The sequence below is a fragment of the Anguilla rostrata genome, chromosome 2 (assembly GCF_018555375.3).
Source record: "Anguilla rostrata isolate EN2019 chromosome 2, ASM1855537v3, whole genome shotgun sequence".
Lineage (NCBI taxonomy): Eukaryota > Metazoa > Chordata > Actinopteri > Anguilliformes > Anguillidae > Anguilla > Anguilla rostrata.
In genome coordinates, this window is record NC_057934.1 from 38,812,604 (window position 1) to 39,095,674 (window position 283,071).

Below are 283,071 nucleotides of genomic sequence, written 5' to 3' on the forward strand. Positions count from 1 at the left end.
AAGCAGTGTTAAGCCCAACTGAAATTTACTTGTTTATGTTAACGTACCCGTTGTGTAAGTCTGTTTTATTATCACTGCCTAGGTGCATCTTTGATGTGAAGCAGCAGTGCTCATCTAAATCTGTGCTATGTAGTATGTACTAGGTAGAATGTATTAAGTAGTACATGCTGTGTAGAATACACTAGGCAGTACGTACTATGTAATATGTACTAAGTAGTATGAACTATGTAGTATGTGCTATATAGTATACACTAGGTGGTATGTTCTAAGTAGTATGTACTGTGTAGTATACACTGGGCAGTATGTACTAAGTAGTGTGTTCTATGTGGTATGTGCTAGCCTAGGTAGTTCCTTGCTATGCAGAACATACTAAGTAGTACGTACTAAGTAGTACTAGGGATGGCGCCAAATACAAATACCATATTTGGCAACGCTTGGATAATGCGTTCTCCCTGAATGTTTCTCCTTGATAATGCGTTCTCCTCTCGAATTTGACCAATATTATTGGGATTCAGATAAAGATTCCCATCTCTTTGATGCGATTTGCACAGAAGTCAGCACCATGTTTCTCAGTAACACACATACACCTGCAGAGACAGCGAGTGAAAGTTTCCTTTATAATTAAATTACGTCGTAAATGCTATATCCTCCTCCTTCTCCGACTTTAGGCTTTAGGCTTTAAATGACTGCGTTTTTAAAATAAAATAAAAGAATCCACTGACTAAAGAAATACTGGCAGTCTGTGATATTTTCGTCACAAAACCGCCCCGGAAGACAATAGAAAACAACAGGTGTTTTCACCCAGGTGCGAACGTGTCGCTGTCTGCACGCAATTTAATGACGCGGTGCTTTGAAAATAATTACTCGATAAAGTGCTATCGAAACTAATTTTTCACATACAATCACACGAAATTCATTCACTGCAATTGTGATGAAATTGATAGGGTATGGATGAATAATTGTGGACGCTGTAGTTCTAGAAACGATAGGATTAGAAGTCCGCGGAGATAACGCCACCGACATATTTTAGAGTTTTCTCTGAAACTGAGACTTTAAATAAACTGAATAGAATAGCTACACAACAACTGCGTGAAATATAACAGATTTTTGTGCGTGCGTTTCCAACAAACCACCAAAGCTGCGCGTCTTCGGTGGAATTGAGGAGAGCGACGGTGCACAGAAAGCACATTCCTAGGAGAAGGGAGTAGTCTTTAGGAAATAACCTTTATGAAATTAGGTCGCTGCTGGTGCAGAGATCGATGCTATAATGCTGGATACGTCTGACGCCGCTGGTCATCAGCGTAACGCTGGTTGGCTATGTATAAAAACGGGACCTTTTCAGAGTTAAAACACTACAGACACAGGTTGGTGGGTAATGACACACCCAGCACTGAAGCATTTACGGTGAAGCCACACTGTACGCGGCGCCGCCGCCAGGCGCCGCTCCTGCGTCCCACAATCGGCCGCTTGTGGGCGTGTCACCTATTTTTCACAGACAGTTGTGTTCTGTAAATGTTGACCAGATTTAATGTCGTATTTCATGTTCACTGTCCATTCTGAATAAAAATCATTTTTGCAGTAATCTAGGTCTGAAAGATGTTAGTCAGCTGTCTAATGTCTAGCTAGTGAGTAACAACCAACAACAAATGAAATGCTTAGTCAACGAGCTACCTCATATGAAGAGGGGTAATGAGAAAAATGTCAATACCCACACAGCCCTATTCAGATCAGATTTGACAGCTCTTGTCTTGACATAGTGAGACAACATAACCATTATGCTAAAGAAACAAATTATTGGTATTTGACTAAAGAAGACGCTGTATAAGGGACACTTGAAAGAGTGCAAGGGGACATAAGACCCAAACCTGGGGACAAAATGACAAGTCTGCCAACCGACCTGAGTTAGAAAGGAGATCAACAAAACCACATGCAATTTTTGTATTGAAAAAAGTGACACCCGAATCAAGGAATCAAGTGTGTCTGCCCAAAAGCCATGTTCATTGGTAGAAGGCCATGTTCAGGTGCAGGATCTAGTAATTTTAACCTTTACCTAACCCGGTAGGGACTCAATTGAAATTTTAAGTAGGTTAACAAACTGAGGTATCAATGTGGATTGGGGATTCAAGGTCTTGGGCATATGTAGGAGATGAGTGCTGGTGACCAGATGTAGAGTTTTCTTGGAATTTGACAAGAAAAACATCCCAACGCTTTCAGAAAGTGTCATGGGATATTTAATGAGCACCTCAGAACTGAATGACAGCACATTATACAGCATAGTGCCCCATTACTGTGCAGAGACATCATATTTATATTTTGGCCCAGAGAAAATAGTTCATCGTACAGCTCCATGCACAACTCTTACACCTGCAACTTCATTTTTCCAGATTTCCCATACAATTACAGAGTTACTAACCAAGCCCACACCTGCTTAGCTTCAGAAGTCTGACGTGAGAATGATGAATAGTTACTGCTAAATGGCTAATTTTCACATTAAAAATTTGATTTAGGTTCACTTCTATAATCTGCTGTGGAGAATATTCCTGAATCAATATTAGGCTCATATTGAAGAGAATCCCAGTCTACCACAACTATATAGCTTTGCCAGAGCAACAATTACCCCCAGTTAGGATGTGCATATCTGTCAGTCCTGTTCTTTCCACAGTAATGACTACCACACCAGTGCACCACATGCAGTACGTCCACCCAACTCATTCAATCCTGATTGCTTGTGTCACTTGGCTATGAGGGCACAATGCACTTTGGCCCTAAAATAGGACATCTTGGCTTTCATAACCTAGGCATTGAGTTGAGGGGGTGTACAGTCACACGATGGCAAGCCAAAGTTGTTATACGGTCAGGCCTGCCTTGAGAAAAACAACCACTTTCTCATCCCTAATTAACTGTTTATGCTCTTAGTCACTCACTACTGATGGACTATACTTGAGAACCAGAGGTTTTCTGCTCAAGCAGCTACAATTTGTCAAACTCCACAAACTCTGTCAGCTGTGAGGATTCTGAGGTAATGTTGTGATTACATACATAGCTAAATGTTATTGAAACAAATTATAGTCATACTCATGTTAGCTAATGTAAAACAGTCATCAGAGCTACTGTATTGATATTTTAACTACTAGTCAGACCAATGTAAAATGTATCTTTAATGGTTTTTGTTTACATTTTACATTTAAAACACATTCCTTTTTAAAAGATCAAAAGGAAACAGAAAACACATTTAAAAATAGACCTTCACATAATTTACAAAACAAGAAAACACTCAAAAGGAAAACATTATTTACAAATCAATAATACATACAGCCATACTAACACTCACCAATGTAAAAACAATAACATTGTTTTCATGCTAGCTACCTGCAGTGCTAGCAACAGAAGTGGAATTAGTGGGGATGTCCTGTGTGCAGTGTGTCCATTTGTTCAGCCATGGGGGGCCCCCGTAGTACCCAGACATAGATGCTAAGTTAGGCCTAATTCATGACAATTAATGTTGACAAGGAACATTGTGCATCGTTTGTGTTTAAAAAAGACAAATATTATATATTTCTCAATCTGCGTTAATGTTGAAATCAACTGTATCTTTAAATTGACTCGCTTTTCCTTTGCATTGTTCTAAGCATGACACTCTATTTCTCATCATTCCTCACACCCACATTTATGACAGGCTAGCTCCACCCCTGACAAGCAAGGTAGCTAGGCAGCTAGCTCGCTATCTAGACAGTAACAGGTAGCTAGCAAGCAGCAAGTGGCTATCTACAGTAGCAAGCAAGACGATAGGTGGACTGATAGATATCCAGCTAGCTGGATAAACTGATAAGAAACAGTAGGCTAGGTATTTAAAATGATCAATGATTTTTAAAATATTGACTAACTTGCATTGCAGGCAACTGACATTATAGACATGTATGTAACTGAATGCAAAGTTTGACTGATTGTTGCTGGTCTGAGCAGAAAATCAGAAGCGAGTGACAAGCTGCATAAACAGTTAACTAATCAGGAACGAGTTATTGGGGTATTCTTTGGACAGGCCTGCCTCCCAGATGGTTTCCTGTCACACAATTGTTCTAAGTGAATTGGAAAGAAGAGAGAGATATTTATTTTATTGCCAATTATAGCTTTTTAACATTCAGTGGCCACTTTATCAGGTACACCTGCTTGTTAATGCAAATAGCCTGCTCCAGCAAACAGAAAATCACGTGACTGCAATTTGATGTATAAAGCAAGCTGAAATGATGAAGAAGTTTAGTTTTTTGTTCAAACAAACATTAGAATTGGCAAGATGCATTATCTAAGTGACTTTGACCACAGTATGATTGTTGGTGCCAGACGTGGTGGTTCTAGCATTTGGGACTTTCATACACTACAGTCTCGTGATTTTACAGAGAATGGTGTGATAAAGAATAAACATCTAGTGAATGGTAGTTCTCTAGGTGAAAAAACCTTGTTAATGAGACAGGTCGGAGGAGAATGGTCAGATTCATTCAAGCTATCGGAAAGGCCACAAATGCTCAAATAACAGGTGTTTACAACAGTAGGGTACAGAAGGGCATCTCTGAAAGCACAAAGTGCTGAACCTTGAAATGGATGAGCTACAGATTGAAGATTGGAAAGACATTGCCTGGCCTGACTAATCTCAATTTCTGCTGTGACATGCAGATGGTAGGGTCAAAATTTGGCATGAGCAGCATGAATCCATGGATCCATCCCACGTTGTGTCTGTGGTGCAGGCTGGTGATCATGGTGTAAGGGTGTGGGAAATGTTTTCTTGGCCACATTAGGCCCCTAAATACCTAGCATCATTTGAATGCATACCTCAGCATTGTTGCTGACTATGTGCATCCCTTAGTAGCCACAGTCTACTCTGTTTTCAAATGGATACTTTCAGCAGGATAATATGCCATGTCATAAAGTATACATCATCTCAAGCTGGTTGACATGACTTCAGTTTACTCCAATGGTCTGCACAGTTCCCACAGTTTTGAGTGGGTGCATTTATACAGATAATGTTTTGGGAACTGGGCATGTAGCCTAATTCTGAGGGTGTAGGTTTGATTCCCAGATAGGGGATATGTAGGGCAACCCTGACACATTTTGTCCTGATACACGCTGAAATTTTAGTGCTTTAACATATTTTCCTCCTTCACCAACACAATGCATGTAACACATTGTGAGGCAAAATAAATAAATAATAAATAAATCACTCTACATTCTTTAAAAAAATGGACAACATTTCTCATTAACAAGAATATTAACCCCCCTCCCTTTTCGCAATACCGAAAAAATGGAAATAATCAATGGGGTATGAAATATTCCCGAATGAACTGTATTAATATACAAAAGAGTATATTGAGAGACAGAGCATAAGTGTAGAAACAGTCTTTTAATCAATTATGAAGTGTTATAATATTATTGTTTTGTCTGTCTGTTGGTGTTTATTGTCTTTTTGGCCTGTTCATGGTCTATGAGGTCAAATAAACATTGCTTATTTGGGTGCTTCTGTCTCAATAATCTCTGGGTAATGTATGTGTGGTTGCCTTCCATATATCCATAGGTTATTTAAAAGAATCCTTTTACAGAGTGTGACAAAGGTAAGTGGATCAGTCTCAGAACACAGTGTAGCTAAGAGATTTATTTGACCCATACACATACCATTTATTTGGGGGAGAAGTCATACGTAACTATTTGTCTGAGAACCTTATTATTGGTTGACTCATTTGAGTGTAGATAAGACCTGTGTGATGTCAAGTTTGAATGTTAATTTAAAAGCTGCGCAGCGGCACTTTAAATGTTTCCCGTAATGGTGCGCAATACCGTGTACTTCCTAACATTCATTCTGTTTTCGTTTCAGAATTAAGATTATGTGGTATAAGACGATTCAATGCAATGTTTATCTGAGGATGCTACGCGGTAACGGTTTACTGTAAACTGTGGCACAACCTTGTTGCTTCATTGTAGGCTACACGTCCGAGTTAGGAGTTCGCCGCAAATCCTCAATTTTCTATCCCAAATATGGTCTAGGAATGTAGGTAGTGACGTCATCTGCCTGGGAAGCGAAGGACACAGAGGGAGGGGGAGTAACCGCAGTAATTCTACAACGCCTTCTCCGGTCTGTGGTCCTGATTGACATTGTGCAGGGAGGGAGAGGGAATCGTAAAGGAAAAAGAAAGAATACGCCCTTTTTATTTCCCTACTTTGCGGAGAGCGCAAGCTATGTAAAACTTCCTTGGTTTCAAACGCTGTCCAACGGTCGTTTTCCTATGTATCAAAGAGAATTATCAGGCTTACAATTGTAACCCTAATAAGGATTGATGTTGTTATACGCCTATTACCGCATCAAGACGAATAAACTGTAATTTGAAAATTACAATGGACGATTTAGGTATGTATAATAAATTTTCTTCCATGTTACTACCGTTTGAAACTATGCCTCCTCTCGCAAGTTAACGGACCCATTTTGGCTGGGAGAGGGAAAGGGAGGAAGGGGTGGAGTAACCCGATGGAAAAAGATACATTTTTACATTTATGAGAAAACCATTTTTGTTCTCAGTTATTTGATACATACATTTACTATGTTACTTTGCCTACGTAACTCAAACTTTAAAACCAGGGATTTCAAGGGAGGGAATTCATACATAGGAAGTAATAATCGGACTACTAGGGGATGAACCCCCCCCCCCCCCCATTTTTTATTGGGGGATGGGGGTTGAGGGAAACTACATTTTTATGGGCACACAAAAAACAACTAACCTTATTCAGTAGTTATACCTGGTTTTGAAAGTTTTGGCTGTGACATTAATGGTAATCAGTCTTATGTAATAAACTCGTACTTATATTCTGAAAGTTCTCCAACTGGGTATAGACAAATGAATGATTAGAAAGGCCAATAGCTCACCAGGTGAATTTGGTTAGTATAGAAAGGTTTATGCATAGATTGGTTTGTAGCCTGTCTTTTTTGTATGCTCCTATTTATTCTCTGCACTTATGTTAAAACTGCACTTACTATTTTTCATCATTTTCTACCTCAATATACTCTTAAATATACATATGTTGAGTATGATGAGTCAGAGCACAGTTTTATTGTGTTTTCTATTTCAAAAAGACAAATATGGAGTGACAATTTTGTGTTCATTCCACAAACTCACCCCTAAATTCACACCTCATTCTTGCCATCATATACAGAAGTACAGTTTTATGGATGCATGTATTTAATGACTTCCCGTATGCTGTTTAACTTCAACTGAAGAATGTTAATGCTTTCAAGTGCAACAGAATATGAATGTGTCGATGCATAGATCCTGTGTTTTGTAGAGAAAGAGAGAGTTTGGTTACTCATGGAACAGGGAAATGTGACTTTCATTAGTGTCCAAGGTTCTGTCTGTGTGGGTGTATGTGTTAAGGGTTAGTGAATGCAGCTTAACAGAGTTTATAAATAATGAGAATAAATGTCAATGTCTGATGGTTCAGGAGTGTGCATTTTTATGTCCTTTTTAGCCTTTTTAGTGAAATTGTTTGCATTCCTGCAAAGGTTTGGATGTTTGAAAGTTATTGCGAAGGAGCCAAATTAAACAGTTGCAGACACCTCTAAATATGGTCATAATTCCCATTGACAGAAAGTTCCCATCCTTATATGAACAGTGCACTTTGTGTGGTGTGTGTGCGTGTGTGTGAAAGGGAGCAAATGTTAACATCTGAGGTAATGTGAATCATTGTGGGTAGAAATACTTGTCCAATGATCGTAGCTCTACATAAGTCTGAAAGAGTATTTCTACACACAATGGACAAGGAAGCAACCAGTATCTAAAATTAGAAAAAAACGTGTGTTGAAAAGTTATGCACATAAACGCACGCTCGCTGTAGACAGCATTAAGTCTGACATTGATGCTTGTTTCCTGGAAAAATACACTGTGTTATTAACATGATCAAGATACAGTGAGTGACACTTGGTGTAGAATAGGAAGTCTCTATCAGTAGCCAGACACAATGTCTGTCCTTCCTGTCCTTCTTTATGCAGTACAACTTCCTGTATTGAACAGATACAATGTTTTTATTTTACAGTAATATAAACAATGTTACAGGTAATGAAAAAATGGAAACACTGATGTCAGGTAATTTATTTTGGATTCCGGCAGTCATTCCCTGCCTGTATGGCTTGTATGCATCATGGTGTAGAGGCACCTATAGCATCACCTGGAAAAATACAACACAAAGAGAAACTCTGCCAGCTCATACTTAGTTGATTATAAAATGATGTCTTGGTTGTTTCAGAACATCCTATAAATACTTGATTGGTTTCAGATCTGGTGGCTGAGAAGGCCATGACGTGGATTACGCAATATCATGTTCTGAAAACTACTGGGTGACTACATATGTTCTGTGGATTAGGACAGTGCCATCTTTAGAGACACGCCTCTCTATGGGAAAGTAAACATGAAGTGAAAATGATCATTCTGTCTCGTTAAGTGATGATTGATATTGCCTTGCCTTCCAAGGGTGTGAGTGCCCGAAAGCCATTACAACATTTAGCAGCCACTCTTAACCAGAGCAATTTGACCAGATTATATTTTTACATTTGTTCAGTTCAAACAACTGGGTATTTAATTGAAGGTATGCAGGTTAAGTACCTTGCTCAAGGTCACAACAGCAGAACACCATCAGGGAATGCAACCACAACCTTTGAGTTTCAAGCCCAGTTCCCTAACCAATATACTACACTGCCCCCTGTACCATTTAAATTTGGCCACATTATTATGGAACCATCAGAACCTTAACTCTTTTGTTTCTATTTTCTGTTCACTACCAGTATAATCCCAGTCCCTCAATTAACACTATAAGCACACAAGTAGATTGCTTCAGCTCCTTTCTTATTGTCTGCTTGTTTGTGTCTGTCACTTTTGCTTGAACCCTGCAGCTGGTTATACGCAACTTGAGATTTGTATATGCGTCTGTCTCCAATGTGATTTGTAGTCCCAAAAAATCCCCCACTGACCTGTCCTAATGTGAACCCCTGCATGCCTTTGAGCTGCAGTCAGTCCTTATTCTTTTTTATTCAATTGGCTTTACTGTGTCTTCTATTCTGCAGTTGGTTGGCTGGTGGCTTGCCTTGCCTGGGATTGGTCACTGAGTCTGTCTGTCTCTTTGTAGGATTGCCTGACCCTCCTTACTCCCCTCTCAGTCCTCGTATTGTTGTGTTTGGTATGTAATTGTCAGTGTGACTTTCAGTCCTTTCATCTTTGTTCCTTCATTCATCACTGCATATCCTTTCTTTGCTTTCTTATGTCCATATGTCTTTCTGTTTGAATTTTCAGTTTCTGTTGTATATGGTCCTCTTTACAATTCTATATTAATGTTAGTGTCCCACGAAACCTCCATTCTCTCTGCATTTAGTTTAAATGTTAATACAGTTGAACTGGGATTCTCAACCATAGTCAATGAAAGCCCCTTGTATACTGGCTTTCATACCAACCAATCTCTTAATTAATGGAAGTATTAAAACACAGGTATAAGTTGTATAATTTATCCAATACAGCATGTAACAGCTTTCAGAACTATTTGTCACAGAACACCACAGAAAATTAAAGCTGAGAATCTCAGAGATATCCAAAATCTGGAACCATGAATTATGGACTGACTGGTCACTTTTATGCAGTATGAAACCTGATGTAGCATGTGCCTTATCAAGCACTTCATCATAACTGATGCAAAACAGGCAAACATTAAACAATAAGGAGCCTCATCTGAATGGTGAAAACACAATATGTTATCAAAAATAGACAAAAGGGCACGTCTAAGCATAATTTCTAAAGAATATTATGTGGAAAACTAAAACATTTCTGATATAAAGAAGCGCCACAGCAAAATCTAACAGTGTGCAAGAAGTCAAACTAAGAGGGTTATGGAAAAGGAGATGTGTCATTCAGAAAGCTGATATTGCAAGAAAAACAATATTCAAATGAGATCCCAGTTACTGCTGCTTTAATTATTGATTCATCTAAACTAAGGTTTATAGCTCCAAATGAGAGTAACCAATTTAAAAGTAAGACAACGGTAATGGATGTAAGAATTTTTGTACATTTTTTCAAATTGCTTTTTTAATGTGTGTATTCTGATGTCACCTTCGATGTTACAAACATTTCAGAATTCTGAATTATCTCCATTGCCAATGTGATTGTATCTCAGAAGTTCTTCTGCATCTTGAGAGTGTACTTCAATTTCTCTTTTCATTCCTCCCTTCCTCCCCTCTCCTACACACTTCAAACTTGTTTCCCTGCAGATGCTCTCTTAGCTGATTTGGAGAACTCCACTTCTCCCCTGGCCAGACGTCCTGTCCTCCTCACTTCTGACCCCCCTGCTGCATCAGCGAGTCCCCCAGATCCTGGGCCCCCCAACGACCAGGACTCTATCCAGACTCGGCCACCACCCCCAGCCTACACCCCTCAACAAGTGAGTGCAAAATTGGATATGAGAGAGATGTTGTATTCTTATCCTAGCCTGGTGACTGGGGCACCTGCTGTGTGCTGGTTTTCATCCATGTTAGGTTCCTAATTAAGTTTGACTCAGTTGTGTGGAGTATTGTTGTTTATTTTAAAACAGTCATTTAAATCTGCTATTCATGTTAAAGTAATAATCTCGAAGATTTTCATTAAAATAAATGTCTTTTAAGTCACTATCTATCGCTGCATTGGGTAACACAATGGTGATTGAGCCTATTTTTATATTAATTTATACTATTATTATTATCATAATTCATGATTAAATAACTTGGTGTCTGTGGCGACATTCCCAGGAAAAAATCACAAGCGGCGCATAGTTAGTGACGCGTTTTTCATCACCCATCAGTGGTTGGTCCGCCAGAGAGGGTAGGCGGAACTAACGCAACAGGCTCGCTCTTCAACTCACTTGTGTGTGAGTGGCGTACTGTTTTTTCCGGTGTCTGCATGCGTTACAATAACAGAGAAAGGGGGGGTTGGGGGAGTTATGGAACCCTAAAAAGTTTTTGTGTAACATGAGAGATCATATTATTTGTTGATGTATATTTCGTATTACGTTTAATGACAATGTAACTTTACTAAATTACATAGCTATTTGCACAGCTAACGCTAGCTACCGGACCATGTCAAGAAAGACAACATTAGTTTAGACAACGTTGCGCACAGTATCCATCTCTCATATCAGGCAACGTTGCGTTAGTTAGCTAGCAAATTTAATTAACACAATCTAATGTCGGCTAACAATTAGAAAAAAAACGCTAGCTAACGCTACCGACCGGTACCGACCTTGCAAACCTTCTCTCGAATGCAATGCTACCTTGTTGCAACTTTGCAGTGTAGCTAACTTAAGGCCCGTTCAGATCAATGATTCGCAACGAGACTGGGTGCAACTTGCAAAATTCCAAGACGTCTGATTGTAAACGTTCTAAAACTGCACTTGGCGATTTGACAAGGACAGTCTTTTAAAACCTCAGGGCAGGCAACGACTCTGCTACTAGCCAGTTCACACCACTGCAATTTTCTCTGCAACATTCTAAAACCGTTTCGCCTCGTTGCAAATCATTGATCATTGAACTGGCCTTAACGTTACCGTTATTTACATTGCCATCGAGTTCATCAATATATTATAATGATCGGAATAAAGCCGGGGTATGTGGAGCAGAGCCGGGTCTGATTTCTGAAAACGTCATGCAGGAGAAAACTAAATAAAAGAATACGGCAGTATGGATTAGCATTATTATTTTATTACGCTTCCTCATATGTTCCTTCAGCCTTGATGCCCTTTTTGATGAAATCTCCTTTGTTTTTGTTTTATTCTTCTTGTTCTGATTGCTAATCTAACACCCAGCTCAGCTTTATTCTCGAACAGTTTTAGCTAGCAAAACCAGAAACACCAGGGGTAACATTTTGCAAGGCAGTTGTTTCAAAAATACCACACAACAATCATTCACGAAAAAGACTGCTTATTGTGCACGAGATACATAATTGCACGAGCCACAGCGAATCCCGCATATTCTTCTCTGCAGTGTAAAGATGTTCATACCAGGCAAAAGGTGGAAAAAGAACGTTTGCAGAAATTGATCATCACTAATTCTACCCCAGGTTTGCTACGGCATTTTAACCCGGCTCGGCAGTGTAAAGACATCTTGAGTTAGCCTAATGTTAGGCAACGAATGAGTATGTACATAACGTTACTTTTATAACAACCGTTTTTTATTCAGTAAATAGTAAGTGTTATAGTTGGCGTGCCAACTGACTGACGTCACACAGGTGACACTGGTTGGACCCGGTTGGATCTATGGGAAGTGAGGTCCAAAAACACACCTGCAATTACCGCTTCTCGCCATTGGCACCGCCATAGAGAACGAAACTGAAATCTTCGAGATTGTCACTTTAAGTAGTTAGTGTCCCTTTAGATATACACTTAAATGCAAAAGTATTTGAGCAGTGACACCATTTTTGTTGTTTTGACTCTGTACAGTGCATTGTATTTGAAATAAAACAATGAATATGAGGTTAAAGTGCAGACTGTCAGCTGTACTTTGAGGATATTTACATCCACATCAAGTGATCCATGTGGGAATTATAGCCCTTTTTATATGTAGTCCCCTCGTTTTAGGGGAGCAAAAGTAATTGGACAATTGGCTACTCAGCTGTTTCTTGGTCAGCTGTGTGTCTTGGAATCATTAAGTACATGCACTAGAAAGAAATCAAAAGGCCTAGAATGATTCTAGGTTTGGAATTTACAACTTACTTTGCTGCTGTTGTCTTTCAACATGAGGACCAAGTAAGCGTTGATGCTTGTAAAGCAGGTCATCATGATTTTGAAAAATCTGAATAAATCAATCAGAGACATAGCCAAAACATTGGGCGTGTCAAAAGAAACTGTTTGATACATTGTTAGGAAGCAAGAACGCATTGATGAGCTCAGCAATATCAAACAACCTGCTAGAACATGTACGACCACTGTAGTGGATGACCAAAGAATACTTTTAATTGTGAGGAAAAGCCCCTTTTCAGCTGTTGAACAGATTAAGAACGCTCTTCAGGATATAGGAGTAGATATCATAAAACGACCATACTAAAGCAACAAAGGAGTTTTTCAAAGCCAAAAACTGGAAAATTCTTGCCTGACCAAGTCATTCACCTGATCTGAACCCACTTGAAAATGCGTTTCATATGCTGAAGATAAAACTTGCAGTACAGGCCTGACAGAGCATCACCAGAGATGATACACAGCACCTGGTGATGTCTACGAGTCACAGACTTCAAGCAGTCATTGAATGCAAAGGATATGTGGCAAAGTACTAAACATGAATACTTTCATTTTCATAACGTTAGTATGTCCCAAACATTATGGTGCCCTAAAGTGGGGGGGGGGGGGGGGGGCTATGGGGGGCTATGTATAAAAAGTGCATGGTCAAACCAAAGTGTATAAAATACTCTTTAAAAAAAGCTGAGAATGTGCATTTTATCCATATGTGAATTGTTAGATTACACATTTCAAAATGTTGAGCACAGAGCCAAATAAAGAAAAATGATGCCTTTGTCCCAAACATTATGGAGCTCACTGTATATTTGATTGATCTGGTTTGTCATTTATCCTGTCTTCTCTCTCCATCTTCCTATTTGCCCCGTTTCTCTCTCTGTGTAGACTGTATCTGCTGCAATGAAATCCAATGGCTCCCAGAACCCCGACACTGACAAACTGTACAGGTAGCACCTGTCGGCATTATTCTGCTCTTGTTGATTCTATGGGAATTTCTGAAACTAAACAAGTGTGTGTAGACCAATGGGCCTCCATGTAACGCTCCACTGATGCTGTAACTGCACTGCATCACAGAGTACTCTCATCTGTTTGTCTTCATCTGTATATGTTGGTGGTGCCTGTGTTAGATTGTGTATCTCTCTGTACCTTGCATTAACTTCCTCTTTCAGTACAGTGGAATTGACAGCAGTGTTTTGTCTGTCAACTTACACAGTGCAGTATTAAACCTCTTTTTCTCAGTTTGGAATACAGTAGTAACATCCTTTCTTTCCTCTTTCTCTCTCTCAGTACAGTGTGCAAGCCCCGCTCACCTCGCTCCCCTGACCCTCCCCCGGCCTTCTCCTCCTCTTCTGTTTTAGGGGGCGGGCTTAGTGAGCTGGACCACTTACTGCAAGAGCTCAATGCCACCCAATTTAACATCACAGGTTAGGGCTGGACTGTGTGGGTCTGAACTGTTGCGTGGTGTGTCTTCTGTCTGTAAATCTCTGGATTCTAACTTTCCGTTTCAATTATGTTTTACTGCATGTGGCATGTCTGTTACTGGAGATATATATTTTTATGTATGTACTGAGTGCTCTGTGTTATGTATAGCCATGAATATTGATATATATTTTTTCTGTGTGCACTACCTGCTTATGCAAGTAGATGTCTGTCCATCACAGTTTTGCAAATGTATTCCTCAATCCCTGTCTGTCAGATGAGATTCTTGCTCAGTTTCCCACCAGTAAAAACGATGAAGGGGAGAAACTGAAGGAATTCCAGGGCTCTAGGGGTCGCGAGGAGACAGGCGGCAAAGACAAGGCAGCATCCCCCTCCACCACCTCTGGGTACAGCAGTCTGAGTGCACTATGCATAATTGTATGAACTGAACATCCACGACCAGTGTTATTCAGTACGATTGTTTTAGTCAAAATATATGCGTTGTATTAACCCTATCCCTCAGTGTGAGTATAAATATATAGTGCTTGGCCTCCCAGTGAGTACGCTTAATGCAACCTCTCTTTCTTAGCTCAGGGAAGCCTTCAGCCACCTCAGCTACTCTGGAGTTAGACAAACTCATGGCATCCCTCTCAGACTTCAGAGTCCAGAGCTCAGTGAGTTCCCTTCCCTCTGGCTGGAAGTATTTTTCTCTTCATAGGTCTTTTTATCCCTTCTATTTTAACTGCCTTTCTAAATCACTTTTTCTACACGCAAGAACTATCTCTTGCCGTACTGTCTTTTTCAGACTACCACCAGGTCAGATTTAAACCAAAAATCTAAATTTGTTGAGTTGCAATGGTTGTGATCTTTCGCATTGTCTCTGACATGGTCAAGCACACTGATGAAGGCAGTTGCCATGATGTTTGTGCATTCATTGGTCACAAATAAGTATGAAAATTTTTTTTTAAAGTAGACTGTTTCAGGTATTCTAGTAAGTGCTGTCGGATGCTTCCATTTAGAGTGCAGTCCATAAGTATTTGGACATAACTTTTGTTGTTTTGGCTCCAGACATTGTATTCCAGCACAATTGAATTGAAATGAGATCAAGGTGTAGACTGTCAGCTCTAATGTGAGGGTATTTACATCCATATTTGGTGATCTGTGTAGCAATTACATCCCTTTTAATGCATATCCCCCCAATTTAGGGTGCCAAAAGCAATTGGACAAATTAACATAATCTGAAATAAAGTTGTTGCATTTAGTAGTTGGTTGCAAATCCTTTTAATTCAATGACTGCCTGAAGTCTGCAACTCATAGACATCACCAGATGCTGGGTATCACCCCTGGTGGTGCTCTGGCAGGCCTGTACTGCAGCCATCTTCAATTTCTGTTTGCTCCTGGGGTATTTTGCCTTTGTCTTCTCTTCAGCAAGAAAAACGAATGTTCATTTGAATTCAGGACAAGTAATTGACTTAGTCATAAAAAGACTTTTCACTTTTTGCCCTTGATATACTCCTTGGTTGCTTTAGCAGTATGTTTGGCCTCAAAACTCATTGGATGGCACTTCACCTTGCAGCAGGACTATGACCCCAAATATACTGCTGAAGCAACTGCTAAAGGAGTTTTTCTGGACTAAAAAGTGAAATGATCTTGACCGGCAAAGCCTGACCTGATCTGAATCAAACTAAATATGCATTTCACTTGCTGAAGACAAGACATAAGACAAAAGGCCCCTGATACAAACACAGAAATGGAGATAGATGCTGTACAGGGCTGGCAGAGCATCACCAGGGAAGGTACCCAGTGTCTAGTGATGTCTATGGGTTGCAGACTTCAAGCAGTCATCGAATGCAAAGTACTCGCAACCAAGTACTAAATGGATGTAAATATGCTCTAATTAAAGGTGACAGTCTGCACTTTAACCTCATATTTATTGTTTCATTTCAAATCCAATGTGCTGGAGTACAGAGGCAAAACAACAAAAATAGTGTCACTGTCCAAATATTTATGGACTGCACTGTATGCGCATTTTTGGGATTCAGCAAAATCTTTCTTGTATGTAAAATTTAGTAGTATGGTGACACAAAACACTACTGGCAGAGCAATATTACAAATGGTAAAGAAGTATATTGACATCAACAAAAATGTCCATCTCTCTGCATTTTATATTCTTTTGTGACTTTTGCTGTCACATTGAGTGAAGCAATCCTGATGTTTATAGGTCTACCTGATATATATGCCTGTTCATGAATCTAAAAAAACACAATGCATTGCATATTCCATTTATTGAAACACCTTTTGCATAAATCTGACTCCAATTTATGTTTTATGCTTCTCTGACTAGCCGGCTCCTCCTGTCAGTCAGCCAGTGGTTACGTCGCCGCGGCAGCAAGCCCCACCTCCACAGGCCTCTTCTGGTGGCTCCTTGGATAGCATGCTGGGGCTCCTCCAATCTGATCTGAGCAGACAGGGAGTTCCCACCTCCTCCAAGGGAAACTGCTCTGCCTGTCAGAAGCCAGTAGTTGGGCAGGTAGTGAACTATGTTGTGTGTAAACACCAATGATATGTGGCATTTGTCTCTGAAGTGTGCCCACATAAACTGTGTTCAGCACTGATAACATGAATTGGAAGAAGTGAAGTGAATGTGTATAAGTGTGAATTTCACCCTTGGGTCAGTTTCACAAGGTGAGCAACATCTGGCTGACATGGTGCAGGAGAGCAGTATAACTTGTTTTCCTCATTCTGAATCCATGCAGGTCTTTTTAGTGTGATACTCCATTCTGATGTCTGCTGTTTATTAGTATTTTTTTGTGTGTGTGAAAATATCATTTTCACCCTAAGTTCCCAGTTATAGAAATGGCTTCCATTAGTTTGGGAGAGTGGAAATCGGCATGTGTGTCTTCTAAAATGCATGTTGTCAGTAGCTGCTGTGTTCTCCTCCAGGTGTCCCAGCAGACTGTCCAACAGAAACAGTCTAATCCAGGCATACTGTAGATGCTTGATTGCCTAGGGGAGTTGCTATGGATTGATTAGGCTGGGAGAACTCTGCTAACTAGAACTTTAGGCAACATTATGGCCAATTATTCATCATTGAAATACTAACCACCGGCAGCACTGGCACAATCTGGATTTGATTCAAATCATGTAGCACATCACTGTGCTATGCTCAAGAGCCTCAACTCTTTATGCTACTCAGGTGGCCCTACTGTTAGCTTATTAAAACACAGAACTTTGATGACAGGAAAGGTATAGGTGCAGCATAGCAGCATGGTGCTGCCTCGTAGCAAGTACTGTTATGTATAATTGGCTTTACATAAATGCACAATGCATACACTGGACATACCTGAAGCCAAACTTATCATAGGCTGATAAAATTCAGATTAGAATGCCACATATACAGTGAGCTCCATCATGTTTGGGACAAAGACATATTTTTTCTTGATTTGGCTCTGTACTCCACAATTTTAGATTTGCAATCAAACATGTGGTTAATGTAGCACGTTGTCAGCTTTTATTTAATGATATTTTTAATACACTTCGTTTTCACCATGTAGAAATGATAGTTCTTTTCATTGTCAAACTATATTTTGTGAATGAATTACTTTCATTTCAGACCAGGAATATTTAAACTTGTATGCTTTTAAAAATGAATTCCTAATGAATCTGTTTGGTTTGCTTAGCTATATATAGATAGGAAAATTAAGAAAAATTATGTTGGTTTCACATTGTACCTGAACACTTGGTGTTGAGGTAATGAATCTCTCCTCCCCTCATGTCTAGGTGGTCACTGCTCTGGGTCGAGTGTGGCACCCAGAGCACTTTGTGTGCACTGAGTGTGAGGCTGAGCTTGGAAACCAGAACTTCTTTGAGAAGGATGGAAGACCGTACTGCGAGTCAGACTACTTCTCCCTGTACTCCCCACACTGTGCCCAATGCAACAAGCCCATTCTCAACGTGAGTCAGTGCGCCTTCTTCAGTACTTGTGTGTTTTTACCTGAGTCTGTTAAAACATGTTCATATGTAAGTATGGCAGCATGTGGAACAATGTATAGTACACGTTTTTTGTCAATTTTCCTTCTCTTTCACTCAGTCCAATAAGTATGCACAGTATCCAACTACCTGTCAGTTAGCCCACTGCAGTATGTATGACCGTTTTAAGTATCGCTGTTCTAAGATCCCATCTCTCTTTCCCTTGTAGAAAATGGTCACTGCCCTGGACAAGAATTGGCACCCAGAGTGTTTTTCCTGTGTAAAGTGTGGGCGGGCCTTTGGAGAGGAAGGTGAGAACACTTCCTGTTTGAGCCATAGAATGCTGACTACTGCCTGGCAGACACTTAAGCTCCATTGTTTCACACAGTTCAGCATCCACCAGCCAGTCTGTTCGCATCCATATATTGATAGTGCTGTATAATATTCCAGTGCTTAGATAGATCCTGTATCTCTATGAATATTATTTTGTTACAGTGCCAACCTGGATGAGCACTTAACTGTGCGTAGTGGCAAGAGTGGCTAGGAGAAGCATGTGTGTCTTGCATTTAATACCTGCTGATTTGGTTTATATATTACTTACTGACATATTGTCTGATATATTGTTACATTGTATATTGTGTAGAGTTGATCACAGCTTTCACATGAGCATTTCTGTTCCAAGGCTTCCATGACCGTGAGGGACAGCAATACTGTCAGCAGTGCTTCCTCTCCCTGTTTGCCTCCCGCTGCCAAGGGTGTTCCCAGCCAATCCTGGAGAACTACATCTCCGCCCTTAACTCCCTCTGGCACCCACAGTGCTTTGTCTGCAGAGTGAGTCAGTGTCTATGACCGTGTATGCATTTATTGATTGGGTTCATATCTGTGTTTATAACAGAGTATGTGGTTCCCATTCTCTGCCTCTGGATTCCCCTCGTCTTAATTGCACAGGGAATGTAGTTATTCATGTGTGAGGTCTAGAACTTTTTACTGGTCTTAACCACTTCTAATCGGCCCTTTTGTTGCAGGAGTGCTACACACCTTTTGTGAATGGAAGTTTCTTTGAACATGAAGGCCAGCCACTGTGTGAGGCGCACTACCATCAGTCCAGGGGCAGCGTGTGCCACGCCTGCCAGCAGCCCATCCTAGGCCGCTGTGTCACCGCCATGGGCGCCAAGTTCCACCCCCATCACCTTGTCTGCCACTTTTGCCTGAAGCCCCTCAGCAAAGGCTGTTTCAAGGAGCAGGAAAACAAGCCATACTGTCACACCTGCTTCATCAAACTCTTTGGATAAGACAGTGGTTCCCAAAGGGGGGTGGAGGGGTCCCGGTGAGGGTTGAAGGAAAAAGGCCCAGGGCATGTTTGTGGGTCTGTGTCATGGTGGGGGGAGGGGAGGGGAGGGGGGGGGGGGGCTTTAAGAAATTTCCTATTACCAAAGGGGGGCCTTACTGAAAAGGTTTGGGAACCACTGAGCTGAGGAATGAGGGACAGATCCTCAAACTGTTCTTCAAAATGGAGGAGGGAGTCATAGACAGCCTGCTTACAGTATGCTATATACCTTCTTAAGTATTCCAAGTGTAGGTACACACAGAGAAATGGGCAATATGGATGGAAGGACTTAGACAGTAATGTAAGGGGAGCAGAACTAGTGGAGTAGGGAGGATTCATGACAGTGAACGGAGGGTATAATGGATTCTTTTACAAATACAAGTGCCAAAAAAGTATACCAAAAGAAAGGGACTTGCAAAGGGAATGCAAAAAAGTGAGATCAGGTACATCTGAAGTTAACACATAGACTGGACAGTTGAGTTAAGAAGGCAAGTAGTGCTACCTGACAGACAGTTCTTTTCAACTGTACATTTCATCTCCTCAAACACATTCTCTGTCCTGTTGAGTTTTAATGCACTGTGGAGTAGCATACCCTTAATTTCTCTTTCTCGCAAATGTATGATTTATACAGAACATGTAAGGAACAAGATGAATGGTGTGTTTCAAACCAATATTTAAAATATTTATATTGATGTCAGTAGGTATGAATATGATTGCTTTGATGACCATTTGTTTATTATGTCCATTTCCTATTCCTGTTGGGGATTTAGGTGCTTGTGTCTGCATATGTACCACAACCATACATATATATATATATATATATGCTTTGCTTTGCAATTAAAGCTATTGTCACTTATTACTGCATTCATTTTCAATAACTTTTCCTGTTTGTGTCTTTTTTGAAAGAATAAGACCTGTGAGACTTAAGATTTATTTAAGAAATATGTTGTATGCTCTAATGTAAAAAGCCATATGCTGGTAAAAAAAAGAAAGGCGGCGGCTTAAAGCTAAGACGTTTAAGACACATTTAAAGCCATATTGTACTTTTTTACCCTGCCAAAGATTTTAAAGTGAAGATCTAGTCTATTTTACGCTTACACTGTGCAGCAGTCCTATCAAAGAATATTATCATTATTTTGGTTGTGATTGTCTATCCTTTTTGACCAAAGATGAATAAACTATGTTACCTTTCACTTTATTGCTGTGTAGACTGGGTTTCATTTTTCTATAAATTAACTGTTTGGGAATACCCAAGACAAATCGGTCAAACAATCAAAATGTGATAGAATAACACTAGTGTGAAATTGCAAGGCATACAATGCTGGGATAGTGTGTACTAAAAAAAATCTAAGAATAAGGCATTCCTGTAAAAACATGACTTTATTTCTCAGATTTTACAAACCAACATTAAGCAGTCAGTAGGTAAAGTCAGCTCACAGTCTACTATGCAGTAGCTACTGTACAGAGTGAATGATAAGCCGGACAAGTGGCAACACTGAGCTCAGTGATGAGACTTCTCATAGCCAGTGGGGAGTGCGTTGGTGTGGGGGTTGTGGAAAAGACTGTGATTGCCATCTCCCCATGGGAAGGGCTGTATGAATGAGGAAAAGAAAGGTTTTATTAGTTAAGACTAATATGCAGCAATATAGCCCTTTCATGCTCTATACTATGTACTCTCTCAATTCCAGGTGTATTGTAGGTAGCAGATCTGCAGGCACAGGTTCATTCAGTATAAAAACAACACAGAGGGGCTGAATGCTAATACCAACCAATAGCACTCACAAGAAACTCTAGAACAAGTATCTATGATACTCCTATCCAGTTCCATATCATTTTACAAAAAAAAAAAAACAAAAAAAAAAATACACAAGTAAAATATAATTCTATATTGTGATAAATAAACCACGTGTAAACATACTGACGTGACTCTGTTCATATCCTGTACATGGATTACCTTGGTGCGGATGCGGAGGTGAGGGTAGGGTACGAACTCGTGGACTGAACCGTGACTGCCGTGCTGCATCTTCATCCAGGCGTTCACCATGCAGACAGCCACGCCAGGCAGCGCCACCACAAAGGACAGAATCTTCCAGGTCTTCGCTGTTGTGAGAGATAATGCCCAAAACAGCCCATTTATGTGTAGGTGTAACTGAAGCACATTAAACAAAGCAGACCTTGACAGAGAAAGGGTTAATCCTCTACCAATCTGGCTGGTTGCACAGGGTGCAGCAGTGCATAAACACCCCACTAAGGACGAGAGACGATGCCAACTTTCATACACTTCAGTCAATGATAAATCCGGGCTTCATAAGCAAAACACAGAGGTATGCAGAAATGACGCAAAGAAAAAGAGAAAACCACAGCAGAAATGGTCACAACGTTGTAATGAAAACTCAGACAGACCTCCACCCCCATGGCCAGCATGGGCCCCCTCGGCAGCTGAAGCAAAGGCCCGGCGGGCCAAAGTTGCTGTGGAAACCAGAGCCATTTTCCTTGAATGTAGAAAAAAAGATAAGCTTATAATATAATGTTACAAAAACATGAATAATTGCATTTATCTAGCACCTTTCATCTCATGCTCTTAAAGCACTGATGAATGTGAGAAACTCTCCTCAACCACCACAACCAATGTGTAGCACTCACCTGGGTGATATACAGCAGACATTTTACATGATACATCAGCTATCACAATGTTAACAGTCACTTAGCACAATACATAGTAATTGGAACAGAAGTGGCTCCACATCGCATGGCATCATAGCCACTTACATGAATAATGTTGATCTGACCACAGGCATAAAATAATTCTTTTTTTAAAAACAGAACACAAACCCATAAAAAATTTAGATACTCAGAATTCATAAACATGCATCATGAAAACCATTATGTTCAGCTAAACATTACCTGGAGTTTTCAAGAAAAGTCAACGAACATTTGGATAGACCAAGGAAAATGGACTTTATTATACAGTATGGGTGAATTTGTGTCTTTATCCAAACATTTTTATCATAATGCACTTAAATACTTACAATACTTCCACCCTTTTACATTTTCTTGCATTGACTTGCAAAGGTATTTGGCTCCACTATCTTTAGTCAGACCAACATTATTCATCTTTAATTTACCCATTGCAATTTACTGCAACAATATAGTGTATGAAGTAATTTAATTTATTAAACTAGACCTACAATAATCAACAATGACAAATTAAAGGTAAATATTTCTTGTCTGTATTGCTTTCAAACTGTCGATAAACAACACAGACAACCTAAGCACAGTTTCAAGCCCGAAAGACAAATGAACATAATTGTCCACACAGACTACCCATCTGAATTAAGTTTCAAATTAAAACACTTAACAGTTTAAACCAAGTCAACACCAACCTCTATCCAATCTTATTTTTGGGCCTTTGTATATTCTTTGAAGTTTGTCTGTATGTCTCCAGGTTTTCTCTCGTTCTTCACCTCAGTCTGTTTGTCCTTCAAACCTTTCTGGACTGAACGGCAATGCTCCTCCCCACTAAAATCTGTCTGTCAGCCAAGAAACTTGCAGTTTATATTTGGTTTCAGTGCATGGTCAAACACAACTGAGAAGGAGACAGAGGGGAAAGGCAGTGAGAGGGAGAGGGAGAGATGGGAGAGAGTGAACCTGTTACTTGTGTGCATTTGTCTGACTACAACAGGCACAGATGGCTAATATATAAGGCTAGTATATACAATTATTCTCAGTTCTTTTATTAATATTGGAGAAAGTAAAATGTGTAACCATTAAAGTGACAGTACAATTTCTGGGTTTAAAGGGGAATTTCACTTTATAACACTTCTGGGGTCATTTTCACACCTACCCGGGCTTTTGTGTGCACCCCAGACAGTTTTTAGGTTGCTTGCTTCAATATTTAGATATTTGATAACCGTGTAGGCAACCCCCCCCCCCCCCCCCCCCATCCATCCAATAGAAGCCCATTCAACATACTCCACAAACTCCACAGGTATCAAATATCTAAATATTGAAGCAAGCAACCTAAAAACTGTCTGGGGTACACACAAAAGCCTGGGTAAGCGTGAAAATGACGAAAATGATTGGCCCTGACAGGCATGGACTGACTGATATTTTAGATATTCAGAGACATTTCTGACAACCTGCCAGCTTTGGCTGGTATTGGGGCATTTAAGATTTTGGTTCGCAAGCAAGAACGTACTCTATAGGTAACTCAAAACTATGTATTACGAAATTCTATTTTGTTAAAACCTATATTTAATATGAGTTCTTATTGGAAGTATTTTGAATTGTGCATACAACCTCTGAAGGAAATAAATGAAACAGATATTTAGTTTATAATTATGAATAAACACAATCAAGTTCATCTGTCCACAAATTTGCTGTGCAAACTGGACTTTGAGTTGCATATTTTCTTGCTTTAGATCACATACTTCACGGTTGTCATAAACTTCTAGAAGTCTCTGAAATATTATTTACTGACCATAAAATGGTCAAAAGACTAACAGGGCGTGAATTAAGTCATTTTAATGGAAAGGACACTTTGCCCTTCGCAAATGCTAAATTTAATCGGGCACCAAACCAAAGGCTGTAAAGCCAAATTAAAATTTGACGAAGACATTAAGTCCAAAAAGAACTCTGCAAAAGAACGTATCCCATCACACGAGAAAGGAGTATACAACTTTGTGTTAACCTATTTATTTGTACAACAGAAAATAAGGTAGGTAGTTGTGCTACATGTGTTCAGATTGTTGAAACTATTCATTCATTCCATAAAACAAAAAGAACCAGATAAAATAAGATATCAGAAACAGATAAGATTCATAAATAATTCATAGAACCTTAGTTGATCACAACAAACCTGCAGATCGTATAAAACTGTGCGCCTTTACTGTGGATTTATTGCGAGAAAACCACACTTAAAAACACAAATACGAAAACGTAAAGGCTATAGGATCGGAGAAAATTCAAATCTCAATCCCCTTTCCAATCCTTGAACAAATGCAAACCAATTATTCATGAACCTCCCATTCCTCATCCTAAGAAAAAAAGAGGCCTCCAGAGGGCACAACGGTAGACCATATTTTAAGGCTTGACGCAAATGGCTGTACAGCTAGTTATTTTTAAAATTTATGCATTTAAACAAATTCAGGGCATCATTGTAACAATTATTTCAAATATTAACGGTAAGTAACCAAAGAGGACTGACCCATAACTAGCTGCCAATTTTAAATTCACTGCGCGTTGTGATTTAATTGAATATTTGTTTTTTAAATAGAAAAATAGTTCTTCAGCACACCGATATGAAATTTAGTTAAGCGTCTGTAAGTTAACGTTGGGCCCACTGTGTCTAGTTTACACTTATATAAATCAACATTCACAACGGCAAGACGTAAGAATAGGTAATTCTGACATATAACTAGTCTAGCTAATAATATAGCCTCGACGTGATCCATTCGTAGACTAACGATCGTTAGCTATCGATAGACGCCAAATTTACGTAGCGAACTAGTCTAGCAAGAGCTAGATGATTCACTGAGTAAACTTATCAGACATGGTATAAAATGGTCCATCATGGCGTATTTTCATTTCGTTTTATTTTTAAAACCAGTTTACTGAGTCATACAGCTGGCGGTGTACCTTCCTGAAGGCCTGAATGCCGTACGGCCCTCTGGCAGAAATGGCCAGTGACAATAACTGACGTCCCATTTTCAAAAAATTCGCAGTTTCTTGTTCCAAACCAATCAGATCACCCAGTTTTGCTACTCTCCCGCCATTTTCAGTAGAAGTACATATGTCACAGACCAGGCTTACCAGATGGATAAAAAAATAAGTAACTCAGATTCAAGTAGAAGTAGTATAAATCTTAAAATTCTTTAAAAATCGACATCGAAGTCTACGTCTGTGCTATGATTCATTATGGCAACACTTCACATATTAGTTAAATGCAGCACACTGATCTTTGCTGAAAAGTGCACAGTGCGCATGTCACTTTTCCTAGGTACTCACGCGTGGCGCAGGTGCGGTAAATTTAAAAAGGGTGTTGAGAATGCGGCGCCTGTTTCCAAGGTCAGCTGGATAGCGAACGACGGAGCTGTAAAATATTTTCGGAATTAAATGAGTAAATCAGACCACGTAAGTCCAGTAACGTTACCTAGCTGTAAGGTTCACATTTCGTTTAAAAATGATTTCACCTTAAGGAAGTCTATCTTACTTTTAATTTGAGATGCCGTTTTGTTTTGATTCTAATTAAGTCTAACAACAAAGCAGTCAATACGGATAATTTGCTCGATGTAATACCATCTAGAAGTCGAAAAATACTTTGAATATGTCTTGCCTGTTTGCAGAGCCACCAAACACACCTCAATCAAAGTACTTTTACATTTCTGGTGTCTCGCAGAAAGTACAAACTTAATTGTTGGCTAATTTTTGTTAGTCTCTTTCCAACCCTTTCCCGGTTTTTGAATTCGTCCTGTAGTGGTACGGTTTTGCGTCCGATATGTCAGCAGTGTTGATGAGAAATACAGTAATGCAGTGTTTGCGACTTCAGCCAATGACCATACAGAGTTTTCTTTTTTTGTTGCCTTAATTTGGTATAGCCTGTCTTAATTTGTTTATGCTAACTAGTGTCCTCTTTCTAGGATGTGGAATGCCCACTCTCCCACTCGCAGTGGCCAGAGGATGGGGGCAAATGGAGTGAGGAAGAGGATGGAGGTGAAGCTGAGGGATGTGGTCTTCTACAGGAGATGGTTGAAGAAGATGAGGAAATAGATCTGTACAATGAAGAGACTTTTGGATTGGGTATGCAAGTCTGGGAAGGGGTCTAATGGGGAGTAATTAGGCTAAATGGTGGAATTTGTCGGTGCTGAATGAACTATTTACTCCTTACCATTGTTTGCAGTGGAATGGGCGAAACGGTCAAAGAATAGCTTAAGCTTTTATTTAAAGAAAAATGTGTTTTATCTAGGTCTTGACATGGGTGTGGACGATGCTGAAGGGGATCCAACTGACCTCTTACTCTTTTGTGGAGACAAATCACCAGCACCACCTTCACAGTCACGTCCTTGCGCTCCCAGCTCTCCCTCCCTACCAAAACCTGGACCCGATTCTCGAATTCAGCCACAGGCCTGGTCAGGGATGCAGGCAAGGGAAAGGGGGGACAAGGAGCGGCTTGGGGGGAGAGGAAAAATGTTTGATGACCCAGCTGTAATGAGGACTGTGGAAGGAAGACCCAGCCTGAAGGTAAGCCTGACCCACCACAAAACAAAATTACTGACCCGACGAACTAATTGCTTCTGGTCATTGAAAGCACTTAAAAACTGTTTTAGACTTTGTTTTATATCAGTGTGATATTTCTTAGAGTCTGGACAGTGCTATTGTGGACAGTGGCACCAGCTCCTCTTGGCAGGCTAAGGACTCAGATGCTGTGAGTCACTCATTTTCATACTGAATTTCTGACTACATCAAAATCCTTTCCTATTGAGGTGTACACTCACCGGCCACTTCATTAGGTGACAGGAGTGGCACCTGGTGTGGTCTTCTGCTGCTGTAGCCCAAGGTTTGACGTGTTGTGTGTTCAGAGATGCTCTTCTGCATACCTCGGTTGTAACGAGTGGTTATTTGAGTTACTGTTGCCTTTCTATCAGCTTGAACCAGTCTGACCATTCTCCTCTGACCTCTGCCATCAACAAGGCATTTTCGCCCAGAGAACTGCCGCTCACTGGATATTTTCTCTTTTTCGGACCATTCTCTGTAAACCCTGGAGATGGTTGTGCGTGAAAATCCCAGTAGATCAGCTGTTTCTGAAATACTCAAACCAGCCCGTCTGACACCAACAACCATGCCATGTTCAAAGTCACTTAAATCACCTTTCTTCCCCATTCTGATGCTTGGTTTGAACTTCAGCAGATCGTCTTGACCATGTCTACATGCCTAAATGCGTTGAGTTGCTACCACGTGATTGGCTGATTAGATATTTGCGTTAACGGCTGCAGTTTGCAGTTGAACAGGTGTACCTAATGAAGTGGTCGGTGAGTGTATATGAGAACTGAAGAAACATAAAACCTAGTAGGATATGGGTTTTGTAACTTTGCTATAGTAACCTTCAAGCATGTTTTTTGTTAAAAAGAAACAAATAAAAAACAAATGCCCTGCAGTCAAAAGGGGCACATTAATGGACAGTGATGTTTTTGTGGATTTCAAAAATGACCATTGGCTTGCAATTGCGGTAAACTGTAACCTTGTAATCTGATCATGTATAATATTTGATTATGGAAAAACATGAGTGACAGCCTATCAAGATGATGATACACATGGGGAGAGGTAAAATAGTTTGCTAGAACTACCATTCTGCAGGAAAGGCCACCTCAAATCACTCTTTCAAATTGTAAATATATAAATCTGTGTTACTACTTTTTAAAAAGCTTGTGATCAGTTACCACCTCCATATAGGCCTAAGCCCTTGAACCAGACATTAATACACTGCCCCGTTTTACCCTTTCTCAGGGCTGGATTTAAATTTGAATAACTAGTTTAGAGCAACTGCAATGTCCCTCCTTCAGCAGAATCAGTGGATTTCACTTCTAATGTCAAATGCTCTATGCATTACATCAGACCTCTGACATTAGCAAATAGTACTGTAGTGTAATGCATAGAGCATGTTTGACTGACTTCATTTGTAGACGGTCTTTCCAGTTGAATAGTGGTTGTAGTGTTTGAATCCTCCCCTGTCTATGATCATATTGGTCAGCTGTCACTTGCTTGCAATTTTTTCCCTACAATTAATAGCCTACATATTATCAGACCCAAGTTCATGGATTATTAAAATCTGGAATGGTCATTGGCTCATTTGTGGTGTTTTTTGTACATATACAAATTGCATGTTACATGTTATAATTATACATTGTCAGAAGATAAAATCTTATTAATGACACCTTCTCAGTAAGTGTAAAAGATGGATAGCTATTGGGTTGTTTTTACAAAAAAATGTTAACCATTAAAAAGATTATGAACAGCCAATGAACATTTCTTTTTTTTTTTAATGAGTGGCAAATTAATGAAGAAATTGTGGAATGAGTCCTTTGCTTTGGCAGTTGTTGTTTCATATTGCACTAAATCACCTACCGTACTATGAACTGCTAAAATTTCCCCTTCTCTGGCAGTGGGTGTTGTCATCCTATGGCACTCAGAGATGCATTCCAGGATCCATCCTACAGGTACTGCGCATGCATTAGTACCAGCATAGTGAAATGTGTGTGCATGTGTGCGCGTGCGTGCAACATTCAAACATTCCCAAATTTTCCTGGCTAAATCTAATACGGGACATGTCTAGTTTAATTGCTGCATTAATGTTCCCAGGACAAGGCTATCGTCGGTGTCATTGATCGACCGGGTCCAGCCAGAATCCTGCCTACCACTCTGGACTTCCTGTCACCTCTTCAACGTCCTTTCCCAGCATTCAGAGGAGCTGGGCCGGGCAAGAGATCAGGCCAACAAGGGCAACTCTCAACGAGGCCTTTTGGACAAAGATATCTGTCTCAAGTATGTGTTGGTTCCTTGGTAACCCATTGTATCCAATATTCTATTGTCTTTGTTAGTTCTGGTCAGTCAGTTTAAAATTTCTGTCTCCCAAGATGCAGATGAATCCCATGATACCTCGCTCCCCTGTCCATCCTCCACAGCAGTACAGCCAGGTGAATTGCTTGTGGTCTATATGCTGAGATTATTTGTCCCTACTCTTTTTCTTCCATTTGCTTCATTTGATTTTGTTGTTGTTGCCTTTGATGCTGCTTGCAGTGTTATGCTGTTCAGGACTGAGCTTTATGTTCCTATTCATACTATATTACGCATCGGTCTAATTGCTTCCTATAGGAAGGTTATGCGTTTAACATACTTGTTCATACAGTGCTTGTCTGAGTGTGCATTGTGTGCTTTTCAGTCTGGAGGCTTGCGATCTCCCTCCTCGTGCCCCCGACCTCCTGTCTCGCAGGCCTTCACCCCAAAAATGATGCAACTGAGGTTTGGAGCCCACTCCCCAACCCCTGCCCCATTCTATAGCCCCTCTGCCAATCCTGTGCAGCGATTCAGGTATATTCTATCAGGATAAGCCCCCATTTTCTTCATCTGTGTTTTGCTTCAAATTTGTTTATACCACTCTTTCTGTTTCTTTCTCAAGTACAATAAATGTGAACATTCAACAATTGTCCCATGTCTGATTTTAGTGTACTGTTTCTCTTCAGTTACTTGATCCTGAAAACTGATATTTTGCCTTGTCATAAAAAAATCTAATTCCTCTGTTTGTATTTTTGGTCTGTGAATGTGCAAACTATCTTGCCCTCCCACCACTAAGGTTCCCAGGTCACGTGACACAGCTCCACCCCCAGCACCGACGGCTTCTAAGCCAGCGTCAACAGAGAGCTCACAGGTGATTGACGGCCATTTCTGCTTCTCCCAGGGCTGGCCTTTCCTGGTGTTTATTGGCAGTGTTGGTTGAATTTGGTCCAGCTGGATTTTGTTCAGTGTAAAAATAGCCTTTGAGTTCAGTGCAGTATTAATGTTCTGTGATATGTTCAAATGTGTGTGCTCTATGATCTTACACACTCTGCTACCAACATACATGGTAGCAGTGTAGAGTGGTGAAAATGTTCTGTTATTGTTATATTGTTATCTGGTTAGTGACTGGCTGTGAGCATAAGCTAATGTCCATACCCACCACCTGTCTCATTCTCCAGAAAGACAGAGAGCTGGGACCCTCATGGTCAGCTCATGTCTTTTAAGGAGAAGGAGTGGATTATCAGACTGCAGATGATTCAGCTTCAGAGTGAGAACCCACACTTGGATGACTATTACTACCAGGTACTGTTACCTTTGTGTAGTTCTACACGGTTAAGTTGGATAATTGTTCTTTAAATGTGTTCCTTTTTTCTCCCAAGTTGGAATTCCTAGTTGCATTCATAAGCCTAGCTCATTGCTGCAACCTCCACTGTCAAGTCAGGAGAATGCAGACAAGCACATGCTCTCCACAGTAATTGTGCTGCTCTGCAGTGCTGCCAACCACTTCATTTTCAAACTCAGGGTCCAGATTCAATATCAGGCCGGGCCTGTCGACACACTGAAACAGTCTCTTAACAGGAAGAGACATCTGACACCCGCAACAGTTGTCCTTTGAAAATAACTTTGAATGCTACTATAATTAAATAGATAGCACAGCTTAAGTATTACTATGAAAAAATATTGACAAGTGCCTGTTGAGCTGCCACTGGGGCCAGATTTTACCATCTGAACAACTGGAGGTCAAAATGTATCTTGCATTGAGCCAAAAGGGGTGACATGGTTGCATTTTAATTATGTACAGTATACCATTTTAAAAACGCATGGGCCTAAGGCCTGCTTCACTTTCTTATTGTCCTCAGGAGTACTACCAGCGAATGGAAGCCAAGCTGGCCGAAGAAGAACTGCTGGGAGACAGGGCAAAGAGGGAACCGCCCAAACTCACCACCCCATATGTCACCAAGACCGACTCCTATACCCCAGGTCTGCCCCAGCTCTCCTATACCCGTTTCCTTCCTCTGGCTCTACTTGTCCGTTTTTGTAATTGTGTCGAGACGTGTGCAAGTGTGTGAATGAATAGAGGGCTTTGTAATCGTGTGTTCTTTTTTTCAGTTGTACACATTGAAGGCTCTTTGGGACAAGTGGCTGTGTCAACCTGTTTCTCCCCGCGACGAGCAATCGATGCTGTGCACGCACACTGTCCAGAAGAGGTGAAAGGCCCAGCTTGTTAAGATTTGTTATGGTTGGGACTATACCTCTGGTATTGAATCACAGAAAATGGACCCTTTGTCAAGCCCTACTCTATTTTAATATTATAAGAATTAGGCAAAAGAAACCCATTGTTTATCTGGTGACTATCAGGTATGTCATGGTCACATTACATTATTCGTATTGTTGTTTTCTGTAAAACAAAATTGCTATTGAAGATAATATTAAACAAGATGGGTGACATTTCCACCTGGCTTGTTAAGTTAGCCCATTAAATGTCATTCTCTTTCTCATCATTAAGACCACTCACAATATTTATTGTATCTTTCATAACAATAACTCCCTTGGCCCAGCTGCTACATTATCAGTGATCTAGAGTAGACTAGTTCTGCAAGTTAACAAGCAAATGAAGCCATTGGCTAACTTAGTATTTTAGATATTAATCTAACATCAGTAGATTGTGTTGGCTTGCATTTGAGCAGACATCCCAAGTATTTTATTTATGGTCAGTTTGAGTCTGTGTTGCGGTTGTCTGCAGAGTGTAATCCAGAGATTGTATTTCTCCAAATTAACCAGTGGTTTGGAAAATTGAATAAAAGACAGTATACAGACATGCACACAATTCTACCTACAGGCATGGACTCATTTTTAATGCTTGCTAAGTTAATGCCCTCCATGGATTCATGTGTCTATTGTGGCTAGCAAGAAATTACATCCATGTGAGTGCTCTTATTGGTGGGCAGCTAGCCAGTCAAAGGGTCAACCAAGGATAAATTTAATTTGTAAGGTTAATGTTGCAGCATTGAATGCGCATGTCTCAACAGGAACAAAAAGACACCAGACAACAGAGGCTAGCAGTTCTTCACAACTTGGAAAAGGTATTTTTTTCCTCCTAATCGGGAGTTCCTGCCCCTGGACTGTGCTGCTCTGGCTCTGAGTGTGCCGTGTGCCATGTGTCTCCACTCAGCTGTTCATGATCCTGCTGGAAGTGGAGGAGGGGGAGAGGAGAAAGGCCTCTGCGTTCAGCGAGGGGGAGAGGAGCCGGCTGAGGGAGAAGATGCAGAGACGAGTGGAGCTGATCTACAGACAGCTGCAGCACCCCGTTGCTCTGTGAGTCCATCCGTTCTCTGGTCGACTGGACAAACGGCATTGGGAAAGAAAAGTTGGCGCTTCCTGTCATTAAGCGTAGATTCACAGCCAGTTGAGCTCCTCCCAAGTCTTTTCATACCCATCTGCTGCCTCAGTCTGCAGATGTGGGGCTATTTGGGTGTACTTTTCCTTTTCTGCTCAGAGAGTCAGGAGAGGAATTCTTGCCGTGTCTCCTGGTGTCCAAAGGGAAGCGACTGCTGGCTCGGCTCCTCCCCTTCCTGTCCCACGACGCTGCGTTACATATTCTGAGCATTGTGACGTCACACCTATCAGTCCTGATGAGCAGAGACACGGACGAGGTCAGTGTGAATGTGTCTTGGTTTTTTTTTCCAATTTTTTAAATACTCCCCCCCCCCCCCCCCATTTTCTTCCTAAGTTTGAATGCTCTATCATGCTTGTGCTGGAATGCTTATCACAGGCTCTTGCTGATTTAGGAGAGTGCAGAGCATGTGCTGTCCTTAGAAGCATGTGATGTCTGCCCCTGCTTCTCATCAGAATGTGGTTCGCAAGTCATGCTTGTCCAGGTCCTGTTCAAAATGCACTCCTGAGAGTACCAAAAAACTGAACCGGGTTTGGGAACCACTGACCTAAACTAATGAATTTAATGTAACAAACCCACTTGGACTAGCAAGGGACAGCAGGTACCATGCATGCACAAGTGTTCAAAGTCATTTTGAAATTGGCGTCCTCGGACAAGGGTTGGATACAGTACCTCATTGGAACTGCATACTGTCCTACAGAGATTTACATGTATTGTAAATGGTTAGTGCCCCTGACCTGTAAGTAGGAAAGGTGAGGGTGTGTGTGAGACTTCTCACACCTGTTCCATTAAACTGCCACAGCACCAATAAATATCAGATCAGTCTATATGTAACCAAATTTAAATATTACTACTAACCTATCCATTTGCTCACAAACATTTAATTGAATATTTAAAGTGTCAATTTTTAAAAAGGACTACTGTATGTCAGTGAAAATGTGCCAGTTTTTTATTCCCTCCCCAGGCTCTCCCGGTTCTGTACCCATCTCTCTGCACCGTGATTGGACGGCTGTCCTTTAGTCAGCTCATTGGGGTGCTCCGGGACTTCACATCTACATTACCTGAAACCAGAGAGTCCCAGCTTTCACTGGCCTGTCAAAACAAGGTCTGTTCTGCTCAGTGCTCTCATAGGATCTGGCCAGTGTTGGTATCGCTGTTCAAAATGATCAGGTTCACGCACTGCATGATTGAACACAATCCGTTCCTTGGGGGGAGAAAAGCTATAAAATGTAAATGAGTCTGGGAGGTGAGTGCAGCTAATGCTTCAGGACTGTGCAACGCAAGAGGCAAGGGGGTTGGACACCTTGAAACACAGCATTGCCTCATTTGTTTCCATTGGCTGATTTTAATGCACTAATCTTTTGAGTTGAGTCTGTCTAGGGCAGCTGAACAATGCCAACCTGATGCATAGCTGGTATGCTAGATTAGCGGTTGCCACAAACCAAGCTCCTGTTGTACGCAATCTTGGCTTGATTAGGTGGCTGATCTCCTGATGTATGGTAGAAAAATGATAGTTCGATATAGTCCCGTATGTGCTGTTTGAAACCAGTCCACATAGATGTAAATGTCATCATAAAAAAAAAACCAGACTATGTTAAACGTAGGAAGATTTGCTTGGTGAAATTCATGCAATTTGTGCTACTGTTCACGTTGTATTTTCTTTCTCAGTTTGGGATCTCCCTGCTTTATGCCCTGCTGTCTCAAGGGGAGAGACTGCTGTCCTCTGAAGTCCCTATGGAGCCAAGCATTGGAGATTTTGAGACTTGGTGAGACCTCTGCTTTCCGTTTTATTGTCAACAGCAACGTGTGCTATCCTACATCTGTCACTTAACTTTCCTGTCATTGTGGACGGCTCTCAATATTTATACTGTTAGTTTTGAAGGCCGGCATTTTGTAGTCTGCTGCAGTTGTCTAGTAGCTATTTCTGAGCGTACAAGGTAATTATCATTGAGCCGTGATTAATCTGAGACCAATCACGAATGGATTTTGTGCAGTTCAAATTGTTTAGAGTGGATTTAATGAGGAAATTGAAACATTTGAAGAGGTAATGATGTCTAAACGCCTCGTAAGAGCCACATTTTTGGTCAAACAAGTTTTCAAAATCTATTAATTTATGACCAAATACTTAACCAAAGTGACACTTCTTGTAAATAACCGTTTCTGTGCATTTGTTTACATTTTTCTGTTTACAGAGGAGTCTTGTAGCAACAGGTTTAAGAAGTGAGATTCTGATAGCAAAGCCTAAATATTACAACAAGGAGCAAAATTTCTTATTTATTTTAATTTACGAATTTAGAACATTGAATTTAGAGGTCTATCTAGCTCAGAGAAAACTGAGCCCAGCAGCCTAGCCATTGCTATTTCAATGCTCAGTTATTAAACTGATTTAGAAGGGTGCAATGGCTGGACACAATTTGACTTGACCTGACAGGGTAGGGTGACTAAAAGTCAGCCGGAGTCCTGTAGGTTCCTGTTGGTTTCCACAGTAATTGCGCCCTCTAGATGCTCAACAGGCAGTCCGCAGTGGTCATAAGAGGGTGATTTCCTCTAGTTATTCAATAACTGGAGAAATTGCTTGTTGGTAGTTTGATTCAGTTTTTCTTTGCTCTAATGCAAAATGGCAAACCTCTCCAGCTGACCAATCAGTCTTACTGGTAAATGTTACACTGTTATTGCCACATGAACGCTGCTGAATAAAATGAATTGGTCAATAGCTATTCTCACCACTCCAGGAAATCATGTAATTTCCCATAATTGGTCATTTTTGAGTAGGCATGAATTGGATCCTACTATGTTTGGACTGATTGGTGATTTCTCAGCAAATGGCTGGAGGCGGTTCTTGCCACTGAAGGACTAAATTTCCTGCTGTGATACTGTTTGTGACAAACACTGGGTATCATGTACAATAGCCAAGGTTGTAGTTTGCAGTCTTGTATATGTTCTGAACTCCGTCTTACCTGTACTTTCAGGACAGAGACCGTGTTCCAGGTGGCCCGGCAGCTCTCTCAGTGCTCCTTGGTGGAGCCCCTGCTCTTACCCTCGAATCTGCTGTCCCTCTTCTGCCGCTACCTGGACAAGCGTACCGTCCACCAGCTGGAGAACAGCATGGAGTCAGTACAAAGTTACTGCTGTATAATTTATGTATGCATTTGTTCATTGCAGTGCAGCCTTGGAATCACAGGTCTTCATCTACTGGTGAATTTTTGTGATTTTGTCTATTGAGGTACAAAAGGCAGATATTGGTCTAGTTGGAGTAAAAATATTTAGGTAAAATGCCATGTATTATAGCGAATTATATTTGAGCTCTGAAAACTCCAAATGGATTTTGCTTGAGAGAAATATTTAAATTTACTAACCGTTGTCAGCTAAGTAGGCAGTATTCTCCAAATGACGTGCAAACTTTTCAGAAACAAACCACCAACCAGTCAACTGCTTGCGAGCAGTTTGCGCTGAGGGCATGCACACACCTTGATATTTCAACTGAAAACACCTGTTTTTGTTTTTCTTGTTCAAAACTACTCTTTTTGAACAAAAGTTTTATTTTGTTTGGAGTGTACTGGCGCCTTTAATCTGCGCTCCAAATAACATTTTTTTTGTTTATATTTATTAGTGCTCAATATAGCTGTTTTCCAATCAAGTGAATTAAGTGTATGTGAATATTGGGGATATGAACCTCTGTAGTCATAGTTGTTACATCAGTTAATGTCATAATCGTTGGATATACAGTAAGCGTTGTTTGGCCATGAAATCCGGCAGAAAATGAATGCATTAATTTGTACATCACTCTCATACAGTGATTTACAGCTCATAAAAAGAAAAGCATAATAAGGAAGTTGTGTGCAAAAGTTCTAGCTGTAATTTTTATGATGTGTTCAGCAAAGCTTTTTTCCCCCCATTTTTCCCTGATGATCGTTATAAATTGACATTGTGACTTTGTAGCCTAACTGTGAATTACTGGTTGTGTGCACCCCTGGTGTAGTATTTTCTGTGTTAATCTCTGTTTTTCTTCTGTTTTCAGGAGGTCAACAACTGGTTGTCCTGCTGTCCCTTCCTAATGGCTGAGATAAAATGGAGAAAAGACGAGAGCAGGAAAAAAAGGACTACTCGCGAATGCCTAATGTTTCTGGGGTTATAGAATCAATCCAGGTATATTGATTTAAACCTCTGAAATCAATTCAGCAAAGTGGAGTGTGTGACAACGTGCCTGGTACCTTGTACACAATTCTGTGAAGTTGCTTAATTGCTCCTGTTCTTCCTTCTCTTCCCTGTCTTCACTCTTGCACCCTTTCTATGAATGTTTTCCCCTTTATTTCTTTCACTTTTCCTCACCTTCACCTTTTCTAGTTCTTCCTTCAGACCTCAGATACTATAACCTGCTGATATTCTCAAAATTCAGTAGTGTGTAAATTCAGAGTACAGTTCACTGATATAGCAAAAGGGGGGCATAAAATCTAGTGCAACTGACTATGTTGCCCTGCTTTCCTTTTAGCCACAACCTTTACAGAATGACATAATACAGTTTCCCACAACATGTGGTTGTCATTTTCCATCATCATTGTGCTGTTTTACAATATTTTCAGCAGTATTCTCTGGTGGCATGTAATGCTCAGAGTTTGTCAATAGATGGTGCACATTGACTCTTAGTCCACTGGCTAAAAGCCGGGTAGCTCTAGTCAACCTGTCCCACTTGACAGTACTACTTTACCGTTCTCTGTCCTTCAGAAATGGGTTGGGAATGTCAGTGTAATATTGCGGTGTATTCCATTACAGTAACACAGAAACCATGCTTTCTGCGCAGTTCAGTTAGTTCAGTTCCATCTTGAACAATTGTTAAAAAGAAAGCCGAAAGAAAAACCTGTTCTGTTCAACTGTACATACAGATGTAGTGTAGATTCTGTATATGAACCGAGACTTCTGAAATGGAACTTAAGGAGAGTAGTGTCTAATAGGGTTTGAATGGCAGACTAATGTGAATATGCTTAATATTTTGCAATTGCACCTTGTAGGTAAAGGGGTTTATTGTTTTAAGAATGATACTGTCTTTTCTGTAACGCTTTTTCCAAGGAGGAATGATTTACAAACATGCTCATTTTTGCATTTCTTTACTATTTTTGATTATTTCCAAAGAAAGTTAAACCTAATTTTGCAATTGTTTTGTAATTTTCTCATTTCTGTCCTGATTTAAAATTGTAACTAGTTTTAATTTTCTTTTGAGTTTTGTTTAAATCACAGTGTAAATACAGTGTCACTCTTGTACAGCACTTGCAACATTGAATAAAATTCAAAAATGTTAAGTGTGACTTTATGCTCTTATTATGATGCCCTATGCTACCATACAATGACAGTCCATTAAATAATTTCCGGAAACCAGCAATTTTTCTATAAAATCTAGATCTGAGTTCTCAAATATTCTAATACGTTACATTTGTCCCATTTTGAGTTCTGGCAGTATGTAGGTATACATCCTTTTAGCATATGTGGGTTACTTTTTCCACTCTGCAGTTTCAAATTAATTTCAGCCCCCCCCCCCCCCTTCCTTTCCCTCCCCATGTCTTGTCAGACGTGTCCATTTCTCATCTTTTAGTCGAAGGTCTGTCCTGGTGGAAGGGTTAACGCGTACGCATTCCACTGTGGTAATATACACCGATCAGCCACAACATTAAAACCACCTGCATTTTTCTGCTTTTTTCTGATTTAACATTTTATTTTCTCTGTTTGTAATAAAACAATTCACACGTGGTCAGAGCGCAGACTCAGACTGTTAATTTGTTTAAAACGCTGAAATGGGGGATTACGTATAAAAAGTGCTGTAATTACTACATGGTGAAACCAAAATTTATAAGAATACCCTTTAATAAAAGCTCTAAGTCTGCACTTTGACCACATGTGAATTGTTTGATTACAAACAGAGAAAATAAAATATTAAAGCAGAAAAATGCAGGTGGTTTTAATGTTGTGGCTGATCAGCGTATTCGTTTCGTGCCAGTCTTTGACTTTTCTTCAAGCTCCAGTGTAAACAAATGTACGGGCCAGCTGTCAGTGAAGTTGGCAGACAGCTTAGAAGACTGGGCCTCTTGGAATGGACTGCATTACTGTTTGCACTGCAGACTTGGATAGCTGCGCATGTTTGCACACATGGACACACCAGTGAAGATGAAGCAACACAAGAATTACTCCATTGATGGTGATGCAAGCGTTCAAAAAAATTCCATCACTGTCAAAGTCAGCCAGGATGGAACTTGGACCCCAGCTGCCCCCCCCCCCCCCCCCTCCCAGACTACAGATGCATGTGTCACACGCACAGTGCTGGTCTGCAGCCTGCCATATAAGCACTCATTGCTTCCCCACTGCCAGACTACTGCACTCCATATGCCAAACCCTTTAAGATTTCTGTCACTCAGGCACACATCACTCCCCTGGCCTGCCAGCTACAGCAGCACATGACATCTACCACCCATGCCACCTCTGCATCTTCCTTTGGAAGAAACACTGGGGTAGTGTACACCCCCAGACAATCGCCCATTAAAAGAGATAACAAAAGACAAGAGCAGAAAACAGGGCTAGGGGTGGCTTCAGAACATTGCTGGCCCTAGCCCTCAACCTCCATATAATAAAGCAAAAAATACAATTGATAGAACGTTTCATTTGCCAACTCCAGTTGTAGCTGTCCTACGTTCTGGACAGCGTGCTTCACTCAACCTACTGAGGTTGTTGAACAAGGGTTTCTTTTTTTTTTTTTTTTTTTCCTAAAGCACAATTTAGCTTTGGCTCCATATCATTTACTTTGACTTTGAATTCTCTATCTAACAGATGGTTAGTTGTGGGCAAGTGTCCACACACCAATTAGGAGCCTTGTTATTTGGGATTTTAATTGCGGTTGTTACGTAAAACCAGTGTACACAAGGGGCCCCACGAGTGAGTTTGGGAACCACTTTAGTTTTTCCCAGGGCGCGCAGTAACTGGCGCCGTGGACTATGTATGGCAAATTGTGGTCACTCTCTCACGCACTAACGGACGACCTGAGAGGGACGTTTAGTAGTACGCATGCGCATGTGGTGCTTCGTTAGTAGGAGTAGGCGAAACGGGACGCATGCGCAGGAGGTGCTTCCTTTAGGCGTAGGCGAAACGCGAACATGTTAGGGTTAACTAAAGTAACGTTCGGCGAAAAAGCTGTGCTTAAAAAATGTTGTGCCCTGCGCCTAAAGTTACTTTAGCTAACCCTAACATTTTCGCGTTTCGCCTACTTTAGCTAACCTAGTTAGCGCGTACGGATCGCCTACTTTAGTTAACCTAGATAGCGCGTACAGATGCTATCCTGCACGCATCAGTAGGAGCTAAGGACACACAGCTACAACCACCGATACAGATGTATGGACACACGGAGGACAACAAACAACGTTACAGAGGTGACGACGTGCCATAGCTAGCTACCTATATAGTACGGAGGGCAAAACGGAGCTTTACAATGTCGCCAGTAGCGTATGCGCGTGAGCTCGACAACACATTTCTCATAGAAAAGGTCGTTTTTTGTTTTTTTTGTTCATTACAGTGGTGGTACAAGTGACAAGCAGTAACTGTGCTGTTCGCCGTACAAGGTTCATGTAAAGTAGCTAGTACAACCTGACAGCACTAACCCATAAATGTACTGCGCATGGTACTTGCTCAATCGAACGGTAAATGTGAAAAACTTTCGTCAGTGAGCGCCACCGATATTTTCGGTCACACCCTCAATTAACGGCAGAACTCCCAGTAGAACATTGAATTAAATCTTTTAACGTTATATGCGTACTGCAGAAAGATGGGGGGGGGGAGGCTGCTGAGGAAATTTTCATTGCATGGCCAAATCAAGAAAAAATATCTTTCCCAGATGTTATGGAGGTCTTGTAATCAACCAATTCACATGTAAAACTGCACATTATCAGATTTTATTAATGAGTATTTATACACTGGTTTTACCATGTAGGAATCACTGCACTTTTTAAACATGCCCACTGCCCATCTTCTGAGAACCTTTATTGTGGGAAAGAGGACAAAGATAATGTTGCCTTAGCGATAACCACCCTAATGTGAAATTCCTGATTAACAGGAGTGAACCGCATTGACAGTAAACTGCTAATGTTGGTGGGTAAGAGTAAAAGAAAGTGGTAGAGCTAAGAAATAGGCACTATTTCTGTGTGAAGAGAGGAGAGGACATGAGAGTGTGTAAGGGAAAGAGTAAGGCGAAAAGCAGAACTGGACAGAAAGTTAGAAATGAGATGTATATTAAAAGAGAAAACATTGTATTTATCAATATCCACCCAGTTCCCATATGTTTTCCCTTCTCTGTGACTATGAGCATGTGTGGTTGTGTTTGCTGTGTTTACAGACATCGTAGCTTGATAAATCAAAAGTGAGCCGACAGAGTCAATATTGTCCTATTGTCTGAGGGTGAGCGGGAATGCGGGACAGAAGGAGAAACGGTGGGGCTAGATAAGTGCTCTGTGTTTGAGAAATGTGGGAAGGTACTGTACTGTAAGAGAGGACGGGTAGAAACAGTGAATGGGACAGCTGAAGGATCAATAAATGAGAGAATGCTACAGCAATTGGACAGGCCTATAATTTTACAATTCTGAACTCCTATATTATGGAACATAATTATTGAAATCTTGTAAGTGTTGATGGACAGCTCATAGTTATGTTGAAATCCAGTAGCTCTATGTCCCAAACATTTCTGTTAATACATTTATTAGCTAGCGGACTAATCTGTTGCCAACACACGAACTAGTAAACCTTACTTTTTTACATAAAGGTGGATTTTATGGAGTTCCCTAATCAGTGTATAATAATAATAATAATAATATTTCCCCTGGAGGCAATCCAATCAGCTAATGTATCCATTTAACAGAAATATGAAATTATATGAAATACACAAAAGTTTTACACAAACAGGCTGTTATGAAATATCAGGATGCTGAAAAAATTGGAAAAGAATGTTGTCTGTGTAAGTGTATGTGCACATAATCACTGTCTCTGGCAGCTCGTCTATTTTAGTGTGGATTCTAGCTGCAGACAGTTGAACAAATCTGTGACACAGAAGCCCACCGTCAATGTTATCTCTGTCTGGCTCTCCTTGGGAAAGGTTGATGGACAGCACAACCAAATGAAGAGGTATTAACTTTTAGAGGGGCGGGGGCATTCCACACATACATGATCAGATTTTTTTTTTGGGGTGGGGGTGGGGGGCTTTTTTCAGCTTTGTTTGGTAGAACAGTGTAGAGAAACAGGAAGAATTAGGAGGAGAGAGAGGGAGAGTCGTGCGACAAAGGTCGGCGGTTGTATTCGAACCGCCGACGTCACGGCTCGCATTGAGCATGTGGATAGCGCTCTAATGTATGTCAGTACTAGATTCTGAAAATTGCACTGGGAATTGAGGTAATGGTAGAATAATTTCTATAAGTCATTTTTCTCTGCATTGTTATGATTATGGTGAATGTTATGACTGAATCCAACAGTGCCAGTTTGAGTAGCTGCCATTCGGTTCACAGCATGAACTTGGTTGTTAGGCACATGCTGGCCGTCAGACTTCCCTGAGATATTTAAACATCACCCTTTTGCCCTGAAACCACCCCTTCCTGAATAGGATATTCTGGGTGACAATCCAGTAAAATTAACCTCTTTTTGTCTGACCTATTCGTGTGATGTAGAACTCAACTTTTTCCCTTTTCAATATTTATTAAGGGAATGATGATGATGGCTGTCATTCTGTTTTTCTATGAAACCACTGTTTTAATTTCGGATAGTCATTTATTAGCTAAATGATTTCATCAAACCATGGACATAGAGGGTCAGTATGTCTGCAGCTTCTCTTTCCACCTTTGCCAGCAATCACTGAAACAGCCTTTTCATTATCCACATGAAAACCCTCCAACCAGGATTCACAGACCTACTAAGATATAAAATCTTCAGGAATAGGGTTCCTTATATTCTGAGTGCCTCTTCCCACCTGAGCAAAGACAGACCTCCGATCAAAAGGAGATGAAGGCAAGCCAATGATTTTTTGCATGTCTGTCAAATTAGGACATCTTTGTGTTTTTACAACCAGATGCTTCCGTTAGGGTGATGTATCAATACCCACCCCCTTTCGTCAATGCTTTCTGTTGCTTCACTTCAGATACATTACAGATCAGTGACTAAACAGTCCATCTCTATACATCTGAGTCATGCTGTCAATTGGACAATTTTGTCTGTATAACGAGCAAGGTATGCAAGCAACACAACAGTCCAATAAGTTGGAAAGTCAGTGTGAATAGTGACTATGAGCTCAGTGGGCACAAAAAACAGTCAGAAAGAAGGAATTTTCTGATTATTTGTCTTTACTATGCCTGTCCTGTTAGCCAAGTACAACTGTTCTACTGTTTAGCTAACAGACTGGGCCTAGTCAGTCAGTCAGCTCAATAGCTAGCTTGTGTAACATAATAGTTATTTAGTTAGCTAGCTAACCACAACTTCTCACTGCATTTCAGGCTTGCTTGCTCGCATACCAGCAACTCTTACATAAGTATGTATATAGCTAGCTAGCTAATGTGTTACTGAATTTTTCTGTAAAAACATTGACTGCCTTATTTATTACTTCAACTAGCAGACATGTTAGAAACCACATTAGAAATGGCCTGGTCACAATGAGTCTCTTGTTTTCTTCCACAAAATCCTGTAGCTAGCCAGCAAAGTCAGTTTGTCAGACCATCTGAAAACTGTTTTGGAGCGCAGCCACGCGGGTTAATGTCATTGCTTTGTATTTACCGGGTTTACCATGATCCTTCAGGTTTAGGTACCCAGTGTGCACGCTCTGGTGCCAAAAGCCCCACAGTCAAACATGGCAGCCTCCATGAATTGGCTTCATGCACCATTGAGCAGCTCCCATAGGAATCCATGAAACCGGTAAGTAGAAGCTGTCTCCAGTTCTTGTATATCTCGATGGTTTCAACATAACTGTTATTTAATTCAAATGCTTGTAAATGTTTGCACATCATATTAAAATACCACAGTCCAGAGGTGAGAGTTTTTCTTCAGTGTGCTCTAATTCTCACTGCTTGTATTTGGTTAAGTGACTGTGGAGAAACAGACAAATAAATGCCTGTAACTGAGTATACCCAAGAGTGTTTGCCTGAGATATCCTCTAACTGGGGGGTAACAGGATGGGACTTGCTGGTGGGCCAAGTGTGTGAGAGGTCACTGGACAGGAGGTCAAGAGGTCACACATTAACCCCCCCTTGACCCTATAAGATGAGTATTTCTGTAAAGGGTGAGGAATGTGAGTTGATGGTGAGACACCTTTCATTTTTTCTTTCCTTTTTTCTGAACACACAAAGGGTTACTCTGTCTATGTGTCTCTTTCACCATGTGTCAGTGTATATAAGCTTAGATCATGGAAATTCTATAGTACTCTAACAGGAAGGAAGGAGGGTGATTGAGACAGGGAAGGGAAGGTGCAGCATTGCAAAAATGTATTATCTATGCTTCACAATGGCACTGTTCCATGAAAGCCATGCTGTGCATCCTTCATGGAATGGGTACTGTTTTTGTGGATGAGTTATTTGTAAGTTATTATGCAATACCATTCACGCAATTCTTAAAGGCAAGTCCTGTTTTTCGAAGAATATTATAACTGAAATTTTCCCCCATTGAAGTATGTATGCCTTACACCAATGATTACACACCTTTATGGCAATTTAAACAAATGTCATTTAGCTGAAATACACTGAAACCCCATTTAGACCAATGTTGTAGATGCATTTTCGAACATGGCATACGTTGTTTTGGATTTATAAGTTTGTCTGGAAATTATATAATTATATAAATATGACATAATCAGAGGTCATTAGCTCAAAGTTAGTTCAAACTGGTGTCAGGAGTGTGCGTTTTGTAGCTGACTAGCAAGAGGGTCAACACTTGTTGTCATTGCTTCTAATTCCTCCAAATTCAGTTTCAGTATTCCCAATTTCCACTTTTCTGATTTCCTGAACTTCATCATCTTACCTCACAAATATTGGTTCCTCTCTCTGCTGAGCCATATTTTCCTATATTTCAGGGTTAGATTTGAATTTATTACTTTTTTACATTAAAAAGGAAAATAGAACCTCATTAATCAATAAACAGTAGCACTCGATTTAGTGTTATAAGCACAATCCTGTCCTGGCTGTCAACCTCAGTACACTGATGATTTACAATGGGAAGGGTCAGTCAGCCAGCAATGTCAAGTTATTGTATTAACCTTCTCTCAGTGTAGTGTTAATACACTTAAAGTGTCCATTCAATCAGTCAGTGCGTATACACTACATCAACTCACTGGACCTTTAAACACCAATGGGACAGACACATTCTACTAGGAAGGGTGCAGTCTGTTAAAGGTGTGGAAGCCCAATTTGAGGCTGGTCGGGGGAGGATAGAGTAGTCAAAAGTGTATATAAGGTACAGTCAGACAGGAAGACTTTCTTGTTGAGCGATTTCTATCTAGCTGATCTTGTTTTTTATTTTATGCCCAAAATTTTGGCCACAATGCTGGGACATGTGGTCCTGCAGACTTTACTTGTTCTCTGGCTGGCACAGAACACTCTACAAGGAGGTAAGATGGAAAATTGTTTAACCATTGCAGCTGTGGTAAACACACATTGAAGTATGGATCAGAGAAAAAAAACTGATACTGCTTTGAGTGGATATGGTGTGAGCGTACTTGCTTGTGTAGTTAAGAAGAACATCTGTTTGGTTGTTGAAACCAAATATGATATATTTTTAAACTATTTAAATGTTTCTAGTATCTGTAAATTTTTCTTTGAATTGTGATATCAGATTGTGGTGAATCGATTTCATTTTCTCCTGGATTTCTGTATTCAGCAATTTTACTGAAACTGCATTGCTTTTCTCTTTATGCCTGTTAGTAAATACAAACTGTTCATATATTGTGGTTCCATAGGAAAACTTTACAGTGATCTGTGAATCAGATTAAATGATGCTATAGTGTACATAGACAGATGTTTGTTTGAATTGCTAACATTTGAATATTTTCAAATAACTATAATGGGTTTTTTATTGTTGTATAATTTTACATTTTACATTGTTACTTGTTTTGTGGTAGTCAGATTGCTTTTTTTAAGAGCTTAACAGGGCAAGTTAAGATTCCCAGTATGGGGTGTGCAAATATGTGCATGCCCAGTTCTTGGGCTGACACATATTCACTGGGTGCCAAAATACATATAATTCATGATCTGTGCAAATACATATTTTACAGCATTGTGGTACTGCTTTGGCTGACAGTTTTGTCCCATTGTGTCAAATTCAATAAAAATCCTGTCACTGGCTGCTGATAACTATGTAATTGTATTAGCCAGATCTGGCAGAATTTACTCAATGAGAGAAATAGGGAGAAATCGGAAAGGAAGAAAACTAAAGTGTCTCCTTAGCAATGCTAGTGTTTGCATGTCAAATGTCTGATGTTCATGTCAAGAAAAAAAAAACGTGGCTGTGTCTGTTAGAGTCTTTGCATACTGGACTTCTTCCAAGAAACAACCGTATATTCCAGTGCCCCTCAAAGCAGGTCTCATTTTCTGAATCAAAGGAAGTAGAGCGTAGGTGGCAGCTGTGGGCTAAATGTGACAGCCCACTGCGAGAGTAGAGATTTTACTACCTGTAGACAGTCTGTCCATTTTTCATTTTTTCTGAAACAATGGATCCCTTTAGTTCCACAAATCTCTCCCAAATGTGCTTGGTTTGTGACTGAACAATTCGTAACTGTAGCTTTTAAACCTGCAATCATAACTGCCCTGTAAATTACTCTGAATCACTGTGACTGCCAAATAAGAACAAAAACAATAGCAATACTTGAAATAATAAAGCAAGGAATGCTTTTTATGCACAGGCTGAGATTTGTTACAGAATCCAGTAACAAAATCCAAATATTTGTACTTGTTACACTGTATCTTTGAAATCACCCTCAAATTATGCTTGCTCGTGTGCAAGAATGTAGGCTACATCATATTCTGAATGTCAGTCTGCACTGCAATTTGTATGTAATCAGACCATGGCCATAGGACTGGGCTACTGTCAGATGCTGGGCTGTGTGGATACTGTGCAGATTTATTGATTTCTAGAGTACCTGGATCTTATGATATAGTGGATTCACTGAGTAGGATCATTCAGTCAGATCCTTTGAAGATCTGTGCAGCTTGGATTAAACATAAATTAAGACAAAAAATATTGGTGCACTGTTATACTGTAATGTCTGTAGCTTTTTCCGCATAAAATACATGTGTAATAGATGCCCCCCTCTCCTTTTGCAGGTACTATACATCAAGGTGGTGGGGGAGTGGGAAAAATGCTGATGCCATCAAGAGGTAACTATAGCTTGTTTTTCCATTTTTCAGTCAGTGTGCCATTCTGCAAAATGTAATATATATACGAAATATTATATATATATATATATAAATCTCAAATATATATATTCTATATCTTTAATATTGTTGTGGAAAATTCAATGTTGCAAATAATGCCAGCCTGTGGTTTGTTATTAGCTAGCCGAAATGGTGAACAATAATGAATACACTGTTTTTATTAAGACAGTGCACAGCCAAATGTCCCAATAGTTCCACAAGTGAGGCAGCTGGGCTATTTTACCTCATGTCTGTCTGGCTATCTAGCTACAGCACATGGACATATTCTCTTGCATTGTTTGGTTTTAGATATATACCTAGATTATCAGCCAGTGGACTAGACACATGATGAAACAATGATGTTTGCATGTTTTTTTCATTTTATAGGAGCTGGGGTTCCTCTGGGCATGCAGGGTGGTCATGGGCATGGAGCTAAACCCAGCAAGACAGGGGGTAAGTTAGAATGGGAACTGGGAATGGAGGACTCACACCCAGTACTCAGAATTTTACATTACACATTTACATCTGTCAGTGTAACTTTTTACAAAAATGGGAAAAGGACTCTTCAAATGTAGTTAATAAATGTATCGTTTGTAAAAATTATTTCACTTTTGTTTTTAATTAGACATATTATTAGTTTAATGTCTGTTGAGGCAGGATTTACCTTAAAGCCACTTTAAGGCAGCCATAAAAATAATTTATCACATTCACATTCCAGAACTTAATCACCAGTCAGATCTAATGCATTTATTTTTTGCAGGGTGTACTGTGATATAAATTATTTATTTAAAAAGAGGTTTTCTTTTTGATTGATACATAGATTTACAATTGAAATCAGTTATGTCCTAAATGTTGAATATATGTTCACTGATGCCATTTGTGGAAAACTGTTCAAATACAAAGCAAATACTAATGAACCAAACCTGCACAAAATTAACCCTTTTGCACCTCAGAAAATCATTCCTTTGGTGCGCATAGACAAAACATAAAGAAAAAATCAACACATTTTATTTATTTGGGAGGAAAAAAATTGACGCCTCAAAAGTGATAACAACAATAATTCAAACATTGTAACAAGAAATTATGAGCTTAAAGTATTTGAAGAATAGAATTTCATCTATTTAAGACCAATAACACGTTTCTTCAAAGAAATCACTGACGTAAACATTCTATGCAGCAAGGAATAGGACACAATATGGAAGGAATATGGCCTCTTATTCCCGAATGCTGCTGTATGGTATCACTTGAGCACCCTACAGGCATGTAAAATATAGTCAAATTTCAACAAATATGTTTTTTACGTTAAAATCGATACCTTTAATACATTTAAGTACAAAAGTTATATATAAGTTATACATATTTAACACTTTACCATCTTTGAGACAAAAAAGATGGACATCAGAGTTCTTGCCCCCTTAATATGATATTTTGGAGACTTAATGAAATGTGCTCAGATTGAAACAAACCCCCAAACCATTGGCAAAAGTTTCAAGCCAACAGTGTCTTTCAATGATAGTAATGTCGTCAAGTGACTTCTAATAAATGTGGAAAATACCTATTAGAAAAATAACACATGGCATCACTGGGCTGGAAAGGGTTTAAGAAAAAAATGATGGCAGAACATAAACACATATTTTCAAGAGCTGAGCTGTGCAGCTTTCTTCTAGTGTGCTGCTCATCTGTGAACCACATCTCGGCATTCTGTTTGCGTTTGTTATGATGGGCTTCGGGAAAGTGGGGGATTTGGTTAATCTGTTTCACTTTGTAAGTAAGGCAAATCCTTCAGTTAATCTGTAGCTCACTATCCTAGTTCTTAGCCTAGCAGGGGCACGTTACTCAGAAGGATATCCTTAATTAAAATCACACAAAGAAGCACTGAATTGTTTATCTCAATGTGTTTAGTTTGTCTAAAGAAGTCTGACATATCCTGTTTTTTCAAATTTTCACAGGTGGATATGGGGGTGCAGGAGGAAAACATATGAAACAAGGATATATATCTTGGCCCGTCTATGGTACCGCTACAGTCCTTTTCCTCTCAAATTACTGTATTAATTACCCAAATATGTTCCTTGTTACTGTTTTCATTATAATGTGAAATATGCAAACACTATTATTATTTGTCGGAATTAGAACATATGCAGTTCTATAATGTAACTACATAGAATGTGTAAAGTGTGTTACTGAACCCATCAGTGATTCGAAATGGGTGCACAAAGAAAAGCTTGGTCTACCATGTCCGTTCAAGAACACAGCAGACCAGTCTTTTTCTGCGGCAACAACACAGTGCCTGTGGCATGTTGATACCTGCTGTCAAATCAGTATGACTGATTGCTGTAGTAACTAGTGTAATATTTACATTGATTGAACAATGTACTCAAACACTGTACTCAAGCTTAAGACATCATATAAAAGCACTGTCCCTTTGTCACCTTGCAGAATCATAGGCAAACAAAGCAATCAATCATGGACTAGAGTCTCAATTTTTGTCATAATGGATTGCTAGCCCCTGTCTTACCCATGAGCTAGCTAATTAACACGCTACTACAAATGATATGAAACCTAAGCATAAGTACAACTACAAGACAATAAGGAAGGAGGCTGAGTACGAGAGGCTTGAGCATCCCAAAATTGTAACAGGAGTATCTTGAATTGGTATCTGGATTCAACCGCTTGTGAACCATCACATTTTGGTCTGTAACTGTAATATCACTTAAAGTTGTATGTACAAAAATGTGGTGAAGGTTGGACTGAAATTATACATAATGGAGACCTTTTTAACAGGTCACAGTTAAGTGACCTGATTAATATGGCATTAAACTCTTAGTGATATTGATGTGAAATGCTAAAGAAATTCCTTGAATGTTGCCCCACTGATTACAACGGAACCATTTCAGGGGCTGCCCTTGGAATGGGGATTGGCAGGGGGCTGGGCCCTCAAGCAACAAAACCCAGAGGAGGTGAGAAAGGACACAATAAAAGCAGTGGCCAATATTCACACAGGCTACTTATTCTACCACTACTCACGTCTTACTCATAAGTACCATTTACTGTATTGCATCTAAACACTGCTCGATGCTCTAATATGTTTTGTAGGATATGGGGGCAATGGTTTTGGCTATGGAGGACAGGCTTTCGGAGGTAAGTGTGTGTCTCCCGTGGTTCTTATTGCATAAGTTTCAAATCTTAATAGCCAGCCCTTGCCTGAGTCTAATGTCTGCCACAGCTGAAGTCATAAAAACGTAATGATAAACACATGATAAAAGATGGCAGAATTATTTAGCTTAAGATTTCTAATGTTTACATACGAACCGGAGTATATTTAAAAAAATGTTTTTATTATTTTATCATGTTATATCATATGTTGTATTGCGCATTAAAAGCAAACCAATATCTACTAATATCTGCAGACACTCCAAATCTAGAGCTAAAGCATGTGGCATGGTCATTTGGTTGCTCATCAGTCCATGTCTTGTTGCCAGGTTACAGACCAGGAGCAAGCACCTACCTGAGACCTGGATTTGGATTCGGGGCAGGTAAGCCAATCAAAACTCAGAGACTTCTTCTCCCTGACCATTTCCAAGTTCATGATAGAACTCAGCTATTTCAGAAGGTTTCACAAAAATAAGTTTTTATATAGGCTTACTGAAAAAAAGCTATTATGCATATATCACAATAGTAATCTAATATACTGTAAATTACAGCAAGGGCTTTTCATTTCTTAGGAATAACGGCAGGATTAGAGGGCAAAATCTAAAAAGTTGTGTTTACCTTTTACCTCAGTGCAGTTACAGCTAACTCAATAATCCTACTTCATGAAATATGCCCTGAAGTGCAAAACACAGACATACAAAAAGTAAACACATAAACTTACATCTCTGAAGTGAAAATCCCGGACAGAGGTAAAACGAACGCGCCTCTGAAGTAGGCTACAAGACGCAAACAAAACGAGCTCCGCTGGACTACAAGTGCAGCATACAAATGCACAAAAATAATTTTTCGCATGAGTGATATGGGTGTTTGATAACCTTTTTAATTTAATAAATTAAATCATAATTTTAAAAATGTGTTCTGTGTTTACTCAGTTTCCCTTTGTCTAATATTACTACATTTTGTCTAAAGATCTGAAACCATTTAGTGCAACAAATATGCAATAGTAGAGGAAATTGGGAAGGGGCAAATACATGACACTATAGTTATATTTGTTGTGGCCAATTCAATTTAATTTATCTCTGGCAGGTGCTGGAACTGGCTATCCCAACGTTGGAGGGGTTAAGGCAGGCAAGCCAGGTACCTCATCCTGTTCTGTTTGTCTCTTAGGGCCCTGTGTTTTAACTGATCAATGGATAACATCCATATCTAACTCTATTAATTTGAATTATTATCAGTTCTTCCTTCGACCTTCCTGTTAATGATCGTTAATGTTATTAACTGATAATAATATTCACTACATTTCTTTCACAACTCCTTGAAACGATTATGTATTTAAGTGAGAAACTGTTTCTGTCAAGTTCATTTTTGTTTACATGTGTTTTGTTTATGTGTACAGCCTCATTCTTTCATGAATACCAAAAATACTTTTAAATTGGACTCAGTCTTCTCTGAAAATAAGGAGCAAGTAGGTAAAAAGCAATTCTCCTCATTAGGTGGAGACCACACATATTTAAGTGCACAGTTTTCTCCAGGTATATGTAGGACCAAATTAAGAAAGAGACAAATGGCTGTTGAGGTAAATAAATAAGTGCATATTAACCAATGTATTACTACCATGTCTTCGTATATGCTTATTTTTGTTCAGTATTAGTGTCTGTAATGATGTATGTACATGGATCATTGTGCGATTTCAAAAACAAATATGGAATAATACTAATTTAGGAGGTATAAGCAGGTGTTAGTTTAAGTTTAAGTCAGCATGACTTCACAGTTTTTGGATAATCTTGGAATACGCAGGATATGGTGCTGGAGCTGGGATTGGATACCCTAATGGTGGAGGGGCTAAAGCAGCTAAACCAGGTGAGGCTCTACAGTTTAGTGTGTTGCTAAGGGGTCTGTGTCACTCCCTCATGTTCAGTAATGTTGAATACACTTACGACTTAGATTGCTAGCCAACTAGACAAAAAACAGGGCTGTGGACACACTTTCTAGTGATGTTTTGGGTTGTGAACACATCAACATTTCTGTGGAAAACAAAGTATAACTAGCATAATCTGGACCTATTTACAATATATCTGGAAAATTATGCTTTGTAGATGGTAAGAGGAAACATTGCAAAAACATTCCTGAAATGTTATTATTCACGAAAACCCTTACAGGTACATTGTAAAAAAAAAGTTGGAATTATATGTAATAGTGTAACTAGGTTGTCGATATGATCGATTCTTTACAGCATAGTGGTTTTGAGAGCTGAGGTTGGTAGTTTAAATGAAATTGCCAACTTCATTCTGAAAATTCAAACAATTACAAAAAAAATCTGTATTTGTCTTAATATACCTGTATGTTAGTTAATTTGCCAAGTTTTGCTAATTGATTGGTCATATTGTAAAGCTGTTTATGGTATTTTGTACAGTAACACAGAAGAACAGTCTTTGGTCATCATTCATGTGCTTGCCAAGAAATGTAGCTAAAATGTCATAAGGAATAAATGTTAGGGCTCGTTAAGTAATATAGGTCAGAAGTTGGCATGAAAACCAGAAACAGATACGGCCCTCGTTGCCAATCTCTGAATTAATCATATCATAAAACTGATTGTTTATGGTGTTTTGCAACACTTGTGTGCCCCCCAGGTAATGGTGCTGGAGCTGGTGTGTTCACTGGACAGGGGGCTAAACCCAATGGTACACATTCTATATTATGAATGTTTATTTTCTCTGTTTGTGTTCTCTGTCTCAAATCAGTATACTTGTCTTGATATAAATATAAATGTTAGATTATGGTAGAAAGATTGTACCTTATATCTTGCCAGTTTCTACCAGCTTGCACATAATCACTGTGTTCTGCTATGCATATATGCATTTTGTGTACTTTCATACTCAAGAGTGCATTCTACCTATCGAGCATAGCCTACTAGCTACTAAATCCTTAATGGTATGTGAGAACACAGAATGATTTTTTCGCTAAGTTTGGAACATAGCCTGCTTTATTTAAGTCCCCACAAGCGTCAGAATATCTAACCTTACAGGAAAGATGAAGATACTGTACTTTTTATTGTTAGCTGGTTGCTGTTTCGATGGTTGCTTTTCACTTATCACAAGCAATATTGCGACGGTACTTGCTATCCTCTATAACTAGAACATAAATATGCAAAACTGAACACATCCAATATCTTTCATCTGTGTGGTAGTCTCAATTAAGCTAGTTTCCTTCACTTAGTCTTGTGCACTTAGTGTCTCATTTTAATTTGAACAGGATTTTGTACTTGCATTTATGGATTGGTTGTTTCTGTATGATAAGATCATTTTTGTTCCTAGGTAATGGTGCAGGAGCTGGTATGCCCAATGGACAGGGAGCTAAACCCAATGGTAAATCCTCCACTGTTGTGTGTCTGTCAGTTGTTCATTTTAACAAAAATGTAATTGAATCAATTTGTAACACTTCGAAACATTGATCAACTAGTTAAGCCAGATGCCATTTTCCTCAGGATATAATGCTGGAACTGGATATCCTCATGGAGGAGTGGCTAAAGCAACCAAACCAGGTAAAGCTGTTCAGGTTTGTATTGGTTAGAAGCCAAGGTCAAGGCTGGTTGCTTTCTCAATGAGCGGTGTGCACGAAACACGCATAGCAAGCTCTGTCAGGAAACTTAAAATTGCAGCCGACTGGTGCTGGTGTGTGCACTAATACCTGAAGCAGATCCATTCATCGCCAAACCAAAAAAAAAAAAATGTATTTACACATTAATGTAAATATTTTCATAGATGAGTTGTCCTGACTGGAATTCTATATACGCTTGAAGTGGGCCTTGATACAGCCGTATGGTATGTCATCACGTCTTAAAAAGCAAACCTTAGCTGGAAGCCTATGTTAAATATTTTTCAATGGATCAGCACTTAAAAAGAAAAAAGGACTGTTATTAAATGATGGTAGGTTATCTTCATATGACTTTGGATGTTAGCATTGGTTGCTAATCTGTTTTCTTTATTAACCGTGTAAACTAAGATTTGCTTGCTTGTGTAACATAGTATGATTTCAGTTATGCTAGGCCAAAGAATAGATTTGATCAGAGCTCTGTTTGAGGCTAGTTTGTTCAGGTAAAATGAGCAATACCTTTGTTATGCTTATGGCTGTGTGTTTGCCATGGAAGTTGCAGGTGTCAGGGATTGCCTTGCCTTTTTTTTGGAATTTCCTTGACTTTTCGTGACCATTTTATTTGTGCCATTTTTGGGATTTCCCCAGTTTTTAGTGCCTTCCCTGATTTTTCACAGTTTTGAATGGTAACTATTAGCCTTAACATACTCTACAGTATGATTTGTGTAGGCCTAAGCCATTTTAACCATATTGCCAAATGCTGGGGAAGAAAAGCATGACAATTGTATCCAGATTCGGGAATGCATTGGGATCAAGATTCTTGTCCTTGTCAGTAGTTGTAATCAGATATTTGATGGTCCCTGTAAGCAGTGTTGATACCAAGTGCTCCTTGCCCTGTTACAGTAAGGTTGTCTATGACAACAAGCATAACATAAAAGACTCAAACCTCGCAATGTACAACATGTTGTACTAAAAAAAACTTTAAGGAAACAAAAACAGACAAACATCACTTTATTTTAGTGATGCAATTTGAACATGCTCTGTTTCTGATCTTCTGTCAAAGACAAAAAAGCATGCTCTTTCTTTCCGCGATGGACCAAAATAATAAAATGCACCAACCTATCAATGCATTGTAGTCATATTTGTTTCTTGTTGCCAGCTAATTTTTAAAAACTTAGTTTGCATGTTATTTCAATCATTTCACACTGCTGCACATTAAATCTATTAATTTAATAAATTAATGGTTTTTTTTTTTTAACACTGTGATTTCTGTGGCTCTTTTGCAGTTTTCTGTGATTTGCAACAATGTTTGATTTTCCGTGACGGCATCCAATATTTTCTATGACAAACTCTCAGCTTAACGTATAAATTTGATACAAGCCAGTTGTAGGTTTTTCACTACCTGATGACAGGAGGAAATGTGATACAGGCATAATCTTTTCCTTTTTTGTGGATAATTGTGCTTTTTTACATTATTACAGAGTGTGTGTGGTAATACCTTTATGACCCCTCAGGTAATGGTGCTGGAGGTGGTGTGCCCAATGGACAGGGTGCCATCTCAAATGGTAAACATTTGCTGTTTTTGATCTGTGTTTTAACTAGCATTTCCAGGGTCATATTGCATTAAAAGTTTGACTGAAAATGTCATTTTTTAAAACTTAACCCTTGTTTAAAAAGGCAGTTTCTGTTAATGGCAAATGTGGTCTCCAATAAATACTTGTCATTTAAATTTATGAATAGTGAACCAAATTATCTTTTAATGTTAGCTTTTAGCTTTTTTTGAGTTTTTTGAGAGTTTACTCAGCAAGTATGTGTCTGATTATTCAATTTACTATAGCAGGGTATTGTGAGTGAACATTAAACCAGGAGTGATATGAAGTTCATATTAATAACTGTATGATAACAGTCTTGTGGTTCTTAGGATATGGTGCTGGATACCCCAACAGGGGAGGAATTAAAGCATCCAAACCAGGTAAAGATCCACAATGTGTATATTTATGCTTTTTTCACTTACATGCTATTCACAGAGATGGTATAACCTCAGACTCAAATTGATTTTTTTTCAGTGACACATTATCATTTGAGAACTGTTGATTTGTTCCAGCCCCCCCCCCCCAGATAAATTAAATATACAGTGCAGCTTCCATATTCTGATAAAATGGCAAGAGATAAGGCAGGTCTCTTACCTAATAAGTATGAGAGGGTGGAGTAGCTCTCTTCAAATTCAGCAATACCAAGTGACAGATCAGCAAGAAAGCAAGGGCCAGAAAATCCAGCTGTGGCTATAGTAACTGAAAGTGTATGGGGTGGTTCAAAAATGCTAATGCTTCTATGGTATACAGGTTATGGAATTGGAGTCCCGAATGGCCAGGGGCCAGCAGGGGTTGGAGAAGGTGTTCCCAATGGTGGAAGAGCTAAACCTGTACCTGCAGGTAATACTCCACAATACTTGTATCATGGTGTCTTAATACATGCTTATTTGCTATGCTGACTTGCATATGGAATTCTGTGAAAATATATGTTTGACTGTGATTGGAAACTAGTTAATCATGAGTAGGTTGATCAGGTAATCAAGTTAGTGTCAATCATATATTTCATGTTATGTAGGACTCGAAACAAGAATTTCCCATTGGGTTTTGATAAAAATAAACTGACAAACTGTAACTAGCTAGTTTAAATTACATAGACATGCATTCATCCTCATACAATTTAAGTAACTGACTATGACAGATTGTGATGCAACATGTATGCCATGAAAATATTTGAAGAGAAAACACGGAGAGCAAAATGATGAAAATTAGATATTAAAATAAGGTGTCAGGTTAAAAAGAAATGATTTAATGCATTTGCCTGCTGACAGAAATGCTAAAAACATAGAAAGGACAGGGAAGCAAGGTGTACCTGTTTGTTTTGCTGTATTCATTGCAATATGTGTAATTTCCAGTGCATTATTTTGTTTTAGGTGTGCTAGGACTGTCGGAATAATTATGTACATAAGGCCATTGTCACATATTAGAAATGTGTACTGTTTGTTATCTTATACAGTTGGTATAACATGTAAGTCAGCAATATGGTAATACTCTTGTGGTTTGCAGGTTATGGTGTACCCAACAGACATATGGCTAAAGTAGCAAATCTGGGTAAACGCAAAATGTTGTGTGTTACTAGTCATTTCTTTTCTAATTGGTTTGTCATAACATGTCTGTCATTTTGTGTTGTACAGTTAGTGTTTTAATATCACATGGCATGTAAAAAATTAACATAAATCACTGTATTCTTTATATTCTATATATGTTAGATCAGAATGATCCATTAAGTTTCATCTAATCTGAACATCACAGAAGATCAAAAAACTTTAACTTTTCTTTTGGCCATATGATCATATTTGTTAACGTGTTTGTGTTCTGCCAGTGCTACATTTGTTTTATGACTGTTAGTACTGTATTTTCACTACCACAGTGTTTCGTCCCAGCACGTGGCCGTATTTGGATGCATACAGGAGATGCACAACTAACTGCTTTATGGTTAGCATCATAGTATGCAAATTTTTATATTTATTTATTTTCTAAAATAGTGTATTATTTTATGTGAGGCATTCACAAAGTACACTGCATTTAGATGGGGAAAATTCAATGGCCTAATCAGGTCACTAGTGCTGCTGTTTATCTCCACATTTGATGGTTCCATTTGAGCTATGCTTATGGTTGAATCTTTACTCTGGGCATGTATCGTTTTTGCATTATGCCTGTCCTAAATCTTGCCCTGCACAGAATGTTTTGATCTGATCCAATCAATGTTTCCCTTTGTCTCTTTCAATGCCTCCTGTTTTACGTAGTGTAGTGCTTGCTAATTGTATGTCTTCATTAACAGCTACTAACAGTTGTGTTATTTAGTCCATGTTCAAATGTCTTGAGTATTCTGTACTTTGAGTTTATTTGTCAATGCTGGACATACTGTGCATCTTTTAGAGCTTGTTTGTGAATATTAAATGTACAAACTTGAGTTTATGAGTAAGCAGACAATGATGATCTTGTGGTCCTCAGGTTATAGACTGGGAGTATTTGTGCCTAATGGACAAGGCACAAAGGTTTTTGGAGCTGGAATGCCTACTGGAAAGAGCAATAAAGCCATACCTGTGGTGCCCCAAGAACAGCGCACTAAAGATGTGGTTCCTGTTGCACAGGGTGGTAAAAATTCGGGACCTGTGGTTCCTGTTGCACAAGGTGGTAAAATCCCTGGACCTGTGGTTCCCCATGCACAAGGTGGTGAAAACCCTGGTCCTGTGGTTCCTGATGCACAGGGTGGTAAAATCCCTGGACCTGTGGTTCCCGATGCACAAGGTGGTGAAAACCCTGGTCCTGTGGTTCCTGATGCACAGGGTGGTAAAAACCCTGGTCCTGTGGTTCCCGATGCACAGGGTGGTAAAAACCCTGGTCCTGTGGTTCCCGATGCACAGGGTGGTAAAAACCCTGGTCCTGTGGTTCCTGATGCACAGGGTGGTAAAAACCCTGGTCCTGTGGTTCCCGATGCACAGGGTGGTAAAAACCTTGGAGCCGTGGTTCCTGTTGCACAAGGTGGTAAAAACCCTGGGCCAGCGATTTCTGCAGAAAAGACCTCAAAACTCAGTGGAGCTGTGGTTCCTGATGGAGGGGTAGCACCTGAAGTGCCTTCAACACCTGGACCGGTGGCTCCTGCAGGAAAGACCTCTAAAGGCATGGGAGCTGTGGTGTCTGAAGGACAGGGTGCTAAATCCTCAAATCTGGGTAAACATCCATTGTTTTCGGTGTGTCTGTCCTAACTGATATGCTTCAACCTGTTTGTCCATTCAGTGTTTCCCTGCATGTGTTTCTGAGTCTGTTAGGCAATTAGTCTTAGATGGCTTGCTATCTATGTCTAGGCTAAGAATATTGCTCAGGGCAAACTTGGCAGGATCCGGATCTTCTTAGCTTTAGAAATAGAGTTACTGGCTGTGGCTTGATCATATCTTGGTTCAACACGGTCTAGCCCAGCAGTGGAAATGTTTGTCCTTCCTTCTGTTTGTCTGTCCATTTGTGACAGACATTTCTGAAAAAGTAATTGCCAGATTGCCATGAAATTTCCTGTGCACATTCATGCTCCCCAGAGGAGGAAACTTATAGTAACCCCATGATCTTTCTTGTAGCACCACCATCAGGCCAAACTTTCATGTTGTCATCAATTTATCTCAAAAAGTAGTGGCTGGATTGCCATGAAAAAAAGCAATGACTAGATTTGCTGTGCATATTCATGTGAGGGGAGATTGTTGTGCCTTGGTGGAGGTCTGCACTCTACTGAGAGCATTCTTTCTAGTTATAGATTTATTACTGATTATGCTGATTTGAGTTTTGTGCAATCCCTAGTGTTTTAGAATTAAAGTAAGACTTAATATATAATTTGTTGGCCTAATTAAAATATAGTCAAGTTTTTAATGTTGGTGACATTTGATTGGTTTTATTGGTTTTTTAGGTATTGTTGGAGCCCAATGTACATAATGTTAAGTAATCTAGGTCATCCTCAGTTTTAAGGCCAAGTATGATTTGCGAGTCCTCTTGACACAGTCACACAGAACGCTTCTTGTAGAGACCAACAACTGCACTAGTTAGTAGAAGCTAAATTGATTGTTTAGTCTAGTAATTAGTAAAATTAGCACACGCGGCTAGAGCTGTGTTGTATGAACAGCAGTGTTAGCTGTCTAGCTACTCGCTGAGCAGTGGCCAAGTAAGCTGCAGATAGTTTGAATTAGCTAGGCCTTCTTTTGGTAGATATGGCATCCAGATGATCATCCGAGAAAGTGTATATAAAAGAAGTAAGCAGAGAAGACAAACTGTGGATTAATCAGTACATTGTTGGAGAATAACAGAATAACTTGCTGGCACACCGTCCATGTTTGTTTAAAATCTAATTTTATTTATTAGAACTCTCCCTGTGGGATAACTATTGATGTGCGACAACCCCACGCAATATTCTAAATGTGATTGCAAGTCCCAGTGCTCATAGCAATATATTGCAGGAACATCTTTTCTTTCTTTTAGTGGTTTTATGGCCCTTATTGGTCATTTGTCTGAATATACCAGTATTACTAGTTACTAGTTGATATTGATATTGAGTGTTTATTCTGTGTCTGAGTCTTTTTGGTCTTTCTTTTTGTTTGATTGTTTTTTGTTGTTTGTTTTGTTTTGTTTTTTTTTGCAAAAAAAAGTGGGCCAGGCAAAACATCTACAGTAAGTAATGATGCTAATGGAACTATGATTGTTTTATATACAGTGAGCTCCATAATGTTTGGGACAAATGCAAATGTTTTTTTTTGGCACTGCGCTCCACAAGTTTTGATTTGCAGTCAGAGCTACAGTATGCTTAATAATACATTGCCCTGCTGCTTATTGCATTTTGCTGCTGGAAAAGTCAGGATTCTATTCCATTTATTCTCCACTGAGAAACGTAGCGGTCCAAACCAGTTTATGGATGCTACATATATGGATGCTTCTTATATTAAAACAGGTCATAAAAACAAAACATTTTTGGTCAGATGCCAAAACATCTCAGATGGCTTTTGAATCCAGAGGTGTATCAATCAGGGAGAAAGGGATATATGGCTTATAGATATGGACCTAAATAGCCAAATGCAGTCGAAACTTGTGAAACTCACGTCTACATTTTAATTGAAAGGTTTTTGAAATTAAATGAAATTTGTAGAACTCTGGATTAGGGTGTGAGCACTGACATACTTTATATTTAACAGCTATCTGGCTTTCTCAGCTTTGATAGCCTTCTTTGAGTAGGAGTAAAGATGATCTAGTCTGGAGAGCTGGTTTGTCAGTGGATAGTGCTGACCCTGTGGTCCACAAGTTAGGATGATTGTTAGTCACTGGAAGTGTTGTTTATGAAGGACAGGGTGCTAAGTCTGCTGGAGCTGGTATATTTGCCTTGTCCATTAGGCACTGGAAAGGGACCTGTGGGCATGGCAGCTGTGGATAGGGCATGGTAGGTGCAGTGCCTAAAGGACAGGGTACTAAAAGCATTCTACCTGGAGGACAGGTCAAGTGCAGTTCGACATCTGTGGTTCCCCATGGACAGGGTGCTATAAACACACCACCTGTGGTTCCCCTGTAGTATTCTTAACTAGGAAATGTGGGTAATTCATAACTATTCTGTACGTGTCACTTGAGTTTTGTCTTAATCAGGGGCCTGGCACTTTCAGAAAGAATGGACAAACAGTATTATAGCATAGCATTTGTTTTTATTATTCATGATGGAATTAACCTTCTGAATAACTGTCTTTTTTATACAGACTTTTGAGACATAGGCCATTGTGTGCTAATTGATAGACTCCAATGAGTCAGAATCCTGATTTTTAAACTATATTTCATGTGTATCGTGAGCTATCTCATCTTTATAGTGTAATGCAGACTATCAAAATATTTTGTTTCATATTTTTCAGATACAGTTGTGCATCATTTAGCCTGATATTCTCTATTTTATGTCTCATGAAGTATCAGTACATGGCTATGACCTTGTGGTTCCCAGGTTATATTACTGGAGGCATTGTGCCTGATGGACAGCGGCCTAAAGTAGCCAGTACCGGTAAACCGTCACTGCTCTGTGTATTTCACTGGGGATTTGTACACTAATCCTCTGTGGCCTTCATCCATATTTTTAATATTAAGCATCACTTATTCTGTACATGTTTTACCAATAAATTTTGAAGCCATATGTCAATAACTTTTTTAAAATCAATTTATGTCTTGTTAATTTAGCATAGCCTAATACAATACTTTCTTGCCATTGTTTTGTTACTAAGATTCTGAAGTATTAACTTTATTTACAATAATTTTTATGTTTCCGTTTTATTATTGTTAAACATGTGCGTAATGAACATGAACAGTATGGGAGAATTTCTGATATCTTTGGTATCAATATTTTGTTGGTTAGAATATACTGATACACTTCTGGCCTCCAGGAAATGGTGCTGGCGCGGGATATCTTAATGGACAGGGGGCTAAGACAACCAAGCCGGGTAAACTTCAATAACCTAGTTTGTTCATTTTCTGTAGAAGTCTAGAGAAATTATATAGTGTAATATTTCTATTAAATATATATGAAGTATTATTAACATAAATGTATAATATTTGTGAAAGCTATTTATAGTCTTATATGTTACATTGTGTAGGTTGACAAAGCCTATTTAAACTAGTATCACAATAGAATGTTTACACCTAACAATTAGGTGACACCTGTGTGGTTCGTAGATTGTGGTGGTCGAGCTGGATTCTTCAATGGACAGTGGGCTAAAGTACCAAATATGGGTAAATTTCCACTATTGTGTTTTTGCCTCAAGCGTCTTAAAGCAATAATCCACTGAAAATGTCCAAATTCATTATATATCGTTTTACCTTTAATATAACACAAATTTGGGGGATTACCCAAAAAAATGGGATGACTGTGGTTCAGTATTACCAAAATGGGCACTTTTGGTGACAATTGCCTGGAAGCAGCTTGATACACATAATTTACTGCATGATCACAAATAATCCCTCCAATCCAAACAGCATTCAGTGTTATACAATGCGTAATCAGTTTTGACACTTTTTCAGTATTGCTTTAATTAGGGGCATTCATTTCTTTTACACTAATTCATGAAGTGTCATTGTTCACTTGGTGGTCGTTGTACTTCCCAGTTTGTGGGTGTTTGTAAAGCTGTTTTGCATGGCTCTTATTTGTAGTAGTTTCCAGGTATTATAACTGCACTTCATTTTGGTTGTGTGTGTCTGATGTAGATGGATGACGATTCTCACTCAGTGCGTGTTTCTCTAGCTGTGACAACCCATTTGTCCTGCATGTTTCTTTTTGTCTATACTTGTGATCTTTAACACTTATTCAATTAGTCTTTAATCAGCTTGCTGTTGTTGGTGTTGAGTGAAGTCTTAAAGTGTGTTAGAGACAAGTAAATATTTATTGTGGAAAAAAGTAGGGAGTAAACTAACCTGATGTGATGTGCGATGTGTAATTAACATAGTTACACATAAATGCACTTATATTATCTAAAATTGGTTAAACATCCGTGTGGTTCCCTGGTTGTGGTTCAGGAGCTGGTGTGCCCAATGGACTGGGGGCAAAAGCAGCTAAACCAGGTAAAATCCACAACTGCAGTATTTGTTTCCCTTCTGTGTATTTATCTACTGGTCTGGGCTTCAGATTCAGCTTTTGATCCTTTTAGTTTATACATCCTAGTGTTCTGCATTTTGATACTGCATGGCAACAACTCAGGAGAAATAAGTAACGTAAGCTGTTTTGGACACAGCCATGGCCTCTCACTCTCTCCTTCAGCTTTCTTCCTGGTGTGGAAGTGTCCATGGCTCTATCTGGTGGAGCCAGTGTGCCAACATATACCTTCCTTGAACCGCCTTTATTTCACAGGGCAATCTATATAATTGTTCTTAAAAAAGCTTTAATCTCCATGCTGCAGAATTTACTCTCAATTAGTTAACTATAAATTAACTAAGCCAAGTGGTAAACCTTACTGTTCTTTTTGCGTCTGTGATGTGTTCTTACGGCATTACAGGGACAAACTACACAAGTTTGTGTACAATTCATAATATTTAAATCTACCTTTAGTGCAAACAAAGTGTGAGTCTGACAGAACCAACTGTTTCAGCAATAATAAAAAAATATAGAAAAATGTTTTTAAAATGTTTTCAATTATGAATCAGAGTGGGTCAAGCTTTTCAGTTACAATGCCTCCATCAGTTTTTAAGTCCACGTGGTTTGAGTAAACAGCTGTATGTGATTATTCATTTGTTTTAATTGGTCACTATATAATTTTTAGAATTTCTTAATTCCAGTCTGTTGGTATTAGCCGTAGTCATGTCTATCTGTGTAAACATATCTTCACAATATTGATTACTTATTCTAAAATGCCATAACCACATTTTGCTGTTACTGTGTTCTCTGTGGTAGACTACAGGTTTGAATGGTTCTACGTTAAGGTGTGCCAACTGTCATTGTAGTTATAAGGGTTTTTAACTGCATAAATATCTTTATTTTACTGCAATAAATATCTTTTTTCACTGCAAATGTAAATTAATGAATTTGCCTGCAGAGGTGGGAAGTCCAGGGGTCATAAAGTAAAAGTCCTGCAATGTGGTTCTTCCACCCATGAACATAGCCAGCTGATTAGTAATAATCCTGGCTCCTGGCTGAATTATTGCTCTAATTAGCAAATTTAGGTGATTGGAAAAAATACTGGAGTGGACTTTTACTATCTGAATCTAGATTTTCTACCTCTGTTTACTTGAGACAGGGCTATCCTCCTGCATTCTCTCATCACTGTGAAGGAAATTGGCTCTATTGAGCAAGTTAATTATTGTAGGAACAAACTTATTGTTCTCAGGACATGGTGCTGGAGCTGGAACTGGATATCCCAATGGAGGAGGGGCTAAAGCAGCCAAACCAGGTGAGGCTCTACAGGTCTACCATGGATGTTTCTTTGAACCACTCTGTCTGGATGTGCTGCATGTGCCAAGTGCTGTGTCCATCCCAGTGATGGAAAGAAATCAAATCAAAATATTTGACATCATTAACATGACTAAAAAATTGACTGTAGGTTGGAGGGAGCACATATGTGAACATTCCACAGTTGCGGTCAGTAACATTAGTGCTCCCACAAACCCACAATCAATTGATTTGGTGGATAATTGACATTTGTAGCAGCCATATGTTAGGAAATTCCTATGGCAGTTAACCTTGAATTGTTTTACCCATTTTAGATGTACACATTTACTCCCTTGAAGTTCAAATGTGTGTGTGATGGGTTGCATAAATCCAGCATGGGGGTTTAGGGATTTCTAGTCCTTTTATTCTCAAAATTGCAGAGGTGGAAATCCAGGGGTCAGTCCTGCTATGTGTTTCTACCACCCATGTACTCAGCCAGCTGATTCCACTAATTATTTCTACCTTCTTGCTGAAGAATTGTGCCAATTAGCAACTCCAGGTGATTGGAACAAAATACCGGGGAGGGGATACCACCCAGTCTAGGGTCAGACCGTAGCAGGAAATAGGATAAAGGAAGTCAGTGGGTAATGGGTAATGGGAATGAAATCTGCAAATCAAAGAGCAACTCTGGGCCCTATCTGCCTGCCCAGGCTAGTCTTCGAAGGCTTGCCAGGCATGGGGCGGCTTTGAATGCTGAGTTTCGGGACACTTAATCTGCAGGCTGAGGCCTAGATTCCGAATGGCATACCCCCAACAAAGATGGATGTACTCAATGGGGCAGTACATTTACAGAATTTGAATCGAATCTATATTTTAGGGAAAGGTGGTTTGCCCAATGCTTATATATTTTGCCAAAGTGTAAGTGTAGAGTAAGTGGTCTATATTTGGTGCAAGAAATTCTCTCCTGTGATTTCTACATTGTGGAATTATAAGCAACTCCTTTCCTTCTCCCCAGGCTATGGAAACAGTAATGGTGCTGGTGTGCATCCTGGTAAGGTGGTATTTATTTTATCCATATCATATTTTGTATTATCAGTACTTAAATATATTTTGGTCTAAACTGCATACAAACTAAATAAAATCAAAGATACATATCAATTCTAATTTAGAATTCAATTTGAACTATTTGTGTCCTTCCTGATTCAGGTCTTGGTGGCAGCCCCTATGGTGGACAGAGTGTAGGCCCAGGAGGAGCTGGAGGAAATGGAAAATCTGAGAAGTATGGTGAGAAAGAAGAGGGTGGAGAAAATCAGGGGGCAACAATGTACTTTAACAGAGTATGTCACAAAAAGCTATGAATATTGCTACTGACTTTATTATTCCCCCAAGTAATATGTATCACAATGGCCTTAATAATACATATTTTATTATTTAATTCTTCTCCTGCACAGCTTGCAAATCGGACCCTTTCTCTCCTGTTTAGAAAGTGTAACTGCAACTTTGAAACTCAGTGATGGAGCCTGCTAGAGGTCACCAATTACGTGTCATGTGTCAGCTTCCTCTTGTTCTGCCAGCCTGATACACAAATGGTCTGCTAGTCTTCTCTGAACTCAGCTTGGGTGTTCCTCTGAGAGCTTTATCTGAATTATTAATTCATCAGAGGGTTATCCATTGGGCCTTCCAGCTGTTTTGTCCCCTTTTCTTTTGGTTGTGTTATCTGAAGTCACCCATTTACTGCCTCCTGTATGCAATACACTGTCTGATCCCATAGGGGGTGCTGCTGGCCCTGCTTCTCCTGGTACTGCTCAGCTGCCCTATGGGGGCCAGCCAGTCGTTCCGGCTGGGTTGGGAGTCAATGGCAAGTCTGGTGGTTACAGTATGGGGAAGCTGCCATATGGACCGAAGCACAGTCAGCCTGCGGGCCTGGGGGCTGACACTGGCCTGGGTGAATATGGTGAGAGGGATTGTTTCAAAGTCTGCTGGGTCAGAACAGAACATATGCGGGTGCATATACAGAAAGCTCCATAATGTTTGGGATGATTACAAAGTTTTTCTTGATTTGGCTCTGTACGCCGCAATTTTAGATTTGTTATCAAACAATTCACACATGGTTAAAGTGTACGTTCGCTGCTTTTATTTTAGGGTATTTTTATATACGGTATAAAAATGCCTCCATTTTAGAGCACCATAGTGTTGAGGTCATGTTAATGTTATGTAAATGAAAGTGGTCATTTTAGTACTTTGTCACATATCCTTTGCATGTAATGACTGCTTGAAGTATGTGACCCATGGACATCCCCAGGTGCTGAGTATCTTCTCTGGTGATACTCTGCCAGGCCAGTACAATGGGCATAGTGATACTGCAATGATATATGAACGTTCTATTTAGCAGTGCTATATTACAAATACGGCCACTACTGGGAAGACTGGTTAACCAATCAGCATCTATTTGTTTTATAATACAATATCATGCATACAGGGCCTGCACATATATTACTCCCTTACATCATAAATAGTAAAATATATAAAATATATCCTGCACTCCGTTTTGCAGGTGGACTGGGTGCTGGGTTGGGTTTGGAATCTGTTCCTGGCAAGTATGGTGAGCACTGTTAAGATCTTCCTTTGTGAATTGGGCCCTTTTCCTTTTATTTTTCAAATGTACATATGAGATCTGAAAATATAAATGGGTAGGAAAGTATAAGGACATACAGTACTGTGATCAATTAACTGATTTGTAGAAGTCTGTTAATTTTTTTCTCCGGTGTCTTTTTACTGTAGGTGGTGTTGGTCAACATTCTTTCAATGGTGCCCCAATAATTCCTGCTGCACTGGATGGTAAGAAAATCACATGTTTGCCCACACATGAAGAACAAGTGCTGTGTGAATGTGTTTCTGGCCGGTTTTGTCAGCAGATGAAAGGACATGGTCTGTGTGTACAGAAATGCAATAAGAGCTGAAGGAAATACAGCAGAACCTCACAGGCCTGATCCCATTGGGAATGTACGTCGCTCGGAATTGAAATGTGTGTAACTTTGAGAGTGACATGGAAATACGTTTAGTTACACAGCCTCATTTTGTAAATAGGCTACCCCATCTTGTGGCTGTGGTCCCAAGTTAATAATCAACAACAACATACCAATGGTTATTGAGAGCTCATTAGAGCATCCATTTATTTTAGTCTAGATTAGTATTCCAAACTATACATCTCCTTTTCAGTGACATGCTAATCCTGGGATTTTTTTGTTGTAAATTTCAAAATTTTGTCTTTTCTCTTCTTTCATACACTGCTGATTTTCTCACATTGCTATGCCCCATTGCCTGATAACAGTAGCATTTTTGTTTTTTAGCAATGGGAAATGTGACTTGCTTTCATTTCATACTTTCCTTTTTGACAAGTCCTTACGGCATATGTGTGCTTCCTTTGGTTTCATGCCCCATTTGACTGACAGTTTAAGTCTCAGCAGTGAGGATAGTTTAACTTAACATAAGGACAACAATGGCAGTATAATCAAGCGGGTGTATTTTTGTACTATGTTTGCAGGAATGGGTAGTACTGTAGGTGAATATGCCGTTGGGGGCTACGATGACCTAAAAGAAGGCACTTAGAACTTCCCCCATTCATCCAGATGCAGGCACCCATATAACTCCTAGTAGTTTCTGAGAAATGTTAACATTAATTCTGTTTCCAACGGCCTATGTTTACTGAATTAACATGACAGAGTTTTTGTTTGTGTGTGTCTGTTGTTGGTCTATATATCAGGAACTAGTCAGATACCAGTTGATCCCCCAGCAGTTGCTGATGGAAAGTCAGCTGGTCTGTACGGTAAGATGTGTACTGCAATGTGAATTTGTAATACATGTGCATATGTAGCATATACAGTGAGCTCCATAATGTTTGGGACAAAGACGTATCTTTTTTTCTTTTCTTTATTTGGCTCTGTACTCCACAATTTTAGAAATATAATGTAACAATTCACATGTGGTTAAAGTGCACATCCTCAGCTTTTATTTAAGGGTATTGTATACAGTTTTGGTTTCACTGTGTAGAAATGACATGGTGTGGCCTCCCTATTTCAGGGCACCATAACATTTGAGACATATTAATGTTATGTAAATGAAAGTAGTCATGTATAGGACTCTGTTGCATATCCTTTGCATGCAATGACTGCTTGAAGTCTGTGACCCATGGACATCCCCTGGTGCTGAGTATCTTCCTGGTGATGCTCTGCCAGGCCTGTAATGCAGCCATCTTCAGCTCCTGCTTGTTTTGGGCACTAGTTGCTTTAACCCTTTGGAGCGAACGGTCACACAGGTGTTACAGCGCTCGAGTGGTCCCTGAAATGTACAGGAAAAAAAGCTACATTTCAGTTCCAATATCCAATATAAGAAATACTGAGCCACACTGTCACTATGTTGTAAACAATATCCAATATAAGAAATACTGAGCCACACTGTCACTATGTTGTAAAGAATGGTTAGATGGTTAGTTTGGACATTTTAAATACATTGAATTTTTTTTTCTCCTACTGTATGTACTTTATTATTATATAGAAACTAAAATATTTTATTAAAGACTTAAGTTTAAGATCAAATTAAGATCCTTTTATATCTTGACTTTATAAGTACAGCACCTTATCGTTGATGCATAATTTATTATAAATAAAATAATTTCGTTTATCAGTGTTTTTAAAAAATCACTTTAGTACATGTTATGGTTCTCTTTCTCTCTGACAGGAATGGGGGGTTTGCCATATGGTGCCCAGCCCCTTGCGCTGGGAGGTGAACGGAAACCTACTGGAAAATATGGTTAGTGCCGTTTCTTTGGCCTGGAGTGTGCATGGTAATTTACAAAATCTCCAACCTGATGTAGTACTTTCAGCCCAGGAATTCATATGCATAAACAGATTAAATATGCAACAAAATGGAAAATGCTGGGGGACGTAAACCCTGAAAATCATATCCTAATATTGATTTTGACTCATTTTCACCATTTAGTAAATTCTTGCAGCGACTGCTTTTGGATTTGAAAAGCATTCACAATACTTCAGTAAATATGGCCTTAGGTCTTTCTGCCTTGCTTTCTGTAAGGAAACAGGTTTCCATATTGTGCGCATTCTGCCATTCTGCCTTTGGACTGAGAGCTCATTTTGTCTCACCTCCACATTTTTATTCTGTCTGTGTATCAATGTATGATATATTTATAAGGCTCTGTTGTCTTCGCTTTTGCACTCTCGCTTCCTTGCTCTCTTTGTCTATGGACCACTCTGTCAGGCGGGTTGCCATACGGTGCTCAGCCCCTTGGAATGGGGAATAATGGGAAATCTTCTGCCAAATTTGGTATGTTAGTTTGTTTCTCTGTCTACTTTTCTGCACCTGCCTGCTTGCTTGTAGGTCCATCTGTCTGTCTCTGAATCACTCTCTATGTCTCTGTCTCCCTTGCGTCCTTCCTATCTCGCCTGGCTTTCTCAGGAATTGGTGGGTTACTCTTCGGTACCCATCCCCTTGGCCTGGGCTCCAATGGGAAAGCTGCTGGCAAATATGGTGAGACTATTACTGAATGTCTCTGCTTGTGACTCAGTATGCCCATCTATGCTTTAATGAATGTTTGTACATTGGTCTTTGACTGTCCTGCTCTATTATTTTGCTCCTTCCATATGTCACTGTAACAGGGCATGGCAGATTGCCATATGGTGCCCAGCCCCTCGGATTGGGGAGTGATGGGAAATTCCAAAGTAAATTTGGTGAGCCTATTTGTCTTTTGGTTTGTGGCTCCACTCATATAATTGTTTGCATTGTATTGATGTGTTCATCTCCCTATTCTTATCCGGAATAGGGAGAATACCATATGGTGCCCAGCCGCTTGGATTAGGGCCCGATGGGAAATCTGCTGGAAAATATGGTGAGAGGATATCTGTTTGCGTATATCTGTCTTTCAATAGTTATCCTTGTGTGGCTCTCTGACTGACTCTCTCTCTTCTCCTATGACTCTCCTTTCTTTCACTCCCCCAGGAGGAGGGAGTTACGGGAAACCTACGGGAAAATATGGTGAGAAATATTCTATTGCTAGGACTTCCCTCTGTTGAACTGGCTGTACATCCATTTATATTGCATTCTTTTTCCCTTTGATCCCTCGCTATGTTTCTCAGGAAATGTAGGGTTGCCATATGGTGCACAGCCAATTGGACTTGGGACTGAGGGAAAATCTGCTGGTAAACACTGTACATCTTCCTCTGTATTTTTGTGTCCTTTCCAGCTAGCGTGTGGTCATCTACACAACTCTTTCACTTTCCTTTCTACTTTGATCTTGTATTTCCACTATATATCTGTAATTTGTGGGTTAATGTATGATTCTCAACACTATGGCCAGGTGCTGATGAGCTGGCAAATACACCTCCCCACTTGCCCCCTAATAACTCTGAGAAATGAATAGCTGGCAATTGTGGAGCTTCCTGTTTGAATTTACTGTGGTCAATGGGATGAGCAAACTGTGTGCATCCAGTACTCATGGGAGTTGTAGTATCATGTAGTATCACCAGGAATTGATTTAACCATTTCGGCTGTCTTTTGTTAACTACAATATTTTTTCTGTAGAACATGCTACCGAAAGGTCACCCGCCAAAGTGGCCAGTAAGAGTAAACGAGTTACACGCCACTGTGGAATTCTACCCGCATTTGGCGGGTGGCGAGTGTTAATATCAAGCCCTGGTCGTGGTTATTTCATAATGCTGTTCCCTTGGAATCTAGCTCCCCTCAGAATCCCTAAAATCCCATGGCATGTGTGAGCTATGGAGGTGCAGGCTATTCCTGTATATTATTTCTCTTTCATTTATGATTTTACTGTATTTTACTGTTAATGTTTCTGTATGCATGTCTTTATGTGTACTTATCAATGTACATTGCATCATACCAATGCATGACTACATCTCTTGTATTTTCTTAAACCAAACTTCTTTTGGATCCCTAAATCTTGCAGGAAATGGAGGGTTACCAGCTCAGCCTGTTGTACTTGACGGCAATGTGAAATCTTCTGGAAAATATGGTATGTGCCTGCATGTGCAGTACATACTTTCTGTCTCTGTCTCTGTATGAATGTGCATTTGCCGGTTTTCTCTCATTGCTTTAATTTTGAATAGAATAAAATAACTTTATTTTTCCTGTGGGGGACATCATGTAGCAACATACAAGAAATTAAATTTACAATTTTCAGAAATTACATTATGAAATGACAGAAATTGCATTTTGAGATTCGTAAATTGCAATACTATTATTACAATTAGAAATTAAAGGTGCAGTGTGTTGCAGGGGTGTGCTGTATTGTTGATGAGAGTTGTTGGCACAAAACTGTTGAGTGCTCTCCATGTTTTCAATGATAGGGACCTCAGTCTTCTTACTAATGTCAACCATTATACTTTCTCCTTTCTTGACTGTCTGCTCCTCAAAGTTGTTTTATGGTCCTTTGTCATCTCCCTATGATCCTTCTTCTCAGTTACGTCACCCGCTCCAGATTAGTTTGATGTTAATTAGAGAGCCCAATCAAGCTGTTAGGCTGAAGGTCAGTGCTCTATGGCTCAATGAAGAAGTGATTTTCTGTGTATGGGTGTTTGACATTTGTATTCATTTATTTCAGGAAATGGAGGGAATCTGAATGGGGAAGTTCAGCCAGAAGGTAAAACAGATACTCAAGCAGTGGCTGAGACAGAATAACTCAATCTCAGCCCAAGAATCACATTTTGCACAAACAGAAAACAGATGATGAAACAAAACGAACACCAGTGCCTAAGCCAAGCATACATTTCTAATGACTGCAAAACCTTGCAAATTCAGAAATGGAGGCATACAGTGCCTTACCCTTTGTTTGTAAACAGAGTTGGTATGGACAGACTCTTGCACATGAATAAGGAAATGAGGCCTACATATGCCTAACATGGAGCTCACTACAGTGAGCATCCATGTTACATCCAGTCTTACACAATATTTTTTACTGTGACCACTTTGAGCAATGTCTGGATTTCTTTTCTCTTTATGTGTATTTTTTTGTCACCATCTTTCTCCCTAAGCCTTTATGGCCACTGTGTGTGTTTCCAGAGTTCTATTAGCTCTATTAGATCTCCCTTTTTCGTTTTCTCTGTCTATCCATTTTCTTGTTGCAAGCTTACATGTGTGCTTTTTAATCCATCCACTGCTCTTCAACACCCTTCTATCCACCCCCTGACTTCTGTTTCTTCCTTTTTTGTCACCCCTCACCTGTTTCACTCTTCCCTTCCCCATTATCTTTGAATTACGTTGAATGTCAACCCCCTCCCCATTACTGTTATTGCCCCTCCCCCACAGTTGTTTTACAGTCCCTTACTCCCTCATTTCCTCCATCCCCTGCACTTCCAGTTTCTCTTTCAGTCACCCCTGTTCCATCCTTGACTGAAGACCCTTCACTGCCCCCTGTAGTTCCCACACTCCCCCCTGTTATTCCATCATCCCCTCCTGTCCTTGTAGTCTCTGAGGTTCCCTTAGACCATGAAGCCCCGGCAGTCCCTGATTCCCCTGAAGCTCCAGAAGTCCCATTAGACTCTGTACTGCCTGAGATCCCCTTAGTCCCTGTAGTCCCCTTAGTCTCCTCAGTCCCTTTAGTCCCCTCCTTGACAGGTTCAGTGGACCTGCCCGCTCCAGTGCTGCTCCTTGCCACAGCTGACCCTTCCAGCCTACCGCCAGACAGCCAAACACAAGCTCCGCTGCCTGCACAGACCGATGCGTTCGAGCTGATCCTTCAGCCTCATCCCCAGATACACATTAAGCAACATCTGAAGCTGCAGTTTCACCCGCAGGGTAAAACATGGAGAGGTAATGAGAGAAGGAGGCACTGTGAGAAGCTTGAGCTGGGGAATTAGTGGGGTGAAGAGCATAAGCAACAAAATGAGTTAGCTGTCCAAGTAGAATAAGCAGTATGCAGGGTTCAGCAGTGTGTGCTTGGGAGAGAAGCTGGAGAAAGGCCGGGAGTACTATAAGGTTTTAGGGGTCCTGCATTGGAGGTGAAAGTGTATGGATGGTCAGTGAGAATGGGTTTGGATGTGAAAGAACAGCATAAGAGCATGTGGGAGGTACAGTGTGTGCAAAATGAAGAGGAATTGACCAAGAGGGATTGCTATCTGCACTTTTGCTTAGTTGCTGGCTTTTTTGCTTTGCTGCTCCTGATTAACAGCTTTGAAAAGCAAAATACACACACACACACACACACACACACAGACACACACAAAGTTTAAGATATAAACAAATTAAATTAAATGCAAATATATATGGAGATACATCGCTTAGTTTGCACACCTGAGACGAGACATCCAAAATAAAGCTGTGTAAAGTAATGATCAACACATTGCTGCAAAATCTTATCAAGTAATTTTTTTCTTAGCCCACTGGCAGATAATTTTCTTTATTTTGAGCATGTTTTACTCAAATTTGCTTATGGAAATGGTAGGGCATTTGTAGAATTGAATTTGCTCACTAGTTGGCTTATTCGATCTCAATGTCCAATCAAATTACTGGTTTTATTTCAGGTATCATTCATTGATAATGATCCCTCACAACACCTCTATTTAATTTTTTCCCCACCAAATGAATGCTTATTCAGCCACTTATTTAGATACTCCTATCTGTATGAAATATTTCAGGCATCAAAATGTTTGAATTAGGGAATTGTGAAGCTCTTGAAAAGAAAGGTAGAATAAATAAAAATTGTCGGGATTCTGTGTTTCTGTGTTTAGCTGGGCCAGACACCAAATTTGGATTAAATGGATTCTTTGGCAATGGATACCAAGGTGAGAATGCACAAATGCTGTATTAATAATTTGGTCATTTTGTACATTCTGTAGCAGGGAGATTCATCCAGTCAATGTCAAAATTTCATGTTGGTTGCAGCTTTCTCTCTGTCTGTATTTTAACTGCTGTTGAGCCCAGACTGTGTGTGCAGTCTGTCCTGACCTTCATTAACCACTCCCTTCTTTCTCTGTCCAGGCTGAACATGGCGCCATTGACCCCAGGGACAAATAATAGTCTTTTTATTTGTTAATTTGTGTCTCTCTGGTTATTGTATATTTGTGTTTGTTTTTGTTCATTTTTGTTCACTGAATGCCCCTGTCCCTGTTTGTGTTACTGCTTTCATCAGTACCTCGTTGTCCAGCCCCTCCAACCTTCCGTGTTTTGTAGGTTTTTATCCCCACGTTTGTATGACAATCACTGAATCTCAGAAAACATCTGTAGAATAATGTTATGCTGTTTTTTTATTTATTGAATGATATAACTTCTTTTACACAAAACATTTTTTTTGCATTCTTCATATTTCTTTCATTGCTCAGATACCTTCTTCTTTCCATCCTTCTATCTGTATCAGACTGATTGTCTCTCATACATAACCATGGGTGTATTCTACCCATGGTGTATTCTACCCGTATAAACTCTGTAAGAGTTAATTTAACACTTTGTCCCCACTAAGGGGGGCCCTGGATATTTTTTATTTGTAACTATTTTTAATCAGTTACTAAATATATTGGGTGGGGGGCCCTCCCCATATATTTTGTCCTGGGCCTGATCATTCATAGCTGTGGCCCTGGGTGTATCACTGCAGTAATCAAGGGTCCATCCAATCACATCTGCCTCATCAAGGCTGACTGAGGCAGCATAAGTGCACTGGAGACATTTCATGATGAAATATGGAGCATTTCTGCACAGTAAAATGTCCTGTGTTAATTGAACTCTGGCCATAGTGGACTCATATAAACTGTATAAACTCATCTGTAAGAGTTGATTTAACACTGAACATTTTACTGTGGGTGCATAAAAATGGACAATATATCTATATATGCTATCCTGAAATCAGCAAGAAAATGCTGTTGCTGCCCTCATTGTGGAAACAATGTCACTGAGGTGTTAAGGGGAACAGAAAAATCATAAATTGATGTATGATATTACATTGAATTATTCCAAATCACAATAGTTCAGTTAACCTAGAACCGGTGGCCTATTTCAAACTTTCATTCTGAACTCTGCATTGGAATGTTGGGATGATGGAATGTTGACTTAAATTAGAATTACAGCAGATTAAATGCTTTAAATGCTATCCAGCTTTATGGTCCTGTCCTATGAAGTTATGTTCCTTACTTTTGAAAATTGGGCTGAAGGAAGGCTTTACTTGTATTTCCCCCTCTAAAGGCTTTCAGTTCTATTGCAAACCTTATGCTGTGTGCATTTCCCCAGAAACTCAATTGATTGTTTGGTAACAGGTTTCATTAATGGTAAATGCCATGTATTTCATATTAACTCAGTCTAACATTGCCCTTTGTCAAGGTATCTAAACATTGTGATCACAGACCAGATGATAGGTATTGTGCACAGGAAAACACACTTTCTGTTGGTAACACCTGTTTAAAAGAGCGGAGCTTTGTTGTCATTTTGCAGCTACAGTTAACAGCTTGCTAAACTCAAGCAATGCTCTTTCTACTTTTAATGTACTGTAACCAAGTAGCTTTTTGGCTAATTTTCAGACTCACACATAATCTGTGATCAAAATAACACACTGCACTGGTTCAGTTATAAATATGTCAGTATGAATGTTAAAGCTCTTGGCTTCAAGGATTAATGTCAGAGTATTTCTGTAGATATGCGCTTTCTTTGGAGGTGTTGACTAATGCCTTAACTCCACATTTAAGGTTTAGGTGTACATAACCATTGGTACTGTACCGCTAGTATCACTGTAGTATTTAGGAGGCATAAATCAATTAAAAACTGTTCATCATAATTATTTCACTATCCAGAGTGACAAAAAATGTGGTATTGTTTCAGGCTGCAATTTTATTTAATAGGTGGTGGTGCTAAAGAAAGTAATGAGTACAAATATATTATATTGTATGTGCATTTGTAATGGTTTGCATTTTTTTATGCCAAATTTACCTGTACATACTACTGCACACCATTTAAATTGCTATCTTAAAACCATAGCCTCCAATATATTGTTGAGGAATACAGGAATATTGTTGTGATTGTGATTCTGTAAATTGTGAGTGAAAATTTTATCATTGTATTTACAAGTAAACCCTAATTCCCTCTTTTTGATTGAGACACTGGTGTCTTTCTTTACCTCAGGTGTTCTGTGAGATTGTACAGAGGTGCATAACGTTAATGTTTATCTGTGATTGACCATATGCTGTCATCAGCTATTCCCTGGTAATGGTGTGCAATGGATGGCACTAGAGAAATAAGTGAAAAAATACAAAATTTGCACTGGAGGTTATATCACGCTTATTTCCATATTTACCATGTGTCCATATATTTAGCATTTATTATACAATACATATAGACTATTGTAGCACCTAGTCTTAAAAGATTAGGATGTTATAAGCCGCTTTTCCACCGCATGGTACCGGCTCAACTCGACTCGACTCTACTCGCTTTTGGTACCAGGTACTTCGTTTTCCGCTGCAGATAGTACCCCCTTCAATGTAGCTGGTCGTCATTAGTGACGCCGCATGAAACGCGTTGCTCTGACCAATCAGTGGTCTGCAGTGTTTTCACGTCACGTTTTGGTATCGCCTCAGCTCGCTTGGAATCTCGACGGAGGTGATATCAAAAAAGTACCAGTTACCAGGTACTATCCACAACTTTTGCCCGATAGAAAACCAAAAAAGTCGAGTAGAGTCGAGTCGAGTTGAGCCGGTACCATGCAGTGGAAAAGCGACTATAGTCTCATGATGGTCATGCAGATAAGTACATATATAGTTAAATTTCAATTTTAGTGGACAAATTTCCAGGTCTTTGTCCCCAAGTACACACGAAAGTAGTTTGCATTACAATACTCAGATACCTGTGGACATTGCAACATCCCATCCTAAAATAAATATTCCTCTGTGAATTGAAGGGACAGTTCAGTTCTTGGGGTTTTCTTCATTTATTTAAAGGTACTTTACCTATTTCTTGAGTGCAGTGGTCTCAGGCCGCATGTGGCATAAGAAATAGTCCCACCCTAAAATAATATTGAATCTCTTTTTGAAGAATAATCTGATAATATACATATGTACTACCTCTGGAAGCATAACATTGTCATACAAGCTGGTTTTGAATCACCTGAAGCTTTAGAGAACAAACCCCTGAATTTCCTTATACCGCCCATTGTATATAATTTCATGCAAAAACTGTCTGGGTCAACTGAAAACACACAGAAGCTGAAATAATAGGGACTACCACTGAAAGTGAGCTATCCCTGCATCTCCACGTAAATATGATAATTTTAGTTGTAGTTGCAGTGTGCAAATTTATTTTTTTTCATGAGGGCCAAGGTTTAAAAGCTTCCCAGAAAGAACAGCTTGCCAGTAAACATAGAAAAATTCAAAATTCACAAAAGGATAACAATATGTTAGTGCACATATTGCTGTTTGTAAGCAGAAATCCCAAAGAATATTTTTATCAAACCTTCACAGTACAATGACCTTAATCCTTGTGGCAATCCAGTAAGGGTTTCCCAAATTATGTGCTGACCCATCTTCCCTTCTCTTTCCAATCAAAAAGGGATGCATTGGTCAGGAAATGTCCCTATGACCGTAACATCAGGATACTGGAGGATACAGAACAACTGGAAGCCTATTGTTTATATGACAACCGTGTCAACAATACAATGCTGTGAAAAGGCTGATGTACAGCAGGATGGACAGAAGAAGGATGAGAGACAGATACTGGGCCGGGGTGGAGGGACTATAGGGTGAAAGATGAACAAAAAATCTCAGTAGAGAGCAGTAGTTTGATTCTCTCCAAATAATGTACATGGATAATAAAAAGTTGATAATTTAATTGCATGTCTGCATACAGCAAAATAAATTAATGAACTTGTATTTTGAAATATTACTGACCTGAGCAGTACTGAAAATATCTGACATGTAGAGAAGTTGGGACAAGACTGACCCTAATGTTGTTGTTGGAGACTGGCTGCAAATACAAAACTATTTATATAACTGAAATCACTATAAAAAAGCAGGAGTTATAATTTCATTCTTTATAAACTCAGCTGACAACCTCATACAGGGTAATATAGAGAGTTTGCATTTTTAACCTATTGTCCTTTATTCAACTGGAGATTCACTGAATGAGATAAGGGAGTACACATCTCAAGGATAAAAATTACCCACCTGAGACTTCACTCACTTCACTACCACAAACTACTATTTTTTTGTCACTTAAAGTTTGTGCAAAAGCAAGATGGCTCATTTAAGCGCATTAAAAATTTCCAGACACATCTGAAGAATGATGGTCCTATAACTAATTCATATAGGGGCTCACATGGGGGCTGGCACCCCGTCTGGTTTATTGTACATATAAACCTCCTCTATAGCATGCTGCCTGGGGTTACTCAGGGCAGTAGGCTACTCGTGAAGCTAATCCTTCCACGTAATTGGTTTACTGATGGCGTGGTCAAGTCAAAGGCTCGCTGACTGGCTGGTAAATGGTGAAAAGCTGGACTCAAGCATCTAAGGGGATAAAGAGAGGGAATTAGATTGAGACAAGGACAAATGTCCAGTCCAGTAAGGGAGAGGGATAACATTTTATTTTGATTTCATATCAGTGGCGGTACATGGTACATAGAGGCACTGAGATTACGTTTACACTGTTTTACATTACTCTGCGTTAGAGATAGAGCAGCCGAATCTATCGCGCAGCCTCCGCCAATTGTGTGGCAGCCGTCGCCAAATAACCTATCCTAGACAATGTTATGAGTTGGTGATGGTGAGACCAATTTCACTTGATTTGTAGTGGCGAAAATGTGTACAAATAAATACATTTTAAAAGTTAAAGTTGCTTTAGCTAGAACTTCTAAAAAATTTAGATCACTTGTGGTCGCTGGTCTGTGCGCATACATTCGGAATGGCTACCGCACCGTGAAACTCGTTTTCTTACCAGCAACTGTTACTGATATGTTTAATTAGCTTATTATTATAATCGTGCTTAGCCGTGCACCAGCTAAATTGGTCATTAAAATTGAGCCTAAATTAAGAAGGAAGGAGGTGTCATGTGTGAACAGTCATCCGTGTAAATATGTAAATAGGCCAACATTGATGGACTGAAAACTAGTTGTCAGTATTTAATTTTCTTTATGAAAGATAACTTGAAATAGTTTGGTTCACTGGTTAATCGGAATAGCACCCACAACCAGGCTAAACAAACTTATGAGCAAATGTTATTGATGGGCAAAAGTGAACACTATGATTTGAACATTAAAAAATCACCTTGCTGAACTGCCTGCTATACCTATTAGTACTTCGGGAGAGCCTATGGTTCGCTATAGAGACAGCAAGCTACTTAACCGGCTAAGAATATTTAACCTGTCTTCGCTGGCGTATGGGCACGGCATAAGAATGCTGCTGACAGCGCAACAGGTTTTTGTATCCAGCAGGGTGAAACCCTCTGAAGAGGTCTATGCGCAGGAACAGCTGATTTTTCTTTTGGCAATTTTACAGAACATGGAATCCTCAACTGGCAGCCTACTATCTGTATATCAGTGTAGGATAGGTCTCTTTTAAATGCGATAGGTTTAACTGATAAACTTAAAAAATAGGCGTAGACCACATTACTAATTTATTCTGGTTTTATTTGGAAGTTTTTCTGCTTGCTGGAACCAAAATGACATTTCTAAACGGCCCAAGGCTTTTGGATTGGGCAAATTCACCTCCGCATCTACAGTTCAACAAATATGTTCTGACTGGCTACCGACCGGTATCATCAGTTCAGGATTGTATCAAAAGCTTATTCTACCTGCACAACGAGTTGGGGAATATTTACACGCATGGTAAGCCAAAATAAATAATATGTAGGTAGATTGCTAAGACCAAATATAAGGGTATTTTAACAGGCTAAAAAGCTTAAGCATTCATAGCTAGATATTTATATGTAGCCCTATATTGATTTTCCAAACTTCCCATCTCACTTTTTTATCATTATACATCTGGTAGGCCATATATTGTGTAGGCTTGGTCTGTGTGTTGAAAATAGTACATAACATACAAATATCAGAAAACGCAGGATCCTGTAGTCTGATTAATGTTACTGTAGCTTTGTTGGAATAAATATATAGTTTGTTCATGAAACAACACCAGTCTACTGGCTGAATATTTTGTTAGTTGAACATTTCTAAACTTGTCCATGATTTTACTTTCATTGCTTTAAAAGCAGTTGCATGACGAGTGATGTTTTGTTAATAATTCTTCTACAGTTTCATGTTCACTTGAGCCAGACAGCACAAAATTGCACTCCATCGCCTTCCTGCAGCAGCAAGTTGCAGTGCAGGAGTTGTGGGGTTTCAGAAGCCAACCCCCCCCCAACCACACACACTAGTGACCCCTTCATTTCTGTTTTTAACCCATGACTATGATGAAAATCCCCCTATCTACAGAGCATGTGGTCACCCATTGGTTCCCTGAGCATAACAATGATGGTATCCCCATGGCAGACCTTCTCAGTCACCAGATCTGAACCCAATTTAGCATTAATCTGATAAGCATTTTCCATCTCCATCAAGACATGAGTGCATTATTCTTCTTGTAGAAAAATGGTGCCACATCCCTCCTGCAGAATTCCAGATGCTGGTAGATAGTATGTTATGGCAGATACCAGCAACACTAGTTCTGGCAACACTTGCTGGCCCAACACCCTATAAAGTGACTTCATATAGGTGTTTTCACTGTTTTGGCCACTACATATTAGAATAACAGAGTTCCCTCCAGCAGAGCAGACCTTTGAATTCCGAGTAAGTTGCATCATGGGTATCATACAGAGTGATCAGAGCTGCCCATTCCATTAATTTAAATTGAGGAAATGCATCATTATATATTCAGATAGACCTGGATTTTCTGTAATTTCATACTTTAATAACTGATTACATGGCTGCACTATGTTGTCATACATAATTTATTCTGGATAAGAGTGTCTGTATAATCAATGTAATGTCATGAATCTTGTTGTCATTGTAGACTTCAGTGACAACCAATGAATTATGGTGCACTGATAAACACACCCATTTATTAAAAAATCGTGATTACTATGCTTTTGGACTAAACACTCATAAAACATTTTTATCAATCACATCCAAACGAAGCAGACATTTCTTTTCATTCATCTGTTCCACAAGAGCTTTAAAATATGAAGTAAAATATGATGTCATGAAAACTGTTCTAGTCTGAATATAAAACTATGCATTTTCTAAATTGATGCTCGTAGTGTCAGCAGCTCGCTCTCTGTGATATCCATATCCACAGTTATCAGAACATGCAAGTCTGATGGAGTGAACAGTCCTGCTGTGTATATATCCCATATTATGACATATCACATTTTTTTCTGAAACAATTAATGGGACATGCTGTGAACAGCTCTTTCCAGGGTTTCTATAATAATATTATGATGTCGTAATTCTTGCTGATATCTACTGCTGATATAGATATGAAAATTTACTGAGTAAATGTATAGGTTAGTTCAAACTTGTCTGATTTATGCTGTCCTGTTATTAACGTGTTAATTATTTCCTCCTCAAAGGAGACAACTATCACAATGTGATTCTACCAGATTGACTATTTGTAGCAAGTGTCACTGTAACATTCACATTAAGCACGGGAGTAATCTGTAGAAATGGCATTACACTGCTGGGATTACTGTAATCTAGGTCAGTGAAACCTCAGTTTAGACGGAACTTTGCAGTGTAAACCGAGTCCTCAATCATCATGCTTATACAGTAGGTCACCACTTTCTATATAATTATGCTGAGAACTATTGGACTTGCATACATTTTCATTCAAGATCAGTAAATATTTAGAGAATTCTGTCATAATATTGTCCTTTTACAGTGTTTGCCACCATTTGAAATGTGCAGCAAGGTAAACATTGCGTCATTGTCTGGTGTAATATTGCCTGCACACTGTTACTGACTCTCCCTACTCCACACTAACACTTATGTTTGATTTAATGCTTCAGATTATGATACTGTTTGTCAGTGTGTTAATATTTCTGTACTGGCCTTGAATAACCAAAGGCAGTCATGCAGATCCTTTGTCCTTCGATTTTACTCTTCTTAGTCCTAATTATAATGTTAAATGATATCTGATTTTAAGAATTAATATTTGCAATAATTAGCTGGAACCGCAGCTCTATAGCTCTGTCTGTCGGTCGGTCCACAAAAGTGTCCAACTCCGTAGCGGCCACAGTTTTCCCTCCCGGAGGCTGAAATGTGGTATGGACGTTGGTCATGACTGAAGGTAGAGCGATTGACCATGAGGGGGCATGGCAATGGGCGTAGCCTATCACAAAAAGGCGCATAACTCCTGAATGGATTCATAGATGTGCACAAGATTTTGTGGGAAGGTTGCTCATGAGCCAAAGAAGAGGTCACGTGTTTGTGTGAGGGTGTGTGCGTGGATGCATGCACACATGGATGCATGCGCGTGTGCGGTCGCAGCTATTGCGGATTCGCACTTGTTACAAATTGTCAGCGGTTGTCTTTGTAATGTGTGTTTCTGTGAGTTAGCAGCATATTTTTCTCCCGTCTTCCTCAGGAATTCCCCTGCTCGGTTTCCTGGTGCTGCTCCCCCTGAGTATCCCCTGGTCTCAGATCAATGTCACATGGCTGGGTGTGGTCCACTTCCTCGCCTGCCTGTCCCCCGAGGTTGGCTCTGTGCTGTATCACCTCTTCATGAACCACGAGGGTGGGGCACCAGTCTACCGTACTCTGCTGTCCCTCGATATGCTTGGCGTCTGCATGGTCAACACCTTGGGTAGGAAGAGGGTTGGGGAGGGCATGGTAGCTAAAGAACAGCATTAAAGGGTGGTTCCACTGATGGGTCCACATTTGGCAAGTGTGCTTCTGTACATTTTTTGTGAAGCAAGTGATTTGTTGAACACAGTCATGTGAGAAAGTTCGGATGTTCTGCATGAGTAATATTTTTGGAAAATAATCTTACTTATTCATTTTCAAACCGACAGCAGTTATATTCTGCAATTTCGCATTTTTTAGGAAAATTCTTAAGAGACACTTGAGAGAATGTTTTATTGTGTTGCCATGCACTTATGTCACTGATGTCACTAATCACACTCTTTGTGTGACTAAAATAAAGGCTTTGTGCGTGATTCGCAAATGGAGACCAGGAGGATCTGAGTTTCCTGACTTCACTAATTCTTCATATCAAGGGTTGTGACCCTGTATAAACTCTGCCCCTCTGAGTCATTATTCCCTTCTGTCAATCAATTAGATAGCCTGTGTAAGACTCACCTCAGCTTCGTTTTAACCAACTGCAGTGTCCAGTTGTTGTGTAAAATGCTACCTTTTTGCTTTGTCAAAGATTAGAGTGTAGTCCAGTGTGAAAAACATAGTGTAATGATTTCCCCTCTTCTTTTTATGATACCTCATATTCTTTTTCTTTGTGAAAAGAAAACCAGAATTTTCCTGAGCAGCACATAACTTACTCTTTCTCTGCACACAGGAGCGCTGCCCATCGTATACATCACACTTCTATGTTACCCCTCCATCCGCAACACGGCTCTTCTGGCCTACATCTTGCTCTCCACCTACGGGGTCTACTGTGCGGTTACCGCCCGGAGCAACGTGCGCCGCCTGCAGTCCTTCGCCTGGCAGGCGCTCTTCCGCTTCCTCCTCTTCATGCTGCGCTGGAGTGGCGTAGGCACGGGCAGCCCCGCGTCGCTGCGCCACTTCCTCACCATGGACTTCCTGGCCATGCTGGGCGGAGTCATCAACATTAGCCGCATCCCCGAGCGCTTCCGCCCGGGGGTCTTTGACTACTGGTGCAACAGCCACCAGATAATGCACGTGCTGGTGGTGGTCTCCATTGTGTTCCTACATTGGGGCATGGTGGAAGACCTACTGTGGCTCAACAACTACCAATGTCTTCCAGAGTGACACCTTGAGAAATAAGTGCATTTAGAGGTTAGGAAGTGGATTGGGACACAATGGAATCCATGAAATTGAGAATATTTGGATGAGAGACTCATAGAGAAAGAGATGCAAAGACTAGGAGAAGAAGTGGTTTATGTGCACAGCTATTACTGAATCTCAGGTCATAACATCATAACATAAGCACTTTCATATGTACACTCACACACACTCATACATATCTATATACATGCACTTTACAGTCATACAAATGGGCAGGGGCTGAATCTTTATATTCTGCATCTACATTCACCGGCCACTTTATTAGGTACACCTGCTCAACTGCTCGTTAACGCAAATATCTAACCAGCCAATCACGTGGCAGCAACTCAATGCATTTACGCATGTAGACATGCTCAAGACGATCTGCTGAAGTTCAAACCAAGCATCAGAATGGGGAGGAAAGGTGATTTAAGTGACTTTGAACGTGGCATAGTTGTTGGTGTCAGAAGGGCTGGTTTGAGTATTTCAGAAACTGCTGATCTACTGGGATTTTCACACACAACCATCTCTAGGGTTTACAGAGAATGGTCCGAAAAAGAAAAAATATCCAGTGAGCGGCAGTTCTCTGGGCGAAAATGCCTTGTTGATGGCAGAGGCCAGAGGAGAATGGTCAGACTGGTTCGAGCTGATAGAAAGGCAACAGTAACTCAAATAACCACTTGTTACAACCAAGGTATGCAGAAGCATCTCTGAACACACAACACGTTGAACCTTAAAGCAGTTCTGAAGGCAAAAGGGGGTCTAATCCGGTACTAGCAAGGTGTACCTAATAAAGTGACCGATGAGTACATATTACACAGGTGCCGGTCTTTTGGCAAGTATTAATTTATATAATTACATTGACAACAGCTTTAGTATTCTGAATTGTATTCTTTAATTATGCTTTCATTTACATGTAAATGAGTTATGTGGATTATGCATATAATATATTTTACTGATTACAGTTGGAGTGAGTCTTTTGTGTGAAGTTGAATTGGCCAGAAAAAACTAGATTTCATTGTACATTACGTATTTTAGTTAACGTGTGACCTGAAGCCATTCAGAATAAGAATCTAGTGAAGGCATATAATGGAAGTGTTCCACTTGGGATTCAAATTTTTCAAATTCTTCCAACAGTATAATTACTCTATAGATTAATATATTTTCATATATTTTAAATTATGTAAATGTAATATTTTGTCTAGTACTAGAACATAAAACTATTTGGTCAAGGTCAGGGACTGTGTAAGTAAAGGTGGTAGTTTTTCTTAAAATTACTTATTCAATTACATTTTAAATAAACTATTGTAATATGTTTCTTTTTAATGATACTAAATGTAGAATATTTTCACATTGGACTATATACATGTTTGCCAAAGGAAAACTCATATTCAGCATCCAGTATGAAAGCCAGTACACAGACACTTGCATTTTCAGTCTGAAACACTTGGCAAATGACAACATCGGAAGATATGTACAGTGATGGAATTTTAGGTGCATAGTTCACAACCTATAGTGATAAGAAATAGTTCACAATCTAGCTGAGAAGTTCATCCTACACCACTAAGTGGCAGGGGAGAACTTGAAAAGGCACCAAATCAAAGGAAGTTTCCACCAATAGGCATTACATTGTTTAATCAATCCTTTTTAAAAACAACTTGATGTTGTTTAAATGTTTATTTCAACTATATCCGTCAAAAGGAGCTAAGCACTTTCTCCACATTGTAAATGCTTTAGATTAAAAAAGTGTGGTTATGAAAGTAACAGGAACACTCTAAATAAATCACCATAGCACTGGATAAAATTCTCTAGTTTGGCTTCTTGATATTTTTGTATGGTGCAGACTAGCACTCAATCAGTACAAATTTAATACAACAAAGTGTTGCAGCGATATGGCTCACTTCCTGTATGGTACCTTTGCCTTCAAATTTGTTTGTTTACAGCAGCCATATTGTTTGACCTAGCAAATATCTTTTTAATAACTTTTGGTCACAGTACTTTCAAGATGATGCATGCCAAATTTGGTGGTGATCGGTCAAATAGCTTATGACTAGTTAACAAAAGTATGTTTTTCAAACAATTCAAAATAGCAGAAACTCCAATATGGCGGAAATTGAAATGGGTGAGTGCATTTAACTCGGCTGGATCTAAACTTGGTGTCTGGATACCTTGGCCTATCCTTCATCAATGTGGCAAATTCCACAAAAATCCACCAAGCGGTTCAATGGGTCGCCATAAACTCCCATGACAGAAACTATAATAGTGAAAAATTCAAACAATTACAACAGGGGCCTGCACAGCTTTGGTGCTTGGCCCCTAATTACAAATCATGACTTAACTTTAAACTTTTGGTTGCCTGCCAGATTTTAACAATTAAATCTTTGAACATAATAGGTTCTACAAGGTATTTTGTTAGTCTTTTAATATTTTGGGGAAATTATGTATATGTGTATGTATAGTTTTTACACTAACACCCAGTACAATGCATGATACTTAATCTTGTATTTGCATAATTAACAAAATCTTGACAGTGCACTTCCCTATATACAGCCTACATACAGCCCCCTGCATTGTATTAGCAAATGAAAAACATTAAAATTTGTCCTCAATTTTTTCTCTCCACTATGAAACTAAGCATGTTATTTGGACATGACTCAACTAGCTCTTACTTTCCTCCATGTTTAGGCTAGGGATGACATCATTTACCTGAGTAGGCAAAAAAAATTTTTTTGACTAATTTTGAGGTAAACATTTGGTTATATTTTTGGGGAATGCTCGGTTGATGATTTAATGACATAAACTTTAAAATTTAATGACACTAACAAATGCAAATTTTGTAAAACATGACAGCTGCAGTGTGCTGGCTTGTAAGCTGTGTAGGAATGTACATGATCTGTTGTTTTTAGCGGAGTGCGTGCACTGCCTTATACTGTTTACAGTCTGCAAAAAGTAATGTTCATTAGCCGGTTCAGAAAGATTCATTGGTACGTCAACGACAAATAAAGATTTACAGATGCAGATATGCAATAATAATATATTTATTTTCATTAAATATCTCATTTGTCAACGTTTATCCTTATTAAACCATTATGAATTATTTGTGCATGTTTGGTATAAACTTGGCACTAAGAAGCAGAAGCCAGCCAGCCATAACTGCAAAGCAGATCGATTCGTGTTGACTTTGACGAGGTGCAGCAAATCCCCGCAACCACTGTGCTCACTAACAGTCACTGAGGGCACTCCGTTTTAATAACTGGTGCACAGGAGCAGTGAAGTAAACCAGTTGTGCAGTGGGACTTCTTCAGCTAACCCAGTTCACATGCCCCCTACTCCAACACTACACGCTGTGAGCTACGGCCCTGATGCCACCCCTGCCAAATTCTGCATCCATCTTAGTGTGAGGCTTGTATACGCTATCTTCCCAAATACATCATCAGTCAGCGCCTTTATCTGTTACCAGTATGTACCTTCCTTTAAGCATGAGGTGAGTGAGTAACACGTCTTTCTGCCTGTGTGTTATGGTCCTCTGTGAGGACTGCAGATAAGTCTGATATGTGTATGATCCAATTATTCCTCATCGGAGCTGCTGTCCTCCTCGGGCTCAGAAAGGTCAGGGATGGGGAAGCGAAGAATGGCTGCCAGTCCACTGAGCTGGTTCAGCTCTGACAGACAGAAACAGAAAGAGAGAGAGACATTATACATACACATACTCACTCAGTGCAACAAGGGGCTGGCAATACATACATTTAAAGGAAAACCTCAGAGAACTTTCTAAATAAATAAATAAATACAATTAGACAAAGGGGCACGTCTTGGCACAACAGATAAAGAAGACAAAATTAGAAAGGAGCAAAAACAGAAGTTTCTATATTAGGACAAAGATTGTCTGGCCACTGAAAAGGGGACAAAACATTTAGAAAGCCAATGTATACATTTATGAATGAATGATACAAGTTACAAACATTTAAAAACTCCAAATAACCTTTCCCAAAGCAATCGTATCTCTGAGGTTTTACAGGGTGTGTGTATACGTATAGATTCTCATGTATACAAACATTTAATTGTTCTGTATTATGTGCTTTCTATGCTCTGGCTTTGTCATGCCAATTAAACAGTATTTTGAATTTGAGCTCGTATGGTTATTGTTGCACTCCACAATATTATGTACAGAAAACTTACGTTCTCCAGATACATGAAGGCTTGAAAATATTCTGAAAAGAAAAAGAAAAGAAACGGGCTGTGAGTGCAACCATAATCACTAATCATGCGGTGATCATGATTTGGTTTTTTTTAAAGCATTGCTCCAAGTCCTCCTTTAGTCCTCTAAATCTTTATTTACCTGACGGTCCCCCCATTGTCTCTCACACTGTCAACCAACCGTACGTAACGACTTCGAGTTGCTACTTCCTGGTGCCTGAGAAAGATAAAATAGCTGCAGCACATTCTCAACAACTTAACATTTCCACACCTGCACACCAGGACAAAGGAGCGTACTCACCTGAAAAGCTCATCACTAATCAATAAGACGTCAATTGCCATCGCCTCATTAGCCTTCTCCACATGTGCCAGTCTGCAGTAAAATACACAAAATTTCATTAATGGTTTAAAAAGTACAGGAATTAATAGTCTCACTGATGTCATTTACCAAAATGTGCATTTTATTTAACCTGCATGTCTGTCTTACCCATAAAAAGCTCTGTCCGGCTCATGTTGTAGCATCTTGTAGAAATCCTCCAGAGCTTTGACCTCTCCTGCTGCCTATAAAACAAAGATTTAACCCAGAAAATGAAATGAATCCCTGTCCTCAATGCTGACTGGCCAACCAACCTTCCTCGGAGTGCCAATGTTACACCCCTTTGCGCAAGCCCTCAGTTGCAAGGACATGATACACAACAACTATGCCAAATATGAAGTTTCTATGAGCCACAATGTAATAAAGTGTGTTTTAATGCTTTTATGTTATGTCATTTGTTCCTATTCTAACATTTCTAATGGGGCTCTGGTGAAAAATTACCAAATTTAAATGCTTTATAAATGGACAAATTTTAATTTTTTCAATCATTTTAATCATTTTCAGAGAGGTTGAGGATAGGATTTTGGACCCCTTGATATCCTACAAAGTTCTTTGTCCCATATTGTTTAGTAACACTGCAGGAAGACAGTAGGAAAGCAAGAGACACAATAAAGGTAGCAAAAACTCAGACAAACTCTTACCTTGGTATCGGACAGTCTGCTCGTGACAGCTGGGTCAGACAAAATTTCTGAGGGCACACATATGAGGTCAGTTAACATTACTCTTCTTCAATATCCATACATTCCTATATCCATATATATAATTATGCACATTTGCTCGTCAAACTCTTCTGTTTTCCATGTTTACCTTTCAGAGAATACTTGTGTCCTGAAGAGGAGTGCACCAGCATGAACTTGGGCCTGTTCTCCAGCAGGACCTTGGAGTCCTGCCGCACTGCTTCCCGGAACAAGTAACTGATAAACTGGTCCTTCACAAAACCTGGACTTGCCACCAGAATACATTTCACAACTGAGATTTGGAAAAAGAAAAAAAAAACAACAGCTTATCAATGATTACAGTAGACATCACCAGGCCCTGCAGAAAAGCACTAATAAATGGGCCCACCATCCTAACCAGGCTTCTCGTTCTGTCATCATTATCAGCTGGTGATGGCTGAAAAGAACTACTGCAAGGACAACCTGCCTGTGAGAACTCTATGGTCACATGACTGAAGTACAAAAGGAACATTCTGTCCAAGAAATCATTAGTTCACTAGTGACTTTTAAACTCTCAACTGCCCACTGCCCCCTTTTCCTAGCACTAGCATCCTAGCTTCCCACCTCAGCAGCTGAACCCTGAAGTCCAAGAATGCCTTTGCTTTCGTCAGCTAAAGCCCACATAAACCACACAAAAGGAAGATCAGAAAAGAGGAACAGAACACGAAAAAGCAAAAGTAAAGAGTTGGTAAGTCTTCCTTACCATCAAAGTTGATATGTCTGAGAATTGCCTGCATCACTGCCTCATAGAACCTCTCTAAAGCCTGAAAAAAAAAACCCCATAAATTTACAAAAGAACAGTGACAATGATTTAAATAACAGAATCAAAGTCCCAAAATCTCATCCATTTCTCCTGTTCCTAACGTCTTTGTATTATATGTTAATGAAAAATATTCCAGCCATTCGCTATGTCTATCGTAACCCTAATGGCTCGTCAGGTATTGCAATCACCTTGTCATGTTGAGTGCAGCTTCCCCTCCTCTTGCGGGGAATGGTCACCTCAACCTTAGCCCTAAGCAAAGTCATGGCAGGGGTGACCAGGACCACATTGGCTAGGCCCTCCTGCATCACCACAGCTGCCACGTCCGCCTTCTGAGCCGGATCACAAGCCTGCTCTGAGGGAAGGACACATACACAGAGTGGTCTTAATCTTCAGAGCTAGTTCACAACTGAATGCCAGAAGTTCTGATCTACTACCTGTAAAGTACCCATCTTGCAGCAGCACTGCCCTTTTATAGCCTTTGTAAAATGGTTCATATAAATAAAATTTGATTTACCGATGATACATACTGCACCCACATCACTCCCTCTGGAAAGCCAGAGTCAAGAAGAATGCCCAAGCAATAAATGTCAAATCTGACCATAGCATAAACACTTGACACAAAGGCTAACGCAGTACACAAAAACAGACAGACAGATAACTACCTATCCTGTCCAGCACAACGCTGTCCCAGATTTTCTTGGCAAGTGTGAATTTCCGGTTGAGCTCCAGCTCAATGGTGTGATAGGCACCCATCTGTGGAAAAAGGAAAATATGGCAACAGTGAGACCTTTTCTTCACATGTGAATCCAGAAAAAAGCACTAAATATGAAGATTCGTCAGCTAGCCACACTGTTTGTTTTGTGTGTTATGTACAGTCAAAGGTGTATGCCTTCTTCAGTTGAGCACAGGAGCCTTATGCAGGCCAGACAGTTGTGTGGCAAGCCTATGGTGCAACAAGTTTAACATGTAAGGCAGTGTTAGAATGTCTTATAGATTGTTGCTTAGAAGAAAGATACTACATTTGAGCAAGTACATCGTTGCAAGTATGAGCTCTCTTCATTTGCTTAAGTATGATAGTTTTTGTTAAAATACTAAAATGTTAAGGTCTTCTTAACATATTGTCATATTTCCCATCTGAAAACACGTCACAGGATTGTATTCATTGTGGTGTGTGCTACACCACATCAAGCATCTAAACTGTACAAAATTCTGGTTACTATGTAGTAACCATTTTTACAACTGAGATACTGTGTATATGGATGGACACACACAATCCCATTCTGACCTTAACATACTGGTTCTCCTCGATGTTGGTTCCCTTCACCCTCAATTGGCAGGCTTGAGAGTCAAAGTCAATGGCTTCCACAGACACTGTCAATGTAGTGCGAACCCTGGAGCTGCCAACACTTCCTGTGGATGACTCTGTCTGTACCTTCCTGAAATAAGCAACAAAATTACTGACCTGTCCCCACACTAAAGGAACAAGCAATGGCTAATGAGAGAGAGACAGGGCAAGAGAGAGAGACAGAAAGAAACAGAGATAAATCAACAGCACTAACTAAAGAAATGTCAATGAAAAGAGTACACTCAATATGTTAACTGCCAGACATACACAGGTATCACAGGTAAACAAGGCAAGTCTCACCTTATGGTGGAGGCTCTCAGGCTGTCTCCCACCTGCAGGAGGTTGTAGGTGTGCCACATGTCCTCGGCCTCCTCCGGCATTAGGGTCACTTGACTAAGAGAGAAGCATTACAGGACACACTAAACGAGCTGACTGGTTAGCCAGGGGTCCATTGAAACTGAACAAAAAAAAAACTGGCAAATACAATGCAGACATCACAAGATACATTACAGTTCCACAAAATGTGATAGTCCTGAGATACCTTGAGATACTCATTAGCATAGGGGGAAAATTCATTCGACAGAAAGTAAAAGTCCTGCCATGTGTTTTTTCCACCTATGAACTCTGATTTCACAAATTAGTTCTACCTACTGGCTGAAGAATTGAGCGAAAGACCAAATCCAGGTTTTTGTAACAAAATATTGGGGAACACTTTTACTTTCTGAACCTGGATTTTCCACCTCTGTTCACTGGACTAAAGCTATTGCTACTTCTGTAGACGATTTTCTTCCAAAATCTTTAAAAAAGGAATACACATCTGTATGGTTTGGCCGCCATCAAAAATATGATTACAATAATTTTGTAAGTTGTCAAAGACATACATCAATCGTTGCTTTGGAATTAAAAAATTCAAATCAATTTTCAATGTTTCCAAATGCCTTCGCTAATGCCCCAGCGTCACAACTTTCAACTTCCTCTTCATATAGCAAAATAAGGCTGATTTATCCTAATAGCGTAGCCAAAAAACTTAGTTTCCCTCAACGATACGCCGACTGCGTTTTAATATACTTTTTTTTATTAGTTAATGTATTCATATTCGTCTTCTTCTAATGAATGCATACTGTGTTTTATTTTATTTTTATCCAGTTCGTGGCAAATAATTCCAACTACTATAAATGGCCAATAAACGTTTAACGTGAACTAAATGGTTGCCCATGGATCTACGGTAGCCAAATATCAAGCTGTCAAAATGTTCATTGCCAAGCTACTAGCCTTCGTTTTTCAATTAAACATCAACACGTACGCATATTTACATTATCTGTCGTTACTTTGCTGTATTACCATTTAATAAGCTATCAGCGGATAGTTATTTGTGGTCAGCGCGGCACCACCAGTTAACGTTAATTTAGAGGCAGCTATCGATAACGTTATTTATGCTACTCGTATAGCTATCGATAAATAGGCTAGTCGTTTGGTTTCGACCACTTACCCAGCATAATCTTTCTCGATATCTTTATGAAGTAACTTCATGTTGAAATAGCCTTGTTATTACAATGGCGTGTTTTTTTTCCCTTTCTTGTTTCAATTGCGTTATTTAATTAATTTATAAACTGCGCTTATTTCTGTTTCACTTCGATTAAAATAAACCATACTTTCATTGGGGAATGAATCACTCCACAGTCGCAGTCGCCGTCGCCCATAGTCCACGTCATTCCGCTCTATACATACCGGGGAACTTGAGGTAGAGACTTTTCAGATTGTGTCATTTCCGTTTACTTCAATATGCTACAGCGCCACCTTGTGCGTGTGATTATTTTAAAAAATAATAATAATAAATAAAAAAAATAAATAACCAAAAAGATAATACAGTAATTAATAAACCAGTTGTAACTGTTAAAATGAGATGTATTCGATTATAATAAATAAAACCATTTCAAATTTGTTTCAGCAAATATGTTATTTCTTTACTTACTACGTTTGCAAAACTTGTGACTTCAGCCTGCACAGCACAGCAATTAATTCACACTGCAAAAACAATACGTCTCACTGTATTCTGGTGTTTTTCTGTGTTATTTGGCATTTATTTACTTTGCTTGGTTCTATATTCTTTAACAAGAATGACTAAGATGTGACTAAATAATTCCATTGTTGCATATTAATCATACGTTATAAAATCATTCTTTTTCCAAATGTGCCTGAACTCAGTAATTTAATCTCAGAAAACAAACGGCACCTCCCACCCCTTCTCTACTTCCTCCATCACTTGTAAAGTCTCCTCTGGAGCGTTCAAACGGTTCGTTCTCCGTTGACGAAGTCTTCAACAGTTCTCTGTCGACCTAAATCCGGAGAAGTTCACCCGATTAGCAGGTAGTGGATCATTTTATCACTTTTCAAAATTACCCTGACACTGTGAAATGCCTTATCACAGCCTATAAATATCATACATACAAGTTTTAAACTTTAAACTTTATTTAAATGAATATAGACGAACGCAGCATTTGCTAATTGTTGTCTCTATCGGTAATTTGGGTATTAATTCATGTTCCTCATCAATTTCAGTAAATATTGTTCGCTGAATTAATACACTCAGATGTCAATTTAAACAAACTATAAATCAGTTGTTTACAAATATGCTGTTTATTAGTCACAAGTAACTGGTTTAATTCCGTGTAGCGGAAAATTGTGCCAAGTCTTGCAGTTAATGCATAATTCATTGGAAGACTGTTTACATTTACAATATATTCAAAATGCACAAGACTACACAGTAAAATGGCCACATGGAATGTGTGACCAAATGGTATCTGTTAAGAGTTGAATTAACACTGCACATTTTACTGCAGGCTACATATTTCTGTGACAAGTTGGAGTTTCCATGCCTGATATAGGGCCTAATAATGTCGTTTTTGACTATTAGGCTTATCGCTATGGAATTAATGAACGTTTAATCACCGGTGCCCATTATAAATGTTAGCCTATTTGAAAACATTTGAAATCATCGACGAACCACTTTTCGCCGTTTGCTGACGCATCTCTTGCACACGCAGAGTGTACCTGAATTAATCCAATCACTACTCAACAGGGTCCAATCTAGGATCCCTCTCATCTCAGTTGTATCGTTGTTCTCTATAACTTTTCATATTGCACTTGTACTTCATCCAGAACTTATATTGTACTTATCGTTATCTTAATGCTGTAAGTGTAGCCTACCATATCTTGTCGTCATGCCTAGTTTGACTTGTCATAACTTTCTGACCTAGCCTTTCCTTGCTCTATGAACTGGACGTGATGTTCATGGCTATGGGCAGGGCTTGACATTAACACCCGCCATTCGGGAGTGGTGCAGTGTGGTGTCTCCGTCTCTCTTTTTCAAAAGGCATCTGGAATAATTAACTCTATTCGCGTTGACACTACACGATGCTACAACTCCCATGAACACTGGGCGCACATTTTGTCCTCATCCCATTGGCCCATCCTTTAGTCAGAACTCAGTCGTGGGAATGCAAAAAAAATAATTTTTTAACCGAATGCCAGGACAAGGGAGCGGCGAATTTATGATCGCAGTGTAGCAATAAAACACAACGATTTTTGAAATACCCTGGCACTGGTGTGCTGCTGAATTCAGTGTCTGTTTCCATTGGACATTCCCCTGGTACTTTGAATGTCGGCTACTGATTTCAAACAACTTTTGCTTTCTTATGTATTACTTATTTTCAAGAAGCACACACCAAGTTGTATGAAATTTTACCACTATATCAGAAATGTTTTTTATGTTTCAGTTACTCTGCAACAAAAGTACATATTTGTCAAAAACTCATCTCCTCCAAGAGCAATCACCCAATCTAGCTGCAATTTTGGGTGATACTTCTTTGGACCTTTGTCTTTAAGAGTTGTAAAAAGATAGTTGCTCAGTCGAACAATATGGCTGCCATGTACTGACAAATTGGCAGCGAAGGCACCATAAAGGAAGAGTGGAGATATCTGCACCCCTTTTGCCTATTGCCAACAAACTTGGTATACATGCTTACCATAAGGCCCGGGGGCACTCAATCACCAACACCTGTCCACATTGACCACATATTGGCATTATAACAAAGTGTTTTATGTTTGGGCCTGCATCTCAGAAACCGGCCTAGAAACAATCTTTTTGGCACATTCATTGAGTCATGCAGAATCCAATGTATGCACTGTTTATCATATTGACTATTTTACATTTTTTGACATTTTTGAAAAGCCTATTTTACTATTTTCCAAGAACTGGGTGTAAAAGTGTACATGTTTCAGATTTGGTTCAGACTTATCTAAAATCTGAGATGTGTTTTTGTAAGACAAAATCTTCCACTGACATGGCAGTAATATATTAATTTGGCTATTACACTATTATTAAAACCATTGGGCATCTATTTTATAAGCAAGTAAATTTGTGGGGTAATTGATATCACCTATATCCCATATAAGTCTAATCAAAAAGGGGTAGCAGTGATAATTTTGAGTGGTTTCACAACTCTTTGAATACAGATTCTCTCTCTCTCTCTCTCTCTCTCTCTCTCTCTTTCTCTCTCTCTCTCTCTCTCTCTCTCTTACACACACACACACACCCTCACACTTTTCTGGATTACAGAAGAAGATTACAGTAGAAATAAATGATGACATTGAACATCTAGATAGAAAAGTAGTAATTGATGGATATACTGTTATAACAACAAACCAGTTAATCTTGTTTGTCGTCATAGTAATCTTTTAAGTTTGGATTTAGTAGCGTCCTCTCTCGCACCCTATCTACTTCTCTTTTTCAACAGACACTGCAAACATGAATACCAGGGCTTAATTATGGGATTGATTAAATAGTGGTCACATATGCTAAATGTGGACAGGTTTCATTATTGTGTGTGTGAGATGGGTGTATGAGCATGTGTGTGCAGGTGTGTTTGTGTACATGTGTATGCATATTTTTGTATGTGTGAGTGCTAATGTTGAAGGTTTGAGAAAATGCACAATATGAGGGGAAGTGGGTTTGGAATAGGCTATATCCCATTATTTCTTTTTTCTGTTGCTCAGCTTTGTCTTTTCCTTCCTCTTTCCTAGTGTGCGTGTGCATGCATTTTTGCAGAGAACCTTTCTGGACAGAAGCTACAATTGTCTCTGAATTAAATGCTTTTTTTATTATAACTATTTATAACCTTTTTGACCATATTATATTTCGATACAATTTTTTCATTCTTTCATATTGTAGCTTTTGTACTATAACATCTAAAAATTCTGTCTCTGTCTCCACATGAGGGCAGGATGTTGTCTTAAACAGTGCCATCATTTTGTCACTTGCTGTCTGTGTATTAATATTGTATCAGAACACAATCTGTTGATGTAGGAGCTTTCTCTGTTTTGCAATACTGACCACCACTTCTGTCATGTTCCTTTGCCAAATTAAGGGTTGAATGACAGGTATCAGTTAGTCGATAAGAATAAATATAGGTCATTACCAGCTATATTTACTGCCTTAATACTCTACAGCTTAGATTAATTATTTCCTGTTCAAATGGACTAACTAAAATTGTGAAATACAGAATAGCAGTACATAAAATATATGCTGATATTCATTTGGAAGCAGTGGAATACTGTTAGTGTTTGTGTTCTATGAAGAGCAGCAAGTGGAAGGAAGTATCATCTCTTTATGTATTAGCACTGTTGTGTGTTCATTGTGCCACTTTAATTTGTTTCTGTATGTAGTAAATTGGTCCTTTCTCTCCTGCATCCTTTTCCTATGCTTGCAGGTCACAATGGCCAGGCAGGTTGTCAGGGCCAGTAAGTTCCGTCATGTCTTTGGCCAAGCTGTAAAAGCTGACCAGTGCTACGATGACATCAGGATCTCTCAGATGACCTGGGACAGTAACTTCTGCTCTGTCAACCCCAAGTTTGTGGCCATGATCGTGGATGCCAGTGGTGGAGGTGCTTTCATGGTCCTCCCTTTGAACAAGGTGGGTTCAAGATAAATTACAGTACAAATGAGCAGTTAAATTATGGCAAAAATATTTAAAATTTTCAAATAAAACATAATGCTGATATAATGTGCATGCCAGGATGGTGCAAAAAAAAATCTACTGTATATATTAATTATAAAAAATATTAACAGATGGAGTGTGTTTGTAGGTTAAATTATGAGAAGGGTTAAAGATGATAATGACAGAAATGATGTCATTCTGTTTGTATGAACAAAGTGTTGATTTTTCATGAGGATTAACACTGTATTTTTAATGTATGTGAAGGCAAACTGTATGCAGCATAGAGTGGTGTGAAAACACCAAACCTAATGGTTGGTGTTTTCCCTGAACGTTTTGATCTTGAGTGAGATGCTTTACCACAGAACATCAAGTAATTTGTATTTGACTCAGATATAGCATCAATGCAGGGTCCCCTGCAGAAAGGTGACAGCAGTGTGAATAATTAATGTAATATCTCAGGATCTGCCAAATATGATGAGCAGCACAAAAATAGGCAAATACAAGATATTTTATGTTTTTAGCAGTAGGGTTGGTTGATGCCTTTCTTGCAAGGTCAGAACTATCCTTTGCTGTCTGAAGAGAATGTTGATACAGTTTCTATGTCTAAGACTCTGAAGCACTGAAGCGTTCTTTTCAGTTCTGTTTTTCCACTCGTCAAAATTTCAGTTACGCTTTAGTAACTTTCCTGTACCACAAGGCAACTTGCAAAACATGCAACAGAGTGCTGGTGTGGTCAGAAAAAAGCAATGTTATTTCTAACTGTCCACTGCTGCTTGGGCTAATCTTTTTGATTGTTGAAAACAGGCACCATGTGGCTCTTGAGTGGCTCATACAGTAATCTTATGCAGGGCCCTATAATTGCTTTAGACTCTATGACTGAGAGACCACACAGTGTGCCCAAACGTACCAGGTGACCGCGGGCTACCAGCTGTTCTCAGTGAGTGATACAGTAATCCTCTCCTATCAGTGGAATTCTGCTGTAGTATTGTGTGGCTTATAGTTACTGGCCTGCAGCTGAGGACATCGGAGGAGAACACTTGTGTCATATGGACTGTTCTTTCCTCAGGTTCATGCACTTGACATGATAAAGTTTAGTTACACACCCAACTCAAGTTAAACTAGATAATGGTACAATTTAATGGTGCTAATTCTAATATAAGGATACAAAATTAAGATAAAATTCAACAAAATCCAAAATCCTCTTATTAAATTTGTAACTTTGATCATCTTAGTTTGGCCATGATCTGCTAGATCATTATTAACCATTTTAGTCTGAATGTATTAGCATGTAATGTTAATTCAACCCTCTTGGTTGCACATGACATTTGAATGTTTGAGAATTTAAGAACAAACATTTTTTCTAAATCAGGAAGTGTGGGTCTGAGTTTCTTATTTTGCCTGTCACTCTTATTTTCCATGTTGTTTTTTTGACCATATAAGGAGAGCGATACTGTCACCCTTTTTTGATGCAGGAAGTGGGGAGAGTAGCCAGACTGAGAGAGAAACTGGTGTGCATCTCAGATAAAGAGAGAAATCTAGAGAGATTTCTGTTGTACTACAGTTTCTGCTATATCCATTTTCACAGTATACACAGAAGCTATGCAATGGGCGATCAGTGCATAAATGCATTTCCTCTGGTGATGATTCTAGCTGTGAATGCATTTGCACATGCACAGATTGTAATCAAATCTGAATATTACTTTTTTGTATACACTGCATGAATGGCCATTTGACGAGTTAAATATGCAAAGCAAGCTTTCAAAAAGTCACATTGGCGCTCCATCCGGATCGGGCAGTGGGTGTTATGTATAGTGATGTGAAGCAACACAAATAGCTAGTTTTCACAACGCACTGTCCCATTGAGTTAGAGGAACATCAGTATTACATTCTGTGCCTTGGGGCTCTCAGGTGGCGTACCCATCTAAGAACTGGTTCTCTGTGCAGTGCACTGAATCCGGAACTGAATCCTGACCCTGGCGGTGCCAAATGTGGCCTGACCAGCCTCAGGGTGATGCACAATTGGCCATTGTGTGAAGTGGTGTTTACTATGGAGGGAAGGATTTTAGTTGATGCTGTGGCAAGGTATACTCTGAATAATCAAACACAAACAATAGTAGGTCCTCTAGTCCATTGCTGCCTCTTGGCGAAGAAATGGAAATAGGAATTCCATGCCTGTAGATAATCTGCACTGACCTGGGATATCTTCTGGGCTGACTAGCTTGGATGAATGAGGGGTTTGTGAACTGGAATTATTTTAACCAATGAATACCTCTTATGAGTGAATTTCATATGATGTTTTGAATGCAAGTGTTTTGTTCACTGGCTGATTTATTTGCTGTAGAGTCCTATTTCATGTTGGTCTTTGTGCTTATATGATGTTGCTTTTCCAATAAAATCCTCACTTTTGAAATGGAAATAGACCCACCGCTGAACTGCGAGTGCAAGTTAGTAAAATATTCAGATACTGCTGGAAATAAAAGGGAAACAGACAAAATGCACAAAGATAGAATAGCTCCCAATTAGACTATATCTGTCAGTAGAGCTCCTTATGGAAGTCACATGCTTAAACTGCAAGGGGAAGAAAACAAGAAAATCAGTCAGCTCTTTCTGAGTGTTAATCACTGTACTGTTGAATGGGATGTAAGGTTGTTATTTACATGGTTTGGATGGAATGTGGACTGGGTAAGAGCCACAAAGTAGCATCTGCAGGCAATGTGAGCTCAGTTTCATAAAGGCTGTAACAAAGTTAGCGAAAATTTAGAGGCGTAATTATTAAATTGGCATCAGCTGATGGGGCCTCTTGTCCTCCCTTGCCTTTCTCATCTATTCTTTCTCTCACACTCATTCTCTATCTTTTTTTCTTACTGCGAAATTTACTCACTCATTTACACTGTAGGCCTACTCAGTTTTGTTTTTCTCTTTTCATGTAGGGTCTTTACAATTAGGTTTATACTGTGTCTAGTCAGCTAATGTGTAAGTACTGGTGAATTTCTTCATTTTATGTCAGTGTCAAGCTTCAGTCAGCTTGAACATCTTCTCTCTGTTTTGTTCTAATCCTACTGGACCTTTCAGCTGCTAGATATCCCTTACAAAAAATCATGTGAAATTAGCCTTTTTTCACATGTGAAAAGAAAATAGGTCACTTTCAGCCATTTGCATCTTCACATTTTCACATGTCACTGACTTTTTGAAACGTGAACTACAATTCCCACGTGAAAACAAAATGTGTCTTGAAATAGTGTATGTTATCTTTTTCCGCTCTCGTCTTATAAGTGGTCAGTACACCTCCTACTGCAGTCAGAAAGGATGAGTCTTTGAGGATCTTCTGTTGCAGCCTGAAGAACAACCTCTACAGGCTGTATCTTGCGGACTGTACAAGTTTCCCACACACTCTCTCTTGCTTAATGTTAAATCCGTATAGTGTGAAATCTGTATTGCTTGTATAAATTCTGAGGAATTCTTGAGTGTAGTGTCCAGTAATCAGTGATTGTGTGTTTGTCTTGTCCTTATAATTTTACCCCTCTCTCCCTCAGACGGGGCGTATCGACATGTCCTACCCCACTGTCTGTGGACACACTGGCCCGGTGCTGGATATTGAGTGGTGTCCCCACAATGACAACATCATCGCCAGTGGTTCAGAGGACTGCAGTGTTATGGTGAGAGTCACTGAATGGAGGTGGGGCTGGTAGGATGGTTACTTATGTGTGTGACTTGTGCAAGGTTTTGGAGCACTGTGCAAGGGACAGTTATGATATGCTAAGTGGACATTTCAATGTATTGACTTACTAAATGTACTAAGTGGATAGCCCACAGTACTGATGTTCTGAATGTATCTAGGGGGTAGTCCACAGTATTAATGAACTGAATATACTAAGTAGATAGTCCATGGTACTAATAAACTGAATATACTAAGATGATAGCCCACAGTATTGATGTACTGAATGTACTGAATGGATGGCCCGCTGTGCTGATGAACTGGTCACATGTGGTCTACCCAGAATGTCGATATATTGAACATACTGGCAGGAAAGCCCACTGGGCTGCTGCATGCAGTCGCTGTGCTTTGTGTGAATATGTATCGTATATCTCTCCATCAGTAGTGTACTGTCCGTCAGTGTCTCATCACTGTCTGTCGCTGCCTTTTCTTTAGATTTGGGAAATTCCGGATGGAGGCCTAATAAAGCCCCTGACCGAGCCAGTGGTCATGCTAGAGGGACATTCCAAAAGAGTTGGCATCATCAGCTGGCACCCCACAGCCCATAATGTGCTCCTGAGTGCAGGTGCACTACTGTAGCTAATACTACTATTGCTAGATGACTACAGACCCACTGCCCATAATCTGCTGCTGATTGCAAGGCTCCAAGAACACTAGTGAAGTTGCTACATTATCTCTATTAATACTACTAGACTACACTGGTACTCTTATACTGCCAATGCTACCACATTCATATAGCCGAGCTGTGTCACTACTGCAGTACTGCTACTATTATAATGTACTGCTGTTAATATTAATACGCTTATTGATAAACATGTCAGTACTTCACTACTGCAGAGATACTCTAGCAATACAGCTCATCTCACCTTTGCTGTGTCACTCTCTTATTTTGGTTTGTCCTCTCCCCTGTATGTTTTCTGCCGCTCCTTTCTCTCCCTTCAGCCTGTGACAATGTGGTGATCCTGTGGAATGTGGCATGTGGGGAAGCAGTGGTGCGGATTGAGTCCCTACACTCCGACCTCATCTACAGTGCCTGCTGGAACCCGGATGGCTCCCAGATTCTCACCTCCTGCAAAGACAAGATGCTCCGCGTCTTGGACCCTCGCAAGGGCACTGTCATTGCTGTCAGTGCCTACGTCCTCAGAATTCTACACAGTACACTGTCCATCAATGAAGAAGTTTATGCTTCTCCCCCCTTTTCCCCAATGCACGACCATACTCACACTGTAACAGTCATTACGTCCTTGGCTAGTGATTTTGAAGAGTAAAGAAAAGCATGTGCTTTCCTCAAAAGCACATGATGTCAGCTGCTGATTCTTATCAGTGCAGTTCACAAGTTGGGCTTGCAGAGACATGAGTCAGAGAAAGATACTTCATGTGCCGCTCAACAGGAACTTGTGGGTGCCTGACTGAACAGTGGGGGGTTGCAGGTACATGATGAGATGATGTCATGTAGTACTAGCTGACTGAAACTCTCCCAATCACTGGGCCACGCTAGAGCCACCTGTGCCAGCCACAGTCAGCACTAGCATGGACTGGATTTCATATCAGGCTGAGAGGCCCATCCATGCTGTAGAAGAGGATTAACCGCCCAGCAAATCCCCAATGACAGACATCTCTTGCTCTCTCTCACTCTCTCGGTCTTTTTTCTCTTTCTCTTGCAGGAGAAGGAAAAGCCCCATGAAGGCTCTCGACCAGTCCGGGCAGTGTTTGTTTCTGATGGAAAGATCTTGACCACAGGCTTCAGCCGTATGAGTGAGAGGCAGGTGGCACTTTGGGACCCGGTGAGTCGATTCAGCACCTTCCACAAAAACATGGGTCCTTTTTTGCAAGACAATGTAAGCGCAGATGGAATAGCTAGCTTTGTGTCCCGTAAACAGAATATTTGTCACTTGCGGCAGGTTTGGTAGTTTCGTGGTCTGCTGTGAACCCGTTTGCATTAATATTACAGTGAACATTTTTGTGGTGAAATGCAATCTAGGCATTCAGGCTTAAACTTTTGGTTGAAAAGTGAAGGTTTTCTAGCCAGCTACGATGTAGCCAGGCTACATCCGGGTAAAACCTGAGCAATATTGGGGTTAACCTATTTAATTTATGTCAAAACCTTATGTCTCTAAACCTAGATTTCCATCCCTCTAGACATCTAAATTCCAGCTTTTGCTCCCTGGAATGGGTTGGGCATCACAATAGAAGCTGTGTCCATAGAAACATTGGGCGCTATGCAAGTCTGGTGATCAATAATGTGGTCGCGTTTTGTTTCTTTCTATTTGACTATTTCATCTGCAAGCTGTGTTCTGTTATTAGTTATTCAGGCACTGCAGTTGCAGCTGCAGTATGGAGTTAATCAATGGAAGCTACTTTAATGTGAGACTCCAGGAACATGGGAGATCTGATCTATTCTTGTAAAATGGTGCAAAATAAGCATTTGTTAAATGTGTGTAGGTTCACTGGTTCTTGTTATGTTCATTTCTAACTGTCACTGCAGTCAAATGGAGTATATTATGGGATGCCATGTGAGGCGGGGCTGCAGGGAGTGCATTTATAGTCAGCGCATTTACATTGCTTGTTGGCTATCCACTAGAATCATGGCTGCTTACTCCATACATTGAGCCAGAACACACTGACAGCTTTTATTTGTGCGTTTGACAGGGCTAGGTCAACGATTGAGCGTGCCTTCGGAACGTTAAAAATGTATTTCAGATGTTTTGGCCTGTTCAGTGGTACATTAAAATATAGCCCTCAGGAAGTCAGTGCATTCTTTGTGTCATGCTGTATCCTGCATGACATAGTGGCAGCAGTGTTGTATGATGGTGAATGAACTGGGTTTGTATACCTAGGTTCAGTTCCCAGCTGGGACGATGGTGTTGTACCCTTGAGCAAGGTACTTAAACTGAATCGCTTCAGTATTTACCCAGCTGTATAAACAGATGTAAAAAATGTAAAAGCTCTGTATAAATGGATGTAAAAAATGTAAAAGCTCTGTATAAATGGATGTAAAAAATGTAAAAGCTCTGTATAAATGGATGTAAAAAAATGCATGAGAGAGCAAGGACTGTTTGGCGGCAGAGTTTCTCTAGTGAGTGTACATTCAAATATTTTATTTTATTTTAAATTGTGGTATCGACGCAAATAGTGGTATTGACATTACATGTGCCTTCCTAATGAGGACGTTATACAGTGTTGTGCCTTCTCTATGAAAACATTACATGTGCCATATACTATATGAGAGATTACTGAGACACACAGCACGTATAACCACAAGTGCACATGATAATTGTTGCATCATGTCAGTAGTTTAAGTGAAAAAATATGCATTTTACAGAAGAACTTTGGTGAGCCCCTGACCCTGCAGGAATTGGACACAAGCAGTGGAGTGATCTTACCCTTCTTTGACCCTGACACAAGCATTGTGTACCTCTGTGGCAAGGTAGGGCCTTAGTGTATATATGTTTTAACAGATAGATTCCATTTTTGAAATATCTCAGTGTATGTCCTATTTACTTTACATTGGATTATTTGTGTTGTTACAGTAATTGTTTTAGATTGTATGTACGGTACGTGTATCTCTTTGGACGTTCTGCACTTAATGATTTGCATTTAAAAGTGTTCTGAGTTGATTTTCCATTAGGTATTCTGATGCAGTTGTTGAATTATGCAATTTGTTGTACTGTGCTTGGTTATTTGCTCTTGCTGGACTACAATTATGGTATGTCCTCAAATACACACCCTTGATTAGGGTATTCATCAAATAAAATATGAATATAGATAATTTGTTTGTAACTGATCAAGAGTGCTGTAATCAGTAAATAGGAAATCATACGTATGTTATAATCTTAATAAATGTTTAAAATTACATTTGATACAATATATAATATGACATACACAAAGAAAGTATGGAGAGGGCCTGAACTGTTGTAACAGAAGTGTATGAACCTCGTCTCCTTTGTCCCAGGGTGACAGCAGTATCCGGTATTTTGAGGTGACCGATGAGGCGCCCTATGTTCACTACCTCTCCATGTACAGCAGCAAAGAGAGCCAGAAGGGCATGGGCTACATGCCCAAGAGGGGCCTGGAGGTCAACAAGTGTGAAATTGCCAGGTATATAACATGATGGTGACTCCTGATGCCTCTTTTTCTTTCACTCAGTGAGCAGTACTGCACCGTGCTGCTGTTTGTGAGTGCGCGTGAGGAATGATCTGTCTAACAATAGTCACGTGTCCTTTCAGGTTCTACAAGCTTCACGAGAGGAAGTGTGAGCCCATTGTAATGACTGTTCCCCGCAAGGTAAAGGCAAACCCAATATTAGCGCTATCAAATGGAATATGAATATACCAAAACACTATAAATATTGTACTTGTATTTGTAGTCTGTCTTGTACAGAGTACAGTCTATATGTCCTCATTGCGGTCAGTAAAGTTATGTACGCAGATAAAATTTGCTGCTGTGTGGCTCATCCTGTTAAGGCAGTGATCCAATGCATGGGTGGGCCGCACAGTCTGCTTTTGATATTGGCTGACAGCCCCACAGGGAAAATCACAATTGGCTCTAGCCTCACCCAGGGATAGGACGGTTCTAATAAACTGAGATTATACCCTCTCATTGCTCACTAGCAATTCCTCAATAAAGACAAAATAACCTGATTTATTTTTCTTTATATATTCCTCAGTCTGATCTCTTTCAAGAGGATCTGTATCCTGACACAATAGGTCCAGAGCCTTCAGTGGAGGCCTCTGATTGGTTTTCAGGTAAAGAAGGCAAGCCAATTCTAATCTCTCTGAAAGATGGATTTGTGGCAACCAAAACAAAAGAGTTCAAAGTTCACAAGAGCGTGATGAGTACCACCACTGCTGCCTCGGTGCATCGACAAGGTGACAGCACGGTGAGTGAACGTTTCTCCTTTTTTCATGATATTGCTTTAAAGACCGAATGGTTGGGAATGTGGTCACAAAAGATATTTAGTATTGGAGTGCACTGACTAGACAGCAACTTTTCGAAAAAAAAGTTGCTGACCATTCCAAATAAATTTGAAAGCTTTTTAAAACCTAACAGGCTAAATCATTAGTCATTTATTTTGTTTGGATAGTACTACTGAATATACAGTAGTACTGATAGTGCTACTGATAGTACTACTGCAAGTCAGTATATGAATACTTTTATAAAGCACGTATATCTGTTTCACCCTTATGCTGTCTATTGCTTTTGATTTGCTCAACCCACTTTTGCTCATTGCATCTTGACAATTGCAACTATAAATCAGTGTAGGCTATTTCAATGGGCTTCTGGTTTTTCTGTCCGAATCTAATTATTTAGCTTTCTCTCATCATAATTATTTCACATTGGTTACTCCTACGGTTTTAAAGCTTGGCATACCAAATTTTACTAGCTTTATCTTCCCAACTGCTATTGAATGGCCTGTACTTTGATAAGCTATACTATTTATACCTTGTAAACTATTAAGCATAAAAAAGCATTTATTGGATTAACTTCAGTGGAACTCCTAATTACTATGGTAATTGAGAACTGTAACCTTGTACATTCACAAATGGCCCAGAAATATTTTTAAATGATTCTTGACAAAAAAACAAAACAATATGTGCCGAGATTGGCTTTCTTTCCGCCTTGGCTAAATGGCAGGTTTTCAGTGAGTACAATGTATGTCACTAAATCTCTAAGACTGGTGATATGTTGATATACCGATATCTAATATGTAAATGATGATCTTTTTTGCGAGCAAGCTAAATTGGAAATGACTAAGAATTGAACCTTCTCAGGATGCAGAAAAACCAATATACTTTTTTTATTTTCCAAAAAATGAGGAGACCCACAAGAAATTGGTTTAATTTCTGGTGACCCATGGGCACTGCAATATTGCAATGACCCCAAAAGTTAATATTTGTAGTGCCAATTTTTCAGCCCTCGCCAACTATCTACAAAAACAATGGGGCTTAGCTTTTTAGTTAACTGGTTGTTGCGAATTTTATATAAATTTGAAACTTTACTCTCAGGCTGGCACCTGTGCTACTATTTTACTCATCTCTCTCTCTCTCTCTCTCTGTCTTTAGGGAGTGAATTCTCTGCAGCAGGAGTTGAGGAAGCTAAAGGTTGCAGTGGAACAGTTGACTAAAAGAGTGGAATCACTGGAGGCAAAAAACTGATGAATAATGAATGGAATGGGAGGGGGGCAGCGAAGAGGGGCTTGTGAGCAGAGAGTGAGTGAGAAGGGCAGGGAATGTGTAAATGAACATTTGTTGCAATTAAGAAACAGGTAAGGAAGGACTGCTTTTGCCCTATTTTGGAAGAAAACTTCCAATAATATTTTTATATGGAAAAAATATTCTGAGAGCTTGAATTGAGGGGTTATAAAAAGCATCCTGTGAAATTAAATCATTAAATTTTCAATATGTGTTTCTTGGTTTATGAAATGATCGAATAAAATGCGCATTTCAAACATCTATGGTGTTTGTGTTTTTTTGATCAAAAGTGAGTTTGTGATTCAACACTGATAGTGTTTGGTCTTGATGACTAGACATGTCAGATCACACACCATGGTGTGATAGCATTAAACACATACACACCATACAAATACACACATGCAATAAAGAGGCATGCTCATATACATTTACATACACAAAGGAACACACCACCTTTTGGGAGAATGATTATTTTATTGCATAACACAATCAGTACAAATATATGAATAAAATCAGTGTCTAATCTACAGGAGGACAGTAGAACAAGACAGAAATACAATGACAAATACCTTGTAATGCTTTTCTTATAGACCTTATTGTAAATTTTCTGTCATCTCGAATAAAGAAACAAGTGACATAAAGCCATCATTGAAAAAGTAACCATCATATATATACATTATTTTATCCATAGTCTACTGGATGCAAACTAAAAAATAAAACGTTTATGTTGTACATGCTCCACTATAATACATTACATATATAATGTAAATGTATAATTTATTTAATAATAATTTACTTAATTTTACTTACCACTTTAATGACATCAATTTAAAAAAGAAGCACATTGAAATTTGCATCCACTACCCAGGGATTAAATGTTTTCATGCATCAGAAATACAGTCTCATACCTGAAATAAGCAGCTGAATATTTAACACACTCAATAAGCATCATTGCTTGTTGACCAAAAGGAGACAAAATGGTACTTTGCATTTTAGATGATTCATGTTTTTATTCACTCTGCATTTATTATGCTAATTAAGCAAAACTCACACACTGCTTTATCTTGTGTGACATATTACATTTATTATACATAGACTAGACTACTTAGCCATGTCTAATAAAAATGACCCTTTTTGCAAGGTAGTGCAGTGTCTGGGTTTATTTTTTTATTTCATTGCATGACCACCTTTACACACCAAGCACAAAGTATATATCAGATGTGCAAAGGCCTCACCTATACACACTGCTGTTGTTACCTTTAATTTTGTAGATGTCATCACATCACATCATATACCACTGTGAGGATTAGATAGTGGTATATGATACGTTTGTCAAGGACATTATGCAATGTCAAGCAACAGCAGCCCAACTGATTTAATTAACATTTTAATTATATTTTTGGCTAATGTTGACTCTTATCATAGCTGCTTAGCTGCTGGTTAAATAGCTGTGCTTGCTAAAGATTTTGACATGCAGTGAAGAAATCCCATCATTTGATAAAACTTGATTTGATAAAACGTCATTTGATTCTTGCACAAGATCCGTGTGTTCACACCAGCGTTCAGTTAAATACTGTATTTGGAAAAGCAAAATATTTAAAAATGCATTTAATTTCAATTACTTTGGTGCATTCCACTAATTTATAAATGTATTTCCGAATTAATTTATAATGCCGTACATTTGCAGATAATGCATTTTAGAATACTGTTTTGTTATGGGAAGCACTTTGTGTTGCATTTGATTGTTTGAAATGTGCTATCTGAATAAAGTTTGATTGATTGATTGATTGATTGATTTACTGATTATACAGTATTTCCATCATTTATAAGTGTATATGTCTGTGATGAATTGCTAGCTTAGCACATCTACTAAAACTCTCATGCTAAAATAACAATATCCCCCATACCAAGAAATGAAAAATAACAAGAATTTTACATCATTTTTGTTTTAGCTAATGATTATTACTTACAAACGAATGTTCATCTGCCATATAATCTAGTGAATTGTTTTCTTTTCCATTCATATCCCATCACAGCGAACACAAGCATTTAAAGAATATTGGAGAACATTCTAGTTAGATTGTTAGTGATGAAACTTTATGATGAGAATATTCCGCAAACTATGGATCTATGGATATAGATCAGGGCCAGAAGGTTTGTAAATCTGAAACAGAGACGTAACTGAAATTGAAACATTTTAAACTGAAACACACCTTGAAATTGAAAAAGTAGAATTTGAACGTAATGCTCAAAAAATGTATTGATTTCCACTTTCACATTTCTTTGTTTTGAATTTACAAAACTGTTGGCCATGATCTAGCTCCATATCCTTCAACCACATTGTTTCACCCCCCCCCCCCATCACTTGTCTACCTCCCCTATTCACAAATACACCTTGTTTTCCCTCTATCTCCATTTGATTTAACTGCTACATCCCCCCTTTCCTACATTCCCCCTCCCCTCTCTTCAGGCCCCTCTAAACATAGTTGGAATTGGGAGCTGAGGCACTGTTGCTGTAGTACTTTGCGGTACCTCCTGAGCTGCCGGACTGAACCCGACTGAAACAACAGAGAAGCCCGCCCCCCAGGAGCATCAGCACACCCCCGGCCCAGCCCACAAAGATGCAGGCACCCAGCTCCTGCTTCTGGACGGTTCCTATGGCGTAGAAGTTGCGGATGACGTTGTGGGCGGCCCAGCTGACAGGAATGATGAGCAGAAGGCCGGCCAGTATCATCCCGATGCCTGCCACCAGGGTGATCTTGGGCTTGGCATCCTCATTCTCCACGCAGGTAGTGAAGTCGGAGCCAGCAAAGAGGATGAGGATGGAGACGGAGCAGAGGAAGCAGCTGATGATGGTCATGGCACGTGCCGCCTGGAGGTCGGGCGCCAGCTCGAGGAGGGACTCGTATTTCTTGCACTGCTGCTGGCCTGTGCTCTGGACCACACATGCCATCCACAGCCCGTCATGGTTTGACTGCAGAGTGGAGTCATCAAACATCATATTACATTTTGCACTGGCTGCCAAAAAACTTTATAATGAGAAATGAAACACAGTCAATGGAGGAAAGTTATTTAAGATGCTTTGAAATGTAGAAGTAATGCTAATGTAGGGATGAGGAGAAAATCTCCATTGACACCACAGTAATGAGGTTTTTTATTATTATTTGTAGCAGTAGTACTAACAGTAGTATTATCAGTTGCAGGGTTTCCCACGGGAAAATTGCTAATAGTGGTGGTAAGTGCTGACCAGGGAACTGGGAGGAGGATGCTTCATCTATAAAAGACAAACTGTACACATATCTGTGATCACAAGTTAGCTAGCCAGGAATTGGGAACACACGTGCTACTAAAGTGCTGGTTGAGCAAAACGTTGATTCTACATCTGTTCGTAGGTGAACTATAAGCTTAGGTGCAATGTAGTTTCTAACAACCAGATGTTGAATTTAATCTTGGACCTTAAATAAGTTTTAATGATTTATTATGAAATACTCTCAGTCCCAGTGCACCACTGAGGATAAAAAGTTGTACAGGAATCCCTGAGATTCTGTTAAGAGTTCAGTTATTGTATTTTACTGTATGATAAAAGCACATTGCTGTAGTATGGACTTGAGGACAGAGGGTATTTTTACGCATAAAGTATGTAATGATCCTTGTTGATATACCTGGCCAATGACATGTAGAGCTGATCCCATTGGCCCATTTCATACTTGGAACTGCTAATAGATTGTCTTTGTTTATCATTCCTAATGGACTTGTGTTCATTCTCTCAGGGCAGATCAGCACAGTACCTGGGCAGTGACAATGTTTTGTCCCGTGAATGATGACACTTTCCACTTTGGAACAGCACAGCACACTATGGCAGCAACCAGTCCCATCACACCAAGGGCAACGCATACAATGTGTACCCCTGCAGATCCCATTCTGAAAGAGAGGAATGGAGGAATGGAGGTCAGTCCTGTATCTGGAAAACACAATACATTTACATATACACTGAGAGAGATGGGAGTCTAGCACAGTGAATTTACAAGCATAAAACTTCATGTTGTCATGTTTAAGCAAAGAAATAAAAATATGAGTTCTCATTATATATTTCCTAATGTGATTTTTTTTCATTTAGCTATATTTAGCTATTAACAATACATTTTGAGACTGAGCGGGATAATGGTGACTAGACTTGTGTCTGTAACTATATATACATTCACATTGGCACTGTGATTGAGAAAGGCAGTTAATATTTTTACAATGATACAGACACACAGGGGCAGTGCTCAAACAAAGGATGGATTCTAAAAAAAGGCAAATGCAGATTTCTAAGATACAAAGCAAATTTAAGAGGGCGAAATCTAGAGGTTTTGCAACTGCGTGTGAGAGTGAACGTTATGTGTAAGGCTGCGTTTGTGAACTGAAAACTTATACGTCAGTACAATTCTGTAGCTCACAGCTGCATTTAAAATGTCCCTGAAAAAAGTATTGCCCCAAGTCACAAGCAAGTCCTGACGTGCCTCTCCTATCTCCCCACACAAACAGCCTGGTGCAGCATCTCAACACATTTTATTAAAAGGAATTTATATTAGTGAACTCATTTCATTATTCTATTTCTACTTCTTATTCTTATGTAAAATCTCATGCACTAATCAATGACCACGTCCATGCTAAATACATTATTTTGCTTTTCAGTCCCATTTCTTCAGCTGAACTGATGAATTGATATGTGTTCCAATAAAATGGCTACCAAGCTTCACCAAAATGGGTCCCAGATTTCAGCAGATAACACATTTCCCGTCATTGTAGTTTGCTTTGAGATAAGATACATTGGTAAATAAATGAATGCAAAAAGTCATATTTATTCGGTTTCAAATGGCAGCTTTCAGAATAAACATTAACAACAGTATTGCCCTGTTCTTTCCATGGGTACAATGTGGTAAAATCAGCCCAAATCAAGGGTGAGGTTTAGAAAGTAATCTGTAAAGTACTCTGACCAAGGCAACATTTTTGGGCCACTCAATATTTTCAGCACTGGTGGTCAGCACTCTAAGCTTGTTTATTGTTTAATTTAGATATGAAAATCAAAATGGTTTTCTTTTTCAATTTTTCAAAAAAGCGGTAGAAATTGTAGCATGGCCAGTCAGTAATATAGTACACTGCAGAAAAAGTGTGTTAACAAATGTAATGAGATTTCAATTTTTTTTTTCTTCTCTCAAGTAGAAAATATCCGCTTGTTTTAAGTAACTTTTTGTGTGTCAAGTGAAATTGTCGCACCTTGTTGGCAAATCTTGAAATCAGTCAAACTGTCTCACCTGTTCGTTTTTGCCTTATTTAACAAAACGATTATATTAATTAAATTCTAAATATAAAAGTAAAATACTTAAGAATTACTTATTTTTGTTTTTTTCAGTGCATTATGTTATAAGAATGTTCAAGCTAAACATTATTATACTTTCAAATACCACATGAGAATTCCAGGTGAATTAAAGAGAATTCACTGAGTAAATGTAGAAAGTTGAAACTTGTTGAAGCTTGTGCACCATACATTAATACAGCCCATCACATTTAACAGAGCATTTCACTAGATATTTCATCTCTTCAGTATACTCACCTCTGGGACCTTCATTATACATGCCAGTAAGAATATACTACATGTAAAATTACACAACAAAGATGAAATACCTGAAAAGTTTAAAAAGAATGAATTGGTAGTTGAGAAGTAGAAATAGTGATGGACAAATAAATAATTAAATACCTTCAGAATTGTCTCCTGGATGCTAAGGTAAAGGCTTCTGTGAAGAGGTTAGTTTATTTTCTTGTTCTTTCTTTGATGGTCCTTTAGGGATATGTTTGTGACTGTTGCCACTCTCTGTTGTGTGTGACTACAGTCTGTGTGTGCGTTGGGGGTGGTGGTGGGGGGGGGGGGGGTGTTGGTGGAATGTGAGGTACAGGGTGGGGCACGGAGAAGGAAGGTGAGCAGGAGAAAATGTTATCGTATGGACCAGACTGGACTTGTCTATTGTGCCTGTCCAACCAATCATCACATGGCACCAGTTTCTGTGTGAGATTCCAGACTTAGTTAACCACTGCGGGAATACTTTCTTCTTCGGCACGGATAATTACCTATAAAATATATTGCAAAAAATGAGAAAAAATGCATTCACTAAAGCCTGGTATATGACAGAAGAACAGAACAGCATTCACTACATGAAAAAATAAAATTTGCCTGCTTCAGTTTAAACTAATTGCATAGCATAAATTGAAAGATTTAAAGAGGTTTAACTTTTGTCACCCTGGGGGGTGGGGGTGGGGTGAGTTGGTAGTGCAAGAAAGCCACACATTTTTGAGAAATTAAGAGGAACATACAGCAGGGATTGGTAAACAACACTGAGATTTTATACAAATGGTTTTATTGTAAACAAATACATTACAGGGGGGGAGAGAGAGAGAGAGAGAGAAAGAGGGAGAGATAAAACACATCATTCCTTGACTTGTACAGGCTTGATACAAGGGCTGGGGGATGAAAGACAGTAAGAAAGAGCAGAGTTCAGAAAATATATAAATGTGCAAACATGTGCATGCAGATGCAAGTCAGAGAAAAAGGACACATAAAAACATCACATAGGGAATAAATAAGAAAGGAGGAGCTAGTATTCCTTATTCCTTATGTTAGATAGACATTTTTTGTGTGTGCTGTCAGATTAAAATATTATTGTCAAATTAGTTTTTCAAGTTCAGCTTGACTTTTTAAACTTGAGTATCCAGAAAATGGTCACCTTGGCTGTGGGCCATTCACCAATTATTGTAGTATTCCCAAAGCTGTGTGAACCAAACTATACTCGGAGAAAGTAACACAATTAAAATGTACTAGATATGTAATAGATTCAGCATTACAATTTATTGTACAACCTTGGGTGGACCAGGATGCTACATTCCCTTGACATTCACTAGAGAATTATCACAACTTCAAATAGGAAATTTGCATCCCACTGAAAATCAGGAAAAAGTTTTAAAAAGATAAGTTAAAAAGTATATAATTTTATTCAAGCATATAGTGCAAAATAAAAATTCCCAAGGGCAAGATGCATATATAAAACTTTTGGCTGCAAATGTTTCAGTCAAAAGGCCTTCATCAATGCTGACAAAAATCCAATTCACTATAGACTTACTAGGTTAAACCTTATAGACTTAAATGTCCAATAAAGCCCTGTCCTTGGTCTCATTGTAGCAGAGAAAGTGTTGGCATTTTATGGGAGTGACCCAGACTGGGATACAACATTCTCAAAATTGACTCAAACATCCAAAATCCTTGAAAACCAAATTATGTGTTTAATCCATGCATGGAGCATATACTACAACATATAAACATTATCAAATAAGCCTTATCAAAACTTGTCACTTGTACATGTTATATTGGTCATGTTCTTGGGACTGTCCTATTATTTTAAGTTTTGGACTTATCTGAACACATCCCTGAGTGTGCTTATTGAAATGTATTTTGAGCCTAATCCTTGTCTGTCCCTGCTGAAAGACGATTCGGCATTAACACTAAGTCTCACTCAAAGCAAACTGATATATGCCGGATTCACTTGAGCCAAAGGGATAATATGATCACATGATTCATACCCATCAGAAATGTGCTAATCTTAAATGAACCACACCTAGCACTGCAAATATAGATACGAACAGGGAGGTACTGAAAATGCTATAATATAATAACAGACTTTTCTTACATGATGCTGAAAGGGCTTTCTTGATAAAATAGGAGCAAAACAAAAGGAACTATGAGACAGACAATGCACACAAGCAAACATAAAAAGACAAGAATAGTGTCTAATATCAATAAGGTAGTGAAATTACATGGTATGCATCAACTACATCAATAATTTTCATCCAGTAGGTTTTCCAGAAAAGTGTTAAGGCCTAATGAGGTCACATCTGAACTAACAGTTATCAGCTTGATGGGTGGCCATTTGTACAGCGCTCATGGTGGATCCTAGAAACCTTGGACGTTTTGGGTCTGTAGCCAAGGTATACCAGTGATTTTTTAAAATCATTTTTGATCATTTATTTTGGATAATGTATATTTCCCACTTTCTGGTCTGAGGGATCTCTGTAGCAGAATTGGTTAGATTTATGCAATATGTTGACTCCGTAAATTGACATTTAACTCCTTTTTTAAAATAAAGTTTGGCATCTCCAATCCCACCGGAATTTGGAATGTCCAATTTGTGATTAATTATGTATAAGTGTGCTCATTTACACCTCCCGCTGCCGACTTGGGAAAGTGAAGACAACTTGTGGTCCTCCTTCAAAACACACAGTGCCATCCCGCTGCTTCTTTTCACACTGCAGCCACTAGCCGTGCACAAACAGAGGAGGAGACTCAATCATATGTGTGCAAAGAGAGCAAGCTATAGGCGCAAGGATGGCCGAGAGGGGTCACTCGAGCAATGAACACTGCTATCTCCGGCAACTGAAACCCTCCGATATATCCCTTGGATGACGTAAAGCTAATTGTACGCCGCTTCTGCAGAGCTGCTGGCCACAGTTGGCACTGGCACAGGCCGGATGCCGTAGTGCTCACTCCTGTGCTGCAAGCTGGGTGAGCTGTGAACTGAGTGAGCTACCACACAATTTTACTGAATGAGCCCACACATTTTTTATTAACCTCTGAACATAGGTCAATCACTGTTTATGGGTGAGGGGGGCACACTTGAACCTCCATATTCTGTAAAGAGCTCAGTAGAAACACACTGTTGGCCAGTTTTGAATTGCAGTACCATCTCAGAATTTGGCCTTGACAAGACGTATGAGCACGTCAGTCATGCAAATGAAGCAGACCTTCTAATGGAGAAAGCTAAATATGAAACTATGCCCACTTCACAAATAATTTTCTCAACAGAATACAACTCCCTAGCTGGCCAAATAACAAAATGTTGTCCATAAACATTGGCATTTGCTACAAAATGGCCCCTGTCTTGAGAATGTTCCTTCAGTCCCATTCTTTTAGGAAACCCCAACCCCACACCATTAGAAACAGAGCTAATAATAGTGTGCATTACACACCTACATACACCCACTACCTGGTGGCCATTGAGTACACTGCTTCATTACATACAAAGTACATTTTTCCACCACACACATTCAAGTAATAAATATGATATAATCTCCATTATTAACTGCAACACAACTCGGTTCTGCCTGTACGCTTAAAGTCTGAGGCATAAAGGTCACCCTTTCTGCCAGGGGTTGCAATTTAGTGAACAAATTATTCATAAGGGAAGTATTTTAGATTTATATGTTAGTTTGTACAAAAAGTGCCTTCATTAATTCCAGAGAAAGGTGTTTGGATCATTTAAGCTTTTTTCGATTTGGAAAAATATCACTATGACAACAACTACATGACTACACTTAACATTAATTACACAACTGTTAAAGCAGCCAATAAAACTGCTTGACTTGGTGGGACAAGAATTTAAACTTAATTTCTGTAATAATGCATTTTTTTTTTTGTTGATAAAATAAGGCCCAGTAGGCTATAAAATTCCATCATGGTATGATCTCAAATATGGGGGTCTTAGTTATTTGAAATTTTCCACCTGAAACAACACATTTAACTGTAAACGAATAAAGCAGCACAGTAAAAGCCAACATTAGATTGGAATTTAGGTGGTTTAATAATTGTATGTCTTTCCAATTATTATGCACCTAGATTTTCAGTTAGATTTTCGAATTTCCATTAGCCTAATAGGTGTTTGTGTTGTACACCCCCAACAAGCACAATTTCCCCCACATAGATATTTCATTGAACAATAAACATAAGGAATACAAAAGCAGGTTGTTATTCAGTTTTTTAAAAAATAATTATATTTTATTGGTCACTCAGCTTCTTAATAATGATAGGCTCATGATTTTTATTTGAATTTCCAATACATGTCATTCCGAAGATATCGGTGCTACCCCTAATGGTGCTAACAGGCTATTGCAATCTACTTCCGAAGGTAAACTTTGCTCTGCGTCCTTATTAAACCAAAACTGCGTCATAATTAGACATGGTCATTCTTTGCAGAGTAAAAATGATTTAAAAGATGTAACAACAAGCATGTATTCTTTCTGGAATAACACTTTTCCATGTACGTAATAATAAAATAAAAAATAAACAAAATGAAAACATTAATAACCAAGAGCAACGACGACTATTATTATTATTATTATTATTATTGCAGGTACAATTATCTCTTCTTGTTTGTGTCTTTGATTTAGATATTTCAATTCACCGAAAAGGGGTATTATCGCGTTTACTTTTCGGACTCCGTCGATGTCATCATTGCAATCGGAGGCGGGAATATTAATTTAAGACAGACAGAGAAGTTATCCAATGAGAATCCGAAATGTGCGTTCAAACGCAAGCAGGAGCCCAATCAGTTGTGAGAAAGAGCAAGGAACACTCTTATACTCTTCGTTCGCCCTTAGTTTTGTGGACGAAAGAATTTCGTGTAATTTAAGAAATTGTTGGGCGAATCATTGAAATTCAGTACCACGCGTGAACTCATTCCCTTTAATTCTGGATTCGCTTGTTTTAGGAAGCAAGCTGGTTAGCTCATTAGTCTATAGCATTAGCTACGGCAGATTCCTAGCATGCCACAAGCTACAGTAGCTAACTCTAGCTAGCTACGTTTTCTGTGGGGGTCGTGTTTTCTCAACCACAAAGGAGCAGCTAGCTGACGTTTGGCAGACTAACCAGCCAATACTAGTTGGTTAGCGCTAGCTACCGAGCGCAGTACTGTAAAAAAAACAGCACAAATAGCTAACTGCATAGGTGTGCATTAGCTAAAATGGCGGAGCCAGACAAATTGAACATTGACTCCATAATACAGCGACTGCTTGAAGGTAAGAGAATGGGTCGGAAGCTTTTATACGGTCTATGGTCGGAACCCTCACACTAGCAGTTAGCCATTACCTACCTAGCTAGCTAAATAATAGTAATTCTAACTACAGACCAGTGTTTAGAATTGTTATACTGTTTAGCTAGCAAGGAATCGCTGCTAGCAGCTTATGTTTTACGGCACCAGTTGGCTTCACAAGCGACTGTTAGCTAGCTAACTTGCAGGAGAAATTAAAAGCTAATGTTGGTCATCTTGAATACACGATGGTCATGCAGAAAGTTGGTTAACTGGCTGTTAGAAACAAGGGATAATAGCGCTAATGTGATTTAAACTTTGAAAAACTAGTTATACTTGGATACCTAGCTAGCTAACTTGCCCCCTTCATCGCAAGCAGAAGAAACAATTAAACTCTTAACGGAGCCCTGCAACACATAACCTACGTAGCACTCCGTAGGGAGCTAGCGCCAAGTATTGTCCGCGATTCAGGTTAACGTCTGTGGTCGGACACGCTGACAATGACATTGAGTTCTTGACGCTTCCTGTTAGCCGAACTAAAGGTAGCTTTACTGATGGTGCTGGCCGGCAAAGGACGGAAATGAATTACTTGGGACTTGTTGGTTTAGGTATCATATAGATATCGCTAGCTAGCTCATCTCAGGGAGTATGGGGATGAAGAGGTCCTTGCTAGCAAGCTAGCAATCGTTTTATGGCAACTCGTTGAGTAAAAACTCGTTGAGCTTGTGTTACGTTACCCACCGAATAACGCCTTGCTCATGTATTTCGCATTAGCGTCGAGGCCCTTGCTCTAAAAACGTTCCACAATATTGCGTTTGGCTAGATAACGTACGTCTTACATCAGTCGCTTTATTAAATTAGCGCGTGTGTAGCTGTGTGTGTGGGGTGTTGGGTGTCGATGTCGATCTTGCAAGATGGAGTGGATATTCTCAAATTTCAGTTGAGAAATTTTACCACTGCATTCCATAGGTCATTGCCGTCTTTGCCTGGTAATCTACGATGGTGGTGAAATGCTTGATGGAATTATATTACCATGACACATTGAAAGACTATTTTTCCTAGCTTTATTGAAAAAGTTGGAGTAACACTTTATACATGAACTCAGTAGTAACACGGTCATAAACATGACATAATAGCTGTCGCAAGATGGCATAACAGATGATGTCAGCTTATGTCAAATGTTATGGCAGATGTTACTGTAGATGTAGATGTTACTGTAATAGGCCTTTTTGACAGCCTATTTTCCAGCCACAAAAGGCTATGCTTTGTTTTCCTTAAAATTTGGGTTATTTTCAACATTTATCTTGTCTGTGGTTTTTGCCATCATGCCTACTTTCACGTCCTGTTTTGCGTTGTGGCCAATTTTCTTATGATAATAATACATTTTTTAAATTAAATAGCAATTGTGGGGGAAAAATCATAATTTCACACAAGACCAACGTGTCCTAATCCAACAAGGCGCAGATTTGACACAGGAGCACCCCAAAACATCTATTACCACACTCCTGTAGAGATCCCTCATTGTCAAAATCAGGTAAGCCTGTTCAGCCAAAGTAGTCTTATTTTATAACTGTAATTATCTCTTAGTCATCAAGGACTGATTAATAAAGGACAGGAGCATTATGGGGATCATGGAGACATCTGAAAATGTTGCCTCCATAATAGGCAGCTATTTTTAATGATAATTTATTTCTGAATAACTATTTTGTATCTGGAGTTCTAGCTTCAGTTTTAGTCTTTACAGATAGGCAAGGAATATGTATATTAAAAATAAAGGGATTCTGAGGAACAGGCCTGAAGGCCTGGTCTGCTTCCTGTGGAATGACTTAGAAGGGTCCTCATACTTAGCTTTCATCATATAATATTAAATATCATAGTAGTTATAAGCCCAGTCGTAAACAGAGTCCTTTGGTCTCTCGAACTTTGATGTTGTATTACCGGAGAACGGTGAGTCCTTATAAAGGGTGAAATGGGACAAGACTTCTGACATCACCCAACACATGATACGTTGCTGAGAGATGGAAACGCAACCTTGCTCAAATTTGAATGGTGAGAGGAAGAGGTGAGTCATCCACGTGCTGAACTGTATTCTAGGTAATTCCCTCAGTCTAATTTTGCAGTGATGTGGAGGTACCAAGAGGGCAGATGGAGGCCGCAAAAAAGTCCATGCACAAGCACTTGCAAAAATGCTGTTTTGACAGTGGGACAGGCCTAAGTCCACATGGACTTGATGTGAATGTGCTTTTGAGTCCATGAGTCTAGAGAATAAGGTTTTGCCATAGTTAGCACCAAGGGTGTCAAGACTCCAATCTTCCAGTATCTGCTGGTTTTTTTTTACGAGTTTCACTTGGATGATTCATTTAAGTCACTGATTGGCCAAAGAGTCCAAACACTTTGTTTCCAACAAAAGCGATATAGGGGCGATATAGCTCAGGAGGTAAGACCGATTGTCTGGTAGTCGGAGGGTTGCCGGTTCAAACCCCGCCCTGGGCATGTCGAAGTGTCCTTGAGCAAGACACCTAACCCCTAACCTCTAACTGCTCTGGCGAATGAGAGGCATCAATTGTAAAGCGCTTTGGATAAAAGCGCTATATAAATGCAGTCCATTTACCATTTACCAAAAGCTATCAAACATTGGAGCCCTCCAGGACTTGAGCTTGACACATCTATTATATTTGTTTTTAGCAAAATTCATGGTCGTTTTCCAAATCTACTCACATTTTTCTGTGAAAAGATTTTTTGGTAACAGCTAGCTAGCTTTTTTCTTCAGTGTATTTATTGCCAGGCTGAAGGTCCTTGCTGCACTGGTTTACTCGTCAGAGCTTTCGTGCATCGTGCACAGTGTTCTAACAGTCACCTAAGCTGATATGGTACCTGTTTCCCTTTTCTGGAATAGCAGTATTGTCTAGACTGACTTCCAGTTCCCCTCTTTGACAGTACTGCCATTAAAATGTCAAGCTCAGCTTTCTCCTGTTCCTGTGGGAGGCCAAAGAACCAAGTAATCAGTATAGAGTTGAAACTTAACTTCATTATTGAATAAGGTGAGAACAGGGGTTGCAGATTGTTCCAACACTGTTGGCAATTCATGAATATTTGGTAAATATTGAACAATGATGGACTGAAGTCTCATACCTGTCTCACTCTTCTTCCTTGTATAAAATTGTTTCTTTTTTGTTACCAGTATTTACCTTGCTTGTTTCATTGTAAATTGAGTTTATGCTGCCATTTTTACCTCCTCACCACATTGAAGAAGCTAGTCTGATTTTTACTCAAGACTGGTGAGGAAGAGCAGTATTTTGACATAATACTGGAAATGATACATGCAATACTGCAAAATCCCTTCCCCAGGTTACTGCTCACACAGAATTCTGTGGTTGTTATTTGGGTCAAATTGTCAGTAAAACACTGGCTGCAGTAGTACCTTGAAGCTTAGGGCTAATGTATTTTAGCATCTATGCTTATGTTGTCCAGTGAACACACTTACTGTATTTAGGGCTTTTCATGAATTGTGACTGGGATGTCAGCCGTGTGTTTTTTATGTTTTAAGATATATTCAGATTTTGTATTCTGTTCGTCATGTATGCTATGCTTAATTGAAGGCACATGAGCACATTTCTGCACAAATTGCCTACTGCTTTAGATGCTTTCTTTACCACAACTTCCCCTGTGGTGGAGCCTAAAGCCTTCTATCTATCTATCTTCTATCCCTTTAAGCTCAATGGAGCTTATTTGTTCCCTGGCTAACTTTAGCATAAGTCCTGTCTAGAGTTAAGTCCACCTAATCAGCCTATTTGAACCACTTTTACTTTGGGACAAAGCAGTGTTTCCTGTGGAATTGATCTCTTGGTGTGGTGGTGGGTGTCCGAAGGAGGGGGGGGGGGGGTGTAGCAAAGGCGAAAGTTTAAGACTCTGAAAACATAACCTCTTGAGACTTCTTAAAGGTTTTTTTTTAAATATCTAAATCTATCTTTTAGCTCTGATGAGCTCTTGGTACAAGGAATAGCAGTTTGCAAGAGCTAAAAACGTAGTTTTAGATGTACTTTAAAACCATAAAAGGTTTGTTAACCCTTGTATTGTTTGTAAATATTGAAGCAAAATAGGCCTGTATTTTGAGTTATGGTGGGGTGAGAACAATTAAAAGAGCACATTGTCCTTCTAGAAGTTCTATCTTCAAGAATAGAGGACTATATAACCAAAATTGATACTCAAGAAAAGTTACATATTGCACTTTACATTCTTCTGCTAAATTAACTTAATTACCATGACAAAATAGTACTTAGTTAGAATGTAGGATATAATATGTATAATAGAACGTAATATCTTTTTATTTAACAATATAATTTGAGGTGGGTCCACATTCAAAGCCCTCTCTCTCTGTCTGAGTTTACATGCTTTGTCCATGCAAAAAACAAAAAGTAAAAAGTGAGAAAAATGGCTTTAAAGATTCTGTTCTGTTACATTCTAATTCTACTGAGAAGCATGATACAAAAATTTCCTCTGACTTAGATGCTTGATTAATGTATTTTTTTATTAGCTAGTGTTATCTGCATTCATTTCTGGACACTGCAGCAGCTTGTGAGACTGCTCCTGTTGTTATAATCATAATCGTCATTAGAATGCAGCCTTCTTTGTCAGCTGTAGCAACTGTAGCCTAACTCTCAGTTTTGCTAGCTCACTACATTCACAAAACCTTAAAAATAAACACTTTCCCTTTCGTTTTCATGGAAAAAAATCACAATGTTGTAGTATGGAAATGGAAGTAGTTGGATCACTCAAACATTTAAAATGCCCTAAAAAAGGGCAATTTAATTTGTGCTGTTTTGGCAATTTGCCAACAATTTGCGGCCGCGACATCCGACGGGTTTCTCCAGGTCACCATTTTAATCAGATGTATTGTACCATTATAACAGCAGCACTAGATTTAAAAAAGGGTAGGCACGTACGTAGCTCAACTGGAACAGGCTCCACTTCGGCTCAAACAAACACTGTTTATTTTCAGATAACGTTACATATTTATCACATTTATTTTTTTACTTGTCCGATCAGACAACTGCATGAGGCATTCCACTTGCCCGAACGGAGTTAGGGTCCGCCAGTTGTCATCACCGAATGATAGTTAACGCCAGTGCTTGAGATGGGCAGGAGCTGTCAGGACTTGTATATGAGTACCAACTCTTCTTTTGATTACCAACATTAATTTATTTTAAACAGTATGTATTTTGAGGAGTAGGTACCGGCACTTATTTTGGTCCAGTTCAAACACTGGTTAACACTATGGTATTTTTGTAATATTTGAAGTGTCGCTACCTACTTTTTTGTTTTCGGTCGCTGAAGAACAAAAAGTGACGCTTCCACAGACAGTGAGACCTTCACGTGCGCCACACCACAGCAAAACCTTACCAGCGGAAATGTTAGACAAAGGCCAGTGGTACAGTTAAAGTGCTCTGTCTGGGTGTCGATAGGACGGAGTGTAGCACAGTGGGAAGGAACTGGGCTTGTAACCGAAAGGTCGTAGGTTCGATTCCCGGGTAGGACACTGCCGTTGTACCCTTGAGCAAGGTACTTAACCGAAATTGCTTCAGTATATATCCAGCTGTATAAATGGATACAATGTAAAATGCTATGTAAGTCGCTCTAGATAAGAGCGTCTGCTAAATGCCTGTAATGTAATGTAATGATAGTCTTGCACCAAGTGTTGGACTCCTTGATGTTTCAAGGGGTTGTATCCGTTTCATTATGTGTGACTAGTGCTTTGAGACAAGTCACAGGGTCCTACCTTGTATTGTTCTGTCTGTGAGAAAGTACTGCTGTATACACTTTTGTTCAAAAGTTTGGAATAACTGAAGTTTTTATGTTTTTGAAAGAAACTGATATTTTTATTCACCAAGCTAGCATTAAATTGATTTTAAAATAATACAGCCAAGACATTCATAATGTTACAAATTACTATTACTGTTTAAAATAACTTTTTAATTTAGTCTTTACATATTATTGCAAACCCCCAGTTTCATTACTCCAGTGTACTGACTGCACACTGTTACCTCATCCTTAAGTATTCATGCTAATGTGCTAATTTGGTTCTAGAGAAAACACTCCCATTTTATTAAGCTCAACTGAAAACAATTGTGCTGTTTAATTAAGCTAAAATATCTTTCAGTTGCTACAGTATCTAGTACATTAGCACGCATCTACTACACATTAACTTTAACAATCTTACAAAAAATTTGAAGAATTTTTTCATTCTTATGAAAGTGTCATTACCACTATTAATCATAAGGTTAAAAATGTGAATTTGTATTAGAAAGTGCATAGCTAACTTTGGTTGTATACATCATCAGATCGTAACAACAGTATGTAGGACCTTCTGGACCCCCCCCCCCCCCCCCCCCCCACTAATATTTTATACATCCCTGTCCAGTGAAAGGTTCCCGGCCAGGCAAGAACGTGCAGCTGGCAGAGAATGAGATCCGTGGCCTTTGCTTGAAATCGCGGGAGATATTCCTCAGCCAGCCAATCCTGCTAGAGCTTGAGGCCCCTCTCAAGATCTGCGGTAAGTCCAATTGATTGGGTTGCAGGTCACTGTCCATGGGGTAGTTTTATTATAAAACCATAGCCAGCTGGGTTATTAGGCTGCATGTGTCAATATCAGCATGTACTCATAGTGTAAATGCTATTGCGATTCCATCGCAGGTGACGTCCATGGTCAGTACTACGACCTCTTGCGGCTCTTTGAGTATGGCGGCTTCCCTCCCGAGAGCAACTATCTGTTCCTCGGGGACTACGTGGACAGAGGCAAGCAGTCCCTGGAGACCATATGCCTTCTGCTGGCTTACAAAGTCAAGTACCCAGAGAACTTCTTCCTCCTCAGGGGCAACCACGAGTGTGCCTCCATCAACCGCATCTACGGCTTCTACGACGAGTGTAAGTGAAGAGGATGTGGGGTGGTGTTGCATGCACTGCGTTGAATGAGTCATGGTATTATACAACGTGCTCTCTAGACATACTGTGTACTCTTTACCTTCGGTGGGCATACATTTGTATTCATCCATATTGCCGAATATATCCACTTTTTCTGAGTATTTTTTACAGACGACAAAGTTTCTTTGTGTAAACCCCCGCTCTGTGTTGATGCCTGTAGGTAAGAGGCGGTATAACATCAAGCTGTGGAAGACCTTCACAGACTGTTTTAACTGCTTGCCAGTGGCTGCTATTGTCGATGAGAAAATCTTCTGTTGCCATGGAGGTATGTTTTATCTGTCTTTTTGCATTCAGTCAGTTTTTTCCCCCAATCACTGAAGAATTGATCTGTTGTCTGCACTCATTTTCATAGGTTCACAATATCCAATTTGTGTGTTTTGACAGTTTGACTTGATGCATTCATACACAAATGAGCTGAAACTGGGTACATCTACACTTTTTAGCAATAGGCAGCAGCAGGCAAATGAAGAACAAATAAGTTTGGGCTCTCTTTCCTCTGGCACTTAAGTGGAGGTCTTTGGTAGCTGCACTCCATCATACCAGTGCAACAAAAAATTGTGTCCAAGTCAAATTTAAGACTTAAACCCTATTCGCACGGGACTAGTATTACCTGGGGACCTCGTGTGATTTTGAAATTACCCCCCCACGTCTGTGTTTCTTGCAGCACATTCGTGGGATAAGCGAAGTCTGTATTTTACTCGAATTTACTCATAGACGCCGCATTGACTGCTTCGGCCCGTTGCTGCGATACGTCGCCGTCATATTGGACCAGGCAAGACTGGCCTGAAAACAAATAGAAGTAAACGGGGGAGGTGCCGTTTTTCTGGATAAAAAGCACTGTAACGTTTACATTTCTCAACCGATTTCAATGAGTCGTTTTTATATTCAAGCGTTTATGATCTACGTGGAGTACAAAAAAAGTTTTATCTCCAGTTACTTAGAATCTCGATAGATAGGCTATAATCGCTGCTAGACGCTCGAGAGGAGTGTGTAGGTAGGTAACAAGCAAAGCTAGCCTTACAATCAAGGTTATTTGATGCTTACAATCCTACTCAAGTTAGCTAGCAATTCATTTATTACTTTCTAGCCAGCTTGCCAGGTTAAAATTAACTCTGGCAATTCCTTATGACAATTAATTATTTTCCACCACGTAAGTAATTCAGTTCATGTAAACCTAACGTTGATACACACTCCTTTCTTGAATGTCTAGCAGCGATTATAGCCTAACTATCGATAAGTACTGGAGATAAAACTTTTTTTTTTTGTAGATCATAAACCCTTGAATATAAAAACGACTCATTGAAATCGGTTGAGAAATGTAAATGTTACAGTGCTTTTTATCCAGAAAAACCGCAGCTCCCCTGTTTACTTGTAGGCTATTTGTTTTCAGGCCAGTCTTGCCTGGTCCAATATGGCGGCGACGTTGACGTACGATCCAGAGGCCAATGCGGCGTCTATGTATATATGTCTATGAATTTACTGACATTATCCCCCCGGATATGATTGAAAATGTCAAGGCTTTGCTCTGCGTAACAGTAAAATACGACCCCAAATCACCGAGATGCCGATTCGCACGGGACTAATATTATCACATGACCTCTGTGTTTGGCGAAATATGGTAGGTAATTTGCGGTGGAATTTTTACTTTACAAATTACGGACATGGCAGATTCGCACGGGATTAAGACCTGTAATGCCCTATCGTGCAAATGGGGCATTACAGGAAGCGTTATGGAGACCTAGGCAGTAGAATTTTGTCTCACATAATTCAAGATACAGTTAATGGAATTCTGTAAATTTGAAGTTGTATTCAGTCCAGCATAATGTATTTAATATACTTGACAGACAACATTTTCTGTATTGTACTTTATCCAGAACATAGTATATGAACCAAAAAATGCCGTTTTTATTTTGTTTGTGTGTGTGTAAGAAGTTAACGAGCACGCACACTGTGTTTTCCACAGGCCTCTCCCCAGACCTGCAGTCCATGGAGCAGGTCCGCAGGGTGATGCGACCCACGGACGTGCCGGACCAGGGCCTGCTGTGTGACCTGCTCTGGGCCGACCCAGACAAAGACGTGCTGGGCTGGGGCGAGAATGACCGCGGCGTCTCCTTCACCTTCGGAGCTGACGTGGTGGCCAAATTCTTGCACAAACACGACATGGACCTCATTTGCAGAGCACATCAGGTTAGAGACTACTGGGGCTTTTGGAGTGGACAAGGGTAGATGAAATTTCCAGTTTTCTGGCGTCCTTAAACACAGATTCTGTGGTATTTTTTCCACAGTAACCTTGGCTGTCTTGGTTAAATACAACATTTTATAATCTACCTTAGCACGTAGCTCCTGTGTATTAGAGTTGATATTTGCTCTAGATCCCAAGAAATCAGTGTCAGAATTACATGAACCACCCCTGTGTCCCCCAGGTGGTAGAAGACGGGTATGAGTTCTTCGCTAAGAGACAGCTGGTAACCCTGTTTTCAGCCCCTAACTACTGCGGCGAGTTTGACAATGCTGGCGCCATGATGAGTGTAGACGAGACCCTCATGTGCTCCTTCCAGGTGAGTGCCGGTGTGTATGCCAACTGGGGGCTGCTTTTGGCTCGTTTTGGCTTACCGTTTTGAAGCTAATTGGTGTTCCATTAAAATTGATTTCATCATTACATTTGGTTCACGCTCAAAGTAAAAGAATGCCATTTTGAATGATGTAATGATGTGTCACAGCTGACAAATGGTCCACCCTAATATGAACTCATGGGCTGCTAGCTTTACTATGTCCTATAAAACATTGTAAAATAATTATAGTTTTATTCCTTAATTTTGTAGTGTTGCATTTCCAGACCTGTTGAAAATGCATTTCCTTAGCTAGGTACCTTCATCAGCTACTGTGATATGAATTTGAGAGTATGTTGGATCCCTCACTTGTTTCCTGTGGGGTTATTTTTTTAATGTGAGAAAGCATAGCTTAAGTGCTGTCTGAAAATTCTAGCTCAGCCTTACATGGTTTGCATTTAATTGGTTTCCATATTTTCTTATGAAGTCTTATTTTCTTTCTTTCTGGGTAAGATGTTCTGTAAAGACATAAAATCCCATTTTGAGTAATGCACATGTTGCTGCTTTACATACATTTGTTCTGGGCATCACATGCATTCTTAAAGACATGGTGTAGGCTGGACGAACGCACATACTTTCTGGGGCAAAAGGGAGGAGCCTCTGGCTCCCAGCGGCGGCTTCCCTATTGGTTAATCGAACTGTCTGTCTCAGTGTGCCGGTTCTCCCCCCCACCCCCCACCCCCCCGACACTTCCTCTGTTCCATGTGTGCTGCAATCTAAGTCCTGACTGAAACACACCAGCAAAACCGACAAAGCTATCGAGCGTTTCAGACCACGCCTGGCCAAAACATACTGTCTATGGGCCAAAATCATCACCACATTTGGAGCGCCGCCCCTCTGATTGGTTATGCCTAGAACGTCAAGGCATCGGCCAGGATCTGTTGAACGAAGTGAAAAAAGACTGGCTCGCGAGGCTAGACATGGTGTTACTGGTTTTTTTTTTTTTTAAATAGTAATTTGTAGTTCTGGTTTGCATTTTTATCCTTTATTTGGTTAAACAACAAAATAATTTTCCAAGGGTGAACAATTCAGTTTGTGTTTCTACATATGCTCTTGTTTAGTTGATGTTTGGTTTCTAAGATGGTAATGGCATCATTTGCTGGCTTGTTTGCTGTAAAAATGCTTTGTAATGGTCTCTTTCAAACAGATTCTCAAGCCTGCTGACAAGAAGCTATACTCCTATGGGGGAGGAGGGGGCATGGGATCCGGACGTCCAGTCACTCCTCCTCGAAATTCTGCCAAGGGTGGAAAAGCAAAGAAATAACACCTGCTGCACACCTTCTTTTTTATTTTCTACCTCCCCCCCTCCTCTCTCCTCTTATCTCCTAATAGTATCAAATCAAAACAGTGCCCAGGGTTTAGTCTTCTTTTTTTCCATTAGAAATTCTAGATGCTCTACACTGTATAACAGTTCAAGAGTGTCTGAGAGAGAAATGTTTGTACCATTCTTTTCCCCCCTTCACTCATCTCTTCTCCCCAGTCTCCAAGGGGGAGGTAGCACGGTTTCTCGCCAATTTCAGGGTGGGTGCTGAGCAGACGAATACTGTACTGAGCAAATCTAAATGGACAGGGAATGGGCAGGAAGGAGCAGGTTTTTTATTGTTTATAGAAAATCCTGAACTGTTCATTTGAAGTCTGCGTCTTTGGAACATCTGCTAGGAGAGCGTGAGTAGGGGGTCAAACAGTTTGGAAAAAGCCACACACCGACACATTTGTTCTATTTTATTGCCAAACGGTTGGGTTGGTACAAACTGCTGAAAGAGTTGACGACGTACTGAACTGGTTGTTTGACGCACAGAGATGTGCATAGAATTCATACAAAGAGTCAGAGATTGAAATACAAACCGAGTTTAGGTTTGGTGGTAAATAATTGTCTGATTTATTTGAGGTATTTTATGTTTTTAATCTTTAGAAGTAAAATAAATCAATAAAGAGTAAGATTTATTAAAATTAACTTGCTTAGTGTTTATTTTTCCCGTAACACATACAATACTGTATCTTTCTGCTTTTGTTCCAGGTCTTGCTCCTGTGCTTTTATTTAAAATATTCAAATACACATGTGATTATTGGACAGTTTTGGGCCTGATTATGGCTTCAGGAGTAGGAAAAGTTGACTTCCTGTTCCATTTTTCTCTGGGTCAGTTTTGGTCTGTGGTCTGGATACAATCAATATTTGTTCTTAATTTAGAGATGTGCAAGTTTCCCTTTTTTAATGCAAACAAAATTTTCAAGCAATTTTATTGATCACTGTATATGCTGTTAAAATCGTGCTTGCATTTATTTGATTGTTAAAATTAAGGACAAACATTGATTGAATCCAGGCATCTGTCTGTCATTTGTCACCAGCTTATCACAACTTATTTTTGTCTTTCTCTCCCTCCGTTTCATTTGTTCCTTCACCTTTTTTTCCGTTTCTGTCAACGTTCATTTCAATCTCTGCCTCTGAATTTGTCTCAAAAGCTTCCACTAAGTTTGTACATCCATGACATCCGGCCACTGATTGATTGGTCCCCGAAGCCCGTTGTTTTAGCTGTTACCTTTTGGCTGCTTGTTTCACCCCTTCTCGCCCTTGTCTGTGCTTTCAGACTTTCACCAAATAAAACTGTTAGTAGGTTGCTGGCAGGCATACCTTTAACTGGTATGTTTGACATCTAGTCCTTTGTTTTGCGTGTGAAATGGATTCTCCTTGCCTCCTGACCAGGCATCATGAGCATTAGTTACCTTTATGAGTGGGGCATGAATGCTAAAAAAAAAGCAACCTTTTTAGGCAGCTGATGGAATTGTTTAGTAGTAGATTCATGCGTGCAGTTTTGAGGTCGGGTTCATTGGCTTCTATATTGAGTATGTCGGCCTGGTGTCCAGTTCCTGGATCATTGAAATGGGGTTTGTGGCTCCCCCTGGTGATCCGTAATAATATGGTCACTGATCCAGACTGTCATTTCCTGAGTTTTACGTCATTATCTCTCAGGGTGCCAGGAGACAACTGCTTGTGTGACATGCCAGTCTAATATATGCTACCAGCTGCTTAATTGCAAACATGAGGACCATTGTTAAGTACTTGTGCTATTTCAGTCAAACAAGAGTAAATACCCTTCATACTTGTGAATTCAGAACATGGATTTTATATAGTGGTGCTTTAATGCTTTCAAGGGCCCCTTCTATGACAGCATTAAGTCCGTATGATCTGAAGCCTGTCATATTGGATGCAGTGGAAGCTACCATTTCTCTTGTAGCCCCAGATGGGAATTATATATTATGTATAATGTAATCATACATAATTATAATTGTCTTTGACAACTTATCCATGGACATGTATTGAGGAAAACTGGCTCAAGTTGTCGTGAGACAATGGTGCTACATTATAGTATCGGGGGGGGGGGGGGGGGGGGGGGTTTGGACCTTTTCATTAATTCCTCCCTTTCTGGATTTCTGAAAAATGAAGGCTTTAAATTATTGTGCTTTATAGTACTGTTATGCTGTACTGTACATGGACAATCAATGTGTTTTTAAAGCAAGTACATTTTAGAAGCCAGTCTTATAAATTAAAGGTTTAAGGGACCCTTTTGGCAGTTTTATGAATACGTAAGGTTTTGGGATCTTATTTAGCTGATCTTATTTCACAGGTATACTTCTGAAATTTTCCTCTCTTGGTGTCTCATTCTTGCTGGATTACTGAACCAAATGTAAAGATCCAATGAGATTACATGATGGCTTGTGTTTCAATTAGCATTTTGATGGACTTAGTACTTTTATTAGACTTAAGCATCTTTTTTTACTGGACTGGGAGAAATGGGGTAATTGAAAATGTGAGTTTAAGGGGGTGGGGTCTTCAAAAATTTCCACCATGCACTGTTGCTGGGTAGAATAATCAATTCAAAAATTATTTTTAAAAAAATCAACAGTAAGTACATTTTAATGATTTTTAAAAATGTTCTGCTTTCCAAGCAATCGCAGATCTTTTCTGTTACCAGGAAGAAAATAAAAATGACTTCTTTCTATGTTTGCTTTCATGTCTTTTTTTGTCCTTTATTCCCTCTGAAAGTGATGGAATTAGTCTTAAAGGACACTTAAATGTCTACAATTTGTGATTATTTGTCTTAAAATCGGTGGGCACAAGTCAGGTTGCACAATAGAAAAGAATAATGTAATAGATGCCATTCTAATTCCATTTCCAACATTTTAAGCAATTCGTCCATTTCAAGTGATTTTGTACAGGTCATCAGAGAGCCTGCCAATTTGCAGAAAAAAAATAAGTCCACTTAATGTAGCAAAATCTAATTTATTATTGTGACAAAGTTGCTACCAAGTCTGCAGAGTAACTAGGACTTGTGAGTGGGGGGTTTAACCTTTCCCACCATGCACCCTTTCCCTGTAATGTCAATACCAGAAATATCTTGTAACTGTCAACACTAATTCAAATTTGTTACATTCTAAACCGCATAATTACCCCATCTTGATTACTAACAATGTTGTGGCATGGCTCATGATTTCTTTAGATGCTGTTGGAGCGCATAGGTTTGCAAACATAATTGTGAATGCAGATGATTTGATAGTCTGGTATCCGTGGTCAACACAGTGTCTGCTCTACAATGAAGCCCAATGCACAGGGGATTAGTGCATAAAGCTAAAATAAAATTTGAGTGCATTTCTAGTTTTAAACTGCATTTAGATTACAGGCTAAAGTGGCCCTAATGTGATTTATTTGTCTACGTGTGACCGGTCAGAATTTTTTCTGAACTGTATGAACACAAAAACTCGATATTTTCATATCCGATTTTGGTCACTTCCATATGTGGTCCTAGATCGGGTACAAATCCAATCTGCAGCCATGCAACCACTGTGAGAACTGTCAGATCGGAATTCATGTGGTTTTTTGAACATCACACTTCATTGTACAGGTCACTATCGTAATCACTCCTTTGGCCTTCCTCTGCCTTCTCGCCCTCTTCCTCAACAGCTGATGAAGCGTCTTCCGACCTCCACAGAAAATAATCATCGGCCACGTCCAAAACAGCTTACTAGCATACTAATAGGAATACAAGTTGTATACAATTTGTAGGCAACTTGTGTACTCTATAGTAGGCCAGTAGTAAGCGGCTTTGGACATGGCCAAAGATTAATGCTTGCACCACTATTTCGTTTATTTCCACGATGGACTGCCTCACAAATGTTTTTGTTTTTTTTTGTTAATGTGCTCATGGGTTCTTTCAGGGCAGACATGTGTTCAGATATCGGTCATTTACAACCGTGAATGTGAGCAGTCAAAGCAAAAAGATTGGATCTGAGCAAAAAATCAGAATTGAGCATTAAGGCCTGTAATGTTAACCGTCGTCTTCTGCATAGAAGACTCAATGCCTGTAGAAGAGAGGCTTGCTCTTTAAGCTGGTGATGATAAACTTGAACATGTTGGGTGGCTTGTTGAGCCAGGCTTGTTGACCTGCCTTCCAGGTCAGTTATATTTATTTTTCATTAAATGTTTAACAGAAAATCCACCCTGCTTGCCTACTTGCACAGACCTACAGCTAGTAACCGTAAAACAGCAAAGCAAAACTGGAAAGCAGAGAACCCAATCTACAACTGTATGGGAGAAGAGGTTATCAACCTAGAGTTCATTTGCCTTCACATCAAGGTTACAGGTGAATGGAGAAGCTCCCAAAAGCAAGGTTTGACCTGCAGTCTTTAGAAAATGCATGATGACAAAGGGTTCTCGGAGACCTTTTAATAGACAGGTACTCAAAGAAAAGGGCACGCCAACCTAGGAAAAACTGTTCTTTGACACCCAGTTATTGTACAGAATATATTTGACTAAAATTAAAGAAAATTACAGCAACAATAACAATACTAATACTAAGCTTTTTTTTATCAGGTTAAAGGGGCACATTGGGCACAGGTAAACAATATTTGTGTTCAGTGAAAAAAACAAAGACAGACTGGGTCCAAAGTGCACAGAATACTTCAAAATCTCAAACTTTAGACTTCACCTTCCTTGCTTTGGTATAGGTATATTGAAAATAGTACATTTAAAAACGCTTTGATCAGAACAGATTAATAAGACGAAGCAGTCCTTTTGTGTTGAACGTTCACAAATATAATGGCTGATGTAAATTCAAATTATGGGATGATTTCCTCATAAATAAAAGCTAGAATCTGACTGAACTCCGTTTTTGTGTCGTGGAAAGTGGTATATGCCGCTGTGCAAAGGCAAAAGGCAGGCATTTCCATTTTTGTCAAAAATGAGTCTCGATTCAGCTGAAGCATGACTTGTATAATATATTAAAGGAGTACCATGCTGATTTTCACACTTTCTCGGTTTTATGTGCTATTTGCACAAAAGGCATTGAAGAAACACAATGAGTGAAGTATTAAATATGTCCGTTCTGTATTTTTGGAGAAATATGCGTTTTAAATTTATCGTCCTATTTTCAACCGGTTGAGAAAGTTGTCAACTTGATGCGTCACGAACACAGTAACCACTCCCCTTTCCACGCCCCGTAAACCCATGGATAACTCCAGACCCATAGTTTGCGCCGCTGGCTTACGGGCAAGACAATGCAAATATTTGACTAACATTAGGTTCACTTAAATTAGAGTGCCTTTTAAGGACTATTAGATTATTTCTGGTTATATTCATCTAGCTAGCTAGCCAGCTAACGTTAGCTAGCTAGGTAGTTTGCTTTTATGAGGACGTTATAGTTGTGCTTTTGTCTTAACTTGGCTAGCTAGATAGCAAAAATTATAATTGGATATAAGTCAACGTCAAAAATTACAATTTTTACCCTTTAGAACACAACAGAATCACATCGAAGAAGCTAACCTTATAAAGCAAAGAGGCATCAAGTTTTACCTCAGCAGTTCAAAATAATGCAGGTGATTTAACTTGTGAATCAACTCATATAAATAGAGAATTTAAAAATGACTATGACTAAGTTTTTTTTTCTTTTTCTATAAAGCCTCCTGTGGACAAGTGTTGAGAATTAGCATGTATGCTAAAACACTTAAGCAATGCATCTGGTTTGTCCAATGTAATTATGATGTCCATGTCAAATAAACTTAAACTTAAATATGTATTTTGCAGAGGTGTATGCAGATGAGGAATAAATCACAAGTACAGCTGAACTTACATCGCTTACTGATGGACAACAGGGATATCTAGATTCTGCTTTGACCAAAGATGAGCTTAAAGCTACAATTAAAGCATTACCATCTGGTAAGTCTCCCTGTTTGAATTTCAAAAAGAATTTAATGAAGAACTAGTTCTTCTCCTATGTGTATAAGGTATAATGGGTCTTTTATTAAAGATGCACTTCCCGTAACTACATAACAGGCTTTTATTTTACTTATACATGTGAATATGCACTGCATGTGAATTGATTACAAATCAAAAACTGTGAAGTACAGAGCCAAATCAAGAAAATATACTGTGCTTTTGACGTAAGTATGTTTCTCATAACCCTCCATATATTGACTGATAGTTGCCAAAGCCTGAAGAGATTGATGACACCAGAAGAGAGTGCCATGCCCTTCGAAAGGTTATAAAGCAAAAAGCAGTGGCAAGTCGATGCTTTTAGAGGCTTTTAAAGACGGGTCCTTCTGGCCCTACATTACAGAAGATCTACACAGCTGATCTCCAGCATATTTATTGTAGTACATCGGGACCCGTCTCACTAGGAGTGAATGTTGTGGCGAAACTCCTTAATTGTGCAATAATGTCCTTTGTTGCACCATGCTGTACTGTACAGTTCCCTGTGGAACCAAGTCTCACCAGTTCTCTCTGTACTTAATTAAGGCATTATCCATTTCAGCAAGGGGTTTAGCGGTGATAGGGATCCTGGTGAGCAGTCATCTAGAAAGTAAAATGAATAAATGTTGCCACCAAAAACATACTTTCAGTCCTTAGCCCTTTAAAATAGTAGCAGGGGCCTATGCACACAGCCGAGACAGACATACCTGCAAAGCTGTCCTCCAGGGTATCAATTCCACCCACCACACCTTCCACCAGCCCCGCACTCAAGCCTCTTGAGCCTGTTTCTCCAGCAGAGCAATGTCTTTTCCTCAGAGAATCAGCTTTATTTACAATGTCTTCCCATAGTGCCCTTCTCCGTGCTGGTAGAAGACACTTCAGCTCTGTAGTAAAATGATACCAGAACCCTTCGCTCTTGGAACACTGTTGAGGCTTCATGTTTTTGCTAACTGCAAGTTGTTGAGATGTGCAGTCATCTCCACAATTATTGCCATGCTTGATAAAAATGAACAACTAAGACTGCATAAAATAAAATGACCCCATTACTGAACTACACTGTAATTTTATAACGTGAAATATATTTTACATCATAAAATATCAGTTACAATCTCAAAGATTTCCGTTTCGTTCTCTTTGGCGGTACCAATGGCGAGAAGCGGTAATTGCAGGTGTGTTTTTGGACCTCACTTCCCATAGATCCAACCGGATCCAACCAGTGTCGCCTGTGTGACGTCAGTCAGTTGGCACGCCAACTATAACACTTACTATTTACTGAATTAAAAACGGTTGTTATAAAAGTAACGTTATGTACATACTCATTCGTTGTCTAACATTAGGCTAACTTAAGATGTCTTTACACTGCCGAGCCGGGTTAAAATGCTGTAGAAAACGTGGGGTAGAATTAGTGATGATCAATTTCTGCAAACGTTCTTTATCCACCTTTTGCCCGGTATGAACATCTTTACACTGCAGAGAAGGATTCGCTGTGGCTCGTGCAATTATGTATCTCGTGCACAATAAGCAGTCTTTTTCGTGAATGATCGTTGTGTGGTATTTCTGAAACAACTGCCTTGCAAAATGTTACCCCTGGTGTTTCTGGTTTTGCTAGCTAAACTGTTCGAGAATAAAGCTGAGCTGGGTGTTAAATTAGCAATCAGAACAAGAAGAATAAAACAAAAACAAAGGAGATTTCATCAAAAAGGGCATCAAGGCTGAAGGAACATATGAGGAAGCATAATAAAATAATAACAATGCTAATCCATACTGCCCTATTCTTTTATTTAGTTTTCTCCTGCGTGACGTCTTCAGAAATCAGACCTGACTCTGCTCCACATAGCCCGGCTTTATTCCGATCATTATAATATATTGATGAACTCAATGGCAATGTAAATAACGGTAACGTTAATGCCAGTTCAGATCAATGATTCGCAACGAGGCGAAGCGGTTTTAAAATGTTGCAGAGAAAATTGCAGCCCTGTGAACTGGCTAGTAGCAGAGCCGTTGCCTGCCCTGAGGTTTTAAAAGACCGACCTTGTCAAATCGCCAAGTGCAGTTTTAGAACGTTAACAGACGTCTTGGAATTTTGCAAATTGCATCCAGTCTCGTTGCGAATTATTGATCTGAACTGGCCTTTAGTTAGCTACATTGCAACGTAGCAACAAGGTAGCATTGCATTCGAGGGACGGTTTGCGCGGTCGGTAGCGTTAGCTAGCGTTTTTTCTAATTGTTAGCTGACATTAGATTGTGTTGATTACATTAGCTAGCTAGCTAACGCAACGTTACCTGATATGAGAGATGGATACTGTGCGCAACGTAAACTAATGTTGTCTTTCTTGACATGGCCCGGTAGCTAGCGTTAGCTGTGCAAATAGCTATGTAATTTAGTAAAGTTACATTGCCATTAAATGTAATACGAAATCAACATCAACAAATAATATGATCTCTCATGTTACACAAAAACCTTTTAGGGTTCCATAACTCCCCCATCCCCCCTTTCTCTGTTATTGTAACGCATGCAGACACCGGAAAAAACAGTACGCCGCTCACACACAAGTGAGTTGAAGAGCGAGGCTGTTGCGTTAGTTCCGCCTACCCTCTCAGGCGGACCAACCACTGATGGGTGATGGCAAACGCATCACTAACTATGCGCCGCTGATTTTTTCCCGGGTATGGCGCCACAGACACCCAGTTCTTTAATCATACATTTTAATAATAATAATAATAATAATAATAATAATAATAATATAAATAATAATAATATAAATTAATATAATAATAGGCTCAATCACCATTGTGTTACCTAATTCGGCGATACATAGTGATTTAACAGACATTTGTTTTAATGAAAATCTTCGAGATTATTACTTTAAATGGGATCAACCAAAATTACACATTTTTTAGAATTCATTTCCAAAAATTGGCACTTCTCTCTTCTATTGAAACTACAGGTTTTCGGTATGGTTAAAGTATGAAGATTGAAATGGCCATCGCAAAATGTTGATTGTGATCAATTATATTTTCTTTGCTGATTTTAATGCCTGCTTAGGGCTATTGTCTTGCAGATCTTTCGAAAAATTCTACCTCCTGGCAGAGGCAACCAGATTTTTGTCCAAAGGTTTTATATTACCATTAACTTTAACAAGGACCAACAAAAGAAGAACAGCTCCACGGGATCAAAGATAAAGCACCTTATTTTACAGTAGGTGTTTTTTCTGCATACACATCCTTCCTTCAATGACAAACCCTCCACTGGTGTGCGTGACCAAAAAACGAAATTTGTGCCTCATCTAACCAAAGCATCCACTTCCAATTCATGTGCCAATACCATTTAACTAACTCTAGGTGCTTAGATCTGCTGAGTGCTCTTAAAGCCATTTTTCTGGCAATCCTTCCTATTGATATGGAGGTGTGTAATTTTAGACTTCAGAATTCACTGTCCACAGTAGGTGAATTATTATTATTTTTACAATTAAATAATATGGCACAATAGCTAATTGCCTAGGTTTTTATTTTACATAAAAGTAGAATCACTTAGCTGACACTGATATCCAGAGATACTTACTAAAGTGAAGAATATCAGCGTTAGTCTCAGGAATACAGTGCAATATCATAAAGAATTTACAGAAGGCCCATTTATAATTTTCACTTTTTGCATACTGTAATACTTATTATTTATCTAACCATCCAAAAAGGGAAGAAACAAATCATATATTGTGTACATACATGCAAATGTATCATTACAATACATTTTTATTTATACAGAACTTTCCAGGATGTAGTCAGATTTAAAAACACCCCAGAAATGCAGGTGCTATTCGGGACTCCAGTCTTTAAAATTTCAGGTGAATCACTTCTGCATCAGACCTGTCATGGTAAATCACATGACCAAACTCTGCTGGGATATACGTCCAACTTGGCAATGTGGCAGCCACATACACTCTGATGCTTTAACTCCCTAAGCAGTAGCTTAATAAAAACAAAGTGGGTCATGTCCCCTAGAGGGAACCTTCTCCCTGTGACCAGATTTGTGAACACCCATTTATCTGTGCTGTTCCTGCTCTTCCACTGGTGTCTCCCAGGCACCTTTTGGGCTCTGGTGATGTGTCAGTTATCTGCACAGACCACTTACATGATTTTGAGTAGTCAATAAACAACTTGGTTAGGGTGATCAGCCCACAAGCAATAACATCTGGAATCATATGACTTGGGAGGAACTTTTTGGTTATTGGATATTGATATTACAGCTTGGAATAATATTTTACTGCATGCACGAAAGATGGCCTGAGACTATATATCTACAATATAATCTCTTATATTTGCCCCAGGGTATGAGACCTTACAAAATAACAAAGGTGACTCATTTCCAGTGGTACTGATAAAACTACCTTTCAAACTTCATACATTAAAAGAAACATTCTAAATTACGTTTTTACTTATTGAAAGGTATACATTTCTAAACAAAGAGTTTATTATAATGTGCAGTCTATTTTTTAGGTTCATAGCTATACTGGCTGCAGCAGGATGGTGAATTCTGTCTGGGCTGTATCTCTTCATACTCTCATGTGACAATTTAGCATGAGTATGTGGTTAAAGCTGCTTACTGAGCCACAGTACTGTATGATTTTGGTTAAGCTGTAACAAATTACTGATGTTTAATCAAATTAATGAAGGTAGAGGATCTTGACATCTCTTGTCAGTCATGCTTTTATGAGTAACATGGTATGTTTTCGAAATGTTTGTAAGTAGGACCTATATACTTACAATACATTCTAGCTGATGCTGTCGCGCAGAGTTTACTTACAATCCTTATACAGCTAAATTGTTTTATTGAAGCAATTCAGGTTAAGTACCCTGTCCAAGGATTACACACTAGTGCTCCAGCTAGGAACAGAACACCCAATCTCTGGGCTACAAGCCCAGTTCCCTAACCATTAAACTACACTGCCACCCTGAATGTGAAGATAGGGGAAAGGTACATGATTTAATTTCATGACTCATTAACTATCACAATGAACAGCAATTAACCCTTGTGGAAAATGCAGATTTTGTATTCAAAAATAATGCACAGAATATATTTTCTATGAAAAAACTGCGCTTTTAATGTCTGTTTGACAGTGAAAACTCATAAGTATTGCAGGTCCCCCTTGTAAAAGAGACATAAAAGATAACATAAAACGCAATCCTTGATTGTCACAACACACCCTTGTACACTAAATCTGAACTTCTTCCAACAGGGTGTTGGTTCAAGTTACCAAAACCTACATGTCAGTGAATGAAGTTCTCCTTCATCTCTACTACCATTAATCTGCTCAGTTGTTGATGTAACTTACCGTTGCCCCTATTTATTTTTACCATGATGATGACCTGTATGTATATATAATTATAATGATTGACTACACAACTAATGGATGTCTCTATTTATCACTGTGTATGACAGTCAATGAGTACTTGACTCATTTTTATGTGTGTGTGAATACATGGAAATGGATGTTGTTTTAAGCATTCTCTATTTTTTAGCCAGCATGCAAAGCAAATTTCCCATTTGAGAAAATAAATTTATTTACCTGAATTGAACAAGACACCTCTGTGGTATACCTTTACCCCACTTTCCCACAGCGAGCAATTCGGTTGATGGATCGCTCAAGCGTACTAGGCTAAGGGAGGGCCAAGAGTGTAGCTGGGAAGTTCAATCTTTCGATTCTTTCACTTGATTCAGTAATCCCTACTTCCCCGGAGCACATAGGAACCTACTACCGGTGAACAAAGACACAAAAATGTTGTGATTCTCATTCAGAGCCAGCTTTATTGTCCGTGAAAGATTCATTAGGACATGTCTTGTTCATTCAGTGGAGTGGAGATAGCCATTCTTTGATGTGATAGATTAACTTGGCACATGAGTGCTAAACCATTGCAATGCATTATTCTGATAGTAAACACATCTAGGTAATGTACCTCATTACAAGCACTGAAAGAGACGTGATTATCATTCATTTTGTTCAGTAGCCTAAGGTAATGCCGATTAATTCACTCATAAAACACAAGTTTATGCAGTCAGGGGCTAATGGGTTTACTTTTAGTTTTACAATATAATGTCCTGCAACATTGCATTAAAAAGTTGTTCAGTTTTACCAAATCATTCACAAACTGCACACAACTAATAGCTACACATTTTTGAAGAGAAATAGTGGCATCACATAGTGTGTCAAAGACATATATTTGCCTATCATTTAGTTTCTAGTTATGTCATGACACTGATAATAACTATTTATTACTGCTATCTCCTTAGCTTGCTATCTCTCACACTAGCCAGCAAGCAAGCGATCTCTAATCTACACATCTCTCTCATCAGCTAGCATCATCTAGCTAGTCAGCTCCCTAGTGGGATATAAAATGAAATGTGTCAATGTGTTAGGGTGTCAATGTGACTTATTTTGGTAGAACAAGCCACATATTTGCATTCTAGTCTGCTGCCTATCCTTTTAATATTTTTAGCGCCTCCTCTATTGCAATGAGAGAAACCAGTCAGAACTATTATTCACAAAATGGTTTCATATCGGTTGGAGAAACAGGTAGCCCGAAACTCTGATTATCTGTGGACAATGAACTCTATAAGAACAGTGCAATGAACTGTATAAGAACTAGAAGGGAAACATGGTCACGTGGTTCCATTCAGTTCTATCTGCATGTGTCACCACTGCAAGATGGCTGCCACGGCCTGGAAATAGAATTATTGATGAGTCTGCCATGTACTTCCTATGCGTGTTGTTGAAATTCATCTAACTCGCTCCAGCGAGAATTATGTGCCAAATGCTCACAGTGTGGTAATCAATAGAAGCAGGCAATAACATTTAACATTTTTCCTGGATCAAAAAATTTTCTAAGCAAATTTTTAGGCTGAATAGAATAGAAAAAAAATATTACTAAATATCACAACTCCGATTGTGTTGATTTCTGATTGGTTAAGAACAAAACCAGAGCGATTTGTAACAGAGTTTTGAGACAACCGTAGTAGCTTCACAGCTTCATCACGTGACGGGGCCTATCTGCACAGTGGCTTAATTTTCTTCACAGGCCTGATTTAGAGAACTGTACAGCTAAATACCAGCTTACTAACTACTTGTTAGCTAACATTTATGAATTTCGCTAGCTTACCTAGCTAGCAACTGCTGCCTTGGTGTTTAATAATAAAAGGTTCAAATGCTTTGAACTGAGTATTTACTCAAAGGGGGAACACCATCTACAATATGTTGGCTACACGGTAGTTTACAAATAGCCTAGTCTAACTAGCTCTATAGCTATATAATGTTAGCTAATGGTTATAAAGGAAATTCTGTTATCTTGTACATAATATTATGGGTTCATATATCAAGTTAAGTGTTGTTAGACTATAGCATATGGCAACGAAATGTATTCTATCGATATAGCTAGAGAATTTAATTTTGGGAGTAGCCTATCCTAAAGTAAGTTTTGTTTGCTAGTAAATCAGTTACGCTTTTGTTCACACAGCACTGCCAACTTACAAGCTAAATAGCTGTTTAACTAAACAATTATTTTAGTAACTTGCTACTCCCAGCTAATTTCTCCTGTATTGTGATGGCATTTCGGAATAAAGACTGCACTGGAAACAAATGTTTGTCGTCAGATTGTATATTGCCACAGATAGCCAGCGGCACCAGGACGGATCTGGCAGTCATTGGCTAGCTATCTGTCGCCTGTCTCTCTGCCGTGATTGAAACGGGTGTGCGACGGTAAAATCAGCCTTATGTCCATTTACATAAGCAAAACCAAGTTTACCATGTGGAATACATTTTGACCATATCCAAATGTTAACTAAGTAACTTAGCTAGTTAAGTAAATGGCTGTTTAGTTATTTTAACATACCCGCGGCTCATTTCTTTGGCATCGTGATGGCATTTTGGCTGAAAACGACGGTTTACTCATCAGGATGCATCTACCTGCGGGGGGGGTCATAGTACTCTTTTCAACAGTATTTGCTATAAAATATTTTTCCTAATACTAAAGCACATTATTTACAAGAAATTATATAATTTGTTGAATGTCCGACGATGGACAAAAATGAAATGACCCTTTGTTGTGTATTCAACACGAACAACATATTTGTTTACTAGACACATAATTGACGTTATTAGTTAGATTAGTTAGTTACCCGTCTCCCTACAACTCAGTAAGTCTCAACCCACTTTATAGCCATGGCTGTCTTTCTCGTGTACACCAAGATATTTCTCCCTTCTGTTTCTATTTCTCTCTTTAGTCATTCTGTGGAAGACTACAAAGAGCTGTAATTATTGTTACAAAAAAAAAAAAATAATAATAATTTGAAGAATAGCATTAGGACATGATATTGAACACATATTATGGAAAACATATTCTAAACCATTCATGGATTCTTTACGTAGATAGAATTCATGTAAATTGTTATCAAATAATTATTCAAGCTAAAAAAAATAAAAAGACAAAAAACTCTGTTCAGCTTATTGGAACTACAATCTCTCATAAAAATTTTAAAAAAATTACATAGTAAGGAAAAATGGATTATGAAATATAGATGTTCTTTATATTAAGAGACCCAGCATTGCAACTGACTAATTTGAAAAATAGAATGAAAATGCAGCTGCCCATGTATTTTTATCTTTATCTTCTTAACAGACTTTTACAGTTATTTTTGTGGCTACTACAATATTATGTATTGGACAGCAATGCATGGAGTCGTTCAAGTGTGTTAGTGCAACCATATGACTTTCAGCATTACTTTAACATTCTAGTTACCTCTTTTCTAATAGTTTCCCTACTTCCTTCTCCCACTCTGCATCTGTTTTTCTAGCCTTTCATAACCCCCCCTCTCTCTGTCTCGTTCCCTCTCTCTCATGCAGCTGTTACTCAGGCTTCTGACCTTCTCTCTCCTTGTGTCCCTCTTCCACCCATACTATGGCTCTCCATGGCTTATTTCCTCTGTTCCCTGTTCATTGTTTCAATGTTGCAGTACATTACAGGTTTCCTCACCTTGTGTTTAGTGCTTCATATTTTATTGTGGCTCGAGATCTGTTATACAGTAACCATCATTGGTTGTTGTAAGATGTACTATGGTGAATGGTGGATGTACATTTTAAATTACCTGATCACAGCGTTGTATAGTATGAATCCCATTTTAAATGTATTATGAATGGGTCTCGGTATATTTAATATAATATAAATATAAAATGTTATCATTTAAGAAAGAATGTAAGACTATATGGCATTTGACCACATTTACGATTTTCAAACATGGTTTAACCAGCTGCCATTGTTAATACAACAGTGGTAAGAATGATGACAAAGGCAGTGAGTGTTGTAAAGGAAGGCCCTTCGTAGTATGGTTAAAAACACAGGTGGTCACTTGGCAACGGTCATCTGTCTGGGCCTTGTAAGGTCTGGGGCTGTCCAGTTTGTGGGGTCAGCTGCTGTGACATCAAGCCCAGGATAAAAATAACCAGCGAGAGAGGGGTTGTAGGAGAGACGGGCAAGGACTGGGGGGGTAACAGAACCAAGTAATGTGCTTTTATCCTTATCATCTCTGGGATATCCTTTCCCCCTGCTTTCTCTCTGCCGTTCACTCATCTGCCCATGTCTCCTTTTACAAAATACCCAAGGACAGCCCCGCTATTAATAGAAAGCGTTGTCAACTGGTATCAGAAAAGTCGCTGCTTTCATAAACATCTGCATAGAGATAATTCGTTTTCTGATCCCCCTCTTACCTGTTTCGGGAATCAGTGCTGTAACCGATGGACTATACTGTGGCACATATTCCTCAGAGCTGATGAAAGGAAGAGCAGAAAAATAATTAACTGTTTAAATGAATAAATAAATGAATGAATTAATTAATAAAATAATTAACTGTTTAAATGAATAAATAAATTAATGAATGAATTAATAAATAAATAAATAAATAAAAAGGGTTGCAGAAGAGGAGAGGAAAGTAATGCGTACAAAAAGAGAGACTTTAAATTTGGAAAAAGAGTCTGGTGTTGAGAATTCCTGTTTTGTGCCACTGTTGAATGTGCAATGCAGATAATGTAGGCAATGCCACATAGTAATAGAACATGTAAATTAATGTTAAATGTTAAATAGTTTATAAAATAATTTAAATGAAGTGAAAGGTCTGTAAAAGGTTGACCCTGTTCCGTCTTTATGCTATGGTTACATGTGCAGGTGAATACTTCCAGTGCTGTCAAGTAAATCTCCTCTCCACCTCTTTGTCTCATTTTCTTACTGTTGTCTTACCATTGTCTTGGTCTGAATGGGCAACCTTTAATTGCATAAAATTGATTGCTGCAAACAGGTTTATGTCCAAATCAATGCTAAATATATATGAGTAGTAAAGCAGTTAGGTAACATAATGCCTAGATTTACTTCTCAAGTTGCATTTGCCAGTAACAGACATGTAAAAGGATACTGTAGTGATTTATAGTCTTTATAATATAGTCCAAAGTGCACAGTAATCTACTCTGACACTACGTCACATTCCAATAGCAATTGTTAAACTTTGTTATCTTTTTCTTATCTGTACTTAATAATAGAGTAATGTAATAGAGTTAAACTGCATGTATATGAGTATGTGCATTCCTCTCTTCACCCTATCAGATTTGGGATTTAGGGACAGTGCTGATTTAGTCATGTGGATTTGCTACAATACCAAGAGCTCAGCACCACTCCTGGATAACACCTGTGTTACTCTTGCCCAGCACATACCCTCAGGCAGAAACCTTGGCTGATAAATATATACAATTGATTCAAACTAAGTAATGCCAGAATGCATATGCATCCCTAGTGGTATTCACAGACCATGCTTGCCTCATTGGAATGGACCTTTTAGCTGTTTTAAGTAGGCTTTAAGCAGCACTCCTTTTTGGACCGATTGGTCCCATGCTGTCTCCCTCCCCCCCTTTCCATCTTCCCATCTCTCTCCTTACTCTATATTTAACATAGTTTCCATCTCCCCTTCTTGGTGACACACTCTCTATAGCTCTCTTCATTCATCTGTCTTCCTGTCATGAGCACTCATCCTCTAAACCACTTTGTCCATGGTTTTCCCATAATTCCATATACCTAAGAAAGTAAATGGTAAATGGACTGCATTTATTCAGGACGGAGTGTAGCACAGTGGGTAAGGAACTGGGCTTGTAACCGAAAGGTCGCCGGTTCGATTCCCGGGTAAGGACACTGCCGTTGTACCCTTGAGCAAGGTACTTAACCTGCATTGCTTCAGTATATATAGCCAGCTGTATAAATGGATACAATGTAAAATGCTATGTAAAAAAGTTGTGTAAGTCGCTCTGGATAAGAGCGTCTGCTAAATGCCTGTAATGTAATGTATATAGCGCTTTTATCCAAAGCGCTTTACAAATGATGCCTCTCATTCGCCAGAGCAGTTAGGGGTTAGGTGTCTCACGGACACTTCGACACGCCCAGGGTGGGGTTTGAACCGGCAACCCTCCGACTGCCAGACAATCGGTCTTACCTCCTGAGCTATGTCGCCCCAAAGTGAGAAAGATGGAAAAAGAGGGTCACATATACTCATAAATCCAGGGATGGGATTTCTTTATATCTTGAAACATTTGCCTGTCTTCAAAATGCAACCTGCCCATGTGTTTGTGAAATGGAGCCTGTCCTGCTTCACACTGGTGTTTGGTATGCACTCTCCATATCTGCCTAATCATCCAGGAATCTTGCTCCTATTCAGTTCATCCCATGCTTTATTGGCATGATCCAGAAACACTTTTATCACTATAGTTACACATTATAAGTATTCCACCGATGCATGCCAAGGCAAGCATTTCGAAGGTCAGCTGCATGGTGTACAATCAGGACAGAATGGGCTCTCCCGATGCCTCTTTCTTTCAGGCCCAGGCATGTGGTCACAGGGGCTCAGATCTCCTCCGGTGTCATTCTCTGTCCCAGCCTCAGTGATCAAGTTCTCTCCCTCCTGCCTGCTGCCCCAGAGCCCAAGTCTGTGTCATGAGTACTTCTGTGTCTCCCTTAGGTTTGGAGATGTACATGCTGTTCTTCAGGCCAGATGCCAAGGAGTTTTTTTTGGGGGGGGTGGGGTCGGGGGGGGGGGGGGGTGAGGGGGTGGGCTGGGGGTGATTTATGCTTTTTCATACATTTCCAAAAGAGTTGATTTAGTTAATGTTCGAGGGCACTTCAGATTGAACACTAAAGCACTAAATGAATCCCAGAGGTTGATGTGTCCGTCTAATCATCCAATAAAAATTACATTCTTCATTTTTGAATATTTTTGTCCTGTATATTGAACTAAAAGATCAAATTACTGTGAGGATGAATAATTATTGAACATGTTTAAAAATATAAATTCTGGTTGTTCATTGGCATCCATTAAAAGAAGAATTGTGTTGAAAGTGTCCATTGTTTCATTCATTTTTTTAACAGGCACATGCAATGTTGTCAGTCAAACATGCATATACTTAATATGACACAATTTCACAACATTAACCATGGCAAGCATGTCAATAAATTACACACTCACTTAGCAGACACTAGTTTTGTTCACTGCAGTTCAGTTGAAAAACAGTGACACTTAAAGATTATTAAAGTTCAGTGCTTTCATTCTGATTGAGGGAGTCAAGATAGTACAGTATGATGAAGAATGTCACATCACTATGAAACTTTAACTGCAATTCAATATTTCAATCAATATTTTGAGCCTCCCTTTGTTCACAAAATGTATCCCACAAGTTTCCTAATATTTCGGATATTCAATATTTCTTGGTTATTTTGCAGTTGCAGTTTTGAAAGTTGAGATTTTATTTAAATGACAGAAGCTTTACACAGCATGAAGAAAGTTGTGTTATGGATTACCTGGAATAAACATCTGCAAGTAAGTCAATATATGGATTTGAGTGGACCTCACTTTATGAACACCCTAATATTTATTAATGAAGTCCGAACAGGAATATTGAATGTCTCTCCACGACACTTCGCAAATTCTTGCTAACTACACTGCAACTCACCAACATACCAGAGTGATAAAAAGACAGAGAAGGGGATGAGTAGTGATAGATTTGGAGGGAAGAAAGAATGGTGTGAACAACACATGCCTACAGCATGTGCAGGCTATGACAAAATGTAAAGCCGACGTAAGGGCACACCACACTCTGTACAGTAAAGTACAGTGAATGGATGGCTGAAGCCCAAAGCCAATCTCCTGTTTCCCCACCCGACTGTGTAAACACAGGGGCTACAGAGCTAGGTCAAAGGTTAGCCTCTCGATATATATGAGTGCAAAACTGTGACAGTTGTAACAGTCCCTTTTGCTCTTGCTCAGTTATATACACTACATGGCCAAAAGTATGTGGACACCTGACATCCCATATCTCATCCAAAATTATGAGCATTAATATAAATTGGTCAACCTTTTGCAGCTGGAAGAACCTCCACTCTTCTGGGAAGGCTTTATACCTGATGTTGGAACATTGCTGCAGGGATTTGCTTCCATTCAGTCAGAAGAGCATGTGTGCGGTTGGGCACAGATTGGGTGATTAGGCCTGGCTCACAGTTGGCTTTCCAATTGATCCCAAAGTTGGATGTGGTTGAGGTCAGGGCTCTGTACAGGCCAGTCAAGCTCTTCCACATCATTCTTGACAAAACCATTTCTATATGGAGCTTGCTGTGTGCCTGGGGGCATTGTCATATTGAAACAGGGGAAGCACAGAATCGTCTAGAATGTGATTGTATGCAGTAGTATTATGACTTGCCTTCCCTGGAACTAAGAGGACTAGCCCAAAACCATGAAAAACAGCCCCAAAACAAGGGGTGCCCAGATACTTTTGGTCATATACTGTAGCTGCAGTAGATTAGTTAAAAAGTAGTTAATAGTAAAAATTCCACAATGGTCATATTGTGTATGTTGGTAACCTGATGGTCCCCGTCGATTGTCCAGTAGATTGCTATGCTTTGGGAGCTGAATGTGGCTAATATACCCTATTCTATGCCAGCTGGCAGTTCTGGACTACAGTTGGATCGACTGGGTAACTTATCACTTATCTGTTTCCAGACAATATTGGCCAGTGAAAAAAACAGAATTAACTAATGGACAGCTACCATCTGAAATTAGTGTAATTTTCAGGGCAAACTTTCCACTTGAAAAAGTTGATAATCCTAAATTTTGTGCTTTTTTATATACACATGTAAGAAATGGTGGGGCTGACAGTTATGTTTTGCATATTTTATTTGTTCTGCAAGGAAAATCAATGACATCCCATTTAAAAGTTATTCTTGCCCACAGTGTGTACCTTGGCGCTGTAGATCACAGCTCAGTCACAGAAAGCGCTAAACAATGCCTATTGAAATTTGAGGTTGATTTCAACAATACAACTCCATTTGTCTTTTGTAGAGGTATTATATTTGCACTTTTCTGTCTACTTCCCATTACCTAGAAAAAAATGCTAATGGCCAATGGGGACATAACTGCGGCTGTATGCACTGAAAGCAGCATGTCACAGCATTGGAATATTGCTGTCATCATCTGCTTAATAAGTGACAATTTCTGTAGATTACTGGGGGCCGACAATATGATCATTGACTGACAAGGAGGCTCTAACAGTCTAGCTGAGGGATGACAGAATTATGGGTGAGGGAGCTGCTCTAGATAAACTGGTGTCCCTAATTATTAAAAATGATAACAGAAGGGAGACCATGTGGCACCATCCGTAAGGTTTGATTCCCCATCATGGCACTTTATGTACAATGACCACATCTGTTTGAAGCCCTCTCTGCTTTTATTCTGTGCAAATAATAGTGAAGAATATATAAGGATGGCAGACTGTCTGCACTCCTTGAAATATGAAATAATAATGCAAAATTGACAGACTGAAGATAAATATCCTTGTTGCCTCTGTATTTTGATGTTAGTTATGAATAAATAGTATTAGTATATTGGATAAATGATGGGCCTCAACTAGACAGAAATTCGCTATGGACCGCAAAAGATTAAAAAGCCTGTATCTCTTTCCGTATCAGAACTTGAGCAACAGATTTACAGCATTCCCTCTTTAATCATTGTTCAGGTAAGGACACATGTGTAGCAGACCTCAGTCACCAGATTTACTCCACTGATCAGTTTATAACAATTATATAAGAATACAACTGCATACTGCAATAATACGCTTATATCCAGTCTACAGTATTTTAAAGAACGCCCTGTGCCATGCGATGTCCTCCAGTGTAATACAGATTATGGAGTGAGTCCACACCACAGGGGTACACTCAAGCTAACACCTGCAGCTTGCAGTGTTCAAATTAGTTTCACCGTGGCCCATTGCAGTAAAGTCAGGCATGGTGCACCAAGGTTGTAAATGACACCTCACCCCAATATAGTAGCACCCCCCAACACCCCCTCCCCAACCAAGCCCAGCCATGCCTGCAGTGGCTGGGGTTGCTGTGTCAGTGTTAGAGTGATAATCAATGAGAATAGCTCTCAGCCTGTAGTGTGCAATCAGCAAGGCTGGGGGTGTTGAGTGTTAGTAAGTAGAACCAGAGGACCAAAAACAGGCAAAAGATAAGCGTTGGGAGGGACAGAGAGGGTTAACACAGTGCTTAGGCAATACCCAGCTGCATGACGTGCTGCAGTAACGGCACCACTGGGCTGGGAGGGGGGTTACTGCAGACTCAGAGGCAGAATATCAGCAGTCTGCACAGCACAGTATATTAACACTGCGCCAAGAGAGGGTCAGAGGGAGAGAGAGGGAGAAACTCTATCCCACTGGGATATTGAGTTAAATGTCAGTGAGCTGCCCTGAGGGAGACACTGACGGACTTACCCTACCTCACCCTGAAAGGTCAGAGGTCAGCATATGCAACAGCAGCTGAGATTAAGAGAGAAGGAGGAGATACTGACGTTACAGTGTACAGGCCAAGAGAGACAGAGAGGGCAAGGAGAGAACAAGAAACATACAAGGCAGCCGGGTAGCTTGACACAAAACTGTGATAATGTGAAGGAAAGGAAAAAGAAATGAAAGAGAACATGAGATGGATATAGAGAAAAGAAGAAAATACACTACATGACCAAAAGTATCTGGACATCCCTTTGTCTGGGGTTGTTTTTTATGGTGTAGGCTAGGCCCCTTAGTTCCAGTGAAGGCAAATATTAATGCTACAGCATTCATTCACATTCTAGATTATCTTTTTTTTTCTTGATGCTTTCCCAACAGTTTGGGAAAGGCCGTTTCCTGTTTCAGCATAACAATGCCCTTGAGCACAGCAAAGTCTATACAGAAAAGGTGTTGTCTAGAATGATGTGGAAGAACTTGACTGGACTGCACTGAGCCCGGACCTCAACCCATTCCAACACCTTTGGGATGAATTGGAATGCCGACTGCGAGCCAGACCCTATCGCCCAAAATCAGTGCCCAACCGTACTAATGCTCTTGTGGCTGAATGGAAGCGAATCCTTGCAGCCATATTCCAGAATATCGTGGAAGAGGAGTAGAGGCTGTTATAGCGGTAAAGAGGAGACCAACTACATATTAATGACCATGGTTTTGGAATGAGATGATCAACAAGCACATATGGGTGTGTGGTTTTGGTGTCCATATAATTTTGCCCAGTGTGTGTGTGTGTGTATATATGTATATATGCAGTATATATATATATATATATATATATATATATATATATATACACAATACTGTGCAAAAGTCTTAGGCACCTGTAAAAAAATGCTGTACAGTTAAGATGCTTTCAAAAATAATGAAATGAAAGGTTATAAATATCAAAAATAATATAAAGAGCTGTAAATAGTTAAAAACTAAATAAAATCAATGTTTGGTGTGACCACCCTTTGCCTTTAAAACTACATCAATTCTCTTAGGTACACTGCCCTACAGTTTTATAAGAAAATCGGCTGGTAGGTTGTTCCAAGCATTTTGGAGAACGTGCCACAGTTCTTCTGCAGATTTTGGCTGTTTTGCTTGCTTCTGGCTCTCCAGGTAATCCCAGAGACCCTTTTTATCTGAAAAGTAGTCTATTACTTAAAATATTACTTTATTTAACAAAATACAAAAATGTATCTGTAAAATTTCATTTTTTGGAAAATTCATGTTTGGAAATCTCAAATTTGCTCTTTTCTACTGACACACTAATGCAGAAAACAAAAAATAAACATCTCAGACCAAATATATACTATATATTATATTTAAAAATCTAGGGTGCCTAAGACTTTTGCACAGTACTGTATATCCAGAAGTCACTGTCACAATACTTTTTTGTATTTAACTGTATGTATAACTGTACGGTATTTTTACACACTTTGGATTCACCATGTAGAAATTACAGCACTTTTTATACACAGCCTTCCATTTCAGGGCATGTTTGGCACATATGAATATTATGTAAATGAAAGTGGTCATGTTTAGTACTTTGTTGCATAGCTTTGCATGCGATGGCTGCCATCACCAGGTGATGAGTATCTTCTCTGGTGATGCTCTGCCAGGCCTGTACTGCAGCCATCTTCAAGTTCTGCATGTTTTGCGGGGTAGTTCCCTTAGGTTTTCTCTTCAGCATGTGAATCGCATATTCAATTAGATTCAGATCAGTGAATGACTAAGCCAGTCAAGGATTTTACCATTTTTAGCTTTGAAAAACTCCTTTGTTGCATTTATCAGAATTCTGTAGGGTCTCTGAGCAAACTGTAACTTGATACTTCTTAGCATCTAGTGGTCTGCATCTTGCAGTACAGCCTCTGTTCTATCTGTGAAGTCTTCTACAGTAGTCACTGACACTTCCACGCCTACCTCCTGTAGAATGGTGATGCTCTGTGAGGCCCGTACTGCAGCCATCTTCAGTTCCTGTTTGTTTCTGGGACATTTTGCCTTCATATTTGTCTTCAGCAAGTGGATGGGTGATTGACTCAGCCAGTCAAGAACATTTCACTTTTGGCCGTTAAAAACTCCTTGGTATAGAAACAGTATGATCGGGGTCATTGTCCTGCCGCAAGGTGAAGGGCCATTCAATGGGCCTCATTTACAAAACTTTTCTTAAATTATTCTTACTTTTGTTTTGTTCCTATGAAAAAGCAATATGAGATTCATGACACATGTGCAAGCCTTTGTTTATGTGCATATAACAGGTGTTTGAGATGATGAATGCTGGGTGTTTGTAAATTTTATGTGCAATCCTGTTCATGTGATTTGCATAAAGAAACAGCCATGAACGAATATGTATAAGAAAAAAAAGATGAACGCCGGAATGTTTTTGGAAACGTTCTGTAACACAGTTTACGATCAAATGTGATCATACACATGTTTCATGAATGAGGCCCAATGAGTTTTGAGGCATTTGGTTGGATCTGAGCGGATGTTTCCACACTTCAGAATTCATCATGCTGCTGCTGTCAGCAGTCACATGATCAATGAAGACAAGTGAGCCAGCTCCAGTGGCAGCCATATATGCCCAAGCCATAACACTACCTCCACCATGTTTCACAGATGAGGAAGGGGGTGCTTTGGATCATGAGCAGTTCCTTTCTTTCTCCACATGTTCCTCTTTCCATCACTTTGATACAGGTCCATTAAACTTTGTTACAGAACTCCACAGTTTTTAATGTACTTTTTAGCAAACTCTAACCTTGCCCTTCTGTTCTTGAAGCTTACGAGTGGTTTGCGTATTGCAGTAAACCCCCTGAGTTTCTGTTGGTGTTGTCTTTGACACATCTATGCCTACATCCTGATGAATATTCCTGATCTGTTTGATGGTTGAAAATGGGTTTTTTCTCACAATTTAAAGTATTCTTTTGTCGTCCACTACAGCAGTCTTCTGTGATATATCAGGTAATTTGCTATTACTGAGCTCACCAGTGCATTCTTGCCTTCTAACAATGTATCATACAGTTGATTTTGACACACCCAATGTTTTGGCTATGTCTCTGATTTTTCAGCTGCATTATTTGGCTCTCTTGTTGCAAGATGACAGCTACAGACTCCAAATGCAAATTCCACACCAAGAATAAATTCAACTCAATCAACTCAACCTTTCAGTCTGCTTTCTTGTACGTAAACTAATGATGCAAAGGTACATAGCTAGCCAAGAAACAGCTGAGCAGCTAACCTTCCCATTACATTTGCTCCTCTAAAATGAGGGGACTATTTATAAAAAGGGCTGTAATTCTTACACAGATCACCCGAAATGGGTGTAAATACCTGCAGCTCTGTTCAGATACGGCACAATAGGTCAAAAACCCTGTTAAATACATGCTTAACTACCCTTGATGAACTCTGACTTTTGGAGCAGAGTTCTAAATGTTTTTTATAACATAAAAAATAAAGGGAGTTGTGTAAAGGCTGGCTAAGAAGCAATTGAACAGATGCTAAGGGCCTAGTCTACAATGATCTGTCACTGTCTTTGCAAACCTGTTTCCCTTCTGTGGGACAGGCAGCAGCTGCTGGACAACAGAACCCTGGACTGGAATGTTTGTCACCTGGTACAGTACTCATACCAGATGTACGCATAGTACAGTACTACCAAAACAAATACAGGGTTAGTGTGTCAAGTCAGCAAAACACTGCCGCTCCATGCACACAGCCTGGCACTGGACAACATTTAAGCGGATGTAAGCTGTGAACCAGTCTAAAGTCACAAAGCGGCTGGAAAAGAACACACCCAACCCACTGTGGGGAGTCCCGTCAATGGACACGAGAACGGGTCTGTGACACCTGTTGGCCACTGATCACTCAACAGGCATTCATGTCAGGATGTATGCTCCCTGAGGTCAGAGGTGCCTGTTTTCATTTCTTCTTAAAACAACCAATAAATCAAAGGGAGGTTAGATTTGCCTGCAAACGTTATTTGCTGACAGTTAGTATGGGAGTTTGGGCAGGACCATAGCTTTTGTTAGTTTGTTAGCCACCAATGTTATTTTAATGATTGCTGTGGACATTACAAGCACTGCTGGTTAATTGTATTTTACTCTTCTGTTTTGTTGTTGTTCTCACATTCTAATTGCTGTAACCAGGACATCCCCTTGTAGTTAGTATCAGACTCAGACCGCAGGACAGTCATTTTGACTTTTGTATCTTTCATTTCTCTTTTGTTCTGCATTTCTTATTTGACTCACATAATCATTCAGTGAAAAATTGCCACATGGTGATCTTATTAAATATTATCATCTGTTTGGCAAACTTAAGAATTATTCTCCTAGTAGTATGGAGCTGATTACTTACATGAATAGTGCTAAGAATATTGTGCCTACAATGTGCTCCTGATAGCAGCCTCTGTTTTTCTCTTTTATTCAGTGGTTTGGAGTGCTGGAGCGTTCAAAGAGATAGGCTGGACTTAGTGGGCTAGCTCACACCTACAGAACTGAAGAGCTGCCCTGAGCTGGCCCTGCGGAAACCTGACACGCGCTGCCTGGCTTTGGCACATCAGGAATATCAGTCAGGCCATCAGGTTTTAGTTCTTCGCTATGAATTACCACAGCGAGGTCCAAACGATTCAAATGTCCAATTACATTCCAAACATGATCCAGTTTCATTTTTCAAACTTGATTCCACTTATAAATATACATGTAAGCTACAACAGTGTTACTGCCGGTACTGCTGCAACTGCTATTACCATATCACATGTGCTAGTGCGTGCACATGCATGGGTGTGGCACTCACACGCACTAATACATGCACACATACTGTACACACACAGTTGCATGCAGGCACACACGCAAGAACACATAAATGTGCTTTCAGACATGCAGACATACTCTCTTACACATGCATATGTACATAAATGCAACATCTATGCAAGCAGATGTGTGTACTCACAGGCACACACACATGCATATGCACACACACCATTAGTGGCTTGTGATCTTGAAATCGAGGTGTCAAAAATCTTATTTTTAAACTCACCATTGTTCTCTACCCGTTTCCATTCATTTTGGCACTTATTTGAACAATTCATTGGGAAGTAATCCCAAATATTTCTCTTAATGGTGTCACACTCTGTAATGTTCTTTACACACCTGTTAAAAAATTTACATTTTAAGAAGGCATTCAATTGAGTAAAAATAATTAAATAATTACAAAGAATAAACTTTTAACACAGAAAAACCCTTCATTAACTATAAACCCTTCATTAATTGAACGTCACACCAACATTGAATGCAATGTGTAACAAAGGTCAGCAAATTGTACAATTATTCAACAGTTTAAATAATCAAATAATAATAATGTAGTAATAAGAAAATGCTGCACAAGTCTGTGATGTAACAAACAGGGATGTTATCACAAAATAAAATTGGAAATAATGACAAATATTGGTTTTGATTATTGAGAAAATGAATTTTCATTCATAATCAAGGAAAGTAAACAAAAATGGGTTGAGAGTAAAAATCATTTTAAAAACGAAGGTCTCCTCTGTTTCCTGCACACCAGCCACCACGTGCGCACACACATGCACACAAATACGCATAAACACACACTCTGCACATGCACAGTGCTGGAAGCGCTTCATATAATGCGGCCAAAATAAAGAAATGAAATGATTAAGGTTGTTAAAGCAGGCAGCCATATCTTCAAAAACTCCCAATTTCAAAGGAACAGAGTGTACTGCAATTTGTTGGACAAGCCCTCCCTCTCTTATTGTGCCTCAGCACTTCTCTGCTGTTCAGTCATGTCTCAAGTTTTACTCAGAGTTCCAAGAGAGGGCTTAAGTGATCTCTCTACACATGCCAATCTCCTCTCTCCTTCACTTGCTCCCTTCACTTACTCTCTCTTGCTCAGTCTCCTCAAACGCATGTTTTACGCACTGAAATAATAACTGGGGGGAAATGACGTATTCATTCTCACCCTCTTTTTTAGCTGTCCTATCAGTGAATTATTTTCCCAATGAACCCTGTTCATTGTGTCAGCGATAGTGATGGTGCTGAACTATGTAGGCTTATTGTGTGTCATTGTACCATCTCCAAGCTGCTCCACATCTCCTTCACATCCCTTCCCCTCTAGTAAGTAAGAAACAACATTGGATTGCTTCTTTCTTCAGCTCTTCTGCTGAGTGAAGGAATAATGTGCTCACTTCCCTTCCCCACCCATCATTCCCTCATGCCGTTATACCCATCTTTTAAAGTGCTCTTTCAGAGTAGTGTAAAGTCAATTAAGCATGTTATCTCTCTCTCTTTGTTTCTTTATATACTGTGAATGCATGGTAATATGCAGTCAATCACTGTATGTGTACAGCAGCAATTAATTTGCAATTTCTTTCAGTGTCACTGAATTTACTGTAGTATCTTTACAGTGAGTATGTACAGTAGCTATTGTATTAACCCACTGTCATCCAGTTTCAGTGCAATCTGTCCTCTGTACTGAGTTTATGGTCTATTGCAGGGTTATTCAAAGCTGACCCTCAAGGCCAATGGTACTGCTGATTTTCATTCTTCCCCTCTAATCAGGACTGATTGAAACTCGAAACATCAGGTGAATTAAGTATTTGGCCAATCAGTGGCATTAATTGATCAATTAGTTATCAGATATAAAAGAAAGCCAGCAGTGCTATTGGCCTTGAGGGCCAGATTTGAGTATCCCTAGTCTATAAGGTCCAGTGCGCGCATACTCCCTCAGGAATTATTGTTATAACGACTAGTGGCATTCAAGATGTGTCGTATTAACCCTCTTCTGCCATAATCTTCCTCTGTTTCTTTGCTCCCTTCTTCCTCAGAGAAACACTTGAGCCATCACTCAATGCCTCCACATCTCTCATTCCATCTCCCCCCTCTCCCCCTTCTACCCCATTCTCCTGACCATGCATGTTCCAAAAACAGACCTCATTTTCATTTTGATGCAACCCCCTCTACAGTTGTTGCCCAATTCCTGCAACCCACCTCCCCATTTATCTATCCTGGCTCCACCCACAGGGTCCATATCTAACTTGCCTGGCCAATGGGGAGGATGGCCAGGGTGTGTCTCTACCAATGGGATATCTTTTGGCTGTATAAAACCCACACAAAATAAGTGTCAGTTCGCACTTTCTGTCAGTCCAGCGCTCCTGTTAGGAGGAGGAGAGACACCGGTGAGAGGGGAGAGAGAAAAAGAAAGAGGGGGCCTTTTTTGTCCCAGTCCCACACTTTAAAAGGGTGGTGGGCAGAAGTTTGGTAACTAAACGCTGAAAACAACAAAACTAAGCACGGACAGAAGTATATAAACCTTTCTTTTTCTTGAAGGTCCTCCCCTTTAAAACGAAAGGATGGAGAACGCACACATAAAGGTTCCAGAAGAATGTCTGGCCTACTTTGGAGTGAATGAAACTACTGGCCTCACTCCTGACCAGTTCAAGAAGAACCTCGCCAAGTTTGGCTACAATGGTGAGCACAACGGAGAATGGAGCAAAGGAGGGGGAAAGAGGATATAAAACTCTTAGGTGCGGTTAGATGGAAAATGTGGTGTAGATAAATGGAACTGAATGGCTCTGAGGTAATGGGCTGACGTGTGGTGGTAGAGGGTAAGAGTGCTGATGTGACAGGGAAGAGAGAACCTGAAAGCGAGACGCGAGAGGAGATTTGATCATAGAATGTTGGGAGGTCTTTTCATGATTGGATTTCTGAAGAGGCAATTGGAGATGGTATCACTTGGAGAAATGTGGGTGTGTGTGTGTGTGGGGGGGGGGGGGGGGGTGGAGAAAGGGAGAGTGCTGTTAAGTTAGGGAGAATGTCATGGTGGCGAATGTGGGCAAAGTAGAAATGGAAGAATAAAAGAGGGAGAAAAATTTTAAAATGAAGAGAAGGCCTAAAGGATGCCTAAAGAAGCAAAGGAATGAGGACAGGAAAGAGCAGTGGATGCACATTAATATAAAGTTAGCTGCATGGTCAATAAGGGGTACACAGCCTTTGTTTAACTGAGTGAAGGAATATTTTTGATGATGAATGTATCTTCTGCTAATGATAATGTGTTGGCTTTCTGGGATGCAAGTTGCCATGGTTTTGCTAGTATACTAAGGTTTGTGGTATTGCTTTATTTTTCATGATGATTTAATGTTCTGCTGCATTAATTAAAAATGAAATAATTGTCAAAATTGAAAGTAAATGACACAAGGACATCATGACAGTGAAAAATAATGGACAGACACAGTTTAGTCAGAAAGAAGAGGCATAGAATGGAACTGAAGTATTGATATTATGCAAATTGCAGAAAGTGAGAAGGAATACTAGTATTGTGAAAAAGTATGAAGCATACAAATATGTCCAGGGCTGATAAAATCTATCTGTGTTTGCGTGTCAGTCAGTTATAAAGATTATAATAATGGTCATGATATTCATAATAACAAACAGGCAACTGTTTCTGTACAGTCTATGTGTTTGCATGTGTACACTGTATTGTTTGTGTCTGTTAAAGTGAAAACAGACTGAAATCACATGTATAAGATAAAAATACTGAGACATACTAATATAAAGTATTTAATGCCACTTTGCACTTTACTGCTCAAACAGAAATGTAGTTACATTCCAGAAGAAGGAAATTATAAAAGACGCACTACTCTATCATCTGTTTAAATCAATACATTGTGAAGCTAACAATGGAAAGATATTGTATAAATATAAAAATTAAATTGTGCTAATTGTTTGTTATCTTTTTCTCCCTCTCTCTTGCATCATAATAAAAGAGCTCCCCGCTGAGGAGGGTAAGCATTCTGTCTTCTTGTTTCAGCATCCATGTGACTATCTAGCTGGTAGTCAGTGTATTGTCATACATACATTGTCATATTTACCATTGTAAAAACCCACTCATGCCTTTGTTTCTCTCATGCTTGCTCTCAGGAAAGTCCATCTGGGAGTTGGTTATTGAACAGTTTGAAGATCTGTTGGTCAGAATTCTGTTGCTGGCTGCCTGCATCTCCTTTGTGAGTAAACTCAAGTGTTGCTCTGATTATTTGTGTCATTATTGTGATTATTATGTCTGTTGTTGTTCTCACTTGTGTTGATGATGTAACACACTCCATGTGCCATCCAAAAGTTTAATTGCGGCTTTTTCAAAAACAGCTGCTTATTGCCTTCTTGCTCAGGTAGGCAGCTGCCCTTGGAGACAGAAGTCTTTGTCAATTGTTTTGATAAAAATCCACAGTAATTTTTGTGATTAACAAAAACTAGCTTAAGGAAAGTTCTGTGAGTTGCAAAGCCTCCAGCCTAGTACTCAAATGTATATTACAATTAAAACATTATTTGCAGACATAGCCTTACCACAAGTGGTGATTTACTACATTGTAAATCACCTCCTAGTGTCCCTGCCTAATCAAGGCAACTGTGATTCCACCACTGCTTTAAGGAAAATGAGCATTTTTGAGGTCTTTGCGAAAAAAAAGGGATATTCTACAAGCCAAAGAATACATCTGATGCTGCCACAAATATGTGCAAATGAAAGCACCTCACTGAGTAATATTTGGAACAGTGCTTTAAAGGTGTGTTTTTTTTACTTCATGCCTTAAAATGCTGCATTATAACTCAGGAGTTTGTTAAAATGAAAGGCAGCCTAAGACTGTTAAGACCCCATTCAGTTAAGCTACGTCCTGCATAATTGCAGAATTTGGCCTTGGATGCGCCAACACTCGTATGTTAATTGAGAAACATTGATTCTAAGTGAATCAAAAGACTTCAAGCCAGACATGGTTTGAGTAAGAAGACTCCATTTTGGCTAGGTCTGATTTGTACAAGAGGTTTTATATCAGAATGTAAAAGTAAAGCTTTGCTTATTTGCATAATAACTGGAGCATCCTTGAGAAATGTCCTTGAACTTCAAGCTGCTGTGGCTTTGAGGACATTCGATCATTTTTACTAATAAAGGGATTTCTTACTCAGCACTGATTTTTGATTGATATTGCAGAATGCAGCATCAGGCTATAAAATGCTACTGCATTAACCATGCATAAATAAGAAAGAGAGACCCCATCCACTGAGCTTCCATCTTGAGTTCTGGTTGCCTTTGAGTATCTTTGCAGCTAACCTACATGGCTGCGCCTCTCAGCCCTATATTTCTGTCCCACTCTGAGCTTTACCTGTAGAAGTATGAAGCTGACACTAATGACTAAGGCAGAAGTGTTTTGATGGCTTTCACAGTGAAGGCCCAAGACACTCAGCAGAGATATCGTGTTGGAGGAACATAAGCCCTGGGCACAGGTTTAATGCTTTGGATGTAAATGACTGGCCTGGTCCATGGTTGCTTGACAGAAAGCTGGCCACGTGGCCACATCCAGGAGATATGAAACAGGAAATAAGAACATCTCCTACTGAGCATAGTGTTCAGAGGACACCTCATCCATGGGACATGCCAGATGCATGCTCCCTTTTTGAGGGCGTTAGTTTTTGTTGTTAGCTACTGTATGAGTAATCATTAAGCTTTCTTCCTAGTTTTGAGTATACGCTCTGTCCATATCAGTCCATATGTTTCGCTTCCTCTGTTCTATTACACAAATACCCTTTTTTTTAAAAAAGCATCTGGTCATTAATTCAGTTTTGATTGTCAGCATTTTGTTGGGCCTTGTCATGGTATGTCTTCACACTCTTTCCTTTTTATCTCTACCCATCTTGAAATCTGTTTGGGGAAGAGAACTAGGGGGTTGGATGTGGGGTATTAATTCCTATCCCCTCCTTTCTGTGCCAAGACAGCTGTCATTATGGCCTTAGAAGGAGTGGATTGAGGAGAGGTACAGAGACAGAGCAAGAGGGGGAAAGGTTTATTTTAAGAAAGTCTCAAGCTGGGAAGAGAAACTGTATCCTTCGGGAAAGGTCAGGATGGAAGAAACGGGGGACTGCCAGCAGGAGAAGTGGAGAGGGTGACAGACAGTGGGGGAGGAGTCTATGAGCTAATGGCAGATAGGGTTAATATTAAGCAATACTATTGTGTAATATAAAGTCATAAAATATTGGTATGCAAGGCTTAAAATTAGCAAAGGATTACCGTTGTGAGAATATCCCTCTTAAAGTCATATCACCAGGCATCAAACTTGTTATATTCATTGATGATTTTTTATGTTTTCAGAGGCAGATTCATATTGGCTTTATTGTATAAAATGATTTGAACAAAACCAAGTTTCCTGAAATGTAAAAATGCAAATTGGTCTCGGTTTGGCTAATAAATTGTGAATATTGCACTATATTAAACAATACACTTTGTGCTGTCAGAACCTGTAAATTCATTGTGTGTATACTTTGCTGAAGTGCTTCCCTCCATATTTGTCTCTCAGGTACTGGCCTGGTTTGAGGAAGGCGAGGAGACAGTCACTGCCTTTGTAGAACCCTTCGTTATCCTCCTTATCCTTATCGCCAATGCCGTGGTGGGAGTCTGGCAGGTGGGTGGAGCAGCCCTCAATATGAAACATCCAATCACAAAAGTAAAACCCGGAATGGAGGCTGCAGAGGGAAAGATGAGGGAATGACAGAAAGGAAAAATAGGATGATCATTACACATGGGGGTGGTGGCTTGGCAAATAGGGGCCATGGAGAATGTATAGTAAAACACTCAGTCAAATGATCATGTTACCTTGAGTACACGCACATCTATACTATACTGGGGCAAAGTGTAAGCATGGAACATGCTCATATTACATCAGGTATCCATTACAAAATGACAGTAAAGTCATTGTGAATTTAAACATATGGATGCATAGGCAAGGTGGTGGACAGAAGTAATTATGAAGAACAGCAGTTTAAGTTGTGCATATGCTGATTCTGCAGGAACGCAATGCAGAGAGCGCCATTGAGGCTCTGAAGGAGTACGAGCCTGAGATGGGCAAGGTATACCGTTCCGACAGGAAGAGCGTCCAGAGGATCAAGGCCAGAGAAATCGTTCCCGGAGATATTGTGGAAGTCTCCGGTGAGACTTTTGTTCTCATCACTGTCCCTCCTTTCCATTCATATCTCTGTTCATTTTTTTTCTCGACAAATCATCTTAACCAACCTTAGAGAAATGTCTGTCAACTAAAGAAAAAAAACTATTGCTGCTTTTTGCTATACATATATAAAGTCAAGCCCAAAATTTGTGTGAAAGCTGATTGACTTATAGATGGTCTTACACAGGAAGCACATCTTGTTTGTTGATTGTTTACAGTACAACCATGTAGTACAAGTGAGAAGCAAGGGTTATGGATAAGGGTGACTAAGAGAAAAAGGGCTGTCAGGGCCATGTTCGTATGAAAATTATAAATGGGGTGGGTAAAGAGGCACTGTCCTTGACAGAGATCAAAAGAGTGAGTCAGGGAGGTGTTTCATCCACCCTAAGGCAACGGAGGTGGGGAAGGAAGGACGTTAGAGTGGCACATTGAGATGGTGAAGAAAACATGCTGAGAGAGGGAAAATGAAAGCGTGGGTATAAATACACCCCATCACCTGTCCCTCACGTTCATATATCAGTATGCACCTGTTGCTCTCCATATCCATTAATTTACTCCCGTCTCCCTCCCTCTCCAGTCCATCACTGGATACTGTGTCAGCTCAGCCTCTCTCAACTTAATATCAGTGTTAATTTACTGCAGGGGAGAAATTATAAATACACTACTAACCCCCACTTACTCAAACATAGACATGAATTTAACACTATTATTTTTATTACTATTATTATAGTAGTAGTAGTAGTAGTAGTTAGGGTTAGGGTTAGGGTTAGGGATGTTAGAAGGAGAAATAACAGCGGTAGTTGTATTCTTATTAGTATTAGTTTTGCTGATTGATGTTATCCGGAGTAACATACAATGCATGAGATTAATTATAATGACATACACAGTATCAATCAAAGTCAAAAAGAGTGCTGCACAACTCTAGTTTCATAGGAACATGGTGTCTGCAACCTTAACTGAAAATCTACTAAAGGCAACAAATAATTCTGAGTGAACCAGTTTAGGTTCCCTTCCTTGTTGTGACTGGATTTGTGCAATGTAATTCCTGTTTAATTCCTGTTTGAGGTATAGTCAATACTAACAGCTTATGAATTTTTCCTCTTAGTTGGTGACAAGGTCCCTGCTGACATCAGGATCACGGCTATCCGTTCCACAACTCTGCGTGTTGACCAGTCCATCCTTACTGGTGAGTCTCAGAGTTTAAATAGGAAATTGTCTTCCTTTTAGTTTTCACTCCGTGTTTGTAGTACGATTACCCACTCTGTCTATGTCACTCTCAGGCGAGTCCGTGAGTGTGATCAAGCACACTGAAGCTGTCCCCGACCCCAGAGCTGTCAACCAGGACAAGAAGAACATGCTTTTCTCTGTAAGTGTCCCCCTTCATTGCTCCTCCGCCCTTTTTAAATATACTAAACTCTTTTGTTTTTCACTGGCCATTGCTTGGCTGTAATGTTCTTGTGTTCACAATATCAGTGGGAAGTTGCTTTGGCCCTGCAGTGTGTGTATGAATTGTAATAACCCTCTTTCTCTGTCTCCTTTCTGCTCCCTATCAGGGTACCAATATCGCTGCAGGCAAGGCCATTGGTGTAGCCGTAGCCACTGGTGTCGCAACTGAGATTGGTAAAATTCGTGACCAGATGGCCGCCACCGAGCAGGAGAAGACGCCACTGCAGCAGAAGCTGGACGAGTTTGGCGAGCAGCTGTCCAAGGTCATCTCCCTCATCTGCGTGGCCGTGTGGATGATCAACATCGGCCACTTCAACGACCCCGTCCATGGAGGCTCCTGGATCCGTGGAGCTGTGTACTACTTCAAGATCGCTGTGGCCCTGGCCGTGGCTGCTATCCCCGAGGGTACGCCTCTGATCTGAGCTGCACTTCTTCTCTGCCAGGGGGAGGGGGGCGCGGGCTTCAAACACCTACCGAGGTGTCGAGAGTTCCTGAATGCAGCTGCCATGCTCATTTCATTCGTCACGGGGAAGTGACAGGTCTACAAGCAGCAAGGCTTCACGCTACACGTGCAGGTCTCTCTCAGAGCAATGCTCGTGTGACCCCCTCTGTCTGCCTTGTCACACAGGTCTGCCTGCTGTCATCACCACTTGTCTGGCCCTTGGCACCCGCCGTATGGCCAAAAAGAACGCCATTGTCAGAAGTCTGCCCTCTGTGGAAACCCTTGGCTGCACTTCAGTCATCTGCTCAGACAAGACAGGCACCCTCACCACCAACCAGATGTGTGTGACTAAGGTGGGAAAGGGATATGCTCCTCTGTGTTGATAGAAATTCTTTGGTCTTAACCGAACTGTTCTATAGACTGGCTTATTTTCCACTGCTGTATCAGATGGGTGTCCACTGGTTGTGTGTGGGAGGGTAATCAGCTTGAACCAATTTATACGTCTCCAGATGTTTGTCATTGAGAAAGTGGAGGGCGATCACGTCGCCCTGGATGAGTTCAACATCTCTGGCTCCAAGTACACCCCAGAGGGAGAAGTGTGAGTTCAGTCTGCATGGTGCATGCTTATCATCACTCATTCATTGCACCTCTCCACCCCATCTGCAATGGGCCAACAATCAGCATCGCCATCTGCAGTAGCAAAAGGCACTCGCTGCCACATGGCAGCTGTATAAATAGTCCCCAGGTAGTTTTAAAATAAAGGACAGGATTTACTGAGACTACTACACATTGACAGTCTTGTGAAGATATGTGATTTCTAAAATGGTTAATTTGGCAGAGTAAACATGAAGTGTAGTTGAGTAAATGAATACTATAAACCGAATAGTAAATAGAACTATTCGTTTATACATTGCCCATTATTGAAAGGTTGCCTCTGTACATATCTGCTAATGTGTGTTTCTGACTGACATACAGTAGCAAGCAGGCCTATTCATTTCAGATCAAGGGACAGATCACTCTCACACACATTTGAATTATGTGGTTTCAACTCTGGAATGGAGTGTTTCCAAGCTGTAGGGCTGAAAAGTATGTGACTGCATAGTTCCATGTCAGTTTATGTCATGCAATATCGCTAGTATTACATAACTTGCAAGCTTATAGGTTTTTATTTATTTACATTACAGATATCTTGTTCAGAAAACTGTTTGAAATTGTAGTCTGTAATGTAGATGATTAAAGCTTCTAGTATATTACAGCAGCCATGTCAGTGCGCTCATGCCTGATTCAAGATTACAACCTGCTTCCCTCGGGTGGTAAAATCTTTTATAACCACCTTGCTTCTCAGTTGTTAAAGCCTTACATGCATTCACATACCTACTACATTTACACCACTACAATTCATTTTAATACAGGCAGTTTTGAGTGAAAATGGTAACTGACTGAAAAACAAAGCTCTTGTTGTAAGGTAAACGATTAATGCATAAAGGTACATCGGAAATCAAGAATCAGGACAATGTTCCAGTTTTCCATGACTATTGATGTGAGCAGGAATAGTGTGATTAACCTCTCTCTCTCTCCTCTCTCTTTCTCTTTTAGGACCAAAGATGGTGCTCATCTGAAATGTGGTCAGTATGATGGTCTGGTTGAGCTGTCGACCATCTGTGCTCTGTGTAACGACTCTTCTCTGGACTACAACGAAGTAAGTTCAGCTCCCGGTTCTCCATGCACACTATCCATGTATACTCCCTCTACTGCTCTCTTGTCATTCTCTTCAATCGTTGCATCTCTTATTCTCTTCTTCTCTCTACAACTTTTGAATGTTTCTCTATTTTTTGTCCCACTTCCCCTGGTGACTGTCTCACTTTTCGGGTCCCTCTCCTCCTCAGTCGAAGGGCATCTATGAGAAGGTTGGTGAAGCTACAGAGACTGCCCTGTGCTGCCTGGTGGAGAAGATGAATGTGTTCAACACCGAGGTGAAATCCCTGTCCAAGGTGGAGAGGGCCAATGCTTGCTGCACTGTAAGTATCCCTACAACACTGCGCCCCTGAAATTTTCACTACATTGTATTACATTAAAATATTACATTTATGTGGTCAAGTCACACCGTACGTATTGCCTGTATACCTGTGTGTATGTTGAACCACAATTTCACTTGCCCTCTCACAGGTAATCAAGCAGCTGATGAAGAAGGAGTTCACTCTAGAGTTCTCTCGTGACAGGAAGTCTATGTCTGTCTACTGCACCCCCGCAAAATCCCGTGCAGCAGTGGGCGCTAAGATGTTTGTCAAGGTGAGTACTTGCATTTCTGACTCTGTCTTTTATGTCCTCTCGCTTGTTTGTCTGTCTGCATATCTGTCTTGGTCGGTATATTGGCATCTTATATGTACCAGACAGTGGGTTTATCATCATTTATATATGTGTGCAATTATGTTTCTAATAATGCTAATTAAGGGGTCATTTAAGTAATTGGAAAAATTAAGTGTGAATGCCACATTTGCCATGATTTTCTGTTATTTTGTAATTTTACTGCTGCTGATATACCCTGCCTCAATATATCCAATGTTTGTACAGCGTTGACAAAATTCTAGAATTTTGAAAAACAAAGCAGACGATTCCATATGATCTTGTGCATATTATTTTAAATCCATAAAATATTTCAAAAATGCAGATTGTGGGGAAATACATTAAACTGTCAATGTTTAATTGAAAACTGCATCCATGAAAATGATCATCCAAAGCACATAGACAGTTTTATAGTAAAACTGGCAGCACTGTGGTCAATCCCTAACCTCCTGCCATTATCTCAACAGGGTGCCCCTGAGGGTGTGATTGACAGGTGTGCCTATGTTCGTGTTGGCACCACCCGTGTGCCACTGACTAGCATCGTCAAGGATAAGATCATGGCTGTCATCAAGGAATGGGGTACTGGCAGAGACACTCTTCGTTGCTTGGCACTGGCCACCCGTGACACCCCTCCAAAGGTTGAGGAAATGAACCTGGAAGATTCTACTAAGTTTGCCAACTATGAGGTAAGGAAAAGTGGGAGAGAGCACGAAGAATTAACAGAGAGATTGGAGGGATAGAAATGCAGTGCATACAACAAAATTCATGGTTTTGGAAACAGTGTGTTTTATATCAATCATTCAATAATAGCGAAAAGCATAGAGGGCAAGGGAGGTTATACTAGATTCTTTTATCCCCTTTGGTACATTTTTCTTGCACAGATCATTTGCAGTCAGGATCTGACTGTAGTGATGCCCCACTGATGTGTGTGTCCTGTGCTGTCTCTCTGCAGGTTGACCTGACCTTTGTTGGTTGTGTGGGTATGCTGGATCCCCCTCGTAAGGAGGTCACTGGCTCCATCCAGCTCTGCAGGGATGCAGGCATCCGTGTCATCATGATCACCGGTCAGTGTGCTCCGTTAGTCCTCCTTTATATGCGGTCCGCTCTCTTTGTCTCCCTCTCTCTGAAGGCCCTCTCCCCCTTTCAGGTGATAACAAGGGCACTGCCGTGGCCATCTGCCGCCGCATCGGCATCTTCGGAGAGGACGAGGACGTGACGGGACGTGCCTACACCGGCCGTGAATTTGATGACCTGCCTTCCTATGAGCAGAGAGATGCTGTGCGCAATGCTTCTTGCTTCGCTCGTGTGGAACCCTCCCACAAGAGCAAGATCGTGGAGTACCTGCAGAGCTTTGATGAGATCACTGCTATGGTGAGGTCATAGGGCCATATCAGCTATTTACACACCCAAACAGACAACATCTCTCTAGGCTCCTGCAGCCCAATGCACTGTGCCTCCGTCATTTTTAGATCTGTGGGAAACCTAAAACCATTCTGTGCAAAGATGCTATGTATATGGATTATGATGATCGTGCTATATTTTGTCACCACTCTTACATGTTGCCCCATACCATCCAGTCAATATGGGCTACTGTGGCTCCACCATTTCATTCTTTAATTTTCCTTCTGCATGGTGCCTCCCATTCATTTATCTCTTTATCTCTTCATACAGACTGGTGATGGTGTGAATGATGCCCCTGCCCTGAAGAAAGCCGAGATTGGCATTGCTATGGGCTCTGGCACTGCCGTTGCCAAGTCTGCCTCTGAGATGGTCCTGGCTGATGACAACTTTTCTTCCATTGTGGCTGCTGTAGAGGAGGGCAGAGCCATCTACAACAACATGAAGCAGTTCATCCGCTACCTCATCTCCTCCAATGTTGGAGAGGTTGTATGGTTAGTGCCGCTTTTCAGTCGCTACAGTGCCTGTTCATGTGTGAATGTACAACAGAGTATTATCAATCTGTCCAATGCGTTAACGACATTCCCCTGGCCTTTCTATCAGTATCTTCCTGACCGCTGCCCTGGGTCTGCCTGAGGCCCTGATCCCTGTGCAGCTGCTGTGGGTGAACTTGGTCACAGATGGTCTGCCTGCCACTGCCCTGGGTTTCAACCCCCCTGACCTTGACATCATGGGCAAGGCTCCCCGCTCCCCCAAGGAGCCCCTCATCTCTGGCTGGCTCTTCTTCAGATACATGGCCATTGGAGGTATGGATGTGTCACCCTGTTAGACTTCAGCACAGATTTTCCAGCTTGGCGATTTGTCACTTTAGTTAGTTTATGACGTTAAGTTATTTAACATTGTGTTTTTCGAGACACATGTTAAGAGACCAATGGTTTTTGAGTGGAGCGACCAGATTATAATGAACAATTACAATATGGTTCATGTGAACTGTATCTCTTTTAAGGGTACTAAGCATTTTATATGGACATTCTTTTTAGGTAGACCCTACTAGCATAAGTGGCATGATATTTTATAGATGACCAGTCTAATCCAGAGAGCTTGTTTTAAATGTCTTAGTATTTGGTGCCAAATGTCAAGTAACACACATTACATTCGTTTTGTGTTCATTTTTTCTCAGACTTAGCCTAAATATTGCATTTCATTAATCATTTTCTTAGTTTTAACAGGCATACTAAATAAATGCATTAGTGTTTTTTTAGATTTAATTGACAAATCTCAATATATATAGTCTAAATATATAACATACATGTTAAATCTGATTTTCAAAGTGGAAATCACTCCACTAGTTAGTCAGCTAGCTAGCTAGGTAACCTACAGCAGCATTCAGAAATAATACATAGGCTAGCCACATACACATCAGACTTGTGAAATGAATATAGCAGACACCCTTTGTGTGTATTTAAATGATCCTTGCCAAACTGGAATATAGTCCTGACTATAAAAACCTCGCTAAATGAGCCTCAATTGCCCCCATCACTAAAGCCAGCCATTTATTCTCCTCCTGCCACTGGATGCCATATTTAGTTTATAAACACAGATACAAGATGAATATTTAATTTGGAACAGAAGACTGGAGTTTGCGAGCTTCAGGGATAATGTCAATCCCAGGTCCCCTGGTTTGTACGCATAATATTCACACAACAATCAAAAAGAGGGGCGGAGATGGGGTGCTGCTTAAGTAGAAGCAGGTTTTTTTAATCTACTTTTACATCACAAATGTGAGCTGAGCTCCAGGTGTAGCCCACCTTAAACTTTTCCTTTTAGGTGGCAATGCATAGCTCTTTTCTTGCACAAAATGCTGTAGTATGGCTTATTAAATTTTGGTATTTTTACTATAGGACTAATGTGATGTATCAAATGGAGACTATAATGGAGTATATATTTCCTTCAGAACTGAAAAAACCTGAATGAGTGCTTATTACCTTAAGGAGTGCTAAACACTGATAGTCACTTCTCCCTCTACCTTCCTCAGGCTATGTGGGTGCTGCTACTGTTGGTGCTGCAGCCTATTGGTTCATGTATGATGATGAAGGTCCTGGTGTGACATACCACCAGCTGGTGAGTCCTCCGTACCACTTTTACCCATCAAGCCAAGGAACAAACCAGCTTTGCACTGTGTTAAATGTAGTCCAACAGAAGTGATATGTTCCTCACGCTGGTGGAATACAATGGAAGTTTATGTTTTCAAATAGTGGTTAAATTCCCCAGAAGTGATTGAAATGTATTGTCTTCCTAATATTTGTTTAGTTTTTAACTCAATTATAACCATTACATTGTAATAAACTCAATTAAATTATTGTGATCTGTTCAGCAGACAAGTACATTCCTCACCACTAGCTATGTTAGAGCCAGTTGGAGCAGTAACCTTACACTACCAGTGTCTACACTACCAAAATGAAAGAAAACAACATAAACTACGCTTTCCCGTCATATAGATAAACTTGAAAATCATTCAATGTGTAATAACGTTGTAACACTGAGCTACTGTACACTAACATTAGACTCTATTGCAGTCTCAAACTCCAGCCATTACACCGAAAACCAAAATGTATTAAAAACCCTTCAATAACAACTTGCAAATCTGCACATTAACCGCAAATTAATTGTTTGCTTAAAAATCTAAAATTATGGAGCCAAATCAAGAAAAATATGGCTTTGTCCAAAAAATGACGGTGCTCACTGTGTATGTGTAGTTTAGTGGTGCAATGAATCAATGAAAAATTGCAATGAAAACCTCTCTGCGGTTTGATTGCTGAGAGGACAACCTCTGTTTCTCCCCAGTCTCATTTTATGCAGTGCCATGATGAAAATGAAGACTTCACTGGCGTCGAATGTGAGGTTTTTGAGGCAGCTCCACCAATGACCATGGCCCTGTCTGTGCTGGTCACCATTGAGATGTGCAACGCCCTCAACAGGTCAGACTGCAGTTTTTGACCAGTCCCTTTTTATGCATTAGTCAACACTGAATGTCCCTATACATGCTTTGAACAGAGAAATGCTCTATCCATTTCCCTTCATACTGCATGGCTGGGTCTCTGCCTCCCGCCCTACCTCTGCACAGTCTTAACACTGCAGTGCATCCATTGTGGATGTTAACTCCCCCTCTCGCTGGCCTTTTTCTGTCAGCTTGTCTGAGAACCAGTCTCTGGTTCGTATGCCTCCCTGGAGCAACGGATGGCTGGTAGGAGCCATGACCCTCTCCATGTCCCTCCACTTCATGATCATCTACGTCGACCCCCTGCCCGTGAGTTCACACTGCACCCACATCACCTGTCTAATCTGCTCTTTCCCTCCCCACATCTTTTAAGTCCTATTTCCCTATCCTTTACTCCCTCCATAACCATTCCCAGGTCTATTTTTCCCATTCTCACATTTATGTAGTCTAACTAGCACTCCCTGAAGCAATGTATACTGTTACATACAAAAAAAATACAGCATTTGCTATGCTATCAGTGTATGTGATACAACCTCAGGAGGTTTTCATTCATTTCATCAAAGAACATACATAAGATATCAGACAAGTGCTGATTAGAGAAGCAGACTGAATAAGACAGATGAAGACAAACACATATTTTGAGTCATGATGGCTTTTCATCAGAATGTATTACTTCATGCAGTTCAATAAATCTGTGAGTAGTCATAAATGCCTAATACATGTTCAAGTTTCACATGTTGCTTTGCATTTTGTCGCAATTTATAGATTGTATTGACTGTCTTTTAGTGCTGGTGCTAATTTTTCTTCTTGTAATTTTCTCAACAGATGGTCTTCAAGCTGACTCACTTGAATGTCGAACAGTGGTTGGTTGTGTTGAAACTATCCATCCCAGTCATCCTGATTGATGAGGTTCTGAAGTTTGTTGCCCGCAACTACCTGGAAGGTACAAGAGCACCGCCAAACACTTAAAAACATTGCACAGAGCAATAACTCTAGTGTGATTTCACTCTAAAACAGAGTGCAGTTATCCACACACTAAATTTCACTCACCTGCACACAGTTAACATCATCATCTTGAGCGGTCCTCTCTGTCAAGGCGTGACACTGGAACCACACGCATCTTAGATGTGTTCCTTGGTAGCTGACATCGACCCATTTCCAAGCTCCTGTTTTTTTCAACCTGAATATTCTCTAATAAACCCTTGCGACTGTCAGCCCAATGAGAGCCATCTGACATGAATTCAGAGCTACTGTAGACCATCCATCATCCCTGAAAATAATATTACTCCACTATCTCTTTCGTAAATAACTAACAAATTGGTTGATTACAATAACATACAGATGTTTTACTCCACTGCTTTTTGATAATGCAATAACAGCAGTGATAAAATAATGGTTTCAACAAGAGTGCTGTCCTGCTTGCAGCTTCCACTTAAAGTTGCAATATCATATTCTTCATGATTTGTGAATTAATTCTACATAATACCATGTTTAATGCATGCATATCCCTGCATTCCATTATCATTTTAGTTCAGTTCTATGCACATTTACCGTGTTGTGATTGTTTTTATGTTTTTTTAAAATGCTTTGATTTGTAAAAGGTAAGAACAAATGTTGAATGTACGCGATAGTGTTGGAAGCAGATTGGGGATGTGGGTAAAAGATATTTCAAGTTTACTGGTTTGTCTTGGACTCTGATATACAGTATATGAACAGTAATAGAAATAATGTAATAATTTAAAAATAATTAACAATAATAATATTTGTAACCATAGCATGTGAAATATGATTGAACCATGATGGTAATCTACTTTCAGGACATATGGTTGTAGTTTATAGTTGTGGTGTTAACTGTAGCTAGGGCCAGAGTTAATCTAGAGCATGTAACCATCCGGACTATCAACCTGAATTTCAGCCGTTAACCTCACTACAATGTGAAATCAACATAAATTTCAGTAGAATGTGTATGTTTCTCACACATCAGGATATGTGGTATTTGAATGATTAAGGTGATTGCTGAAAATTGATTATTTTTTAAAATGTGTGGCTTGAAATAGGGGCTCTGTTGACTTCTTGGTGGTGGAGGACTGAAATACATGCAAGATAACAACCCAAGATTTTCTCTGGGCCCTAACTACAAATAGAACTTTAACTACAAGCATCCCAAACAGTAGTAAACAGGTCCTAAGTCTTAGTCTTGTCTCCTCTCTTTCTAGTACGCCCATGAAAATCCTAGCGACAAAGAAGCGGAATTGAGAGGAGGAAGAAGAGGAAGACGAAATGAGGATAGGAGCTGCTCCAAAGAGCAAAAAGCCCAGCTAGTCACTGGAAGAGAGGGAATTAAAAACAAAAATCAAGAAAAAAGCACAAAACCAAAAAACAAAAAAAAAACCCATAAAAAAAACTGTATATGAAATGAGAAAGTTAATATATAGGTAATAACAAATATGATACAATGTCAATTTTATTCTTAAAAATAAAGGCGATTTAAAGAGAATTTGTGTTTTTGTTAAACTTTTCTCAACTATTTTTTTTGTCAAATTCTGTCTGTCACTGTCTTTTTGTTGCCCATTTGTTTTATTTTTTGTGTACATCTTGTTCTGTGCAGAACTGTTGGTTCTCTGCTTTTTCTCTCTTTAATGTATTTATTGCAGCCTTAAAATGTCCATCCTCTGCTATAGTATTCCTGTCTCTCTTCATGTGTCTTCCTGTCTTGAAATTGCTCACAAACCAAAATACTTGCTCATTGGGATGCCAGCATCAAACCTGCTTCATCCCCTATAGGACAGTTCACTACCATGGCAGCATTCAACACCTAAAGGCTAACCTGTGCTCAGTGTATCCCAATCATGTTCCTGGGGAGACACTGTACATGCTGGTTTTCTTTCCAATTGAGTTCAATTAATCAGGTTCAACGAAATTGTTATTTGAATGCTGATATTTATATGACAGCTTTGACTGTTATCTGCTTGAAAATCCTTTTGTGAACTAAATGTGTAGCTGGAGGCCAGTTTGTGCCAATAAAAAGATTAAAGACGTTTGTGTGCAACTTGTTAATTTGTGCCACAATTTACAATATTTTTGCATTACTGTACATGCTGTAACATGCCATAATATTTTCAGGAGTCACAAGACACACTGTAGTACAGCTGGTTGTTCTGTCCAATGGAACATATTTGAAATTCCAGTGATAATACTGTATTCTGAAATACAATGTGATGTTATTCTGAGCTCACACCATTTCTTCTACAGCATTCGGCAGCATATTTTAACTGGGTACTGAGGCATTGCAACAGAAATCAAATACAAATCTACTTACAAAAGTACTGAATACAAAAATGGACAGAAAATGGAAGGGGAAGGACATCTCAAAGAGTGTTAATTATCATTTTAACTTTAACGTTTAACATTAAAAGAACTCTAAAAATGAGACAAACAATTGCATAATTATCATTTTAAAAGATGATAAATATTAAGCGATATACACTCACAGCCACTTTATAAGGTACGCCTGCTCACTAACGCCTGCGCCTTCACACATCGAATGATGAGGCTGCATCTCAATATATAAAGCATGCAGCTATGGTGAAGAGGTTTAGTTTTTTGTTCAACCAAACATTTAGAATGGGCAAGATGTGTGATCTAAGTGACTGACTGGTATGATTGTTGGTGTCAGATGTGGTGGTTTCTGCATCTCAGAAACAGCTGCCCTCCTAGGATTTCACACTACAGTCTCTATAGTTTACAAAGGGCGATTAACAAAAAGCAACAGAGAGCGAGTGGCAAAAAAACACCTTGTTAATGAGTGAGGTCTGAGGAGAATGGGCAGACTTGTTCAAGCCAACAGAAAGGCCAAACATGCTCAAATAACAGCTGTTTACAACGGTGGTGTACAGAAGGGCATCTCTGAACACACAACCTGTCAAACCTTGAAGCGTATGGGCTGCAGTAGCAGGATGCCATGCGGGGTTCTACTCCTTTCAGGGCAACATTAATGTTTACTAATGGTATGTACATGGAAGAGCATCTGCTAAATACAAAATTGTAAATTGTAAGACAATCTCAACATCTCTGTAAACTAGAAACGCATGTGTGCATACATACTGATATATTTGATCTCACTTCTTGTCATTTAACTTCCAATAAAACTATACAGTATGTGTGTATAATGAATGCATGTACATAATTAAAATGTGTAGTATATATAGAGATGATACATTTTGAATGGGATATGTTTTGGAGATGCAGCATACTCCCAGCTGGTGCAAAAAGCATATGATCAAACTGATAATATTCTTTACATATTATAACACTACACTTCAGTCTACTTAACGTGTGCATTTAATGGCGCCATTTTTAAAAATTAGAAGAATCAATAGCATTACAGTTAAAAGCAGTACACAAAGCAGGATTGAATTTCTTTGAGCAACATTGCACTCATCAGAGAACAGTATACTATCATTTAGAAATGGTTAACAGTCAGTGTTTAAACTGCACCATGTTAAATAAGGAAGGTGGAGGCAGAAGCAATTCAGTTACATTTTTTTTAAACAAAGAAACAATCACAACAAAATCTACAGCTTTACAAGTGCCTTAGTGTTATACGTTTACAGTACTGGTCTTTTTGTGTGTTAATGCACTGCATCAAAAGAGAGTAAACAGACACAAACGAAGCTTCTCCCTCTCTGTTTTCCTGCCACTAGATACATAAGATTGAGCGTAAGGCATTCAGGAGTGTTTGCCTAGTCAAAATACAATAGCTTTGAATAAACTGTAACTAGTATTCTAAAGTACTGGAATGCAAGTGCATTTCAATTTTTTTCTTTTTTTACAATCAGCCATCATCTCATTTCTTGATTTTCCTTCAGGCCATATCATATTCCCCAACACTCTGGTGGAGGTAGTCTTCATAAAGCTTCTTCTACAGAAGGACACGAATGCAGAGGCATAGTTACTGACCTGTTACGACTTATACACAGAAACTTGCTAAATCTGCTGTTAAAAATATAGATATCAAAATGAGGCCACGTTACAAGAAACAATATTGGCTATCTTAGCTCACACAAACTAAACAAGCTGTATTCCACAGCAATGCTACCCAATGTTTCCCAAATTATTTAAAGTAACTTGGCCCTGTGTTCTTTCCATGGTCATTGTGGTTATTTTTGTAGGAAACCCTGAAAAGAGCCAAACTCTCAGTGCTGTATAGGTATGAAGCATGCTACTCCACCAAGGCGTAACTTGTCATACCTGCCATCCCAATACTATACACATTGACAAACAGCAGGAACTGTTCACTACCTTCGTTTTCTTCATCACTTTCCCAATGTATTCCAGTTTATCTTTCAATTGTCTTTTCTGCCAGCCAGACATGGTGGGATGGGTGCTTGGAAGAACACAATAAAATAAATGGCTGTTATACAGACGGTACAAGCACAGGCTGATAAACCATATGCTTCAATATTTTCACACAGACTCAGACTTATGATTACATTAAAGGAGTACCATGGTGGTTGAACGTGACACTTCCCAGTTGTCTTCAGGCAACAACAAAACAAATGTGCATAATTTTTTTATTCTTCAGTCATTTCAATGTACTTTAAAACATATTTTTCTAAGCCTAAATTTCCCACTATAAAAATTCACCTGAACCGTCTGGGCGTGGTAATGAGAACTGTCAGTTAGCTATGATTGACAGACCGTGCCCCGTTACCATAGCTACCCCTATGATACGCGCTCTCTTTGGGAGACTGAATTTTCACAAGCTAGCTAGCTTAGTAGTATATCAAGTATCGATAGATATCTAAGGTAAGGATGTTGACTTATATCCAATTATAATTTTTGCTATCTAGCTAGCCAAGTTAAGATAAAAGCACAACTATAACGTCCTCATAAAAGCAAACTAGCAAGTTATCGATAACATTGCCTTATGAAAGCAAACCTCCTAGCTAGCTAACGTTAGCTAGCTAGCTAAATGAATATAACCAGAAATAATCTAAAGGCACTGTAATTTAAGTGAACCTAACGTTAGTCAAATATTTGCATTGTCTGAACAGCAGGACGGTGTGTCCTGTCAGATTTCTTTACGGGGCGTGGAAATGGGAGTGGTTACTGTATTTGTGACGTAACAAAATGACAACTTTCTCAACCGGTTGAAAATAGGAAGATGAATTTAAAACGCATATTTCTCCAAAAATACAGAACGGACATATTTAATACTTTGCTCATTGTGTTTCTTCAATGCCTCTTGTGCAAATAGCACATAAAACCGAGAAAGTGTGAAAATCACCATGGTACTCCTTTAAGATTATGAATACATAATGATTTACTGGGGTTTCCTGCTGATTAAACCCCTCCCTCCATCTCTAGGCAATGCTGAATGTTTTACCATCTTGCCTCAGTTGGCATGGGCGCAGATTCAACATGGGCCATGACTTAGTCCTGTGTTTCAGAGCCCTAAGCCCTGTGCCATGGCTTATCAAACACAAAATCTATGTTACTGTAATGTGCTGCAGTAGCAATACCTGAACTGCAGAACTGGAACTGCTTCTAAAAATTTACATTTTAACAATCAGACCTCAACTAGTCCTTGCATTCCCTGCATGTCTTCCTCTCCCATTGCAGCATGCAGTGCACCCCGAGTATACACCTGTGACACAGGGGCAACTATGCAGTTGCAAAACTTGCAACTTGTTGCATAAACCGTGTTTATTTTTGCAGACATTTCAGAAAGATACAAACTGCACTCAATGCTCTGCAGTTCACCCTTGGTGCTTGGCCCCCCCACATCGCTGCTTGCAGCTATATTACGAACTTGTGTCTCCCTAACCTCTTCAGGGGAAAAAAAAGAACAAGTAAACTTTAAAATACCCAATTTCATTTATTGCTGAAATATTGTTTAGATTAGCCAACGACCAATAAAATAATCAATTAAAAAATGTTTCAAAAATTGTTAGTAGCAGCCCAACTTAGATTGTGACACAATAACAACAAACGAATGGAAAAAACAAAACAATATTTCTTACCGGAAGGCCAAATATGCTAGGAGAAGGAGAGTGACAGAGACCATAAAAAGTCCTCCACAGCAATATAGCTGATCCTGAATAGGCACAGAGTCTAATTCTTTCATTACACGAACCTAAAAGATGAAAATATGAGAGGTCATTATCTACTGATGGTGAATTATGCATTGATGGTGTATTGATCATTATGTAAAGCAGCACACACAGAAAACACAGAAAATGTGAGATACACACACCTTCCCAATACCAACATGCACTAGGGCTGTACAACATCTGTGGTGGACCAAGATCCCAAAATGCTATACTGCATATAATCTCCTAATTTTGGACAATGTAACCCTTGCATGTAAGACCTAATTATTAGCTATGGCATTATAGTTAACTATGGTAGTGCAGCACCACAGTGTTACAGCAGGGTAGAGGGCCTTACACTTTTGTGGCTGGTACACTGTTCAGTCCTAAAAACATAATCAGCATTTTTAAACAGTTACACAAAAAGAACCAAGAAATAAACTACAATATTAAACCTATTTTATGTAGTTTATGTTTTGAATTAGCATTTCATCCAAAAAGTAACACAGTTCTTATACTACCCAATATGGGAATACTTGGTATCAATCATTTCAAGACCATATGTAGGATACAATTAACATTACATTTACATTTTAACCAATCACTAGTGCTAGAACCAATCCACTTTTTGGTGGGCTGCCAATCAGTATGAAGTGAATATTTGAAATGTCTGATATTTTTCAACTCAATTCTTCAAAAATAACAGTAAGAGCAAATTTAGGTACTGCGTATGCATAAGGTGGAATGCATAGCGATTCATTTAAGCCAGTGGTTTTTAACCTTGGTCTTGGAGGACCACTGTGTATTCTAGCATTATCATTAGTTGGCTAGCTAGTATTAGTTAGTATTATTAGTATTATGTTGATTGATTAATTTTATTGATTTGAACAGTTAAATTTCAATACACCATTTCAATAAAAAACCCAACACTGGTGATTCGATTTTAGATTAGAAAAACGTTTCTCCATTGTTAAAAGAATTGCATGAAATTTGTATCCATAGTTAGTATAAATAGAAATGCATAAACAGGTACAAAAATATACAGCCATTCACATATAATTTGTGAACTTTAGATGGGGCACTGAAAATGTTATTTATGCAAGTAAATATAAATATTATGATTAATCTTAAAAACTTCATTTGGACAAAAAAATGTCTGTTTTTGTATGATATAAATATTATGTTAAAACTCACAGGCCATAAACATATAACATAGCAACCATACATTTAGATCGCTTAGTATTAGCGAAAGCAGTAATGTGACATTATAATTAAAGAGGAAATCTGGACCACATGTGATATTTCATTTATTGTTTGTTACTGAGGTCAGGTTTTTAATTTAAATGACTAAAACTTTTTGGTTTAATTATTTTCAATTTTAGTAAGAATTGCGATAATTGTGTTGTTATAAGCAGGTAAAAGTCTGGTATAGTAACAACTCACTATGAAAAGGCAGAGAACACCACAGATGCACACTAGACTGCACAGAACCATTAATACACACACTGCATTGACATTCAAAGGAGAGATAATTATAAGTAATGCAATGTCCCATGTTGACTTACCAAATAGGGTGTTAATGCCTCCATGCACTCCTCCCCCAGTATCATCTGAAGGACTGGGTTAGACAGACTGCCCAACAACAGGACTGCCAACAGTAAGAAAAGCAGACAGAAGACCAGCAGACAAAGCATGCAGCCTATGCAATGGGACTGCAAGTTATCTGCATCGCGGTGCCTGCAAAAGAAAATGGAAAGGGGAAGCCATGCGTCGGTACTACACAGAAGACAGTCTAAATAACACTGCAGCTGAAGCTGCAACAATCTAATTTATTGTGCTTCCAGGTAGGTCACTCAACTTTCTTGCAGATACAATTAGTTATATATTTGTTCCTTTTTTATTTGTCACTGAACAAAATTAAAAGGCAGTGAGAAAGCAAGATACTTTTAAGCATACTTCTTTAACAAGCATATAGTATACAATATATTTTTGTTGTATATTTTTGGTTACCAAGTGTCCTTTTTGCAAACCTAGAAAGCTGTTTTGGTGGGACTGTCATCAAATTTGAACCAAAAATGGGGGTGCCAAAAAAGGGGGGGGGGAATCTCCATCACTGAGAGGATCTCCATTATGCAACCTTTTTTGGCAAAGGACCAATTTGCCAAAAAGGTTGTATGATTTTTTGATGAATCAATCATTTTTAGCAAGTAATGTAAACTAATGTAATGTTAATTCAAAATCAAAAGAATGCTACCGTTTACCTGCTTTAGAATGTTAGATTTTGTATCAGACTGATTTTAGAACTGTTAAAAGGCCAAGGTGTCCCGTTATTGAAACCCTTGGAACATGTATTGAACAATCAATCATTTTATATCAATACACACACACACACACACACACAAACATAAACCACATGGCCAAAAGTTTTAGGACACCTGACCAACACCTCATCCAAAATTGTGGCCATTAATATGGATTTGGTCCAACCTTTGATGCTGTAACAACCTCCACATTTCTGGGAAGGCTTTATACTAGATGTTGGAGCATTACTGCAGGGATTTGCATCCATTTAGAAAGAAGAGCATTAGTGAGGTCAGGCACTGATTAGACATGGCTTGCAGTTGGCTTTCCAATTGATCCAAAAAGTGTTGCATGGAGTTGAGGTCAGGGCCCTGGGCAGGCCAGTCAAGTTCTTCCACATTGATCTTGACAAAACCATTTCTATATGGACCTCACTGCATGCCCAATGGGGCACTGTCATGCTGAAACAGGCAAGGGCCTTCCCCAAACTGTTGGGCAAGCACAGAATCGTCTAGAATGTCAGCTGTAGCATTAATACTTGTCTTCACTGGAACTAAGGGGCCCAGCCCAAATAATGAAAAACAGCCCTAGACCAAGGGTTGTCCAGATACTTTTGGTTATATATATAGACACACATACTCTGTGTATACTGTCAGACAAGTAAGGATTAATTAAAATTGTTAATTTTCTGAATCCAACGGTTCCAACAGTCCTTGTTAAAATGTTCAGCACTCTGAATACTGAACCAAGTGATATTGCATGCTAGAACCCCTCACTTAACCTACATGTAAAATACATTTTATTAGATTTAATTTAATAATTATGTTTAAAGTTAGAATTATCAATTAAATCGCTGAATTCTTTGATAGGTCAGTCTACAGAAAACTGGCGGAATCAATCAACAAGTAAAAACAAGCTGCATATCAGGTTTTCAGATTAAATAATTGAATTCAATAAGAAGCAGTCAATCATATTAATGAACATACATTCTTTATTGAATGCAGGCACACTACTTCTAAATTACACAACAGAAGACATACAGCAAAATCTTAAACAACTAATCTAGAAATACCAGAAAATAGAGCGAGAGAAACGGATCGGCCAGACCTTGCCAAAGTATCACCCACTTCCAGTATAAGCGCTATAAGGAAACCAGCTAAAAGCACACAACCAAGGAACCACCACCAAAATAAAACACAACACAACACTTTTTCCTGTGGCAATCTTAAATACCTTACCCAGCATGGCTTGAGGATGTTTGCCCTGATTGGGTGATGCCAGATTAAGGTTTAGGAGAGAAGGGAAGGGGGGGTCAGACTAATTTATGGCAAGGACTGGCCTACCTAAAGATTGCATTCAAACTAAAGGTAATGGGAAATGTTAGGCACGCAGGGTCTCCAACTCCCGATATGGTGTCCTGTGTCATCTGGTTTGTCTCTACTGAGGAGATGAGACCCATAGATTGTCAGCCTAGATTAGGGTATCAGTGGAATTTAAAATTGCCCCAGTCACATTTGCTTGTGATGGGGAGGCTAGGCCACATTCTTATTCACTGTTTCCCTCTCTAAGGCCAAAATCTCAACACTACATATCCTACAATACATAAACAAAAGGAAAGGATGGTTGGACAATAACAAAAAGACACCAAAAAATTTGAAAGTGGGCAAGAAAACACTACACAGGAAAACAGCAGGCAAAAAGTCCTCAACAGAAACCCAAAAGCCAAAACACACCTCAGTCTTTCAGCTAGTCAATGCTCTCAGACCTGAAAACCAGCACCTTTTGTAAGGCCCAATGATTAGGTAATGGGCAGCAACTGCAATGATTATAATGAGTTACAGCTGCTGTCATACCTGTGTGTAGGGCCAGCAACGCCCCCTGGTGGACAGCACTTGCACGCACACACACTATTAACTATTAAATATATAATATATAATGTACATTATTATATAATCGCTACTTCTTTTGCAAAGGATATTTTAAAATATATTTATCCAAGGTCTGCTCCCAGGGCAATGCTACAGCCCATGATCCCCATTATTCACTGTCATGAGCCACCCAGAAGTTCCAAATTAGATCTTTTTTCTGTCAGTGGATCTCCAATTTCTCACTTGTCATCCACTTGTGGACTTCAGCATGGTATCACTCCTGGTGTTGATTAGTACATATGCAGCAACCTATTACTATTAATATATATAAGTATATCAGTCCTAGGAATGAAGTACCTGTCTGTGCTGAGTTTGTCAGTAATGGCCTGAGCGATGACTTCACAGTCCTTTTCCAGTGAGTTAAGGGTGATCTGTACGGTCTGGTTAATGGTCTTCTCTATGGTTTTGCACACCTCCTCAATCTGATTCACAGAACGGCATGGCTGAGGCAGGACAGAAGAAGAGGAGAAAATAAATGGCTATTTCCTATCTGGCATAGTAGCTATGAACTTATTCAAGTAAGGACAATCTAATCTAGGAAATGATCCAATTCAATGCAAGAACTTGTTAAGATTAACAGTTTAACATAAGGGTCTCCTCCATCAAAATTCAAACAGGATTTTTACAGGCTAATGTTTCCAATTTTCCTCATACTTCCTTCAGGTAGTGTATTTGTGTATTAAAATGAATACAACAGAATCTGTCTGACTAAAGATGTTCCAAAATGGCTGCCAGGTTTGGGGGTTAACACTTTTATCTGATTGTATGTAAGGATATGAATGAAATAAAAATCTAAAAGGAAGACAAATAAAAAAAGAGTTCAATTATTGTTACAATACAGAATGAAAATAACAAAAATTGAGTACAATTTTGTCCCAAATATGAATGTGGCACGTAGGAAAATGAACAAAAATCTTTAAGAAAAACGTTATATATGGGAATAATCTTACACTCATGACACATTCACAAATAAAGCATGGTGATTTAATGTCGATATGTGTACCAGGTCAACATCCTTATGGAAAAGACTACACTACATTCAAGTTGACATAATTAAAACAATATAGGCTTCATCGCCATCATAATCATTATTATGGAGTAATTTCCACAAATTAGCTGGGTACATATTTCCATAAAATGATGAAAGACAGAGGCTGAGAAAATATGCCCACAGGCTGTTTCATCTGTTGAAGATGTATCACCAAGTGAAAAGTACAACGCGGTCATTTTGGATGATGATTGATCATTGATTTCTCAATAAATATTTGGTATCTCAAGCTCTAGCTTCAGTTTTAGTCTTTACAGACAGGTAAGTGATATGTATATTAAAAATGAAGGGATTCAGAGGAACATCCTGGTCCATTTCCAGGGTATACATGGTTGTGATGATGTCTTGGCAGAATCATTCTCCTACCTTGTTTGGGTTGGGTATGTAAATAGTGGGCATGTCAAAACCACACTTGTTGAGGCCGGGTCTCTTGCACAGCTCCTGAACTATCTGCATCAAAACTTTCTAAACAGCAAAATGCAATTCAGTTAACAAACAAAACTGTGGGTATTAACATATTAATAACTGGCCCCATAGGATTCCTTGGTAACAAAATACATCTTTTCAAAAATAATTTCATTTATGAACTATCATTAAATTGTATTAGTGGGTGTCAAAAATGCTGCCAGTTCAGAGTGATTGGAGCCGCCCAATAAATATATGACAAAAAGTTCTTTAGTGATGTCACATTGGTGTTTCTCCAAGTCTTGCACAATACTATTGACATTGCTCAGTTTGTCCCTTCTGTAAATAATACTCCCCTAGATTACCTGTCTGTCTGAGTCACTCCCAGCCTCGTCTGCCTTGCTCATGTAGAATCGCAGCTTTTCACCTTGGCTTTCGTTCAATTTCTCCACAAGGTTCACCGTGCGTTTACACAGTGCCTGGCCCATTGGGTCGAATAACACCAAAATCAGGTCACATACGCTGCCTGAATACAGATAGGAAGGGAGACCCAACATCAACCACCTAAAATACAGGAACCCAACTGATTATATAAAAGATAGTTGAAGCGAGAGGGATATGAAGTCTTTATATAGATAGATGTTTATCTTAACATAATATGGCATTGCACATCCTGCTTTTGAATCTGTTTTCAATGTCCAGAGAGCAAAAGATGGCTGCAAGGGATAGTGGGAGCCTGACGCAGTGAGGGTAAACAAGTTCTACAGTTAATGACAGTGCTTTAGAGTTTACAAACCCAGCCACAGAATAGCCTGATCCACATCAAATGGATACTTCATGTACCCATCTACCAGGCCAGGTGTGTCCACAAAGGTCACCAGACTGAACCGTTTCTGCCGAGATGTGCAGATTTCTGTGGTGAGGTACTCCAACACCCCTGTAAGGGACAGAGATTCATCCAGGGGGAAGGAATTTCAGAAACAACTGGACATACAGCACTCATACAAATAGGTGTTATAAGTAGAAAAAGGTTAATCTAATCACACTGGCCTGACCTTTGAAGTCCTGCAGATGTTTGAAATGAGGGTGGAGGAGAAGCGTTGCCTTTCCCTGAAATTGTAAATATTAAAGTGAAGTTGGGGATATGACAGGATTGAACTTCATAACACAGATTTTCCATAACATTACAGACTGTCTTACTTTCATGCTCTGACCAATTTGAAAAATACACTGAGAACCCTAAGCATAGTACAGTTGTTCTTTTCACCGTGAGAGATTCTCTCTTTCGTCCACTGGTGACAAAACTGAAGCCTTGCGTCTCAATGGCCACTCCTGTGCGCTGAATGTGCTCATCTACATACCTGACAGAGAAATACTACACTCCTAAATATTTTCACATTGACTGTAAGGCTTAAACTGCACTGCATTGCATAGAGCAACATACTAAATCTTACAAAACTTCACAGCATAGGCATGTATTCAAAACTATACACAGGATTTTTTGGAATTTACATGTGTGAAAAGTTTGATCTTACACTTCATAAATGTGGACTAAGAGTATGTGAAGATTCTATGTTTGATATGTGCATAGCCAACTACTGATGCGAACGTTCAGCCAATACCAATTAATAAAGGAGCTCTTGCCAGCAGAGTGATTCCCCATAAGCATGACGGTGATTTTTTTCCTTGGCGGTAGAAGAGTCAGTCCCACAGACTGGGCTATGCTGATCAAGCCTGAGACAAAGACATTTTGTATAGCGACTCTAATATTAAGGCTGTCATTCTTTCAAACATCATACGTAATGCTACGGATACAAGTTATCAAAATAGAATTCCAATGACAGAACGAACGCGTTTGATAAGAAAAGGTTATCTATCACTTTATGCTGCTCAGCATAAAAAATGGCCTATTAGTTAATATGATGTGTGTAAATAACATAAAACGGAGTCATACAATTGTGTTTGTAGCTCAACCCCGTCGGTTTAACATTAGCTAACCTTAACTAGCTAGCTATAACGTTAGGATTCATGAGCTTGATGAATCTAAGGCAAGATCCAGTGATTTGAATGACAACTGACGTCACCGTTTACTGTTAACATTGCAGCATTAGCTACAGCCAGAAACTCACCACTATCGGCGTCATTGTATATTTGGTGGCAGTCTCGCAAGATACGCTCATCGCAGGACACACTTCCCGACATTGAGGCAGCATTTGCGAGGCTTCGGCGCTTATATCTCCCAGACATATTGTGGGCTGGCAACCAGTTAAGTAGCTAGCAGGCTAATTTATTAGCAGGCTAGCCACGTAACCGTAAACTTTCCGCGTGCAAGGGTGATTTTCTGTTGATCCGTCTGAGTATTTATGCTTTCAAGGTAAATAATTTTGGGTTTAAATACTACACTACTTTTGTCACAACAGGATGGTTAATTTGAATTGTCCCAGTCCAAAGTGAACCAATAAAGGTCACCAGTGTCAACCGGCATTACACAGACTTTTGGGAAATTTAGTTTCTCAGTCATTCTGAAATTTGTGAGAGGAAAAACGCTATGGGCTATGATGGCATTGAGAACAGATTGAGCAGGTTATTATCGAGTTTAAAAAAAAAAAAAATTTGATGCATGGTAGGTTTGATCTTAAATGCAGTGATAACATATAGTAATTTCTTTCCAAAGATGCTATTTCTCAATATAATCATGCCACCCAGATTTCTATGCTTGTGGTTCAGGCACTTTCACCAAACGAAAGTGGTCACAATAGGCTATCCTCAAATTCCAGCTTCCTGACTAGGTGTGACTCGGTCATCAATAAACTGAAGCCCACTCAGGTTTTGCTCCCCCATTGTGGTGTGCGTAGCTACTAACAGAAGTGCTAAACAAAGAGCTGTTTGAGAGCCAAAATATCTGTGGCCGGTTGCATTAAAAAGCCTTAAGTTTTTCACCTTAAGTTTTTACTTAAGGGATTATTTCCCCTTACCTAAGGGGATCTTGTAAGTGTGTTGCATAAAACCCCTCAAATGTTTTCCTTAGGTCAGCTGAGCCAAATGATCCAACTCCCAGAAAGGAGCCAGATTGCCCATCGTTAGACTAGACAGAGCACATTGCATGCTGTAGACTATGACAGATCATACCATAACTGCCAGTTGCTAAAGCTACATAAAGTGAAACATACAATATGCTCTATTCTCAGAAAGAAATCTACAGACATTAGATCTATGGTGCCTGCTCCACTTGTGTCTCTCGAGCCTGTGATATCACCAGAGTCAGATGGTCTACACTCAGCAGTGGGAATCAAAAGGCCAGATTCGAAGTTACAAAAAAATAAATAAAATAAAAACTAGAGATGAGCCAAAGGAGTTCTGGAACAAAGTTTTGTGGACAGATGAGACAAAAATAAGCCTTTACCAAAGCGATGGAAAGCCAAAAGTGTGGAGAACGAGTGCCTTCCAAAGTCAAAAATGCAACAAGGCAAGAATGCGAGATTTCACCTCACCGGAGGCTCCTTTTTTGTTCTTGGGAGTACAGAAAAAACAATGTGTGCTTTGAACAATGAACTGTGTAAGAACCAGGTAACCACTTTTCCTTTATAGTTCTTACACAGTTCTGCAGCTTTCAAACAATTTTTTCATGCTTTCCTTTCCGAGTAGCCATTGTGTTTTCTCTCTGTATTTAAGGGTGAATACAAATTTTTAACTTAGCCAAGAAAATTGACAATAGAAGGCAGGATTTTGTGTACAAGTCTAAGTGTATTTTATTTTCGTATTTTTGTAGTGTTGATGCGTTTCTTGCTAAGGTTAGAGGTAATTTCAAACTGAACAGATTTTAAGTGTTCTTACACTCTATACATGTAGTCTTGTAAGTGTATCTGGAGGCAAGAAAATAGAACACAAGTATAGGCCTACAGTTTGGAACACAGCCATTGGCAAAACTGTGACATGCAGGGGCATCAGCAATATAATTATCTTTGTCACAGAGCAGACTAACTTGTTTCCATCTTGATCTTCCCTTGTCACATAGCATCATAGGACATCATACAGTAATAGAAAGTTTTAAAGAGACAGTAAATTCTATAGCAGTAATGAGACATTTTTGTTGAGCAACTTGGTTTTGCGTGCAATGTGCATTCACAGAAGACATTAATTTTTGAATAGCATTTCATATGAGGTTTTATCTAAGATTTGTGTTTTTGGTATATTTGGAGAATTTGTTTCTTGTTGTCTTCCCCTATGATATCAGCTTGACAGAAATCAGGATACCCTTTTCACCTTAGGGTAAAAAAAGCCAAAAACCTAAAATAAATAGAATTTAATTTTAATCAAACTTTTCAGTTTCATGCAGAGCTTGCAATTATCTGCTAAATTATGTAATTATTGTTAAGCGGCATCATGATTTTGAGACTCTTCATATGAAGTCATTTCTTTCTTGTAAAAATGTTACTTTTGATATGTACATACCCTCACATGAACGGCGGAAATGATGATCTAACTAATATTGTAGTTCTTGATATCAATGCTTGCCCTAACAGTCTCAATGAGTTAAAATGTGGAGTCGGCACATCAGTTAATCAATCAATCAATTAATCAACCTTTATTTCATCTCGAGAACCCATTGAGGAATAATCCTCATTTACAATGGTGTCGAATTAGGGACATTAAACAGCAAAACAAATATCAAAAGTGTGATAAATTAGACATTACAATTTTAAAACATTTAATGTAAAAGGAATTGGAAGTTAGTAAGTACAAGGTAGTAAGTGAGACATTTTTATCCTGATGGGAGTGGTCTCTTCCAGGATGACAATGCCCCCATCCAGAGGGCACGAGGAGTCACTGAATGGTTTGATGAGTATGAAAATGATGTGAATCATATGCTATGGTCTTCGCAGTCACCAGATCACAACCCAATTGAACATCTTAGGACCAATGTGTTAGACAGCGCTCTCCACCACTATCATCAAAACACCGCATGAGGGAATATCTTTTGGAAGAATGGTGTTCCATCCCTCAAGTAGAGTTCCAGAGACTTGTCCAGAGAATCTATGCCAAGGCCTCATTGCCTAATTCTTTTTGCACAAGAGCACATAAATCTTCAGATCTGGGTTCTGGGTTCTTGTTATTTGTACAACCCACCACACAACTTTTAGGCATTTTCACAATCTTGTAAATCCACCGATTGCTTATCATGAAGAACAACAGATCCCCCATCGTGGGCATGGCCATTGTGTGGCACATTATGCATTGTCTCCATGGGCTTGTAAAACGCTGTTTTGAAATCAAGGAAGTGCAGTTTGCCTCTGGATGTCTTGTACAAATTTGAGCCAGAGAAAATTTTTTATTATTTTTTATTTAATAGGCTACTAGGAATGACCATAATGCAATCAAATGTTAAAGTTAAAATGAAAATATAAAAAATTGATATTGAAATGTCAAAAAACTTTAATTGGCCATTTGAAAATGGAAACTGAAATCGAAGACTAAAATGGAAAATGGAATAGCTGAAATGGACATTTTAAATGGAAAAATAAAGTAAGAAATAGAAACCATATTTAACTAATCATTCAATGTTCACTTGTGTGCATCAGTCAGCTCAAAATCTTACCACAAATTTTCTTCAAGCCAGTAAAAATTCCACCCATTAACTGTCATTGTCACATCGGCTGAACTGGATTATTGCAGTACTTGGATAGGTTCCTTGCCTTTCTAATTCAGCTGATTTGTAGTCACCATGCAAGTATGAAATGGCTGCTGAGCTTCATCCAGATAGGTATTACACATTGGAAGTGGCTGTGATGAAGCACTTTGAAATCATAAGAGTAGTTCTTGAATAACCTGGAAATACTAGTCTTATGATGATTATAATCAACATATTATATTTAATAGATTGCTTGTACTTAAATCACAGATACTGTTATCAAATACAATACTTAAAACATTAAACATTGTAAAGTAACTTTCAAATAATGTAGTGCACACACAAAATTCCCCTCACTTCCATCAGTTAATTTGGCTGTTGCTCATCCTCATTGTTAATACTTTTGCATGAGCTAAAGTGCCTAGAATGTCCTGCATTGTAAAGGCTACTGCAGCACTTTCTTCACAAGTTTGTCCTAAAGGGAATGTTTGCCGTTTTCATTTGTTGCTCATAATCTTCATCAAAAATCTTCAAATGAGAGGCAGAGAAATGATTGACCCAGTCACCAACCTCCCCTGCAAGAGAGAGATGCGGTTATCCTAGCACACAAGCACATTTTTTTATATAGTACTCTGAACACTAACCATAGCATCCAACCTCTGATCCATCCCTTTATCCTCATCGAGTGCAATCACCTCTCATTACCTAAAGCTCCTAAAACACCCAAATGACAGAGGACTGAATTCACCTTGATTTAATCTCATAGTTAATATTTCACCCGATGCATCCAGACATGGTCATGCAATGGGAAAAAATTGCATGTGTACTACTTAAGAGTCAAAAGTTGTATAACTTCTATATTTGAATCTGAGGAGCCAAACCCCTCATAATATAATTGAAAATAGAAGCTGATAAATGTCAACCATTATAAAAAGAGACAAACCTTTTCTCATGAAAGGAGAGATGGAATGGTCAAGGATAGACTTGGGGATAAAGGTATAGTTGGTCATGGGGTTGTCCTTCATGACCTTGAAAGACGTGTGCTCCACAATGCGCGCTATTACATCATCAGTGACCGACAGATCCAGGTACTGCTTGATGCGTTCCACTTCCCGCTGAGGATTCTGGAGGAATGGTAGAATGATATGGGGATGCAGACAACAGGATTGAAACCACTAATTCCTGGTGGGTACATATGGGGAGTGGCTGCAATACAAACTCACCTCTTTCATATCTTCATAAAACAAATAGAGTATATTCCTTTTCTCTCTGTTTTCCCAATAACCCTTGACATGGTCATACCAGGAGCCCCAGCCTACTGTGAATGGGAAGAAGAGAGCAATTAAAAAATGTTTCTGTACTAGAGATTCAGTTTCAGTTGAAGGTGTCTTGAGTGGCAGCTGTTCATTTTTCCTATGCATGGCAAATTGTGGTCACTCACTCACGGACAACCTGAGAGGGACGTTTGGAGGGACGTGCAGGTGGTGCTTCGTTTAGTAGGACGCATGCGCAGATGCATCTCCCAAAATCATCGCTTCGAATGTCAGGGCGTTTCGCCTACTTTACTTAACCTACTTAGCGCGTACCACTGATACAGATGTATTGTCACATGGTGGACAACAAATAACGTTACAGAGGTGAGGACATGCCATAGCTAGCCTAGCTATATAGTTAGCCAAGTTTTACTGATGACACTTTGTACAGGTGTGACGTGGGTCTGGACGGTTTCGTTTATTGTTTCTTAAACAAAACTATTACCTTTAATGTGTTGAATGGTAATACAGCTCTGTCACTTAATAGAGACAGAGCTGTATTTCCTTCATAACTGCACTGCTTGTTTTTTGGAAAGTGACTGTTAATTGGCCAGTTTACTGCACTGGACATAGGAGAGTGGTGCCTTAACAAGGTATTGTAAGGGCTTGGTTCTGATCCTCCATTCTATGTTATTACATTTTTTCAATTGCCAAGTAGGCCTAGTGCATAAGGAGCAGATGACAGGAAATTCCATCTTGATAATGGACCTAAATGAACAAACTAGCAACCTGAAATTGTTTTTTTGAAAATTTTATGTCATGAATGACAAATCTAGGATTACGCAGACTAAATGCTGAATCATGCTCTCTGCACCAGTGTTCCTGCCACATATTTTCCTATCTTTGTCAGGTTTTGAATGTGCTGGTAACTGTGTCTTGTAAATTCTTAATGTTACTATCATTTGATGCTACTATATTTGCAGTGAGTTAATTTTAACATATTGGATAATAGTTTAATTATACATTTTTCATTGAGGTTGTAGAAATCTATTGCTGATAATGTAGTGTTGTTATAATTACATTAATAATTATATTTCTTATTTATGTACTATCATGGTATTAAAATTCATACACAGTTATTAATGCTACTTCAATTTTTTTCTCTCTGTATTATAGTGTCCACCTCACACACATGCAAACACAAACAAATGTCAATGGTTGGACTTCAATACAGTGGAAAGCGTGGTATGGATATGTGTGAACATCAATAAATACTTATTGTTGAATATTTTCAAGCATCAAGTTTTTACCGGATAACCTGTGGTAACTGCTACTCATTCATTGCAACTGCACTTAAGGGTCTTTCAGTAGGAGGACGGTCAGAAGTTTAAGGAAGTTTGAAAGCTTTCATAGTTTTACAATATCAACTGCATACAATATGCATTGGCAAAATGGCTGACTGCAAAATGTTAATGTAAATAGATAGATAACTTGCTTGTGGCCCCAAGCAAGTTATCTATGACATACGATTCCTCTAATTAATGAGACTGGTGAATGCCATTTATGATGCTATAACGTAAAAACCCTGTTTGCTTCATACTACTACATTAGCACCCTGTAGCTACTTACCAGGCACCTGCATCTACCTGGCATCATTTTACAAGTCATCACAGATATCTTTCTGCTTTGTCAGTCCCATCAACCTCATTGTGACTCTTAACAGCATCATCCAGTTCTGGCAGCTGCATTCAGAAAAAGAAGGGAAGATAAAATTTCACTTACCATCTCCCTTCATGAACTTGGGGATGTATTCATCGAGGGATCCTGGGTCAGGCTGGGTCTTACTCATTCTGTCAAAGTGGTAGTAGCTTACCAAGTTGTCCTTGGCATTGCGGGCCGTGTAGATCACCTGGGCAATATAGTTGTGAGAGTGAGGGGCAGAGGCAGGCAAAATCAATTAAAGTTACTATTACATACACAAGACAGTACACTTATTCTGTCCTCATAATGCGTAAAGGCAGTCTTTACTTTACCTTGCATTTATTTTCCCAGAATCCCTCAGGTACAAGCTGGATTGGCAGGTGTGTCTTGATTAACCTTGGTGGACTCATTTTGCAAAGGAGATCTAGGCCTGACAGAGAGAGCAGATTGAAGAGAAGGATTTTGACAATGTGGCATCATGAGGGAAGAGGAGCACAGAGACTGCTCCAGTGTTTCAGGTGCTGTCATTTCAACACCTCAGATGTGTCTATTACCTGGAAGAACAGTAGAATCATTTACAGTGTCAGCCCGGCTTAAAGGCAGGGGGACTCTGTCCCTGCTCTCTGTCGCTTGGACCTTTTAGACTGTTTGATAGTGGTATCTTGGTTGTTGTTTATGTTCTTATTTTGTGAGTCTTTCTTTTAGTTGAGCTCAGGGATTCAAAAGGTTGTAAGCCAGGTTATTTTTTACATTTGTATGTGATGCAGTGACCACCCCACTGTGTAACAAAATGTTGCAGGATTCTGTAGGATGGTAACACAGTATAACTGCAGGCTGTATTATACACACAAACACACATGCACGCACGCACACACACACACAAACACACATGCACGCACGCACGCACGCACAGTATAACAAAGAGTTAAGTACCAGAAGGGATGGGAGGGGGGGAGAATATCTCAAGGAATGGGCTCCTCATAACTATGGGCCCTCTCTTGCATGCCTCTGTATCTCCATTGTGAAGTAACAGGTCTACTATCTCCTGAGTCCAGGTAGTTCCTACATGAAATAGAATTGGACAGAATGACAGAAAAGAACAAATCATTTTTAACGACCTATAAACCACATAATTGAAAATTACCAGGTCAGTGTAGCTTTCATAGATCACTCATTTAGCTACATTGTAAAGTTCAAAATGACCATGCAGGACAAGTATAAAATAGTCACATAGCAGCAACCTTCTTTTAAGGATGATTCACTCTGGATGATTAAATTCATGCAAATGATAAATCATATGAAGCACTTAAGTGCCTTCAAATTAAGGGAACAAGAAAATTGGTGTAAAGAGAATCTAGGCTATTAAACAATTCCAGGCATGTTTAATCAACATAATCCATAAACAAAGCCATGTTCATTTTCATAACCACTTAACAGTCGGTTACAGCACAGTACAGTGAAACAATCCAACAAAATTTATTTTTAGGAATGATAATATCACTGCCATGCTGCATCTTAACTTAAATGCATTGGTTACATGGCAGTGCAGTTCATCCAACTTAAACAAGAAATTAACAGATCTTATTTCAACTGCATTTAGGAATTAATGTTACGGTTTAAAAAAAATGCCAGCTGCTGAGCGGGCTTTTGAAACAAATCCAGCCATTTTGAGTTTGGACAGAAATCTCACACAAAAGTTACTCTGATTTTAAACTAAAAAGCCATTTGTTCGCTCATTTGCTATGAATAGAAATTAAGACAATTAAATGGTATTAATAGATTGTGCATTCTGAAGATATTAGGTGGGTTGTGATGTACCTTTGTTTTTAAGAATGCACATTTTTAAAAGACAGTCTTCCAAAGTACCATACTAACAGGGATTTAGCTGCACCACAAGTTTGTGGAAAATTCATTGCAGTGTACAACTGGATTACTTTCAGTTGATTCGCAGAGAACCTCCAGCTAGTCCCGAAAAACATTTATGTTTCACCCCTCACTGGGCGAGTGCTCTGCCACTATCATTTAAATTTCACATCATAGTGACAGCAGAGCATTGGAAAACCTCATTTTATGTTATTTTAATTATGGAAATATCAGAGAATGCAAGAGTTACAACAAAGCCTATGTAAACCATACAATGTCTTTAAAACAACTTTAAAACTATGACATATGCTCATACGTATATATAAATTGCATAACTGTCAGCAAGGTAACATGACCTGTTCTTGCTAGAGCGCTTATTGAATAGGCCCAATTACTTTGTGGTCAACTGGCTCTTAATTATAGCTATCAGTGTGTTATTAATAAGCCTTCATTTTCATGCATCTTTCTTACTACTTGTCTTGAACCCTATGCAAAATCAGGATGTTGTTGAGAATCATAGGTAGGACAATCTGAAACATATGACCCTCAAGGATTTAAAGTTGCTTTGCAGTTGATATCCTTGTGGGGTCCCCATAGACAGTGGATGAACACAGTAAACTGACTAATCATACAATTAGTGATTTAGTGACCCTGGATAAGAGGGAAAGTAAGCATGGGTGGAATGTCAAACAGAAAGTCTGAGCAACTGAGTGCACCAGCATCCACCTGGTACATTGGACGCAGAAGCATTCAATTTATCCAAACATGCATGGGCGTTGATCCTGGGGGGATGTGGGACACGGACCCTCCCCCCTCACTACAACTTTGAGAAAACATCAGATCGTCCCCCCAATATTATCATGTGCTCTTGAGCAAGTACCCCCGCAAAAGTTTGATGCAGTACAATTAACCTGCAATGCTCACATTGCACCTTATGGAATTCGGCCAAGCAATTTCCCCAGAGTTAACAACCACATTGGTCTATAGTTAAAGAGAAAATTGCACTACACAGCACTTTAAGGGATGCAATAATGGAGCAAATCTCAGACATAATAAACTCTCATCTGAGTCATTCAAAACAAGATTGGTATTATAATGTGTCCCAGGGGTTCAAATTCTATTCTATTATATGTTATTTGACCTGAGATGGAATGCTACTGGGCCAGCACAGCTCAGAGAGTTGTCTTGCGACAAAGGTTTAGAAGCACAGTTCACGCTCATTGCAGAATATGGCAAATTCCTCCTTGAAATCATCTACTGGTCTGAGAGGATAGAACTATGAATAATGAAAAGTACACCAAGCTCAAACAATTAAAATATGCATACAAAACTCTGGCTCAGCAGATGTATGTTGCCGTCAAAAAAAATTAAGAGCCATAAAAATTCAAACATTTAGAAGTTGCAGAGAAACTGACCATAAACATATTAAAACCCTGATAGACTCGTAAAGAAACCACATTTCTTTCAACCAGCACACAAATTCCTTGCGGATTTAAGGCTTGTGAACCCCTAAGCAAGTCTGCACAAGAATGCTTTATGTTGTAATATAAATGTAATTCAATGTTTTGAATAACATTTCTGTTCTGTAATATTATTGAAAGAGCAATAAAAAATGAAACATGAAACAAAAGATTATTTTCACTCAAGCAGCAAATAAGTGTTTTCTAAATAACTTAATTTTTAAAAATCTAGTAGAACAATTTTGGAGACAGACAAATGTCATAGCCTACAATTTATTTTATTTATTTTTTCCAAATTAAACAAAATTAATTTTAGTGTGAATGCTTCTGGAAGGCACAGGTTTGGTATAGATGCATGGTAAAACACATGTGTATTGTAATGCACAATTTAGGATTAGTATTCCATAAGTGGCATTTAAAGCCACCGCAGTGGCAATCAACAAACTGACCAACAAGGTGGTGAGCACACAGTAATTGGGAGCAATACGGAAGCTTGGTCTTAATCCCTGTTCTGCATCTGGGATATTGTGGAAAGTCTTGCATTGAATAATAATGTACAACTTATACTAGGTACATAGCCACTGCCCCTTAATGTTTTTAACTGAACTAAAAAAACATTTTTGATATTGATGTCAATAAGAAGAAAATGACAATAAGAATGTTTTCTAGAAATGTTCTATAGTAGACTATACAATTAATTACTGCACATTATTACTGCTCCAATCTAAAGTCAATTATTTAAAGTGTTAATAGTCAGAAACAGTTCCACACCCTTCCCTCATTTTGCTCACCAATGCACTCATCCTGTTGCTCACCTGCTTTTGGATAAGTAGAAATGAGGATGTCAGTAGGGTCAGGGCAGAAAGCCCAAATAGACTCAAAGTTTTTGGCGATGGGCTCCATCAGCGGGACTCCTCTCACGTTCTTCAGAGGAAAGCGTGTGAGTGAATTCTTTGCTTTTTCAATAGCCTGGCTGTATGTCAGATTTGGTTCCATTGCTGTTCTAGATGAAACTGAAAAGAAACAAGAGAGAAAATATTCTTCAGAATGGTTGTGTTCTCTTCTTAATTATAATTACTTGGTTAGTTCTTCTCTCCACTTTTTCTTGCTCTGTCTGTATTTTAAAAAGTATTCATTTGGACAGAATCCCAATCTGTACTGGTGTCTCTGTGTGCATACTCCCGCAGCCTTTCTCTTCTCTGCTCAGATTGCCAGCAAGCTCTTATGCAACTTCCTGTCTGAATTCCTCTATATTAAAAACAACATTATCTTTAGTACCGAACCTAGGACTGCAGGAAGTGCTAAGGGAGTGTCTACATTATCCCCTACCAGACAGAAAGAGATATGCAACAGAGTAAGCAGTCATTTGCCTGTATTATTATCAGTTCTCATTGGTTCAATGTGAATACAAAGACAATCTAACAACGAGAGCAGTTGGTCAGCTCTGCCATCACACAAGGTAGTCTCTATCTCTTAAGTAGGGGGCTGGTTCCCTTCCCATCTTTGGAGGGGAAAGCGTTTCTGTCCAGAGGGTGTCCTAAGTAACTCCTCTTCCTGTGTGCTGATGTCAGGGAGTTTCTTTCTTAAAGGGGAAGAGGTGAGAATGGTGGTCCTTACTGAACCAGTTGAAAACTGGCTAATGAGTGAATGCTACACCTGCATTCTGAAATCCAGTATCTTATCCAGATGCATATTAATATTTAATTTAATATATTATTAGAATATTTCAAGACTTTGTAAAACTTTTTCATACCCATTTTTTAATTTTATGTTAAACATCACTCCAAGAGAAAGAAAGGACAAATGTAAGAATCACGGTGAGAGAAATCCCCACCTCCACTTATGTAGTTTGATATAGAATGAGTGGTTTCATTAACATTAATGGCAGACATCACACAGTAATAATGATACTGAATAGTCAGTGCCCAATTTAAATGGGATTTAGTATACAGTATATTCTTAGTGATTGTTCATACTGATTAGATATGTAGAGTCGCTGATCATATGAGAAAAGGGGTTCCAGAAGAAGAATAGGCCACAATATATAAGAAATATTTCTTAGCATTCACCCTTGTGTAGGAACCTGACTTTCCAGCTCTAAGAAATGAGGCTCTCAACCAACTATGCCACCTTTTGTTTAATGAGGGGAAGGACCTAATCTATACAAAATCGATACTAGAGTATTGATACCCAGAATGTAAATCCAATGGTTTGCCCTATCAATAATCATAAGTTATGAATTGGCAGTACACTGTTAATTCAGTCAGGACCACTTTCGTCAAAGTTAAATTCTTTATTAACAGTCTTAAATGGCATACATAGATAAGGCAGAAAGGGCAGCAGCAATAAGTTTGCATAGGTGTTTGCTACTACACAAATGTTGTCTTTGCTCATCGGCTTGCATGTTCATTTTCTAGCCGATGATTGCACATGAACATATGCAAGCTGATGTGCAAAGACGGAAACTGTGAAGTAGCCAAAGCCTATGTAAACTTACTGTCTAGCTCTGGTACAGTGTGTGACCAGTTAGTAACCCATTCAGTGGCTATGTCTGCAAAGCGTTCAATAAACTCGCGACAAAATCACACAATCCCCAAGAATGACCGCAGAGCAGTAACAGACACCGGAACAGGTAGTCTCTTGATTATGTCTACTTTGTGTGGGTCAGGCGTGCGCCCCCCTTTACTTAATTTGATACCCAAGTATGTGACTTCAGATCTGAGGAGCTGTGCTTTTTTCGGATTTAATTTAAGTCCTGCATTTTCAAGTAGCCCGAGTAATTCTGCCAGTAAGGTTATGTGTTCTTCTCTGGTAGCAGTCTGCAACAGCAAATCATCAACATACTGAATAAGGTATTCAGGTTTGGAGAAAGCTGTTAACACCTGGGCTAGACACTGATGGAAGAGTGTGGGTGAACTAGAAAAACCTTGAGGCAAAACATTCCATGTGTATTTTGTGTTTTTAAATTTGAATGCAAATTTGTACTGGCAGTCTGGATGCAATGGTATTGACCAAAATCCATTAGAAATGTCTAATGCTGAATAATAATTTGCTTCAGGTATCAGGGATGCTAGTACTTCTGGTGTTGAAGCTACTACTGGAGCACAGGTAGGGGTGCATTTATTAAGTTCTCTGTAATCAACACAAAGCCTCCAGGAATTGTTTGGTTTCCGAACTGGCCATATGGGAGCCATTGCTGGTGAGAGACAGGGGCGTATGACCTCCTGTTGCAAAAGAGACTCAATTGTACATTGAATATAAGGGTTTGCTTCCTCTGGGTACTTATATTGGCGGAGTGACGGAGGATCACGGCCTTGTATATTCACCTCCATGACTTCACGATCTATTTGCCCACAATCATGTTTACTTTTAGCGAAAACACCTCTATGTTTTGCTAGCACTTCCTCCAAACCTGCATCGTTAACTCTCAACAATGTATGTAAGTCATATTCTTCCGACTTCTTTATGGCATGCACTGCATGAACATCGGAAATCTCCACAAACTCATCTTTAGACTCAGTATTGCGCCAAATGCAATTGTTGCCATAATCTATAATGTAGCCATGCTTTTTCATGATGTCTGAACCTAAAATGTTGCGACCATCTCCTGTTGCACTAAGCCAAGCTTTGTCTTTAAACCTGTCTTTTCCAATTTCAAAGGTAAGGTTATCTGATTGGGAAGCCAGAGACATAGTACCATCAAAGCCTTCTATTGTGATAGTCCTATTACTGTGACTAGGGGTTGCATTAGAATGAATTATGGACAAAGAAGCACCACTATCCACTAACCAATTATCGCATCGGCCTCCAACAGCGATCTATGTAATTGGTCTACCCCATCTATCACGTGACAAAGGTGCCACGTGCAGCACGGAAGCCTGACACCCCTATGCTGAGTGTGAAGTGGTATTGCTTTTCATCTTAGAAATAGCTGTCTGCAAATCAACATTCTCTGCACTCAGTTTTGTTATTGCTGACTGTATACTACTGAGTGTCTGGCTCAAACTTGAGTGATTAGGACCCTTACTGTGAAAAGATTTGCATTCCTTAGCTATGTGTCCTTCCTTTCCACATGCATAACAAACAAACTTTCCATCCAAATTATAGGGTAATGGCCTCTCTCCTCTTTGCTGCTTAATGTCATCTGGCACATATCCTTCATTTCTCCATGACACAGACTTATGTGAACTATTATGAGGCCTTCCTCCAACTGCAGCTACTGGATATCTCTTCTTATTCGCCAACCTGTTGTTTTTGGAGTTGTAAAGTTGAGTCATTTTTGTAACTATTTCTGTGTATGGGGTATGGGAGTTTATGTGAAGTGTTAAGGCATCTCGGGTGTATGTGTCACTCTGTGCAATCAATGTAGACTTGAAAATAGGATCTTGTTGGCTTAAATGGGGCATACCACTATAGTCAGAGAAAGCTTCCCATAATCTAGAAGCATATGCTGCTGGGTGTTCTCCCTGTTGCATTTCTACTTCCCTAATTCTTTCCCAATCTATCTCTCGAGTTCCCAGGACCTCTAGCAGTGCCTTCTTCCTGCTAGTTTTGTCTGCTTTTTTGTTCTGTATATCAGTAGGAAGCACTCTAGCTAAGGCGTGTGGAAGGCATGCAATTAGTGTGACACAAGCATCAGCATCAGTAAGTCTGTGTAGATCTACCGCCCGTTCTAGTGATGCAATGAATTCGAGCAGGTCTCTCTTAGAAGGCTCAAAGTAACCAATGTTCTTGATTAGGGATTCAATGTCACCAGGTGAGAGAGGCCTAAGTGTAGTAGTTGTACTTGTGCGTTCCCTCTGCCCCCCCTCCCCAGGCTGAATAGTAGTGGTTGAATGTACAGGGGCCATAGGAAACTTAACTGTGTAATCCGAATAGCTATCCCAATTATCCCAGGCAGGTTTCCCCCCAAAATTGTTGGTTTTATCATCCTCATTGTCTAATTCAGCCACTAATCTCTCAGGAAGGGGTACCCCTACCGCTGCTATGTGTCCTTGCATGATATCTACTGCTCTTTTGTATTTTCCTACACGATCTGAATTGCTAGTGTGAGTTCCGGGAGTCAGATTGGTACATTTACTAATCAAGTAATCATACGCCGCTTGTGCACGATTCAAGTCATTGGCTGTTTTTTCTAGTGACGACGCAAGATTCTGATTATTGTTTTCTAGCTGTGCAACCTCCTGCCTCAGCTTTATTTGAATCTCCATGTTAAGCGTGGCATTCACTTTATAACTTTTAAGAGTAACCGCATTCTCTGTTAATTGCTGTTGAAGAGTATGGTTTTCTATCTCTACAACGTCTAATTTCTTTTTAGTCATTTTGTAAGATGCCAGAATCGCTTGCAATGCTGTAGCAATCTTCCCTTTCTTATTTTTAGGTAATTTCGAATAGTTTTCAAACTGAGACAATGCCCACTCGTAAGGCGCGTCTTGGTTTTCTATCCCTTCAAGCACACTGCTTTTGCCATGTTTAGCAATGTACCTAACCACAAGGTCTTCCATCCTCTAATTTATAGTTAGCTATCACACAATACACGAACAATATTGCTAAACCAGCGTTACCAACTCTGAAAAAAAAGAATTCGCAATCTAGTCACGTGAATTAGTAAGTGATATTAGAATAGTTTTTTACTACTCCGAGTACACCCAATTTAAGAATCTATGTCCCAGTACTTCGGAACCAATAAATTCTACAGACCAGTTACTTTAGGTCTATGTTCTAATCGTTGCGTTATCTAGTTGCTTTAAGAAAAACAACAGAGACCCTGTTCCTGTACTTCGGACACAGGTCGAGGATTCCAGTTACTTTAGGAATACTATTTTAGCAGAAAAAAGGACGTCTCTCCTGACAGAGTTCTCTTCTTCTGTCACTGCCGCTAAGGCAAAATTCTACCAAACCAAAATTCATAACTCCATTTCTAACCTTCGTCAGCTTTTCTCTATTTTCTCTTCTCTCCTCAGCGTGCCACCTCCTCCACCCCAGTCTTCCTTCACTGCAGATGACTTTGCAGCATTCTTTGACGAAAAGATTGCAGACATCCGCAGCTCCTTTGCCCCCTCTGCGTCCTCCGCCCCCTCTGCGTCCTCCGCCCCCTCTCCCCCTCTGCGTCCTCCGCCCCCTCTGCGTCCTCCGCCCTCTCTCGTCCTCCCCCTCTGCGTCCTCCGCCCCTCCGCCCTCTGCGTCCTCCGCCCCCTCTCGTCCTCCCTTCTCCACATTTTCTCTCCTCTCAGACACTGAAGTCTCCCAGCTTCTGCTCACCCACCGCCCTACCACCTGCGCCCTCGACCCTATCCCCTCATCTCTCCTTCAAGCAATCACACCAGACATCCTCCCTTTTGTCGCCTCCCTCGTGAACTCATCCCTATCTTCTGGATGTTTCCCCTCATCCTTCAAAAAGGCCCACATCACCCCGCTGCTGAAGAAACCCACACTAGATCCTTCAGTCATTCAGAACTACCGCCCGGTATCTCTCCTCCCTTTCCTATCCAAAACACTGGAACGTGCTGCATCTAACCAGCTCTCTGCTTTCTTCTCTGAGAACAACCTGCTTGATCCCCACCAGTCTGGCTTCAGGCCTGGCCACTCGACTGAGACTGCACTCCTCTCGGTCAGTGAGTCACTCCATGACGCACGAGCAGCCTCCCTCTCCTCTGTCCTGATTCTTCTAGACCTCTCCGCTGCATTAGACACTGTGGACCACTCTACCCTCCTGTCCTCCCTGGCAGCAACAGGGATCCGCGGCACAGTCCTTGACTGGATTGAGTCCTACCTCTCTGACCGCTCCTTCCAGGTTGCCTGGGCGGGTAAGGTATCACCACCCCGTCCCCTCACCACCGGAGTTCCCCAGGGCTCAGTCCTTGGTCCCCTTCTCTTCTCCATGTACACCAGATCCCTTGGCCCTGTAATATCTGCCCATGGCTTGTCCTATCATTCCTATGCCGACGACACGCAACTCTTTCTCTCCTTCTCCCCATCGGACACACAGGTCCCTGCCCGCATCTTTGCTTGCCTGAGGGACATACAGAGCTGGATGGACAATCACCACCTGAAGCTCAACCCGGGAAAGACGGAGCTAATCTTTATTCCTGCTCTATCCTCTCCCCTCCTCGACTTTTCCATTTCCTTAGGGGACACCGTAGTGACATCATCACCCTGCGCCAAGAATCTCGGAGTGATGATGGACAACAGGCTGTCCCTCTCCAACAACATTGCAGCAGTAACCCGGGCATGCAGATTTTTCCTATACAACATCCGCAGAATCCGCCCCTTTCTCACCACCTACTCAACCCAGCTCCTGGTCCAAGCAATGGTTCTATCCCGCCTGGACTACTGCAACTCTCTTCTGGCTGGACTACCGGCATCTGCCACCAGACCCCTGCAGCTCATTCAGAATGCTGCGGCTCGTCTGGTCTTCAACCTCCCCAGACACTCCCACGTAACTCCCCTGCTCACTACCCTCCACTGGCTGCCTGTTATAGCTCGCATAAAATTCAAAGCATTGGTCCTAGCATACCAGGCAGTCAAGGGATCAGCCCCAGCATACCTTCACAAGATATTCAAACCCTACATGCCAGCCAGATCCCTCCGTTCTGCTACCTCAGGACGCCTAGCACCTCCCCCTCTTCGCACCTGCACTTCCAGAACACGTCTCCTGTCTGTTCTGGCTCCACGATGGTGGAATGACCTCCCGGTGGAGGTCAGAACAGCTGAGACACTGACCCATTTCAAGCGACGACTGAAGACTCACCTCTTCAGGCTGCACCTCTCCCCATCCCTCCCTACCCCCCTGTAAATGGCTGTAAGCTTAGGGTTGTAACTAGGCAGCTGTTTCGTAGGTGACTTAGGTGAATTAACTGTCTTAACTACTGCTTGTATTTTTTCGATAGACTGCGTTGTTGCCGTTCTCGTTGTGTTAGTGTTAATCAGTTTAACCTTCAGGGTCCAAGTTGAACTATGTGGTTGTTCCCTGCACTTGGACCGGTACTTCTCTCTAGGGTTTTCGTCATACTTGTTCCTGGTTATGGTTATACACTTTGTTGTACGTCGTTCTGGATAAGAACGTCTGCCAAATGCCTGTAATGTAATGTAATATGTTTTTTTCAAAATTCTAAGTCAGTGTTCTATAACTCTGTTGTTCTAGAATGTTCATTTAAGAAAATTCTAATCACATATTTGTGATTTTACACCTAAAGGAGGTTACGTAATGACATCAGTCTCTCCGTTTGTCCATCCGTCAGTTTGTCCATGACAGACATCTGGAAAAGTAATTGCCATGAAATTTACGGTGCACGTACAAGAATAATAGAATTGATCATATGTTTATTAGTTGTTCACATTTATTCTAACTGAATGTAAATGTTTTGTGGTTTGAATAAAACTAAAATGGTTTCAGATTGCTGTTCCATTCTTTGTAACTACATTATAACTTTGACAACTAACCCAATTTTTGGGCTGTTTGTCACAAGTGCACAACATAAATGCAATTATTAATAAATTAACTCATTTTAGGATTGGCTATGTAGATGTTGATGAGCTCTGTTTTTAGATATGATCTTTATGTTCCATTTGCCATTGGTTAAATAATTTTAACATATAGTACTGGCCAAAAATAGTTGGCCACCTATGTTTTTTTTAACCTTTAGAGAAGAATTAAGTTAACATGCAAATTCATTGAATAGCAAACCAAAGTACAATTCTTTTTCAATTTCTACCTACAATAACACAAAAAGATGAATTTTTTCTTTAAAATAATCTTAGACATTATTTCCCTCAATATAGCGTCCTTTGGCTTTAATTCGAATTAATTTATTGGAAGTCTATCCAATCATTTTTCAAAGTGGGAGGTGGAAGGGTGGAGGGGTAATGAAATTGAATAGAATCTTACCTACCTTAAGTTTAAAAAAAAAAAAAAAACACAGCTATCCTAATGCCTTTAGTACAAGCTAATAGTACAAGTAAAATAGCCATTACAGTTGCAGTAAATATGGCAAATAAGAAGGAGTTAGGCTTAGATGTGTGGGGCCAAGTAAACATATTGTGACACAAATATTCTTTCGAGTGAGAAATTGCAAAGCTTGAGATTTTCAGGTGCAGTGCGGAGTACACACTCAGAAGGGGTCAGCTTTTGGGTAATAATGTTAACTGGAGAAGACCAGAAAAATCAAGTGGCAGAAGACACATATCTTGTGTTGTCTAGAAAAAGAAACCACCATAAAACTGTACAACTACAGGGCGAACTCAGTGCAACTAGAGATAACTGACTACAATGAAATTGTGACTATACTGGTCTAAAAGGATGTGTGTCTGCTGTTAACAAAAAGAAAAGACTCCAATGGACCAAGCACCATCAACACTGGACCAAGAAAGATTGGGAAAAGGCAGATACACATCCTTTTATATCAGCAGACCGCAGTTACCGTTTCTCTGTAGTCAGAGACACTGGTTTCTCTAGTTGCATTGAGTTCTTCCAGTAGTTGTGGTGCAGTTATTTTGTTTAGACACCACTAGATATTTGTCTTCAGCCTGTGATGTTAACCTTCTTCTTCATGGTCCTCTCCTCTTAACAGTTGTGTCCATCAGCTGGACACTTCTGAGTCTGTATTGAACACAGCACCTGGAAAAACGTCTTAGCAATTTCCCCCAGAGAATAACCTTGTTGCAATATCTTTACTTGGCTCTGCACATCATAACCTACCTCCTCCTTCTTTTCCATATTTCTAGAAACTCCAGTTCCTATTTTACTTACATTACTTATTACGGGGCGACATAGCTCAGGAGGTAAGACCGATTGTCTGGCAGTCGGAGGGTTGCCGGTTCAAACCCCGCCCTGGGCATGTCGAAGTGTCCTTGAGCAAGACACCTAACCCCTAACCACTAACTGCTCTGGCGAATGAGAGGCATCAATTGTAAAGCGCTTTGGATAAAAGCGCTATATAAATGCAGTCCATTTACCATTTACCATCACATTACAGGCCAAAGGTATTAGGCTACCTGCGGCTTTAAAAAAATTAATGTAGATAAGATTTCAGTCAATTTAACTACCACTCCCACCTCTCCACCTCCCATTTACCAAAATGACTGGATAGGCTTCCAATAATGTTTCATTGTAATTATAGCCCAAACGAGGCTATTCATCATGTCCAAGAATATGACAAATCTTTTTGTGTTATTGTATGTAGAAATTGAAAAAAAAAAAAAAGTTTGTACCCTGGTTTGTTATTCAAATGCTTCTCTCTAATGCTTCTTTTTTTTTTTAAACCACAAGTGGCCTAATACTTTTGGCCTGTACTGTATATTACACCTGAGAAACATGGGACTGAAAAATCTGAAAACAAAACAACATAAAACCACTTGTAAGAGTATGTTTACTCTAAAAATAAAGCGAATACACATATACTTAAAATTCAAAAACCTTCGTACCATCTACAATGGGCAAAAATATTTTCAATTAAAAATAAAAATAACTAATGACTTACCAAACAGATTCCCTGAATGTGTTTTACTTGAGAGCTAAGCTCCCTACAAACAATTTAACAAAATACCAACGTTTTGTAAATCTCACTGAACATCAGTTAATAAATGAACTGAAACTACTTTTGTAGCATATTCCAAGAGCCACGTTTATAAATTGATTTCCTTATACAGAACTGATGCACAAAACAGAAAATCTAAAGTCTCCAAGTATTCTATTAAACAGAAAAATTGTACAAAATTGTATGTGGAGTACACACCTTGAGTGTACTCCACATACAGCATCAGAGTTATGACCTACCACTTTCACATGTGTAACTTAACTGCAAAATGAGATTTTGTTGGCTTTACATTTGTTACATGCTGTTTGTTTGCCTATATTTAATGTAGTTTCCCAACAAGCAAATGGTGAGCTTAGCTGAATTTATACTGAGACAGCCAAATTGGAAAAATAGAGGAAGCAAACGAGTGGGTCAGTGCAATGCAGCTACTTACAAACTTATGCAACCATAAGGACATGGAAGTAGTGTATACAAAAGACCTTGTAGCATTAAAATCACTGTACATAGCATAAACAATTAAAATAAATGCAATATTACCAAATAATCATGGATTTGTGGCAGAAAATGTTGTTAACAGTAACAGATCCACATTGGTCCAATATGTCTATGCACATTGTTTTTTTCATTATTTGCGATGGATAGATATGTTTAACTCATTTGTAATTCAAAACCTTCTTGAAGAGTGTGGAGAACAGTACCTCCTGCTCACAATTTGATACAGAATTAATTATCATGTTGGGGGTTGTGATCACATTCTGGGCTCAAGCAGTTTGCCATTAAAATACAGATTTTACATGCAAAAGTATTTTTCTTCTGTGAAAACCAAAATATTAACATATCTGGCACAACATTCCACTTTTTTTCTTCAACTAATATTTTAACAACATCAATTCCACCAAGCACAAGTGTACTTTCTATGCTTCACTTTTCTTCACTTCTGGAGGCAGCCCCGTTTCAATAGGAAGATTCTTTTCCCTGAAGAGGCTGCAATTAATCCCATCCACCTTCCCCCAGGACAGATACAGGAACTGAATACTGCTGAGGGCAGACCAATCAGTCTAGCAACAGACTGAAGGAGAAAAGGGGAAACAGTTAGCATGTACTCAAAGCATGTACTCACTCATAAACTGAGCAGTAGCAGATGGTGAGTTGAACACAGGCGGGGCGGCAAAAACCAAAACAAATACACGACTCTGTTAACTACTGCGTTACCTTCAGCACAACCTGCCATAAAGGCTAAAAAATCCTGCAATTCAAGATTGTTTAAATCTGTGGACTGCAGATCTTTGCCATGAATATTCTCTGAGCGTGAGTGCAGAGAACAAAGACTAAATTGAACAAAGTGTCCAGAATTTAAAGAAAGTTGATATGATACACAATTTTGCAATGCAAATAAAAATAATTTTATTACTCACCTAATTGAGGAGATCTGATGGCACTGAGTAATGGCATAATTTGTGAATTAATTGCTGTATTCTTAATCATGGAAAAGTTCAGAAAACAGGGCCCTGTTTCACGTTTGTGGATAACTCAGTTAACCCAATTAGTCTGTTAACATTTTGGCATAAAACTCTGGATTTTTGGTTACACAAAGCGAGTTCTAAATTTGGGCAACAGAGTCTGCGAAACTACAGGTTTATGCTTAAATTAGCTGGATAACACATAATCTAAGCCTACTGTATAAGCCACATGGTGAAATCACCCATATACCAACAGCAGAAATGAACGCGAGGTTCTTGTCTACAAATAAGCCACCATTGTAAGAAGATCATTTAGAAGGGAATGTGTTTTTAAAGACAGACGCACTTGTACGGTTATCTATTGATTTAGTTAATCATGGTTATGTATTGATCTATTGAGTTCTATTGATTTAGTCACAAGGGAATTATTTACCTCCACCAATTAACAGTGCTGTACATTGCCAATTTGGAGCAAAGACCACTGTATAGTCTACTGAGCAATAAGGATACCTTGGATCCTTGCATTCAAAGGGCATATCAGTGTATTCATTTGATATCCTGGCCATGCAACACTATTAAGAAAGGTTTCTATGCAGGTAACAGTATCATTTACAATAGGGTCTCACAATGATAATGTTTACATAATCACTAATAAATAAATGTTTTCATAGCGTTTCCAGAAGTCCTGTGAGGTTAACCACTAAGTTGTACATTACCTAGTTTAAAATGTTGAATGGAAATAAAGAGGTTTACCATATATTTTTATATTCAACTTTGACCTGATGCCAGAGCTGCTTTCATTGCTGCTGTCACATGCGCTGACAAACAATGTAATTTAATGTCTCAGTGTGGAACCATCAGAAAGCAAGTGAATGAAAGTCTTCTTACGTATGCATAGACCTGTTTAGCAATTATCTGCAAGGCTTACTCTCTCATTCTGGCCCTGTGTGATTTGCTAGGTAGGATTGCTTTCTCTTGATAAGTTCTTGGGGTGAAAAAGGTGTGCCTTCTCTGGTGGCCATAATTTTGTTATCTACAACCCCAAAACAAAATAAAAAATCAACATATGTTACATTATGAGAGTTCCAAAAAATATTGCTTCGTCAATTTCAATGTGTTACGTGATCCCGCAAAGGGCAGCACCACCTCCCTTTGTGTCTATATAAGGAGTATGATCCTGTTTTTGGCGTGCGATTCATCTCCCCTTTATAGCAGAACAGTGTGCACAGTTATGATGATTCAATCCAAGATTAACAAATAGAATCATAATTCACATTCACGAAACGGACTAAACCCAAATTTAATAATGAGATAATTCGATAAGATAGGCATCAAATTATCCTGGATTGTTTAAGCGACACACGTGAAACAGGGTCCAGCTCGAGGCCCGTAATCATTACAAGAGGCCATTTTCCGCCGTGCCAATTTTCAGCTCAGCAGCCACCACTGAACATGAGTCACTGTAAAGAAAAATGTATCCATTCACTCCGTCTACTCACCAACAACGTTTGATGGTCAATGACTCTCAGCATGTTTGACTGGCTGCCACCTGCCAAAATGTGGTCCTGGTCCAGCCAGTGACATGTGTATATCTGCGTAGATATATTATAGTTTAGACCTGGAGAAATTCTCAAGAAAATCTCAAGCATGCAACCTTCTGATCTAGGTGTCTGTAACTCCAGTCCAGGAGGGCAGCGGTCTCTGCAGGTTTTTATGATTTCCTTTCAATCTGCAGCCAATTTAGGCCTTGGAAACAAGGTGAGCACACTCTTTAGCCAAGTGCAATGGGAAAGAAAGCAGTGGGACACACTTATTTAATGGAGGAATTGGTCATGGTTGGCAATTCCAACAGTTAGTCAACTTAAGTATTATTTAAGCCAATTGATTCCACGGATTCAAACATCACATTTTTCAAATTTTGTTTACTTTGGACAATCAATCACAGGTGATTTCACAGTCATTCTTGCAAATATAGTGCACACACACACACACACACACACACACACACCATGCTCTACTCCACACACCATAGGGCACTGATTTTTGTCTTGGGTAATGTGAGCTACACAACCAACCTAAAACAGAGTTCCTCTGGGTTGAGTGTCAAAAAAGCAGAATTCAGGAAGCCACAATCAACTTGAGTAGCTGATGCCTGCACTAGTACCGCAAGTCCACAGCATAGACAGGATGATAAGCCATCAATATAATTGGTGTTATTGTTATTTCTATGTGAAGCACTTTGGGTTACTTTCCCTGTATGAAAATGACTTACACAAATACAGTTATTATTATTATTATTATTATTGACTCCTTTCCCTCCACTCCTTGGTGGTGAACTAAAATACATTTGCGAATCCAGAAGTAGTTGCAAACCTGTCACATACATTCAATATAGCTAATTGTAAAATTCTGTCAAATAAAGTGTAAAAAGATTTTCCACCTCATTACCTATGTACCAAGTTACCTGTAAATAACCAAATTTAACTAGGTCGACAGTAAATTAGCCAATTACCTGCCTAGCTAGTTACCAAGTATGATTCATGTTTTTGTCAAACAAATTAGCAAGCTAGGTAGCCATAAATAATTGCAGAATATGCATTCACTACTGCTACATAGGTAAGTAAAGCATATTCTTTTCATATTAGTTCATGAATTACTGTTTAACATTCAGGGTATATTTAATGGATAACTTAGAGCAGTGATGGAAACCACTTTTATGTAATAATATATAAGCTACAATGGGTTTGGTTCAGGTTTCACCAGCTGTTTTCTCCCAAGGCTTATGGGAAAAAAATCCCCTCCCCTTACTGCCAAAGACTGTACCTTTGGGTAAGATGCAGTTAAGGGAGCGACCAGCCAAATGCCAGGGGCCTGTGAGCTCCTGGGCAAATGGAGTTGGTAAACAAGGGCTTAAGGTTTAATAATATGCAGCAAAAGAAATTAAACCAACATTTTTACTCACTCACTCACTCACTCACAATCTTTGAGAGGTTTTTACAAGAAAAACACAAGGGGAAACTGCTGTAGAGCAGCGTTTTTCAAAGTGGGCGCCGCAACACCCTGGGGTGCCTTGAAATCCCTCCAGGGGTGCCTCAAAATGTATGTTAAAACGCGTTCAACCTCTGTATGCGCAGACTCATTTTTAACTAATACTTAACTTCTAAAAAATATATAAAAATAACTAAGACTTATTTTCATTGAATAATTCTGCGACATTGCTCGTATTTGTGACTAGTGGTTTGATGCATTCTTGTATAAATTAAAAAGAAATAAGCAAAACAAAGTGTAAGAGCAGGGATCTGGCAAGGCTTGAACCCTGCCCTTTAGTAGAAGAGGCTGTCACACTAAACACGATATTAAATTAGTGGAGCGGTCAAGTGACTAGTTATTTCAGGTGATAGGCCCACTGGTCAGTGAGCATTACCTAAATATGTAATTTATAAAAATGTAATTTGTTGAATTAAACAGATTTAATATTAGAAATGTTCATCCATTTCTGTCTTTCATACATATTTACGAGATTTACAACAAATTCATAGTGTGAGCAGTTTTTTTTATCACTTATAAGTGTATAAGATGTTGTAAACTTCATGTCATTTTGGGGTGGAAATGGAAATTATTTACAGGGGTGCCTTGGGCCTGAAAAGTTTGGGAACCACTACTGCAGAGAGACTCACTCTGCTCTGTCCATGGGGGTCATTAGGTCCCTCTGATATTTTCTGGCACGAATCATAATCAAAAATCTGAAAGAAAGCAGAGAATTCATAAAATACCCAGTAAACTGGTAATACACAGTACACAGTAAACTGCAATGCATTCACACAGTGGGGATGCCTAATGTGCTGACTGTATGGATTTAAACCATAGCACAGTGGAATTAAATTAGTCATTTAATTCCTACCATTACCTCTAATGCCTTATCTTTTCTCCAGGATCCAGACAGAATTTGATTGGTCACAGGATTAATCTGCAAAGAGTCCCCACATACATGAGGGCCCAACAACATCCTAAGAGGCAAAGAGACAGGAAGTACACAAGATATTAGGATGTGCCAACATGGTGTAATACAGTTTATGACTTGCCTGCCTTCCCTGTTCACCTCCGATTGATGGTAACAGTAACTCCATTACCCCTGTCCCCTCTGGGGGTCTTTAGACTACATACTACAGAGCTTCATACTACATAATGAGGAGGAGAAGAGTGAAGATATTGATAATGATGGCTGAACAGCTTCTGGACAGTTGCAGAAGATGAATTTTCAGAGGCATTTACACAAATTCAGGTGAGTGTTCCTGTGTTAGTAATCTAGGGTTGGGCTAAAAGCTTCATATAACGGATTTAAAAATATAGCTAAAAAAGGTTGGTGCAATGTCCAATAAAACTACAGCTGCTTTCAAACACTGTCGTATTTACTTTTCAGCCAATTTAGTGGCTTCTTTATTTCACACAACCAAGGCCTATCCAGTATTCTTCTGGGTCGACACCATTCATACACGGTGGTGCCAGTTATTAGTTGTCTGGAAAAGTGGCTGTCAAAAACTCAAAAGAAAAAGCTATGGGAGTAGGTCAAAAGAATTGCCAAGACATATACTGTATGTACACTAGTCCTGGCGAGGTATGATTTTGGTATCTCTGGATACTAGCCAGAGGTGCAACTTTTCTTACTGATAACTGCTAACATCCTGCCATATTTTAATGTCCACATACAGCAACTTCAGAAACTTTTGTATGACTATATGAAATTACTGTTTTCCAGAGATAGCGTGTAATCCATTGCTAGTTAGTAAGGTTGGCAATTATTTAGGCAAATTTGGTGTCAGATAAATGCTCGTTCGCTTTCTTATTTTAGCAGTAGTAAAAAAACATGTTGAGATTTACATGCTGGATCTGGCATTGTTACGGCTTTGTTGACACTAACAACAAATTGTTACTAGCCAGAAGAACAACCTTTCCTGAATGGCAACTCACACAAAACCACCAAAGGTAGTTATGGAACAGTGCTAGGTAAGGCTATGTGCATGAAAAGAGCTAGCATTTTTGTGTACATCAGGTTTTTCCAATCCAAATATGATGACCCACTCCTACATGAGTGTACTCATGAAGTAGTACTGACATTATAAGACAATAAAACTAAATGGATTTCCTGGACAATGATGCACTTCTGAAAATGAGTAATAACGTAAAACAAAACCAGACAGACTTACCTGACAGAGTGCTGCTGTCTGGTATCCCAAAACTATTGTGACAGAAACAGAAGGCAGATATTAACTACTTTGAAATGATTTCACATGGAGTATATTCAGGATAATGGACTACCAGACAATGAAATGATAAAAAGACACACATATATAATAAATAGCTAGGCAATCTGCTAACAGAGGTCACCAAGCAAGATAAGTTTGCATTCTGTCATAATCATGTTAGATCTAGAGATCTCTTCAACGTTGAAAGAGATCCATGACCATGTTGGTTGACTGCATGCGCCTTGAGAACCAGCAATCAGTGGCTTTGATTTCACAATTCTTTACTTGTGTAAATGAAAAAAAAAAGGTGTGGAGCGCTACTGTGCAGCAATATGAAGTTGTATCTGAATTATGTGCGTTTACTACATTACAAGAGATCAGAGGGTACATGAGCTTATGTTTCTAAGGAGTGCGAGTCTGTAGCCACTTTAGGTATTGCTGTGGGAAACCCTGAAAAGCATCAAATGTCTCAATGCTGTATAGATACTCAATTATAGTGTAGGCCATATGTGGCATTGAAAAAAAACATTCAACTCAATTATGCAAATAAACAAATGTACAGGTAATAATAGCTGTTTTTTAAAGGAAACTATTGCGAATTGTTTGTCCTATATTAATCCAGTACATATAACAACAGTGTATGTACCTGTATGCTGTTGTCCCAGCCCCCAGAAATGAACTCTCTCTCTCTCTCTGGGTGAAAATTCACAGCGAAAATGCGAAATCGATGTCCGTCCATAATTGATTTGTTTGCACTTTAAGAAGGTGCAAATGAGGAGATAATCAGACATAACACACAAACACAAAGGCATACATTAACAATGTTAATTATGGTCCCTATATTTTTCAGAGGTGGTCTATATATTAAGGAATTGTAGAAATCCTTTCCTTTTATCATTTCCAAACAGTTCATGGCTCAGACATGATTGATAACGTGAGTATTTGTAGCATAACACGGTAGAATTATTTACCCTCTACAGTAAGTCCTCAGAACAAGGTCAGGTTAGCTAAACAAGTCATGTATGCAGTGCTTCTGATGCAATCAAATGTGAGTCAAACAATCAACCCAAAAAATATATATAACTATATTGTTTGTGAACACCAGTACAAGGCTGTGTGCTGGAATTCATGAAAAATACAGTCTTCATAGATGGTCTTAATACACTACTTATATGTTCATTAAATTAATCAATCCTTAATACTTCTTTCTAATGCTCCTATAGATTAGGGGAATGTGTCAGCATAATTCTCTTAATTCATTTTAGGCTTACTAAAAAGGGTTGGGCAATTCTGGTCCTGGAGAGCCTATGTGTATGCAGGTTTTTGTTTCCACCAATTACCCTGGCTAAAAGAGCTAATAAACACTAACACAAGGTCACGCATCGATTTGATCACAATAAAATGTTTCGGAGGGGACACAACCCGTCTTTGGCTGTCATTCATACGCTTATCGAGAAAAGTAGTTCAAATGTCAGATGCTGTAAACGTTAGGGCTAATAAAGTAATTAAGGTCAGAAGCTGATGAAAACCATAAACAGATACTGCCCTCTGTCGGGTGGGCTTTGATCTGTCCAATGCGTTCACCTTGAGTACAACTGTAGGAGGTTTGCAATTTAGAATTTTTCAATGTCTTCTCACTTGCCATTTTTGCAAATCAGTCAACTGTAACATGATTCAACTATTCCAAATTGGTCAAGAACTCTATAATAGATCAGTGCATGCTTAACATATTTTTTATCAAACAGAGTATTTCCTAAAGGGGCAGTTCATCCAAAAAATGAAATTAAGGTATGTTTCCACTTACCCAGAGTAGTTTCTGTCCACCCAGATAGTTTCGCTGAAATATGATGAGTTGTCTACATATTCACTGTAGCTCAATCTGATTAAACCGACCTTGTGGGTTCACCTTTGTGTGGCCTCAAAACACAAAATATTTACATACAAAAAATTCCACAGCAACATTGCTTTACAAATATAATCCCGCAGTTACTTCGCAAATCTTAATTTGCGCACTGTTTCATCAAGAACTACTACTTCTACCAAAGTATGCAAACTGTGTGTATCCAAGCAAAGTCTTGTGCAGGCAGACTAGTATGAAGCTTCAATGGTGGTGACATAAAACTAGCGGAATACGACCATATATATGTTGTACTTTCAATATAGCAACTTCTTAGAAACTTACTCTATTAAAGCACATAATGTAAAACTCGCTTAGTCTTATGTTTAGTAGAGACCTTTTTCTGCATAAATAAAAAACCCTGTTGTAAAAAAGCATTGGAAATCTGTACAAGGAACCCAAAAATGCTAACTCATTTCCAGGTTTTAGTACTACATACTGCAACACGACACTCTATGGTTTCTTTTTTAATGTTATTTTTTTGCACTTTGAGGCCACACGGAGGTGGACCTGTGAGGTTGGTTTTATGAAGGTGAGCTGCAGTGAATATCTAGAAAACTGGATGGACAGATACTACTCCAGGTAAGTGGACACATACCAATATTTCATTTTTGGGTGAACTGCCCCTTTAAATGTCAAACTGCTTCTACTACAAATCATGTCTGCATTTTTTTCAATACTGGCCATAATGCTTTACACAATGGCTTATTGGTAATATTATAACCACAAAAGAACATTATTACAAAGAAGAAAGCGATTTCTTCTCTGTAATAATGTGATTCCTGGCTGCAGTAGCTATCTAGCTAGTAAATATATCTATTTTATAGCTACATCACTAATTAGGTTCAGACAATATAAGAGGTTATATTACTATATATTATGCTATTTACAGAAGTAATAGTGGTTAACTGTCCAGCAGAAATTAAAGGCTGCACTTGATTTTTTCCTTTATTTAAACACAATTTTACTATCTATTAGTGCTACATTATGAAAGCACTTGGGTAGTTAGCTTCCTTGCTTGCTATGTAAACATCATTTTTTGTTTGTCCTTCAATAATATGTACTTACTACACTATATACTTATATACCCTTCCAGAACAACATAAATACAGAAAAGCATATTCAAATGAATGTTTCTCCTAAAATTCAGTTTCTTTTTTGATGGAGGGTTGATTCCCAGTAGATTTTTGGAACATACCTGGCACTGCAAGTGAGCACTCTCTGCTGAGTGTGGAGGTCGTAAAGATGTACTACAGAATCTGAGCCCCCAGTAGCTGCTATCTCACCCGAGGAAGAGATGGACATAGAGAGGGTCTGTCTCTGACCCTCTTCCCTTCCACTGCTCTCTCCCACCTCATTCAGGCTCCATATGCATTCTTGTCCCCACACATACCAGCACCGTACAACCCCACTGGCATCTGAGAACAGGGGGACAAGGGGAAAGCATACATATATATTTAGGGGTTAAAGAGAAAATGATGCAAGTCAGAATAAAAAGAGAGACATATAGGAATGCAATACTCACAAGTGGCCAGCAGGAGGCTGTGTGCTCGAATGCTGTGAAAGAATTGCAGGGCAGTGACAGGAATAGGGGAGAGAATGATCTCACTATCTTTCAGGGTCTTCACTAGACTGCCGTTATCTGTACTGTAAACCTAACACAGAAAGACAGAAAATAAAGTAATTAATGTGAATGGTCAGGACATTACATCCCAATGTAAACTTAGCTCTAGAATCAATAATAACAGTTGGGTAAAATAATAACTTAAGTCCAATGAGTGTAAATGTACTTTAATGGTTCCATCACAGAGTCCCACAGCCAGAATAGTCCCTTCATTGTTGAACTGGCAGACCATCACATCACAATTGCATTCCCTGAGAGAAAAAGAGAGGCCCTTTTACACCAACAACACCACACGTGGCACTAAAAGGATTACTTTTTATAAGATATTCCAAAAAAAACAAAACACTCACAACACAGAGTGTATGACGAGGTCCCCTTCAGTTCTGGGCTGCGTGTCTGTGCTTTTGTCTGAATCTGTATATTTGTATGAGTCAGGATGTGAGGCTTCAGAGTAGCTGTCAGCTTCAGTCAGGCAAGGGAATGTAGTGCTGTCTGTGTGTTTTATTGCTTCTGAGTCACTCCCTGCTTCGGAATCTGTGTCTAACATACTGTCTGTTCCTGTACCCGTGTCCGTGTCACTGTCACTATCACTGTTGTGCATATCAGTCACGATATTTTCGGGTTCCGAGTTCTGATGCAGTTCGTCAATGGCCACAGTTGGTGGAGATGGCATCACGCTTTGCCTCGCGGCAGCTGGAAGATCTGACATCTGGGGCACGAACAAAGTATAGTTATTTACGTTGCAAGTCATGAAAACAAAACACCTATGCTAGTTAATGTAGTTAGCCAACTTAGTACAGCTCACTAGCCAAAGTTCTAACAAAAACACATTTGCAAAGTGAGTTTCGGGTTTGAATTGATATTTACATATGAAGTTAACATATTCGAGATAATTAGTCAGCTTAATGTAAATCGGTAACGTTAATCAGTTAATTATAAGCATTTGCTGTAACATTAACGTTGTTTACGTTCCTTCTCAAGATAGCTAGTCGGCCTAGCTAACGTTAGTCTAGCCGACTAGCGGTTGTCTCACTGACTGGTTATAACAATTAACTATCTAAATAAGAATACGTTCTAGTTCGACCAACCTAAACAATATTATCTAAGCTATTCAGTAGTTTTAGCTTTCCAATAATATTGCTTCGTTTATTTTGTTTTGTTACAGATCTCCGTCTTGTCTCACATCTCCCAATCAGGATAAATTACTGTAGCTAACAAGGAAAATAATCCAACGCTGTCGTCTCTTAGCAACGGCAAGCACCGAAACACCGAAGCGTGGATTTGGACTGGTTGGCCGGTTTCAGGCACAGAGCTACTTAGTCTTAAGTTTTCAGTGTAGAAGACAAGATGTTCGCATATACAAAACGTACTCTTTATGCATCGATACACACATATTTGCTTAAAGTCTGTCGACATGATTAGTGAAATTAGAATGATGCCAAGTTGCAATTAAGTAGACCCATCATATGTTCCACAAAAACTAAACAAGCTTGCGTTCAAAAAGTGCATTCCAGCACTTTTTGGTAATTTGTATTTGTCCTAATATTGTAGCTTGTTCTTCTGCCTAGTTGGCTTGGCAGAGGTTCGGTCAGAATAGTGTCCACTGTGTGAACTAAACTGTGTTATTGGCTAGAAATAGCTGTACGAAATGGGTATTGTATCTTACTGAACCTGTGTTTTGTAGTTGTCCATGACCATAAAATGCACTTTTGTACGTCGCTTTGGATAAAAGCCAAATAAATGTAATGCAATGTTTGAATGCTACCCAATGTTACCTACATTCGTTCATGCATTTTTGTTTCATCTTGCCACGTCAAGGAGGGGTGATCTTTGAAACATAAAAATTTGTCCAACGTGAAGGTCCGATTAAGGTCTGGCGGTAGGAATACTTTGAAGTTTCATAGCCTACTACTTTTTCTATAATTCTTTAGCGCAAATTTTCAACCTCCCAAAATATATTTAGGCTTCTGTGTATTTCTGTAGGCTCAGACATCAGTGCTATGGTTGTAATAATAATAATAATAATGATTATAATAATAATAATAACAATCATAATAACAATTATTATTATTATTATTATTATTATTATATTATATTATTATTATTATTCGCATACTGTGGTGTACCACACATGCTACTATGACATCGCGTGCCCTAGCGGGGATGAGGCCTGAGCCCAAGAGGGCGCTGTGTCATCTCGATTGTTATCCAGCCCTGCAAAGTGGAGTGCTAAAGCTCTCCGGCCCGCTGGCAGGATCAACATACTGGGTCATCATAAAAAGGGGATAATAATTGAATTGTTAAAGTAATGTGTTAAGATATACACTGTAGTTTGCTGAAATGTGTGGCATAATGTGGACTTTATACGTGGGAACCATGTAGAGAACCTTGTTTCTCTGTAATGTTGTCCGAATGTTTCATTAAAAACATGTACAGAGTCTGATCAAAAATATCACGATGAAAAGAAAACATTGTAAAGAAAATGCATTAATGAAAATAAGCTCGTTTTGCGTAAAATCATACCATGGGACACTACAGCAGGCTACATGTACTTCCTTGTACATAATTATAAAGTAGATTTTGTTTTTGTCTGGAAGGAATCTTGTCTGGCGAAATAATTTAATGAATGTGTTCACGCTGTCCCGTTTTTCATCACTACCTCCAGGTAACACCGGTTTCGAGATAGCTCTCATTTGTTTTACAAATGTTCGCCTGCTGCTTGAGTACTGCAATATAATATGCATGACCGTTCGGTCTCAGAGTCCTGTAAATTCTACAATCCACAGAACTGTATAGGAACAGTTCTGTGCTACAATTTAAAATTGACCGACGCCGTTCTCCATGGACTCTTATTATAATACGTGCATCTTGTTGTATCATCCACCATCTTTGAGTACCTTATGAAACGGATGCGAGAGCAGTCAACTTCCTTGACAACGCTCGTGTACTGTGTAGAGAGAATTAGCGTTGTGTGGTTGTATTTTGAGGAAATCAGGGCTGCTGGCTTTATAATATCTGCTGGTTTTAGAGTACCTAAATCGAGGAGATATGTTTTGATGATCCGTTTTGATTGATTATGTTTTTTCGTCATAAATATTTAGCCATGTAACATGCTTGCTAACAACGAATAACTAAATCGAATGAGAGCATGCAGCTTAATTCCCTCCACTTACGTAGCTGGTAAAATACTGTATTCTGTTTGTAACATTTCCTAATGTTATTCATTTCATGAAAGTTCGCAGCTCTATCCCATTTTCTGGTAAACAATGGCTGATTTGCCATTGTTTCATGCGGTACGTGTTGGGATCTTTATGTTCATACTTTCGAACCAAAGAGCTGTGGCACAGCCCACGGCATCCGAAACAACTTCAGCGAAGCCGCCAGAGCTTTGGGTAACCACAAATGGTTCGGAAGAATCTGTCACTTCTACTCCCATGGAAACGGATACGCGGGCAACGATCGAATTTGACACCTTGGTGCCCAGTTCCTTACCAGGTGTCACGCCCGAGGGTGCCTCCATACCCACCACAGATCCAGATATGACTACAGCTCAGACTACCAGAGACCCAGATACAATTCCAACTAATGATACAACAGACATATATTTAATTACGACGGAAGCTACTACAGAGACCAGTATAATGCGAAGTGATGCTAGCACCTCAGGTAACTTACACGCATGCACTTGTCCCAGATCACTCCACAATCTACGACTTCGTAAACTCGTCACTTTGGCTATGACCTTCTGCTGTATGTATGTGTCGATTGTATTGTACTATATTAACAAACTCTCTCTCCCTCTCCCTCTCCCTCCCTCCCTCCCCCTCTCTCTCTTTCTCTCTCTCAGTGTGCACATGTGATTTGACCCCTGGCTTGTGCGACATTGGCTGTTGCTGTGATACCATTGACTGTGGAACTAATGACTTAGGTTCTATCTTTGCTGGTTGTGAGGTTAAACAGAGGTGAGAGTGAGTAAAGCAGGCCATCATGAGGCAGAAAATATAAAAAATATATCGATTTTAGACATCCAAGACGCTGGGTGTGTCACCAATGCATTCTTGCTTTTAATGTACCAAATACACATTGCTGAGCTCAGCTGTAGCAAATGACCTGGAAGCCCACAGAACGATAGATCACTGTTTGTATTATTCATTGTTTCATTTCAGTATACATACAGTACATATAGATGAAGTTTATTATAGTTCATGATCACGAGCATGTTTACACAGGGTTGATGTTAAAAAGTAAATATTGTGCCATTTGTAGAATTATGAGTGAAACATATGTCAATTATAACTTCAGTGGTAAATTATTGCCATGTAACTGATGTAATATGTTATGCTGTAATTGCATTGCGTGTTTTATGTTTTAATGTGTTATGCACTGGGTATTATACTAGATAGTTGTTTTTACTTTTGCCACAATTATTAAGGTGTTTGTTGCTCTGCCTAACTTCACAGTTGCATAATTTTTTAAAAATGGCAGCAAGATTATTCAGGCTTATGTGTTAGCACCTTAAGCATATTTGCGGTGACATTGCAGGCTATTTGTTTTGTAACAAAATTTTGCATTCCAGTTCAGGTGTATGCATTGAGAATTGGCTGATGTTCAGAGGAAATGTAGATCCCACCCTCATCACTGTCAATGACACTTTCTTCTGTGTTAGAAATGGAGAAGGTAGGCCATCACACTGTTTGTCATTCACTGTCTCTCACACACAGAAACACATATAATCTATTGGAAGTAATACACCGCAACTCACACCCCATTACGTCTTTAATTCCAGTGTTTCTACAAATGGACTAAATGATGGTTTCCCACATTTTTTGACCCTGGTCTTCTCTATTGTTATCACTGTAGATCAGCTGAAAGACCTGCAGACCTTCCCAGATGTCTCTCCACTTCCCAGGACTCAGAACCCTTTCTCCTTCGCTCAACAAGATTCCACACGCCCCAGCACCACAAGCACAGCTTTCTATAGGGTGAGTGTATTTGCCTACTCTCAATATCAACATGAACACAGTGCACAGTTTGTCACTATTCTGTGTCAGTACATTCTTCATCTAATCAATCTGTCTGTTTTAGGTTGATGATTCCATCCTGACCAATTTGAAAAGCTCATCCCTGCTGAGCGTGCTGAGACAGCCTTCACCAGGGACAGCTAGCACGTCCTGTGTGGACCGGAACCCAGCCAGTTCGGTTTACTTTAATTTAGCATGCTATGGATCATCAAACACATGGAGAGATATTGATAGGTTTTTGTGTGAATGTTGATGCATACCATTATGGGAGGTCCATCAAAGTTAAAAAATGAAACAAGTTGTACCTTGGACCTGCACTGCCATGAATGGCCTCAACTCACTATTAACATGTTCTGTGTCTATTGAAATGCCTTTCCAATATATAATTTAACTCCAGCTTTCTCTCAGGGTTCCTGCACTCCGTCTCCCTCTCATGTTCTCGTTCAGTGACGGCCTTGTCCTGTCTGGAGGACCCCAGTGTAAATGCCCGCTCCTACGCTAATGGCATCAGCCTACTCAAGGTATGTATAAGTGTGTGGGGCATTCCAGGCTCATAAAAATATGATAGAGTGGCTCTGTACACTGGACACAGTAATTTACCTTGACATTATGGCAAATTATTATACAGGTATTTGTGCTTATACTAACAATATAAACCATAAATGTAATTGACATTTCATTTGTCTTGACTACAGGCTCCTGTGCCGCAGAATGTCTCTATCCCTAACTTTATGGTGAGAGGCTCCTCATATTACCGAATAGCAACACTCTATAGTACAATATTTATCAGTATTAAACTAATATACTCTTATTGATGCATAATGTGTTGACTCAGTCTTGTTTAATTTTTAGATCCCAGTACTTCCACTCTCAGAATGGCCAGAACCAATTTTACAAAATGATTCCTGTTTGAATGTGGTGTCAAAGGTAATTACTGAACAACAGGTATTGATTGAATGAAAGGAAAAATTTCAGCAGTGGCACCATTGAGGATGTTCATATCTCAGATGTCACACATGTATAATAAAGTACAGACAGTGCCCCTTTAGAGTACGCTCCTAGCAGTTTGCTGATTATGCTCCATCAAAACATTTATGCATGTGAATTTGGAGCACAGTTCTGAGCTCTGCCAAGAATTTAGCTTTCTAAAGGTCTTGCCAGAGGCATGATTACAAACATGAATGTTTATATAACCTGTAAAGGTACACAGATGTCCTCACTGATAAGCCTTTGTCTTGAAGGTGGAGTTTACTGTTGGGTACACAAGTGGCGGGGAGCTTACCAAGGCAACAGTGAACGTGACCCTCGTGACCACCAGACTAAACACAGTGCTGTTGCAAGACCATGCTGTACGTTACCTGGTAGGTTTCATACTCATAATGTCAATGCACAGATCAAAAAATGGGACCACCAATGTAAAGGACATGATTCATTCAAATGCAATCTGTCTGTTTTTTGGCCTATGCAATTCATTCAAATCAAAAAAACCTTGGATGAATCCAGCTCCGTATCTTAATAAGGTCTGCTTTACATGCTGTACAATGGAAACGAGAGGGTCTATTTTGTTACTGACAGAACTGTACATGAACCCTGATTTGGAGATGCAAAATCTCATACAGCCATGAGGCACCAAAACACTATTGATGATTTGTTGACATGCATTTTTCCTATTGCAGAGGCAGCCTTTTTAACCTTCTTAATACTTGTATTAGATGAATACAAACACTGAGGTTTCTGTTCTGCTCTTACAAGCCTAAAGGGGAAGTTTACCAAAAATGATACTATGTTCCCACTAGATAGTACCCAGAGTACTATCTATGAGATTTGATGAGTTTTTTAAATATCCGCTGCAGCTCATCCTAATATAACCTCAGCGTACCCATATTTTTATAGCACAGTGCATCAAAATTTTGCATTCGAAAAACTCGACAGCAGTGTCTCTTTCCAAATGTAATACCACAGTTACTCACAAACATCCACAGAGCTTAATTTGTTCATGGATTTATCTAAAACTGCTACTTCTGTCAAAGTACGCCAACTGTGTATATCCAAGTAAAGTCTTGTGCTAACAGACTAGTGTGAAACTTGTCTCGACGTGACGTTGGTGGAATGCGACTGTTTGTTGTAGTATCAATATAGTAACTTGTTAGAAACTTACTTTATTAAAGCACATAACAGCTTTAAAATAATTTATGCTGTAGAGCAAACGTGAAACTCGCTTAGGCTTATGTTAACTACAGATCTCATTTTCTGCATAAATTCAACATAAATCGAAAACCCTGTGGGGAAAAAGCATTGGAAATCTGCAGAGGGAACCCATGACTCAAAAATGCCGACTTCCGTGTTTTAGGGATACAAAGTTGTGTTACAAAGGTGTGTTTGTTTATTAGCTCTCAGAGCACCAGAGCACATTCCGAGTGTCAGGCTCCTCAAACTACTGGGTGATGACTCATGCTCTTTGGATAGGGGGCTCTTTGGATCTTCAAAGACACCCCTCTCTGCAGGAAAGACATGTACAATCATTTGGTGCTATTAAGTAAACATTATCATTATCATACTTGCACTCTACTTAGCTTTGAAAGTTCACCATCCTGTCATTTAGTGACAGGTGTTTCTGATACATTTCCTTATGTCATTAATATTCCTCTTTTAGTTGGCCTCACCTTCACCCACCCCTGGACCCTCCCGTGCAATAGGATTACCCTCAGAAGCTCCAGTGATCGGTCGGTTTGGTGGTAACATCCTTCCTGTATCCTTCAGTTTGAAATGACCATTAAACATTATCATTCAGAACTATCAATAAGTACATGTTATAGGTAGGTCTATCTGTTTTTCTCTGCTTGTTTTCTCACGTTTACTTCAGTCCTTCGCTAACAAGAAGTCGATAGCTTTAACATTAATAACTTTAAATTTAACATTAAGTTTGGCTTGCAGCAGAGGTATAATAAAATGATAAGTGTTCATGTGTGCAGTTCAAATGAAAATTCTGGGCTGTAAACCCTGTGCATAAATCAGATCAGGATCAGTTATTTAACAGTATCTTCTGGGGGCTGCTGGGTGGCCCCACATACCGGCAACCGCCGCTGGTCCATTGGGTGTTAACAAGTCCACCTGTTAACACCATATCATATTCACTGTTTTTTTTTTCTTTTTCACAATTTCAGCTTCAATGTATGTTTTAGATTGGCCCAAATGTTTTTGTGTACGATGAAGGATATTTTCAGTGGTTTCTGACAACCAACCAGACTTTACAGTTGCTGATATAGGAGCATTTGGGGGTTTCTAGTCTAAAGCGAAAAAATATGATTCACGTAACCAAGGCAGCTTGTACAGTGGCATCCTAGGTACAAATAGGTTTCTTATCATCTTTGTGTGATTTATTGTTAACTTGCAAGTTATGCAGAATAAATTGGTCTTTTTGTAGTGTACAAGGCAGACGCCGTACACTTGTTCGCTGAAAGACATGCGCTTTGTAGTGTGGATTTGATGTTCCATCCATGTTCACGTCTTTTCACTCAATTCGTCAACCAATTGTTTTTATATATGTCATAATTTTCACATTGTGCATTTTGCAGTTCTTCAGTCCTTGCCTATGTTCCCTGACTGTGTGTCAGCTGACAGTACAGGGCCCGTCTCAGGGAGGACAGTGCTCTAGTCTGCCTGATGCCCGAAGACCAGTCCTTCTCACACACAACTATTTCACTGGTTGCTCCTTCAGGTGAGAGACTGTTCAAGCGTATCTTTCTTGGTGTGGGGTGCAGTGTATATGTACAGTATTGCTAGATGATGAGCATCAGTGTTGCCTCACAAACGTCCTCTTTATCTCCCTGTAGCTCTCTGTCAGACAACTGTTATGAGCTACAATCTCAACTCTTTGGCATCCTACAGGGGGCAGCAAGCCCTGAAGTAGTGGCCATGAACTCAGGCAGCCAGCCAAACTGGACAAGAGTCATTGTGCAAAACTGCTCTCGCACTCCATCGGTGATTGTCTTTGTCTATATGTATATACACACTGTAGCGCTCAGGGATGTTGTACTGTGTTAACCCTTTCCCCTTGGTCAATTTGTACGTAGTTCAGTGCTCAACCTATGAATTCTAAATACTGCATTAACCTCTTCTGTTTCAGGACTCCTGTGAGTCAGGCTGTCTTGTACCCCTCTCCCTCTCTGTCCAGCTGCTCTGGGCTCGGCAAGGACTCCTGTCTTTACCACAGAATCAAATATTAGGAGCAAAATTTATTTTCCGATGTCAGAACGTAAAGGTAAAACTTTTCCGTATCCCCTCAGCACAGTACGCACCATCACAGTTAGTTTTCCATATGGTCATACAGACACATGTTAATGCAGTACTGCTGCCATGAAAGTGCCTGCATATATGTGTGTTGGCTAATCTCTTTCAGTGCCCTCTGACCTCTCCACTGACGGTTACAACTGAGGTGACATTCTCTGACACCACCGGTTACCCAGAATCCCCCAGAGGCAAGCCAGAGCCACAGTGGAAATTCCCTTTTGGGTTTTTTTCCCGAGGAGCAGAGGAGCAGGACGCCGGACTTGTGACAAACCACTGTGAACATGAGGGGGCAGCATGGGGCATTCTCTGCTTTTTAACTTTTCTACTGTCAGTGATACTGTAGAATTTTGACCTCATACCAATCACTACAGTCATGATACTCCCACTGAGTACAGAGTGTATAGCTCTTAGTTTCCCCCATAGTACATGGTATGAAAAAACACGATACCATGCTGGTTATCATTGTTGAGATATTTAAAAACAAAAATCAAAGAAAATGTGAATATTTTTGTAAAAAGAAATGTTTGTCATCCATTTTGAAATAGAATTACTTTTTTTACACAAATGTCTTTATGCAGTTTTTAAAGCCCTCCTTCCTTCTCAAAAGCTGTCATTTCTATACGTTGGCTTCTCTCTTCATGTCTCTCCTGCCCTGATTTGCGAACATAATTGAGGAGGTGAACAATGGCTGCGGGAGTCATTCCTGGTAAACGGGTGGCAGCTCCCAGCTGAAGGATATAGAAAAATAAAATGAGAATGCAAAGTTCTAAAATGGTCATCATCACTAAAGCTGTGCATATTAATACTATTGATGCTATTACTTGAGCCATAATCCATAAGTACGTTATTTATAAACAAGGGGAGCCGGGCGTAACTTACAGTGTGTGGTCGAGCGTGGTCCAGCACTTCTCTGACCTCCTGGGAAAGAGAGATTGGAAGAGAAAAGTAGTCTACGTCCAGAGGCAGAGAGAGACTCTCTTCCTCCCTCATTCTCTCCATCTCCCGCTTCTGCCTCTCACAGTGGGGGAGGTATATAGCTGCAGCAGGGGAGAGAGAGAGACATTTAAGCCACACAAACGCAGAAACACTGACTATCTGCATTGACACAGGGCAATCACAACAGCATCGCCTGACCATTGTCCTCACCTTCGATCTTTAATCTCTGCGAGAACTCCAGGTACATTGAAAGGCACTCTGGGAAAGCAGAGGCCAGCATCTCAAAGGTCACCCCATTGTACTGTAAGAGATCTAGAGCACTGACAGGGATGAGAAGCTGTATTATACATACTGCGAACAATAATTGGCACTATAAACGAAACTGACATTTTTTATTGAATTCCTGATGTCACCACCATTATACAAAACGCTTTTAGATTTACAAAGTGGTACTTTAATTTGAGAAAGTACAGTATACACACAGAATAACCAGAGACAATAGCGCTGCTCTGATGATAAATCTGAAACCTTTATCCCTGTCGCTCACCTCGGCATGGTGCTCCTGCTTTCGCTCACGTTCACGTCTCCCATTTTCTCCCTCCATCTGGTGGAGGACATGGAGATGGACCGCAAGGCGCTCAGCGCATCCCTCAGGCTGTCCCTCACTCTCACCGCTTCCTCGTAACGGTGCGCGGACACACAGCCGATTTCCTCGAACCCTAACCGTGAAACACAGGCAAGGCACTTCATCGGCAGTACATGCAGTCCAAAACTTGACAGGCATAAAGAAGGCGCGGAGGTGGCGCAGAGCAGTAACTGCAGCGACGGTACCTCTGGGAGAGAGCCGCAGGTCGGCATTGTCCGGCCTGAGGGCGGTTCTGAACTCGGCGCGGCTGGTGAACATGCGGTACGGTTCGGTCACCCCCCGGCATACCAGGTCGTCTATCAGAACTCCGATGTAGCTCTGCGTGCGGGAGAGGGAGAGGGCAGGCAAGGAGAGGGCAGTCCGACCCGCATTAACGCCCGCCCACAGGCCCTGTGAATGAGACAATTCATTTCATACAACTACAAAACACTTGTGAAAGGGATAGCTCACTTTCCAGGCTCAGCTGGCTCGTACAGTGCAATGAAAGATATGCAGAAGCCCCTGACAACCAGCTAGTTTACAATGGTTGATACTGGGATATTTGTGGGTTTTGGGTCAAAAACAAGAAAATATAGCAATTGTCCACAGTGGAGCTTTCCTCGTTAAGAAATGTTGGGGCTAAAACATTTTTTACTGTGTTTTTTGCCAGGTAATTTTAACAACAAAATTAAATTCAAAATCAGTCTGACCATAAAAAGTGCTATACTGTTTCTACACAGTAAAATGTTCAATTATTTGAATTAACACTGGACATTTTACTGTATACTGTATTTTTTAATATGATGGTGTAATAAGAAACAGCATCTTTTCTGTTGCCACACAATAAACTGTACATGCATTACCATGGTTTCCTCAGATCGATCATCCCTTCAGATAATGTGGAAAAAATGTCACTTTATCTGTGGCGATGCTCAAACTGTACCTGTGCGGCTGCCTCCTCGTACCCAGTGGTCCCATTAATCTGTCCAGCTAAGAACAATCCCTGAACTCTCTTCACCTGCAGAGAGGGAGACAGCTGGGTGGGGCACACAAAATCATACTGCACCCCATAACCTGGAAGAGAGGAGCAGGGATAATCAGAGCAAACTCCAACTCCATATTAATGCCCATGGTTTTGGAATGAGATGTTCAACTAGTCCATATGGGTGTGAGATTCAGGTGTCCGCATACTTTGGGAAATGTAAAGTATAATGGTAGTGTTAAAAAGTGGAACTTCCTAAAACTCCATTCTACTACTATATCCAACCATTTCCTCTGGTTAGCAATGAGGCACTATCACAGAGAGTCACAGCTATTTTACATGTTACATGTACAGAAATGATGACAGCACATAACGGCCCCAGAGACTGCACTACTGATTGCGGAGAGGAGTCCTGTGTACCAGGCGTTTGTATCTCTGCCCTCTGCAGAGCTGGGATCTCTCTCAGGAGGCGGAGCTGTAGTTCAGGGGGCAGGGTCATGGAAAGGCCTTGTGGGTAGAGCAGGTCAGAGGTCAAGCCCTCGGGTTCTAGCCACACCTGGTGCGACCTCCCCGGAAACCGCAGCACCCGCGATTCGATGGAGGGACAGTACCTGAGACGGGATGACCAGAGAAAGAATGCCAGTGTGTTTCTCTGTGAAGCAAGTCATTGTATTTACTCACCGCTGCAGGATGAGTGCAGACAGAAGAGTGATGTGACATTTCTCACAGCACATGTTTCCGCATGTTTGTACCTGGGACCCTTGGTATCCTGCTGTATATGAGAGTTGAGACGCAGACCCTCCATGACTACTCTCTCCACTCCAGGGGTGGTGTGGGTGAGATAACAGGGCAGCTGCTCCTCAGGCTGATGTGGAAATTACAGGAAAATTGTCAGCATCATCTGCATTGGAAATTATTTTTTCGGGTAAAAATACTTATTTAATTGTGGGGTTTATGAACTTTCAGTTCAAAGTTCAAATAAAAATTCTCATTATGTTTCCAAGATAGCATTTGATTTTGTACTGTTTTCACTAGTAATTCATTATTAATTAAAGACACAACAATCAACAAGCAATGATCATACCCTTACCTGACATGAGACAAAGAAAAAGCCTTATCCACGTACATAACATAAATAATATTTCCTGTAGTCAGATAATCAATTTGATATACTGAATTTTGGCTACACATAATCAGTAGGGCCTTTTTGACACTTTCCTGATCCTGGTCACTCACAAGACTTTTTTCCTAACCTTGCAATGTGTTTTTTTGTTGAGGTAGCTGAATGGAGTGGGCTGTTTGTCAGGTGGATGAATCTGTGCAAGAGAGAGCTCAACCGTCTTCTTAACAATGCGTGGCGGAGTTCCAGTTCTCAGCCGGCCAGTCCTCAAGCCCAATTTCTCCCTCAAGCTGTGGGAGAGCCCAGGACAGGACGGGGGGTCCCCAATTCTCCCCCCTGGAGAGGTGGTTTGACCCATGAAGAGGGAGCCAGAGAGGAAGGTGCCGGTGGTCAAAACTACAGAGTTGGAGGAGACGGGCTGGCCACCATCCACTGGGGGAGAAAGAGGAATTTACACAGCGCTCTTCTCACCTTACATTTACTAATGAGTATTTACTTTGGCACTGTACAATATGAGAAAGACATAAACCCATACAGTGCCATGCAGAAGTATCTGTACCCTCTGCACAGTTTTAATTATATCTTAGCTTGCAGTCAGGAACCTTTAATATAGAATATTTAGAATCAAATCTACACTAAATTAAAAACACTAACATATGCTAATATTAAAGTAATTAATTGACACTGAGACAATTATGAGACTCTCAACCTCCATTTTGACACCATTGCTGTGGCAACTCTTAACCTTTGAAGTCAGGGAAGAGATTTGATAATGAATAGCTGTATTTGTGTTCTATTTCCCTAAATCATACAGAAACTAGAAATACCGCCTCGGTTGTATGCCTCCGCCAACCAGTAGCCAGTTTGGATATAAAATGTCATCACTTCATCATTTTATCCTATTAGACATTGTTGTGAAACAAAGTGACCTTGACCTTTGACCACCAAAATCTAATCAGTTCATCCTTGAGTCCAAGTGGACGTTTTTACCAACTTTGAAGAAATTCCCTCAAGGCGTTCCTGAGATATTGCGTTCACGAGAAGGACGGACAGACAACCCGAAAACATAATGCCTCCGGCCACGGCTGTGCCATCGCGGAGGCATAATAAATGCAGTGTGTACATGAGGTATGTGTGCACAGTTGTCCTGGATTTATGAATTTTACATTGCAAAGGCACCATAAATATTGATATTGATTTATTTTATACCACTTCACATTTAACAGTTTTGACTCCTTTAAATTTGTAACGTTCACTTGTATTTGCAATTGTTTGTTACCACAGTCAGCAGTGGTGCAGACAGGATTCAGTTCCACACCATGGCATGCATTGCTAGACTAAGAACTACATGACACTAAGTATTTATCTGTGTCTGCCACGCAACAGGAATCATAATCATAACAAAAATAATGTAAAAAAAATGTTATGCTATTTGTAATGGCAGGGCTTAGATATGTGCAAGACATAACTGATACTTACCCAACCGAATTCCAGTGACTCTGTGTTGACCAGGCTGATCTGGGTTAGGGTCTGAAAGTAGCAGGTCCTCCACTGAGCCCTCCAGCACTGTCAGCCTGGGTGTGGCAAGTAGCTCTGTCTGGGGGGGGGGGGGGGGGCAGAGAAGGGGAAGAATATAAGTATATGGGAGCAGTGTGTGAGGATGGAGGCAAAAAACAGGCAAAATTGTTCATAACAGTTTCTTTACAAACTATGAAAACCACCTACTTGTACTCTTAGGTCTGTCCCATCCAGCTGCTACATGTAGAGTGCAGGTGCGCAATCAACACAAAAAATTCCCTCTCTAGGCCAATGAGATGTGGGGTATACTGCCAACTGAAATCCTCCCTGCATTCCATATGCTAGCGAGAAAATTTCTATCCCTTGTTCTGAAGTGTCCAGAGTGTATGAGACAGACTGGTATCCAGAAGCAATGCTCTTCCCCACCCTTTGTTTTCTTCTGTCCCACATGTCTATCTCGTCAGATGTCTTCCTGTGATCTGTCTACTTTCTAAACCACTCTCTCCTTTGTTACTTTTCAGAACTGTGCAATTAAAAATGCCTTTGTTTACTTGGCATATCCATAAGGCTTCTCATGGATATCTTAATCGATATGCTGATTGCATAAAGCCACTCTGAACTACACAGTACTGAATTTATTTTTATACCCCAAAAATATATTTTTGTACCATTTTATAGCCCAAAATATATATACAGTATTTTTGTACCATTAAGATTGTAGGAAGTTGTCCGAAGAGCGCCTTCAAAACTTTTTACAGGTTTTTACGTGTAAAAACTAAAATAGCGCTACTGCCACAGCCATTCTCTGGTTTCTTTGTTGCTTTATCAGTATGGCCTTTTCAACACTCAAAATAACATCCCTGTTATACTTTTCTTTGGTTTAAACAATTCACAGGCATCACTGTGTCAAAGAGTACCTGGATGAATTGTCTGTATCGTTCTCGATCCAGCTGGGCCCGGGGGCCCCAGACAGCTGGACCTTTCCTGCGATTGAGAATGGAGAAGTGGACCCCAGCCCAGTCCCCTGCACGACCACAAAGCCCATCCAGGGAGTCCACCTCACGGACCAGCTGCCCTTTCCCCACTCCACCCAAGGAAGGGTTACAGGACAAAGTTCCTGAGGAGGAGAGTCCAGAAAAAGTTACATTGCATTACATTAATTTAGCAAATTCACTTATCCAGTGATCTACAATGTAGGAGAACATAAGTGTCTGATTTACATGAGTAGTGTCAGACCTGTCTAACGACATTTCTAGAGCAGTGAGATGTGACATCACTAAAGCACTATTGGTTATTAACTACGCTAAACAAGTAGGCTAGTACCAAGGTTTTAAACTTAATGTGAGTATGTGCATGCATAGGAAGACTGTAGATAAGTCACGTGGCTGCATTCTGTATTAGCTGCATTTGTTTGGTGGCACAGGCAGAGAGGCTGGCAGGAACCATTAACAGACTGGATATAACACTGCCCTATGACAACATTTTACAAAGCATGAAACAGCACAGGACCTATATGCAGCAACGGTATGAAATGGTAAGAGGAAGTTTTTCTCTCCATTCCACACATAAACGGATAAAAAGCAAAAGAGAAAGGGATCGGCACTCTCACCTATGGTTTGTATTTTCTGAGTAATGAGCAGAGTCTCTGCCCCTACCCGGGCTGCTGCAGCAGCCGCCTCTGTCCCAGCATGACCTCCTCCCACCACAATGACATCATACTTCTTAAGAGGGATATCACAGGCTGTCCTACAGATTGGGAATTGTGGGAGACTGGGCTTCAATAGGAGCTTCCGTAGCAACATGAGAGACAGCTGTCAATCCAACAGAAACAAAGTGAGATAACATTAGATTACATTAATTTAGCAGACGCTTTAACGTCTGCTAAATTAATGTGCAAAAGTGCATATCATGGTCATTGGAATAACAGATAAGTGGTCAGATGACAAGCAAGGAATGATACAGCAATTGTAAGGACGTTCTAGTTGCAGCATTTTACAGTACCAATGTCCACTTAAGAGCCTCACTTGTGTGCTTTTAGCTCATTCTGTGTCAACGAAGCCACGTGGATTTGACAGACTAAACGTCAGGCAGTTGTCTGACACTGGAAGGGGAACATTAAAATAAATTAATATGACAATAAACGGAAGTGTTTACGACTGGCTCCGATAAAATAAAAAGCACGAGCCACATAGATGTTCAAATGACATTAGAATATTCTGAAGACTTAAAGTCTTAGTTAATGCTACAGGTCTAGTTAGACATTCCAAGAGCATTGCAGGGCGAATATGTGTGCGACCACAGATATACACTGACACGATTCCGCAAGGTTGTCCGCCTATTTGAAAAAATAGTTGATTTAGGCTACTTTGGCTAAAAGCGGTAGGCTATTTAAATTTGTCGCAAGTCAGCTAACTACACATCAGTGTGGCTCTCTATTTTACCGTATGTGTAAAAGTGTAGGGCTCCTTGCGATATATAACGTGTTAAATTGTTAACGAACAACAAATTAGTATGGAAACGACTAGATATTTTGCTAAAATTATTATAATTTACTGTGCTAAATGTAGCGCTAACTCTCATGTCACCACCAGCAGTTGTCGTGGATAGGCTACCTTGCAGTTGCCCCCTCTCCTTTAACGTTAAATTGTCCAGTTGCTGTTTCCTCTGTGCGTTCAGTAATGAAGAAGATGGCGTTTTGTCGTCTTCTCGACCTATGTAGTTGTGGATAAAGTTACAATATTGTGGTAATATCAGCTTTTTTGTCATGTGTACAGAGGGTACAAAATCGCACAGGGCGCCGCCATTACTGCAAGCGGTTGCATGCCGTAATCACTGATATATAAGCGCAAAAGGCGCTTGAAATAACAGTGGGTAATTAAGAAAAAAATGCTGTTCTTACTGGGCATTATTTATCAGTGAACAAAGAATTTGGGACTTTGAAGACACTTACACTGTTCCTGATGAAGCTTCATGGGTCAATTGCAATATACTTTGCAGAAGTTTAAACTTCAAGTTCAGACCACACGGTTTCATACACAGTAAAATGCCCAGTGTTAATTCAGCACTAACGGTGTTAATTGAACTCTATTTAATTAGTTGATTATGAGTTGAATTAACGCTGCTAGTGTTGAATTTATACTCGCCATTTACTGTGTACCAACTATATACTGGGCCCTTGTCAAACAAATTACCAGTAGCTATTCCAGTATTAAGGATGTTCTGTGCCCCGTGGCATAGTGGTTTAAGCTCCTACTACGTATGCCCTCGACCCATCTCAAATCAAGGTCATAGGTGATCCTACAATCAAATGGATAGGTTGTTGTGTTACAATTGCATGTATCTGGTCATTTTAATTGTTTTTTATTTTCAGGTTATTCACTGCAACACTGCAGTGATCAATGGCAGTAAGGGAAATGCATACAGGTAGCCAGTCATGTCCCATAGGGTTGGGGGTCCAGGACTAACAGCAAAATCACTGCATGCAATGTTTATTTTTTCTGGCAGGAGAACAGGTATATCCCCAGGTGCACTAGCAAGGCTCTTAGGCCTAGGAAGCATGCCTTGAGTTCCAATAAGCTCATGCGTGATGCTTTAGCCACCTTTCAGAGATACCGTTACTACCTCTCATCTGCAGATGATAAGGACTCCTTGGAGGAGAAAGGATTGGTATCTGCACAGGAGGTGTGTGGATATGGATGCTAGATTTCATAAAAATCCTTCTATAATAATGAACAGCTCATTTGTTGAGTGAAGACTTTCCAACATAATGTACAGTCTGATGTTAAATTTAAACATGGAAAACCAATCTGTATATTCAGACCAGTGTTTCTGGGTCTCCCCAAAGAAGCCATAATAAAGGTTAATGCCACCATGAACTATTATTTTGGTAAAAGCTTCAAGAAAAGACCACACTGCTGATTCTTGGTGAGTTTATCTTTGAAAATATGAATGGTATTCTTATTGGGTCAAAACATAACGATGGAAAGCTGGAAAGCACTGATGTAACTTCTTTTTTTATTTACCTTCAACACCCATTTTATACAGGGGCACAGACTCCAGCAGTGTTCCTTTCTGTTGCACCTTTATACCAAGTCTTGATATTTAAATTCAAACTGTGCTTTGAAGTTTCATATTGATTTTATTTTTTCTTTCTTTCGTGGAAGCAGTCCCATAAATCAATGAAAAATCTGTATCAATTCAGTCCGTTTGGCAGAAGTTTGAAATACGAGATTGAGCCTGTAAGTTGTAAGCGCTACAAAATAACAAATCAAATGAGCGCCCAGCAACAGAATAGAACACGGTTCGGCTTTTCCTTCATGTATATTCTTTAAAACGGGTTAAATCAAAGCGTTCTAAAGACTCGAGCAGCCCCATTGAGTTCTGAGTGGTCCCCGTTCAATTTATTATTTACGTCCAACTTTACTTACATAGTATAGCTGTCACCAGAGGGCAGCAGATGGATGTGTGCAGGGGACGCAACAAAATGGAACTTATTGGCGTTAGGAGCCTGGAATCGCCATAAAATCGACTGTAAAAGTCATCGTCCAGTAAATATTTTGGGATACACTCCATTTGTCCACTGATAATAATGGCAGGTCTTAGTTTACGACACTAACACATGGCTACGTATAATGCCCATTGGCTGAGCATGGTCATGAACAGCTGTTCTGTGGTTATGAATAAGTAGCAGGCCTAGTATATTTCATAAGAACGTAAAACGCAAACACTGAAATTAGCTACACCCAACGTAAATTGATATAAATTGTATATCTACAAACCGCATTAGTAAAAATAAAGGTTATATTTTCTTAGGTATGCGAGACATATCTTCTTACTACTCGTTATAATTTTATTTGTACGTTTGCTAGATTACATTTTCATCGGGTGCCAGTCAAAACAGTGAAAAGGTTATTTTTCAACGATTATTTGGCAAAATATTACACTGTAAAGGCTACACTGCTAAACAGAATCAAGCGTGCGCGTTCACTCAGGAACGTTTCAACCTCATCAGTCTGAGCAACAGCGGTCGTGCGCACGCATGACGTACACGCCCCCTACTATTCCTTTCGCTTTCAGTCGCGCGCGGATCGTGAGAGCTGCAAAACTCGAGACGTGGTGACGGCGGTTTTCACCCTGAAATACGAATATAATCCATATCCTCATTAATGACATTGGCTAATACTAACGGAATACATTGAATCTACATGATTGAACTACCATAGAACAGCAAACCAAATGAAAGGGGCCAGAAGCGTGAGAGAAAAACAGAAGGTGGCAACGTTAGCTAGCTAAGGTGAGGATAACAGAGGAACTAACGTAGCGTTAGCTAGTGGGCTAGCGACCATATCTGTCGTCCCGCCGGCATAAGGGGACTCGTGGTTGCTCGCAAACTGTATTTTTATTAATGAATAGGGAATCAAATCATAGATTTGCAAGGCTAACTACAAACGATACGTCTTCATTTCGTACCAGTTTCCCCCAGCTAACAATTGCTAATCTGTATTTTAGGTTTTAGCCAACTCTTGCATCAGCAGAACTACAGCTACTTAGCTAGCAGGCTAGCTTCGCTTGCTGACTATACGATACGTTAGCTTGTAGCGAAAGCGTCCGTGGATTTGACTCTATTGGGAGGTTAGCTAGGCTAGCTAGCTAACTAAAATTCGGCCATGTTGAAGCAACAACAGTCCGGCCCCAGCGGTCGGAAAACCTCAAACGGGACTTCGGGCCCATCCAGCATGTCTTCCACAGCATCTGGGCTTAACACGAGCAACAGCAGAGCGGCTAATGGAAGGTAAGCAAAGACCGGTTAACTCCTTACGAAAGGTCGGGGGTTTTCTCTGCTAGTTTGGGCCTGCCGGTCAAAGCCGGGATGTAATAGTGGGCGTGCCACACAGGCGGGAATATATTTAAGTGGCATTTTCTATGGTAGATAACGTTTGATTGATATCATCCACCAGCCAAACAGAGCCTTGTAATCAAGCCGGGATGAGCTGTGTCAAATTGGTGAATTGGCGAAGGAGGACTTCAGGGTTTTGATTGAACACTTAATACGGCCAATGCAACGGGATTCTTGATTTGATTGACTGTATGTCCGACCAGTTGCCTTCGACCAGAGGAGGGTTTTGAATTGGTTATCATTTTTTTGTTGTTGTTTTCGAACCCTTACAGTAATAATAGCTTTTGGGAGCCAGAGAGACAATGTGAATTCTCGACCATTGGGACTTTGAAATAGCCGGAAATACCAGGATGCACAATCATAAAAAGTAATGTCGTTTCTAAAAGTCTGTTTTTTTTGCTTATCAGGCGTTAAAACCGCTTTTGATTGAGCTGTCGCTGTGTTGGGGTCGCCGTCCAGCTACCTAGCCATTCGCTTGTCTTTGTGTTGCTGGGAAGCTTCTATGCTAAGCGTATCAATACAGCCTTTTGTAAGAATTAAAAGGACAGTTTTAGCCATAGATAAGAATCGATACTTGGCTTAGGCACTTACTAAATCGTGTGTCGCTTGCTCCCTAGGTAACTAGGTACCTTTAATGTGACGAAGTTAACGTTAGTTAGTCGTTAGTAAATTTACCTACAGCAGACACCACGGTTGGCTGACATTATTTTTGAGGCAAACAACACAGTGATATTGTCAGCCAACTAGCTATCCACATGGCTTTTTGTGAATATATTGACTCAGTCACAGCATAGCTGATAGTATGTATAGATATTTTAATGGACGATGAGGACCATGGTGGTCAGTTGCCAACTCGAATCAATTTTGGTTGTTGGTTGTTAGCTTAGCTGTCGAGCTAACTAGATTGTTTTGTTTCATGTTCTCTAAGTAAGCTGCCAGTATGTCTACATGGTACGATGTTTCGATTGTCTTTAGCTGAATTTTTAAGTTTGAATGCGATTATTCCTTCATGACGTTTGTGAGATATGTTTTGGCAGCAGTTCGATTTTTTGGGGCTCATAGCCATTCACAAAGATTTCCTGTCTAGCACACATATACAGACTTCAGGTAGGTTTTTTGTTGACATTCATCGTATCATATTTGGTCACGCTGTCATTTTAACACCTGCCCTGTCTCTTCTCCTTTAACCTCCAGAAGCCGAAACTCGGTGAAGATGCCTCACCAGTCTTCTCCAGTGAGTTTTTTTTACATTGTTTCGGCGTGTCCCATTGTGTCTTTGAATCAACAGGGCATGGCATCATATTTGCTTAAAAATAACTTGGGACTGGCTTATTGATTTTCTGTAGTTGCTTTAATCTTACTGGGGTTTCAGTGTTCATATTACAGTCAAATACATTTGTGAACTCCAGGCTTTTGAGTGCTCCCATTTTCAGAGCATTTACTCCTGAAAATTGATGTGTGGTGACTGGAAAAATAATTTATAAGCACATTACTAATTGGGCTGCATTAGTGAGCTCCTAAATTTTTCAATTTAGCAGCACATGAACTCTTTGGATGAAAATGTTTGCATATAGCCATGGAACTGTAAAGTTTAGCATTCTGTGGTTTAGTTTTTCAGCTTAATAGCCAGAGAACTATTATCTCTAATGAGGTTCCAGATTTTGTGTGACCTATTAATCTGGGTTTTATCACTGCATTTGTGTTTTGTGAACATTGACAGTAGAAATGTACATGAATCCAGATAGGTTTTTATACCTCTTTAGTAAATTATGCTTCTTGTTTGTGTATGGTCCTTGCAACCACAGCAATAGCAGCATGGATATTTATTTTAGCATACGTTTTGGTTATGATTTTGGAAAGTTGTTTTGTGTATTATCTTAATTCACATTACATTTTGGGATACAAAAGAGCAAGAGCAAATTGCACCTGTTACATTGTGAAATACACTCTACTCATCCATCTGAATATGTGCTGAAGCAATTCAGATTTATTACCGTGTTCAAGCATAGAATGGCAGTGCACCTGCTGGGAATCAAACCCACAACCTTTGAGTTACAAACCATGCATGTAATAGAATGGAAGTGAACACAATTGTCTGTTTACGAGGGAACCCCACAATTCTTTTTCAAAATGCCATTATGAGTATCTCTGAATGAGTGTCTTACTTTTAGATTTTGCCTAATATAGTATGACATTTCACAGTTGCATGGGGGTTCCACAACCCTGGTCTCCTTGGATCACATTCTTGCCATTAATGTACTTCTAAAAAGTTTTGCTGGAGCTCTTCTTTGCGCTTATTTGACGATCGGTGCAGTCCCTTTTCGCTGATATTGACTTTCTGATGGAAATTTTAACTCAAAAAAAGGGATGGTCTGCAGTGCTGGATGCAGGGCCTTTTTCTGTTTAAACCAGCAGGGCAATTTAGTTTCAGACGCAAACAGGCTGCTGGTGCGTACCTCTGTTTCAATTGTTTTGAATCCAGTTCATTTCTTATGAAATTTTGGTCTGATATGGATAGTAGATATAGTTACATTAAGGATTGTTTCATTGGAGAAATGATTTAATGGCATTTTAAATAAAATTGGAGAATACAGTAGATATGTTGCATAGAGATTGCTTGCCAAAATATGAGTAAAGACTGTAGTCTGCAGCATTAATGCACCTACAGGATTTTCTGCGGCATTCAGAATAGTGTAGTTTGGAGGAATGAGTTAACGACTCCATCTCAAATGAAATGCTTGTGCTTGAAGCACTTGGATTGGCCACTTTTGAGGATGCATTTTGAAGTGACTTAAGACCTGATAGGTTTGCAACCTCATGTGTTTCCTGTTGATGTTCTTTTTCTTTAAAAGGAGAACATTTTAGCAGGCACTGCTTGGATCAACCCATCTTTTCTATAAAGCGGATGTAAAAAGCAAATTATCTGTCAACTGGGAGCACAGCAGAATTGTATAAAAGCAGAGGCCCATTGTGGTGTCTTCTCTGAATTGTTCTTCTGTGAACCAAGCAATTAATTTAAGGCCTGAATATATAGGAGTGCACTGTGAGGGTGGGAAATGCCAATATTTGCCCTTTACCTACCAAGGATCATTTATCTATGCAGTTTCATAAGCTGCGTTTGAAACTTCAGCCTGATAACTGTCAGACTTTCTGGTGTTGGTCACCAGCTAAGCTAATTACAGGAAGAACATAAGATGTCATGTTTCTATCTCTCCCTGACTATCTGAATGTTTATGTATGCACAACTTTGATTTGCTGTTTCACAGGTATTTGAAGGAGTGTACAACAATGCCAGAATGCTGCATTTTCTTACTGCTGTAGTGGTGAGTCACTCAATTTGTCTTTGTGTGTGCATTCCATCCAGCATTGTGACTGTCTCTTAGGGTTTTTAGACAGGTGCATGTATCCATGGCAACTCACATTAGTAGATTGACAGCCTCAATTTCAGCCAGTAGTTGCAGTAGTGATGCTGATGAAAGTTGTGAGCTGTCGGCTTTTTTGTAAATAGGTTAAGACAGGAGGAATGTGTATAACACTTTGATAGATTAGCATTAGAAAAACTCTTGTTTGATATAATTGCTTTTTCAATTTAACTGTTTGTGGTTAGGAAATAAACCCAGTCGAGAAAATTGTAATGGTAAATATATCACATGGGATGTAATCGTGTCCTATGTAATGTCTCTCCTGACTGCAGGGCTCAACCTGTGACATCAGGGTGAAGAATGGCAGTGTGTATGAGGGTATCTTCAAGACCCTCAGCTCAAGGGTGAGTTTAGGTGTCCCATTCTGGCGTTTGCATTTTGGTCTTGTGTGTCTTCTGTTTTATATTTTTAAATATGAGGAACCATCTTATCACTGTGGTACTATATATGCTGAGAATGTCATTGTTCTGTGTAGAAGGAACTTAACAGTGGGTCTGAAAATGAACCAATGATATTTTTTAGTAATTCTATCATGTTTGGCTTGGTGTCTGTTGGAGTGTGCCCCCTCAGTGTGTAAATGAATTTGCATCCATCTCGTAATGGTAGTGTTCCATAGTTGGCCTGGCTCTGATTAGTTCTAGACGATGGCTAAATTGTCCTCCTGGTCCAATAAGAACAAAGCTAGTTGTTCCATAGCCCATAGTAGTTTAAGTCTTTTGTCTGTGAACATTTGTAACACACTCTATATTATATTTTTGTTATGGGCAACTGATTAAAAGTTTCCTTTCTCCTGTTATGAAAACATGGTTCAACCCTTAGACCTTTCGGGTTGAGCCAAAATCACACATGCAAACTGTGGATATTTGTAAATAATTGTATGCAACTTGGGAGTTCCCTTGCCAAATGTGTTTTTGAATCTTAGTGCTACAGTTGATGCAGATCAGTTTGTTAGGGCTGTGTAATCACCCCTCTGCCACGATGTTCTCAGTGTGAACTCGCAGTGGATGCAGTGCATCGGCGCTGTGAGGAAGGGGGCAATTCCCCTGCCCCCCCCAGGAGAGAGGAGATCACAGACACCATGATCTTCAGCACCTCCGACCTGGTCACCATGACCTGCAGAGACGTGGACCTCAACTACGCCACCAGAGGTACTGTAAAGATGGGGGCCCGAGTCAGAGCTGAGACTGCATGCATGTAATGAGTTCAGTTTGCCGCGCCTCACAGAAGTTAACGTAACATCGATTATCTGAGTGTTAAGGTGGAGTAAGGCCGCAGTGGAGGTGCGTGCCCGTCACATACGGTGTCGCATCTCTCCGTAAACAGACACGTTCACGGACACGGCTATCAGCTCAGCGCGCGTGAACGGGGAGCACAAGGAGAAGGTCCTGCAGAGGTGGGAGGGCGGAGACATCAACGGCGAAAGCTATGACCTTGAAGCAGATGCTGTGAGTCACACCTTCATTTATTCCGAAATTTTGCTTCAGGGTTCTGCTTCAGTGTTTTTGGCGTCGTGTCTCCCAGTGTGCAACCGCGTGAAACGATCTTTTGTTCTTTCAGTCCAATGGCTGGGATGCCAACGAAATGTTCAGGTTCAACGAGGAGAACTACGGCATCAAGTCGACGTACGACTCCAGCCTCTCCATGTACACGTGAGTCTACCGGCCTCTCTGCCTCTCGCCCCCTCTGCGCAGCATGATTGCCCTCTTGAGTGCGCCCTCTTGAGTGCAGTTTTGGTACTGATCCTCTGTCCCCCTGGCCAGGGTGCCTCTGGAGAGGGGCAGCTCGGAGGGCTTCCGGCAGCGGGAGGCGCGGGCGGCCCGTCTGGCCAGCGAGATCGAGTCCAGCCCACAGTACCGGCACCGCGTGTCCCTGGAGAACGAGGACGGCAAGACCGAGGAGGAGAAGTTCAGCGCCGTCGTCCGAGACCGAGACGGGGGCGAGAGGGAGAGGGGCAGGGAGAGCCCCCGGGAGAGGGAGCGCGAGCGGGGCAGGGACAGCCCCAGCTTTACCAGCAGCGGCAGCAGGTCAGCATGTGTAGGGGTCACAGTGGTTTGGGTGAGCATGCATAGGGGTCACAGTGGTTTGGGTGAGCATGCATGGGGGTCTCAGTGCTGTGGTTTGGGTGTTTGGGTGAGCATGCATAGGGGTCTCAGTGCTGTGGTTTGGGTGTTTGTGTGAGCATGCATAGGGGTCTCAGTGCTGTGGTTTGGGTGAGCATGCATAGGGGTCTCAGTGCTGTGGTTTGGGTGAGCATGCATAGGGGTCTCAGTGCTGTGGTTTGGGTGAGCATGCATAAGGGTCTCAATGCTGTGGTTGGGTGAGCATGCATAGGGGTCTCAGTGCTGTGGTTTGGGTGAGCATGCATAGGGGTCTCAGTGCTGTGGTTTGGGTGTTTGTGTGAGCATGCATAGGGGTCTCAGTGCTGTGGTTTGGGTATTTGTGTGAGCATGCATAGGGGTCTCAGTGCTGTGGTTTGGGTGAGCATGCATAGGGGTCTCAGTGCTGTGGTTTGGATGTTTGTGTGAGCATGCATAGGGGTCTCAGTGCTGTGGTTTGGGTGAGCATGCATAGGGGTCTCAGTGCTGTGGTTTGGGTGAGCATGCATAGGGGTCTCAGTGCTGTGGTTTGGGTGTTTGTGAGCATGCATAGGGGTCACAGTGCTGTGGTTTGGGTGAGCATGCATAGGGGTCTCAGTGCTGTGGTTTGGGTGTTTGTGTGAGCATGCATAGGGGTCACAGTGCTATGGTTTTGGTGTTTGTCTGAAAGTATTTGTTTACCATGTAGTCCAAGTGTGTCACTGCTGGAGTTTAATGTGACGTTGACATTATGTCACTGTCTGCTTTTCCCTTATGTTTCCCTGTATTTTCCAGTTTGGTGTATTAATGTTTTGTCTCCTCCATGTAGGGAGAGTAAATACATACCTTTACACCAGCGAGCCAGAGAGATGGTGGTGTCGGGGAGCAGTATGAGAGGGGAGCGGGAGAGGGGGGAACGAGGGGGCGGAGGAGGCGGCGCCACCTCTCTCCCCAACCGAATGGGGGGGTACCACTCCAGCAGACCCGGCCCCCCCAATTCCTCCCCGAGGCCCCCCCTCCCGTCGTCGGCCAGTCAGCCGCCCCCGTCGTCGGACAGGAACAGCCCTCTCTCCAGCAGGGGGGGGTATTCCCCGCACCACCCGCAGAGCAGCCCCGGCCCGGCCGGCGCGTACGCTCCCCCCGCGGCCCTCGGCGGCGGCGGAGGCTCCTCCCGCCTGAGCGAGCCCCCCGCGGCCTCGCCCGCCCCAGCGTTGGCCCCGCCCACCAGCCCCCCCACCCCCCACTCGCACAGCCTCCCCTTGCCCCACTCGCTGTCCGACCCCGCCAGGCCCGTCAACGGAGGTGAGCGGCACGTAGCGGGCCTTCGGCTTCTTCTGACGGTTGGGTTAGCGTTAGCGTAGCGTTCCCTGTGCTCAAAGCGCTTTATTTTCCCCCCTCTTTGGTTTTCAGTGTCATCCAGAACCTCCCCGAAATCCCAGAGGCCTATACAGACCAACAGACCCCTGCGCACAGCCAACTCCCACACCACTCCTGCAGGTGAGCTGAGGAGCGCTAGCTGCTACTGAGGCAGAATGACGTGCTGAATACTGTAGAGGCGGTGCTGCTCACTGGCCTGGAGACTTGAGTCTCAGGTCTACTACCATGTTCGGTTCTGCATGCAGCATGTAAAGTAATTGTACATCCCCTTCATCCCACCTGTGCGTGCCATCAGGACCATAGTAAGTCATGTATTGACACAGCTTGATAACAAACCAGTAATTAAATTGTAAGAGCTTATCACTCTATGACTGTGATGTTAATCCTAAGATTTTCTTTATTAATTTCTTTTAGCCGAGAAATTAAATGTTAGTGTTGATAGCAGCATACAGTATGGACCTATAATTTTAAATGAACACCATTTATTATTTTTTTCATTTTACTCACAGTTGCTCACTATCTATCTGACAGTTTCAGTATTGCTTAATTAAACATGTTTATGTTAAGAATCAAGTATTTGCATCGATCAGAATCCATTTTTGTTAAGAACGTGATCACTGGAGAGCTTGAATTGCAAACAACGTATTAGGAAATTCTGTGAGTCCTTGCGTGTCTGGCAGGAGGAGGTGTGTCACATTTGAGATCCAGCAACAAATTTTTTTTTTTAAATCGAAAGAGCCTCTTTTGGTCAGCCCTCCTTTCATATTTTTTACTTTAATCAGACAGGAGGAAAGCACAGAGGGTAGCAGATAGACATGGGATAACAGTGCAGGAAGTGGCCCTGTGCAAGGGAACAAACCCCCACCTGTGTGGGGGGGGGGCGCTGAACCCCCACCTGTGTGAGGGATCGAACCCCCACCTGTGTGAGGGAACGAACCCCCACCTGTGTGAGGGAACGAACGCCCACCTGTGTGGGGGGGATCGAACCCCCACCTGTGTGAGGGAACGAACCGCGAACCCCCATCTCTGTGAGGGAACGAACCCCCACCTGTGTGGGGAGGGATCGAACCCCCACCTGTGTGAGGGAACGAACGCCCACCTGTGTGGGGGGGATCGAACCCCCACCTGTGTGAGGGAACGAACCCCCACCTGTGTGAGGAATCGAACCCCCACCTGTGTGGGGGGGATCGAAGCCCCACCTGTGTGAGGGAACGAACCCTCACCTGTGTGAGGGAACAAACGCCCACCTGTGTGGGGAAGACTTTCATGTTGCGTGAGAGACCGCTGCCCTTTGGGATGCACCACGTCTCACCAGCGAATACATATAGAAAAATCGCTTCAACCAATACTGATAGGCAGGGTGGGAAATGAGCTCCAGCCACCAGCCAAGTGCTGGTAAATTTTATCTGTAGCTGGTAGGTTTGTTGACTCCGCCACTTTGGCACGGAACCACCGTACACTTGGTCCTGTTCTGTTCTAAATGTATAGTCTGGTAAAACAGTGAAATTGGCTGGTGAATTTTGGGATTCACTAAAAAAAAGTTAGTTTCCTGTCCTGCTGATAAAATGAGAATGGCTTGTGTTAAAATGAGAGGACTTGTATAAGGCAATACCAGTGAATTTGCTTTGGCTAATGTGACCAATTTTAATTTTTTACATTGTTCGGAGATAAGAACATTTGTTATTCAACTCTGTTCAACAGCTTACAGTTGTCCATCATTTGACATTGATTCCATGGGTTATACCATGACCTAGCACCAGTGTGCTAGCATACGTAGACTGAATAAAGCATGATATGGATACTATGCTTGTCACTTTTTATCTCGTTGTCTTTCTCATTTTCATTTTTTAAGCTGAGTTTTGTTATTGTAAGCAGTACATTTTCATTCTGCATGAATTAGAGCTCATCTCTTCTGTTGATGGCAGCAGACTGATAACATTTGACCATTTTTCATGCCATGATATTTTCAAGTGCTTCTGATCTGCGTGACTGAGAGGCGTTGATCACTGTGGTCAATCCCTTCTCTTCTCCTTAGTCTCGCGTTCTCCAAAATCGGGGGTTGCATCCCAGGACCCCACTGTTGTTGCTGCTCCCTACTTGGATACCACATCTGTCTCCATGGCAACTCAGAAACCAACTGGCCCTGCTCCTCTCTTCCCTGTAGATGGTGAGCTTTCAGTTCTTTTCAACTCATTCTTTGTTTTCCTCTTTTTTTGCTACTCAGCTGTCAGGGTATGTTTTTCCTCCGGCCACTTTATTTACACTCAAGCTCTTGCACTTCCCTTGCATATAAATATTCCCTTTTTATGAATTACTTTGTCTCCTCATGCACTTAACTGCATAATGTGCAGTCAAGTAATATGTTCTGGTCTTTATAGGAAGTCCCAATCAAATAGCAGGTGGCATGTATATTTCCTAAAGTCCTATCACTCATAAGCAGTTTATGGATGCGTTGAAACTCCCTAAATATTTTTATACCCCAGCGCTAAGCGCTCCACGCTGTTAATGTAACGAGGTCGCACGCTCGGCGTCTCCTGGCCGACAGCGGCGCCGCAACGAGCGCGGGGAGGCGAAGAGCGCTCCTTAAACGAGTCGATGACGCGTGGCGCATTACAGGCTGTAGAATGGCTGCCAATCACAGGAGGTTTCCTTGTGTGTAAAAGGAGAGCAGTTTGGTGAAGTGTCTCTTTAACCCCCCCCCCCCAGTGAACGAGATCCTCAGCTCGGCGGGAAAAGAGAGGACGGCGGAGAGTCCGGTCAGCCCGCAGGACTCGAAGAGCGTTAAGGGTGAGCGCCGCGCCCGGTTTGCTGGAGCGTGCGGCGGGTAGGGCGGTGCGACTGAACTTGAGTTTTTCCACCCTTTTCAGCTCCGTCAGTTCAGCAGCGGTCGCAAATCGAAGAGCTGCGGAAGTTCGGCAAGGAATTTCGGGTAAGAATGGTTTCACTGTGCCGTCCTCGGTGCTGCTGCGTCGCAGTATTCACTGGGAGCGTGTATACGTTGCGTATTCAGAAGGGGAAGTTAGTGCCCAAACTGATCTCTGTTCATTTTCACAGCCAATAATGAGATTCAAAGGAAAAATAAATATTGGGGTCGTGTTCTAATAGTAACAGTGTTTATTATTATGAACAAAAAGCTTCATCCCTATAACACGATTTGTAATGTAATGCCTGGCTACTTAACTCTTACTGCAGGTTAAGGCCATTCGCTTGTTAAGAATGGCCTTTGGATAGTTTGTGGCGCCACACTGTGTTTTGCGAGTTGATCTGCTAGGAATGCAAATTACTTAGCTGATGGCATAACATACGTTTGATTCATACTGCTTGTGAGATCTATTTTTCACTTGTACATTTACTGATATACCGTTTCTATTTTATTTTTATTTTTGCAAAAACAGTGTGAAAAACAGTAGTAGAATAACTGCAAAGTAGACCCTCAGAAGATACCAAACGCGGAGTTACAGACTGACCAGTCTCACCAATTGAATGTCACAGTGCACTGGAATTGCTTTACTATTACTTTGCTTTACTTTCACTTTCAGCAACCAGGTAAACACAGTTTAGGTCATATTTTGGTCTCGCTCATACACAGGCTGTAGGTTTTTAGACGAGCGCAGAATTGAGAAACGGTCCAGTCTCGTAGAGCTCAGAGCTCGGCTTCAGTTTTTCAGTTTTCCTGCCTTCCTCGGTGCTCTCTCTCCTAGTGTTTTTTGCCTGTGTTCCTGCGCTCCTCAGTGCTCTCTCTCCTAGTGTTTTTTGCCTGTGTTCCTGCGCTCCTCAGTGCTCTCTCTGCTGGTGTGTTTTCAGCTGCAGCCGACCGGTGGAGGATCCAGCGGCGGCCCAACCGCCTCTTCCGCCCCGGCCGACGCTCCCCAGCCGAGCCCCGCCCAGCCGTCTCCGGCGGAGCCCGCCCCGCCCTCCGAGCCCAAGCAGAGCCCGGCCCAGAACCCCTCCCAGCCCCACGGCCCCTCCTCCTCCCCCGCCGAGGAGCAGGGGAAGGAGAAGGAGGCCGAGGGGGCCGTCGCTGGGGGTAGCGCGGCGCCTTCCGTCCCGTCGGCCGCTCTGGACGCACAGCCCCCTGGGACGCCTCAGCCTCCCAGGACCCCCGGCGCTGAGGAGCCCCGGCTGGAGCCCGCAGACAGAGGAGACGGAGTCACAGAGTGAGTACAGCACGTACACGGAGAGCTGGGAGTAAAGGGGTAGAGTGAGTACAGCACTTACACGGAGAGCTGGGAGTAAAGGGGTAGAGTGAGTACAGCACTTACATGGAGAGCTGGGAGTAAAGGGGTAGAGTGAGTACAGCACTTACACGGAGAGCTGGGAGTAAAGGGGTAGAGTGAGTACAGCACTTACACAGAGAGCTGGGAGTAAAGGGGTAGAGTGAGTACAGCACTTACACAGAGAGCTGGGAGTAAAGGGGTAGAGTGAGTACAGCACTTACACGGAGAGCTGGGAGTAAAGGGGTAGAGTGAGCAGAAGTATGAAGAAGCTGGGGGAAAGGAACAGAGGGAATGTATTCAAATGTGACAGGAAATGCCTGTCATATAGCAGTTTTCTGTTTTGACTGTATAGAAAAGTTTCATATTTACAAACAATGGAGAGTGTGCACGCAGCTTGGGGGAGAAACAACAGAAATGGGATGAACGTTTAAGCCTTTGCATCTTATTATTCTTTATTTTATCGTCGTTATGACTTTGGTGTAATAAAATGTTTCTTTTTTGTTAACAGTAACATTTTGGCTAGATTGTCTGTGGAAAATTACGGGTTAAATTAATGCTTAAAGCCTATTGTTAACCTTGTAGCCTACTTTTTAGGATGGCCAGAACTGAAAAGGCCCAAGCCCATCGGCCTTTTCTTAGGTTTAGTTTCTTCTTTATTTGGGCTGTCAACGCTGGTGAAAAATGTTTGAATATTCCTTAAAAAAACACAAATTAGAAAGTATTGAAATATATATCGCAGTTTTAAATGTTGAATTACAAGTGAGAATTTGACCAACTTTCGGGCTGTGTTAATTACGCGTTATGTCCACGAGGCGGCAAGCCAGTACAATGAGAGACTTTTAATTTGAACGTAAACATGAATGCAGTTAAGTTGAGGGAAAAAACTTTAACATGAACATTTGAGATTTCTTTGAATATCAGCATACAGCGCTGTTTTATAATCAAATGTTGATATAAGTTGTAGGAGAGAACGTATGCCCGGCAAACAGATAAAAATTCCTGCCAATTTTATTTTATGATGAAACACTTACATAAAAATAGATATGTACCTGAAATGGAAACAATGAAATTGTTGCACTTTTTAATTTTTTTGCCGTGTATGAGCAGGCCATTTGCATACCACTTGTCAACACCCCTTTATAATTCTTATGTTTAAATGGCGTTAAGTTGCACAATTTCCTGAAATGTGACTAAAAAGAATTTTTCATCCGAATAAATAATTCACCATTAAGTGCTATTAAAAGTGAAAAGTATATTTTCTCTGACCTTTAGGAGAGGGTCGAAAGATCAGCATAAAGTTATCCTCCCAAAATGCTAGAACTCCCAAAACGCTAGTGTGGAAAAAGAAGGTAAAACTAACTTAACTGGTTAAGCATTTTATGCCAATGTCAGGCCTGCAGGTAATTTGGCAAAATGTGATCCATTTGCAAAGAGGCCAATGCCAGTCTGCTTTTTATTCACTATGTTCCCATTGTTCTAATTGCATCAGGGATGAAGTGCAAGTGCCGTGTCCATCAAACAGCACACGACCACATCCAGCAACATCAGTTTTAAACAGAGGAGGCAATAAAATGCTAGATTTATTTTTGGTTTGACACAACCCAGGTTGAAAGGAAGACGGCTGCAGTAAAGACACGCTCCATTTTTTTCTCTCACATTCGAATATTAATTTTCAAAAAAATTTTTACAGTTGGAATAGCATTCAAAACATTGTTTGACAGCACCACTAATTATCAATCTTATTTCTTTTATCCATGTGTTCACTGATGGAAAGTGTCCTTTTGGGAAGGATGTTTGCTAAACTGTCTTCAGTCGATTGAGCATTTGTGTGATGAAATGAGAAACCAACATAGCCTGACAACATGGCAAAATGTACTAAGCGTATGAGGTATGACACCAGTTGCAGTTTTGACTATGAATGCAGCTACGTATCATTTTTACGTAGCAAGTTTAAGTAGTTATGTCTAATCTAAATAAAAAGCTTATTTCAGGATGTAGTGTAGGGCAAGCTAAACGACTATGGATATTATGACTGAAGAATCAGACTCTCCCAGATCTTTTTCCCCGTTTGCCGTGTCATTGTGAAACTCATATATTAATTTTGATTATTAATGGGCTATCTGCTTACCCTGATAACCTGCTTTTGTCTCCTCAGTCAAGTGAAGAAATCAACTCTGAACCCCAATGCCAAAGAGTTCAACCCCAACAAGCTGCCTCTGACTCTGGTGAGCATTTAGCTGTGGAAAATGGCACAAAAACATCCTACATCAAACCTGACCTGCAAGTCCAGAAAGATGCGCAAGATTGGCATTTGAAGGCCGCTCCTACCGACTTCATATTTTTTGTGCATCATCAAAAAGTCGACCACAAATTGCTGTCAGTTAGCAAACTTTTTGTGCCCTGTCAACAATGCTAGCTTTGGTGTCGCAAAGCTAGTACAGAAGCGTGGTTGTGTGAGAAGAAATAAAGGTTACGAGGCAGAGGTCATGTTGAGTGCTGAGATCACTGATCAGTCTCAGATAGAATCAGAATAGTTTAGTAAACTCTTGACCAATGGGGGCAGATGACTTTGAAGTCATATAATGGCCATTCCACAGAGGGCGGGAAAATGTACGGTGTCTCCCACTGACATCCATACGAAATAGACAGTTTTCACTTAAGAATTGTCACTTTCACGTTTGTGAACAAACGTATTGTAATTCTCGTATTGTGAACAAATCTGTGTGAATAAACCTGCCCTTTTGTTGTTATTGTTGTGGTAATAGTAGTAGACGTAGCTGCGGATGTGATGTTGCAGTGCAAGCAAGCTAATAATTATTTAAGAGACTAAGCCTCAACCTCTTTCTCACCGATCCCCCCTGAATATCCTGTGAACACTCTTATCATGCCCGGGAGCAATTAGTGATTAGTGGAGACGTAATTTGAAAGTAAATTTGAACGTTTCCTTTCCTGCCCTCAATGTAGACGTAATATGCTCTAATCTAGTAATGCAGTTGGCATGATATCTCAGTAATGGTTTCATAATGAAGTGATCATTAATGAAGTGATGAGACCTTGCAGCGTCTGTTAAAGTACACACAGGCCCCTGGAGAGCTGGAACATTTGTAGATTTTTTTGTAATGGGGGAGGGGTTTGGGAACCATTGATTTTTAATGCACTTTGGTGCCACCACTTATGTGAATTTCACTGCATCACATCCTGCTAGCAATGTTATCTGCTTTTTTGTATGGACAGCTTGAGTAGATGTGACATTATGAGTAAACTGTAGAGCTCTCTCTTCTCATCCCCCCCCCACCCCCCCCCCCTCGCAGTCCAAGCCCACCTCGGCCCCGACGCCGCCTCGGCCTACGCCTCCCAGCCCCTCCGTGGTGTTACAGCCTCCACCGGGACAGGCGCCCATATACAACACCCCCTACCTCTCCTACGTGTCCCAAATACACTCTGTACAGGTGAGTGCCTGACTGTGTCTCTCCATCAACATGGAGAAATGAGGAACTTAACCAAATAAAAAAAAAAATAGATGCCATGCGTTACATTTTTTGTGAGAATGTGTGAAGCAACAGTGCAATGGATTTATGTATGATTTTTTTTTTGCCGCATGTTACTGTATGATTTACTGTGCTGCGAGTTAGCACCAGTCCCCAAATGACCGACCGCACCACCTTTCTCTCAACCCTATTTCAAGAGCTAGAGACAGAGGAGTGAAAACACCACAAACCTCTGCCTGTCCTACTGACAGCAGCGTTTACACCAGGAAGGGGCTTTTTTCAACCTCAGAGTGGAGCCCTCTGTTGAAGCAGCAGTGAATGAGACTTTTCACAATCAGTGGGATGTTATATGAAAACAAATGCAAATGGTTTGACTTGTTGCTGTTGTCATTTTAACATTTAAATGTTCAGTCTGTCGATGATGTGAACCACGTTCTGTGCTTGTATGGACTTTGCCATTTTGAATCCAAAATATGGCACGTATGTACCACGCGTAGGTCTGGTGAGAGAAGTTCAGAGGGTAATGTGAGTGAGAAAAGGGCGTGATGAAATCACTTACCATCACCACAAGTGAAAGGTTCTGAGCACATAAAGAATCCGCCAAAATTATGCACCCTGATCAAATCCAAAAGAAGTGTGCTCTGACTTAATAGAAAATGCACTCACTACCAGCCACTGCACATTGCTAAATAGCCTTTTCAGTCTTGGCAGGAAATAAATATAAAGTGGTCACTATTATTTGATACTGAAGTCCAACTGAAAATGTATGTGCAAGCAGTATACCTGTTATACTAATACATTTGTGTTTTGATTAATCTCACCACTACAGGCTGATTGTACCAATCGGTGAGCAAAGCTTCTGACTAAATCAAGTCGTTTAGCGGCCTGATATTGGTGATGGAGGTAGTTTTATTTCTAGCTATCCTAACATTGCAAAGGACAAACTTTGCCTTGTCGGATTTACCTGGCTACCTAATATTTTCATAAACCACTAACGCCAACAAATATAGTGCAATTATGTAGAGAGAAATGTGCATATTAAGCTATGAAAACAATTTGTAAAAATGTAGTCATTTTCAAAATTAAAGCATGATGTATTCATTATAAAAGACATGTACAGTCAGTACATCTTTAAAGACCCTCTGCAGTCAGTTTTTCAAATTTGTATATAAAGAGTCAACGGATTTTATGTGGGCCTCTTGGAGATTATATTGCTTATATAAGCAACACGACTCTTTACAATTTGTATTTTTAGTCAGCAGTGTCCCTGTTTAGTAGGCTGCCAATCGGGAGGGAGCTTGAAGTGAACATCCGTTAAAAGGACAGGCACTGCATGGCAGGCCACCTCACTTGTTTAGAAATGACGTACTTGAGCATCAGAAGGAAACGGTGTTATTTTCCTGTTTATACATTTTGAAAGCGTTTACCTCTCTAACGGAATGAGCGCTTGAAACGGCGGGGCTTTGAAAGTGGCTTGCGTTACATAGCGCTGGCATGTCCGCCCGCTTTCTGTCACCTTCTCGCACCGCGTCGGCTCCTCTCCCCGATTTCATGGCTTCGCTTCAGCGGCACAGCCTGTCCTTTGTGAGCCGCAGGCCGGTCATCACGACGCGCTACAGCTGGGCGACCGAACACACTGCAGCTATTTGCTTCTGAATGAACAGCACGCTCCCTTTGTGTTCCGAGGCGATGTCTTTGGACGTCTCCCAAAGCACCACAATGCCCTTAGTTATTGTGCCCACCCCCATTATAGGTGAGATTTCTACTGCAGATATTTTTAAGCGCCAGCTGAATAAACCGCTTTCAAAAGAGCTCTCCCTCAGCCGTACAATAGCGGAGTCGCATTCAGAACACTCAGCCGCAGGATATGGTGCCGCTGTAAGCAGTACTATCCGTGTTAACGGCGCCTTCCCCTCTCTCCAGGCCCCTCAGATGTACCAGTACACCATGTCTACGGTCAGCCAGGGCAAGTACCCGCGAGCCAAAGGTGAGAGATTCCTCCCGCTTTTTTCTGTCGGCTCGGAGCCTTTCTCCGTCGCGTCTCCTCAATTAATTTGGCGTGATCCTCGCTCTCTTTCCGCCAGGCTCCGTCGTGGCCCCTCGCTCGGACCACAGCTCCTCGGCGCCCCCCATGATCCAGGCGGCCGCGTCGGCGGCCGGGCCCCCCCTGGTGGCCTCCCCGTACCCCCAGTCCTACCTGCAGTACAGCCCCCAGCAGTACAGTCAGCAGGTCATCCAGGCCATGACGCATTACCCGGGCCAGGTAACGCGCCCAGCAGCCGAGGTTCAGTTAAACTCCTCCCCCTACGCGCCGCTTCCCTCGCACTGACCCGCTCTTCTCCGCACCCCTAGCCCATGTACTCGATGCTCCAGGGCGGCGCCCGGATGCTGGGCTCCGGAGGAGGGCACCCTCAGCAGCTTGGCCCCCCCGGCGGCCCCCAGTTCCCCGGGCAGGGAGACGGGCCCCCCGGCCCCCAGCAGGGACTCTACGGTCAGTTCTCTCAGGTCGAAAAGCATAGCACCGCCGTACACACAGACCGCCTTCCAAAGTGCATGCCGGGTCATAGTGGGAGGGTGGGGGTGGGAGAGATGATTGGTCGATGAGCCTTCCTTTTATGGAGGTGAGAGACGCTGCCTGAAAAAGCCTCCTGCTGAAAGGCTGGAGTGCCACTCGGGAGTTGAGACCTGTGGTGCGTGGCAGCGCATGGGTCTCGGACAGTAGGGAGCTTATCCCTCCTTCATCTTCTCCTCCTCAGCTCCGCAGTCCTTCTCCCACCATTCGGGCTCCATGCACCCGCCCCAGCCCTCCAGCACGCCGACGGGCAACCAGCCGCCGCCCCAGCACGCTGCGCCCAGCCCCAGTCAGGTGAGTCTGACTACACCCGCCTCTCAGGCTTTGGTTCATTGGATGTTATGTGATTTACTGTCTTCAGCGCGTGCTCATCTGTAAGAAGTGTCTGTTCACGGCAGTAACTCCATCTTTCTCTCCCCACCCAAGTCTGCCCAGTCAGGCCCCCAGCCCCAGTCCCTCTTCCACTCCGGGCCCCTTTCCGCTCCCACCCCACCGAACATGCCCCCCGGACACAGCTCTCCACAGGGCTCTTACCCCATTCAAGGGTACAGTCTGCACGGGCACCAGCACATCCCCTCGGCCTACTCCTCTCTGGGGCAGCTAGCGCAGGTACTTCTCTGCAATGTGTGTGTGTGTGTGTTTGTGTGCATGCAAGTGTGTGTCTGTGTGTGTGCGCACCTGTTTGTGTGTCTGTGTTTTGTATGTTTGTGTGTTTCTCAGTACTCTCCTCTCCCTCTCCTGACAGGCCCATGTCCCAGGTACTCTATCTGGCCCCCACCACTCGGGCACCCACGGGCACCCCCAGGTGATGCTGCTGCATGCTCCCCCTCCCCAGCAGGGGCCCGGCTCTGGGCCTCAGCACCCCCAACATGGTCCCCCACCTCAGCAGGGTGCCCACCAGCACTACGCCTACATCGGACATCCACAGGGTGAGCAGCTAACCCCTGGGTCAGCCTCTGTGTGGAACCTTTTCTCAATCGCGCATGCACAGGGCTGCAGCTCAGGAGTTACTGTCGTGACAGTTTAATCGAAGATCTATTATAGCCAGTTTGAGAGTTGCCCGCAGGAAAATGTGGGAACCGAATGATTTTGTTAGTGTACCTTGCTTTTGCAGAAGCATTATTTTCTGCTTGGGGATTAAAATGATGAATGGGTCTTGCTCTTTGCCCATGCATGCAGATATAAAGGAAAAACAGTTAAGCCTTCCGGACAGAAGAGAAAATGGACCATTTCATGTAGTCTTAATTCAGTAAATGAATTAGCATGTGGAGTAGCATTGTGCTTGACCATAGTGGAGATTCTGCTTCTGCTGACAGTGCTTCCTGTGTCTGGCTCTCCGCAGTGCAAGTGCAGGCGCACCCTCCCCAGCAGCTCCCCTTCCACCCGCAAGGAAACTGAACCCTCAGGACGGGGCCGCAGGCACGAGGCGGAAAGCAAGGGAAAGGTTTCGGACTCACGCTGTCATCTCCTCCTGTTCAGTAAAACACGGCGGTCGTCCACCATTGTCCAGTGCCCGAGGATGAAACTCACTTTGCAAAGTCAAGAAAGCAGTGTTAATGTGTGCAGGAGCGTCCATTCAGATTCTCCTCACCCTTCTGACATTTTCTTTTTTCTTTTTTTTTTTGTTATTTTTAAGACAAATTTTTTTTTTAGTTGGAGATTCGAGGCGGTGGAAGGTAATCGCCCCTCACGGAAGTGCTTTTTAGAAGCTTGAGAAAGACTGAAATTTTCTCATTTCTTTTAAACTGTCCAGAAGGAGAACTTTGCAAAATGGCTGGTAAATACGAATCCCCCTCGCCATGAGAACTCGTTAGACGAGAGAGACCCAGACAGAAAGAGGGGGGGAGAGGAGAGGGAAAATGTTTTAATAGAAGTGCTCGCTCCCATTTTTTACTCTTCCCTTTTTCAACTTCCCCCTCTCCTGTTGTAGGTGAATTAAAAAATAGAAAAACAAAATAAAAAGAAATAAAAATAAAAAAGACCAAAAAAATAAAGTTTTAAACTAAACTACCGAAATGTGTTATGGTGTTTGCTTATGTCTCGTGCGTTGAAGAGAGAGTGTTTTAAGCCTTCCTGCAGGTGCAGAGGATTTACCCCCTGGAGCTCTACACAATCCCTTAACCCTCGACTTTAGCTAGAAATAAAAGCAGTGACACTCGAGACAATTACACTGTCACAGGATCTGGTGAATGCAAATCTAGGATTTGGATTCCGTGAACAGCAGGATTGAAGTTCCTGGAGTGATGAAGAGTCAACCAGCACTAGCTGAAATGGAGTAATCTTTGGATATTATAGAGGAATTTACCTCATTGGTTCTTGAGTGTAGAAATCAGTGTGAAATGAACGTGGGCTGTTTTAGAAGTAGCGCAAGCAGGAAAGGGGGGCTGCTGGGTGGCTCGTTCGGTTAAGGCACCGCGCCGTGGTGCACGGGCGAGCCTCGCAGCCTCAAATCTGGACCGCGCCGGCAGCCCCACCCCATGGGGCGATGCTTGATTGGCACCTGCGTGGGAGGGCCCAGTTGGACAGGGTGCCCACAAGTCTGCATGTCAGAACCGCAAATGAAAGGTCTTCCTCTGACATCGCTCTGAGCTTTTATAAACAAAATCATTTAAACAAAAAAAAAATTCAAGTCGCATGTAACAGTAGTTACATGCTGTCATAATAGTATGGGGGTTCATACACCTATGCCAGAATTTAAAAACTTTGTTAAATAGGTGATACAGACTCCATATTTCTCTAAATGATGGAGTGTTCGGCTCTTTGCTTACAAGCATCACTGTCCTATGGTCTCTACAAATGTTTACATAACCCTTTTGAGTACAGTTCTATTGTTCACTATTCTTGGCCTGTTATTGAGGTAGTCAGTCTTGTACTTTGTTTCAACATCAGGGCTCTCAGGACTTTTTGAACTTTCAGGTCAGTTTCCCAGTGCTTTTGTGTTTTCTCTTTGGACAAAATAGTATTCATGACCTTTTTTGTTGTTGTAAATTTCACTTGGATATTGCCCCTTTCATCTCGGGTTCCTTATCCGAAGCGAACGATATCTTTCTCGCCGTCTTTGTCCTGAAGAACTAATTCTGTGTCGCCGCAGCGTCCTCGGTGATTGAAGAGAGTGCAGCGGAGCAAGCCCATCCTGCTGCTGCCGTCTGCCAGCTAAGCTGTTCAGCCACTGCCGAAGGGCCGCTGCGCTCTTCACAGATGCCAATTCCTCCAAATGCCTTCATTTTCATTTTCCAGTCTGCATCTCTTGATTACACGCCGCCTTGCTAATATTACTCTATTATCAGCAAGATTTGTTTATGGCTTCATAATTTGTTTAAGCCCTGAACGGTTTATTCATCCTTTCATTTAAGCTACGTGGTGGCAATGTAATATATTTTTTTGCTAATGTATTTTTTTTTTTTTTTTTTTACTGTTTTTACTTATGTCTGTCCACACACACTACATGCACATTCAAGTATTGAGAAGGAATGATCAATTCAACATGCATTGAAAATGCATACTTAATCTTGTCAACATTAATTTGAACACATTGTACAAAAAAGGTCAAACATTGAACTGATTTTAAATGATGTTTATTGTAAATGGAATAATGACAGAATCTGTGTGTATTGGACTGGAAGGCCAAACATGCTGTATTGAATCCATAATTGAATGCCTATCATAAAATGGAGCAAGAATTAAAATCATGAACATAAAGCAAAAATATATATTCTCAGGAATTGTCAGCTATTTTCATAGGATACGAAATACAACAAATGAATGAGGCTTTTAATGTTAATTTCAAGCTTAAAATCAAACTTTCTGTGCATCCATTTCTTTATCTCAGTTTGTTTCATAAGTGCTTAAGTTGAAGTGTGCTTGATTCACTGTATGCCACTTAAGATCATTTCCTCCTCGTTGTTAGTGACCTGAAACATAAAGAGTTCAGTTATAGGTAAGGTTCCAGTGAAGCTGATGTCAGAACATCCATCTACTAATTTATCTGTTTGTACTGCTTACAGTCCCCTAGTTAATGTATTTGTTTCCTTGTACTGTTATCACCATTTTCTGAGCTCAAACCTCAGCCTTGGAGACTGATGGACCAGTCTCTGACAAAGACTTGAAATACTGTCATTAAAGTGTATACTCTTTTCTGTATTAAACAGTACACGATGAGTGGTTTCAAACATGTTATTACATTTACATGTAGGCATTTAGCAGAGGCTATTATCCAGAGTATCTTAAGTTGGTGTATTCATACTGTGCCCTCCAAATGTATGGAAACAGTATAGTGAAAAGTTATTTTTGCTATATAAGGCATTTGAATTTGAATTTAAAAAATAAATAATATTAGACAAAATTACAGGCAATCTGCTTTTATTTTATGGTATTTACATGCGTATGTTTTTTTCTGACCATTTTTACAGAAACAGCTGTCTTTGTGTTGTCCCTCCATTTTCAGCTCTGCAAAGGTTAACTGATGAACTGAAAAGTAAATCAAACTAATGAAGTCTAATTAGTGTTTGAAAACCCACAGAATGGTAGGTCTGCAGGAACAGGGTTGGTTACCACTAGTGTATGCCTTGTGACTCCAAATGTGATCTCCGCAGATGAAAACAAAGGCTAAAACCAACACTAACTGCTTTTTTATGTGCACAATCCATGCAAAAGAAAACACCTGAGCAACAGTTTTCACTTGCCAGTCATCCCTTAACTTGCTTATGCACAGCTAAAAAATGGGGGAATTAACATTTCCTGTTTCTGTAAAATGGTATACCATATACCCATGTTAATACAATGAAATAAAAGCTGATTGTCTGTACTTTTGTCTCATATTCTTATTTTGATGTTCAATCCAAATGCCTTAAGTACAGTGCCCTCCATAATGTTTTTTTTTTCTTGATTTGCCTTCATACTCCACAATGATTGATTTGTAATCAAATAATTCACATGGCTAACGTGCATATTCTCAGCTTCCATTAAGTGGTGAATTTTTTAATACATTTTGGTTTTGGTGTATAGAAATTACAGCACTTTTTATACATAGCCCCCCTCCTTCCCATTTCTGGGCACCACAATGTTTCTGACAAATGGCTTCACAGGTGTTTCTGATTAGTCTGTGTCTGATGTGTTCATCAATTGCTTTTTTAGCACAGGTATAAGAGAGATTTCTGATTCTTTATTCTAGGCTTTTGATTGCCTTTGGATTTATAATTGGTGTTTGTCAACATGAGGTCCAGAGTTGTTTCAATGAAAGTCAAGGAAGCCATTATCAGGCTGAGAAATAAAACAAAAACTGTCAGAGTCATACGCCAAACCTTCGGGTCATCAAATTCAACTGTGTGAAGCATCATTAAGAAGAAAGAGAGCAGTGGTGAGCGCAGTGAATGCAATCACCTGTCAGACAGATCAGGAACACACTTTAATAGGCAGGCTATTAGTAATTCTGTCCATAGAAGAGTCCATAGTGGGCAGGTGAGACCAAAATTAATTTATATCAGAGTGATGGCAAGAGCAAAATGTGAAGGCCAAAAGGAACTGCTGAGTGTGTTATGGTTTGGGCATGTATGGCTGCCACAGCTACTGACCCACTTGTCTTCAGTGATGATGTAACTGCAGATAACAGCAACAGAATAAAATTTGAAGTCTACAGAAACATCTGCTACTGCCTAAAAACTCATTGGATGGTGCTTTATCCTACAGCAAGAAAATAATCCCAAACATACTGCCAAAGCAAATCATTTTTTCAAAGCCAAAAACTGAAAAATTCTTTTCTGTCACTCAATCTAAATCCAGTTGAATCTGCATTCCATATGCTGAAAGGAAACTTAAGGCCACTAGCTCCCGAAACAAGTAGGAGATGAAGATGGCCACAGTACAGGCCTGGCAGATGATTGCAAGAGAAGATATGTAGCTCCTGGTGATGTCTATGAGTCACACATTTCAAGCAGTCATTGCATGCAAAGGATAGGCGAAAAGTACTAAACATGACTGCTTTCATTTAGATAACATTAATATGTCCCAAATAAGCCCTGAAATGAAGGAGCTATGTATAAAAAGTTCTGTAATGTGTAATACATACGGTGAAACCAATATGTATAAAATACACCTAATAAAAGCTCAGAATCTTCACTTTAACCTCATGTGAATTGTATGATTACAGAGCCAAGTCAAGAAAATATATTTTTCCTAAACATTATAATGTATACAGTAAAAATGACTAATTCCACCCTACATTTCCCATTCTTTTGTGGGACACTGTAGAAGTTTAGGCAACAGACAATGGTAATCAGGGTCATTAAAGAGAGTAGTAAATACTACTATGTTTTGGAAATCACAAATGTGTCCACCTCATTATAATTAATTGGGTTTGGAAGTCACTCCACATTATGGGATTAATATCTTATTGAAATATTTGGTGCCTATTCTGTTTAATTTGGTTGCATTAAAAGGAAACGTTATTAGTATGAGACTGCAATATGACATGCAACTGTATTTTTCCATGAACCTTAATTTTGTTGTAATAATACATTGCAGGTAGTCTTGCAGAAGTATTAGAAAAGTGTTCGCAGACAGGTACCTCTTTGTGGGGGAGCGTTGACATAATCAGAGCTACCATTGTCCTCACTGTCCATGCTCTCACAGGACACACCTGTTGACCAGTGGCATACATAGTCATAATGAGCTACACCACAGGACAAAGCCCTCCCACACATCCGACATGGAAACATGTACATCTGCTGCTTTGCGGTGGGGTGAGCAGAGAATTGTTGGTCTTCACATTACAAGTTACAAAGCAAAGCTAAACTGATGTGATCAAAATAAGTAATGATGTATCAACACAGGAAAATAATGCACTTAGTTGAGTGCAGACCTCTGCCAAGAGATAACAATCTCTCCTTGTGTGAATGTGCACAGCAAATGTTTTGGCAATTCAGTCATTACTTTTCAAGATTTCTTTGGCCTGATAGAAGAGAGGTCATGCAGTCACCAAAATCAATACATTTCTTCCTCTTGGCAACATGAATGGACACAGCAAATTTCTTGGCAATCCAGCTATTACGTTTTGAGATACAGTATGTCAAAGACAATTTGAAAGTTTGGCCTGTTGGTGGCGGCAAAGAAAGGTCATGGGATCACTAAAATCAATATGTTTCATCCTCTTGGGAACATGAAGGTGCACAGCAAACTTAATTGCAATTCGGCCATTGCTTTTCTAGAAATGTCCGTCACAGGCGGAAGGACAAATGGACAGATGGATGGATTACATGACCTCCTTGGTAGAGGTAATAATTGCTTTAATACAGCACAGATAAGATTTCCAGCATCACCATGTGATTTGAGACCATTGTCTGAAAAGCATTAGTGATGACCTAAATCAGGGAGGGTTTTTCCATGAAATTGTATATACATTGTCTGTGTATATATGTAATATAAAGTTGTATGAATGAAAGCTAGTGGAAACAAAGCCATTTTTGTTATTGTTAATCATGTTAAATTTTAGTATTATCTCTCTTAATAACAAACATAAGAAAGACTGACCTGGAAAAAGTCCAATGACGTCATCTTTGACATTGATGTAACTTTTCTCACTGGCTGTTGTTGTCACACACAAATACAAACATTTGATTTATTATGAAACTTTTTCAACTTCATCTTTTTTCTGCTGTTAATGGTCATTAATTGTAAAATGTAATCATGACAACAATCATGATGTAATTGCATTTTAATTTTACTATTTTATAAATTATTATGAAAATGAGATAAGACATTGTGTGTCAATAACAACTGAGCTTATTCTTACCAGAATCCACGTTTACATAGTCCATTTCACCAGTACCTAGAATTCAGGCAAATTCAACCATTATAGCAATTTTAAGGCCCTATAAAATGACTACTGTGGGTGAGGACCCCCACTTCAACAATATGGTTAATGTTTATGTTCAACACATTTAACACTAACTACAGACAGTAGTGCAGGTTATTTACACCAGCACATGAAAACCTGTCTGATGACAATATATCATATATATACAAACATATATACAACTATACTGTATATTTTATTGTTTTTTTGGAAATTTCCAGGATCACAATATTTTCAATCACATAAAAAAATATTGATTTATATGAAAGTATAAAATAATACAATTTATGAGATTTGGAAATATAAATAAACAGTTTCTAAAAAGGGAAATATTTTTGATTGTTATCCTCACTGTTTCTACCCTCAGCTTTTAAAAACATTTTTGCATACCAGAACTCTGCACAGAAGGAAGGCTTTGCTGGGATGCACAGACAGACTTGCTGACAGGGGGATCTGGCAGCACCTCTCTTCAAGACCAAGTGGAAGACACAAGGGAGCAGGTAGATACAGAACAAAAGGCAACATTCAGGAATATACAGCAGACAGCACAACAGGACAATTTGCTATCATTACATTCATGTTGTTTTACATTATTATAACTGTTCATGTAAAATTAATATTAAAGGCAAAGTTATTTTCAATCAGAGAAGAGACAGACATGACTTTATTTGGCTTATTGTTTATTACAAGACTGAGAAATCGAAACTCAAATATATTTAAAAAAAAATAAACTCACATGTAACCTGTTACATCATCATCTTCTTTATCAACACAGAAACCTGCAGTGGAATGGAAATACACTACAATCACATATACATTGGAAAGACCGACACACATAGAGACACACAGGTACACACACATGCACACACACACAACTGAATAGAGTATTGTTAGGTAGCAGTCAATTTCCAAATAATACAACTTAATATATATTTTAATTCCATACCGGACTGGGTCTTGAAGCTGTAAAATAATTTTGTTTTATCTGGTGTAAATGCTTTTTAAATCCAGCCACAAGTTCCACGGTGGAGAAATGCATCTTTTATTCATACTTCTTCATTATTTTATTCTCAGAATCCATTGCAGTTATATTGTCAATAGCAGCTTTAATAAATGTTAGGCTGCAAAGTGCTTTTATGGATTTTGCAAAAGTATTCAAAGTTGTGGTACGTATTTAATAAATGTCGGAGTTGCAATTAGCAGGCTAGAACCATTCATATTTGGAGTGGTCCAAGAAAAGAGTAGACAGCTTGAGTAGTTAATCACAGGATGGTAGGCAGTATTTGAAATCAGAAAATAAAATTGGTATAAAATTGGCATTCCTCTCCATACAGTTCACTTTCAAAACTTGCTGTAGAAAAGCTAAAAACTTAATGTGATATTAGCTAGAATGTAAATGTAGGCTATTATACCAACTGTCTTTCATTGATTCATCATACACTGTAAAATACACTTTTAGATGTGCATTTTATATGAAGGGGAAGCTATTGAAAAATACCAGAGAACATAAGAAATGAACATACATGAAAAGGTAAGACGAATATAAAAAGGGAAAATGCAAAAAATCAATGATGATAAAGAAATAAAAATGTGTTTGAAGATATCTAGTCTGAAAAATATTTCACTGGTCAAACAATAAAATAAATAAGACTGCAGTGTCCAAAATGTGAAAATAAAAAAGCAATAATCCCAAATTTTTGTTTTTCCAGTTAGATGAATGAGAAATCATCTTCATTCAACAACCCTGGTGAAATAAATGAATTAAAATGTCTTTGAAAACAGTTAAACTGAAAAATCAATTTCACTGAGATAAAAAAGCAAAATACATACTGTAGCCTGATGTCAAAAAAGTGATACAATGCAAAAATCTTAAATTTAAATGTTTTCCATTCAGGTGGATGAAAAATCTACTTTATTCAATATTAATGATACTAAATGAATGAAAATGTGTTTGAGGATATTTATGCTGAAAAATATATTTCAATCAACTAAATGTGAAAAAAAACTAATATGCAAGATTATATATCTAAGTGAAAACTAGCAAAAATCCTAAATAGTTAGTTTTTACCCATTCAACTGAATCATCTTTATTCAACAACCATAATGAAAAAATTGAATGAAAGTGTTTTTGAAGATATTCATGATGAAAAGTCTATTTCAGTGGAAAAAGAGCAAAATCAGGTGTAGTTTCTGTGAAGCATTTGTTGTATCATGACATCATTTTATATTAATAAGTGAATTTGCAGACAGAGTTTTAGGAATTACATTTTCTAAAGATGGGAACAGTGTATGCACATTACTCACTGAAGTTATTTAATTATTTATAAAACATTTGTTTTCCACTCACTGAAGATATTACATTATTCATCAAAAAATGAGTCCACTTGATAAGGTAATAACCAACATATAATGTAAGAGCTATTCCATTTTCTGGCAAAAGGTATGTTATCTGTTCAACAGGCTTATTACATTATCCAGCAAGTTATCACAATATCTAGCTTTATTATGTTAGTAAAACAATAGGTATTAAATTATTGTACACTGCTCTGGATAAGAGCATCTGCTATGTGATTGCACTGTACTATCATGCAATGTTAAGTAATTATGAGATGTGTTTAGAACTCTCATTTGTGTTTACCCCTCTTTGTTTACCATTTGACTGCTTTGAAAAATGCAGCAAAAATTTAATTTGTATTTCATAAGAAGTTAGATTCTTACCTTGAGGAATTTCTTGGTTCTCATAGCTAGGAATACTCCCTGTAATGAATAAACACACAGTTAATATAACTACAGCAGTTTAATGTGTCCCACACAGCAAAGGGGATTGTCTTGGTATTAAGGGAAATTTCTGGGTGAAAGCAATACAAATGAGACAAAGTGATAGCTAGACAACACCTTTTATTAATATAAGTAACTTATTTCAAATATACAGTGCCTTGCTGAAGTATTCAGGTCATTTTCACCTTTTGCTGGATTTAATTTAACATTTTTATTCAAAACTCACATGCTCAAACTGAAATAGAAAGGTGAAATTACATCAGCTGTCATGATACAGAAATATAACAGAATGTTGTTTGTATAAGACCTCTCACAATAATACCGTATTTGGTAGAAGCATCCTTTGAAAAAAAATAAATAAATAAATAAAATAAATTAAATTAAAAAAATAATAATAATAATAATAATCATCATCATCATCATCGTCATCATCGTCATCATCGTCATCATCATCAGCATCATCATCATGTCTAGCCCAGCTGCAGCAACAGCAGCAGCAGAAGCTTTTTCATCATTATTAATTGTACACTTCTAGTACATTCAATGAAAAAGTTCTTACATTTTTGAGAGAGATGGGAACAAGAGATTTAGGGAGATTGGCTCTGTTTTTTCCCTTGGTTTTTTCTGAGAGTAGCGCACACCTTCATTCCTCCGTTAGACTGCTCTAACAGGGATTAAAAGGATCACTACGATTTATTACGTCTGGGCCTGATTTATTCCCTGCAGACTTACCCAGCGCTACGATATGCTTGACTCATTTTATGATGTTTGTGTCTACTTTTTTAATTGTGTGTTTACCAATACACCTTTTCAGTACAAATATAACATTACAAATAGTTGCTTTGAATTTCATCCATGGAATGTTTCATTGTTTAAATATGCCTATTTCAAATTGTGTCCTGGGGTGCCCAATATCATATACAGTATATGGATATTTTTGAGTTGCACTTCACTTGCCAAAGACCAAATTGGCAGCTAAAATTTTGTGTTTTTATTTTCTATTTCATTTCCTTCTTTGCCCCAGTGTATGCACTCTTGGTTCATTGTCCTTCTGGCAACAAGGGATAGAGGATTGCTGAGTGGGAGGTAAAACTGAGAGAAGAAACTCACCATCTTCAGTTGGAGCAAAGGAGGAGTGGCGACTCTGAAGCAAAAGGGGAGAACTAAAACAGAGAGGGAAAGGGGAAGATCTACAGTCAAACATCGAAACTCATCGTACAATGTACAAGAAACATTGACATTTGTTCTGCTACCTGCAAACACTGTCATTCAGCACAGGTATCAGGCACATTTTTCAAGTGCTTTGAAATCCTTGGGTGCTTTTATGGTATCATCTATTATAAATGACATTTTTGCATAAATAATTATCTTGTCGTAAAAAAAAAACACGAATGGAAATTGTGATATAAACAGTTCTAACTGAAGACAACTTTTAAAACATGCAATGATTTCTAGCCATGGTTGACCACTTTTTATCCATCTCAGCTGTTTGGAAGTACATTGCACTGAAGTGAATACAGCTGTGGGTCTTAGGATATTTACTCTACATTTCCAAAAGCATGTTGACAACTGTACATTACACCCATATGTACTTGATGAACATCTCATTCCAAAACCATGGACATTAATATGGAGTTGGTTTCCCCTTTGCTGCTATAAAAGCCTGCACTCTTCTGGGAAGGCTTTACACCAGATTTTGGAACATGGCTAGAGGGATTTGCTTCCATTCAGCCACCAGACCATCAGGGATGTCGGGCACTGATTTTGAGCGATAAGGTCTGGCTCGTAGTTGGCTTTCCATTTCATCCAAAAAGTGTTTGTTAGGGTTGAGATCAGGGCCCTGTGCAGGCCAAACAAGTTCTTCTACACCAAACTCGGCAAACCATCTCTTCATGGACCTCGGTTTGTGCACAGGGTCATTGTCATGCTGAAACTGGAAAGTGCTTTCCCCAAACTGCTGCCACAAAGTTGGAAACACAAAATACTCTAGAATGTCATTGTATGCTGCAGCATTAAGATTTCCCTTCACTAGAACTATGGGACCTAGCCCAAATAATGAAAAACAACCCCAGACCATTTTTCCCCCTTCAGCAAACTTTTCGGTTGGCACAAGTTGGGCCAGTACAATTGATACTTTGCATTCTGCCAAACACAGATTCATCCGTCAGACAGATAGTGAAGCATGATTCATCACTCCAGAGAAAGCATTTCCACTGCTCCAGAGTCCAATGGCGAAGTACTTTACACTACTCCAGACGACGCTTGGCATGGCTCATGGAGGCTTGTGTATGGCTGCTCGGCCATGGAAACCCATTTCATGAAGCTCTTGATGAACAGTTATTGTGCTGATGTTGTTTCCAGAGGTAGTATGGAACTCTGTAGTGAGTGCTGCAACTGATCGTTTTTTTCACGCTACACTCTTCAGCATGGACGGTCCTGGGGCCTCATTTATAAAAATATTCTTAGATTTATACTTGAACTTAGTCTTAAGATCACCAACTTAGTCCTATGATCTATAAACCTCAAATTAACTTAAAATTGATGGCACCTGAATGTGCCTTACAATCAGCGATTTCCCCTTATATAATGCTAGTACAAATGAGGGTTTAGTCAGGAATAACTATGGACCAAAAGAGAAAAGCTTTTTGGAGATCACGGCAATGGTAGAGGAGATTGAAGACAGGCAACACGTATTATTCGGTGGACTAAATAGTGGGTTGACAAACAAAGCCAAAGCCAAACAGGTAGCTTGGTAGTGTGTTGCCGCTGCAGTGAACAAATTGTTCATAAAGCTAATGCGAAGTTCACCACAGGCTTTGACGCATATGTGTCCCAAACTGCAATACCCCTACATAGCCAGCAGGAAAATCACTTGCGTCAAGTCTAGACTTTGCGTAGAGATAAGATCATTTCCACGTCAAAGTAAGGTTTTATAAATAACTACTTATATGTGATTTTCTGCGTAAGTCATACTTGAGATAAAAATGGATCTTTAGTCCGTTGTGTAAATGAGGCCCCTGTTCTGTGAGCTTGTTTGGCCTATTGTTTTGTGGCTGAGCTGTAGTTGCTCCCATACATTTCTGTGGTGTGGGGATGGCTGGTTTAAGCAGCCACACCTGCCCTGGGTCAAGCTAATTAGACCTGGCTAGTTAGATAATTGGTTATTAATTAGATAATTGGCCAGGCTAATTGGGCCCAGGAGCAGGGGTGGCTGCACCTGTGCGTAGTGAGGTAATCAGTGCACACAGGTTAAATCTGCCATCCCCACCCACACAGGAGAGCTTCTCTGTCATGACAGTGTTTAAGATCTGCTCATTTGGTTGTACCATCTTGCCAAACCCTCGTGAATAAATCTGGACTGCTTGAACATCATCTCCCTGTATCTCTGTGCTGGAGGGCCCCAAGGAAAGCCACTTCGGTGGCCTGTGGCAGGCGTGTTTGTCACAATTTCCATTTCACAATTACAGCACTTACAGTTGACTGGGGCAGCTCTAGAAGGGCAGAAATTTCATGAACTGACTTGTTGGAAAGGTGGCATCCTATGACATTGCCATGTTGAAAATCACTGAGCGCTTCAGTATGACTTATTCTACAGCCAATGGAGATTGCATGGCTGTATGCTTGATTTTATGCACCTTTTAGCAATGGGTGTGCCTGAACTAGCTGAAACCACTAATTAGAAGGGGTGTCCACATACTTTTGGAAATGTAATGTATGTGCTTAAAGTGTGAGTCTGTATTGCAGTACGAACAGGAGAGAACCTACGTGGCAGACAGTAGGTGGGAGGAGTGTCCAGAGCTCCCGCTCATGTTGATGGGATTGGTGGAGACAACCAGAACTGGGCCTGCCAATCACAGGAGAAAACGTTATTTTCAATCACAACACCTAATCCTCATTATAATTCCTTGCATGGTTTGAATTTATCATTTAAGTAGCTAATCTGAAAAAATTCATTAAATATATTGAATAAATAAATGAAAATCTCATCCAGTGAAGCCTAAATATAGGATTGGGCACTTAATGCCACCAACTTCCAATTATTTCCCTCAATCAGTTATTGGATACTCTATAAGCCAAATACTATGTTACAGGTGGGCTAGTGTGGCGTAATGAATGACAGACACATCTCCAGACCAGCTGAGTCCCAGAGCAGTGGACCCACGTTCATAGTTAGCTAATGACATAGTTCAGCCAAGAATTAGTGATATTTAGATTACCTGGCTCAGCCTGCCCCCTTGTGAGGAACTTTACTGTGACTGAGCCATTCAGAAGCTCCAAGCCATTTACCAGAGTAAATGATCCAAAATGTTTTTGCCAAAGTTCAATACATTTTTTGTCTTCTGCTTCTGTTCAGCATGGGAATGTCAAAAATTTACCAAAAGCAGCAAACATTTATATCATTACGATTTCACCAAGAACCATGCAAAAATCATGAAGGCAATTAGAATTGTGTTAAAATCCCAATGTGTCAAAAAACAATTAAAATCCAAGAACTGTTTCATTTACGGTGACTCTCTCTTATCTATTGTTGTCAACCCTGCGTCTCAAGTTCTGCATAACAAGTTAAACAAAATTGGTTTGACTTGAAACTGGAAGCAAAGAAAATCTAAATATCTAATAAAGCTTCTAATAAAGCCAGGTCAGCTATAGCAATTAAGGCCTAAGCTATGACTTCTGTGCCCTATTCATAGCAAAAAGAAATTTAATGGAGTTATACAAACACAATATGTAAAACAAGCTTTGCAAATGTTTTTTTTTCATTTACGCACACAATATGAACATTTTAGAGCACCTGTGAAACTGACATGGAAAAACTTTGATAAATCCCACATTGTTTGCGTAAACATGTTTACGAACAATTTAAGATCATTTGGCTCACGTTTGATAAATGAGGCCCGATGTGTGCATTCTGCATAAAGAGATCTTCTGGATGTTCCCCTCACAAATTATTCTGGCACACTGTGTCCCTAGCCAGGACATGATGCATCAAACGCACATCTAGACATGTGCTCCTATATTTAGACACATGCTCCTACTCTTCCAGCCTACTAGCTGGCATTCATTCTATGCATTAAAATTACAGAATGTTTCCTCTATCAACTATTTATGTTTCCTGTAGGCTACCATGCTGTTGATTTTTTCCACGTATATCTTCCTAATATTTTTCAGTAGCTGAATGCCTCAAGAATGCCTGAATGCCTAAAGGGGTTACGGAATAACTGTTCCAAAAAGTGGCTTAAAAGGTTTTATTTACCTGCAGTTCGCACTATACGAAATCCTCCTGATCCCGTTGGGAACCTGACAGAAATGAGGCGGGTACACAAAATACTTCAGAACAATAGACTGACTTGACATCGCAGAAGAGAGTAAAACTAACATATATGCATTTAATCAACATATATGATTACATACTGATGACGATATGAGCAATGAACTTACGGTTGAGTCTCATCATAGTCACCATAATTCTGCTGGATGGAAGCTGAGGAGAAGAAAAGTATTTGGAAGGTTTTGCATGGTGCTGTGCCCCCGAAGGACAAACCATTCATGAATAAATGAATGAATACAGGTTTGAATAATGATCTCCTGAGACTTGCTTGTCTTTAATAAATGGTTGACATTATCATTGAATAAAAATATATCTGGGGCTGTTTGCAATGTTTCAAGCATCAAATATTTCTCTTCCCTCCTACACGACCATTCCTCTTTTTATTCCCCTTTCCCGTTATTACTGTGTGAGTGTTTTCTGCAGCTCAAACATAGTCCCGCCAGGAGAACAACAGGCACCACAAGAAGAGCTCCAACCAATGTGGAATCCAGCACAGTCGTTTCCATGACTACAGAAATAAAAAAGAATGGAGAGAGGAACATTGACATGATCATCTTGTTTAAATATGTGAAAATTATATTGTGTCACAGATGATACATTTACAACCACATAAGTACATCACAACTGCTACAGTGCTTAAACCAGGTTTACCTGATATTTTATATTCTTTCTACAAGGGCCTTTAAATGATTATTACTCCAGTCATCAGCCCTTCACTATTCCCCAGGCTTCCGAGTGCCCTCCTGTTTCTGCTTTGTATTAAAGGGACAGTTCACTTTTTGGGGTTTTCAGTTTTAGTTTTTATTTCAGATTAAGTGCATGTCTCTGAATGTGTGCTATTTGTGTGCAATGAAGGATATTGTAGATCTGGGGTGCACCACAAGGGCCGATCCATTTCAGGGTAGCACGTAAAATGAAAAGAACAAAAGATATTGCAAAAAAGCTTCTGTACATTACCAGCTACAGTACGCATTTAAGCTGTATGCAAATGTTCTGGCTGAACCTACTAAGTTGACAACTGTAAAAGTAAAGGGAATATGTAATTTTGAGCAAATATCCATTTCATTCTGTGCTTTGTGCAGATGGTGGAGGTGGTAAATAATAATGTAAAATAACTCATTATGATTTTTTTTTTTTTCAAAAGAAACTTGGGTAATAATAGAAGCAAAATATTTAAATACCTCAAAATTTGCATATGGAGCCAAAAACGCCACTCTTACCCATGGTACCTGGCCTTAAGGACCTCGCTTAAGGGTACAATGACAGTGTCCTACTGGGAAATCAAACCTGCAACCATTAGGTGCAGTTCTCTACACATTATACGACATTGGCAGCCATAAAGTGAGATTTTCTGTTTCCTATGCAATGTGTCTATGCCGGTCTAATGTTTTATGAATGACCAAAGGTACGACCAGCTATTAAGCATGCAGATGGGAAAGTATGATGATTTATTGTCCCCAGATGAGTTTTTTTACTGGGTACAAAATTCATTGAAATTGATCAAGTGTAAGAGATATCATTTTATGGTTGAATTTTATGGTTGGCCAAACAAGCTGGCAATTTACAAAGCCTTAAAATCTAGCCGGGTCTGTCACAAAAAAGACACTCGGAGAGCGGGGAGTGGTGGTGTCCAAACTGAAGCTACAACATTGGTTTTATAAACTGAACGGCAACATGGATGAGTTGAAGTACAAGCTGCCTATGGGTGGGATTATTTGGTTAAGAGGTCGATGAAGAAGGGAGCATGAAAAAAGAGCAGTGTGATCTCACTGTTTGTAAACTTAAGCTTTGGTTTTGTTCCTGTTTCATGGCTGTGTCTGATTTTTCTGTTTGAGTGCTCTCTCCCAACTGTGGTCTTAGTTAAAATGTTACATAGCTTTTAAAAGTCAAGTCTCTCTCTCGCCCCTCTGTTCTCTGTCTGTGGTTCAATTCAGTTGTTAATTGCCAGGAAACGGATTTCCTGTGTTCTGCACGAGAACATATCTGACACCTTATTCACACCATAGACTTCTAAATACACCGAAAAACATAACTGGCTGGGGACTTACACACATTTCACTTGGAATGAACAAACTGATTATCTGATTTGGACAGAGGGTAAAATATATTTACTACATCCTCAGTACATGCATACAAAACTGTAAAATATATATTTAAGTTTCTTAAATTTGGGTATCTGTATGCAAGAAGCAGTATTCAAAGTATTTCATCATAAAAAAATGATTAAAAAAAGATTACTGCCTCTACATCATCAATTCTAATATTACACATTATAACACTATTATATTTGTTAGTATTTGACACAATATAATTTTCCCTTGTCGACCAGCTTTGCTATACAATATATTTATGAAAGGTCTACCCAGCTAACTGCTTGCCTTGTGTACTGGTTACACATTGTGTTGCACGTTGTGTGAGTGCATGTATTATATTTAGCCATTATTAAACAAAAATAAAATTAATCATTAGTTGTGTAGGAGGAAGTATGAAAAAATTATATTTCTGATTCTGATGCTTTATACCACCCAGCAGAGTGAAATCACAAGAAAGATTACGAAGCGACCTGAGGGAGTAACATAAATTGTGATGAATACTGTTCAGCCATTAACTGGACACCACAGTGTATAAACACGTGCTCAGGCAGAGGTAATTCAGACATATGCATGGACACACCCAGCACAAGTGTATTTCCAATGATTCATGAATATGTGTAAAAAAAGCAAAGATTGCAAAAGATGACAGCAATAAACGCCCTGTCTCAGACCAAGTTAATTATGTTCATAACACATTGTTACATAACTCACCTCTTCCAAGGGGACTGCAGAACCAGATGATATCCAAAATCTGTCTATTTTGAGTTTATTCAAGATATCCAAGCAAATGTTCAGGAAGAATCTAAACTGGTTCACATCATGCATGAGCACATCTACAGTCACTTTCTGTGTACCGCCATTTTGAATACTAACCCTTCCCTTCTTTTCTGAATCTTCTTGAAATAGTTTTTCTTGTTATCTCATCTATATGCCTTCCCTCTGTTTCCTATTTGAATTCCTCTATAAAATAAGTGTAACTTGTGTCTGTTACTGTGTTTTATATCTTTTCAAATACTTTTCAAATATTCACACTAAATCTATCTGCATGCTGTCATTATTTACTGTTCAATGTCACTGTTGGAACTTGGTTTTTACTATTCTCTCTCAATTACCCTATAATTTGAACAGCTTTTCTACTTAGCATTTTTCACCCTTTTTCTTTCTTTCTTTCTTTCTTTCTTTCTTTCTTTCTGTCCCAGTTGTTGCTCTATCGTTAAACTAACCTCCCTCCCCCTCACCTTCTCATACACGTTCTCAACTACCCTGTCTCTCCACCCCCTGCTCCCCTCTGTGTTTCAGCCTGCAGAATCAGAAACTGACAGTATCTCACAACCTTTTCACATCTGAAAACCTGTCCTCTCCCTTTCTCTCTTTACAAGTTATGCCCTACATAACTCATATATTAGGGAATTACTTAACTCATACACTCAATTTAATTAGTTTCAGCTTGGAATATCAGGATAAGAATATTAACCAATGAGCTTTGTAACAAACAGGGGTGCACCACAAAATTGTGGGCACTGTGTAAATTCAGTCTCTGTGGGCCCCCTTCCCAAAACAAACTTTTTAGTCCAGGCCTTTTAAGGCACCCCGATACCACCCCCCCTGCCCAAATTCATACAGTTTGTGATTAATTAAAATGCCCCAGTGACTACAATATGTGAGCATGGTTTTTACCAAGCAACACAGTTGTGGGGGAAAGCCCACTCACTTGTAGACAGAATAATTATGTGCTGTTGTTGCAATGTTGCGCTAGTTTGAGGAGCACTATTTGTTGGTCAGCGTGGACAAACCACATTGACCTACTAAGAATAACATATTCAACTCCACTTCGTTGTGTGGCAATAAAGTGGTGCTGCGATGCACTCGGTATCTCTAACAACATCTTTACCTCACCCGCTTTCTTCCTAAACAGGAAACCAGCCCAACGAGAGGAAATGTTCATTTATATTCCTTCAAACTGAAAAAAGCATATACAATATTTGTATAACATTTTAGTAAACGAGGACAGTCAGAAATGTGCCTGAACGGCTAACTCACTAAAACACAAACACGTCTCGAACAATGGCAGACGTAGGGAGAGCATTTCTTACAAACGCAGACAAAGGTAGGCTTTTCGGCCTAATGCAGAGACCTATATTGCAAGGATTTCAATTATATGCGTGAGGCAATAGAGGTGCTTAGGAGACCGCAGTGCTTCAGTTGCATTTCTCACTAGTGGGTGGATGATAAACAGTAATTCACTGGTTTCACAGACTGAGACTAAAAGTGAAACTTGAGTAAGTATTTGCCAAACAGCCCAAAGATGCATTCATCAATACTTGCTTATTGATATTGTATAATTTGTGATTTTGTGGGATTGTTGCAAACCTTCACAATGGACTGATATTCAACAGTCTCTAGTTTCTTTACATCCCAAAATAAACATTAGTATCATGAACACAGCCAACGAGCGGACTGTCTCTCTTCTCTCTCCGTTTACTCAACTCACTCACTAAAGACAACTCTTATGACTGCTGCTGTAAGTCAGAACTGTGCTAGCCTAGCTTTTCCAAAATAGTAACGCAGCATTCTTTAAATCTTGGCCCATCTCACCTGAACACCTGTTCTTATTAGCATAGCATCATTAGAACTAGAACGCATTGTCATTGTTCTGGTTATGCACTGCTGTGAAACACTATACTCAATTAAATTACATTTGTATAGTGTTTTACAGAGTTTTACACTGTCACAAAGAAGTTGTACAGGCAAACAGGAAATAAAAAAATTGGGCAAGACTGAACCTGAACTCACAAAAAACCAGCAAGTAAAGAAAGCACTCAAATAATAAATAAACTCCTGAGCAGATGTGGGGCCAAGTCACTTCCTGTGTAGTTCTAACAATGATAGAATTGTGCAGCAAGAGGACATGCTCTATGCCTCAGTGCACCAATTCTTCAAAAAAGCAACCCAGCTTTCAGTTTTCTAAGACATACTTCAGAAGGAAAAGTAGGTGCAACAGGTTGAGGATGTAAATCCTATTTCAGTCTAAAGGTGACACTCAAAGTGTAAATTATGTCCTTTGCGGGAAGACAGAATTTTACCCATACTGATTGTCACGGATATGGAGATGATGGAGACCTACAATTTCTAATGATTTTATAAAAGTGATTGGTTTTATTAAGTCAAGCGACCAGTAAGTGTACAATCACTCAGTATTTATACGCACAAATGTTGACATAAAAAATAATCTGTTTAGTTAGCAAGTTAGAGTATCAGTTTCTATTAGCATAATACTTCCATATCCATAAAATACAGATTAACTGTTTGGGATTGGCGAATGTTTACCACATAATGCATAGTGATTGATAGTTGGAATAGGAAAAGTGCATAAAAATGATGACTCCAGTTCTCTGACATATCCATGTAATTCAGTTGGCTACGGGCCATAAATTCAAATCAAGAAAAATTCTAGCTTAACTAAATCCATATCAGACACACATTTGTTTATATGTAATGAATATCAGAGTCGCAATCAACAGGGAGAGTTGTATGGGACATTGAAGCAAAGGAATTCAAGTTCCATCTTAATTGTGGCCATTTATTTAGCTTTAATATGATGTTTAAATTCCCATGAATGCCTACTGCCATTGTTATCCCTGAAATTGTAATGTATCCACGCCATAAAAGCCAATATATTGTACTGTGAGTTAATCACTATGCAGCAGTAAACTTCCATAGAACACACTGCATACTAGTGCTGTAGTCGAGACCACCTAATCCGAGACCGAGTCAAGACCAAGCCCGAAAGGGGGTGAGACCAAGACCAAGACCAAGACCGAAGGGGGGTGAGACCAAGACCGAAGGGGGGCGAGACCGAGACCAAGACCAAGACCGAAGGGGGGCGAGACCGAGACCAAGACCAAGACCGAAGGGGGGTGAGACCAAGACCAAGACCGAAGGGGGGCGAGACCGAGACCAAGACCAAGACCGAAGGGGGGTGAGACCAAGACCAAGACCGAAGGGGGGCGAGACCGAGACCAAGACCAAGACCGAAGGGGGGTGAGACCAAGACCAAGACCGAAGGGGGGCGAGACCGAGACCAAGACCGAAGGGGGGCGAGACCGAGACCAAGACCGAAGGGGGGTGAGACCAAGACCAAGACCAAAGGGGGCGAGACCGAGACCAAGACCAAGACCGAAGGGGGTGAGACCAAGACCAAGACCGAAGGGGGCGAGACCGAGACCAAGACCAAGACCGAAGGGGGTGAGACCGAGACCAAGACCGAAGGGGGCGAGACCAAGACCAAGACCGAAGGGGGCGAGACCGAGACCAAGACCGAAGGGGGGCGAGACCGAGACCAAGACCGAAGGGGGTGAGACCAAGACCAAGACCGAAGGGGGGCGAGACCGAGACCAAGACCAAGACCGAAGGGGGGCGAGACCGAGACCAAGACCGAAGGGGGGCGAGACCGAGACCAAGAAGACCAAGACCAAGACCGAGGGGGGGGGGGGGAGGAACCCTGGATCTGTATGTGAGAGTATGCTGTTAATAAACAGAAACATTTGTTTATAGTAGTTATATTAAACATATATATTTATTTGAAATTTAAATTTTCAACAAAATTTTGAAACAAGTTTAAATTTAAATTTGTTTACATTACATTACATTACATTATAGATTCTTAGCAGACGCTCTTATCCAGAGCGACTTACAACAAGTGCATTACAAAACTCAGAGACAAGCGCTTTACAACATTCCTGCAAGAGAGCTACAATAGGTATAACTTTGCAAAGTGTGAATTGTACCCTTTTTTTTTTTTTTTTTTTTTTTTTAATATATATAAATTCCCACCCCCCACCCACCTAGTTGTAGTTTACCATTGGCCTGCAGTAAAAAATAAAAAATAATTTAACAATAGAACAGAATGTAAGAACAATTTAACAAAAATATTTTAATGTCTATAATGGTGCTTGCCTAAGTGAAAAGATTTAGATTTAGTTTAACTATTTTTCCATTGTGAAGTAGCTCTTAGTTTGGTAAACTAGTTTTAGAGTAGTTTCCTCAACACTGTTGAAAGGTGAGTCTCTAATCAACCAAAATACAGATTTTACTAGATTAAATGTGTTTCAGTTGGCTGCGTGACATCTGTCCCTTGCCCTGCCTTGTACTCCAAGAACCTGAAATACAGGCAGGAAGAATCTATATGATTGTTGGTAATATGAACATCAATCACATCAAAAGAGCAATCTTAATCATAATGTATAACAGGATACTCAACTTTATTGGCAGGAAGGCCACTTTGAAAAATGTATTTTATGTCGGGGGCCAGAGTATAGTGACTAGAGTATAGTGTATGCGCGCTTGTTTTTGTGCTGCGTATTTGTAGACCCAAATTGTGACTTTATGGTGATTCTGTGGTTCAGTATATAAATGACGATACTTAAATTGCAGCTCATCGATTTTTTTCCTCGTCAAAATGTCTCTAGGTCTCTAGTTTCATATGATACCCATATATTCGCCCTAGCGTTAAAACTGAGCTCGTTAGACCCTCCAGAAGACGGCGATACGCTCATCTTCAGAGGGTTCAAATCAAATATGGTTTTGGAAATTTTAAGTGACATTGATAAATGACCTCGTGGGCCACTGAGAAATGCTTCTTTCATATTTTGTATTGTGGGGACAAATGCGCGTGTTCTAAATATTGAGGGGGACATATCCCCTGCGTCCCCCCAAAATCTACACCACTATATCAATACATATAATATGTATTGATATAGTGGTGTAGCTAAGTAGACTATTTAGCAATTAGCTAGCTACTAGCGCTAGCCAGCGCTACGCTACCACCATCGACACAACGCACACAGCACTCACTCACGGTATGTACTTATTATACCTAGCCACCTCTACAGCATTTTCAGTAATACGGGAATATGCACCTGAAATCCTCTATGGAAAGCAACCTCACAGCGATCTTATCTACGATCAGTAGGTAATGTTGTGCTTCACTTTGGGATGTTTATTCCGCTGGAAAAGAGAGAGACAACTTTTTTTTTTTTTTTTAATTTTTTAAGTCAGTGACATTTACTTCTGACGTCTACAACGGCGATCGCGACCACAACATTTATTTTGCATTTTTTGTATAGCTATTTTCGTTGATGAAATTGCATTTATTATTATTATTATTATTATTATTTATTGGTAAAAACATTTACTTCATATCCAGGGAGGTAGCCAACTACTTGAAAGTTAGATCACATGTGCAGCCGTTTACTAATAGGACTGCATTTCAGGCTGGAAAATAGCCTGTTAAACGAGAGAAATTGCTGAGTTGTCTTAGAATCTTTATCGCAACAGAAACGGATGCTGTAACGAAACGTTAACCACGTCACAATGGATATAACAGCTGTTTTAGAATGTCATTGCGTCACCCGGACCATTTTTGCAGCCCAGATAAAAATTGGCATGACAGCCACAACAGCATATTGTCTATTGTCACTGTAGTTGTGGTTTCGGCCGGTCTCGACCTAAAATTCCGAGTCCTCTCTCTCCGAGACCGCGACAAGACCGAATAAAAATGCAGTCGAGACCGAGACGATCAAAATATGGTGTGTGGGTTGTCTGCCTTACAAACATTTTAACATGCGGCCCTGAATAGTGTAAAAAAAAGGTTAGTGCACTCCACACGAGGAGAGCAAGGTCCAAAGAATTCCAAGACCTGGTTAAGAACAAACTAAACGTCATTGGATATTGCTGTTTTCAAAAGCAAATTCAGTTTGAAATTTACAATCCATTTGCTTGATTAATAAGTCTTATTTGAGTGCTCAAACAAATGTGTTCTTTTTTCCATCATTTGTATGCAATATGCACCCATAGACCTCTCGCTGGGTCCCAGCCTCAGTCCTGTGGCCCTCCTGTGTATGCTGATTTTTGTTTGAACCACAATTACAAGCCCAGAATTTTAACAAGCTGCTAATTTTTTTCAATTAGGTGCTTTTCACATTAGAGGGATTGTTTACCCTAAAACACATTATGTCAGAAATAGAGATACATGCCATATAGAAGAAATGTCCTATCCCTACAATGTGCTTATTGTGCTATACTGCAATTTCATTAAAAGAAAAAAATCAATAGACTCCTGGTAAAAGTGAGGACACATGGCCACTAAACTAACCATTTGGCAGATAATGCAGAATTCGAAGGCAAAACAAAGGATAATGAGCCAAACCTGCATTGTGTTAATATGTTTAAAGAAAACATTATGAAGGAATTTAAACATAGCCTTTTGATTCACCCCAGTCTTTAATTTGATCAGTTAAAAATGTTTAATGCAGTTGTTTGCAATATAGCACAATAATCACAATGTGAACATTGTGGGATGTTTTTTGTAAATGGCATGCATAGCTATTTCTGACATAATATGGCTTGAGGGCAAATAATCCCTCTAAACAGGAAAAACACCAAATTAAGAAAAATTTACAACCTGTTAAAATTCTGGGATAGCAACTGTGGTTGGAACGAAAACCAGTGGCCCCAAGACAGAGGTTGGGAACTAGAAAGTTAGAGATGCTGCATGAAAAATGTAACAAAATTGTACAATGAACAAAAGATGTCATGATAACAGAAAGCGGCAGGACACGTTTATTGTGGCTTCTACTTTTAAGTCTGATATCAAATATCACCATTACTGATTAGACTGTTAACAGTAAATAAAATCTGGCACAGTGAAGCTTGTTAATCTCATTGTATAGTAAAATACTGTACTTTAATTCTATGGAATTCGAGTCAGTGCATTATTTAAATTAAATTTTAACTCAGTGCATTAATAGATATGTCCACAGGCCCTTTCTGTCAGTGTGAAAGTGCATACAGTTTCTCAGCACTGCTCTCCAGCCTGTTCCTGTACTCCAGGTCACGGTAGTTACACTCAGGAACTCCCTCAGTACCATAGAGCAGACCCCAGCAGCAGCATGCAATCACTGCAGTGCTGTCGCTGTCACCTACAGAAACGGGGGAGAGACAATGAGATTAGGAGCATGAAGCAGCAAAACTAGGAATTTTGAGTTTAGTGGCTTTTACCAATATGTCATTTTCATTTGAATTTCAAAGAGAAGCTAAACACAGAAGATTGAAAAGGTGAAATCGGACCTCCATGAAAACCTGCCCGACTCATGAGTTCTCCCCAGTCAGGCCCCGCCCCCAGCAATGAGTCCAGGGCAATCATAGGAGCATCGTGTCCGCTGCGGCCCGCCCACCCAGACAGGCTAAAGCTCTTGTAGGCCAGGTCTCTCTCGGCTGGCCCATAGGGATGTGGCCAGGATACAGGCCCCACCCCTGAGGAGAGACCCCTCTCAGCAAGGTACCTGATAAAGAGACAGAGGGGAGGGACTGAAAGATAGCAGGAGAGGTACTCGTCTGTTTCTTCTTTTAGTCCAATTGCTAATGTTAACACAAAACTGATATTGCAAATACAGGTACTGCTACACAACATACGGCCTTAAATGGAATATGCCTTTGATCACTTGATCCATGGGCTGAGCCCATAAGGTCCACCCCTTAGTCAGTTATCTGGCTATTATAACAATGCAAATGATGCATAAATTATATGTGACTGACAGACACTCCTTCCGCAGTGTTAAGGAGAGTATATGGTTGAGATGTGGTGAGCATGCTTTGCGCTCATGAAGCAATGGTGCCCAATCATGTGTCATGGAGGGCCAAGAGTATGCAGGTTCTCATTCCAGCCAATCACTTCACCTGCTGATTTCACTCATTGGTTCCCTCCACTCTGGTGAAAGGTCAGTTAATTAGTGAAATCAGCAGGTGTAGGAATTGACTGGAATGAAACCCTGCATATTCTCTGCCCTCCATGGCACATGATTGGGCACCACTGACATGGAGGATTGGCGCCCGATTGACGTAAGGCAACACAACTGCTACCACTAGAAATAAGTACAAGAAACAAAAAATACTTTTCTTTGAAAATCAACATGCACTTTCAAACTGATCACTAATTAAAGTATCAGTCTAAAATAGCAGGTCCTGCACTTCGTTTTTTTAAGGCTGTATCTGACTTTTATTTTATATTTTACGTCCTTTACCTGTATCTTCAATCCTTTCCTTTTTCTTACCATTCCCATTTCTCAGTGAAGTATCCCCAGTCTCTCTTTGTCTCCTCCACTGCATAGCCCTGTGACAAAACAAAACTCTTTGCAACTGGGCAGGCCTCCTTCACCAGTCCCACCCCCCAGCTCATGATTGGCCGGCGTTGGACAGCATACGAGGTGAAAAGCGCAGATGCGACAGCACCCAAGAAGCCAGTGGGATGAGGGTGGGTCATCCTTCCAGTTTCCACAGCAACAGCAACTAGAGATTGGAGCTGGTCTGGGTGAGGATACCTACAGAGTGGGAGAGAATTAAAGCCAATTAGCAACTAATTAGCTTTTTAAACTCCTCTGTACTGTTGCTTCAGTATCATGAGGTGTGCTTTTGGTTTTCATGAAGAACCACAAATCGTTTCTTAAATGGCTAACAGGGCAAGAGGGGAAAAAAATCCATTGGCTACAATTCTTTTCAACAAAGAGTAAAGATTGGAGATGGTCTAGATGACAATGTCTATAGAGAGAGAGTGTGAAGAAGAAGAAAGGTCAGACAAAAATAGAACATAGATAAAGTGCACAAAACCATTCAAACAAGTTTTCTCTTACCTCAAACCAATACACATAGACCTCATGGCAGCCCCACAACCTGTCCCCTCTGGGTTATAGGGCACCCTGTAGCCACCTTCACATCCTGGTCTCAACTGGGACACCCCTGGATAAAGGGAGGAGGAATGCTGTGTATACGAACTGAACAACAAGATCTGTAGTTGGGTCCTTAGTAAGTGATGTCAATCCCTGAGAGGTGAAAAGTGGTGGCTAGCTCCCAAGACGGAGGCATGTACATTTAGATGAATGGCCTCACACATTTTTCAGGACTGTAGTTTGGTGTGCAGGAATCCTTCTCATTGGATCTTGTCTGCTTTGTGTATGTAGTATAGGAGAGGGCTGATATAGTCAGCATGTACACACTGAACTGTAACTTACAGTGCTTGGCATAAACTCAGAATTCTTTCTTACCTAAAATGCTTGAAGGTCCTGGCTTCCTGCCCTCCATGTCTTTCATTGCTTCTGTGTAGCGAAACGCCACATCGTGCAAAAGCTCTTCCCCCTCCTTTCCTGAAAAATGGTACAAGAAACCTGCGGCTATCCAGGATTGCAGGGTGGACTTTGAATGCAGGTTTATGTATAACCATACAAACTGATCTCTGTGAATAAATGTGAAGACATTTAACACTTACAGGTTGATTCTGACTCACCAGTCGCAAGAGCCTCTGCAGTTGCTAGGTGTAAAACGGTGTCATCACTAACCGGCCAATCGGGAAGTTCAACAGCAATATTCTCAACCCCACCAAGCTCTTGAAGCTCCTGAGAATATGAATGCTATTATCATCACTATATTATTAGTACCATTTTTTAAATGGAGAGCAGCAGGGCTTAAATTGCGCATGTGATTGAAATGCATTGACAGGGGCTCTACTCCCAGCTCTCAGCGA

At 40.0% G+C, this 283,071-nt stretch overlaps 18 protein-coding genes across 43 annotated transcripts in view; 9 read left to right on the forward strand and 9 right to left on the reverse strand.

The window, feature by feature from the left end:
- The first annotated feature begins 6,120 nt into the window (after positions 1 to 6,120).
- On the forward strand, positions 6,121 to 20,681 carry LOC135249201 (transforming growth factor beta-1-induced transcript 1 protein-like). Of its 2 annotated transcripts, XM_064324579.1 has the most exons (12): positions 6,121 to 6,391; positions 9,154 to 9,204; positions 10,283 to 10,452; positions 13,654 to 13,715; positions 14,056 to 14,192; positions 14,465 to 14,594; positions 14,777 to 14,861; positions 16,532 to 16,717; positions 17,968 to 18,141; positions 18,386 to 18,467; positions 18,839 to 18,987; positions 19,182 to 20,681. In XM_064324579.1, exons 1-12 carry the CDS (start codon positions 6,379 to 6,381, stop codon positions 19,446 to 19,448), a joined length of 1,506 nt encoding a protein of 501 aa, XP_064180649.1. In that variant the 5' UTR covers positions 6,121 to 6,378; the 3' UTR covers positions 19,449 to 20,681. The 2 variants fall into 2 exon arrangements, with proteins under 2 accessions (XP_064180649.1, XP_064180650.1); XM_064324580.1 differs by lacking the exon at positions 9,154 to 9,204 and having other exon boundaries at positions 6,123 to 6,391.
- Positions 20,682 to 20,844: 163 nt separating this feature from the next.
- On the reverse strand, positions 20,845 to 25,434 carry LOC135249246 (cytochrome c oxidase subunit 6A, mitochondrial-like). 5 transcript variants are annotated; one of them, XM_064324685.1, is made up of 5 exons: positions 25,295 to 25,434; positions 22,867 to 23,009; positions 21,887 to 21,975; positions 21,438 to 21,583; positions 20,845 to 21,074 (listed from the first exon to the last, which is right to left on the reverse strand). In XM_064324685.1, the coding sequence occupies exons 3-5, from the start codon at positions 21,969 to 21,971 to the stop codon at positions 20,985 to 20,987; spliced, it is 321 nt and encodes a 106-aa protein (XP_064180755.1). In that variant the 5' UTR covers positions 21,972 to 21,975; positions 22,867 to 23,009; positions 25,295 to 25,434; the 3' UTR covers positions 20,845 to 20,984. The 5 variants fall into 5 exon arrangements, with proteins under 5 accessions (XP_064180755.1, XP_064180753.1, XP_064180751.1 ...); XM_064324683.1 differs by having other exon boundaries at positions 22,867 to 23,013; XM_064324681.1 differs by having other exon boundaries at positions 22,867 to 23,069.
- Positions 25,435 to 25,461: 27 nt separating this feature from the next.
- patl2 (PAT1 homolog 2) lies at positions 25,462 to 37,720 on the forward strand. 2 transcript variants are annotated; one of them, XM_064324562.1, is made up of 19 exons: positions 25,462 to 25,615; positions 26,122 to 26,281; positions 26,448 to 26,722; positions 26,841 to 26,906; positions 28,642 to 28,695; positions 28,838 to 29,020; positions 29,113 to 29,172; positions 29,418 to 29,497; positions 29,829 to 29,903; positions 30,211 to 30,334; positions 30,892 to 31,012; positions 31,142 to 31,239; positions 32,062 to 32,115; positions 32,205 to 32,347; positions 32,529 to 32,685; positions 33,391 to 33,531; positions 34,095 to 34,192; positions 35,396 to 35,536; positions 36,445 to 37,720. In XM_064324562.1, the coding sequence occupies exons 1-19, from the start codon at positions 25,598 to 25,600 to the stop codon at positions 36,479 to 36,481; spliced, it is 2,085 nt and encodes a 694-aa protein (XP_064180632.1). In that variant the 5' UTR covers positions 25,462 to 25,597; the 3' UTR covers positions 36,482 to 37,720. The 2 variants fall into 2 exon arrangements, with proteins under 2 accessions (XP_064180632.1, XP_064180631.1); XM_064324561.1 differs by having other exon boundaries at positions 25,463 to 25,615; positions 29,418 to 29,566.
- Positions 37,721 to 43,218: 5,498 nt separating this feature from the next.
- On the forward strand, positions 43,219 to 76,109 carry cmn (calymmin). 9 transcript variants are annotated; one of them, XM_064324535.1, is made up of 41 exons: positions 43,220 to 43,343; positions 43,600 to 45,027; positions 46,739 to 46,792; positions 47,216 to 47,281; positions 48,778 to 48,840; positions 49,723 to 49,785; positions 49,922 to 49,966; positions 50,308 to 50,361; positions 51,065 to 51,115; positions 51,776 to 51,838; positions 52,609 to 52,659; positions 53,293 to 53,343; positions 53,463 to 53,519; positions 55,084 to 55,134; positions 55,491 to 55,541; positions 55,912 to 56,001; positions 56,665 to 56,709; positions 57,613 to 58,332; positions 61,112 to 61,168; positions 61,545 to 61,601; positions 61,834 to 61,890; positions 62,671 to 62,715; positions 63,975 to 64,037; positions 65,031 to 65,066; positions 65,222 to 65,299; positions 65,787 to 65,969; positions 66,570 to 66,617; positions 66,797 to 66,853; positions 67,779 to 67,841; positions 68,753 to 68,824; positions 69,290 to 69,355; positions 69,488 to 69,559; positions 69,688 to 69,759; positions 69,852 to 69,917; positions 70,028 to 70,063; positions 70,165 to 70,227; positions 70,992 to 71,057; positions 71,646 to 71,684; positions 72,350 to 72,853; positions 73,771 to 73,824; positions 74,021 to 76,109. In XM_064324535.1, the coding sequence occupies exons 2-41, from the start codon at positions 44,940 to 44,942 to the stop codon at positions 74,023 to 74,025; spliced, it is 3,522 nt and encodes a 1,173-aa protein (XP_064180605.1). In that variant the 5' UTR covers positions 43,220 to 43,343; positions 43,600 to 44,939; the 3' UTR covers positions 74,026 to 76,109. The 9 variants fall into 9 exon arrangements, with proteins under 9 accessions (XP_064180610.1, XP_064180605.1, XP_064180606.1 ...); XM_064324540.1 differs by lacking the exon at positions 63,975 to 64,037 and having other exon boundaries at positions 43,219 to 43,343; XM_064324536.1 differs by lacking the exon at positions 62,671 to 62,715.
- Positions 76,110 to 78,562: 2,453 nt separating this feature from the next.
- On the forward strand, positions 78,563 to 86,975 carry LOC135249233 (progestin and adipoQ receptor family member 4-like). Of its 2 annotated transcripts, none has more exons than XM_064324659.1 (3): positions 78,563 to 79,832; positions 82,585 to 82,734; positions 83,509 to 86,975. In XM_064324659.1, exons 1-3 carry the CDS (start codon positions 79,667 to 79,669, stop codon positions 83,940 to 83,942), a joined length of 750 nt encoding a protein of 249 aa, XP_064180729.1. In that variant the 5' UTR covers positions 78,563 to 79,666; the 3' UTR covers positions 83,943 to 86,975. The 2 variants fall into 2 exon arrangements, with proteins under 2 accessions (XP_064180729.1, XP_064180728.1); XM_064324658.1 differs by having other exon boundaries at positions 78,568 to 79,832; positions 82,585 to 82,803.
- A 4-nt stretch (positions 86,976 to 86,979) lies between these two features.
- pelo (pelota mRNA surveillance and ribosome rescue factor) lies at positions 86,980 to 93,097 on the reverse strand. 2 transcript variants are annotated; one of them, XM_064324621.1, is made up of 13 exons: positions 93,007 to 93,097; positions 91,655 to 91,747; positions 91,295 to 91,445; positions 90,672 to 90,762; positions 90,198 to 90,361; positions 89,950 to 90,010; positions 89,338 to 89,499; positions 89,172 to 89,218; positions 88,642 to 88,715; positions 88,456 to 88,527; positions 88,297 to 88,371; positions 88,137 to 88,168; positions 86,980 to 87,619 (listed from the first exon to the last, which is right to left on the reverse strand). In XM_064324621.1, the coding sequence occupies exons 2-13, from the start codon at positions 91,732 to 91,734 to the stop codon at positions 87,525 to 87,527; spliced, it is 1,104 nt and encodes a 367-aa protein (XP_064180691.1). In that variant the 5' UTR covers positions 91,735 to 91,747; positions 93,007 to 93,097; the 3' UTR covers positions 86,980 to 87,524. The 2 variants fall into 2 exon arrangements, with proteins under 2 accessions (XP_064180691.1, XP_064180690.1); XM_064324620.1 differs by having other exon boundaries at positions 92,844 to 93,081.
- Positions 93,098 to 93,581: 484 nt separating this feature from the next.
- LOC135249207 (coronin-1A-like) lies at positions 93,582 to 107,517 on the forward strand. The gene is made up of 11 exons (XM_064324593.1): positions 93,582 to 93,721; positions 97,123 to 97,326; positions 100,884 to 101,006; positions 101,501 to 101,630; positions 102,008 to 102,189; positions 102,730 to 102,849; positions 104,388 to 104,492; positions 105,018 to 105,163; positions 105,292 to 105,349; positions 105,732 to 105,944; positions 107,128 to 107,517. Exons 2-11 carry the CDS (start codon positions 97,129 to 97,131, stop codon positions 107,218 to 107,220), a joined length of 1,368 nt encoding a protein of 455 aa, XP_064180663.1. The 5' UTR covers positions 93,582 to 93,721; positions 97,123 to 97,128; the 3' UTR covers positions 107,221 to 107,517.
- A 193-nt stretch (positions 107,518 to 107,710) lies between these two features.
- Positions 107,711 to 113,148, reverse strand: LOC135249241 (claudin-4-like). Of its 2 annotated transcripts, none has more exons than XM_064324671.1 (3): positions 112,997 to 113,148; positions 111,045 to 111,177; positions 107,711 to 110,230 (listed from the first exon to the last, which is right to left on the reverse strand). In XM_064324671.1, exons 2-3 carry the CDS (start codon positions 111,174 to 111,176, stop codon positions 109,733 to 109,735), a joined length of 630 nt encoding a protein of 209 aa, XP_064180741.1. In that variant the 5' UTR covers position 111,177; positions 112,997 to 113,148; the 3' UTR covers positions 107,711 to 109,732. The 2 variants fall into 2 exon arrangements, with proteins under 2 accessions (XP_064180741.1, XP_064180742.1); XM_064324672.1 differs by having other exon boundaries at positions 111,045 to 111,217; positions 112,997 to 113,142.
- A 4,490-nt stretch (positions 113,149 to 117,638) lies between these two features.
- On the forward strand, positions 117,639 to 129,686 carry ppp1cab (protein phosphatase 1, catalytic subunit, alpha isozyme b). The gene is made up of 7 exons (XM_064324643.1): positions 117,639 to 118,134; positions 124,564 to 124,695; positions 124,836 to 125,066; positions 125,284 to 125,388; positions 127,087 to 127,310; positions 127,547 to 127,681; positions 128,880 to 129,686. The coding sequence occupies exons 1-7, from the start codon at positions 118,080 to 118,082 to the stop codon at positions 128,994 to 128,996; spliced, it is 999 nt and encodes a 332-aa protein (XP_064180713.1). The 5' UTR covers positions 117,639 to 118,079; the 3' UTR covers positions 128,997 to 129,686.
- A 28,255-nt stretch (positions 129,687 to 157,941) lies between these two features.
- atp2a1l (ATPase sarcoplasmic/endoplasmic reticulum Ca2+ transporting 1, like) lies at positions 157,942 to 174,507 on the forward strand. 2 transcript variants are annotated; one of them, XM_064324550.1, is made up of 24 exons: positions 157,942 to 158,036; positions 158,188 to 158,328; positions 159,624 to 159,641; positions 159,778 to 159,860; positions 162,198 to 162,302; positions 162,688 to 162,826; positions 163,948 to 164,028; positions 164,123 to 164,208; positions 164,396 to 164,693; positions 164,917 to 165,083; positions 165,240 to 165,328; positions 166,327 to 166,429; positions 166,617 to 166,748; positions 166,897 to 167,019; positions 167,541 to 167,759; positions 168,026 to 168,137; positions 168,221 to 168,444; positions 168,745 to 168,965; positions 169,075 to 169,277; positions 170,507 to 170,592; positions 171,316 to 171,449; positions 171,661 to 171,778; positions 172,295 to 172,412; positions 173,686 to 174,507. In XM_064324550.1, the coding sequence occupies exons 2-24, from the start codon at positions 158,211 to 158,213 to the stop codon at positions 173,694 to 173,696; spliced, it is 2,988 nt and encodes a 995-aa protein (XP_064180620.1). In that variant the 5' UTR covers positions 157,942 to 158,036; positions 158,188 to 158,210; the 3' UTR covers positions 173,697 to 174,507. The 2 variants fall into 2 exon arrangements, with proteins under 2 accessions (XP_064180620.1, XP_064180621.1); XM_064324551.1 differs by having other exon boundaries at positions 157,974 to 158,328; positions 163,948 to 164,036; positions 164,131 to 164,208.
- A 1,285-nt stretch (positions 174,508 to 175,792) lies between these two features.
- On the reverse strand, positions 175,793 to 186,777 carry LOC135249206 (uncharacterized). 4 transcript variants are annotated; one of them, XM_064324588.1, is made up of 12 exons: positions 186,375 to 186,766; positions 185,868 to 185,979; positions 185,513 to 185,606; positions 185,301 to 185,355; positions 185,042 to 185,182; positions 184,611 to 184,771; positions 184,207 to 184,305; positions 183,090 to 183,235; positions 180,129 to 180,300; positions 178,495 to 178,607; positions 176,720 to 176,855; positions 175,793 to 176,390 (listed from the first exon to the last, which is right to left on the reverse strand). In XM_064324588.1, the coding sequence occupies exons 1-12, from the start codon at positions 186,490 to 186,492 to the stop codon at positions 176,334 to 176,336; spliced, it is 1,404 nt and encodes a 467-aa protein (XP_064180658.1). In that variant the 5' UTR covers positions 186,493 to 186,766; the 3' UTR covers positions 175,793 to 176,333. The 4 variants fall into 4 exon arrangements, 3 of the variants coding, with proteins under 3 accessions (XP_064180658.1, XP_064180659.1, XP_064180660.1); XM_064324589.1 differs by having other exon boundaries at positions 176,771 to 176,855; positions 186,375 to 186,757; XR_010328615.1 differs by lacking the exon at positions 175,793 to 176,390 and adding an exon at positions 178,922 to 178,949 and having other exon boundaries at positions 176,771 to 176,855; positions 186,375 to 186,777.
- Positions 186,778 to 188,803: 2,026 nt separating this feature from the next.
- On the reverse strand, positions 188,804 to 197,406 carry sult1st6 (sulfotransferase family 1, cytosolic sulfotransferase 6). The gene is made up of 7 exons (XM_064324654.1): positions 196,967 to 197,406; positions 193,762 to 193,890; positions 193,161 to 193,258; positions 192,910 to 193,036; positions 191,098 to 191,192; positions 190,818 to 190,998; positions 188,804 to 190,449 (listed from the first exon to the last, which is right to left on the reverse strand). The coding sequence occupies exons 1-7, from the start codon at positions 197,145 to 197,147 to the stop codon at positions 190,337 to 190,339; spliced, it is 924 nt and encodes a 307-aa protein (XP_064180724.1). The 5' UTR covers positions 197,148 to 197,406; the 3' UTR covers positions 188,804 to 190,336.
- Positions 197,407 to 204,659: 7,253 nt separating this feature from the next.
- LOC135249209 (U5 small nuclear ribonucleoprotein 40 kDa protein-like) lies at positions 204,660 to 218,192 on the reverse strand. The gene is made up of 11 exons (XM_064324596.1): positions 217,999 to 218,192; positions 217,261 to 217,619; positions 217,077 to 217,161; positions 216,812 to 216,941; positions 216,485 to 216,704; positions 214,036 to 214,144; positions 213,351 to 213,382; positions 212,054 to 212,153; positions 211,824 to 211,889; positions 209,646 to 209,738; positions 204,660 to 207,755 (listed from the first exon to the last, which is right to left on the reverse strand). Exons 2-11 carry the CDS (start codon positions 217,617 to 217,619, stop codon positions 207,618 to 207,620), a joined length of 1,332 nt encoding a protein of 443 aa, XP_064180666.1. The 5' UTR covers positions 217,999 to 218,192; the 3' UTR covers positions 204,660 to 207,617.
- Positions 218,193 to 219,806: 1,614 nt separating this feature from the next.
- LOC135249196 (tectonic-3-like) lies at positions 219,807 to 226,641 on the forward strand. Of its 2 annotated transcripts, none has more exons than XM_064324568.1 (14): positions 219,807 to 220,576; positions 220,758 to 220,872; positions 221,487 to 221,587; positions 221,771 to 221,892; positions 221,996 to 222,104; positions 222,340 to 222,452; positions 222,627 to 222,665; positions 222,784 to 222,858; positions 223,173 to 223,280; positions 224,585 to 224,680; positions 225,546 to 225,649; positions 225,765 to 225,912; positions 226,058 to 226,192; positions 226,331 to 226,641. In XM_064324568.1, exons 1-14 carry the CDS (start codon positions 220,177 to 220,179, stop codon positions 226,562 to 226,564), a joined length of 1,899 nt encoding a protein of 632 aa, XP_064180638.1. In that variant the 5' UTR covers positions 219,807 to 220,176; the 3' UTR covers positions 226,565 to 226,641. The 2 variants fall into 2 exon arrangements, with proteins under 2 accessions (XP_064180638.1, XP_064180637.1); XM_064324567.1 differs by having other exon boundaries at positions 219,809 to 220,576; positions 223,173 to 223,292.
- Positions 226,147 to 234,229, reverse strand: mto1 (mitochondrial tRNA translation optimization 1). Of its 2 annotated transcripts, XM_064324563.1 has the most exons (14): positions 234,015 to 234,229; positions 233,427 to 233,503; positions 233,012 to 233,213; positions 232,320 to 232,519; positions 231,364 to 231,481; positions 230,018 to 230,316; positions 229,517 to 229,629; positions 229,185 to 229,375; positions 228,726 to 228,856; positions 227,989 to 228,193; positions 227,705 to 227,876; positions 227,368 to 227,477; positions 227,101 to 227,258; positions 226,147 to 226,949 (listed from the first exon to the last, which is right to left on the reverse strand). In XM_064324563.1, exons 3-14 carry the CDS (start codon positions 233,202 to 233,204, stop codon positions 226,803 to 226,805), a joined length of 2,037 nt encoding a protein of 678 aa, XP_064180633.1. In that variant the 5' UTR covers positions 233,205 to 233,213; positions 233,427 to 233,503; positions 234,015 to 234,229; the 3' UTR covers positions 226,147 to 226,802. The 2 variants fall into 2 exon arrangements, with proteins under 2 accessions (XP_064180633.1, XP_064180634.1); XM_064324564.1 differs by lacking the exon at positions 233,427 to 233,503.
- Positions 234,230 to 236,449: 2,220 nt separating this feature from the next.
- Positions 236,450 to 256,459, forward strand: LOC135249185 (ataxin-2-like protein). 2 transcript variants are annotated; one of them, XM_064324548.1, is made up of 23 exons: positions 236,450 to 237,193; positions 238,493 to 238,532; positions 240,565 to 240,621; positions 240,993 to 241,064; positions 241,709 to 241,868; positions 242,044 to 242,165; positions 242,278 to 242,369; positions 242,481 to 242,744; positions 243,625 to 244,097; positions 244,206 to 244,292; positions 246,208 to 246,339; positions 246,879 to 246,959; positions 247,040 to 247,101; positions 247,977 to 248,329; positions 250,545 to 250,614; positions 251,701 to 251,838; positions 253,801 to 253,864; positions 253,962 to 254,140; positions 254,230 to 254,368; positions 254,634 to 254,743; positions 254,876 to 255,058; positions 255,195 to 255,378; positions 255,792 to 256,459. In XM_064324548.1, the coding sequence occupies exons 1-23, from the start codon at positions 237,069 to 237,071 to the stop codon at positions 255,845 to 255,847; spliced, it is 3,243 nt and encodes a 1,080-aa protein (XP_064180618.1). In that variant the 5' UTR covers positions 236,450 to 237,068; the 3' UTR covers positions 255,848 to 256,459. The 2 variants fall into 2 exon arrangements, with proteins under 2 accessions (XP_064180618.1, XP_064180619.1); XM_064324549.1 differs by lacking the exon at positions 236,450 to 237,193 and adding an exon at positions 237,515 to 237,665.
- A 1,549-nt stretch (positions 256,460 to 258,008) lies between these two features.
- LOC135249239 (uncharacterized) lies at positions 258,009 to 273,778 on the reverse strand. 2 transcript variants are annotated; one of them, XM_064324667.1, is made up of 13 exons: positions 273,210 to 273,778; positions 270,809 to 270,913; positions 270,516 to 270,558; positions 270,331 to 270,374; positions 268,842 to 268,920; positions 266,187 to 266,239; positions 265,017 to 265,055; positions 263,035 to 263,077; positions 262,689 to 262,765; positions 262,236 to 262,271; positions 261,974 to 262,027; positions 260,940 to 261,083; positions 258,009 to 260,651 (listed from the first exon to the last, which is right to left on the reverse strand). In XM_064324667.1, the coding sequence occupies exons 2-12, from the start codon at positions 270,909 to 270,911 to the stop codon at positions 260,986 to 260,988; spliced, it is 669 nt and encodes a 222-aa protein (XP_064180737.1). In that variant the 5' UTR covers positions 270,912 to 270,913; positions 273,210 to 273,778; the 3' UTR covers positions 258,009 to 260,651; positions 260,940 to 260,985. The 2 variants fall into 2 exon arrangements, with proteins under 2 accessions (XP_064180737.1, XP_064180738.1); XM_064324668.1 differs by having other exon boundaries at positions 258,009 to 258,360; positions 261,012 to 261,083; positions 273,210 to 273,773.
- A 6,317-nt stretch (positions 273,779 to 280,095) lies between these two features.
- adprh (ADP-ribosylarginine hydrolase) overlaps positions 280,096 to 283,071 on the reverse strand; it is a 4,225-nt gene continuing 1,249 nt past the window's right edge. Inside the window, exons 3-8 of the mRNA XM_064324622.1 lie at positions 282,835 to 282,943; positions 282,596 to 282,694; positions 282,185 to 282,290; positions 281,609 to 281,875; positions 280,626 to 280,840; positions 280,096 to 280,477 (exon numbers count right to left, since the gene is read on the reverse strand). Coding sequence (XP_064180692.1) covers positions 280,329 to 280,477; positions 280,626 to 280,840; positions 281,609 to 281,875; positions 282,185 to 282,290; positions 282,596 to 282,694; positions 282,835 to 282,943 — 945 coding nt within the window. The 3' untranslated portion in view covers positions 280,096 to 280,328. The remainder of the gene's footprint in view (positions 280,478 to 280,625; positions 280,841 to 281,608; positions 281,876 to 282,184; positions 282,291 to 282,595; positions 282,695 to 282,834; positions 282,944 to 283,071) is intronic.

What these genes read in the sequence shown, in the direction of transcription:
- LOC135249201 (XM_064324579.1), top strand. An exon ending in TCCTCGTATTGTTGTGTTTG is followed by an intron (nt 9,205 to 10,282) that starts GTATGTAATTGT and finishes GTTTCCCTGCAG; the next exon opens with ATGCTCTCTTAGCTGATTTG. An exon ending in GCAACAAGCCCATTCTCAAC is followed by an intron (nt 18,142 to 18,385) that starts GTGAGTCAGTGC and finishes TTTCCCTTGTAG; the next exon opens with AAAATGGTCACTGCCCTGGA.
- LOC135249246 (XM_064324685.1), bottom strand. Translation starts at nt 21,971, where the DNA reads ATGGCTCTGGTTTCCACAGCAACTTTGGCCCGCCGGGCCTTTGCTTCA. An exon ending in TGCTGGCCATGGGGGTGGAG is followed by an intron (nt 21,584 to 21,886) that starts GTCTGTCTGAGT and finishes CTCTCACAACAG; the next exon opens with CGAAGACCTGGAAGATTCTG. An exon ending in ACCTCCGCATCCGCACCAAG is followed by an intron (nt 21,075 to 21,437) that starts GTAATCCATGTA and finishes TCATTCATACAG; the next exon opens with CCCTTCCCATGGGGAGATGG.
- patl2 (XM_064324561.1), top strand. An exon ending in ACGCACACTGTCCAGAAGAG is followed by an intron (nt 31,240 to 32,061) that starts GTGAAAGGCCCA and finishes ATGTCTCAACAG; the next exon opens with GAACAAAAAGACACCAGACA. An exon ending in CTGCAGCACCCCGTTGCTCT is followed by an intron (nt 32,348 to 32,528) that starts GTGAGTCCATCC and finishes TTTTCTGCTCAG; the next exon opens with AGAGTCAGGAGAGGAATTCT.
- cmn (XM_064324535.1), top strand. Translation starts at nt 44,940, where the DNA reads ATGCCCAAAATTTTGGCCACAATGCTGGGACATGTGGTCCTGCAGACT. An exon ending in TATATCTTGGCCCGTCTATG is followed by an intron (nt 48,841 to 49,722) that starts GTACCGCTACAG and finishes GAACCATTTCAG; the next exon opens with GGGCTGCCCTTGGAATGGGG. An exon ending in GGTTAAGGCAGGCAAGCCAG is followed by an intron (nt 51,116 to 51,775) that starts GTACCTCATCCT and finishes TGGAATACGCAG; the next exon opens with GATATGGTGCTGGAGCTGGG.
- LOC135249233 (XM_064324658.1), top strand. Translation starts at nt 79,667, where the DNA reads ATGACATTTCTAAACGGCCCAAGGCTTTTGGATTGGGCAAATTCACCT. An exon ending in GGGGAATATTTACACGCATG is followed by an intron (nt 79,833 to 82,584) that starts GTAAGCCAAAAT and finishes CGTCTTCCTCAG; the next exon opens with GAATTCCCCTGCTCGGTTTC. An exon ending in CTGCATGGTCAACACCTTGG is followed by an intron (nt 82,804 to 83,508) that starts GTAGGAAGAGGG and finishes CTCTGCACACAG; the next exon opens with GAGCGCTGCCCATCGTATAC.
- pelo (XM_064324620.1), bottom strand. Translation starts at nt 92,884, where the DNA reads ATGAAGTTACTTCATAAAGATATCGAGAAAGATTATGCTGG. An exon ending in AGGAGAACCAGTATGTTAAG is followed by an intron (nt 90,763 to 91,294) that starts GTCAGAATGGGA and finishes CTTTTTCCACAG; the next exon opens with ATGGGTGCCTATCACACCAT. An exon ending in CGTTGTGCTGGACAGGATAG is followed by an intron (nt 90,362 to 90,671) that starts GTAGTTATCTGT and finishes TCCTTCCCTCAG; the next exon opens with AGCAGGCTTGTGATCCGGCT.
- LOC135249207 (XM_064324593.1), top strand. Translation starts at nt 97,129, where the DNA reads ATGGCCAGGCAGGTTGTCAGGGCCAGTAAGTTCCGTCATGTCTTTGGC. An exon ending in TTGTGTACCTCTGTGGCAAG is followed by an intron (nt 104,493 to 105,017) that starts GTAGGGCCTTAG and finishes CCTTTGTCCCAG; the next exon opens with GGTGACAGCAGTATCCGGTA. An exon ending in TAATGACTGTTCCCCGCAAG is followed by an intron (nt 105,350 to 105,731) that starts GTAAAGGCAAAC and finishes TATATTCCTCAG; the next exon opens with TCTGATCTCTTTCAAGAGGA.
- LOC135249241 (XM_064324671.1), bottom strand. Translation starts at nt 111,176, where the DNA reads ATGGGATCTGCAGGGGTACACATTGTATGCGTTGCCCTTGGTGTGATG. An exon ending in AAAACATTGTCACTGCCCAG is followed by an intron (nt 110,231 to 111,044) that starts GTACTGTGCTGA and finishes TCCACTCTGCAG; the next exon opens with TCAAACCATGACGGGCTGTG.
- ppp1cab (XM_064324643.1), top strand. Translation starts at nt 118,080, where the DNA reads ATGGCGGAGCCAGACAAATTGAACATTGACTCCATAATACAGCGACTG. An exon ending in AATCTTCTGTTGCCATGGAG is followed by an intron (nt 125,389 to 127,086) that starts GTATGTTTTATC and finishes TGTTTTCCACAG; the next exon opens with GCCTCTCCCCAGACCTGCAG. An exon ending in TCATTTGCAGAGCACATCAG is followed by an intron (nt 127,311 to 127,546) that starts GTTAGAGACTAC and finishes TGTGTCCCCCAG; the next exon opens with GTGGTAGAAGACGGGTATGA.
- atp2a1l (XM_064324550.1), top strand. Translation starts at nt 158,211, where the DNA reads ATGGAGAACGCACACATAAAGGTTCCAGAAGAATGTCTGGCCTACTTT. An exon ending in TGGCTGCCTGCATCTCCTTT is followed by an intron (nt 159,861 to 162,197) that starts GTGAGTAAACTC and finishes TTTGTCTCTCAG; the next exon opens with GTACTGGCCTGGTTTGAGGA. An exon ending in TACACCCCAGAGGGAGAAGT is followed by an intron (nt 165,329 to 166,326) that starts GTGAGTTCAGTC and finishes TTTCTCTTTTAG; the next exon opens with GACCAAAGATGGTGCTCATC.
- LOC135249206 (XM_064324588.1), bottom strand. Translation starts at nt 186,492, where the DNA reads ATGTCTGGGAGATATAAGCGCCGAAGCCTCGCAAATGCTGCCTCAATG. An exon ending in GACAAACTCAGCACAGACAG is followed by an intron (nt 180,301 to 183,089) that starts GTACTTCATTCC and finishes TTTCTTTTGCAG; the next exon opens with GCACCGCGATGCAGATAACT. An exon ending in GTATAGTATTGGGATGGCAG is followed by an intron (nt 176,391 to 176,719) that starts GTATGACAAGTT and finishes GTCCTTCTGTAG; the next exon opens with AAGAAGCTTTATGAAGACTA.
- sult1st6 (XM_064324654.1), bottom strand. Translation starts at nt 197,147, where the DNA reads ATGGAACCAAATCTGACATACAGCCAGGCTATTGAAAAAGCAAAGAAT. An exon ending in CAAGTTCATGAAGGGAGATG is followed by an intron (nt 191,193 to 192,909) that starts GTAAGTGAAATT and finishes TCCCATTCACAG; the next exon opens with TAGGCTGGGGCTCCTGGTAT. An exon ending in TTTATGAAGATATGAAAGAG is followed by an intron (nt 190,999 to 191,097) that starts GTGAGTTTGTAT and finishes CCATTCCTCCAG; the next exon opens with AATCCTCAGCGGGAAGTGGA.
- LOC135249209 (XM_064324596.1), bottom strand. Translation starts at nt 217,619, where the DNA reads ATGTCAGATCTTCCAGCTGCCGCGAGGCAAAGCGTGATGCCATCTCCA. An exon ending in TCTGTGATGGAACCATTAAA is followed by an intron (nt 216,942 to 217,076) that starts GTACATTTACAC and finishes TTTCTGTGTTAG; the next exon opens with GTTTACAGTACAGATAACGG. An exon ending in GCTGGGACAACAGCATACAG is followed by an intron (nt 213,383 to 214,035) that starts GTACATACACTG and finishes CTGTCACAATAG; the next exon opens with TTTTGGGATACCAGACAGCA.
- LOC135249196 (XM_064324567.1), top strand. Translation starts at nt 220,177, where the DNA reads ATGGCTGATTTGCCATTGTTTCATGCGGTACGTGTTGGGATCTTTATG. An exon ending in GGTTGTGAGGTTAAACAGAG is followed by an intron (nt 220,873 to 221,486) that starts GTGAGAGTGAGT and finishes TTTGCATTCCAG; the next exon opens with TTCAGGTGTATGCATTGAGA. An exon ending in ACTGCTCTCGCACTCCATCG is followed by an intron (nt 225,913 to 226,057) that starts GTGATTGTCTTT and finishes CTTCTGTTTCAG; the next exon opens with GACTCCTGTGAGTCAGGCTG.
- mto1 (XM_064324564.1), bottom strand. Translation starts at nt 233,204, where the DNA reads ATGTTGCTACGGAAGCTCCTATTGAAGCCCAGTCTCCCACAATTCCCA. An exon ending in CAGGATACCAAGGGTCCCAG is followed by an intron (nt 229,376 to 229,516) that starts GTACAAACATGC and finishes ATCCCGTCTCAG; the next exon opens with GTACTGTCCCTCCATCGAAT. An exon ending in CCTGCGGCTCTCTCCCAGAG is followed by an intron (nt 227,877 to 227,988) that starts GTACCGTCGCTG and finishes TTTCACGGTTAG; the next exon opens with GGTTCGAGGAAATCGGCTGT.
- LOC135249185 (XM_064324548.1), top strand. Translation starts at nt 237,069, where the DNA reads ATGTTGAAGCAACAACAGTCCGGCCCCAGCGGTCGGAAAACCTCAAAC. An exon ending in ATTTTCTTACTGCTGTAGTG is followed by an intron (nt 240,622 to 240,992) that starts GTGAGTCACTCA and finishes TCCTGACTGCAG; the next exon opens with GGCTCAACCTGTGACATCAG. An exon ending in ATGACCTTGAAGCAGATGCT is followed by an intron (nt 242,166 to 242,277) that starts GTGAGTCACACC and finishes TTGTTCTTTCAG; the next exon opens with TCCAATGGCTGGGATGCCAA.
- LOC135249239 (XM_064324667.1), bottom strand. Translation starts at nt 270,911, where the DNA reads ATGGAAACGACTGTGCTGGATTCCACATTGGTTGGAGCTCTTCTTGTG. An exon ending in CTTTGCTCCAACTGAAGATG is followed by an intron (nt 265,056 to 266,186) that starts GTGAGTTTCTTC and finishes TATTCATTACAG; the next exon opens with GGAGTATTCCTAGCTATGAG. An exon ending in CGTCATTGGACTTTTTCCAG is followed by an intron (nt 261,084 to 261,973) that starts GTCAGTCTTTCT and finishes ACTGGTCAACAG; the next exon opens with GTGTGTCCTGTGAGAGCATG.